This window comes from Pezoporus flaviventris, unplaced genomic scaffold, assembly GCF_033815535.1.
Source record: "Pezoporus flaviventris isolate CSIRO_AGI_PZ_B2104156 unplaced genomic scaffold, CSIRO_AGI_Pfla_v1 ptg000041l, whole genome shotgun sequence".
In the NCBI taxonomy this organism is placed as follows: domain Eukaryota; kingdom Metazoa; phylum Chordata; class Aves; order Psittaciformes; family Psittacidae; genus Pezoporus; species Pezoporus flaviventris.
This window is the reverse complement of record NW_026892589.1, coordinates 11653185-11919122: the sequence shown is the minus strand read 5'-3', so window position 1 is coordinate 11919122 and position 265938 is coordinate 11653185. Positions and strand designations below refer to the sequence as shown.

At 44.2% G+C, this 265938-nt stretch overlaps 12 protein-coding genes and 2 long non-coding RNA genes across 30 annotated transcripts in view; 8 read left to right on the top strand and 6 right to left on the bottom strand.

The window, feature by feature from the left end:
• The first annotated feature begins 2788 nt into the window (after positions 1–2788).
• Positions 2789–12956, top strand: KMT5A (lysine methyltransferase 5A). Of its 4 annotated transcripts, none has more exons than XM_061466215.1 (8): positions 2789–3383; positions 5411–5567; positions 7142–7207; positions 7286–7358; positions 8131–8215; positions 8565–8624; positions 9423–9613; positions 10706–12956. In XM_061466215.1, exons 1-8 carry the CDS (start codon positions 3228–3230, stop codon positions 10914–10916), a joined length of 999 nt encoding a protein of 332 aa, XP_061322199.1. In that variant the 5' UTR covers positions 2789–3227; the 3' UTR covers positions 10917–12956. The 4 variants fall into 4 exon arrangements, with proteins under 4 accessions (XP_061322199.1, XP_061322198.1, XP_061322197.1 ...); XM_061466214.1 differs by having other exon boundaries at positions 7139–7207; XM_061466213.1 differs by having other exon boundaries at positions 3038–3383; positions 7142–7358.
• Positions 12957–14813: 1857 nt separating this feature from the next.
• On the bottom strand, positions 14814–19414 carry RILPL2 (Rab interacting lysosomal protein like 2). The gene is made up of 4 exons (XM_061466221.1): positions 18976–19414; positions 17912–18063; positions 15589–15699; positions 14814–15092 (listed from the first exon to the last, which is right to left on the bottom strand). The coding sequence occupies exons 1-4, from the start codon at positions 19309–19311 to the stop codon at positions 15068–15070; spliced, it is 624 nt and encodes a 207-aa protein (XP_061322205.1). The 5' UTR covers positions 19312–19414; the 3' UTR covers positions 14814–15067.
• On the top strand, positions 16841–27318 carry SNRNP35 (small nuclear ribonucleoprotein U11/U12 subunit 35). Of its 3 annotated transcripts, none has more exons than XM_061466218.1 (4): positions 16841–17580; positions 18260–18430; positions 19991–20781; positions 26181–27318. In XM_061466218.1, the coding sequence occupies exons 3-4, from the start codon at positions 19994–19996 to the stop codon at positions 26200–26202; spliced, it is 810 nt and encodes a 269-aa protein (XP_061322202.1). In that variant the 5' UTR covers positions 16841–17580; positions 18260–18430; positions 19991–19993; the 3' UTR covers positions 26203–27318. The 3 variants fall into 3 exon arrangements, with proteins under 3 accessions (XP_061322202.1, XP_061322201.1, XP_061322204.1); XM_061466217.1 differs by lacking the exon at positions 16841–17580 and having other exon boundaries at positions 18416–18430; positions 26181–26307; positions 27053–27318; XM_061466220.1 differs by lacking the exons at positions 16841–17580; positions 18260–18430 and adding an exon at positions 19538–19551.
• On the bottom strand, positions 24454–45300 carry RILPL1 (Rab interacting lysosomal protein like 1). Of its 3 annotated transcripts, none has more exons than XM_061466210.1 (8): positions 44841–45300; positions 41396–41546; positions 36012–36130; positions 34516–34734; positions 31907–32079; positions 31289–31381; positions 27147–27234; positions 24586–24728 (listed from the first exon to the last, which is right to left on the bottom strand). In XM_061466210.1, the coding sequence occupies exons 1-8, from the start codon at positions 45135–45137 to the stop codon at positions 24723–24725; spliced, it is 1146 nt and encodes a 381-aa protein (XP_061322194.1). In that variant the 5' UTR covers positions 45138–45300; the 3' UTR covers positions 24586–24722. The 3 variants fall into 3 exon arrangements, with proteins under 3 accessions (XP_061322193.1, XP_061322194.1, XP_061322195.1); XM_061466211.1 differs by lacking the exon at positions 27147–27234 and adding an exon at positions 28071–28145 and having other exon boundaries at positions 24600–24728; XM_061466209.1 differs by lacking the exon at positions 27147–27234 and having other exon boundaries at positions 24454–24728.
• A 2804-nt stretch (positions 45301–48104) lies between these two features.
• TMED2 (transmembrane p24 trafficking protein 2) lies at positions 48105–54480 on the top strand. 2 transcript variants are annotated; one of them, XM_061466202.1, is made up of 5 exons: positions 48105–48320; positions 49505–49697; positions 50115–50135; positions 52002–52109; positions 52976–54480. In XM_061466202.1, exons 1-5 carry the CDS (start codon positions 48141–48143, stop codon positions 53098–53100), a joined length of 627 nt encoding a protein of 208 aa, XP_061322186.1. In that variant the 5' UTR covers positions 48105–48140; the 3' UTR covers positions 53101–54480. The 2 variants fall into 2 exon arrangements, with proteins under 2 accessions (XP_061322186.1, XP_061322187.1); XM_061466203.1 differs by lacking the exon at positions 50115–50135 and having other exon boundaries at positions 48107–48320.
• An 866-nt stretch (positions 54481–55346) lies between these two features.
• Positions 55347–62680, top strand: DDX55 (DEAD-box helicase 55). 2 transcript variants are annotated; one of them, XM_061466200.1, is made up of 14 exons: positions 55347–55507; positions 55725–55775; positions 55862–55948; positions 56534–56625; positions 56733–56795; positions 57507–57656; positions 58105–58294; positions 58843–58925; positions 59295–59426; positions 59798–59890; positions 60252–60366; positions 61113–61281; positions 61644–61936; positions 62441–62680. In XM_061466200.1, exons 1-14 carry the CDS (start codon positions 55400–55402, stop codon positions 62606–62608), a joined length of 1794 nt encoding a protein of 597 aa, XP_061322184.1. In that variant the 5' UTR covers positions 55347–55399; the 3' UTR covers positions 62609–62680. The 2 variants fall into 2 exon arrangements, with proteins under 2 accessions (XP_061322184.1, XP_061322185.1); XM_061466201.1 differs by lacking the exon at positions 55725–55775.
• A 258-nt stretch (positions 62681–62938) lies between these two features.
• On the bottom strand, positions 62939–66811 carry EIF2B1 (eukaryotic translation initiation factor 2B subunit alpha). The gene is made up of 9 exons (XM_061465578.1): positions 66736–66811; positions 66507–66629; positions 66258–66394; positions 66059–66175; positions 65353–65465; positions 64413–64481; positions 63889–63964; positions 63561–63686; positions 62939–63321 (listed from the first exon to the last, which is right to left on the bottom strand). The coding sequence occupies exons 1-9, from the start codon at positions 66809–66811 to the stop codon at positions 63166–63168; spliced, it is 993 nt and encodes a 330-aa protein (XP_061321562.1). The 3' UTR covers positions 62939–63165.
• GTF2H3 (general transcription factor IIH subunit 3) lies at positions 66737–70667 on the top strand. 2 transcript variants are annotated; one of them, XM_061466199.1, is made up of 13 exons: positions 66737–66854; positions 67023–67102; positions 67405–67511; positions 68108–68271; positions 68528–68590; positions 68828–68857; positions 69275–69303; positions 69389–69463; positions 69562–69615; positions 69850–69918; positions 70024–70159; positions 70242–70278; positions 70366–70667. In XM_061466199.1, exons 1-13 carry the CDS (start codon positions 66845–66847, stop codon positions 70433–70435), a joined length of 924 nt encoding a protein of 307 aa, XP_061322183.1. In that variant the 5' UTR covers positions 66737–66844; the 3' UTR covers positions 70436–70667. The 2 variants fall into 2 exon arrangements, with proteins under 2 accessions (XP_061322183.1, XP_061322182.1); XM_061466198.1 differs by having other exon boundaries at positions 67402–67511.
• A 1174-nt stretch (positions 70668–71841) lies between these two features.
• TCTN2 (tectonic family member 2) lies at positions 71842–81502 on the top strand. Its single transcript, XM_061466197.1, has 18 exons — positions 71842–71923; positions 72522–72635; positions 72919–72992; positions 73713–73908; positions 74139–74239; positions 74490–74686; positions 74910–75033; positions 75371–75506; positions 76163–76228; positions 77054–77182; positions 77453–77530; positions 77850–77930; positions 78300–78411; positions 78691–78794; positions 79192–79348; positions 79998–80120; positions 80672–80763; positions 81257–81502. Exons 1-18 carry the CDS (start codon positions 71857–71859, stop codon positions 81370–81372), a joined length of 2067 nt encoding a protein of 688 aa, XP_061322181.1. The 5' UTR covers positions 71842–71856; the 3' UTR covers positions 81373–81502.
• Positions 81503–82353: 851 nt separating this feature from the next.
• On the top strand, positions 82354–99836 carry ATP6V0A2 (ATPase H+ transporting V0 subunit a2). 3 transcript variants are annotated; one of them, XM_061466194.1, is made up of 20 exons: positions 82354–82492; positions 84280–84358; positions 85718–85815; positions 86630–86767; positions 87271–87371; positions 88214–88340; positions 89121–89203; positions 89547–89640; positions 89962–90174; positions 90717–90867; positions 91600–91739; positions 92706–92863; positions 94358–94448; positions 94747–94865; positions 95274–95484; positions 96017–96136; positions 96363–96482; positions 97698–97815; positions 98414–98585; positions 99450–99836. In XM_061466194.1, the coding sequence occupies exons 1-20, from the start codon at positions 82376–82378 to the stop codon at positions 99550–99552; spliced, it is 2553 nt and encodes an 850-aa protein (XP_061322178.1). In that variant the 5' UTR covers positions 82354–82375; the 3' UTR covers positions 99553–99836. The 3 variants fall into 3 exon arrangements, with proteins under 3 accessions (XP_061322178.1, XP_061322179.1, XP_061322180.1); XM_061466195.1 differs by lacking the exon at positions 84280–84358 and having other exon boundaries at positions 82386–82492; XM_061466196.1 differs by lacking the exons at positions 82354–82492; positions 84280–84358; positions 85718–85815 and having other exon boundaries at positions 86708–86792.
• An 872-nt stretch (positions 99837–100708) lies between these two features.
• On the top strand, positions 100709–154884 carry DNAH10 (dynein axonemal heavy chain 10). The gene is made up of 78 exons (XM_061466229.1): positions 100709–101016; positions 102812–102933; positions 103752–103851; positions 104216–104331; positions 104611–104815; positions 105513–105673; positions 106400–106630; positions 107262–107452; positions 107924–108122; positions 108680–108874; positions 109487–109657; positions 110366–110542; positions 110879–111052; positions 111690–111856; positions 112562–112713; positions 113111–113275; positions 113968–114175; positions 114743–114899; positions 116059–116535; positions 116669–116827; positions 117149–117265; positions 117338–117440; positions 117679–117857; positions 118511–118722; positions 119023–119179; positions 119606–119839; positions 119939–120061; positions 120467–120700; positions 121176–121399; positions 121857–122126; positions 122218–122401; positions 122685–122819; positions 123218–123370; positions 123906–124094; positions 124198–124344; positions 125225–125416; positions 125576–125694; positions 125866–126024; positions 126305–126440; positions 126570–126692; positions 127197–127331; positions 127651–127867; positions 128352–128471; positions 129378–129523; positions 129916–130068; positions 130581–130841; positions 131474–131646; positions 131988–132081; positions 133147–133314; positions 133620–133808; positions 134442–134613; positions 135512–135715; positions 136486–136566; positions 136970–137167; positions 137806–137967; positions 138503–138677; positions 139524–139705; positions 140456–140592; positions 141471–141688; positions 142040–142261; positions 142862–143009; positions 143632–143911; positions 144232–144461; positions 145142–145415; positions 145825–145929; positions 146438–146592; positions 147367–147521; positions 147732–147915; positions 148742–148942; positions 150139–150348; positions 150712–150807; positions 151504–151675; positions 152104–152235; positions 152525–152736; positions 152812–152979; positions 153183–153363; positions 153950–154095; positions 154548–154884. Exons 1-78 carry the CDS (start codon positions 100776–100778, stop codon positions 154692–154694), a joined length of 13761 nt encoding a protein of 4586 aa, XP_061322213.1. The 5' UTR covers positions 100709–100775; the 3' UTR covers positions 154695–154884.
• Positions 154885–154976: 92 nt separating this feature from the next.
• On the bottom strand, positions 154977–169995 carry CCDC92 (coiled-coil domain containing 92). The gene is made up of 4 exons (XM_061466216.1): positions 169875–169995; positions 158899–159045; positions 158510–158551; positions 154977–157662 (listed from the first exon to the last, which is right to left on the bottom strand). The coding sequence occupies exons 2-4, from the start codon at positions 159026–159028 to the stop codon at positions 156887–156889; spliced, it is 948 nt and encodes a 315-aa protein (XP_061322200.1). The 5' UTR covers positions 159029–159045; positions 169875–169995; the 3' UTR covers positions 154977–156886.
• A 1895-nt stretch (positions 169996–171890) lies between these two features.
• Positions 171891–220097, bottom strand: LOC133275924 (uncharacterized). Of its 4 annotated transcripts, none has more exons than XR_009745731.1 (7): positions 219080–220097; positions 218560–218635; positions 208714–208777; positions 180506–180687; positions 179428–179501; positions 177992–178168; positions 171891–172380 (listed from the first exon to the last, which is right to left on the bottom strand). It is a non-coding gene; the product is annotated as an uncharacterized LOC133275924 (long non-coding RNA). The 4 variants fall into 4 exon arrangements; XR_009745732.1 differs by lacking the exon at positions 171891–172380 and adding an exon at positions 173919–175304; XR_009745730.1 differs by lacking the exon at positions 171891–172380 and having other exon boundaries at positions 176189–178168.
• A 44589-nt stretch (positions 220098–264686) lies between these two features.
• Positions 264687–265938, bottom strand: part of LOC133275634 (uncharacterized) — a 4788-nt gene continuing 3536 nt past the window's right edge. For both annotated transcript variants that reach the window (XR_009745643.1, XR_009745642.1), the window contains exons 2-3: positions 265543–265710; positions 264687–264816 (exon numbers count right to left, since the gene is read on the bottom strand). This is a non-coding gene — a long non-coding RNA (uncharacterized LOC133275634). The remainder of the gene's footprint in view (positions 264817–265542; positions 265711–265938) is intronic.

Here is a 265938-nt window from a genome sequence, read left to right as displayed (position 1 = left end):
GGCAACACCACTTCCCACTGGTGTGAAATGCAGCATTATCTGCAGGATGCTGTTTCCACAGGACTTCAGGTGTAATCTAATGATCTCAGTGGATGAGATCCATGGTTTTAGTCAGAGATGCTCCCTTTTATCAACATTAGACACTACTGTGAATGTAATTATATTTTATAATCTGTGAAATAGTGTTAGCCCCTATTGCCATCTTACTGTATGACTTTATAGGTTGCCTAACCTAATGCTCAACTGTTACCCTTAGGGTGTTATGTGTTTTCTCATGGCGGGATACAGTGGCCGAAATGCAAAATGTCAGGATTTCATCTTGTTAATAAGAAATTTATGTAAATATTGTGGTATCTGTGGCTGCCCCATCCCTGGCAGTGTTCAAGGCCAGGTTGGACAGGGCTTGGAGCAACCTGCTTCAAGTGGAAGGTGTCCCTGCCCGTGACAGGGGGTTGGAACTGATGAGCTTTAAGGTCCCTTCCAACCTAAACCAGTCTGTGATTCTATGATTTATGATTTATTGAAAATGTAACAGGAGCTGTGGGAGAACTACAGCAAGAACTTGCTCTCAGGTGGGAATACATAACCAGCAGCTTGTTGGTCTATTTGAAAGAAATTGAACTTTCTTGAATTCAAAGGTAGCCAGTTCTAAAAAATAATATATATATATATATTAACGGTGTGAAGTGTTCATTTAGACTGGAGGGATTTACTCTGAAGATTTCCTTTGCTTTCTGAGCAAAACCAGCACTTGCTCATTCGTTCCCTTCCCCCCAGTTTCCCATTTCCACATGAAAACACAGAGCCCTCTGGAGCTGCTCTTACAGCACTATGGGAGATAATATTTAGGTCACTGGGTTTTAAAGCCTGTGCCAGTGGGAATCGTGCCGCTATCTCCAGAGCATGGGAGCCAGTCCTGAGTCATGGTGACCAGCAGCTACAGCCGGACACGTCCTTTTTTGGCAGGGTTTATGCATGATAACATTTTAACTTCCCCTTGGTACTGCCTTTTTGGTCATAGCTCCCTGAAACAAGCCAAAGGGGGGAAGCCGTTTGGTTCATTCCTGGTGCGATCGCAACGCGCTGGTAGCAGAGGCCGGCTGGAGCTGATGTTAGAGCTGACGTTGTTTCCTTTGTTGCTCCAGGGAAGGGAATTACTTCGCTGGCTTTGCCCTCTAGCGGCGACCCGCACGACCTCAGTGCTGCAAACCCCATTGCTTTTGTTTAATGCACGTCTATAAAATGGCTATTAAAAATATCCCCAAAAGCTGAGTAAAACCACAGTAAAGGTGCTTCTAGAGCTTTCCCATGACATTAGGAACAGCATTCCTCCATTAAAATATAAGATATTAAGATGTAAGGGAGAAGTTCTTTACTATGAAGGTGGTGAGGCACTGGAATGGGTTGCCCGGAGAAGTGGTAAATGCTCCATTCCTGGTAGTGTTTAAGGCCAGGCTGGATGGACTCTTTGGTGACATGGTTTAGTGTGTGGTGTCCCTGCCCATGGCAGGGGGTTGGAGCTAGAGGATCTTAAGGTCCTTTCCAGCCCTAACTATTCTACGATTCTGTGATTACTGCAAGAAGGAAACCATTGTTAGTAATTTATGAGGATTTTTTTCCAGTCACGTCCACACTGTGTGAAAAGGACAGTGGGAACTGGGGTGGAAAAATAGGCCCAGTGTCTGCCTGAGGGCTCTGATACTCTTTTGGAGAGCTCAGGGTACCTGCCCTAAGGGAGGAAGTTCGTTGACATGATACACAGGTGATGTCAGCCTCATGTTGTTCACAAAAACAACATCTTGCCTTCCCATAAACTGTATGTGCCTCGTTAGCAAAGACAAAGGCATCATAAATTATAGCGACAATGCAGAGCTGGGTTTCTTTTTCCTTTTCCCTAAGTGCCTGTCTCAGCAGAGAGCTATCATGACATGGGGAGAGGGCAGACTGAAGCATGGGGCTGCTTCTGCTGCCAACCCTGGAGCTGCAGCCTCCAGCTCTCTGGCTGCGAGGGCCGTCCCTTCTGGGCATTCCTTGGTGAAGTTGACAGTGGTTCTTCTCTTTTTGTGTTCTTATTAAGGAAAATTACTTTTCAGTTGTTTTGCCATCCTAAAGTAGCTGGTTCCCCTGTGGCAGTAGCCCCTGGGTCAGCTCAATGCCACGGATCCATCTCCTGGGCACACACAGGTAGTCAGAGAAGCCCTAAAATGCTAACACAGATAAGAGACTCCTCATACACCGATGCTCAGTATGGTTGTTCTTGACATGGCACCCCGAGGAGGTCCTGTGGGGTGACCTCACAATGACATCCACTGGCCGAGAAGGAACACCAAGCATGTCACGAGCTGTGTGCACTCCCACCATAACGCTGCTAAACTCTCTGGAGTCCTGCTCTCATTTCCACGCAGATGTGCTGGACCTGCCCTGAGCTCCTGGGCAGTCCTGTGCATGGCGTCGGGGTTAGGGTTACAGCAGGAGGGGTTGAGGCTCAGGCCTGAGCATCATCTGTCCTCTAGACAAGGATGGACTTAAGACTTAAACCCCATCCGGGGAATACCCGCCCCCGGACCCCCGGTGCCCGCCACCGCTCCGGGCCGGGCCGGCAGAGCCCACTCTAGCGGGGCGCCCGCTCCACGTGTCGGGGCCCTGCCGAGGAAGGGCGGTTCCTTCCCGGGCTACCAATCAGAGCGCCGGTTGCCGTTCGCACGAGCCAATCGGCGCTCGCGGAACGCACATTTAAACCCCGTTCCCAGGAGCGGAGACCACCTCGGTGTGACAGGGAGAGGGCGGGGTGCGGCTCTGCAAGCCAATCAGGGGGCGCGGCGGCGCTGATCAACACGTGGTTAAGCCAATGGGGTTGCCGAGGGGAGAGCGGCGTCTCCCTGCGGAGCGGTTGGCTTCGGCGGGGGAGCTCCTCGGGGACCGGCGGGGCAGCCCGGCTGCGGGGGGCCGCAGGGCGCCGGGCCGTGCCGCCGCCGGCATGGCAAAAGGTGCGCGGAGGCGCGGAACTGAACGGGGCGCGGAGGGGCTGTCGCTGCTAGGGTCGGGGCCGGGCGGCGCGGGGAACCTCCGCGACGCGGAGGCTCCTCCCGGGAGGTGCGGGACGCCGGGGCCGGCGGGACTCCTCCCCCGCGCAGTGTGCGCAGCTCGCCGGGAAGGGGCTGGGCCGCCGCGGCTCGCCCTGCCGCATCCAGCCCTTTAAACATGGCGCAGGCCGCGGCGGACGGGCGATGACCGCAGGCGGCCGCGCCGGACATGGCTCAGGCGCCGATCTTCCCCCCTTGCTCCTAGGGAGGAACATGCCCAAGGCCCGGGCGGGCGGCGCGGAGGAGGCGAGACTCGAAAGCGCCGAGAGGAAGGGCTCCGGCCGCCCCCGGGCCGGTGGGGTAAGCATGAGGGGGGCAGAGCGGGGCGGGCGGCTGCCTGGGGTCGGCTGCTCTCTCCGCTTCCCTCCGCGGGGCGTGCTGGCCGCCCCCAACACTGTGTGATGCCGGGCACAGGCGGTGGGGGCTCCCCGCATCGTTCAGAGATTTCTTAACCCTCAGTGGAACCGGTCTCTTTCCGCGTTTGCCCGTGCCCCCTCGCAGCTACGAGCATCCAGGCCCCGGGCTTGGCAATTCCCCTTTGACATCTCCCCCGTCCTGTTACGGGCGGCTGGCCGGAGGTTGGTCGTCACTTCTGATTTAATCCTCTATGGAAGTAATTGTGGCCATGGCATCTAATGCCGGAGCTCCTCAGCAGCCCCTATGCGCTCTGTTGCGCTGGGAAAGCCTCTGCTCTCGAGAGTCTCCAGACTGGCACAGACAAAGACGTGGCAGCCGCGTCTCAGCGCCAGGAGCACAGCAGGCAGGGAGCTGGGAACGCGAGAGAAAACCAGGCTGAAAAAATACTTGTTCGTTTCCTGTTCATGGTCTTTCAAAGCCAGAAGGCTGTGCTGGCAGGTGGGCTGCTGCAGTTCATGCTTCTGGCATTTCTCGGAAAATGCCCCTATTTAAACTCCTTGCTAAATCTTGACAACTTGGCAGTGCAGGGCTTGCTGCTTGCAGTTGTTAAAATGGAGTTTTCAAAATGTGTCATCCTTCAAAGCCCCATTTTTTAGTACCTCTTGTCTTTTATAGGCCTTTCAGAAATATTGGGTGTCAGGGAGTGACCTAATTTGCCTTTTTCCAGGCTGTTCTACTGCAACTGTAACCTTTAGTAAAGTTCATTTGTGGATCAAGATTTGAGCCTCTAACTGGTCTTATTTTGCATGTGAATTGTGTACCCATTAAGTTCGTTATGCATGATTATGTTAATTATTAAAATGATCCCATGTATTCTGTGGTGTGCTTTGTTTACTTTTTTTAGTGTTTATGTGACTATACTGGAGCACTTGTTTAGTGAGCTTTATTGGAGCTATTTTTTAACTAATGGGAATCTTTGTGTGCTTTTTTAAAGACATGAATGCGTGTTTTCGTTGTTTTAACTGGCTTGCAATGCCTGAAAATTGCTTTAGTTGAACCAAAATATAGCCAAGAGAAACTCACTCTGGCCAAGTTGCATCTGCTTGTGCAGAGGCTGAGGTTTAATGGTGGAAATCCCTGTCACCTCCATATGCTGCACAGCCAGATTTGGCGAGGTGGCAGGGGGACTGTAAGAGCAAAGGTGACACGACTCCTATACACTTTGCTAAACCTGATACCCCTCTCTCTTGGTACTCCTGGAGCCTGAGCCAGTGCACAAACCCCGCTCTCTGAGGTGTTTGACTATGCCAGCGGGTTTTACCATTCTCCTGGCTGGACATAAGCATGAGGACTCCGTAAAGCTACTTCTGCTGTGAACAACTTTTACACTTTATTTTGTGCAATACAGCAGTTTAAAAGCACTGTTGATCTCCCAGCCCTCACTGGGAGGTGTCACTCTGTAAAACTGATTTCCGTCTTCTGCAGTGCTAGCAGACCATATAATTAACTGCTGTAACATCTGACACCTCTTGAGAGCCTTTTGGTAAGCTCATAGCTCTCTGGCTATGAGAGGTATGTTCTAGGCTTGGGTGATTTTTGCTGTGTTATGTGTATTTTTTTTGGCTTGCGCTCTTTGAGGCCGCCTTCCTCCTGAGGAGCTCTGGGTTGGGGTTGTTTTTTAGCATCAGAGTTCGTACTGTGAAACACAGGGTGGGGGCTGGAATTAGTTGTGACTACCCCATCCTGTCACATCTCACGTGAAAGTCCTCTTGGACTGGGAGTTTGCATTAGTAAAGTGCTCTGAGTGTTCAACACTGTTATGTTTTCACTTAGTAGAAATAGCAACAGCAGCGAGGATGATGCATTAAAGCAGTGTAATACACACCGGCTCTCTGCAGTGTGTTGTGGATACCAGCTCAAAGTTCCCAACATCTCTGTGATGTATTGATTTTTGTGTGGGTCTGTTTTAGGAGAATGTGTTTATCGGTCAATCCAAAATCTACAGCTACCTGAATCCTTCCAAAACTCCTGGTGCTCGCCCCCCGCTTCAAGAAGAGAACTCTGTCATGTATCACGAGGTGAAATGTCAGGGCAAAACACTAAACAAAACCTGCAGGAAAGGAAATGGTAAGATTGATTTTTTTGTTTTGGATTGCTAACCCTGTTAAATATGCTCCCTCCACACCTCCCCCATTGGATAACTTAAATGTGCAGTCAAGAAGGCCACACAGCTCCACTGACCCAGTTGCTTTCCCAGTTCTACATCTCTGTCAGTAAACTGGGACTCTACACAGATGAATTTGTCCTTACCCTTCTCAGATATTAGGTCAGGGGTTTATCAGGCAATTTTCCTCCTGTCTTTTTTCTGGCTGTGTTTGTATTGTCTCTCTGGCTGTAAAAAGCTAATGATTGCATTGTCAGTATGCCCTAATCTCCAGTTCTATTGCTACTCTGCTGCTTCAGGTCAGTGTTTGGCAGCTTATCTGTATTTTTTGGTCTGTTTTATTACCTAAACCTGGTTTATTCAATCATTTAACTACTTTATACTAATTCTTATAAAGGCAATTTAAAGTCATGTCAATGAGGTAGAGGCACTTACAAAAGAAAATGCTTATGTTTTTAGAATGAAATAAAGGCAGTAAGAATGAGGACCACACATTGTGGATGCTGAGTGCCAGGCTTTAGGGATGCCTCACTGTAGTGACTAGAAATGGGAATGTTCCATAACTTTATGGAGGAGCTAAGAAAAAGGTTGGCTTGTGTTTAAAGGTGCATTTAATAACCTTGGTAATTTGTCAAAGCATTTTGATGCAAGCACTTTTAGCAAGCAGGTATTTTAAGTCCCACTCCACACAGGGAGTGAGAGATTTTCTGGAAACTTGAGGCCTTTTGCTCCAAATTTAGGTCCCCAGTTTTGACAAGAAAGTGATGGTGGCTTCACACAGCTTGTCCCACTGCTGTGGACTCACAGCTCTGTGTCATTTCTCCAGGGAGATAGAAGCATCTGTCTCAGCAGACTAGTCCCTTAAACCTGGGGATTTGCCTACATAAAAACTTTATTTAGCTTTAAACCAGGCTTGCCTGCCTCTAAATCAGTTAAGTGAGAAGGAGGATGTGGTCATATGAAGGTAGGACACATGCAACCAAGCAAGTGTTGGTTGTTTGTGGGGTAGACTTCTTTTAAGTGCCAACCCTTGAGCTCTAGTGTATTTTGTCTGAGTGGTGTTGGCCACTTGGTACCAATATCTGCATCTATTCATCACTGCAGTGTGGGATCCAGAAAGGTTTCCTCTCCTTCTCCACTGCAGGATGTTGATTAGCTTATGGCAACTTGTCATTTAGTATGGCAGAGGCACTTGGTGGCAAACTGCAGTTGTCTCAAGCACTGCACTGGAGGTGCTGCATGTTCGGGTTTGGAAAACCGAGTCGCAAACCTAACATGACAAAGCACCTGGGTTCTGTTTCACCTTCTCTCTCCTTACGCCTCCTCCCTCTGTACTATGTGTGCTGTAACAATGACTAGTTAAAAGCTGAGTAACAGCCTGTCTCTGCTCTCGCAGAAAGAGGTTGTATCATTCCCATCCTCTTTCTCCTGTTTGATGGAGCTAGAAACTTGGACTAGAAAACACTGGAATTCATTTAAAGCACTCTGGTGTAGTTGATCCCAAGTTCAGAGCCTTACTTTGTTTTCCCATCAGCAGGAAGAAAGAAGAGTGGCAATATAATTGAAGGTGCTATGAAACCAGAAGACCAGAAGGACAAAGAAGGTGGGTGCGATACTTCAGTGCCCTCCTCTGATCAAAACCAAGGAACTGCAGAAAGTCAAAAAACGCCTCTGCCGCCAGACTGTGCTGATGAGGTGAATGCAAAGCCAGCTCAGAAAAAGATGGTTAAAGCAAAACGTGGACCAAGGAGAAAGTAAGTGACTTCTGGAGTTGTAAATGCATTTCTTCCTTGTGTCATTTTGCACCAGGAAGCTTTGGTCTAAGTTTTTCCTTCAGGAACTACAGTTGGACCCATAATTAATGTTACTCTTGTTGCCTTTTTGTAAGCAAAACAAATGATTGTGTTGGGGAGAAGAAATCTTCAAAGTGACTTCTTTGTTTTCTCAAGAATAACATGTTTGAAATATAGAAATAGCATCCAAAGTATTTCTCTACCTTGCAGAGGACTTCTGGTTTTCTTGAAGGCAGGGCTGGTGCATCCTATCTCCAGTGAAATACTTACTGGTCACCTATAGAAAAAGAAATTAATGACCTATTAAGACCTACTTCTCTGTGGACAGAAACAGAACAGTTGAGGGCCTCCTGGCTGAGCTGATGCTTTCTCCTGATACCAAAGTGATGTGACCTAACATTAATGAGCAACTTTCCAAGCAGTTTTCATGACTTAAATTTTAGTGTGCCTTCTGGCAAAGCATGGCACAGAGGCTTCAGATTGTAGCGTGAGCATCGGGTAGTTTCCAGCAGCATTTCATTCTTGTTATTAATGACTTAGTACTAGAGTAACAAAAGAATGTGGGGAAGAGGATGTAGCTTTTGACTTAAAGTTTCTCATCTTCTGATAAACACTGATTGATCACCTTTCAACATACCAATGAAAACAAGAGTTTCTTACAGGACCTCTGTCCTACAGGTGTAACTTCACAAATAGCCTGAAATATGTGTTTTCTCTTTCTCTCTTCCCTTAGAACACAAGGAAGAACACCAAATCGAAAAGTAACAGATTATTACCCAGTTAGAAGAAGTTCCAGGAAGAGCAAATCTGAATTGGAGGTAGTGTTTCTTGTTAAAATAACATTACTTATAATATTGCTAGTTAATGGAACGCTTGAGAAAGGATGTAACTGTCTGTAAATGGTATCCACTGGCCAAATACAAACAGCATTATGATGAAAGTACTGTAGAGAACAGAAAACGTGGAAATGCTGGTTCAGTTCTTCTAGGACAGAATCTAGCTGCTTGTGTATTTTGGGGGGCAGAAATCTGTCTGTTTACCATTCAATTTTGCTAAAGATATGGGATGGTTTGGAAAAACTAGTGAATATTGTCTTTTCAGCTCTAGAATGAGCTGCAAAAGCTATCAACTATATTATGGTTTTGTTTGTTCTTGTTTCTTTTGCAGACTGAGGAGAGGAGGAAAATAGATGAGCTAATTACAAGTGGGAAGGAAGAAGGAATGAAGGTAACTACAGTATGTTGCTGTTAATCTGTTTAAGCAGAAAATAGCAGAACTCCTTCTCGGAGCTGCTGCAATTCCTTGGTAGTGAGATGAAAGTGCAGCAAAACTGAAGCACAATGCCTTCCTTTCTGGATGGGTGATATTTGTCCCTGAATAATATGTGCAGCCTCAGTCATAAATATATTGAGAGGGCTTTATAGTCTTTACTGAAAAGGCACTTGCTGCCTTTGGTATCCCATTTCTTGGGTTTGTTTCTAGAAATGGATTTGATACAGCATCTTAATTGTCATGTTTATATGCTCTGTATGGCAACAAATTCTCCTCGCACATTGACAGCCAGTCGCTGTGGGTCTTCATTATGGCTTTTGGGATAATGGCAAGGGCAGGACTAGTGAAGTACACTGGTGGGTGATCTTTCTGTGCCTCTAACTTCTTAAGCTGTCTATAATGGTGCCCATGAAATGAACATGCTGCCTCAGCTAATGGTTAGTTTAAAAGAAAAATAAGGTAACTCTGAGTATGGTTTACTTAAAGTAACAGTTCTTTGATTAGAAGACTTTGTATCAAAGCACTTGGTAACTCAGTGTGTCCCCCAAACATTTCTTCCAATATTTCCTATTTTTCTTCCTGTATTCCCAAATTTCTTCCACAGTGCTGTGCGTTGTGCTTCTGTGGCTTTGTCTGCAATACCCTGTGGTAGCAATTTTGACTGACAAATCCCTCACTCCCTAGTAAACAGCCTATTTGCAATCATGTAAATACTCTCTAATTTCCCAGCTGATTTTCCTTTCAACTTGACAGATTGATTACATCGATGGCAAAGGGAGAGGAGTAATTGCTACAAAAGAATTTAATCGAGGAGAATTTGTAGTTGAATATCATGGGGATCTCATAGAGATCACAGATGCTAAAAAGCGAGAAGCGGTGTATGCTCAAGACCCATCCACTGGCTGCTATATGTACTATTTTCAGTACCTCAGCAAAACGTACTGGTAAGCTTCTCTTTCGTGATAGTTGAGTGTGATAGTTGAGTGATTAGAGGCTTTGAATGCTGTGAAGTCTTGTTGGTTTCATGCAAAAAAAAATTAACAGGAACCATGGATTAGGAAGTCTTTGGGTGCTGTTTCATTGTCCAAGAGCATCCTGTACTTCTGGGCTAATAGCAATGGTAGGTGACTCAGAGGCCTATTCTCTGAGGTATAGCACAAGCTATAGGGAGAGCTATATTTGCTTGGATGAGACTTCCAGCTCTGCCACGGACTTCTGCCTAAATTTATTCTCTGTAAAGTTAACTACTTTTCCAGAGTTGCAAGGAGCTTGTTTGAAAAGCAGCATGGACAAACTCTCTGGAAGAGAAAGGTCTCCTTGAGCTGTTTGTGACCGAGTCTTCCCCTTTCTCTAGTGCCTGATACCCATCACATGTGTGTGCTTTATCCCTCTTGCTGTTTCATTTGCCCCAGACTCCAGTTCTCTCAAAGCAGCTACTCAGACTGTTCTTTCTTCTTGGGCTGATGCTACTGGAGTGTGGGTCACTAAACCTGTGTATTAATTATTTGGCAGTACCCTGCGTTCTAAGTGTCTGACTTGTCGTCTATAATGATAGCTGCAAAGAAGGACACTAAAGATTTAGTATCCAATCCCTGGAAGCTGGGCATCTAGTATTTAGACATTCACAGCCTTCTATGTGAGCAGAGACTCTTGCTGGCTTACTCAGCAGATATGACTCAGCTTGGACACAGCTTTCCTAAGGAGAAGATGTTTAAGGTGTTTCTGGTGGTGTTCTACATCTGGATTCTGCTGTTCCTTGTGAACAGTTGAGAGCCGCTTGGAAACAGGCAGCTCAAAGACACAGTCCATAGTTTTCCATTTTCAGGGTTTTGTGCTGACTTAAACACTTCTGGGAGCTTACTTACATGCCATATTATATGCAGTCTGTTTAATCATATAAATATATTCTGGTTTTCCTTTATTGTTTCAAGCCTTGTGTGGATTCCTCATTCTTTATCTGATTTGCACTTTGGGTTTTGGCCACATCATGACTGTGTGATATGCAGCAATCCTGCATTCTGTTCTTGTTCTTTCAGTGTTGATGCTACAAAAGAAACTAATCGCTTGGGAAGACTGATTAATCACAGCAAATGTGGCAATTGTCAAACAAAGCTTCATGACATTGACGGCGTGCCTCATCTCATACTCATAGCTTCCAGAGACATTAAAGCAGGTGAAGAACTGTTGTACGACTATGGAGACAGAAGCAAAGCTTCCATAGAAGCTCATCCATGGCTGAAACACTAATTCTTCATCTTAGTCTGGCTTTTTTTTTGTTTGGGACTGAGTGGGTCCACTGGCTCTACAAGGAGTCAGTGGATGGCTTCCCCCCCCCCCCCCCATCCTCACTTCCCTCAGCTTTCTTAGTGGACTGCTTATGGTGTTCTGAGCTCCTAAAAGGCTACCTTTTTGCTTTGCAGTATTTAAATGCCTATTACAGTTTTCCAGGCAGGCTTGAATAATTGATCTTAGATTGCCAAACCTTTTTATATCACAAAAGGAAACCCTTCCTAAAATTTGAGTACTTCTGCATAGTGACCGGTGCCACTTGAGCATGCAGTCAAAGACTTCCACAGAAACGTAACCACTTGGGTTGTGCTTCTGCTTTTGCAATGAAATCTCGTGCTCCACTTTGTGGGGTGATGAATTTGGCATTAGCTTTAGGACAGCAGATGTACTTCTGTACTCTGACTCGTACATCCAGTGGCTATACTGCTTGTCAGACTGTTCTTACAGCCTGGTGCTGACAGGCTTCTCTGAGATGGATGCTACTATTGTTCTCAAATAAGTTGTGATAGGGACCCAGTTCTTCCAGTATCTCATGTTGGCAGTGAACTTTAAATGCACTGGTGCTGAGGGGAAATCCATGGTCAAATTGGCTGCTTTCTTCAGAGAAATGACTCCAAGCCAAAGGAGGATGGATTTTGATAGGCTGGGTTGATACTGAATAGAAGTGTGAAGTTCTATCTTCACAGTGAGAATCAATGTTTGACATGACTTGTTTTCTACAATTGAAGAAGGTACCTTTTTATAGCTGATGGCTGGTTCTTGGAGGTGTCTTCCAGAGGGTTTTTAAGAAGGAAAAGCTCTCTCCAAAAAATTTTTTATTGCCTTCCTATGCTAATTAGCCACATCAGAAGCTATTTATTTACTGTGAATGCTTGAAGTAGAGCATAGCGCTTCCAAAAATAGGAGTCATCTTCATATGCAGCTTCAAACTGTAATGATGGAGTTGATGCAATGAAGAAAGTAGATTCCTTATTGCCTGGTCCTGTAGGTCTGTCAGCATGGTCCCACTGTCTTAAATGGGAGTTGAGTGCTCAGCATCTTGCAGATGTTTGTAACGTTACTGTTGGAGAACCAAATCTGTGATATAGGCGGGCAATACAATGCAGGTCCTTTATGTTAAAGATGAATTCTTACCAGTTGGAATTTTTGCCAAGGCAGGCTTGGCATGTGTGTAGATGAAAATGGCTGTGAGCCATCAGCCACGCTTGCTGCTGGAAGGGGTCAGCAAGGGATCTGTGGCTCTGTTAATGTCTTCTATTCCTCACGTCTTGAAGGCTGCTGCTGTTCCAGCTAATGCCCTCTAGGACAATCTTAGATGCTTGCCTATGTGATAGGTCAGATAGCAACAACATCCTGGTTGTATGCTCCAGCAGCAAGAGAGGTGGCTTAGTGATGTATTTTTTAAATTAAAAACTTGAAGACAATATCTCTGTAAAATAAAGAATATATTTATTATTGATGAAGTGGCTGCTATAGTACCTGTCTCCATTGCAGATTGTTAGCATTTGAAAGAAAGCTGTGAAAATCATTAGCCATTAAATGCTTTATATTATTTACTACTTAATACAAGGTCAGGGCTGGCCTATGTGTGTTCACCATTTCTGAGGAATTAACTGGAGACCTGTTACCTTACATATGAGTTACAGATAAGCTTCCTTGGCACACTCATTTGAGTTGGCACTGACTCTTCCCTGGTCTTGGTCTCTGGTAGCAGAGGCTACAGCAGTGTGTACAGGATCCTCCTGTACTAGAGCACTTCCCTTTAGTCAAAATTGGAATGAAATTTTTTTTCTCTTGATTTTATTTGAGCATTTACCTGTTCTCTATCAGGTTGAATAGCTTAAAACCTCTGTTCTTCCACATCACTTTTGTAAACAAGAAAGGGGGAAGATCTCTCCCTGTTTTATATAATAGGAAAATTGTCTTCTCTGAAATGCTTAACTGGTAATCAAGTAGCACTGCATTGGAAGATGGTAATAAAGCTGATGTTGCACTGCATATGTATCCTTTACTTTTTTAGAAGCTGATATACAGAGATCACATATATATATATGTATATATCAAATACTCCCACTTTTTTTATAAAACACATCTTAAATGGTAAACTGGAAAGAATAATTTCAGCTTTCATTATTGTCTCCTTCCCCGAACTGCAGAGTGGCCTAAGGCTACAGCAGAGTGTTCTGTGCCTCTGTGGGAGGCTGTTACTTTTGCACAGCTCTGTGTAATTTGTGCAGTTTATTACCTGAAGTTGTTTCATTAAGACTTCATAGAGTGATTGGTGTGTTTGGGGACATAATTCCCCCTCTCCTTTTAATGGAGATCGGAAAGTGCATCCCTGGATAAACCCCAGAAGAGGATGGAGCTCAGAGCATAGGTAAACATCTCTTTTCAGCTTGGGGGTGTATCCTGGCTGGTGCTGATGCATGACTGGGTCTTTTCTTTTCTTTCTCCAAGCACAAAGCCTGTGCTAAAGAAATGCAGTAACTTCCTTCCCTGCTCCCATGCTCTAGAAAATACATGACAGGGACACAGCCAAGGCTTATGAGTATTCTGAAGATGGCAAAATGACTTCAGCAGTTGTGTGCCCCAGCTAAACCAGCTTGCTCAGGTCAGACATCTGTCATATTGCTTTGCTAATGTACAGTTGCTAACAAATTGTTTTTGAAAGTAGTCCACAGTTCTGCTAAGCCACGCGCACATTGTGCATCTGAGCAGATGCACAGTGATGTGCCCTATATTTTTCATGCTGCTCATGTATGAGAGGGAATCAAAAGATTTCAGAGCCTACTTTTACTTCTGAAGGCAGTCAGATCATGGTTTGATACCTGTTACTGCCCTTTTTATGTCTGTTCAGACTTGTTTGCTCTGGAAATTCTATCCTTCTAAATGTGGAACCTAATTGGTATCTTTCACATTTCTTTTACTACTCCTCTGTTTGTCCCATATGCTTCACTAGGGATAAATCTCATTACTGGTACTAATACACTGTTTGTGACAGTTGACTGAAAGAACAGAGCTTATGAAAAATACAGCTGTGTACCACAGGGGCCCTTTAGCTGTCAAAAATGGAGTGTTTGGTTCATCTGTTCCAGTTTGAGCATGTCTGCACCTCTGAGAAGACATCAATGCTTCCTGTGGGCAGAGCATGATGCAGCAGCATTTATTCCCTTACTATGCTCTCTGCTGCTGTCTTCCATCCTGACCCCAAAAATCCACTCCTGCCTGGGCAGGGGTTTTGTTATTGCAGCCCAACTTCATCTTCATTTGGTGAGGTGTGGTGTGACAGGCGCCTGCTGCCTGTGTATTGCCCATCTGATGTAAAGACACACAAGAAAAAGCAGTACTGGGGTTTTCTTCAAGTGGTTCTCTTAGTGTAAGGTAACTCTCTGCATAAGAGCAGTGGAGGCTGCAGCCCAAACGGATTCCTCGTTCCCAGTGCTCCTCTGTGAATGGTGTGTGTCTCCTAACAGTATTTTCCTCCTGTAGGATCAATAGGGCTGAGCGTTTTGGTACAGAGAAAGGAAAAATAAGTGGTAGAATGGTTTGGGTTGGAAGGGACCTCAAAGCTCATCCACTTCTAAACCCTGCCATGGGCAGGGACACCTTCCACTAGAGCAGGCTGCTCCAAGCCCCATCCAACCTGGCCTTGAACATTGCCAGGGATGGGGTACCCACAGGTTCTCTGGGCACCCTGTGCCAGTGCCTTAGCACCCTCAAAGGGAAGAATTTCTTCTTAATGTCTAACCTAAATCTCCCCTCTGTCAGTTTAAAACCATTCCCCCTTGTCCTATCACTATATGCCCTTGTAAAAAGTCATCACCACAGGCTCTTTTAATAAGAATAAAAACCACCTTTGTATAAACATTTATTTTCTACATGTGTGAAACATCTGGCAGGAATCTAAGAAATACAAAATGTGTCAAACAGTTTCTAAAAAAGCCAAGTAAAATCTGTTCTGACAGAATATTGTACAACGTGATTGTGATGAGATTGCTTATTCTCTACAGTAAGTGATGATTTTTCTTCCAGTCATTAACTCCCCCAACACCCTGGTGGCTCTCAGCAGCTCCAGTTCTGCGCAGGAGTGGTTGAGTTCTTGAGGATGCTCATTTTCCATGTTTAAAAGAGAACCTAAAAAAAAAAGAGAAATAAAACTACAACAACAAAAAGGAAACAACAATGTACAACTGGAAAAGGAGGAACAGCCCCTGAGGCAGCTCTGTCAATGTGTTCTGCTATTTTGGGGAACTTTAGGCACACGGCATGAGCGTGTGGATACTCCGTGCGGTTGCCTTGTCCAGTGGGAGCCTCCAGGGCCAGCCAGCATGTTCCCACAGCACAGGCTGTGTGTGCTAGCAGGGGAGGCCAGGGGCACATAGTTTTCCTCTGAAATGCTTATTTTTCCTAGAAAAAAGAAGTGAGGCCCCACTGGCCTGGGTGGAGGCTGCATCCTATGGAGTGCTTTTTACACAGGAAAGGACTTCTCTATCAGATTTTAATTTTGCAGGGAGAGGAGGAGAAAGCGATAAGCAGCCAAGTAGGCTAAAGTTCAGAATTCATCCCTGGATTCACCAAGCATGAAGCTTGCCATATTCTCCCATAAAATAACATGCAGACACAAACTTACAGCCGTTTGATGATTGTCTTCTCCTCGCTGTCCTTGCTGGGGCCAGAGCTGCTGCCCCTGGCTTCTTTTGCCATTTCTTCAGTTTGGTCCTTTCTCTGTTGGATGATCCCACTGGGAAAAGAAGAGCGTTTATTTATTAAGTTTTTGTGGTTTTGTGCATAGTATGGTATTGCATCTAAAACCCTTCACAGGACAGGAGCAGCAGCCTGGCCTATTGTAACGAATTGCTCTTATTTTCCCTAAGTACTGTAACATAATTTTGCTTAGGCTGTGCTTTAATGAGAACACTACAAAGGTAATGAGCTCAGTTCTCCACAGAGGAAGAATGGCAAATATCATGAATATCATCATGAAATATGAACAGGAATGACAGGGAAGTGTAATCACATGTTGGATTTGTACAAAAGCCCAAAGAATAGTAGGGTGCAGAGGCAAATGGTGAATTTCTGCATGGGTGGATCTGTAGCACCTTCAGTGCAGCCATGAAAGCTCCCACTATGCAGCAGGGAACAGATGGGAGATTCCCAGCTTCCCTGCAGGACATCTGTCTGTTCTTCTTCCCATCTTACAGAGGAGAAGCAGATTCCGTCATCTTACTCCATTGCTGCTACACTCTGCAAGGTTGTAACCACCTCTTTCAGGCAAAAGCTTCAGTTCTACCAAGAGCTGTTTCCCTGGCTTGGAATGGGAATAGATTTTTACCAGCTGACACACAACACTGTTTTCACAGTGTGCCTTTGCTGTCCTGAGCTGACCTCATTTATCTTGAGAGCTGAGGGGACCAAAGCTTATGCCTGCAGTAGCTGAAGGCTGGAAGTAGCAAAGCGACACTCATCTGGACCTTGGAAGTACAAATACAGGAGAGTATCTAGAAACTGGTGTGACATCAGGCACAGGATGATTCTGGGACAGATTCTCCTCTTAGAGAAATGGGACTATGAGCTGTTTGGTGACTGCAGATCCAGCTTCTACTTAGAGATCATGATTTGAGGTGCAATCCCCAAACATCAGTCATTTTCCATTGTTCTGTGTAAGGACATCAGTTACCTTGTGCTATATACAACTTATTTCCAATATACACAAGCCATTTTAGAACATATAGTTATGCTCTTCCACTGCACAGCTACTCTTTATGGCCATACGTTATAATGAGGATTTTATGTGCATTTTTAAGGGGGTGATGGTTTTTGGTTTAAGATGTAATCTTGTAAACAGAGATAACCATGTAGGATTACTTGAATGGAAAAGCAGGCCTTTAGGTGCACAGCACTGTGACTTGTATCGCTCAAAACCTGAAACATTCATACTGTTAATGTTTAACTTGGCCTGTTAACAGCTGGGAGGTCAAAGCATGAAGGCATTGCAGTGGGCACACAGGAAAGGCAGGCAGCGGAGCAGGGGGAGCAGTGTGTCGTCATGCTGTGAGAAGTCCTGTTGAGCAGTTTGTAAACTTACTTCTTAGATTTAACTTTAACTTCTTGGCTTAACCTGCCTGTTACAGATAATGCAAAGGGGGGGTTACTGTATCTAACAGGATTTTGCTGAGGCATCTCAACTGAGATCCAATGCACTCAGATATTTTGTGTCTAGATGAAGTAGCTTCTTGCCCCGAAGAGTTGATAATACAGATGAGGAACCCAGGATGGGGGACAGCAGCCTTAGGGGGTGAAGGAATTTGTAGCAAGGTCCTCCTTGCATCCCATCCTCAGGCTCAGACTGATTCACTGATCTGGGTTTCTAGACCAAAACCCTGCTCAAAAAGTCCTTGTTTGGCACAGTTCAGGTACCTCACATAACCCTCCGGTGGCAGTCTTAAAACAAAAACCCCACAGCTTATCTTAAATGATGATGAAAGAGCTTAATATTCTTTCCAGATCAATCCATACCCAGTGTAGGAGGAGCAAGGAACAGTAGCTAAGCTAACATCCCCCTTGGCAAGCTAGAAGAGGAAAGAGATTTTAACTAAAGAGATGGAAACCCCCGTGCTCTCTGGTACGTGGCGTTAGACAGGAAGAGTGTGCATGCGACTGCTGTGACTGCGGGGGTGAATTCATGTGTGTGAGAACCCAGCTTGTGTGTGGAGTGGGAGTAACTTATATAGGTTACAGAAGCAGGCTGTGAACTGTGCAGAGTAAGAGGGACTTGATTTTCAAAGTATGATGCATAGAGACTTCATTTCCCTGTTTTCCTTTACTCATTTGTAGGGTTTTAGGAGCACAGATGTTTATCACATCTGGACAGTGCCCAGCCCAATCTAAGTGCTCACACCTGCAATATTCTGATTTTATAAGCTTATAAGAATTGTTATTAGTTCTTTGCTGACCTCTTATAGCACTGTAGCTCCTCTTGCACCACCAGAAGCTGAGCTTTCAGCTGGTTACGCTCCTGCAGCACATCTCGCAGCTCCTGCAGTGTGAACCGGGGGCGATTGGGGTCTGTGAGGTCTATGACCATTTTATCTGGTCCAAGGCTGAGCTGTAAAAAACGGTGGTGGTCATCACCTTGTGACCTGTCAAACCCAAGGCACTCATAGAGTAAAGCCTCTTAATTTTATGAGTATTTAGTAATTCTTAGAACTAGTAGGATTTCATCAGAATCCTGATTTTTCCCAAGCAATTAATTAGAGCTTTTCCTACTATTTTTGTATTCCCTTGGTGACCGCATTTCCCAGCCAGTACAGGGCCTGACTGTGACGAGCTCCAACCACAGCTAAAAGCAAAGTCTCTGTCCCAAAGAATTTGCAATCTACTTTGCCTAAAAGCTGCTTTTATCTGCTCTTCTGATGACCAGAAAGGCTGAGCAATCTGTCTAGTATCACAGCAAAACTCTGTGGCAGAGAGAGGTAAGAACTGAATTCGCCTTTCCTCATTTAAGACCTTTGTGGCAATGGCTTTTTGGGTCACAGACACCAGTTTCTCTTTCAGAGAAACAAAGCTTTAGTGTTTGCACCTATGGCAGGCTGGTTTTATGGGACCAGTGCTGTGTGAGAGCTGAGCAACGGTGGATTTGTGTGCTGAAAACCTGTCTGTATGTGTGAACTTCACTAGCACAGCACCAAGCGGTTAGTCACAAACGTGAAACAGAAGTGAGGGATCCACAGCGCTGTGCCTTGCCACAGCCCTGAAGATCTCTGATCAGGAAACGGCTTCAAGACCTTCTAGAAAGACCAGAAGTGAACTTTGAGACTTGTTCTGCTGTGGTGAAGAGCCTGGCAGTTACGGCAGCAGTTCTGTCTGACCCATCTGGTGTCAGGATGGGTTTCAGGACGTGCATGTGGCCGAGGGGACAGACCACGACCGTGTTGGGGCACCTCGAAGCTGCAGCGCCAGGGCCGAGGCGCCGGTCCCTGCAGTGCAGCATGGTGTGTGTTGCACGGTGGGCACCCACCTGCGGGGCGCTCCCCCGGTCCGCCCCTCGCCGCAGCTCCTCCAGCTCCCGCCGCAGGCTGTCCCGCTCCAGGCGCAGCTGCTCCTCGGCGAGGCTGCTCTCGCTCACCAGCGCTTCCAGCATCTCCAGCACCCTCACGATCCTGAACTGCAGCCGGGCCAGGGCGGCGGGCACCAGCGGGCCGGTGCTGAGCTGCAGCAGGTCGCGGCCCACCACGGAGGAGATGTCATAGACATCGCCGGCAGTCAGCTCGAACGGGCTCTTCTCCAGAGCCCTCTCCGGGCCGATGTCCTCCTCCTCCTCCTCCTGCAGCTCCTCCTCCCGGCCCTGCTGCATGCCCGGCCGCTAACCTCCTCCCCGGTGCTCGGCCGGGCCGGGCCGGGCGCTGCTGCCGCCGGGCCCCGCGGGCAGAGCGGCCCCTCCCGCCGGCGGCGGTTTCCATGGAGGAGGCCGCGGCTCGGCCGCGCTTCCCGCCCTGCCCCTTCCCTTCCCGCCCTGCCCCTTCCCCTCAGCAGACACCGCCTGCTCGCCCGCCTTCCGCCGCCGGTGGCTTCGGAGTCCTCGCTCTGCACCGGGGTGGGCACCGAACCGAGCTGGGCGGGGAGGGAGGGAGGGAGGTGAACGCACCGGGGGTTCCTTAACGCCACATTCGGCAGGCGCCGTGGCGGAGCGGCTCCTGGGCGCGGGGCCGGGGGATGGCGGCGGCGCCGCTCCGGGGACGGGGGTAAATGAGCAGCGGCGGGAGCCGGCTCCGCTCTGCCCGGCCTCTGACCACGGCAGCCGGGCGAGGAGACCGCGGGTTCCTTCAGCGGGGTACGGGGCAGAGCCCGCAGGTGAAGGCCGGAGCGGCGGGTCCCCTCAGCCTGAGGCGGATCCAGGCTCTCCGGCATGTTGAGGTGAAGTCAAACCAGCGCCGCTGCTGTTCTGTTTGAGTTGGTCCCGCTTTTCGGGAGTTTGGGATGAAAATACCGGTGAGTCTGTATTTTTATGTATTTTGTGTGGTTTCCCCCACTAGACGATGAACGACTGGGCGCCCATCGCAAAGGAGTATGACCCGCTCAAAGCCGGGAGCATTGATGGCACAGATGAGGAGCCCCACGACCGTGCCATATGGAGGGCTATGCTGGCACGCTATGTACCCAACAAGGGAGTTACAGGAGACCCTCACCTCACCCTGTTTGTAGCAAGGCTCAATCTTCAGACAACAGAAGAGAAGTTAAAGGAGGTGTTTTCCCGCTATGGAGACGTCAGAAAGCTCCGTCTGGTTCGAGACCTGGTCACGGGGTTTTCCAAGGGATATGCATTTATTGAGTACAAAGAGGAGCGAGCCCTCATGAAGGCCCACAGAGACGCCAACAGGCTGGTTATCGATCAGCATGAGATCTTTGTGGACTTTGAACTGGAAAGAACTCTCAAAGGATGGATTCCTCGGAGGCTTGGAGGTGGTTTTGGAGGCAAGAAAGAATCTGGGCAGCTCCGGTTTGGAGGACGGGACAGACCTTTCCGAAAGCCCATCAATCTGCCAAACATGAAAAGTGATTTCTATGGAGAAGGATCAGCAGAGAAAAGAAATTGGTCTCGTGAGGGATCAAGGGACTGGAGAACAAGGGACCGAGACCACGACAGGAGCAGAGACAAGCGGTGGCCAGAAAGGGAGCGGTCGTGGACCTGGGGTGAAAGCGAGAGGGACTCCAAAGAGGAGAGGAGCAGAGGGAGGGAGAGGAAGGACAGAGACAGGAAGGACAGGGATAGAGACCGGAGCAGGGAAAGAGATTCCAAGAAGCAAAGAGATGATGACAAGCACCGGTAGGTGACAGTGCCTTGGCACTGGGCTGTGTAACCTGCTCTTACATCCACAGGGTTCCAGCTGCAGGGGCTGTGAGTGGTGTTCCCAGACTCCCCTGCTAGAAGCTCTCTATAGTTTGGCTGCTGATGCAGTTGAGGTATGTGTTGAATTGTTCTTCAGAGGAAATAAACTTTTATAGTCATATTTTTGAACTGGTGAATGCTGTCAGAAAGGCCCCACATGTGTGGGCATCCCTCTGAAACTGAGTGCACACCCCAGCTGATACCCATCTGGCTGCCTTGTTAGGGTTCAGGAGAGAGCTCCCTGTTTAAGTATTTATGTGCCAGATGTCCACAGTCATTCAGTGAGACATGCTCCTGATGAAACAGTCACTTGTTGGAGAAACAGTAATGGAACAGCAGCAAACTCAGCTTCTGAGAAATGTGCCCCAAACCAGAAGCTGAGAAGTGATGTTATTTTCTTGAGCACACGTGAGATCTTGAGTAGTTCTGTGTCCTTAACTAGATCTACAAAGTGAGGGAGAAGCACATAACAAGAAATGTGGGGTTTTTTTGTATCATGGGAGAATGCACTTCCTTTGATTAGAGGAATGTACTCTGCAGAGGAATGTGCACTGCAGAGCAATGAGCAGATCAGGTTCCTTATCAGTCCGTGCACTCTTCTCACTGCGAGTGGTTTCCTGCCTGCACAGGGTTTAAATGCTGCTCTGGAAGCGGGGCTGGCTGCTGCCTGTAGTGGAACTGGGGAAGCAGAGGGCAAAGCACCTCCTTTTTCAGAGCCTCTGTACAGAGACACCCATCTTCCACTGAGAAGCGCACGGTGCATTCCAGTAAAGGTGTTCTTTGTCATCATGAGCCATTCCTAAATATTTGCTAATGTATTTTAAACTATAGTTTTTTTGGTCAGCCTTTGAATGACCATGTCCTAAACCTCTTCTAAACCTTGCCCAGTTTGAGGCTTTATTTCCACAAAGAGTTGGATGAGCCTTTTCAGGGGAGGGAAAACAAACCCATATATTGCATCCCCAAGGAGAGATGGTACTAACTTCCCACAAGAAAAAGGATTCAGGTGTTGCAGAAATTCTCAGTTTTTCAGAAATATTTATTAAACTGTTAAAATGATTTACTGCCCAACCAAAAAAAAAAAAACCAAAACAAAACAAAAGCAAAAAACAACCCAAAAAAGTCAGTGATCCTGCACGCTGCAGATGGGATATTGCTGCACCCCTCACCCGACAGGTCCTGGCCCCTCCTCTAAAAGCAGATTTTACTTGAGAAACAATATATAGCAGAGCCTGAAATCTTTACATCCTCTTCCCTACCTGCCATCCTTTCTGATGGCACTTGGAGTGTGTAAACTCAGCATTTCCAACAGAGGATGAGGAGTGAAGTGGTTAACAGCTGATTTTGATTCTGAGGTACCAGGCTAGAGATGAATGGGGGAAGGTCACACTGCTCAGTGCTGCTGTTGGAAACTGGCTGCAGGTTTGAGGTGGCAGCAGTGCTGTGGTGTATGGGACAAGCTTTACGTGCAGGAGGCCAGGAGCTATCCTGTGTAATGCACAGCTGAGGTGCTGGGACATCAGTTCTGTCTGTGTGTTTCTGTTACCCCAGCTCATTGCTCTCAGCTGATTGCAGAAACAATGTGCTTATTCAGGCCATGTGTCTGCTGCATTCTTGCATTGTTTCTGATTACTGCATCTATTCTAAATGTGCCAAACAACTGTAAACTATGCTAGGGAGAGGCTTGATGGGAATCATTCAGTATTTAACTGCCTGATATAACTGTAGTGTATTTATTTTTTTCTCTAATATGGAAGTGAAATCGAGATCTGAGCAATAGAAGGTATTCCCCCCACTTAAGAACTGCTTTTCACACAAGGGAGGAAGTGCTGCTGTTTTATGGATACATCTTCTGCAAGCATAAAACTTAAGAGATGTTACCAAAACATAACCAGGCAAAACCTTATCTGCCTAATCCTAATGCTACCAACACTGTTTCAGATGCAGGTGTGTTTCATATTAAGACCACACATCCTCTGCCATACCAGTGTGGCACAGGAGACATTTCACCTAAACACAGGGAAGGTCTGTGTTCAAAATGGAGCAGGGTTACGGTCAGGAGTGAAGCAGCATCCAGCCCACCCTTGCAAAGCATGGTTTCCTGGCACAGTGTCACTCCAGATGGGCTCACACACACTGAAGAATCCAGAGTCCTGGATCACACTGTATTAAAAACAACTGGCATGTGCTAAACCCTTGTCTCACTGTCACCTAAGAGACCTTTGGGACTGCCTCCTACGTTCAGTACCTGGAGTAGTTGGAGCTTTACTCCAGCCTGAGCATTGTCTCCTGTTGTTAGTGCCACTCCTGAGAAGAGGCTCTTTACAGAGCAGATGTAGTTGCTGGGGGTGAAGCCCCCTACACTAAGCTACATGCGCAGAAGTTGCCTACAGCCAGCTCCTCACCAGCAGCACGTGCTCCAGCACACAGCCAAGGGCACAGAATGACCCCAGCACCTCTCTCATACACAGCCATGGATGTGCTCACCCTCTCCTGCCTGGTTGGGTGCCTTCATGGAGTGTGGTGCAGAGGCAGGGTGAGAGCTGACACCCAGCTGTACTGACAGTTACACCACACGGGGCTCTAGTGTCATGGTTTTTCTAAGTACAACCTCAGTGAGCCTCAAAGGTCCCACAAGCTCATTTGCAAAGCGGATCTAAATCCCACCTCCCAGCAGTTCAGCTGTGCTGGGATTTTACTGGCAAGTAAAGGCCCTATAACCACAGGTTACCCAGACATCAGCCACCACCAGCAGAGCAGCCTGCACATACAGAAGTAGTGTTGAGATCAGTTAGAGAAAGCATTTTGAGCTGGGGTCATGTCTTAAGTCAGTTAAAATAGCTCATGTCAGCTTGCTGAGGGTGTCTTTTACTCTCAAGTTAGGCAATCTTATCTACATAGAGAAGTGGCGTGTGACTTTATTAAAAACCTGTCTGTGGGAAAGAGATCTAATTCCTTGACAGCAGCTGCCTGCTGCTCTAGGGGGAAGTCCCTGGTAAGAAGGAAAGAATTCAAGTGTTTGAATTCCTCCTTATAAGCAACTTGTTTTCCATTACCACTGCAGACCTCATGGCAAAACACAAGGCACGCTCACCTCCTACATCAGTTTCTTCATGCTTTAGGCACTATAAGCAGCAGGGAAATGTACACGCACTGTCCCTCTCAGGGCTACTCCAGTTTATCTGTTTGTGTTGGGTGGATTTCCAAGCCGCTCCTTTGCAGAATGCAGATGTCAGCTGAACGTGACAGGACACAGCAGCGCCGTGACCTGCTGTGGAGCGGCAGCCGTGTGTCCCTCTTGAAAAGGTTCTTGCCAAAAGAAAAAGCAAACAACCAATAGTGTTAACAATCAGGGTAAAAGAGTCTTTGCCACTAGATATTGTACACTGCAAACAACCTCTAATAATGGCACAGGTCCTTTTTTGGTTTAAAGAAGCTTGTGTTACTGTAGTTAATGCATGACCAAGACCATAGACTTGTTATTCAGCACAAAACAAGTCGTCTAGAAGCTTCGGTGTCCCAGGGCATCAGCGACTGTTCACTACAAAGCTTGGATTCTGTTTCCAGCAAACAGTCACCATGCAAACAGTGAGGAGTCCCTCTTGAAGAGTCCATCTCAAACACACTGAGGTGCACAAGGCAAATGAAAGTGATGAGCTGCCAGATTTTGGTTACAGAAGCTTCTTGTTACTGGAGTGTTGAGGTCTACTGTGGTAAACAGAACACCTCAAGGCTTTAGTCACAGGTGCTGCAGGGCTTCTTGTCCTTGCTCGGTGTAGGAGTCATCTTTATGTGAATTTGACCATTCTCCAAAAGTATCCTGGAAGTGGACATTTTTCTGTGCTGCCTGCATGCGTTTCTTATCCCGATAGAAGAAACTAAACCTTCCAGGGAGGGAGGGGAGGGAAAAGAAAGAACACCATTTACAGTCTTGAAACCACTTCAAACACCCGCCCCGATACACAGCACAACAAAACAGAGCAAAGAATCTGTTTGCATCGGCAAAACTCAAGGCAGTGAAGCCTGATGGGGTGCATGTCAGAATGTTATTAGAGATGAAGTCATTGCAATCTCAAGCAGTTTGGCTATGGAAGTGGTTCATTCAAATAAGCTCTAAATGCTGTTGACTCTACAAGGTGCAGATATCATTTTCAATGTATATTCCCCCTTCTCCAGCCCCAAGGTAAAGAAGCGACACGATACATGTTAGTTTCTTGGCATAAAGAAAGTGGTATCTTTGGCATTAAATCTGGATAATTTACCAGACAGCAGAAATAGATCGTGTTTTTAAGGGTGTCAGCAGGGAAGTTCATAAGATAAGAAAATACAGCCTCCACTTTTTGTTTCCAAGTGTACAGAATCTGATACGTAGACTTGGTTCCTGCAAACCCAACTGAGTAAATGCACGTGTGCACACCAGAGCTTGCAGGATGAAGGCTCTAACCCAATGCACACGAGTGTGCACGTCATTTCCTGTCACACAGCTTGGGTGCTCTAAGAGAATGACGTACATGAACCAACAGCCATTTAATACAACAACAAACTGCCAGCTGCCAACACAGCTAAGAAAATACAGCCCCCAAATCCTTAGTATCAGTTTATTTGTAAAGGATGAAGTTACTTGACCAGGCAAATTCAGTGTTTGTCATGGGGTCAGTACAAGAGGTGTTAGTGTGGTGTTTACGTCAGCTGAGAAATACAGAAGTTGTGGTCCCAGCTAGCAAAGGTTTGAAGTGGCTGCAGACCCATTGGGTTTAACAGGGCACTTAAGGAGTTAAATATTGGTTGGGTTGCACAATACCCAGCAAAATGCAGTTGTGAATGACACAGAAACTGCTAAATGCCTCTGCAGGAAGAGACTATGCAAATATAAACACAACTTTGACAGGCTATTAAGATGGCCCCAGCCTCAGCATCCTTCCTGCACACCCCGAGCCTCCCCTCAAGTATGACCATCCTGACCATCCAAACCACCTCATGTGGACCAGGGAGTTCTGCCTTCAATGTCTCTAGGCATAGAGGAGGCTGTATTTGGGTGTCAGGTGAGGTTTAAGGCAGCTTTCCTGAAAAAATACCCTATCACACATGCAGGGAAGCATGGCAATATCAAGAATATTAAGAATAAATTTTTTTTTACTAGAAAGCAATACAAAAAGCTACACAAGTGCAATGCCAGATGACTAACGTTGCTAGCAGGACCTGAACTTCTACATTTCCCGGCTTTGAATATGCAGCCTTAATAGTAAAATAAGTCTTTTGCACTTAATTAGCCTCATCATTTTCTACCACCTTCATTACAGGAGCTTATAAATCTGTACAATGCTGTGTCTTTTCAGGGCCAGATCCAATTCCAGCTGATAAAGGAAGTGTGTAGTCACTGAGGCGTTCTGCTGAGCGTGTCTGGTTCTGCCTGCTCAGCCTTGCTATTGTGACGTCCACACAAAGGACTGCTGTATTAATGCAGTAAGTTTCAAATGTCAAAGTTTAGTAATTTTTCACTTTATCATTAAATTGAGTAAGAGAAAAACATGCTTGAAAATCTCTGCAGGAAGCAGAAGGCTTTCTAATTCCTTCTGAAACAATGAAAATTGTTATTATGCCATGAAAATTCTCATGGAGGAGGTCTGGAAAAAGCATGTCTATGTGGAGAGGAAGGGAATTTAAACACTGTGTTGCTGCTGCCAATATAAAGATCACTAAAGCAGCAGTTCTAATGCAAAGAGATTGTGTGTTAACAGCTATCAGTACATCTTCCAGAGACAGCCAAGGATAGAATAATAGAATTGATTATTGGGAGTGTAAACTCTGTTCTGAAATACATAATTAGAGACAAAATATACAGTGCATAGATAGAAAGACATGGAAGCAACAGCCTATAATTAACACTGGAAATTAATATAGATCCCAGCCATTATACTCTGTAAATCTAACAAACTGATTTGTAACAAGTCATTAGAGTGACAGGGGTTTCTTAAACAGCAGTGGTGTGAATTGTGAATAGACACGCTGAGTAAGCAAAAGTAACAGATGCTGGTTAAAAATCACATATTGCAGCAACTTCCTCAGGAGTAATGATTGGTTTAGCATGGTACATTAGGGCAAAAGTGATCAAATGTCAGTACTGGAGGATTAGCATGGAGAGGACTATGATGAGTTGTGTACTGACTGGTCATTCTGATTGGCACTTTGTTCTTCTGTGATCCCACAGGCAGCCGATGAGAATGCAACCAGCAGTGCATGTTAACACGGGGTCATGCAAAAGGAAACCACAGTACCAAACAGTATTACAAAACAATTCCTACAAGGGACACAAGTCTTCTTATTGGCTGCAATGTGGGATCGTCTGGAATCAATCCAGCTGCTACCATGGGCATTATGGCTGTAAAGATCCTGGTCAGGAAAGTACAGACACAGAAGAGGTAAGACTGGAGCAAGGGAAAGAAAAAGCATTCCATTAAAAAGAAAAGAGGCAAACATGATACACGGGGTTACTTTGAATTACCACACAGGACATGTAACAGGGAGAGGTGGATCTGCATCACCCAAGACAGCTCTCCTCAGTGAAAAACCCGTATTTAGGAAAAGCAGTCACTGTAACCATTTCAATTGCTTTTGAATTTCTAAAAGATACCACTTTTGTGTTGTGAGGCAGCCTGCGATCTGGGCTGGGTTTCATCGTGTTACCACCTCTAGCAATGCAGAGCAGAGTGCACATTGTTCTTCCCAAGAGACAAACAGGCACAAACATAACGAGATGAAAGATGAAGGTGTATGTTAAGAAATACCAAACAGGACTCTGCTGTGACTACTGGATATTTGCACAGAAAACAGGGTTAGGTAGGACCAGCATTGCAGTTAACCATTTTACAAAGGTTACAGCTGATAGTTTCCAGTTAAAAAACAGGATTGCAGGTAAAATACTGAAGTAACCTCCTATGTGAGCTACTTGGTTAAAGGGCCTGTGTATCTGTTCCAAGAGGACCTGCATTATTGCTTCACATGCAGAAAGATGCCAACTGCAGGCAACTAAGTACTTATATGAAACCTTGCAGCTACCCTGGCAGAAACACTTTCTAGCTGACCACAGCAAGGCTGTTTCTTTGTCATTCAGCACTTTCACTATGCATTATACAACTCATGCAGCTTCAAGGTTGAGAGCACGCTGTGGGGGGTGCTCTGCGCCCAGCCAGCCCCACGCAAACCTGCCAACACACCTTCATCCATACCTGGGACACCCTCTGTTTCCTAAGGATTCTCCTCAGAGCTTCTCCCTTGTGCCAAATATTTTTTTGAACTGTGGACTAATGTCAATTAAAGATTAAGTTGAAATCACAAGAGGCATTTTGTGACCAAACGCAGCTCTCCCCAACACAGTCACTCTTAACTGCTATTCTTACATTGGAAATGAACACAAACAAGCAAACGTTGTATCATTAGCAGTAACTAGGACTTCTATTTTTACACGTGGCACGGTCTGTGAGCTGCAGAAATGACACAGACACATCAGCTTTTGTAGACTGCAAGAATAGGAGGAAAACTTATGGCTGCTTCAGGCATTACGTCAGTGACAAACAAGCATGTATACTTAAAAGGGAAAACAAAACAGCGTTTTCTGCTCAAAACAGAGGGAGCATTTTTAATCCTTGTACTCTTCCTCCTCAGTGAAGCCCCCTGGTTGCACTGTTTCATCAAAACTCTGCCATGTGATGTGGTAGAGACAAGTGTAGAAATCAAGCAGCCTGAGATCACAGCTCAGAGTTTGCCCCCACATGCTGATTTCTGTAGCTTCCGTTTTCCTTCCTTTATGGAGATGCAGCACAGAGTCACCTGAGCACGCCTCAGATGGCTCAGGCTACATGTACATATGTCTTATTCCCCGAAATGCTGTGTGGTGAAGGAAGAAGGGGAACATTACCCAGGCAAGCATAAAGCTTCTCTGGAGAGGACAGCATCAGTGCCTCCTATTTTTGTACTTCAGCTTTTTGTTTAATCAGGAGGAAAAGTCTTGTCCTGGGTTCACAAGAAGTCTTAAGCAGGGGAAAAGCAACCCTGCTTTCTTTCATTTATAAAGGCACTCTGTGTGCAGATATCAGCACTACAGGTTTTCATTGCATCATTAGGTGTGGAGGGGATTTATGTGGCAGTGTTACCCAGGTAATTGTATGGCAAGGGGCTAACAGCACCCAGCCTGGGAGAGGGGAAGGGAGCTCAGGAGACAGCTCACAGCAGGCACAGACTGCAGGAGGAGCAGGAGGGGTGTGTACCAGGACAGATGCTACACTTGGGTTGTTTGGTTTTTCCAGCAGTGAAATTTCCTGTCTTTCTAAAGCCCATGTACAAGTACAGTGTTGACAACACACACAGGGAGGAGGGGGGAAAGAAAAGAAACACACCAGACAAATCTTATCCAGACAGGCTGCAAGAATAAGATAAATCTGACAACTATCACCAGTCTTCAGGTTACTTAAGTAGAAAGTTTTATCTTCCCTTATTTAATATGATGGCTAAAGGAAGAGAGAGTAGACAGAGACAGAGCATCACAGCTAAAGAAAGTAATTTCATCTTAACAGCAGGCTCAGTATGTGCTTCCACTGCCTGGCAGGAAAGGACTCTTGCCTTTTCTGAAAGGGACCCAACCATGATTTTGTGGCTTATTGTGTGTGGGTTTAGTTCTATGAATTTAACACAGAATCTGAGAAGCAGAAAGATTGGGCAGGTGTCTGAAAACGTGCATTGACTGATGCTGAACCTCTTTGCACCAGTAAGTTAACTGAGAGAAAGAAAGCACTCAGATAAGTGGTTGAACACACTTACATGCCTCCTGCCATGGCTCCCTGTGTTGCCCACACGCGTGCAGAGGGCAGAGTCAAAGCTAACACCTCCTTAGTGTGTGCTCTGTCTTACAATGTCTGTTTACATTTTTATGCTGTCTTTGCTTCATATATCAAGCATGGAAACTGCCATCCCCTCAAACAGTGTCAGCTGAAACCAGCCACTCCCATCAATGGGATAAGCTTTAAAAAGTACTAAAATATTAGAAGAGAAGCTTTACAGTGGAAATCTCATGAAATGAAGCATTATCATCGTCACAGCCACAGGATGAAAGTCCAAACTCAAAAGTGTTTTTTCTAGTCATGTGAGGGGAAGAGTTCTCTCAACAAACACAGCAAAAATAATCAGAAGAGCCCTCCTGACTTTATGGTGTTTTGGATCAGAGCAGCTCTTCCAATGGAACTTGCTCTCACAGGGCTGCTGCTATTATTAAACAAGGATGGAAGGTTCTGGACATGGGGGCAGGATGGAAGGGCTTTTTATGTGGAAACAAAGGGCTGTTCCAAAGATCATTTATGCAGTTAAAAAAGTTAAGCTTCCAGTCCCACAAAAATCCAAAGACTTGCTGCAAGATTACAAGACTTAATTTGGAATAAATAAATGTATAAGGAGGGAGTTTCACCAGATAGATGGACTGGCTAACACTGATTTTATAATTGATACAAGTAAATGCACACCTCTGACAGTAAGCTTAGGTTTTGGGCAGCAACATGAAATACTTCACCAGAAGAAGGTGGGATTCTTACACCCAAGGAAGCTGGAATCCTCTCCAGCAGCAAATCTGTTCAGCAAACAAAGGTTTTTGTGCTGTACACGTAGTGCAAGTCAGGCTCTAAAGGCTTAGTTCAACAAGGAAACAGGCACAGCGAGGTTGTGAGGAAGCCTTGTTCTGCAAACCCAACTGCCACAGTGCTGCCCCTGACTTTACTTGTGAACAATGCTCTTCACATGTCTTCCGAGCACGATGTGGGTTTCTGACACTCCATCACCTTAGGGTCAGTGTGTTAAGGAACTGGGACTTGCACCTGAACAGGAGCATTGTTCCTGCAGTCCTCGCACACTGAGATCCAGCACCAACTTCAGTTTTGGGCACACAGGACAGGTTGAGAGGTGCTCTGGTGAAGACCACCATCAGGAGCACCTCTCTTTGGAGTATGACTATGCAGCCCAGACAAGAAGATTCCCTAGGAAGATCAGTGTCTGTGTTTAACATCTCATACCAGCTATAACCAAACACTGCAACACAGGCTCTTTCAGTTAGCCTGAAGAGTGTACTTAAGAAGGAATCATTAGAACTGGAGTGGGCACAGCAGTCTGGCCACAGACAAGCACATGGAGCACTGCTGGACTCCCCGCTGCTCTCTGCATTTAGGGAGCAAAAGGTGCCACAGGAAATAATCCGAGACAAAAGTTGTCCCAGAAATAGGCAGCAGTTTTGGCCAAAGCTGACTTCTGTTTGCTGATAGCTGTCATGTGCTCCCTCAGTGTCTCTCCCATATCCATTAGGGATGTCGTTGTCTTCATTGTTAAATTCTTTAAAACTGTCCTACCCTCAAGAGACACTTGTTGTTTGCAGACTATTTCCAGTATCCTTAGAAAATAGGCTACTTACAGTCGTTTGATTCCAGATTCAGGCTGAGTTGAGGGTTTAGGCTGAATTATGGGTGTAGGTTGAGGGGATCTCATTTCTTCTTCAGTTTCCTCACTTGAAAGAAAGAAACAACAATGAATGTTCTCCTCCCAAGCCATGGAAGCACCTTAAGTTTTAAAATGAAATCTGAGATAATGCTGTTGGTGAAGACATGCAAAAAGATCTGTTCAAAGCTCATTGGAAACATCTCCCATGGATTTCATCAACCAAGGGACAGCACCTAGAACTGGGTCTCCTTTCAATATTGTCTTTCCACCTGACAAGGAGAGGGAGAAGAGGAATGCATTGAATAAAAGTTCTAAAGTTTTCATTTTAGATCCATTCTTGTCCTCATTTTTGCATTCAAAAGTGTTAAATATTTGTAATCATTCTAAAGTTCAGGGGAACCTGGGAATTAGGGAAGGACATAGTTTTTCCCACTATGAGGAACCAGATTCAAACTAAAGCCATATGCTTGCAATCTCTACTTGAAGCCTTTGTAGATGTACAAGCTTGTTGGACACTATTGCAGAGCACATCTAGACCTGCCCTATGGCTCCTCTGTGTCTAGCATGCAACAGCAGAGGAGCTCTAACCTACCTTTTGTAGTATAAAAGCTCCTCCTGAAGTAAAAACACTTTAGATTTCAATTCATTCCTCTCATGAAGGACATCCCGGAGCTCCTGCAAGGTGAATCTTGGACGATTGGGATCTTTTAAGTCCAATGCCATCTTCTCTGAGTCGGAGAGGCAGTCATCATTGTTGGGTTCTGCCTAGGAAGTGAAACGTGGGCTTTAACTTCACCATGCGAGTGCACACCTGAGCAGTTGGAAGTATTTATCCATCTAGTTCCCAACTTCCTTTCAGCATTATTAAATCCTCTTTTAAGAGAGACACACCAATTTTAAGAGGAAAAATAAAGAAGGAATTAGTTTTTCCTGTGACAGACTCTCAGCAAGAACAGCTCCGTGAGCTGAGGAGCTAAGTACTGAAGTTCTTAAGCAGAGCCCGTTTTTTGTAGGCCTGATCCTACCCTCTTTTAAGCTCATGTGTTTGTGGAACAGTTTTACTGTCTGTTGGTACCTGACTTCAGGTTAACCTTGGCTAGGCTAAGGTTGGTGCAGTATCAATTTCTACAGCAGGGATTGCAGCCCTTGTCCTGCAGACAGAGCAGCAGAGCAGCGTGCACTTGTCCTTCCGTTTGATTCACCCCATTCATCCAAACACACTTGTTTAAAAGACTGGTGCAACCTAACAAGAGGCTCAAAGGAAACTACCCAAACACTTTCTTCACCCCTCTAGATTAGGGTCTGAGCTGACGCCTTTTCTTTCAGTTTGCCCCACACCTTTGCCCAAATAAGCTATTTTTGCTAGATTTTGCTCAAATCAGCACAGACTGAGCACCTGTAGCCAGTGCAAATGTCTTGATTGAGCCAACAAGCAATGTCCATTCCAGAGTATGCAGCTATTCCAGCTTCCTGCTTGCCACTGCAATTCCTGTCTAGCCATCATCCTGGCAAAGAGAGTGGGGAAGGGCTCTAATTAGAAGAGATGCCATTGCCATGGAACTGATGAGTTACAGAGAGGTAGAGAATGCATCCTTTCTCTCAGAGACTGAAGGCACTTTCACTCCTGCTGGCTCCAGGCCGAGGCTCTGCAGCCCCATATACAAAGCTGGGTGTCCTGGCTGAATTAACAGCAATGAAACAATCCTTTTCATTATTAATACAGTGCTTGCCCAATTCGGCAGTGACATGTTAACACAGCACTGGCTGTCACATTCCAGGGGGGACCAGGGGACCCCATCAGCCTTTGCCTCCACTTGTTGATGTATATTCCTGCCTACTACAAGTGAATTGGATGTGTCAGTCTGCTGCAGTCTATCAGGCATTTATGATACTGCTTGGTACTGGAGCAGTCACCAATGCATCCAGCCTGCATGATAGTGCTCCTCTAAGTTCTTTCATATCATGATGCCCCTTATCCTATTTTGTACTTTTCTAAGAGCGACATTAGGAAAGCAAAATACAGCATATTTGCTTTACTAAGGCAGAAGCAGTGTCATATGCACAAAGGAAAAATAGTAGGAACCATAAAGAGGAGTAAAGGATGCAACAGATCAGGGATGCATCCTTTTCTCAGGAAGCTCCCCTCAGGTTAGAATAAAGAATAGTTAAGGTGCTTTCCAACCCTAACTATTCAATGATTCCGAGTTGTATCCCTGCTGCTCTGACCTCAGCACCAAATCAATTTGCAGATTTGTCTCTGCCTGTTCCTGCAAGCACTTGAGTACCCAAGCAGTAACATTTGCTTTTCATGGGCATTTGCACTGGTAACACTTCACTGCACAAATTCTAACAGGAAGCAAAAGCAGAACTAAGGCCAAAGTTGGGTTCCTCTAAAAGATGCCTTCAAATATTTATGTGTTGATTTGAGAGCAATAGACCAACTTAGTCCTAACAGATCAAAAGTGCCATAAGCACTGCGAGGACCAAGTGTGCAGGTTCTGCATTGCCTCTGGGACTGCTTTTGACAACAGTTTCTTTTCTACTGTGGTTCACATGCCACCACCATCATGGTGCACTGCTCTCTTGGGACCCATCAGAGCTCACATGTTTGTATGCTCAGCAGAGTTTAAGCTACTTGCCAGCTGCTTATCTACTGGAAACCCCAGACTGTTCAAGGATGGGTTTGTTTTCCTTTGGAGGAAAGGATTGATATGGACAAACAAAATGAGGCCAAACATACCAAACATTAGTGCTACTAAACCACTGTCTGCCTTCAGTACAAACTAACAGCTGATGCTCCAGTGATTTGGGATTGATTCATGTTGGTTTTAATAGAACACTCTCTTTTGAAGCAATGATTTGTTAATAGTTGGTGAATTCTGCAGCCTCATTCATGACCAAAACGCTGCACTCCCAAGGCTGTATGATGGGTAGCCAAGTCTAAGGGGAGAGCTGCTGTCTAATGCAGACATCCCACTGCCTTCTGTGAGACCGGTTCCCTCCTTCAGGAAGGAGAGGTCATCATCCACCTTATGGGGCCTTTCCTGCTCTCTGTATGTCACACCTGATCACAAGATGCTGTCCTCAACTCCCACCATTGCCTCCGATGTGCATCAATCACATTTATCCAACAAGGTACTTGGGATGAATTCCAAACCTTTTATAAAGGCTGTTTACAAAGTGATTTAAAGTGCCTCTTACCTTCACTTCCTCCCCATTCTGGCTGTCCTCACCCTGCAGTTTTTCTCTCAGTCTCCCCAGCTCTGCTCTCAGGTTGCCCATCTCCTGCTCCTTGGTTTGAAGATAAGCTTCTAACTCCACCTTCTGCTCGATCAGCGCCTTCCCCTGAGCCTCAACAACAGTGATGCGGTGCCGCAGGTCGTGGTTGATCTTCATTAACCTGTTTTGTTGCTGCTGAAGCTGCAAAATATGGATGCAATAAGTCAGCATCCATTCAGTCATGATGGCCAAGTCCCAAACATCATGTTAAAGGAAAAATAGTGGGTTCCTGTTGAATTTCATCTGGAAAATTCTCCTTCCTTACTCCCATTGTTTTTTAATATCTAATTATCTACTACAGTTACAGTCACCAAAACTTAACTGATTTCTAGAGTAAAGAGGCATTTTCCTCCAGCTAATCCATCACTTCTTGAAACATATGTTTCAAAAGAGCAAAGTTCAGCGATAGGGATTATGGAATTCTGAATCAAATCTTAACCCAGAGTACAAGAGAGAAAGACAAAACAGAGGAATCCTCATATTCAATATATGAGTACTTCATACTCCAACTTTGCTTTTTGCTCTTAGGCTCTCATAAGGCAGGCTGTGACCTGCAAGCCACTTCATGGGCAGCACCAGTGTGAGAGGCCACAGCACTTGCCAGAGGCACTTGGTTGGAGCAGGGATTATCTAGGTCTGGCCCTCGCTAGCACAGAGAAGTCCCATGGCCTCAGGAGATGAGGCAGCATGAGGATGGGAAGCAAAATATGGGTAAGGAGGTCATTCCTCCTGACACAGAAAGAGCCAAGACATCATGTGATTCCCACAGTCACAGTGGAGTCTGTGATTCATCAAGACTAAAGCCGGATCTCTTGTGCTATGGTCCCTAGGAACACCCATCCTCTCTCGGTGACATTCTGGCCAAAGTAAGTGACCTGGGCTGAGCTCAGGCCCTTCCTCCTCTCCCTTCCTGTGCAAAGAAGTAATCCAAATTGCAGCCCTGGTGTGGGAGTGCGTGTGTGGGGTCCAGCTGCCAAACTCTGCAGAGAGTACCTGTAAAACATACAGCAGCTCGCTCACCTCAGCAGGGATTCCTTGGTGGTGCTGAGGAGGTTTGCACTGCCAAAGCAGAGAGAGATACAAGAAGCCAGGGTAGGTTCCCTGTCCTGTTCCCATGGAAGGGGAGAGCTATGAGGTCCTTTAGGAAACAAACAAAACAAGCTGTCCTTCCCCCGTCTTCCTCTCTTGTTACACTGGTTTCCAGTCACTTCCAAGTGTGGCTGGTCTTTATGGACTCAGCAGAGGGTGTGTGTCTGCTCCCTAATGGTTTTGGACACTCCATAGTTATGCTGGACACGTCAGTTACCGGACTAATCATCTGGCATTGCTTACAGATCCTACACTGATTTAAAACTGAACCCAGGCTGTGGAAGTATGGACGAGAAAGAAGAGAAATAGGAAGACTCAGAGCCACTTACAGCCTCTACATCCTCATTTTTAAGTCCGAGTTCCCGGTCCTTTGCTCTGATTTCATCCCTCTGTTTATCTACCACTTCCTTCAGCTTCTTCATGACTTGCCGCTCTCTCTCTGACATTCCTGGTTAAAAAAAGAACACAGGAAAAAACCTGAGGACAATGAGAAGCTGCTGAGACTGGAACAATAGTGAGAGATATTTAGGTAAAGACCCTGGAAGTTGCCTGCTGGTAGAATTACAGAGATGCTGCTGGAAGATGCTTTAAGGATTACTTCAAGGGTAACAGGGAACATAGATGACACAATCCACTCCGTAAAGCCACTGCACAGGAAGTCCTTAAAGAAGGAACCGACAGTCCTCAGAAATATTTATAACAGTGGAGTGACACGGATACCTCTTGGTGCCTCTGCAGTTTGACATCAGTGTTCGCAGTATGCCCCAAGGAGCTTGGTTATTGTGTGATGATCTGTGGAATCAGCTGGCCAGGACCCTGATGGGGTAAAAAGGATGGTCTGGATCCTCAGCAAGCTCTAACCAACATGTCCCTGCTGTGGATTGCACTTAGATCCAAACCAGCTGAGGAGTGCTGGACTAGAATGATTCTATGTTAAAACCCAATTCAAAAAGGAGAGGAAGCAGGGCCTTCAGAGCATACCTGCACCCTGAATCTAGAGCAGACATTTAATCTGAATTATGGTCATACATTTTCTCCTCATATTTTGCAACCCTATTGCATTCTTCTGTTATTTGCTATAGATAATTGGGAACTGGCACTGCAGTGATGGGCTTGTCAGAGCAAAACCAGAGATGATTGAACTTGGTGTGATAATAAATCTACTTCCCTAGCCTTTCCTGGAAACTGCACAGGCAGTTTGATGGTCCTAAACTATCGCATAAAATCATGTAGCACAACATCCCATAGGATGGCTTGAAAATAAAAGCCTGTGACCAGGGCAGTGTGTGGCTGCTCTGTCCTAAGTTCAATCCAAGCAGGAGCTCAAATCCAGCGTCTGTTCTGGTTCTATAACCTTTGGCAAACTAGTTAGTTACATGGGTCCTCAGCTTCCTCCATTTATGAACTGCAGGTGGTGACTTCACTCACCCATCTGGGGTGGCTGGAAAGCCACTTTCTTTTCAACATATTAAAGCAGTTCCCACATCAGAAATACGTTGCATACACATCAAATGTATCCAGCCAGTCAGGCCTTTGCTTTCTAACATCAGCTCATCAGACTTTCTGATCCCTTCATCAGAGATATCAAAAGTTGCTCCCAAAGAGAATGTAGGCTGCACGCCTTGAGGAACTCCAGCTTACAGATCACCTACAGTTGGAACTGATGGATAAGACAGTAAAGCAAGACAAACTTGAGAGAAGGAGAGAGAAAGGCAGTAACTGTGCACTCCTGCAGAGCTGTGGGTTGCCATGCAGGCATAAGAAAAGCACAGCACTGCAAACAAGGGGAACAGCAGCTCTGATCCCTCACCACTGAAGGACCAGAGCTATGGTAGAGCAGAGAACAGGAAACCACTCTGCTGGAAAGAAAACTGGTGATCATGATGGCTGGGAATTCAGTTCAGAGTACATGTTCCTCTCAAACCCTAGAAAAGAGCCGAGTGTGACATGCTGTTCATCTTCTAGTATTACATTCTCATCTCTTTTAATTCAGTGGTAGGTTTGAGTGCTCTGTTTTGGGACCCTGGCTCTTATCACCTCTCTGCTCTAGGTTCTAGTTCTTTGCAAGGTAAATTTAATTCTTCACTGTGGTAACAGCTCAATAGCCACCAAGGGAGGACAAGTAGACACTGACACTGCTGCTTAACACGTCTGGTACCGCACTGTGTGCACAAATCTCATTTACAGGTTCCTGGATGCACCCTCTGCTGGGGCCTAAAGCATCAGCTGTATTTAAAAACAAATAAAGACCCCCAAATTCTGCCTTGAAGTACAGAGGGACTGCAGTGAAACTTTAGACTGGTGGTGTCACCCCAGCAGGAGCTAGGAATAGTGAGTGCACCTATATTCATTAGTACTTGTGAGATGTTTTGAGATCTCTGGAGAGCAGGTGCTATTTAAAGAATAAAGTACCGTTTCAGTGCTGACTGCTTTTCCTCCCACTGTGCTCATTTTTTCTCCTTAACATTTGGTGAACCCAAAAGCCTTCAATTGTGTGCACAGATCACTACATTATCATTTTCCTTTCAAGAGGAGGAGAAAGGAAAGGTGGGAAGTGTTTGTGAATCAGTCACATCTTCTTCCATTTCCTCAGGCACTGGGTAAGAGGGAGGGAAATCACTAAGTGCCCTAAATGTAAAGTCATTATCTCTAAATGATTCAAACTCTAGCAACTGCAAGGTCTGAAACGGCACACCCAGCTGGCTTCCTATGGCATATCCTATGAGCAGCTTCCTGTGCACTGCTGTGATCGCAGCATTGTTCAAGCAAGAGAAAGGAAAGCAGCTGGGGGAGAGGAGAAGTTAAAAGGCTGAAAAAAAGAAGGAAAAATAACATCTTTTATGCTTAGGGACCCATTTAGTGTTGTGTCACATCTATCCCAACAGGCCAAAGTGCCAGGCAGGACCTGTGGCACTGTACCACTACCTAAATACTCAGACTGGAAGCTTGCCTGCACTTCTGAAAGGGAGTTGTAGGTTCCTCAGCAGCCCAGCACAAGAGGTTCACGCAACCATTGACATCCTGCTGCCTGTCTGCATTGCCACAGCCAGCCTGAGGCAGCAGCTCCCCTCGCTGCAGTGGAACAGCAGCCTGCTTGTCCTGTTTGCCACACATTGGGTCAAGTTTACTTGTGGCAATTTACTAGGATATTCCAATCAGTCAGCACCATCGGTTTGAGCTTGGGAGGAGCAGCATTAATGGAGGTTGCAGACTCATCTTTCACCCCAGCTGTGTGTTTTATATTCTGCTACATGTCCTTTCACGCAAACCCTGCTCTGCGCAGTGCAGAACACTCCTGTTTAGATAGGACTGCCTCTGCCTCTCTCCTAAACACCCTCATTATGCTACAGCCAGGCTCTGTGAACTGACGTGACTGTTAATTCACAAGATTGGGTCTCAAAGTCTTGCACATTCAATCACTGGCCTCTGTTGCCTGTGCTAAAAATAACTCCTTTAGCTGCCTGGTGAGTAAGCAGCAAGCTGTTAATCCCAGGGGCTAGCCACTGAGGGGAGACATGATCACAATACTAAATCATGCTGAGATAGGAAGACTGGAGTGTGGTCACAGCCCAGCTAACAAAGTATTTAGCTTGAAAGCCTGCCTCTGCCTCTACGTGTATCAGATCAAATGATGGAGACTGAAAAAGGCAGAGTGACTGCTTTTGACATTATCCAGATGAGTCATCTGGGACAAATCTATCCCCATTCATTAATGACAAAATTGCCTAAAAGGAAAACAGTTGGGTTTGATATCACAGGCCCCAATAATAAGATGAGGTTGCTATAAATTAATATGATTTAATTGAAACTGATAATTTTCTCCAAAGACTATCAGTGAACCCAGAACATGATCTCTGGAATGGGTTTATAGGTTTTGTTTGTGTTATCATACTTGGGTAGACAGTAAAAATAACATGAAAAGCATGCCTGGCATTTGCTTGGCTGGCTGGATGTGGAGAGTATGGCTATATTTAAATACAAGCACATGAGCTGCAGTGAGGGAGATACCCACTGGAAGGAAAAAACCCAAAGACAAACCAAAGGGGAAGCTGGTTCTTTATAATGAGATGTCAGTCTTCATGGTCCATGACTCAACGCTGCCATCCTAAAATGCTGCATGGAGTTTGTGAGGCTGATACTGAGCCCTCTCTTTGTCAATAACTGACTCCTAAATTCAAAGTGTTGCATTTGCTTTTTAAAAAAGTGGAGATTTTGAGGTTTAATAATTCTAGCTTTTTGAAGATTCCATTACACTCCTCCCCAGGGTAAGTGGGGAGAAAGCAAAACCAAGTGCAACCTCCGCAGTGCTGGATAGGGTTTCATCCACCTGCAGCAAGCCTCCATCTAATCCCAACCTCTGGCATCTGCACAAGGACACCTAACACTTTGTTCCTAACACTTTACTGGAGAGCTACAATGGCTCAGCTGTGTGCTCTTGTTTCCAGCCCAGCCAGTGACTTTGCACACTACACACAGGGTGCTACACTTTGGAGGGAGCTAGGACTTTACTGACCATCAGAACCTACTGAAAGTGGAGCTGTGGCTTGAAGCAGTGGACCATGGTCCTCTCCATGCACATCCACTTCCACACTGACTTACCATCACCAGCATGTTTTGCTGTTAGCATTCTCAGCTGTCTACCCCATCTCTGGGCTCAGGGCTGCCTCATCCCCAAACCTGCACAACACCTCAGCTTAAATCTCAGCAAAGTATGATGAAATAGACTTGGTATCTAGCAGCCTAAATTATGTGCTAGGAACTGTGGAGCAAGTAGATATCTGTTCACCTGCTCTGGGGAAAGAGCTGTTTGCTGACCTGGGTGGAAGCTTGAATTGCTGCAGTGGACTCTACCTGTACTTCCAACTCAGAATCTTGTATCTTGGTTGGACGAAGCCTTGGGTGTGATGGTTTAGTGTGAGGTGTCCCTGCTCATGGCAGGGGGGTTGGAACTGTATGATCTTAAGGTCCTTTCCAACCCTAACTATTCTGTGATTCTATGATCTTGAACTTCATTCTGCCTCAAGAAAGAAGCTGCTCACAAAGTGGCTGTTTCAGCTGTTCTGGATTCATCCACTCCCTGGATTATAAATCTCTTCACTTACTCTAAATTGCTTTTAAGTACCAAACAAGTGAGGAACGCTAAAGGCAGGTAAACCAAATCAAACCAATCACTCCTGTTATAGGAGAATTGTCCTAGAATATCTCCCTATTGGAGACTGATATAATTCAGACTAAGAATCTTGATTTGCTGCTTTACAGTTACCCTGAATAGATCAACATTTGCACTTATTTTTGTGCATAATGGTGTGAACTAAACTGCTGAATGGATTATTCTGTTTGCATTAGGAATCACAAGGAGGGTTTAAGAATGGGTTTTGCAAAGTGTTAACTAAAAAGAAACAAAGTGATAGACTAAAAATTGAAGCTAGGCTTTAGTTTCAGATATGCTCCTCTTCCAAATAAAAACTTGTTCAGGCTTTTCTTCCCCTCCTGTTTCCACCTCTTATCATGTCTTTGGTGCCACCATGTCATCAGAGATGTTCTATTAGGTAAAAAAATAACCAAAACTACAAACCAAAAACCCAGACAACCCCCCCAACCCAGACCTGCATTAATCTATAGGAAAAGAGCCAGAATATCCAGTCAAAACATTCTGATCAAGTATTGCTTTTTATAACAAAAGCACGTACTGCATTTGAAGTATCAAACTTGCCTTCATGCTTCTGAAATTCCTCTTCTGTGAAATTAATGTCTTTGTGAGACAAGTTTGTCATCAGTTGTTTATTCTCCTCCTGCAGCTGTGCAATCTGAGTAAGGAGGTCCTGTGCCTCCCCTCTCCAGACATCCTCCACCAGTTCTAATTCCTAAAGGGTAGATCAGGACAACACATTTATACTTTTAAACACGTGAAGAGCCTTTGACTCGACTATTTACAGATCAAACTAACAATCCTACTGTGATTTGTATAGAAAACAGTTAAAGGAGACTAGAATTCCTTAGAAGACATCTACATTTCTAATGCTAGCATCCAGGCATCCACACATGAGGAGACAATTCCTCATGCAAACATTTCTGACATGCACATTACCCACAGGATGGTTTCTTAGGCCCCATTTTGCTGCAAGGGCCAGGTTAAGGGGACTGCTGTGTTAGAAAAGGTAACTGAATGTGAGCAACCATTACCTCCTGCATCCCAGGAGGTAGCACAAAAGCTGTTATAAATGCCCCAGAAACATCACACAGCACAGCACAGCCCAGGAGAACCAGCGCTGCTCCTTTTGAAAGAGCTGCATCTGTAGTCTAACGCTGTGTTATGAAACACAAGTGTAAAATAATGAGAGCAGCAAACCCAGAGCTCCCAGTCCACATCATAAACACAAAGCTGCTGCTTCTTATGTAAATTGTTCTACATGGAATGCCTTGAGTGGCATCTGTGTTAGCAGCAGTGAGACCAGTCAAAACAGCTCCCATGTGTCGGGACACTGTGTGTCAAGAGCAGCTGTCACCAATCCCTGTAAAGGTCAAATTAGGACAAAAAGTATACAGTCCTCAAGGAAAAAGGGTTGTATTTAGAGCTTTACGTGTTCCAAAAGCCTTTGCTGTAAATCATACTTGTGCAGTGAGGGGCATTCTCTGCCCCATTTTCATGTATGTGCTTCAAACACGAAAGCTGCATGCAGATCACTGGAGCCAGGCTGAGTCACTTGCTGACTTGTGCATCCAGCCAGCATGTCCTCTCCTACCTAACAACAAAACACATGCAGACAACAACCCTGCCAGGCACAGCTCTCAGCTAAAATAAGCTCTGCTGAGAGATTAAAGGGTAGCTTTCTGCTCTGAATGTATGCTCTGATAATGGGAAATCATGTTCCTATTGACTGTGGGGTCCAAATGCCATTTTATTGTGGCATTTATTACTACATTGCTGTGATTTTAGAACACTTATTTAAGAATTATGCAGAAAATACTGTAGTACTGTATAGGCTGTCAGCTTAATTATCAAGAAAACCTTTATTTTACTTGAAACTCTTTATCTTCAGAATATAAAAGCAAATCTGCAAGGAAATGTATATTGCCAAATAGCTATTACAGTGCTGCTGCCTATTACAACTCTGTAGCTAGAATAACGCAGTGACCTACTTCAGCTAAGAAAACAGCACATTCATCAGTTATGAGCATTCTGATAAAACCAAAATAGAACCAACACAGAAACCCAAACTAGCTAAACTTCTATTGTTAATGTGTGGCTGCAATGTAAACACACAGCTATACCACAGTGTGCCTGGGCAAGCTTTCCTATTTCTTGCTATTGAAGAGCCCATGAATTGGAGCAGAAATTCACTTCTGAACCCTCGTTAGTAGAAGCGTGAAGCAGAGAAGGCAGATCTATGGGCCAGTAGGTGCCAGGCAGCTCGGGAAACTCCAGAGAGTGCTAAGCCAGTTTTATAGGCAAAACAGATTTACAGGTAAAGTGTTAAGTGCTAAAATCCTCACAAACTGATGCCTGCAAGGACCACTAAAAGCTTGTCTGGATGACTTTTGGGTCACAGCTACTTCTCAGTCTCTGGCTTTTTCTGCTTATCAGTACGTGCCCTGCAAAAGAGTCAGTCTTCAAACCCTCGCACTGGGACACAGACGATGTGCCACTATTGCTCTATAGGGACTGAGTGCACTGGGAATCAACTTGATTGAAAGAATACCTATGTCTCATGTATTTGATCTGCCCTGTTAAAATATGTTGGCACCAAAGTTTCATCTGGATTGTCTGAGCCCTCTTTGAGCTGTTTCAGGGCTATCAGAGAAGCTGGCAGAGTAGAGGTGGTGAACTGCAGGGAGATCAGCTGAAGCTGGCGAGCACAGTGTTATGCAGCTGACATGTTCAGGAAGCTTTTAAACATAAATGAACTTCAGAAGCATCTACGTAGAACATCGGCCGTACAATGACACTGGGTGTTGCTGCTGGACCCAGGTTGGTATCCACTTCACCATGCAGCATTCTGTAAATAACTGAGGTGGAGTTCCTGCTGACCGGCAATACAGAGATCTCAGCAGGGAGATTCTTCCCAGAGGTGATGCGCCTTCAAAAAACCAAGAACAAGTACTTGTACCTGTTCTCCAGACCTTCCCACTTCAGACTCTGGAGGCTCTTCTACATTAAAGATCTTCTACCATCCTTTTCAGAGACACTACCCTGAGATTTCCTCTGCAAAATGCTGCAGGAATTATCCTGGATTTCCATATGCTAAATGAAAGTCCCCCAGCTGGCTCTTTCTAAACCATATAAAACTTGATTCAAGTTAAAGCCAACTCTCAAAGTTTGAGGTCTCTCTTCCAGCAATTCTCTATCTTCTCTTTATCCCGAATCTGTGTGTGCAAGCAGGAATGGCATGAGCCAGAAATGACGCGTTAGCACAGCCACTTACTAGGACCACTTCTTTAAATCAGTTCTCTGGATGGTTTAAGGAGCGGATCTGACGCTTTCCCTGCAGTAAGTGGAGCAGCTCATGCTGTCCTGATACATGAGGGTAACAGGATATGGGAAATGATCTTGGGCTTTCACAGGAATAGGGTCAGGGAACACTATGACCGCTTCAGATCAAGCCAAGGGACAAAATGCATCAGAGGATGGAGCGGGAATCTGGGAGAGTGTTCTTCTCTATTCTTCAGCTCTAACACTGCTCTGAAATCGCTCGGACCTCCATCTCTCTCCTGTGATTTGCCTACCCGGTGAGTGTGCCAGGAAAACTAGACTGCCAAATCATTCACAGCTCTAGGAAAAGTGTATCACGGTCAGTGACTTTTCCTGGCCTAGCAGGAAGCAGCGCTATCCTGTCATCAGGGGAGGGAGATGGAGCAGGAGTCCTGAGCAGGGAGACTCAAGTGGAAGGAAACGCAGAGGCTGGGAAAAGGGTGGAGAAAGGGAAGGAGGAAGAAAACTTGCAGGAGGGAAGGAAAACAACAACACACCCAAACGCTCAGCGGCGCTAAGACAGCATCCACACAGAGCCATGAGCTTGCCCTGGCCGTACCCACTGCGTGCCCCGCCTGCTCCCATCGGCTCCGCGCATCCCGGCCCGCACCAGCCGCCCGCTTTGTTGTCCCCAGCGGCTGCAGCCCTGCCCCTCCGCGTGTCCGTCCCTCCCCGCCTTATCCCGCACCTTCTGGTGCTTCCGCTCCTTCTCGATGCGGTCCATCCTCTCCAGGCGCAGGCGGTCGAGCTCCAGGCGCAGCTCCTCCATCTCGGGGTTGATGTGGTTGCGGCTCACCAGCACCTCCAGGATCTCCAGCACCCGCACCACCTTGGGCATGAGGCGGGCGATGGCCTCGCAGCCGTGTTGATCGATCACCCGCTCAAACTCCTGCCCCACGGCCGAGGCGATGTCGTACACGTCCATGACCGTCAGCTCCGCCGCGTTCTTCTCCAGGGCGGGCGGCACCCCGCCGCCGCCGTCCATGGCTCGCCCTGCCCCGCGGCACCCTCATAGGCAGCAGCGGGGCGTCTTCTTCGCGGGGCACCCCCCGGCAGCCGAACCCCGCACCCGGGCCGCGGCCCCGCGCAACTCCCGCAAACTCGGGCTGTCCCGGCGGTGCCGGGGGGGGGTGTTTAAACTTGGCCGGGCGGCGACGGGAAGGAGGGACCGAGGGAGGGCGGGCGCGCCCGCACCGCCACCACCGCCCCGCCGCTCGGGGCCAATGGCAGGCACCGGGCGGGCCGGGCCGGGGGAGGCCCCGCGCATGCCCGCGGCCACCGCCGTGCTTCGCCGGGCTGCGGGATGTGCGGCCCCACCGGTGACCGCGATAGGTCTCGACGGGAGGAGCCGGGGTGAAAGCCGCTGCTCTGTGGATGCTCCTGGCTGATGCCTGCGCTGAGCTCCGTCAGCGTTGGGATGAGCCGTGGTAGCGGCCTCTTGTACCGCTCCATCGTGCGGGATGGCAGCCACGCGTTTGAACGGGACGGGAGTCATCGAGGATTCGGGATCGATGGTACCCATCCCTGGAGCGGGCGCACAGGGATGTACCGCAGTTCCGTGGTGCCACGGTACCCATCCCTGGAGCGGGCGCACAGGGATGTACCGCAGTTTTGTGGTGTCACGGTACCCAAGGGCAGAGGCAGCACCGGAGCTCGAAGCTGCCAGGACAGGAGCAGGGTAGATGGCCTTCAGCTCCAAGCGAGGAGGAAGGCAAACAGATAGCTGCAGGCTAACGTCGTGGGGGGGAAAGAAGTCATTCTGCAGGACAAGTATGGGTCTCACACACAGCAGCTCGCTCATTGTTAGGGGTTTAGGCACTCACTCTGCAAGAACAGAGTAATATAGTCCTTACGCCTGTTTAGTGTCAGCAGAGATACATACAAGTGGTTTGCTGCACAGATCCACTTACAGAGGAATTTAAACTAAACCCAAATGTGTCTTTTCTGTTTTTTTTTTTCAGTATTTTTCCTTCAGGTGTGACTGCATTCTTAAATGTTCTCATGGTGCTTAGTATGAGGTTATCCAGATGGGCCATTATGGATATATTAAATGTGCCCCTAAACAATTGTAGGTTCTAATCCTGCCACTTGCTGCATTCAGTGTAGAAATAATGCATTATAGTTTGGACAAGATACTATGGATAACAATTAGTCAGAAGAAATAAAACTGGAGTTGCAAAAGCCAAGCTTTGACTGATACATGCTGCATGTTGTGGCTGCAGCATTCATCCTCTATTTGTCACACAAGGAAGGGAAAAACACCAATACAAGTGAATGGGAGGGATGACTGATAGGAAATGCAACACTGTGACACTCAGAGGAACTTTTTCAGGCAATACTATTAACATCCCCTTAGGTCACAGGTTACAAAACTTCAGCCTTCCTCCCATGCTGCCAAGTGCTCACATTCCTGGAGCTGGGCAGCCAGGGTGTCAAACCAGCCTCCAAGCATCAGAGTTTGATGTTCAGTTGCCTAACTTATAATAATAATCATCAATGACAGCCTGTGCAAATGTATCTAACATCCTTCGTGAAGTTTATTGCCAAAATTGATCGCTGCAGGGTATTGCACAAAGTTCCAGAGAGAGCAATAGGATGAATAGCAGCCCATCCATCCCTGTAACAGTCATCCTTCCCTGGCAAACAACACTTATGGGAGCTTGGGAAGGGGCAGCAGCACGAGCAGAACATCTGGAGAACACTGCAGTACCTCAGGGGACAGATATGCTGTGAAATCATTCTTTTGTCCAAGTTAGAGATGAGAGAAAGAGTTCACGTCACCAGGATTCAGTATAAATGAGTTCTCATGTGTAAATGTACATAGAGGGAAAAAGTAATGATTCGGAGAATGTGCTGGTGGGAAGAGTTAAATCCCTACTGAGACAGATGGAAAACCAGCACAGCAGTTCATGCTGCAGGAAGCAGCAGGTTCAAGCTTGGTTCAATCCAAACTCACTGGAAACCATGGAAGTTTTCAGCGCCTTGACAGGAGAGGGCTCTTGCCACTCACATACATGACCTGTAGCTCCTCAAGTTCACCTTCCTCTCGCCAGCATCTTTCCTTTCCATGCCCGGAGCCTGCACTGGCACATCCAGCTCTGCCGCTTGGACCTGGCAGCTTGAGATGAGCAAACTCACTTATGTTAATCAAGTAATTGGATCCCATTTGTCACACAAACACAACGTCTGGGCATTATACCCAGGACTACAACAACTGGCGCTCACTTGGCAAGCCCAAGCGCATAAATATTGCACCGGAAAGCCAGATTGTGCTTTAGTCTTTAGATCTTTAAAGATAATTAAACCAGCTAGTCATGAAAACAGTCTCTCTTCAGCTCCAGCACGGCCTTCTGTATTGCCGACTGCAAGTGCTAACTGACAAGTAGCATTTAAGCATGACAACGCAGAGGAGGCTTTTCACGCCGTGATGCAGGAGCCGGACTGTGTTTGCTGCGCGCCCACAAGCTGGGCTTCCCCGTTACCTCCTTGATCGTCAGCTCTTTACCCAATCCCTACCCTGATGGAGCAGGTTTGGGTTTCCCGGCCTGCAGCAGCAGCAGTCTCGGCCGCAAAGGACAGCGGCGACAGCGGCCTGAACCGCGTTAAGAGGCTCCCGCGCTCCCGCCGCCACCCCCGCGCTTGACAGACACCGTCCAGCCAATGGCGCGCTTTCTGACAGACCAGCTCTCCCCACCCCCTTCTGATTGGCTTCAGCCCCCACGGCCCCGCCCCCGCTTCATGCTCATTGGTTGCTCTCCTACATGTGCTCCGCCCCCCGCGCCGCGCGGTGAGTGCCCCGGGGTTAGTCCGTCCCTCTGCGGTTGGTCCTTCAGCGGCCGCCGTAGCGCAGCCCGTACGTGGCAGCGGGGCTGTGCCCGCCTATGAGCGGCGGCCCCGTGCCCCGGAAGGGGCGTGTCGGGAGCCGGAAGCTCCCCCTCCCCGTCGCTGCCGTCGCGCCGCTCGGTGCCCGCTGCCGCTGGGCTCCGCCATGTCGCCGGTGCGGGCGGTGCTGGCGCTGCTGGCCGCCATCGCGGCCCCGGCTGCCGCCTACTTCGTCAGCATCGACGCGCACGCCGAGGAGTGCTTCCTGGAGCGGGTGCCGTCCGGCACGAAGATGGGGCTCATCTTCGAGGTGGCCGAGGGGGGCTTCCTGGACATCGACGTGGAGGTGAGGGCCCAGCGCCGCGGCTGGGCCGCGCCTGTTCCCCGCCGCCTGTGAGGTGGGGAGGCCGGGGCAGCGCCCGGTGTGGGGTGGACAGCGGTGGTCAAACCGGCCGGGCGGTTCCGTGCGGTCCCGGCTCGTTGCGGGGGGGCTCCGTGCGTGCTGACCGGGCCCCCCGCGGTGGATCGGGCGGTCTCGGAGCGGAAGAGGAGCCGCCTCGACGGGCTGCGTTTCCTAAGGCCGCTTGTGCCGTTCCTGCCCCCAGGGCTGTTCTCGGGAGGTTTCCTGCGTTGCCCGGCTCGGTATAGACTTGTCATGTTAACCGCTTTGGCGGGAAGAACGAACAGGATTCCTGTGTATAAAACCGCGTTGCTTGTTCTGCGAGCAGCGTGTCTCCCCTTGAATCGAAAGGCGTTGTCTTTAATCGGGGTGATTGCCATCTTGAGAGCTGTAGGTAAGTCCTTTTCCTCAGTGAGGCATCAGATCAAGAGAATAGTAAATAAGGATTCCTTTCGTCTTGGTGAGGAGCAGAGAGATGTTTGTTTGGGATAATTTAAACCTGAGGGAGTTGTTGCTGGCAGTGAGTGTAACGGCTTCAAATGACACATGGCTCTTCCACGGGGCAGGCAGGAAGAGGAAGCTGAAATCCCATTCAAATGGCTCCCGTGGAAGCTCGGCAGCAGAGTTTGGCCTGATGAAATGGAAGGCTCAAAATAGCAGTGATGCTGAGCACTCATACTCAATGCAATAGCCTGTTTGGAATGGTCGCTGCAACAGTGCACAACTGTGTGCCTAAAGTAGCACCGATGTGTGGGAGAACGTCTTTTCCTTCAGACATCAGCAGTGAGGATTCTTTTGTAGCTGTTTCTTTAGCAAACAGCCAGGGCTGTATATAACTTGTGGTTTACTTGTTCTTGACTGCTTCTTATCTCGCCTGTGTAATCTCGGACAGTGAGAGAGGCTTTTGTGTGACTTTCTTTACCAAGAAGTTTATTACAAAGAGTTACGTGCAGGAAAATGCATCACTGCCTTTGAGTTGTGGGCGGGAAGGTATGAAGAGTGCCAAACCAGATTACACATGGTGTTGGTCATTCTGACTGGGTGACTTCGGCACATGCATGCAGTGTTGTAAGGGTATATTTGAACCCACTGTATTTCAAATCAAACATATGACACTTTGTTTTCCCCAGATTACAGGGCCTGATAATAAAGGAATTTATAAAGGTGATCGAGAGTCCAGTGGAAAATACACGTTTGCTGCCCACATGGATGGAACTTACAAGTTTTGCTTTAGCAACAGAATGTCCACCATGACTCCCAAGATAGTGATGTTCACTATTGATATTGGAGAAGCTCCAAAGGGGCAGGACATGGAGACAGAAGGTGAGGAAGACTTCTGGAAAGGAATTAGCTCTGGCTTGGGAGCTATTCCCTACATGCATGGCTTCTGAACTTGAGTAGGAATCTCAGAATTGCTGTTTCTTCAGGCTCTCTAGTTAGCCGTTCTCTTGCACAGCTAAAATCTGGGTGGTTTTAGACCTCATTGTATGGTTTAATGCAAAAAATCACCAGAGAATCACTTGGCCATCTGCAGAAACGAATGCCTTCCTCCTTTAGTCTTTTCATTAGTTTCATTCTTCTGTTTCTAGTTTGCTCAGCAGTACCTAGGCTCCTACATGCCTTAGTTGAGCTCTTTGATAAATGTGCCAATATAATTTTTTTCTCTTAGCTGTATAAATGAGTGTTTTATCTGCAGCCTTTTGTCCTGCACTTGTGTTTATCTCTTACACTTTCCTCTAGGTGGTGGAGATACCTGGGATGGTATGTGTACTGCTTTTTGAAAGCTCATTAGCATCTTGTCTTTGGCATATGTTTATTCACTAACAGCTAACGTTTGCTTTTCTCTGTAACATTGGTTTGTAGCATGAGAATGTCTTTAATAATCTACATAGAAGGTCTGATTCTGAGCAATGCTGAGCACCTGCAAGCTTCCATCGAGAGGTTTATATACTTAGCAACACTTGGGATCAGGTCCTTGAACTGTCTCTGACAGTTTGTCTTAAGGAGGTGGGAGTTTGGGGTGAAATTAAACACTGAACATCCGAGAACATTGGATATTTTAGACTCTATTTGCTTTATATTGCAAAAGTGGATGTTGGGTAATCAAGGACTTCTGGGAGCAATAAGCTTCTTTTAGGTTATGAATTATCAGTAACGTTACAAGGGGAAACACTTGAAACTTGCCATTAGCTGTAAAAGAAATAAATGAATGTGGGTAACAAGTTATAAGGGTTTATTTAGCAATCACTAGCTAGGTAGGCAGTAAAGTCTTGTTTTCTATTTTGGCAAGTAAATAACTGTGCATTGAGTGCTTGATATCACTTAAAAAGTAACAAATCCCTAACTTTTGATTTATTCTTTTAAAGACTCAGTTATAGCTGTTATTGAGTCTGGATTGAGCTGCTGCAAAGAACATGAATGCAGCTTTTGTTTTAAGGCACTTCTGGAGTGTATTTTTTGGAGTGGGTTTAAGCAGTCCTTGTGAGTGTAAATTCTTTTACTAATAAACTGCACTTACTGCAATGACCGTGAAAATAAGGGATTGATGATATTAGCAAAGTGAATGCGGTTTATACAGCTGTTAAGGGTTTAACTGTAACTTGTACGAGTGTTATTTTCTGCTCCTCTTTGACTGTTCCCCATGAGGTATGTATTTTGAAGAGCCTTATTTTCAGATTGTGATCTGAAACCATTTATAAATAAAGATGTAATAAGGCAGCTTCAAAGTCAGGTATGTCCCTTCAGTGGGAAATGTGTTGGGGTTTGTGACTTCATTTTAAGAGCTGATGGCCCAGGGCATGTTTGTGGGATGACATCTTGAACTTGGTGCTAGAAAACTTTGAAAGTGACTTGAATAACATAAAAGGGGACAGTTCTGTGAGCATGAATGTACTTAAAAGATCCTGTGATTGACAGGCAAATCGCTAAATCTTAGCTCTCTGATCCTTCCATTTGCTGAGCTGTCTCAAGCTAGTTTTCTGTTATCGGTTTGATGTTTTCCTCCTCTTCTGCTTTCACAACACACCAGGACCTGAAGCCAGTCCTGCCCTCTGCCAGGCCCCTTTGGCATCGTTTCTGCTGAATGCTGTGCTTCAGCTAGACTGGAAGATCACAAGATGTGATATGTTGCTTCAGAAAGTGATCTCGTTTTGCCAGCATCATGATCTTAAGCTAGACTCTGTCATTCCATTTTTTTTTTTTGCAAGCTTAACAACTAGGAAAAGCTGTGATGTTCAGATAATTTGCTTGGAATATGTTGGACAATATTGTCAAAATAGATACTAGTGTGTGGTATTGATTTTATGTGTTCTTATGTTCCATTTTTTTTTGGAAGAGTATGCCCATATTGGAAATCAGTGGTCTGTACTGATTCTAAATCTTGTCTTGTGTTTTCTGGTCAGATGTGGAGGAAGATGCTTCCCCACTTACTAAATACCACAGGAACATGTTAGGAGAAGTGATGCTGTGAAAACTCAACTGTTCCTTTGCTGTAAGGGTAGAAAGTTTCAGCTGTACAGACTGCATTTTTCTGCCATGGGAAATGAAGTATTACCTATTCATAAATCCTAACAACTGTTTTTCTGTGTCAATAACACCTTTTCTGATGCTTCTGAAATTCTTCTGCAGCTCATCAGAACAAGCTAGAAGAGATGATTAATGAGTTAGCAGTGGCCATGACGGCTGTAAAGCATGAACAGGAGTACATGGAAGTTCGTGAAAGAATACATAGAGCAAGTACGTGTCTTTGATTTAAATGCTTTCTCCACTCTCAAGTGAATTTATAGAATGTGGCTTAAAGCAAGTCCATGAAAGCTGTTCCAGGAAAAACACTTAGACCAAGTTCTGAAGGCCCTGCCCCTACAATCCTGAATGTAGCTGGTGTTGCAATCATCTGTAAGTTGGCTCACCCCTCATGTAATGAAGATTGTTGTGCCTGCCTAATTGGTGCAGATTCTCCAGTTCTTTGAATGGCGTGTTCATGCAGACGTGGGCAATGCTGGTTCCCAGAGATAGACTTTGGTTGAACTACTACTTCGTCCTTGAAGTAGGTGTGGCTTAATAACTGAGCCAAAATCTGTGTGAAATACTTCATTGAGATAGAGCAGAGCTACTGTTCTGTCCAAGTAAGGTGTGGTGAACTCCAGTCACAACTCTCACATTCTGACATACAGCTGTAAAGTGGGACTGAGAGCGCCAAGTGGTGCCTTAGGGGAAGCCCAGGGAGAATAATGGCAAGTATTTGTAATGTGAACACACAACATTATCCTAAAGCATTGGCCCCTCAGCTTTTTGAACCTACAGATAATCTGTTTGGAAGTTACAAGCTTCTGTCTGACCTCTTTGAAGGTGGGCAGAATAGAGGTGCTGCCATCTATGTCCAAAGCTGAGGTTGATTAAAACATCTGCTTGCATAGTAAGCTCTTTGGAAAAACACCCTCAGATCTCATCTCTCAAGTCTGCAGAGTCTTTCTAGGCCACTTGCAGTGATGTGATAGAAATACCTGCGGTTTATGTGCAGTGTTCTGATGACAAAATGTGTTTTAAATTTGTTTTAAATGCTTTGTTACTTACTACTTCTTTTATTTCTTTTCTCCCCACAGTTAATGACAACACAAACAGCAGAGTGGTTCTTTGGTCATTCTTTGAAGCTCTTGTACTAGTTGCCATGACACTGGGACAAATCTACTATCTGAAGAGGTTTTTTGAAGTCCGAAGGGTTGTTTAAGAGTACTTTTCTGGTCCCGGATTTCAGTTCACTGTCTACCAAACATCCTGGTCACAAAAAGAGTCATTTACTTTCTGAACCCTCTTTACTGAACTGTAAAACTTACTTGCTTTTGTTCCTCCCTAGTTAAAAAAGAATTGGTTTTATATATCTTCTGTAGCATAAGCTGTGCTGAAATCTTGTCACTTGATTGGCATAACTTTTTTCACTTCAAATCTGCCTACTCTGTGTGCTAAGCAAGGTCCAAGCAAGCTGCAAATGCTGTAATCCACTGTAGTAACAAGCACCATTGATGTCTTTTCTAACTCTTTGCCCTGTTTTCATGAGTACTTGCAGTTCTACCTAAGGAAACGGTACAAGGCCCTAACATGACTGTTTTGCAAGTTTGACATCTCTAACCCTGCAATAGGTGTTAAAAATGGGAATAATCCCTTTTTTGCTTATGTAAACTGCCAAGAAGATTGGAAACTTTATTCTGATAATGAATAGAGGACGGATGACCACTTCAATCTAGTATTTGTGCCTAGTTGCTATTTAAAAGAGTCTTCAGTAACCACTCTTGATGTAATCATTACATCAGGTTATTCCCAAAGTTCTAAATTAACTAGTCAATATGAAACGATATTTTATCCTCTCATGATCACATGTCCATCAGACGGTTTTGTTTTACTCTTTCACAGGTTTTATGTCAAAGCCAATTGTGTGCAGTGTCTTGGCAGACCATGGTTAACCCTTTGGTTTTTGCAGGCCCAAAGCTTAGATGGTTGGCGCCGATGGGGAACGCGTTCTTGTTCAGGAAACCTGGATTCCTGGTGCAAAAGGGTTAATGATTCTGGGAGTCTATTGCGATGCTATGCAGCCCTTGTCTTTAAGTTAAGGCAGCCTCTGCCCTTCTCTCACCCTGATGCTATAACTACCGGCGTGTTTTCTTTTCCAGGCACGTGTAGATTTGGTTTTGTACAAAGTTTCTTTCCTCGTTATCTGATGATTGGTTTAAAACATAAAGCAGCGTCTGAGGTGGGTGCTGAGCCAGGATTACGTTGTGACTGATGTATATTAGTTGTAATCATTTTGGGGGGGGGGCGGGCTGGGGTCTTTTCCAGGGGGGAGCCTCTACAAGTAACACACAGCAGTTTTGTACGATTAATTTAAGATTTGTTACAGGTTTTCATGTTCCAGGTAAAGCTTTTCCAACCTCGGGCAAACACTTGCAGCAGTTCCTCAGAGAAGGTGGCTCTGACACCTTAGCGCAACTGTTGTGTGCCAATATTTTTTGTGTAGAACACGTCAAATTGAATTCAAAGGTGTACATTTAAAAATGGCTCGTGAAGGGAAATCTGACCCAGGTTCGAGAATAAACAAATTCTTTAAAAAAATAACCTTTTTTTTGTTTCTTTTTTATTTTATTTAAAGAAGTACCTTTTAACACAGAGCTTTTGTTAAGTATTTCTGAAGTTATCAGGAATTCATCCAAACTCCAGCGTGTGTTGTGGGCAAGTAGAAGAAATGGCAGCTGACTCTGAATCGACTGCTTTGCTGCTGGATTTCAAGCTGTTGTCACAGCCCTTCTGATCTCTGGTAGCAGTAATTCATAGCTTCCAAGATTGGTTTGGGATGAAGGGGTCTTAAAGCTCATCCAATTCCAAACACTGCTATGGGCACCTTCCACTAGAGCAGCTTGCTCCAAGCCCTTGTGTCCAGCCTGGCCTTAAACACGGCCAGGGATGGGGCAGCCACAGCTTCTCTGGGCACCCTGTGCCAGCGCCTCAGCACCCTCACAGGGAAGAGCTTCTGCCTAAGAGCTCATCTCAGTCTCCCCTCTGGCAGGTTCAAGCCATTCCCCTTGGCCTGTCCCTACAGGCCCTTGTCCCAAGCCCCTCTCCAGCTTTCCTGCAGCCCCTTCAGGCACTGGAGCTGCTCTCAGGTCTCCCCTTCAGGAGCCTTCTCTTCTCCAGGCTGCCCCAGCCCAGCTCTCTCAGCCTGGCTCCAGACCGGAGCTGCTCCAGCCCTGGCAGCATCTCCATGGCCTCCTCAGGGCTCCCTCCAGCAGCTCCACGTTCAACCGGGCTCTCCCCAGAGCGCAGCAGAGGGGGAGAATCCCCTCCGTCCTCTCCTGGCTCGGACGGGGCTCTCGCTGAGGTAAAATCCCCGGTCCCGGCCGCTTAAGGCGGCTGGCAGCGGAACCAAGGTGCTGCGGAGCGTGCTTCCGGGCGGCGCCGCCAGAGCCGGACCCGGACCCGGACCCCGGCGCTGAGAGGGAGAGGCCGCGCGGCGGACACGGCACCGGCGCCTGTCAAAGATGGAGGCGGTGACTGAGGGGAGCTGGGAGACGCTGCCGGTGGCGCTGAGCCCGGGCGTGCTGCGGGCGCTGCGGGAGCTCGGCTTCGCCCGCATGACCCCGGTGCAGGTGAGCGGCCGCTCCCCGCCGGGGAAGGGGGCACCGGGCGGCAGGGCCTGAGGGAGGGGGGCTCGGCCGCAGGTCGGAGCGCTCAGGCCTTCCCGCCCGTGGCTCCGCTGAGGTAATCCATAGCGCTCTGGGGCGCCCTGTGGGGGATTCGGCCTTGCGAGACCTACTGCCGCCGTCAGACTGCTCATGTGGTGCTTCTGCGTTCTCTTTGTTTCAGTCTGCGACCATTCCACTCTTCATGAGCAATAAGGATGTCGCTGCAGAAGCGGTGGGTGATTTTTTGCTGGTCTCTTCGCTGTTTGTTGTAGCTTGCATTGGGCTGAGGGAAGGCTGACGCTGCTTTCCCCCTCACAGGTCACGGGCAGTGGGAAAACGTTGGCGTTTGTAATCCCCATACTGGAAATTCTCCTCAGACGGGAAGAGAAGCTAAAGAAAATGCAGGTAAGATGAAGTTGCTCTGTCCTGGGTGTGTTTTAGTGGTGTGCCAGTGAGATTGGAGGTCTTCAGGGAAGACCTGTGGAAGATGGCACACACGTAAAGTGACGGTGTGTTCGGCTCCTGGGTATAACTAACAACGAACTGCTTAAAACTTGAGTATAAATATTGGGCTGCTTTCTGGGCACTTAGGTGCTTATTCGACATCATCAGAACATCAAAATGATTATCAAAACACTTTTCTGAGCTGTTAGAAAAATGGCTTAAAATACCGAGTACAAGGAGGTACTGCAAGCAAGTCTGAATGCTTTTGAGTGTCCATTAATTATACTGTATAGAGAACTTGCATTGTTGTTTGCTGTTAAATATCATTATTGGATTCTGCTCTTGATGCAAAGGCATTTTGGACACTGCTGGAATGCCTTTTTTGTGTATATTTTGTGTTATTCTGAATAGTGTATTTCTATGAAAATGATTTGTCTAAAACTAGGATCATAATTGTGGCTCATATTTACTTGAAAGGGAGAATTTTGCCCAAAACTTTCTTCTAGGCTGTTATTTTCCATACATTCCTGTTGGTTTTATGTGCAGGTTGGGGCTATAATTATCACACCAACACGAGAACTGGCTATTCAGATTGATGAGGTGCTGTCGCATTTCACAAAGCACTTCCCCAGGTTCAGGTGAGTGAACTTCAGGCTTCTCACAACCACTGTTCCTTTTCCTTTGGGCTTCTGTCATTCATAAACCAGTAAAAAATGACCAGAGTCTTTCTGTTTTCTGGTTTTAGTCAGATCCTTTTAATTGGGGGTAGGAATCCCATGGAAGATGTTGAAAAGTTTAAAGAACATGGGTGAGTTACTTATCAGTTATTTTTGTCATTGCCTTGCAGATGTGGCTTTCTCCTTGTCTGTAGGGTTTTCAGTTAGGGTTTTGGTCCTGCTGGTGCTGAAATTTGAAGGTACTGCTAAGTATGCTGAGGAAATGATGGATTCTTTCCCTTGAGGGAGGTGTGCTATCCTGAGACAATAGGAAAGGATCGTATGTGAAATCAGGGCCATGTATGTGCTGTTTGGGTGAAGGACAGCATGCTGTGTGGTGAGCTGAAAACTGTCTTCACTAAATATTTCAGTTCCTTCTTTCCTGTCAGTGTCATACTAGCAGTAGGCTCCAGTGAGGTGGGAGTCTCTGCTGGTGAATGTTTCTGAAGCTGGTGCTGATACTGAGGATGTTTTGAAGCAATTGTATTTTCTATGATGAAGCTTTTTGCACAGAGGAATCAAAGATTTCTCCTAGCTGGCAGTTCCTTTCCATAGTTACTGAATATATTCTAAACTTCTATTACCACAAGTGGTCTGCTTTCACTTGAGCATTGTTTCCTCTCAACTTACTGCCTGAAAGGCACTGACATCTGAATACAGTTAGAAGTGACAAATGAAATTGTTTTGTTGAAGAATGCAGTCAACTTTTGCACAGGTTTGTGCTGTGATAATGATGTTGGCAGATCCCCAAAGTCCTTGCCTTGCACAGTTACAAAACTGCTGTGTGTCTTGTTCACCAACAGTGGAAACATCATTGTAGCTACCCCGGGCCGCCTGGAGGATCTGTTCAGAAGAAAAGCTGATGGGCTGGATCTAGCAAGTTGTGTGAAGTCTCTGGATGTGTTGGTATTAGATGAAGCAGACAGACTTTTGGATATGGGCTTTGAAGCAAGGTATTGAAAGCATACATTCCAGTAACACTTTGGAAGTTTTAGATGAGTTCATATATGATTCATGTGAGCATGGCCTGTGATGACCTCTAAAGTTAGATTTGTTCAGTTTTGTTCTTTTATCTCTCTTTGCTCCATAGACTACAGAAAGCAATTGCTGGGGGTGAAGAGAATCAGAAGGAGCAGATCTTTGATGAATACAGAGTTTAAAAATTCTTGTTTTCTGATGTATGTTAGCTTGATTATTTACACATCAGAATGCCTTAAAACACTTTAACAAATAAGCTTTGATGTCCCTTTTATCCTTCTCTCAAAGTTAGTTAGTTCAATAGAAGATTGGCACTTGATAATGAAATCTTACTTTGTTTGTAAACTCTTACTTCCAGTGGTTAAACTTCTTTTTTTGAGGGAAATCTGGGGACAATTATGTTCTACATGTGCTTATTTGCAGTTTAAATGCCATTCTGGACTTTATGCCCAAGCAGAGACGGACAGGTCTGTTCTCAGCAACTCAGACTCAAGAGGTGGAGAACCTGGTGAGGGCAGGTCTCCGGAATCCTGTCCGCATCTCGGTGAAGGAGAAGGGAGTGGCAGCAAGCAACACACAGAAAACTCCAACACGCCTGGAGAACTACTACATGGTGCGACCCCCTGCTTTGTGATGGTTTCTTGGTCTCTCTCCTTTTCTCCTGGCTCTATCCATAAGTCTTGCCCAGATAGGATCACATTAGTAGAGGAATTGAAAGTCTCCAAGATACAAAGCTTTTATAGGTTCTTCAAAGATCAATCACCAAACCAAGGAGAAGGATCTAAATTAGCAACTGTGTTGTTTTCTGCTCTGTGAGTTTTGTTTGGCTGCTGTAACTCCAAACTGGCTGCAGCGCTGTAGTTCCTTGACCTGCTCCTAAGGAATGGGGAGAGATTTTGGCAATTGCTGAGGGATATTAGAGATACTGCTGCGGAAGGGGTGTTGTGGCTGGGGATGGGAAGTCTGGGAGCTAAGTATTTGTTTATATTTAAAACAAGATATGTAAGAGTAATATTCTGCAGGAGGAACTATGGGAAAGATGATCAGTGTTAAGAAGTTACACCTGTAGTCATCTATCAGTGCACAGTGAATGGAGGAAACGGGCAGATTGCTTTGTATCGAGCCCATTTATTTACCTCTTTTTTCTTTTGAACTGTGCAGATCTGCAAAGCAGATGAAAAATTTAATCAGTTGGTGCATTTTCTGCGGCAGCACAAACAGGAGAAACATCTGGTCTTTTTCAGGTAATTCTGGGTTTCATCCTGAGAATCCTTTGGTGTTCTAGTACTTAAATTCCAGAGCTGTGCCTTGTGTTTGCAAGGACACAACTGTTTTAGAAGTGGTTAATTTTAATGGCTGTCTTGTACAGTATGGTGCCTAAAAAGAGTTTGATCATTGCTTCATGTCAGGATTTGGTTGAATTTTATTAAGCAAAACACGAATTTGAGATGCATTTTTAAAGGAAAGCATTAGAGATGATTATATGTTAATTATAAAAGCAATACACATATATTGTAAATAAAAATAAGCCATAGTATATATTCTAGGAAGGTCTCTGAGCCTTGGAAATGCATCATATTCTCTCACCTTTATGTCTGTCTGTATCAACACAGCACGTGTGCCTGTGTGGAATACTATGGGAAGGCTTTGGAATCCTTAATTAAACAAGTGAAAATAATGAGCATTCACGGGAAGATGAAACACAAACGGAACAAGATTTTTACTGAGTTCCGGAAGCTCCCGGGGTAAGGAAATGAGTAAGAAGCGTAATTCCCAGTAGCAGCAGAACTGCTTCAAGTAACATGTAGAAACTGTCAGTCTCTGAAGTCTTTTATTAAAGAGATGACTTTCAGCTGTGGTGGACACAGTGGTGATTCAATAATAGGACTTGTAACAGGGCATTGATTTTTCCTGGTGATGTAAATCCCATTCCTTTTCACAACGTAGTGTAGACTTTTAGTTGGTGAAAGCTGCAGATACCTTAGGTATTTTGTCTCCTTTCAAAACCCACGTTTTGTTGCTCATTCTCCAGTGTAGATGCAGAACACACGGCTGGGGGTGGGCTGGCTCTTTTCAAATGACAGTTTAATGAAACCATGCTCTTTCTTCTTCCTAGCGGCATTTTAGTTTGCACTGACGTGATGGCCCGTGGCATAGACATTCCAGAAGTACACTGGGTTTTACAGTACGACCCACCTAGCAGTGCAAGGTACAACTTCGGGTCTTAAGAACCTTCACTCAGCTTGTGGTCATGTTACTGTCTTGTTTGGATATAAATTGGGTACATGCAACAAAAGGCTCTTTTCCATGTATTTTAACTTCCATTGTTGTAATTCTCCCTACAACATGCTTACAGCTTGACACTAATGCAGATCCCCCTTGCTTTAGCCCTAACAATCCAGTGGGACTGCTACATGTCTCTCTTACCATTTTTTACTTAGTCCTCTTGGTTTAAGGCAAATGTATTACAGCACTCTGTATTTTAATTCCACAAGATTTGCCCTTTTGCTGCCTATCACTTCCAAACCAGGCTGAGGTCCTCCTGTAAAGTCTTCTCTGTGTTGTTTCAGTGCCTTCGTGCATCGGTGTGGTAGAACAGCACGGATCGGCAATGTCGGCAGCGCGCTTGTGTTTTTGCTTCCCATGGAAGAGTCTTACATTAACTTTCTCTCAATCAACCAAAAGGTTAGTAGACTTATTCTAATCCAAGGCAGGAAAGAGCAAGGGGACAGAGTCACTGATGGGAGTTTAGGTTCAGAATTGTAGAACTTAGGGGGATATGCATAGGTAACGCACAATTAAGAAAAGACAAGAGTGGCTTTTCTGATGTATTTTAGCATATGCTCTATTCTTGATTATCATTATTTACACATGAGAATGGCTTAAAACACTTTAACAAATAAGCTTTGTTGTCCCTTTTGTCTGTCTCTCAAATTAGTTCAATAGAAGATTGGCAAATACCTGTTAGAACAGGACTGCTCACAGTGTTACTGTAGGATAGATAGGAAAGGCTTTTTGTTTCAAAGGGTGTGTAGATTGAGCACTTCCAGAAGGACAGCACTGGTTAAACACTCCTGCCCACAGCAGTGTATACACTGCACCCTCCACACTGTATAACTCTGATAACTTCATGTTTTTGTGGGATTAATTGTAAACCTTCTCTGGAGCCTGCTAATGAGAACAGAGCTTGATAAGGGTGAGATGAGCTTGTGGCCTGTCTCCAGCTGTGGTGTGTGAACTGCTCTGCTGGGATAAGACAAGGGTGTGTGGGGCTGAATGCTGAACTCATGTCGAAGTGATCACATAGAAGGGGACTCAGAGCTGACTGAAGATCAGCAGGGGAAGAAGCGTGTGTTCAAAGCTTCACAGCGCATTTTAAAACATTCCACTGAACTCTTCCTTTGGTTTTGTGTTTCTTGTCTGGTTTTCAGTGTCCCATGAAGGAAATGAAACCACAGACAAACGTGTTAGATCTTCTCCCCAAACTGAAGTCAATGGCTCTCGCTGACAGGGCAGTGTTTGAGAAGGGGATGAAAGCGTTTGTGTCGTACGTTCAGGCTTATGCCAAACACGAATGTAATCTCATCTTCCGAATAAAAGGTAATTCCCAGCAGGGGCTGGCATCTGCTCCTGCTCTTTTCAGAACAGTATTTGGTTTGGGAAAGAACAAAGTGTTACTGTCCACAACCTCACCTCCTGGTTCCTGGTGTCAGATTTACTTCCTGCAGCATCAGATTGTGATGAAACTCCCATTTTCCCAAGCAACTTGTTTCTCATGTTTTAAAGAGACATAATTTATGGCATAAGCAAAAATAAAAGTGATTCAGTATTGTTACTACTATCAAGTCTAGAATGCAAACAATACAATAAGATAATGTTTGGGGTTTTCTAATTGTGACTTCCTAAGTTAAACTATCTTTTTATCCAGTGGGAAACTGACTTTATAATCCTTACTTTCATAGATCTGGATTTCGCAAGTCTTGCCAAAGGTTTTGCATTGTTAAAAATGCCAAAGATGCCTGAACTAAGAGGAAAATGTTTTCCAGACTTTACTCCAGTCACTGTTAATACAGACTCCATTTCATTTAAGGATAAAAATAGAGAAAAACAGAGACAAAAGCAATTAGAACAACAAAGAAAAGACAGAGAGGAAAACGGAGGGAAAAAGAAATTCATAAAGAACAAAGCCTGGTCAAAGCAGAAAGCCAAGAGGGAGAAGAAAAAGAAAGTAACAGCTAAAAGGAAGCATGAAGAGGTAAATTGTGTCCATTCTATTGAACTGCCTGTGATCACTGCAGCATAGGGACATACTTCCAATTGCAGAGCATCTGGGGATCTTAGTTTGATATAGCTGAAGAATGTAAAGTAACTTTTTAGGACCATCACAGGCAAACCTTATAAAAAATATGGTAGCTTCTTAAAGCCAAACACTAAAACAACTTATCAGCACTCTGATGCTGATCAGTAATGCTGCCTGCAGAGGTAGCATAGCTTTTTCTTTCTGGTAGGTCCAGCAGTATGGCACAATAGTGGACAGTACTTTGTTTGGGGGTTTAATTTGCTTTTTTTCAATTCTCAACAAGAATAACTGAGAGTTAGGTGGTTTCCTAGGTATAAATCAAGTATTATTTCCTACTTGGATAGTTCTGGCATATCAGAGTTGTAAATTTCTCTTGTGTTTAGCTGTATGCAGTGAAAACCTTTTGGTGTGTGTTTAATTAGTGTTGTGCTTAATTTGTTGGTTTTCACCTGCCAACAGGGCTCTGATATTGAAGATGAGGATATGGAGGAGTTGCTGAATGACACAAGACTCTTGAAAAGATTAAAAAAGGGGAAAATCAGTGAAGAAGAATTTGAGAAGAGACTAACAAGCAGCAAGAGTAGGCTGAAAGCAGGAGCTGTTGCTGACTTAGAGTCTGAAGGTTGACAGTTACTCTGACCACGCTTTTACATTAAAATACTGCCTATTTCAATAAAACTGGATTTTTATAACAAAACACTGATGCAGAGAACAGAATTGATCTAATCTCTTCATAAGAGACCTGGAGCCCACAAGGACAAACAGAGAAGCCTGCAGCTAAGAGAACTGCTCTCACATGGTGTGGCCAAAGCTGCAGGCTGCCATTAGCAGCCTCGTGCCCGTTTTCGCTTTGCTTTTTTCAGGTATGTACCCCAGAGCAGTAAGTAGCAGCACACCTCACAATGAGGCTGAATCCACCTTAAGGTGTTTTATTTTACAATATCAAAATACTCCACCCATCTTTAAAATAATTTATTTTAGATCTTTAGAAGCTGTAGGAACTTTCTAACAGTGGTCCATCCATATATAACATGTTGCTTTAAAAACTCACGAAGGCCAGTAATTACATTAATCGTTATGATGTCCTCTCCTTACCATGTCCATTTAACTTGTATCATCCTCCCAGTTCTTACAACTGTGACAGTCACTGAAGATGATGCATCCTCTACACAGAGTCCTCTTTGTTACAGATAGAGTTTAATAAGTTCATCACTGACAGCTGAGGGAGTTAACACACCGAGGTCTGTAAACAGTAATGTAATGAGTGATGGTGATGTGTAGTCAATCCAGGGATGCTCCTCTGTTAGGTTCTGATTTGTTTTCAGAGTGTCTGCTTTGTACTAGAAGGAAATGGAGACAACTGGAAATTAAAACCTCTCTGGGGTAAGAGTGGTGCTGCAGTCCCAAGCAGATGTTTGTGGTAAAACTGAAGGAAGTCAGCTGCTTTAAAATGAGGCACAGGCTGGTGCCACCTTGGTCTCAGCTGTTTTATCTTATGTATAAAGAACAATTGGTAGTTCTGAAGTGTGTTAACTGTTTTTTAGCCCCTTGGCTAAGAAGTAATTTGGATTTCTCTTACCTTAAACTTATCTGGGACATCCTGCTGATTCAGAGGGAAAAGCCTCACAAACTTGAAACTTTCAGCTACCACATAAAATGGCTTATTCTGTGCTTTGGCACACACAGCAATTTGATTAGTGCCAATCTGTGGAGACAGAGGGAAAATGACACTGCAGGCTCAGTGCTAGTGTGACACAATACTGCCCAGTTTCCAACCATAAATAGATGGTCACTGGAAAATGTCCAAACAGAAGAGGTTTTTTCAGAAAGCCCCGAATTCTTCAAAGAAATCAAACTTTAAAAGTCTGGAGTTTACAGAACAATGTAATAAACCCAGAACCTCCTACCTTGTTGATAATGCCACCACTTTCAACTACTCCTTCAGCACCAACTAACACCAGGTCCACTTTCTCCATAATGTAGCTGTTCAAAGGGAGGAAAGAAATCCAATACTTACTGGGTAATATGACAAGTGCCTCATTTAGTTGACCGTCAGATTTATTATAGTTTTTTCTTATGTTTTGGACTTATACCGAGCAGTGGTTGTTTAGCAAATAGCTTAAGAAGCCCTCGAATGATAACGTGTAAATGAGGGAAAAATTAGCACCTCGGTTCTTTTTTTACAAGTGTCCACAAGTTCTGCACTCAGGTCTGACTTCTTTTGTTGCTCTAACATGCAAACATCAGATACTTGTTTTGTAGCAGACACATTCTCCTAATGGTGCACCTGAAGGTGTAACTTGTTCAACTTGTTTGATGACTGTGACAAACCAAGTCATCACTTCTGTGATTTGGACAAGCTTCTACGAAACCTACATCTAACACTCTCAAAATTATGCTGAAAAATACTAAGATTTAATGATCACTTTACCCAACTGCAGCATCCAGAATCACAGTCACAGGAATGTTCAGCTTCCTCAGGGCTTTTGCCATTTTTTGCCTATGAAAAAAACATGTTTGAAGCTTAGAAGCTTTTTCTTTAAAGACAAGGCTAGAAAAATATTGTCTGAAGGCCTGAAACCCTTGACTGTCTATGTTCTCTTGCTGGTAGTTTTGGTTTATGATGTATCCTCTAATAGAAAATCAGTTATTGTGTAGAAATTGAAACAAACAGATTAGAACGAACCCGCTAAAAGCAAAGAAAGTTTGTTTTACCAGTCAGGAATTACAGCTCCAGAAAGATGAGTCAGTGAGCTATTATTAAAATGACAGAGTACCTGAGCTGCCTCAGCTTGTCCATCAACAGGGTGTTTAAGAAACAAGACATAAAGCATGGGCTGCAGTGCTAGGAGCTGGTTCAGTGAAGCTGGAGAGTCATATGTACTTTGACTGAACATCCTTGTTAGCCACATGCATTACCCAGCATGCAGGATTTACTACTTCATTCACACAACCATGTGTGCTTTGAAGAGGGAAGGCCTGCTCTCTTGCTATCAGTAATATACTTTATTTAGGATCTTCAAATGACATTGCTAGCTGAATGTTTTACTTTGCTATGATAATACTGATTATTTTAGCCTACTTTTGAAGCAGCCCACTAGAAATCAGTTGTCTCCCATCTCCCATGGAGGTTGCCTGGTATTAACTGAAAGTTTGTAAAGCTCTGAGGAAAACCTAGATAATGTTTTAATTGGAACATTTAGTATGGGAAATCATTTGCCAATATTGGGGTTGTTTTCACTTGTCCAGAACAATGTGATACTGGTGATGGTTACCATTCAAAATGCTGCAAGCAGGCCTAGCAGCTTAAGGTCTAGCAGACTTGATGGTAGCTGTTAACCAAGATAAAACCCAAAAGATTGAGTACTCACCCTGCTTGATCTGGCTGTGATTCAGTGACATAAACGCTGAATCGCTTCTTTGCCTCAACAGCTGCTTCTAACACTCTGAGGACCACTCTGGAGTAGGCATGTGTCAATATTCGCTGTCAGAAAACAAAAAGACATCACTTTCTGTTGAGCTTTGAGAAGCCCTTTACTTGTGCTCATGGTGGCATGGCTTTTACTTCACACAGGTGTCCATCAATGTTAAATAATAATGCCTGTCACGTGTATTCTACAAATCATAGGATAGAAAACTACCCTATGAGCTGGACTGTATGTGGCCAGCCCTGATGGGGTGATGATTTAGTATTTTAAATTGAAACGTGAAGCTGTGACTCCTCAGCACCTCTTAGAGGTGGAATGCGAGATAGACCTGGATTGCATGGAACGTGAAGGGGCAGGGGAAAGATCACAGACTCACAGCAGGGTTTAGGTTGGAAGGGACCTTAAAGCTCATCCATTTCCAACCACCTGTCACAAGCAGGGACACCTTTCACTAAACCAGGTTGCTCCAAGCCCTGTACAACCTGGCCTCGAACACTGCTAGGCGTGCTATCACACCTATGTACCTGCAGAAGGCACCCCTAGACAATGCTGCTGTGAACATTAATAGCCTTCACTCCTCTCCCTTTTGTTTTCCATTGCTGCAAGAAGTAGAACACCAAAACGAGTGACCCTGGTTCTGCCTACTCACAGCACCATCTCTGATGAAAGGATGACACAGCTTGGCGATTTTATTCCGAGAGAGAGACACTTTCCTCAGGAAGATCTCCCCGCGCTCGATCATGATTTCCTTGCACTTGGAGTAGTCCTGGAAAATACAATGCTTGCTGCTGCGGGGCTGTGGTCCCCCCTGCAGGCAGCACGGCGGGGCAGGCTGCAGCCACCCTTACCGAATACTCCAGGGAGGTGAGGCTGATGAAGCGCAGGAAGAGCTCCCCGCCGGAGGACACGGCGACCGAGGAGTCCACCCGGGACAAGGTGTCGATGGCAGCCAGGAGGCTGCTCCTCAGGCCCTGGATGGTCTCCCCTGCGGACAAGCAGCGATGCCCGGTAAGAACCCCACCGACACGGGCCTCGCTGCGGGGAGACTCGGGGCAGAGCCGGCACCCCGCAGCTAGGGTGGGGGGAGCCGGACCCACCTCGGTCCTGCTTGAGGAAGCCCAGCAGGGCGCGGATGGCAGCCACGGCCGAGGCGACATCGGGGTCGTCCCTCAGCTGCGCCCGGAAGGTCTCGATCAAGTCTGTAGGGAGCGGGGCGCGTCAGTGACCTCCCCGCCTTGCCCTGCCCTGCCCTGCCCCGCCCCGCCCCGCCCGCGCCCCGCTCCCGTTACCGTTCGTGCTCATGGTCGGTCCCCTCCGTTCCCCTACCCGCCTGGGCGTGGCGCCGCCCGAGTGACGGCACACGTTTGGCTGACGTAACGCCGTGCCGCGGCATCATCCCCATGCGCCGCGAGCAGCTGGTCCTGCGGCCGGCGCTATGAGCGCGGGTGAGGCTCCGGTGTCCGGGCTCCTCCGGGGGAGGCGGGGCGCGGAGGTCCGCGGTGTTGTCACCCGTGCGCTGGGGCAACCCCCTCTGCGCGGGGGCCTTCGGTTGCGGCCGTGCTCGGCGTTCGCGCGGAGCCTGGGGTGACGCTGCGGTGTTGTCTCTGTTTCAGACGATGACCTGAGCCTGCTGGTCGTAATCATTGACACCAACCCCATCTGGTGGGGGAAGAAGGCGCTAGGAGAAGCTGAGGTACGTGCTGCTGGGGGCGGTATTATTTGTTTAATGTTAGTAAATAGGCAACAGATAAGCCTTTGATTTCTAAACTCTGTTGATATTTGTCTGCTAGAACAATTTATGGGTATTAGAATGTTCTTTAAAGCAGCTACCCAGCATTGTGTAGTCAAAGCTTTTTTCTAAATTCTATTAGGAAACTTTCAGCATCTTCAAGTTGAGTTTTTTTAACTGCAGTGATTTGAGAGATTTCTTCTAAATTACCTCACTGTAAATGTTAACTGCCCTGTATCTGTTTTCTTCTTCCTTTTTTTCAGCAGTTCACCCTATCAAAATGCATCGACGCAGTGATGGTGCTGGGAAACTCACACTTACTTATGAACCGCAACAACAGACTTGCTGTGATAGCAAGTCACACACAAGAAAGGTAGAGTTGCTTCTTAACAGGGTGAAGATTTAGAGTACACTTGTCTGTATCTATCTCCTGATTTATTTTTTTTTTGAAGTACATAATTGCCATCAGGTTTAAAATGCATAATATATCATTGTCTTAAAGATCTACCCCTAAGTGCAGACATGGCCATTAGACTGGATATAAGGAGGAAATTTTTTCCTGTTAGGGTGGTGAGGCACTGGAATGGGTTGCCCAGGGAGGTTGTGAATGCTCCATCCCTGGCGGTGTTCAAGGCAAGGTTGGATGAAGTCTTGGGTGCCATGCTTTAGTGTGAGATGTCCCTGCCCATGGCAGGGGGGTTGGAACTGGATGATCTTAAGGTCCTTTCCAACCCTAATTATTCTATGATTTATCTCTCTTAAGAGGGGCCTTGAAAGGAGGGAGGTGAATGTGGGTTTTACTCCATTTTCAGTTTGAGGATTACCTGCTTTATATAGTCTCTTTAGTGTCTAAAGTGTTAAGATTATTTGCTATTATACTGTGGAGTATTGCTTTCTACATCTGAGTAGTTTATGGGTATTTTTCTTATGAGGTTAAACCATATATACTTTGACTTTCTTCTGTTTCAGCCGTTTCTTGTACCCTGGGAAGGGTTGGGTTGCTGCAGAGCTCTTTGGAGATGGTGGTAGTTCCATGGAATCTAATTGCTCTGGCAGCAAGGATGGAAAATACGAGTTGTTAACAGCAATCAATGATGCAATTGCAGAAGAGATTAAAGACCTCATGACAAAAAGTAAGGAAAAGAAAATTCTAGGCTTAATATGCAGAATTGCAAAACATTTGGGCTCCCAAGGAGTGTAGGAATTTCCTTTATTTTTATCATGTCAATTTTAATACATTTCAAGCAGATGAGTTTATAATGTGTGACATTTAAGGCCTCTGCATTGATGCTATTTGCCAAAGATAAAACTTGTAGTATTTGCTATGGTCGGATTCAGCAACTGTTTTTATATCTAAAAGTAACTTCTGCAACTTTCCTTGTATTGCAGGTGACATGAGGGGCCAGCAAACAGAAACCCTGTTAGTAGGATCACTCTCTAAAGCCCTTTGTTGTATCCTTTCAGTCACAGAATCTTCAAAGCTTTTGTGTGTTTTCAAGACTGTTTCTTACAATATTAGTTAAGTTTTACTATTCCTGTCCTTAATAATACTCAAAACTGAAACGTTTACCTAACAGCTGTGGGTCAGGCTTATTAAAATGCGCGTTGGTTAAGGTGGGGAACACGTGGCATGGATACTGGGGTTATTTTCAAGAATTGAATGCAGATTCCTTAAAGTCAGCTAATCAGATATCAACAAGATGAGCAAAGATGTGAAAGGTAAAGCCTCTTCTCCTATTTTGAATACTTCCGTAAATATTTGAATCGGACATAAGTACATATGTACATACAAACAAATATACATATGGTTTGACATGTCCCCATTTCCAAAATTGACAAGATTAGGTACATGTTTATCCTGATCATTCCACAGGGACCACCTCCTTCCCCGATCAACATCTCGGTGCTTTAGGACAATAAGTGAAATGGGTCTGCTTTCATGACAAGCCTGAATTAGTCCACAGATGCTTGTCACTGGGACTGTAAACCAGTTTCTTATAGGTATTTTAACTGAGATGTTAGATCTAACATCTTGGATGTTAGATATGTAACTGGGATGTTATATGCTCCAGAATTAAAAGGGCAAACTGCAGGCAATAGAAACAATGTGCTCATGCATTTCTTTTTAATATTTAGGCAATCAAGAAATGAAATCAAGGATTTTGGTAAGGACTTTTGCTGACAGTTTTATTTCAATCTTGAAATCCAGTGATATTATGTAGGCCAACAAGTTTGAATTGTTTTATTTAGGTCATAAAAGCAGCAGAAGACAGTGCATTGCAATATATGAACTTCATGAATGTTATCTTTGCAGCACAGAAACAGGTGAAGCTGGCTTCTTTCTCATATGTATTATATTTTATTAATATCCACAGATAAAAAAATGTTCATTTCTTTTATGCATTGCATCTCTTTTCTTGCAGAGTGTTTTGATTGATGCTTGTGTGTTGGACTCTGATTCAGGTCTCCTACAACAGGTACAGACTCCACTCCCTATTCTCATTTGCTGTTTATATTGATTCACAGATACTTGCTGCTAGATAGTTTGAGATGTTCCTAAGCTCTCTTCTTTCATTTGTTTCAAGAGTGGGTGTGGAAATATGCTCAGTGGATCTGACAGTTCTAACATGCAGGCCTTGTGCAGCGTGTGGGTATTCTAAATATCCTGGTAATTATAAACCAAAACAAGCTGATCATTCTCTGCTTTCCAGGCTTGTGATATTACAGGTGGCATATATCTGAAAGTGCTCCACATGCCATCCCTTCTGCAGTATTTGTTGGTAAGTCATTTAGAAAACACTTAAGTGCTTTTTCCTGTGTCAGATGGGAATCTTACTGGCTTCACTGACAAGGAAATACAGCAGCACCATTCTCTTTTCGTGCAGTGGGTGTTTCTCCCTGATCAAGAGCAAAGATCACAGCTTGTCCTTCCACCTCCCATTCATGTTGACTACAGAGCTGCATGCTTCTGTCACCGAAATCTCATTGAAATCGGTTACGTGTGCTCCGTGTGCTTGTCAAGTAAGCTTATAAATATTGAAGGGTCTGATTCCTTACCTTCAAGTGAACTGTTCTACTGAAAGCCCGTTCTTTTCTTTTCCAGTATTCTGCAACTTCAGTCCTATTTGTAGCACATGCGAGTAAGTGTTTCTTCTCCTTTTCCCAAGGGTGGGTGTGGAAATATGTTCTGTGGATCTGACAGCTCCTTCTTCTACTGCTTTTTTCAGGACTGCTTTCAAAATATCATTGCCGCCTGTCATGAAAGCTAAGAAGAAGAAATTAAAGGTAGCTGCGTAACTACATTATGCAAATGCATCATTACCTCCTCCAGGAATTACATAAGATGGAACATACTTGAGGAATTGGTGGTATTGGATCTGAGAGAACTGTATGCAGTGTTACCCTTGTTTCTTAAGGGATGAATAGCCAAATCGTGTGTGTTCTACACAGCCCTCTAAGTAACAAATCACTGTATTGCCATGTAACATATGTGCTGGTTTAAATGTGAGAGGAGCCAGGAGTTACAGCCTGCCAAGACATACCCTGGGAAGGAGAAGGTATCCTGGCCACTGCCAACGTTTCACTCCTCCTGTAGTCAAAGACAACTGATTCTTTTTGTGCACTGGTGTAAAGGTAAAAATGACCATTTCTAGTGCGTAGATCAGACCCTGAGCACTGTCCTGTTGAGGGACTTCAATCTCTTGCTAGGTTTTGCTAGCAATGTTTGTCCTGCCCTACCTGTGCACTCGTATGTGTTCATATTCCTTTGGCTGTACTGTCCCTGTGGTATTAACTTTCCTAATTGGATATCTCTTGTGAATAAAAATGCTTCTGTTTGTTTAAAGTAACTTCAGGCTGGCTGGGTGGTCTTTAAGGTTGTGTTCTGAAACTGGAAAAGGTAATTCTGTGCAATGTGGCAGTTCTTAGTATGTGGTTCTGCAGCTGGCGTTTGACAAGTAAGAATGAAAGCTTTTGCTTTGGTGGTTTTGGGGCAGAACACGAGGGCGTGCTGTGTGCTTCTGAACATCACTTTGCTTTAACCATTCTCCCCCTTGTAAAAAGCAACGGTACGGTTTGGTGTTTGAACCTGTTGCTTGTAACTGATGTTCTCCGGCAAGGAATACTGTTCCTGCTATTCCTGTATAAAGGAATAATGTTCCTGCTATTCCTGTATAAAGGAATACTGTAACTGTTCCCTACATTGAAAATCACAGATACTCTTTTCTTCCCCAAGGTGTATAGAGGAATTTATGTCATGTCTTGATACTTGCATCGCCGTTTATCAGTGTAACAGCTGCAATGCCGGACTTTTCCTGGCTTGTTTTGGTTGACGGCTACATTATAATTCACTTTGTCTAAGAAGTTTGTAATAAAACCTTTTTCAATGGGGGTAGATATTGCTGTGATACCAGCTGGTTTTAACTGTACGGTGTAGCAGTAAGATCTGGCACTGGCTGAAGCGCCTGAGGGAGGATGTGTCCGTGTGGAGCTGAGGGGGAAGACGAGGCGCAGCCGTGCCTGGGCTCTCTCCGCTGGTCCCTACCGTGAGGGGGGGTCCATGGCCCAGCCCGCCCATCGGTTCCGCCGGTGGCCCCGTCCCGCCTTCCCGTGAGGCGGCCGCGCTTCCCGCCCCTTCCCGTTGCCATGGAGCCGCGCGGGCGCCGCAAGATGGCGGCCGGGCGGGAGCCGGGGCCCCGGCGGGGGCCTCCTTAGGCGCCATGGAGGCTCCCGTGCTCGCGGTGGTGGTGGTGGTGCTGCTGGCGGAGCCCTGCGCTGGGGACCCCGGTGGGTGCAGCGCGGCAGGGCCGCGGGAGCTGCGGAGGGAAGGGGGGGGTAAAAGGGTGGGCAGGGTGTGGGGAAGGGGTCTGAGTGGGGGGCTTGTGTTGGGCCTTTTGGTACGGCCTGTAAAGGAGTTTGTAGTGGAACTCGGCTTGGAGCCCGACGCTTGAAGCTGTCCGCATGCGGAGGGCTTTAGTCTGCAGTGAGCGCATCACGTGTAATAGGGGTACAGCCCCGATGCCATTCATAGCTGCGAGGATTAGAAGTGTAAACTGAAATCAGCAAGAAACGCTAAACACATTGTTGTCTGCCCCCTGTGTATCTGTGTGGGCCAGTAAGTGCTGCAGCCTCCTGCCATAATGTTACTCTAATGAGGATTTATTCACTGAGCATCTTGGCAGATGCAGACTTGTGGTATAAAAAACTACAGTGAGTGCAGTGCTCTGGCCCTTTGCATGAATGCAGATGCAGGCCTGCATTGGGCATCACAAGGTAGCTTTGTGACAATTTACGACGTAGGAGGTAAGATCTAAATAAGTTTTGCAGATGTTACCTTTTTCACTTAACCTGTGTAAAGACTTGCTTCTTTCTCTCTTTTTTTCAGTCTTCCAGCCTTCATTTATCTATATGTCAGGGCCCAGAGCCAATTTGTTATTTCTTGGAAATTCTTCAGCTGTTCGTTTTTCTATATATTTAAGCCCTAGAGATGAAGAGACAGGTAAGAACACCCCCCCCCCCAGCAGTGTGTAAATAAATGTTTGACTTATTCATATCCTCTGACACTAAAATTACTGGAGAAATGCACTTCTTTGAGTGCTTTGATACTTGCTGAAATAGGAACGCCAAAGGACTTTGCTGATGAAGCCCTTAGTCTTCTGTTGACTCGTTGTCAGCTGGGCCTAAGAATCTGCCTATTTGAAGGCACAAGAGGAGTTTAAATGTGCTACTGATTTGCCCAGCCTGGTCAAAATGACAGTGGAATACTTTCCATTTTGATACAGGAGTATTGCAACTCGCCAATTGCAATGGAAATGAAAGCGCCGGCGATTGGAATTTGAACGTAACACGTGGTGTGGTATGTAAAATACTGGTCCTTGCCTAAAATGGGAAGGACTGGACTATCATATAGTAAGGGCTAACGAACCATTAGCAAAATGTTAACATACCAACAACTCAGTTTGAATGTCTTGCCTCTGTCTGTGCGCTCTTCCTATAATTTGCCGAGGTTCAGCTTTGGTGCTGGTTTCTTCTTGCCTTCCTTCTCTCCGGAACTGCCTGCACTTCCTGGTTTTCTGTAGCATTGGAGGCTGTTTCAGATCTTCTGGAAAGAGATAATAGAAATAAAAAGTGGTCATTTCAAACAGCATGAGCTCTGGAACATCTATAGTCATTAGGCTTGTCTTCAGTGTTACATTGTATGTAATTCTGTAGGGATTTTATCATCTCTGCAGTTACCTAGTTTTCAGCTGAAGGAGGCTGTAAAAACTGAAACTCACCTTTCAGTATTTGTTCTGTTCTTTAGAACATGAGATTTCTGTGGTAACAATCTTTGTGTGTGCCTCAAAGTTCTGTGCACAGTTCATATCCTCTCTCTATTTGCATATCTTGGTAGCAGACCCTTTGTCATTCCGCTCTCCATATCCAATTTTATATAGGAAGCATATCATTGCATTGTAGTGCTGACAAAGCCCAGTGGCAATGAAACTTCTCTTTCGGAAGCTGAAGAGTGGTCTAAATAAGAGTAGTTGAATACAAGCCACCGAAGCTGTCAAACCTGATTTTGCGTTTCTTCCAGAACATTTCCAAACTGACTATCAGCTTGACTAGAAATCTGCAGCTGTGTTTGCCAAATGCCACTGACTGCTGCACAGCACCTCTTTGCGTGGTCGAAACGCTCCAGGTTTTAGCTTGCCGTCGCTCGGTGATGTTGGCGCATCTCCTGGTTCAAGCTGAAATATATGCCAACTCTTCCTTTACAGGAAACGTGTCAGGTGAGTGTTTAGATGTGCTAAAGAAGAAATGGCGTTTTGGTTGTTCTTTTCCTCTAAATATGAAAAAAAAACAGAATACTTTTGGATTTGGGCAGCAGTAAGAGATGGTGAATAATCATCCGTGGAATTCAACAGAAAGTTTGTACACAGAATAAATTGCAATGCACGTGGTCTGTTTGGATTTCTGTCCATCTAATCTGATTTTATCTTCCTTTTTAATTCTTTCACAGAAAATGCCACTGTCATCCCAAACCAGGTGTTTCAACCCTTGGGCTCTTGTCCTTGTGACTTGACAGCTGGAGCCTGTGATGTTCGTTGTTGCTGTGACCTGGTATGTATTTCATATTAAACTTTGAAGTGTTTAAAACATTTCTAGGTTCTTTCTATAGCCTGGGGGGAGAGAGAAGTTCTGAATGGGATTCAGACTAGATAGGGCTAGAAGGCTTGTTGGCTATTCCTGTGTTTCTAACAGTAAATATGACCTTTCTCTACAAAACTGGTTTGATTCACCTGCAAGTATGGCTATAGTGTCTATGGTAATGCAGTTGCTGTGCTACAGTGACCTTTCTTTTTGCTTTCAGGAGTGTTCACCAGACTTGAAGCAGTTATTCAATGAATCATGTTTCACTGGAGTGTTTGGTGGGGATGTAAACCCACCTTTTGATCAGCTGTGCTCCTCTCAGTCAATGGAATATATTCCTGATTGGTTTCCCTTCCTTTGTGTGCAGTCTTCTCTTAACAACACACCATTTCTTGGCTACTTCTATCATGGCTCTATGTAAGTCTGAAGGAATTTATTTTCTCAACACATGCATTAAGCATGTTACTGAAAATAGGAGCTGGTTTTATAATGAAAGTTACTTTGAAATTAGAATCTTAGGATGTGAACTTTAAATGCAAATGGAGAAACATCATTGGTACTGTATGAAAACATGGGACATGAAAGCAAATGTGTATTTATTGGTGTAAGATAGAGGTTTAATTTTTAAACTTGCTTGCAGTTCTACACCCAAAGTTCCTTCATTTAAGATCCCTTTGCAAACTTCTCCTGGAAAACTTTTCACTGGTTACAATCAAGGAGATCCAGTTATGACAGAAGAAAATGAGTATTTTACCATTCCCCAGGTAATCACTTTGTGTTTATGGTATTTTGATTTCTCTTTGTTTGTTTGATATTCTCTATATCACACTCCTTATAGCTGTGTAACCAAATTCTGCAACTTGCTGTTTCAAGTGAAGGAATATATTTCTTTAAACCTAAAAAGGCCCAAAATCATTATTAAAAGTAAACATTATCCTTCCTGATCTCCCTGTTCGTCTCCCAAAATTATAATGTCTTCATTATTGCAAGAGGTAAAAGCAAGCTTGGCATCCCAATTAATAGCTTATGAATCATCATTTCAGTAGCAGTTTTCAAATGAAACAATGTCCAATGTCCTTATTTCTGTTGAACCACCTGCAGCAATCCATGGCTGGACAGTGTGTTGTACATGCCCCTGTGGCATACCTCCAGGACTTTGATGTCAGATGCCTTACCAGTCTAGAATCTTACGAGGAAGGACTGCCCCATGATGTGAGGATAAACAGTGGTACTGGAGGTATGCTGCATAAACCTGAACAAATATGGGGTTTATGTTTCTCAGAGCTGCTAGAACAGAACAAACCCAAGGGCTTGACATAGTAGCTACGTATAATGTCTCTGTTACTTGGTGGCTGTAGCTCAGCATTTGGGGATGGTCTGTTTCTGGTGACCATCTATCAACTGTCCCTCTATTTCTCAAGATTTAGGATATAAGAAATAGTGGGATTGGCTTTTGTTTTCCATTTATCTGTTTCTGGTGACTCATACTGGTTACGGCCTGTGGTGACAGAACAGCATCCCTCCTGCTTTGTTTTCAGACTGTTGCAGAGCCCTTTTCCTGTCAAGAGGGTGCAGTATCATCATTTTAGAATTAGTGAGAAGTGGTTACTGTCTACATTAGGAAAGCATATACTTAAGAAGTGTCATTCTGCAGTTTGAGATGATTACCAGCATGAAAATAATGTATTTTATGTCATTGTCTAATTTTGTTCATCTCTATTACCTTTGTAGTCCCAGAGATAACTGTGCTCTCAAAACACAGAGCTGCCTTGGTCTTTTACCAGTATTAATTTTCTAGATAGTTTACTCATTGTCACAACAAGGATTCCACTTGAGATGTGAAAGAGTGTCTCATTAGTCAGGAATCCTGCAGTGTTTGTTTTTCATTCTCAGACTTCATCCAGCAAAATGTTGTCTATAGGAACATCACCGACACTGGCAAATTCATCAGTGAAAGTGGTATGTCTCTTCCATTTAATGTTTCTTACCTAACCTGGACTGTATAAGAAGTAGATCATTTTGATGCCTAGAATGTCTGCTGCAATTCTTAGGAGGTATCTTGTGTGTTACTGTATACTCAAGAAGTAAACTGTTTTGCTTACTGTGAAGCAGCAAGTACTTAATTTACCCTAACTTCATTTGAAGTTGGTTAAGAAATAAGGTTCTTTAGCTTATATTAAAGTAATTTTTGAGAAGAAAAAAGACTAAACAAGCAAAACTCCAAAGATACAAAGAATGCTTTAAAATAAAATCCCAAAGAAGAGCACAGAAGTGGGATGGACAGTGTAAGCAGATGGACACGTGTCTGGTTTGTAACCTCTTGTTACAAAAAAGGCCTTTTGAAGGGCCTTTGTCAGCCAGTGAAGCAATTATTTGATGTAGAACAGTGGTTCCCACTTGGTGGGAGGATAATGCAGCACAAATTAAACTAATGGAATCCAAGCTAATGCATTTTACTGGGCAGTGATGGCTGCCTGGGAGGGATGAGATAAAAGCAGGGGGAGAGCAGAGAGCAGCATCAGCTGGTGAAGTGAAGTCCAGTGCTGGGCTCTTGTGGAGAGGTTTAGCTACAGAAGGACCTGGAATCCCTGATATTAAAGCATTGAGAAGCTAAGGGATTGTATTGTTGCACTGTCCTAATAAGACAGGACTTTAACAGTGAAATAAATTCTCAGGAATGTTTTAATTCCCAGCTTTCCCACAGCTTTTTAACGTGTTCTTTTTCAGCTCTAATAACACAGCTTTCTATGCTTTTCATTATGGCCTTTTCTTTTCTTCTGACAGAAAGTCTTCCTACTGCTGAGGTTTTATGTCAAAATGTAACATTTGCGGAGCATTATACATTCATTTGGAAAGAGAAGAACATAGAGCAAGTAAATGTCACAGTCTTCCTCGGAAGCTTATGTGATGGAGGTATCATGAAACTTCTCTTACAGTTTTTGATTTTTTTTTGCTTCAGCAGGGAAGTTCTGTGATAGAATCTCTTATTTACTAATAATACTTCAAAAGAATTCCCCCTGGACTCTGGAAAGAAAATTTAAGGGGCTGGTTTTCATTAATTTATATTATTTGTGTTACTAATGACATTTACATCCTACATAGAGCATACTTTATGCCAATTTACTGCATACTTGTTGCTTATTTACTTATTTAAAAGTAAAGTCATATTTTTTCTTTTACCAGAAATACTGACCCAGAGATTCACAGTCCAATTTCTAAGTTTAGAGAGCACTAATACAACGGAACTGTCTGGGAATCCAGGTATTAATACTTTATTTTGCCTCTTACAAGTGAAAAGAATTCATACTGTACAGATTATTATCAGTGACTGCGTTCTATAAGTGGTTTATACGTTATGTTGCTAGCCCTGACCTTCCTGCTCAATGCACTGCCACTGTAATAACTGGGATTGGTTCTGAGGCTTTTGTTGTATAGATATTGATTACTTAAAGTGAAGGTATTCCTACTGTAATGGAAATGGCTGTTCATTTACTTCAGGAGTAATGACATTTATTATTAAAACAATGCTAATGCTTATAGATTCTTATACAGTGCTCAGGATTTACCCTTCTCTGTTTAGGTTATCAAGTTGGAAAACCAGTGAGAGCTGCAAATCTGAATGCTTCTGATACTTCTGGAAGTCTAAACATTTGGCAGCCAGGTACTAGCTTGTGAGGTTGCAACTTCAGCTGTAGCTAATGCTAAAATGTTGTGGGTGTTTTCTTTTGGCTTTGGTTGATTGTGGTTTTTTGTTTGTTTGGGGTTTTTTCACTTGTTTCAGTTAAGAATCTCTGCCAAATATTGCTTTTCTGGGCTGTTCCTTCTAGACTGTTCCCTAGCCTTGGTTAAAAAGTCAGTGGTAAGCCTCTAATGCTTTCTTGGGATGTTTAAGTTGAATGAACTTACATCTGTATTTGAATTATACCACCTGTGTTTTGCATTCTCCTGCTTGATATTTTTGCATAAAATTGAAAGCTAGAAATTGAAAGGTTGACAGAGGAAAGCTCAGTAAGATGTCTTCATTTCCTAGCTGGCAGAGGTTTATGTACATCAGCAACTCATACGCCAGTTATATTTGGGCTGGATTCACTCTCTGGGTGCATTCTAGAAGTTGGAATTGATGAAGATTGCAGACTTTTAAGGTGAGCTATGTAGGTTGAATTGTTTTTCCCCGCATTTTAAAAGGGAAGTTATAATAATGGCTTCATTTGGATCTCTCTGTATTCAAATGAGGATTATGTTGGGGTGGAATGCTTTGCTCTTTCTTCCCCCTAACAGATGACTCAATAGTTCAAGTTTGGTTTTGTTGAATGATAACATCTTTCAGAGGAAACTGACCTTATGGTACAATAATATTGGAACCCAGCGTGGTCAACAGTACAGATATGCTTTCTGTCTAATCTCACATTCTCATTTTGCAGAGGAAATGTAACTGAGAAATTGAATTCATTAGTACAAGCTACTCATATTGGGAAAAGAGACAATTCAAGTCACAGTGATCCAAATGACTGGGTGGAAATTATACGTAAGTGAGGTTTGTGGGGTTTTTGATACTCTAAATATGTACACACGATGAATAGAGCATCTCAAAACCGAATTGTAACTTCAGATGCTTAAAGATACTGGTTTTTTGTGTCTGCATCCATTCATCCATCCATATATGTGCACACACGCACATATGTAACTCAATATATACATGGATATTGCACTAATGTGTATTCTACTAGGAACCTGTACACATATGACTTCGTTCTCTGATAATAAAATACTCTTTTATGTGCATTTTACAGAGAGAAAACATTTTCTGTATGTGTTCCTCTTTGACAGTTACCAGTATTTCACTGGACTATAACAATAATATAATTATGGAAAGTATATTTTCCATAATACATCCATTTAAGTAACTCCATTCTTCTCCATAGGTCTTGATCCATTTAATTCTGATACCAATGTGAGCACTGGAATCTTCAAAGGCATTTGTGCAGCTATTCCTGCAAACCTGAATATTCGCATAATCTTTGCTGAAGTGGGTGCAGTGCAAGGGATTCCCCAGCAAGAGATTCTTGCTGTGCAGATCAGGTAGAGTCCTGTCTCTGGCTCTTTGACAGATGAATGTTTCATTCTGAGCCTTGCTTGCCTCATGCATCCAGGTTAAATTTTAGAAACAAAAGTGTTATTTTGTGATTTCTTTTTTTTTTACACACCTTTTATTTGTGCAGCCCAGATTCCTTTGGTCACACCAGGTTTGCCTTTCTCCCTCTGAAATGAAAATTGAAGAAAATATTAATGCCTAAAAGTGGATAATCTTTCTACTTCAAAGTATTAAAGAAAATCTAGAAGCTGCCCATAGTAGATACATGCAAGGCATTCCATCGGAACCTTTTAAACTTGTCACATGGTGGAAGTGACAGCATTGGCCTGTGTTCTGGCTTACCCCAGTGTAGACCTCTTGAAGGCTGTGGTAAATGCTTTATTCTTTCCTGAAACAGAGAATTTTCACTTTACAAACATTTCACTTTCTCCCCAGTCAATCCCAATCCAATAAACAAGATTCTGTTCTGTTTTACTTCATTCCCAGACTTGGCAAGTTCTCCCCCTGTATGGTGATGTAGATCCAGAGATCATCAGCCTCCTCCTAAATACTGTGTATTTTGTCCTTTCATGGTTATTTTTAGGCTCTAAATTTCCATTTACAGCCCTCAAGTAATAGTCATGGGTATTCTTACAGTTACTCAACAGTGATATGGCAATTCCAGTGCGGGCTTACCTGTGAAAACACCAGCTTTCTTCCCATCACTGCTGCTGTTCAGTTTATAAAGGTGCCAGCTCAGCCACCCATTCCAATGACAAGGTAATTTCTGTAACAACACTGATACTTCTCATTCTGTTAAGCAGATTTAATGTTAATAGTGTTGATCAAAAGGTTACTTACTTTGGCTGGGTGGAATAAAGAGAGCAAGAAGAGCTGGTTCAATGATTTATTAGGTAACAGTTCTGACAGTGACAATCTTCCCCAGGAGCATGAAGAACATGAAGACCTGTAAATCACTCTGGGAAGCTGCAGTTTGGTTTTAGCAGAAAAGCTTCTGCTTCTTTGGTTTACTTGAGTGGAAAAAGGGTGCTGAGTGCAGCTCCTGAAGTATCCATTGTCTGCAAATGTTCATCACAAAATGACTAAAAATGACTGAAACAGAGTAGAGGGAGGCTCCTGGTTTTGTTAGAGAAAAGTCAAAAGAATAATGAGAGGTTTGTGGTTTAGTTTTGTTTTTCCTGTAACCTGGATACTTTCTCTCTTGTTTTCCCCACTTGTGCTGTCCTTTGGTGCTGTAGTTAATACAGCTGAGTTTTTATGTTGGTGTCGTTAATGCAGGTGCTTTTACATGTGGTGTTTTTTTCTTCTAGATCTCGGTCTAATTATTGGACAGAATTTGACTGCAATCGAGATGATGCGTGCTGGCCCCAACTTTTTTATCCAGTGACACGGTTTTACACAGGTAGAAATAATGACCCATCTGGAATGCCATGAACTGGCCGCTAGATGTGTGGAGTTCGGTCTGAAAGGATGCTTTGTGACAGGGAATTAAAATTTCCCTTTTAGAAAGCATGGTCCGAGATAATGTGTTAATTTCTTAGTTAGACTCCTGGAAAAGGTAATTACTGGAAATGTAAAACTGTGCTGGGGTTGTGTCTCGTGGGAGACTGTAGGTTTAATGTCTGGCCTTTCAAAGGGCATCAAAGCACCTGGACTCTGTACTGGGAGCTACATGGATTGAAGCAACTGCCATGCTTATTATCTGCGAGACTTTAGAGACTTAAGTTACACAAAGCATGAAGTTTGAGAAGTGTGAAGCATCTTACTTCTTGCTTTATGCTGCATTATTGTGTTCAAGTTCTACGCATACTTTAATCTGTTTCCTTTGGGTTGTTGTTTAAAATGTAGCACTCATATGTTTATACTTTTTTTTTCCTTTCTTTTTGTTTTTGCAGGAGAACCGTATTCCCGGTGTCTTGCTAAAGGCCTGTTATTGGCATTCCTTGTTTTACTTGCAGCAATTACGAGTAACCCTTGGTTTTCACGATTTTGGAACAGTTGCTTGGTTTAAAAATGTTGATGTAAAGAGAACCCCTTTTGTTAATATTTTAAGTACTTCTGGGTAAAATTTATGGAGAAATATTCTTGAATTTTGTAGACATTTTATATAAACATGTAAAGATACATAAAATGAATACTCATATGGGATACAGAAGATGGATGTGTTAATTAAAAACAAAAAGTAACAGGGTGATGTTTAAGCTCTAGACTCCAAGTCTGGAGGACTGCAGCAGGGTGAGCTCTGTGGGCCGAGGCCAGCCCAGAGCCCACTGCAGGGCTGGGGTCCTCCTCATGCATGGATCTCTGTCTGCTCAAGCTTGTTCTCTTCTCTGGGTGTAGTGGGTCAAGGTGGCAGTCCCTTCCGCAGTAAACCCCTCATGCCACCTGGTTTGGGAGCAGTGGACAGATTGTTTACACTTCTGAAGAGTAATAATGCCTTAGCCGTTACCATATATTGGTCTGTGACTCTCTGTTCCAGTTAGTGCTTTGCATTGGCAATCCTTGTGTGATCTGGGCTATGCAGGGTAAGAAAACATCTCAGAATCTCAGACTGGTTTGGGTTGGAAGGGACCTCAAAGCTCAGCCACTTCCATTCCCTTTCCACAGGCAGGGACCCCTTCCACTAGAGCAGCTTGCTCCAAGCCCCTGTGTCCAACGTGGCCTTGAGCACTGCCGGGGATGGGGCAGCCACAGCTCCTCTGGGCACCCTGTGCCAGCGCCTCAGCACCCTCACAGGGAAGAGCTCCTGTCCCAGCTCTGCTTTCCCTCTATTGCCTTCCTACCGCCTCCTTTAGCGCAGGAGGCCGGGATCCGGCCCCCTCAGCCCCGCCGCCGGTTGGCCGCGGCTGCGTCCCCGCCCCCCGGAAGCAGCTGTCCTCGCTGCCGGCGGCGGGCTGGGCCGGGCCGCTGCGCTCCGCCATGGCCGCCGGGCCGCGGGCTCCGGCCCCACACCGCTCCTCGCCGTCCCGGCGCTCTCCGCGCTGAGCCGAGGCCCGGCTCCGCTGCCCCCCGCCATGGGCTCGCTGTTCCGCGGGGAGCCCATGTGCCTGGCGCAGCTCTTCCTGCAGAGCGGCTCGGCCTACGAGTGCCTCAGCGAGGTGGGCGAGCGTGGCCTGGCCGAGTTCCGAGACGTGAGTACCGGCGGCGCGGCCCTCTGGGTGCATGAGGGGGGTAAAAGGACCCTGAAGGGCCCAGCGGCGCGGGGGACGCCGAGCAGCGAGAGGCGCGGTTGGGTGGGTGAAGGTCTCATTGCCATGGCCCGATGCTCCGTTCCCGTCTGACTTGCAGGCGTTGGGGCTAATCCTGGTACTGCATTCGGGTGATGGAAAGTCAACGTGGAGCCCCAGCCGCCCAGAGGCTGTAGACAAGGCTGTTTGGGCATGCTGAGTCCCACCTTTCTCCCAGAAGTAGCTTAAACTTGGGTGGCTTTTTGCAGTAGGATCCCATGGGAGAGCCCATTGCCCACTTGAAGCCGCAGTTGACTTTAGGTTGCATGTGTGTGTGCACAGCTAATGGATACATCCACCCCACTGACAGCTCGATAGAAATATCTTGGCTCTCTGTAGGTTTTAATTCAACATCACAGGTTGCTGGTTTGTAAACCATATCTGTTCCTGGAAGAGCAATTCACCTGGGCGGAAACTACATGCCTGACTAACATAAAATTGGGTCGGGTAGTTATTAACATTGTTACTGCATCGTCTCATCATAATTACATGATCTTTGCCTGCTGACAGACTTTGGAATTTCATCCAAGTTATCTTTAGAATATGTTGCAAAATCATTGTAGGGAAAGTAGGGAGAACTTAAATTAACAGCTAGTTGGTAAATATGGCAGGTAGGAAGAGATGGATGTGTAAGAATCATTACATGCAGGTTACGTGTAACATTTTGATGCCATTCCAGGTACCATTCCAGAAATAATGTATTAGTGGTTCTGATTTACAAGCTGAATAAGTAGTTGGAGACAATCCATGCTTGTGATATAGAACCATAGAATAGTTAGGGTTGGAAAGGACCTTCAGATCATCCAGTTCCAACCCCCCTGCCATGGGCAGGGACACCTCACACTAAACCATCTCACCCAAGGCTCTGTCCAACCCGGCCTTGAACATGGCCAGGGATGGAGCATTCACAACCTCCCTGGGCAACCTATTCCAGTGCCTCAGCACCCTAACAGGAAAGGATTTCTTCCTTGTATCCAATCTAAACTTCCCCTGTTTCAGTTTTAACCCGTTACCCCTTGTCCTGTCACTACAGTCCCTAATGAAGAGTCCCTCCCCAGCATCCCTATAGGCCCCCTTCAGATACTGGAAGCTGCTCTGAGGTCTCCACGCAGCCTTCTCTTCTCCAGGCTGAACAGCCCCAACTTCCTCAGCCTGTCTTCATACAGGAGGTGCTCCAGCCCTGATCATCCTCGTGGCCCTCCTCTGGACTTGTTCCAGCAGTTCCATGTCCTTTTTAGGTTGAGGACACCAGAACTGTACACAATGCTCCAGGTGAGGTCTCATGAGAGCAGAGTAGAGTGGCATAGAAAGAGTCTTACAAAACTTAACATTTCAAATAGATTCCATGGAAATATGTCATAAAATTTGCTTGTAGAAAGGGTTTTTGTTAATTTGAAGTTGTTAAATGGTATTTTAAAACTGCAGGAAGAAGATTAGGAATAGTGTCTGCAGTAGATCTCATTACTTTCATATTTGAGTAAAGCTAGCAAAGGCATTGATAATTCTGCTTTGATAAAACCAACCTGGCTGCTTGGAGGCTTCTTAATCTTTTTAGGTTTTCATACCTTCATAGCTGAAAAGCACCCTGTAGACACAGAGCACATAGAATATCTGCAGAATTGGCTCCACAAAGCCACAGAAATAGCTGTGGGGTTTTAATACCTAATAAGTATTTTTTCCTTCTCCTTCAGCTTAACCCAAATGTAAGCGTATTTCAGAGAAAATTTGTGAATGAAGTAAAGAAGTGTGAAGAAATGGAAAGAATACTTGGTGAGCTTGATTTTCCTGCCTGCCCTTTCTCATCTCTGGCATTATTAAAGTTTACGTTACTAGAGTAGAACTACAGTGAAGGTTTCAGCTCCAGGTTTTTAATCTTCCCAGTATTCCTGATCTGCATACTCTAGAATCTGATGAAGTTTTTATGTGTATGAAAAAATACATAAACTACACTCAAATGTAGCCTTTATGTAGATTTTTAAAGCTGGAGATGACTTGTCTGTAATACTGAATTGGATCAGAACGTGAAAATATATTCCTTAGCTTGTCTTGATCTGCTGCAGCAGTTTTGAGTGTCATCTCAAGCTATTTAGGTTGGAAGTGATGTCTTGGGATCACCTCATGAACCTCCAGCTGGAGCAGGTTGTCCAGGGCTATGTCTGGTGGGATTTTGAACATGGAGACCGCACAGCTCTGGGCAGCCTGTTCCAATGTTTTCCCACTGATCCTTGTTTCTTGGGTTTGTGAGCTATAAACCTGATTTGCAACACAACATGCATGTGCTGAATAGGGATTGGGGTGATTTTTAAGCTCAGTACTGAAGAAGAGCTGCTAATAGTGCTGCTAATAAATAATTGAGACCATTTCAGTATTGACTGCTTAAAACTACTGGGAAAAGGGAAGCTTTACTGTGGATATTTCCTTGACTATAAGATAAAGTCCATTTTTCATATTCTGTAACGCAGTACTGTTGAACTTCCAAGCACCCTCAAAAGTTATTAATGATTGCATTCACATGGCAGTTAATGAATAGCGAAGAGGATGTGGAACGTTACAGCCAAGATGCAGATTTCTTCAGTATATCCTGAGGAAAAGTTACCATTGAAGGATTCTTTTTGTTAGAATCTCTCATCAGAGGCATGTGCTGGTCATGCCAAACCATCCCAGTAGCTAGTTGCTACATGCCCGGTGGGAGTTGCATTCGTTGTCAAGGTTACTTAAGCTGCCTTGTTTGATCGCTTTTTATTCCAAACATGGTTCAATGAGCAAAATGTCAGTCTCTGCAGATGGTTAACAGAAAGTGCTATCTTGCAGCAGCAAAGAGACACTATGACATGGTAAAAGCTTCTTAAAAAGTACTTGTGGTTGGAAAATTTCAGTCAGAAGACTCTGAAGATTGCTTACTTCTGCAAACTTCCAAGACAGAGATGTGCTGTGTGTTTTATTCTTGGCCCCTCTCTTCTGAAGAGCACAGTGTGTGTTGTTGCTAAAATAAATGAATTAAATAGCTTGGGCCTGATGCTGCAGTGCCATCAGCACCATTAAGAACAGCTGAAGATCAGCTCTGCAGCATTCTAGGAAGCACAGGGCAAAACAGTTTCCTTTCTGATTCTGTTTTCCTTTTCACTCCAGGCTATTTAGTACAAGAAATTAAAAAAGCAGATATTCCACTTCCTGAAGGAGATGTTGCTCCTCCTGCCCCTTTGCTGAAGCACATTCTAGAAATCCAGGTAACTTTTCCATGCAACAGATGCCAAAAGTGTAGCTCTGGATCTTGGAACTTTATTTTAAACTTAATTGCTTTCTATCTTACAACTTAAGTTTAGGGGGGGGGGGGTACAGGAGCATTTGCTTTCCTCTTTGTCCAGTTTCCTTTCTTTCTGCCAGTGTTACTGCAGAGACTGCCAGGGAGGGTTTGATGCTGACACAAAGCTCCTGTGAAAGGGTCAAAGCTGACTCAGGGGGTTTGCAGTTGTCTCTCTCTTTTTGATGGATTGGCATATTACACTGTTGCTGTCTGTAGATGTAGTCCTTCCGCCTCATTTGTTGCTTTGGGACTTACCTAAGACTCTTTTCATGCATCCAAAATTTCCAGGGTGTGTGGGAGTTTTGTGTACCCAGGGCTCTGCTTGTTTTGCTGCATTGCAAAACCTGGGGCTGTTTTCTCTGAGTGCTTTTTCTGGTATTATGTTAGAAGTAGAAGCTTGTAAAATGCAGATATAATTTCATCTGATATTCTTGTTTTGCTGCATTTCCATTAAAATAATAGATAGGTGTCTTCCACTGTGTGCTATTTGAAGTTCTAACTCCAAGTCTGCATTACTGAGCTTAGACACAAATTAGGGGCAGAACAGAAGATTTAACAGATGCCAGTGGAGGATTAACTGTACTCAATACAAAGCAATCTTTGGCAGTCTGAGGAATAAAACCTATGGAGCTTAAACACCCATCACTGAGGCAAATTAACATGTGCTTAAAATTAATTCTCCCCCAGTTTCCAAAACAGTGGAACTGATTCTATGTCATTTTTTGTCCGTGTCTTAGGAACAGTTGCAGAAACTGGAGACAGAATTGAGGGAAGTGACTAAAAACAAAGAAAAGTTGAGGAAAAACCTGCTCGAACTGACAGAATACATGTGCATGTTGGAGGTCACACAGCGATTTGTCAGGAGAACATCTGAGGTACTGCTCCTGTTTGGCATGGATTGTGTGTCGTGGCATTTCTGTTGCCTGCTGTTAGTAGTTAAGTGTGTGACTTGATGCTGGGCTTTACAATGCTCTATCTCATTTGTTACTTGTGCTCAGTATCTAGAGATGGCAAGCTCCTGGGTTACAATGTGCTCATGTATATAGCGAAGCAGAGGGGCTTTGTCATTTCTCTGATGAATCATCTGAATGTTACTGCTGATGCCAATTGCAAATGAAGGTGTTTTTGTGTTATTTTGCTGCATAAGCTGTGCTAAGAAATTAACCATGTAACTTTTGCAACACTATCATTACTAAGATCAGTGCACTTGAGATCTCAAAATATCTCTGTTGTCTGAACTGAACACAGGAAAGGGTTTTATGGTGTTTTTTTTAATTGAAATAATTTACTTATTTTCTTCTTTAGAATAATAAATGAATGGAAGTTGTTGTTTGTTTTCTTTCTGAAAGCTATGAATAATCTTTCTTTCTTTTGCAAGTATGAATCCCAGTTACATATAAATTATGAAGAATTTCCCTCTGTGGAGAATGAGCCATTGGTGGATTACAACTGCATGCACAGACTGGGTGCAAAGCTGGGGTAGGTACGGGTCAGGCTGCCTACAGCAGGTTGTCAGTGTGGGCTGTTCCAAAGCTGCTTGATGAGCTGCTGGAAATAATGGGCTGTTTTCTAAAAGATGAACTGTAGTGTGAGTGTTGCGATTTCACATGAGCCAGACCATTTTAGACAGGGTAAAAATCTGACCCAAATGTACTTTTGTAACAAAATTGGATTATTTGAAGAGATTAACATAGGAGAGCACCAAAACCACTGTCACAAAACTTCCATCAAACTGAGTATGTTTGATAAGGAAAATACCTAAGTCAGTTCTGCTGCTGTTCAAACTCTGTTCTAGGAAAAACACGGTGTTTTAATCACTTTGCAGTGGCAGCTGTAAATGTAATGTTGTCCGTCCCTGGCAGTGTTCAAGGCCAGGTTGGACAGAGCCTTGGGCGCCATGGTTTAGTGTGAGGTGTCCCTGCCCATGGCAGGGCGGTTGGAACTGGATGATCTTAAGGTCCTTTCCAACCCTAACTATTCTATGATTAATGGTATTGCCTACTTGCCTTTAAAATGATGTATGGATTCTGCTCTCTACAGCACTGTTGAGAGAGTATTTTACCCAGAAAAATTTAAGAACCTGACTATCACAGAGAGAAAGAAATATAATTCTAGTTCTGTGCTCAGTTTTACAGTCGTTTTCCAAATAGAAATTGAGTCTGTTTTATATACGAGTTACTTCCTGTTTAAGGTGATGCTTCCTTCACTAGGGATGGCAGATGTTAAACTAGTGACTATATGATCCTGAGCGACGATATACTCCTGGGTTTTTAATTCTTCTTGTGGATTTTAGGTTCTTTTTCAATTTTCTTTTTCCATAGGTTCATATCTGGCTTAGTTCACATGGCAAAAGTGGAAGCATTCGAAAAAATGCTGTGGAGAGTCTGTAAAGGCTACACTATTCTTACATATGCAGAGTTGGATGAGTGTCTGGAAGATCCAGATACAGTGAGTAAACGTTACAACTGCCAGTTTATGTTGTTTGTACTGTTCATGAGATTTGGGAGAATTGTGCTCAGCCTTGCCTGCACTGAATGTGAATTATTTCCCAGTGCCCTTGGAAGGAAAACTATTTTAAAGTATTAGAACTTGTCAGACCTCAAAATTAGAGGTCTTGATGCCACCATAACTATTGGAATAGCAATTAAATTTATCAAGGTTCAGCTTGATGAGTGCAGAACTTCACTGTGGAATAGCAGTGACTTTATGGCTGGCTACCTTGATCAAAATACATGGCAAGGATGGCTGCTTGGATATTTATTAACTAGGTCTGTACAGACCTTTCAATAGTCGTTTTACTTGTTCATTCAGTAGTTCAGGGAAAAAAGGTCGAGTAGATTTGGTCTTCTATGAAGTTTTCTCTCTGAACTTCAGGAATTTGCTTTCTGTGAGTCAGCAGTTAGGGCTGCCTAATCTGACGCTTCTAAATGCTTCAAGCCTAATTTGTAACATTTTAATTTGTAAAGACTTTTCTGTTGCTAATAGTTCTGAGATGATAAAAATAATCTCCTATTTTCCCTTAAAATGGTTTCTGTTTTTCTTTGATATAGAAAAAACCAAGGTGTTTGCACACTTCAATTTTATATCTTGATCTTCACTAACTTGGTGGAAAGTTAATGCTACTTACACAACTTTTTCTGATTATTCAAATTGGTTATTTTGCTCTGTATGATGTTAGAGTTGGTTAAATACAGACCTCATCAAAACAACTTCTTTGGGTTTTTTTAGGGTGAAACCACAAAATGGTTTGTTTTTTTAGTATCCTATTGGGGTGAACAGATTGGCCAGAAAGTTAAGAAGATTTGTGACTGGTAAGAAGTAAAACTTCATATGTGTAATTTCTTTATACCAGAGTTATTTTCTTTCTAGTTTCTCCCCTTCCTTGATTTTTAGTGTTGATTTTTAGGCAGGCTTTCTTAAGTTAAATTTGTTGCCCCTTTCCTTGCATCTAGCTTTATCATTATGCAATGTAGAAATAAATGTATGAGTCATTTTAGCTGCAGTCCTTATTAAGCACAGGCAAAATACTGGCTCTCTCAGTGGAATCTGTTCCATGGTTATTAAATGGCATGTTGCAGATTTGACTAGGGCAAGGGGCTGGGTGATTTGTTCTGGTTTAGTCTGGTTATTTAACACAGTCTTGTTTTGCTGTAGCTATCACTGTCATGTGTACCCCTACCCAAACAGCATGGAGGAGCGCGGGGCAGTTATTGAGGGACTAAATGTTCGTATTCAGGATCTTCATATTGTGAGTAAATAACAGTGTTCCTTTTGCTGTACTTATTGCACCACAGAAAACAATATATTCATTAAATATATGAGTATGGTTCTAAAATACATTGGCTTTGGATCTGCATATGACTCTATGTCACGTCCCTGGTCTGGTGTTGCATGTATCTGTTGAAGTTCAGGGTACTTGGCCTTGCGTTCTGTTTTAAGCAGTGGTTAGTGTGCTCTCTTACAAACGTAATCTATCACTGGACAAATAGTAGGTGCTCTTTCTGTGCTCCTTTCACAAAACCACTGTTGTATTTTCAGTTAAATCCTTTTGTTTTTTTCTTGGACAAAGGTGCTGCATAAAACTGAGGATTACTTACGCCAAGTCTTGTGTAAGGCATCTGAATCCATCTATACATGGATTATCCAAGTGAAGAAGATGAAAGCCATATATCATGTACTCAACCTGTGTAGTTTTGATGTCACAAATAAATGTTTAATTGCTGAGGTTTGGTGTCCAGTGGCTGATCTGCAAAGTCTGCGCCATGCGTTGGAGGAAGGCTCAGTAAGTCAGCTGAATGCTCGTTGGTGTTAAAACTGTTGGCTTGACCTAATTTATTTTCTTTCCTTATCTGTAGAGTTATTTAAAATGGGCTAAAAGTAAGTCATAGGGGATGGGAGTGGTGTGCAGTTTTAGTATTTTTTCACTTTAATAACTTCTGTGTTGGACCCAAGTGTGACTGGCTCACAGTGCTGTTTGGAGTCAAGTCAGAGGTGCAAATTCCCTTGCGTTGAGTGCAAGCTCTGTTGTCTTGTTTTATAGGAGAGAATTTTTAGTAACAAATCTTTGTTTTATAATACTGAGTGATGAGTCCCATCTGAGGTTTCATATAAAGTAAGGATTAGAACACTGCATAAGCAGTGTTATCAGAGGAAAAGATTAATCTTAAGTTTTTAGGCACAAAGAGATAAATGTTAAACTTGGGGCTTAATTTAAGGATGTTACAGGATCAGTGCAACTGCTAATAGAGGAAGTGTGTTCATTTTGATTAGATAAAGCATCCACTGAGGTTTTTATATAAATGTCTTCTTTCTGCCTATAACTAGAGGAAGAGTGGAGCTACAGTTTCTTCATTCATGAATACCATCCCAACAACACAACCTCCTCCAACTTTGATACGCACTAATAAATTCACCTCAGGGTTCCAAAACATTGTTGATGCTTATGGAGTTGGAAACTATGGGGAAGTTAATCCAGGTTGGTCCTTCTGAAATGGGAACTGTGAGCTATCATTACTGCTCCCCTTGTTAAGTGTTTAAATACCTTGCTGACTTAGACACTAGTAAAGGCAAAATGGTGACAACCATACTACTTATGAGTAGCTGTTTTAAAAAGGAAAGTAGCTCATCAGAAGTACAAATGGTCTCCAAAAAGTAAGACGGGATTCTATTTGGATTAGTTATTTTAGCACTAGAGATACTGCTAATAGTTGTATAGTGTTCCTTTATATATTTTACTTTGGGTGAGATAAGCTATTTAGGAGGAAAAAAAGCTTTGGTAATGGCTGTTGATCTTACTGAAACATGGAGCTTATCGCTTGAAAAAATGCAACTTGTACAGCCCAGTTAGTTTAATGTCCTTATGTAATTTTGTAGCTATGTTGACTCTGTCATACTGTACTTTATAAGAATGTACATTATAATACAGAACTGTTTGTTTGGGGCTTATTTCCTGGGCTCATATTGCCATCCTCAGAATTGCCAGCTAATGCTCCACTGCAGAGTTCTTGTTACTAAGGGATACACAGTAAGTAAGCTTTAAACCGAGTTACATTTATAGAAAAGGTCTATTAGTAGGGGGTGAAATGTCTTTCAAACTTAAAGCTGAGAGGTGTTTGAGAGGTTAAAGTGGTTGAATTGCTTGGGCATAATTCAGAGAGCAGGCATCTGCTGTGCTATACACCTGAAATCTGTTCTTTTGTCATTCCAGCTCTCTACACTATCATCACTTTTCCCTTCCTGTTTGCTGTTATGTTTGGAGACTTTGGGCACGGCCTGCTAATGTTCATATTTGCACTCCTGACAATACTGTATGAAAACCACCCTCGATTACAAAGATCACAAGATGAGGTAAAAGGAATTACAAATAATTTACTTCCCATCCAGCAAGATAACTTCAATTGAATACTTACTGTGTTTCTGAAAAATACTATTTATAGCACATGTATTAGGCTGGGTTTTCTCCTTTGTTGCAGGATTTCCTGTGTTTGATTGCTCAAGATTAATGTGATACCCTAGCAAACTCTTCACTTTTCTTTGAAAGGGCAGAAATAATCAAGTTGCAGTGAAAGACAGACAAAGATTAGTAGATACTGTTGGGCTTATCTTTCCTTCTGTTAGGGCTGCTCAGTGATGTGTGTGTTTTACAGCATGTGATTACAGTAACTAATGTTGAGGATAAAGTGATTATTCAGATTTCATTTTCTTGTTTCTGAAAATGAGTTGTAGTTCGACATATATTAAATTTAAGTAATTTTTGAATCATACAGGGTTGGAATGCAGGAACACCTGCATCTCTCATTAGAATTATATTTAATTAAGAATGGCTGCAAATGTCTTAACTTCTTGAAAACTAGTTTCCAGTGAAAACACTTTCCAGGAAGAAAACATGGATTAAAAAGTGTAATGGTGCCAATGAGGAAAGTCTCAGTTTGTTATGGGAGCTTGCTTGGGGACTTCAGTTCTCTGCATTCAATTTAACCACAATTGCCTTTCAGAATATACTTGCTGCTTGTTCTGTTTTCTAACACATGCAAACCTTTATGTATAAATCATGTCATATAAAGCTGTGAATGTGGGGAGCTGAATTGCACTCATTTGGTGGCTGACATTGTAAATTGCAGATTCATGTACATAAAGCAAAATTCTGTGTTACATTTTGGTTGGCCTCTTCTTCATATTCCTTAATGACTGTTCACAAGAGTTTTTAGAAGTCTTTCTATGGCAAAAATGTGTTTCTTTTAGAAATGTTCAGATAACAGTTGTTCACATGGCAGATGATGATCTCTCCTTTTATCTTCTTTCCAATACTTACAGATAATGAGAATGTTATTTGAAGGCCGCTATGTTCTTTTATTGATGGGTCTGTTTTCTGTATACACTGGATTGATCTATAATGACTGTTTTTCAAAGTCAGTAAATCTATTTGGTTCTGGATGGAATGTTTCTGCAATGTTTGAACAGAGGGTTTGGCGGTGAGTAGCAGCCTCTGTGTGCTATACCATTAAACCAAAAATGTACTTCCTGCAACAGTTTAATCCTTTTGCTCACCCATTTTAACCATCCTTATATTGCGAGTAGTAAGGTAGCAAGTTCTGGTGCACTAAGGGCTGCGTGATAGATAGGAATAGTTATTAAAAAAATATCAAATTGCCCATTATCTTAAAGTGGGAAGTCCACAGAGAGCACAATTTCTTGCAAAACCACTATTAGAATTTGAATATTTAATTCAGTCAGTGTACTGGGTCAGTCTTGTATTTATCAGTGCTACCTTGCTGCATTTACGTATCATCTGGAACATTTTCTAGGGTATTATCATTTAGTATAGATGACAGTCAGTCTTCCCTGGAACAAATAATGTTATATGCTAGCTAATAACTTCTAGTGATTAAAAACTGCAGCTGGGATAGGATCTTTTAATGGGTAGTAAGAACTTGCAGCTTACTTTATGAAGTGGTATTTCAAGGGTTTATTCAGTATCTAAATCATCCTAGGTGTGTTTTGCATCTTGTTTTTTTGTGGTCTCACAAAGGTGTTCTTATGAATGGCTGCACACTTCAGTAGTACTGAAAAATCCTAACAGAAGGCAACAGAGCTTTGCGTTGTGTATTCTTTTTATTTGTAAGAAGTGCACTGCCTTCTGTGCTATGGTTTGTCTTTATGCTGATGGTTCTGTTTCCAAAACAAAACCTGTATTTTCCAGGAGAGGTTTGTATGCATCAGACTGTGAAAGGAATAGAAAACACAGGGCTAGTTTTGGAGAAATTTATCCTAGGTTGTGTTTCTTGAATAAACAACCAAACAGCATTAGCATTTACAGTAAAGAAATCCATAATTCACAATGAAATTACCCATCAATCATTAATCTCTGCAGTTTTTCTTGATAGTTAAGAAGAAAGTAGGTTATGTGAATTTTTAAACCTCCTTTTTCATGAAGTGGGATAACCTCAGCGCTGTGAGGTGTCATGACCCTTTGGTATTTAAGTGTTCACAGCTTGCATCTCATTTTGCCTCAAAACCAGGAAGTGCTTCAAAACCACTGACTTTGGTTAAAATGTGAACAGGTCGTGAGTGCTGTGTTATTAGAGTGGAAACACATCCAAATGGAAAGGGAAAGAAGATGCCAATTATTTTTGGGCATTAGTTAAGTTTATATGAAAGCAAATTGTGAGCTTTTTAAATGAAACTTTCCATTCTAGGGGAATGAGGAATAAAATCCAGAAACTTCCCTTTCAAAGACAGCTAGTGCGAATTAAGCCCAGACTCTGAGTTTCTAGAGATTTCTAGAATCTGTTATTTTTATTAGCTGGGCCCTTTGTGCCTAGAAATCCTTTTATTCTCTTAAAAGTCTTACAGTGGGTGAGCAGGTCGTATCAAGCAAAGCAGGAGCAATGTCGTGCTGACTGAAAGTACATGTTGTTGCTATGTTGAAACATGTCAGGTCTGATGGTGTTTTTCTTTCTCTGCAGTCTTGAGGATCTGAAGTCTAATCGTTATTTAGCACTGGATCCAAATGTTTCTGGTGTATATAATGGAGCTTATCCCTTTGGAATTGATCCGGTTAGTTCTATTTGTTTAAATTATCCATTTGTGGTGATCAGCCATTTGTAAATTAGGCTTTGTTATGTGTATGAGGAGGATAAATCTAACTATGGAAAAAATACATTTCTGCTTGCATTCTCCAGTCAAAAAGAGCTTTTCCCTTCACAAGTCAAAGATTTAACTGCTTTCACAAAACTTAAATGTCAGTTGTGATCCCCATTTGAGGTGGAAGTCTGGTGTCCAATAGAGAAAGGACAGAGTTTTATTCCTCCTGTGACACTGTTCTTTAATGCTGGTTTTGTTTTCTCTTCTTCAGATTTGGAATCTGGCAAGCAACCGTCTCAGTTTTTTAAACTCTTTCAAGATGAAAATGTCTGTGATTTTTGGAGTTACTCACATGACGTTTGGAGTTGTATTAGGGGTATTTAACCACTTGTAAGTACAAGAAGTTAAGATAATATTAACATTGTCGTTTTTGTCAAGTCTTGGATTATAACCGTTGATCTGGTAAGAGAAACTGGAACAACTTTAAAACTGGCACAATAGTATTTATGAGGTCATCCTTCACATAAATAAGATGATGGGTCAGTGTTATGCCAGAAAATCTGAAGACATTAACTAATACAAGATGCTATTTCACTTATTCCTAAATTGAGATCCATGCCTCTGAGGTCTTGATTTCCACTGAAATACTTGATTAAAGTTTCACTGAATATGAAGAAATCGGTTCTGGATTGTAATTTCAGTCCTGCTGTTTAAAAGTGCTGGGAACTCTTCTGTTTTATTGAAATCATGTTTGTAAAACTCATTTTTCATTCCCCCCATCCCCATGTATCATTGCAGGCATTTTGAGAAGAAGTATAATATTTATTTGGTTTTTCTTCCTGAACTTTTATTCATGATGTGCATCTTTGGCTACCTTGTGTTTCTGATCTTCTTCAAATGGTTGGCGTACTCTGCAGAGAACTCTACATCTGCTCCTAGTATTCTTATTCAATTTATTAACATGTTCCTGTTTACTGGTGATGAAACAGAGCCCTTCTACACTGGACAGGTTAGCATTGTTATTACAAGCTTCTGAAGACCCCATGTCCCCTGTGCAGATAACATTTTGCCAGTTATGAAAGGCTGAGTGTCCCCTGGGAAAGGGGAGTGTTATCAGCCTAAGGGGAAATCGAATGCATGTTATGATTCAGCAACATATTTATACTCTTTAACTGATTGTACAATTTTATGTAGTGATTTGTGAAAACATGTGTTTCTAGAACAAAATCTCCCAAGTTAAAATTGAGGCTAGAGAACAGAGTCTCGCGCTTGTAATTATGGTGCTTTTGTATTTGCTGTAAATAATCTTACTAAACTGAATATGAGTAATGCCTTAATATAGAACCCAGACCTGAAGATTACACTAATTAAAGAGTCTGATTAAGTAAAATACATATATGCATGTTCAATTTGGAGCACATGCTCACTGAAATCAGTAGTATTTTTCTTATGTTCAAACAGGCCTTTAAAGGAAAATGGGAAGGCTTTTCCAACTTCTGAATCTGTGATCTAATCTCATTTTTTCTTTCTCCCTCCAACAGGTTGCTCTGCAGAGGTTTTTACTTACTATTGCTTTTCTTTCTGTTCCTGTAATGCTTTTTGGCAAACCACTTTATTTATATTGGTTGCAGAGTGGAGGCCGAGGCATTAGAATGTACAGGGTAAGTATTGAGAGACACTTGCGTGCTTCTTCAGTGTAGAATTCAGCTGGATTGCATGGGATGTCCTTACTAGATATAGTTCTACGCAACTTGGAAAGTTTCTGACTGTAACATACAATGCAGCTTTAGTCCTTTAGCTCTCTTTTTGCTTTGCCTGTAAGTACTTTAAATTTCAAACCCAACACTGGCAGTCCATGTGGAGACACGACACGTTTCCATTTTGTAGAGTGGCTACAAGCTCGTTCGTAAAGAAAGCGAAGAAGAACTTTCTCTGTTGAGATGTCACGATGTAGAAGAAGGAAGCAGTCATTCAGACAGTGGGCACAGAGAGGTGGAAGGAGAGGAGGTAATGTTTTTACTGAATCTCTATTTTGTGTGTCCTTAAAAGCAAATGAGAAGTGGGAAATCAAGAAGGTAACCTGTATGCTGAGTCCTGTTCAAGAAAATCAGCTGAGCTTTTACAAAGACCTTAATGCCTGAATGCAATTTACTTTGTTTTGTGTGTGCTGTTTTCTCATTATTTCTTGTTCAGATTGCTACAGTAAACCACAATCTTGTCTGAAGTGGAGAAACAGAGGAGTGGTTTATTTGTATCTATAGGCTTTGCATCTAAGTCCAGTTTTCTTAAAGAGTGGGATAAAAATCATGGGTTTTGTATGGTTTTATGGGTTCTTAAAATTAAGGCAAGAGGACGGCTGTCCAGCTCCCTGTTAATTATCTTGGCTTTTCATCCAGACAAAAGCCTTTCTATGTCTGCAAATAACATCTTGTGATGAGGATTACTGCTCCAAGGGGTTGGGAGACACGGGTGACATTCCACAGCTGTTGCTGTTGTTTAGTTTGAGCAAAGTTTTAAAGGTCTTAACTGATTCCACTGAGTCCATGTGAATTGAAAGACAAAAAATGGCTTCAATTTCCCAATACGCAGACTATGTATGGGACTTGCTTCACTGGGGTAGTAAACTCGTGCTTCTTATTATAGAAAATACAAGAATTGTTTGCTCAAATAAAATGTGTCTGTTCCATACAAAGTAAGCATTGAAATTTGCAGTATTATTAGTCTTGGAACTCTTTGTTAGCCACAAGTATTGAATATACTTGTTCATACTTGAACAAGTATGAGTTTACAGTATTATTTTTAGTTATTTTTCTGTCAGTAGCACTGCTAATGATTAATCCTGGTTTTAAAGATGCAGAAATTGACATGGTAAACTTACGACCTCAATAGAATGGGAATTAGAACTATAGCTGGTTTTACTATTTAGAGTTTTCAAGTATTAGATCATATTCCTAGTGGAAAGCATAAATTGCGTTCATTTTATCTATTCACAAAGTTACTGGGGAAACTAACTGAAAGACCATAGCATGTAATTTTTTACTGTTGCCTGTGTAGTTGTGATCTCAAACATAGCTGATCTTTTTTTACTTGATATGAAATCGGTGTATTACCCCGTAATGGAAATTTTGTTTCATGTATATTAAGATTTGCAGAGCAGTGTTTTTGTTCTGTCATGTTGTACTGCGTTGTTTAAATGGATATAAATGTATTTTTATGTTTTAGTTTAATTTTGCAGATATTTTTATGAATCAAGCAATTCATACCATTGAATACTGTCTAGGATGTATTTCTAATACAGCCTCATATCTGAGACTATGGGCATTAAGTCTTGCTCATGCACGTAAGTGGGGGGCTTTATTATTTTGGTTGGTTGGTGGTTGGTTTTCTTCATGTCTTGATTTTTAATGCTGGTTGCAGGGAGGCTGGCCTGTTGAAGTGAAATTATCTACAAAATGATCTTTTTCTTAATTTATAAATACTCCCTCTTTAAACTAATCATGATCTAGGGAAAGCCCCCAAGCTAAAATTGTGACACTTTTTGGAATGTAGTGATTTTCCTCATTGATTGCTCTGTGTTGTAAAGAGGCCCATTATCTGAGCACAGTATTTCCTCACATAATAGTGAACCAGTAGTCACAGTACCATTTCCTGTTTTCCATTGATTGACTAGTTTGGAAGTATTTATGGCGTCTTAGTGTCATGGTTTAAAATGTTGCCAACAGTGAATCTCATTTTGAAACTGATGCACCTTTAAGTATTTCAGGGGAGGGAAGGAGAGGGGCAACTAACTTGGGTGTGGGGAAAAGGGGATGACGTGCTTGCAGTTCCCATGTTCAGCAGATCCTGTAGTACTGTTTAAACTAGAGTTCAGGTCAGAGTAGCTCACTGTGTGTGTGTATCCAGTATCAACACTAGCTAGGAAATCTTTTATTTTATAGAGTTATCAGAAGTTCTATGGCAAATGGTGATGAGAGTGGGTCTCCGTGTGGATACGACCTATGGTGTCTTACTGCTGGTCCCTGTTCTAGCCTTCTTTGCTGTGCTAACAGTTTTTATTCTTCTGGTCATGGAGGGGCTTTCTGCTTTTCTCCATGCTATACGACTTCACTGGTGAGTTCATTTTCTGTTTATACCACTTTAGCATGCACTGGCTTAAGAGGCATTTTTGTGTCAAAATATTAGGTGCCTTGTTAAAAATAAAAACATAAATTTGAACAGCCTCATGCTACTATAATGTATTTATTTAATTATATTAAATAAACAGCTTGTTAGTTGAATATGATCATTCCTCTGGAATATTTTCAGTAAATTCAAATGTTATATTGGCTTATGATGTGTATTAACCTCAACCACATTTAGAGTTCATTTTGGTGCAAACTGTGAGTGCATTTGATATATACTATTGCAGTTTTTTGCACTACAGAATATCAGTAATGTGGGTATTTTTAATTTCAGTTTGATTATATCACAGAATGGCTTCAGTCCATTTTATTCGGTTCAATAGAACACTTGCATGTATTAGTCAGCAAGACTTTTGCCAAAGTGGGCCTGCCAACCCTTAAGTGTTTTAATCCTTTCTTAGTCTTAAATTCATGAGCTGCACATCTGAGTGGATTCAGAGAATATTTAGTTTGAAACCTCATGAAATCTGCAGTATGGGAAAAAGCAGAGCTTTATGCACTACAGAGTATTGTCCTTATGATACTGTGTATTTGTAAAGCACTTAACTGCAGTTAACTAGAATACAAGTTAGGAAGAAATAAGAAACAAACCATTACAGCACCATGCTGGTGTGGTTGGGTCTCTGAGCAAGCTGAAGTTTGCCTGGGACTGTGCTAGGAAGCTTAAGTAGCTGCACAGAAAGCGTAAGTGACAGGATTAGGATTGGTTTTGTTCAGCTTCTTGCCTTGCACAGTTCTGTCCCTTGACAACCAGTCTTTTTGGATTAATCAGAGGCTTTTTTTCTCGTTTCAGGGTGGAATTTCAGAACAAGTTCTACTCTGGTGGAGGATACAAGTTTACGCCTTTCTCTTTCAAGCACATTTCTTCACATTTTAATAAAGATGATACGGCATAGTGTGGCTGCTGTCAGCAGAAATGGTTGGAATTGTCTGCAAATAATCATGTGATTGGATCTCACCTCTGAATGGTTTCTTGTAGGACAAAGTGTTTTTCCACTGATTGCCTTATAATGCAGCCAAATACTTCGGTAATACATACCTCCCGTAGGAATACATAGCAGAGCTGGAGCATCTTGTAAAGTATATAGATATAAAATGTACATTTTTCTTGATAAACTAATGTTGTAAATTAATTTTATTCTTGGAAAAAAAAAGAAAAGTTGTTACTGCTTGTCCTAAACCCAGGGTGGACGTGTCTTTATTTTGTTGAGGCTGTTTATTTTCTTGAATGGCTACTTTTACGTTATCTGAAATACTCTTCATCACATTAAACGTTCATTGCTACTCACTTACTTAAGATGCCATCTCATCTACTTAAGGAACAATGCAGTGTGCACATGATTATGGAATGTAAATTTGTACACACACTGCCCTCTGACCCTAACTGAAAACGTTGACTTTTATTCTGAGTTCTGCCCAGTTACTACTTTAATAACATCACAGCAATGGTTTATGGAGGAAGGCAGGATTGGAAGTGGAGGCTGGAAGCAAAACCCTTACTTCCCTGTGCAGAGAAGCTCTTACATGCTGTTCCCCAAAGCCGGTTGTGTGCAGTGCATCACTTGCAGTGACCTTGGTGGGTAAAAGCCATAGACCAAGGCTTTTAACACTGCCAGTTGTGGGCTTAAATAGAAAAATCCAACTGCCTACTAGGACTTTTTATCCCAGGTTATATCTTCTGTGGATCCCATGCAGCATTCCTACTCTTAGGAATAACTTCTGTGCATGGTCTAAAGGATGAGCCCCCCCCATGTAAGGACGTACTTCCAGCGTTACCTGGTGGTGTTGAACCGAAGTTTATACCGTGGAAAGGAGTAATTTTGTACCAGTGTTAACAGGGGGATATTTCCACGATTTAACACCTGTGCCGTACCAACAGCCGTTTGTTTCGCGCGAATTCCGAATAAAACCTCGTCTGCGCTCTTTGTACCCTGCCGTTTCCCCGGCTCCGGGCAGCGCTGCCGTGAGGAAACGCGTCCCGTGCGCGCACGGAGCCTGAGGTAAACGGGCGGCCTCGCGGGGGCGGCCTCCTGAGGCGGGCGGGCTCTGGCATCGCTCCTCCCTGCCCTGTTGCTGTGGGCACCGGGAGGCGTCGGCCGGGCCTCAGGGCTCCGCCGCCATGAGCGCTGGCGATGTGCGGCTGCAGTGGGTGCGGGACCGAGCGCTCGCCGCCCTGGGGCTGACCCAGCCGGCGCCATTCGAGGAGCTGCTGAGCCGCGGCCATGGCGAGGAGGCGCGCACGGTGCTGCGGTTTTTCGAGCGGGGCACCTCCGAGGGCAGGGACGAGGAGAGGGAGGCAGGAGCGGTGCTGCTGCTGCTGCGGGCCGAGCGGCGCGGCGGGGACGGTGAGGAGGGAGCGGGTGAGGTACCTGTCCTTCCCTGCCCAGCTCCTTGGGCCCCTGTTTGTCCTATGTGCTGAGCCCCAGCCCATCATGAAGGCGTTATCCCTGTCCTAGCTCCTTTCCCTTGCTTTCCATCCCTTGGGCCATGTCCAGTCTTGATCTCCTGTTCCACCCATTTCCAGACCTTTCTGTTTGTGCCCTGGTGGGCACACAAACTGCAGAGCGGTTGTATCTTGCCTTCCCCCCATTTTGTGTGCTTGCAGTACAGGGCACACAGACCAGTTTGCAGGAGGAAGGCTCAGGTCACCTCCTTTCCTGAGCCGGTCGCTGAAATGGCGTCCTCTGGGGTGCTGGAAGGAAATAGGTGTTTTGAGCGGCCAAGGTGTAGTTGTTGGCGGCCCTGTTGCCACAGGGGCTGAATGGGAGTAGCTGATGTGGCTGTCTAAAGTAGATCTGGACGTATCTGTAACATAAACAGCTTCTTGTTCTAGGCAGCACATCCGGCTTTGTGTTCTCTGAAGTGTCTGCTTCAGGATGCTCCCTTGAAAGAACACTATCCTAGTTTGGCTCTTTCCAAACAGGTGGGAAGAAAGAGGCTGGTTGGGAAGAACTAAGTCAACTTGCAAACACACATCTTCCATCCAGTCGTTGTCTGTGACCTCTTTTACTGGCTTTAGAATTTCAGATCTTTAGAGATTAGTTTTATTTAAATAAATAGAATGGATATGTTGCCTTTAGGAGGAATGCATTAATTCCTCTTGCTTGAGAGTTGCAAGCTCTTTCCTCTGATGCAGTTGGAAGTCGTGATCCTGTAAAGAGTTAAGGTTGGTCCAGTACTTTAACCACAGTATTGCAGATAAGCCTCTCACAAAAAACTGGAAAAGAATAAAGGAAAAGGGGTAGGAAGGAGATGTTCTATGGCTGAGAGATTCAGTTTTCTGCTGTGCCTGGTGTAACTCCTACAAGCTTCTGAAACCTGGTACTTGCAGAAGCAAAGAGGCATGGCCTTGTATTTTACAGCCATAAAACCATTTTGTTCATACTGTGCCAAAAGGACTGCAGGAATTAGGTGCTAAAGCCTGGCATGGGTGTAAGTAGACTGAAAGAATGATACAGTTCAACTTCCTCCTCTGCACCTCTGAATGGAGGCAGCTGCAATGCTGCAGGTTAATGCTCAAAAGCAGTAAGACAGGGAGAATTAGTTATTGCTTGATAATGATATCAGCACACAAAGGATCCAGTTGGGGATGCAGTTATGCCTTTTCCACTTCTCTTCAGTGTCCAGAAGCCTGTGCTGAAAGGGGAGGAAGACACCATGCACCTCAAGAGCATAAAATGGAGTTCGAAATTCTTGACTGGCTCTGGGATTCATGCTGTTGTTCCTGGGTTACAGCGTCTTCACCATAACTCCTTAGGCATGACTCAACTATAAGCGTTTTCCACATCATAGATCTGGCATGACAAACCCCATAGTTATTTGCATTTCCTTTTGCAAAGTGGTTTTGAAATGTGTTAATCTACTTATTTTGTCATAAACGATCAAATTTGGGTTGGAAAATGCTGGTAGGGATATTCTAAATAAAGACCAATTACCTGTGGAATGCAGTAGAGTCACTTACTTATTTGGATTCAGTTCTTCAGCAAAAGTCCTGTGGTAAAACGTACAATTAACACCAAGTTTGGATGGCTGGTTGTTGAAAGCTGATGCTGAAGATGGAAGAAAATGCTGTCAATTTGAGAAGGAAATTGGAAGGATTCATCTTATATGTGTGGAATATCTGTTTAACAATTCTCTCGTGCTATTCTTTGTTAGAGATGACTCGGAAAGGCAAGGCATCTCTGCAATCTGGAGACAAAGAAAGTGGATCAGCTGTCTCTAGTGCGTCTGAACTGGAGCAAAGATCTACAACTGACAGTGTGGAGCATGCACCTCAAGTAAGTGTTGCATTTCACTCTGTTCCTTTGTGAGTACTGGCTTTCTGACACAAATGAAACTGGTGGGCACATTGCACTGGAGGTATAGTGCAGAGTAGCTCAGAGCAGAACAGAACATTTTGAAAGAATGGGAATTTCCATTCAAAACCAGTACCCTGTACTGTAACCTCTGACATTGGCTGACAAGGTGTTGCAAAGGTAATTTACTTAGCAAAAGTCAGACTTTTGATGAGAAAATGCAGCAGAGAATTACTCAGGTGTCACATTTGCTATTCCCAGAGCTGCTTGTAAAAGAAAAGTTCCAGTTAAAATAACTGCTAGATAAAGACATCATGAGAGGAGCATGTAAGGAACTGTGAACGGAAACTTTTTTACTTTTTTTAACTTATTTTTTTACTTTTTTACTTATTTACTTTTACATAATTAGCTGGTCATGGTGGTATTTGTAACTAGGTTTGGTTTATGACTGATATGCAGGTGGAAGGGGAATAGGTACTCGTACATTCTCAGAAAGGTATGGAGGGGTAAGCCTTTAAGTGCTTTTTGGTTTCCTATGTTTCAAGGACTAAAGTTTGAAACAGTTCTCTTGGTCTGGAAGTCAACATTGTTTCTAAAGCTGATGAGTTTTACTGTTACCTGAGTGATTTTTTTAGAATTTCATTTATGTTAGTAGTTTTCTTCGACAGTGATGTGAAGATAAGGGAGTCAAAACTAACGATTCTGTCCTTTTGCTTACAGCAGGCAAACAATTTCTTACTGTTAAGAAACGTGGCAGAAAACAGGAATAGTCAGAATTCCTTTTTATTTTTCTGTTTCAGCTACAAAAGGATGGCAAAGTGCGTTTTTTTGTGGCTCTTGATGAAATTCCTGAAGAATTTGTGTCAGATTCTACTGTGTATTTTCTGAGGGACACAAATGGTATGTGCCTGACTCAAATTCCGATACACAGCAGCAGTGTGTTTTATTCTGGTAGTTCATAAACTCAATGACAATAGTTATTCCAGCATCTGGATTAGCCCTGTTTCTGGTCTCAGTCAGACCTCAGTATCTAGCTCCAGCCCCATAGGAAACAGCTTCTACACTAAAGCAAACAGGCATTTCCACACCTATCTCCAGGAACACTCACAGTACGTTAACTTTAATGTAGTGCCAGTGACTGGTTCCAGCATGAACATTTAAGGGGGCTCACCAAGCAGCCATATGAGTGGTTTGAGGCTATGGTAAGGACACTATGCTTTCTGTATCAAAATAGATTTATGCTAATTGTTTGTATACTGTTTAGAAAGTGTTACTGAACCCAGTGACCTGGCTGAAGCTAATGAAGTTCTCCCTGAAGTGATACAGTTTGGTGTACTGACCAATGATTCTCTTTTGATGCTAAAGAATGTCGTCCCACAGGTAAGTGTGTTACAGCTTTTATATATGGAGTGTTTCTGAGTGATTTGCCTATTTAGTATTCTGCAGACCAGATGAACTATGCATAAGAAATACTAACATTTAACGAGTGACTCATATGCCAAATAGAGTTTTTGTTAATCCTTATTTGATATTTTGTTCCCAAATTTTTGTAAAAATGTGGAGACGGGCATTATTTCATTGCCTGGCCCTATATGAGAAACATTTAAGAGTGTTTTTTAATATGAACCATCTCATCTGTGGTACCTGCTTGAATTATAGATGTTTTCAGCAGCTCTCTCCTATGGTCAGCAGCAGACTGGGGAAACTTCATTTCATCCAGATAGTGAAAACACAGATTCTGAGAAAAGGAATTTACATGAGACTGAGTTTGCAGAAAAGAAAGACCAGGCTATGGAACACTATAAAACTCAGATGAGGAACAAGATTCAAATGGATGAGCAGCAGACTGCACAACAGATTGCAGGTGAGTGTTCTGCCTGTGCCAGCACTCTGGTCTTTAGAGTACAAGACAGTAGAAAGAAGTTCACTTAGGAATGGCTTTACAGAGAATAACAAATACCTGCAGTTTCTGGGGAAGTTCCAGACCTGATTAAAATTTCTTTTTGCTGATAAAAGCAATATTTTTACTGCCCTCAAGAATAGCATGCAGTAGGGAGAAATGGATGAAATCAGTAATGGTTTTCCAGACAGTCTGGAGTAGAATAGGAGAGAGGGTAAATATGCTTCATTGCTTACCAGTGTTGCAGGAACTCAGGCCATAGCAGGGTATAAAAATTTGGAGAGAATGAGACTTCCACGTGTTATCATCCCCTCTCTGACAGAGGCTACTGTCATGCCATTATGGAGAGTGTAGTGGCCAGCAATAGGAAGATTGATAATCTTCAGCAAAACCCTAATCCTTGTTCTTAAGAGTTAGAAAATGCCTTAAGGTTTGAAAGATGAGAGCTTTTCATCTATTTCTAGGAATATATTTTAATTTGCTCTGTGTTAACTGTCAAGCAATTGGCTGTAATTTACTATATTGTGAAGTAGGCAGAGCAGGGGGTGTGTTATCTATCCTCAAGTAACCAACAAAATGGAAGGCATAAACCGTTTCAGTGCTGTTGCTTCATCAATGCTGACAGACCAAGACAGTTAAATCTATGTGCCTTTTCTTCCAGTAAGAGCTATTAAACTGGAGATGCCAACTCTAAATCTGACTAGGGAAGTGACTGTCCTTGCTGCAGTTCCTGAAGTGGTTAGATCTCTAGAAAGTTGTGCAGTGACCTGGAAGAAATTAATATCTGCAGCTCTGGAGGAACAACTGGAAAAGGTTCCGCAGGTAATGCTGCCTATAGCACTGTAATGTTGCCTATAACATCAAGCTTCCTTTATTTCCAGAGACATTACTTTATTTCCCCACCATAATCTCTTTGAATGGTTGGTGCTCATTTCTCATCCATCTTTATGTTTGATTGTTAGGAAGCCATTTACTAATTGATGTAAAATGGAATAAAAGGAGTGAGGAACTGTGTGACTCTGGGAAATAGAATATAAATAGAATATGAAGTAACTCAGGGCAGATCCTTCCCATACAGGATAACTGTGTGTAAAAAGCACTTTTATCTGCACTCTTCTAAAGAACCATGAAATATTAAAAGCTGCAGTGATTATTAGTTTTTGAAATAGACAACTATATTTTTGCTTGGAAAAAGATCATATCCCTCTTGTCACACATAAGGTTGTGATTCTACAAACACTTATGACTAATGCCATTACAAATACTCAGGGATTTTATGTCTACAAAGTTACTTGTGCGTAAGCTTTTTGCAAGCATGGACTCTCCAGCTCCAACTCACATTTATACCTCCCATGAGCAATTCCCTCCTGTATGTGTAAAACTTTTGATTTCAAGGATCTTCAGTCTGTGTTTTTTGCAGGGTTGAATCATATCAGTTTTTTCTCATCATACAGCATTTTGAAAGGAAGGAACAAAAGTCTGGTTAGAGGATTTCACTCTGACATAATGGTAATTTGGAATTTGTATTTTATTTCACATTACTTTTAGGGCAGTGGTCCACTTGCAGAAGTTGACTTCTGGCGTGAAAGAAATGATACTCTAAGAGCTCTTGCTGAACAGACAAAGCTTCCAGAAATGCAGAAAGCGTTGCAAGTATTACAGGAAGCTGAGTCTGAGCATATTGGAGATTTACAGATAGTCTTAAGTGATCTCAGAAAATATCATGCAGAAGCTCTAGATAACGTTAAGTTTCTTGCAACTCTTAAACACCATTTGAAGGTATGTACCCTGAAGAAAACTTTGTGGAATTTAACTGTAGTTACCTGAGTTTGGTTTCTCTGGTGATATGATCACCTCTTGTCTATTTTTTACTGTTTATCAGCAATAAAGATACACTCTAGATTTTTATATTTAATAGAAAAAAAAGCTTGCTTATCGTGTTTTGAGTTACAGTTGATCTAATATTTGAAGCCCAGAGCTGTGAGCAGCTTGGTTTGTAAATCACAGCCTTGGGAGTATTTGATAGCATAGCTGAACTGGGTAGAACAAAGATTTCTCTGCTCCCTTTTTGACTAGCACCTGTCATGGATTACAGCTGATGTCTCCATTTGTAAGTTTAATTGAAGATCATCCAAACATCTAAATGAAGAGTTGAGCCAAAACTAGTTTTGAGACATCTTTTACAGAGAAGAGAGTATTAATGAGACAGGGTCTAAAAAGCATTTGGAACAATAAATGCAAATTTGCACATCCTTGACCATGTGTGTTACTTAGGCACCAGGGTGTTTCCTTGACTAGGTTGTTCATTTAATAATGTCTCTGACTTCAGGTATCTGTAGAATAAATATTGAATATGGATTTGTATATTTTCATGACATCTTATTCACCGTATTGATAATGCATTTAACAGAACTTAATATATGGCGCTGGGTTTAATGTTGTCTTGGACACAATTCCTTCCCTGATGAGTGGCCTGAGAGTGGTGTGGGTTATCTCACGGTATTACAACAAGGATGAGCGGATGGTTACCCTCATGGAACGAATTGCATGGGAAATTGCAGAAAGAGTGTACAGAGCTGTGGATTTACACACACTCTTTAAGTAAGTACTGGATTCCTGTTTAACTAGGAGGTATTTATTAAAAGCTTTGCCTGTTCTACACAAAGTGCAGTGGATAACACTTTCATCAAATAGGTCTCAGCGGTTTTCACTATCTGAAGTTGTATTAGAAGGTCAAAAGTGGAATTATTTTGTAATTTTCCTAAATTACTGAATCAGCCCTGAAGGAATAGGTGCTTGTCCTCCTTTGTTTCGAAAAGAGAGAAGTCAATAAACCCAATAGAATTATAGTATTAAAAAAGTGGCATAAATTTCATCAAAATCAGTCCTAAAATAATACCTCCTTTCAAAATCAGTCACACTGAAAATTAAGACCTCACAGTTACAAGTTTTTCCTGGATCTTTTATAATTAGAAGCTGCTAAGCCAGGGTATATTCATCCAGTTGAGATACCATTTTCTATCTATAGTCTTTCTATCTATAGTATCTTAACTGCTCTGATTTGATTAATAGAGAAGATATAGCTGCTGCAAAAAAGAAAATAGCAGATGCCAAAAGCACTCTTCAACAATGGAGGAAATGTTATTTTGCTGTTCGTGCCCAAATTGAAGCGTCGGGAAGAGAACCACACTGGGAATTTGACCAGAAACGTTTATTTGGAAAAACAGATTATATGGCTTCAGTCTGTCAAGATCTGATTGATATTTTGCAGGTAGTAATATAGACAATAAATAAAGAGATTGTGTGATCACTGTCTTATTCTGTAGAGGAGATTTTGTACTGTAGTTGTTGAAATGTTAACAGCCTTTATTTTTGTGATTAAGACCCGAGCAGTGCCTTAGATTCCAGCAAAGCTGCACTTAATGATTGAGACAACTCTTCTCAAGATGCTGGTTGAGGAAAGATACTACTGTGTATGTTGCTGTTACCAACATAGAGACTTGTAACAAGTGTTTCACAGATTTGCAGTTTTGATGGGTTGCTAGCTTAATGGTATAATTTTAGATAAAATAAGCATTTAAATATACTGCAATGTAAAATTTGATCTATATGAAGCAGTACATCAGTTGCAGGATAACATATGAATGGAGAGCTGCCATGTTTAGGGTCATTTAAGTCTTTACAAAATGTAAATCCCAGCAGGAATTGATCATTCTCTGAGCTGGTTTGGTTTATTTTAAGGAAATAATATCAGAAAGATGTGTTAAATGGCAAAAAACCCACCGCCATTAAAGAGAACGTTTCTGGTATGCTCTTCTGAATCAACAGGTCACTGAAGAGTTTTACAATATGTTTGGTCCTGAACTGAAAGCTGCCACAGGGAATCCAAACCATGTTGATGATCTGCTGACGAGGGTAAATGAGCTAACTAGGCCTATTGAAGAGCTGTCTTTTGACCCTTTTAGCATCAAAAGTGCACGTGGCTGGAAATCAGTTATGGAAGATTTTAGAGAAGAAGTTACAGTAAGTATCATGTACTGTGGTTCCCCCCATTACATCCTATCTACACGTTCTTTCTAGACTAGCAACATTTTCATTTAAAGAGAATGTAAGTTTGCAAAAGAAAAGACTCTAAATACATAGATGAAAATGTGAGGAATTTGACCAGTTTTTTAAGTCAGTGTCCCATTTCCAAAGTAGTTTTGTTTATAGTTTCATTTCATCTAGAAAATGGTGAAGGAAACGTCTGTTCATTGGCAGAGTCACTGCAGCATGAGCAGGGGCTCCATATGACCTCCCTGTATTCGTGTCCTGACGTGTTCTCAGTCATGTCCTACAAAGAAGTAAAACTTTCTTTTCTGGATTCATTCAGTTGTTCACCCCTCAGCTAAGAATACCTACAGTGTATAAATTATTGCATTGTTTTTTGTGATTTATATACCTGCCCAGCAAACACACTGATTAACATTCATTTCCTGTAGCTTACTGGAAAGCCATCAGTTTATTAGTAATTTATAAGACAAAACATAGTAATGATATGCTTGACCACTATACAGACAAGTATTTTTATTTTGCCTTCCTTTCTTGGTTTTGCAAGAAGAACCTCTAATAGGATTTCTTGGCCTTCTTGTTTAGGTTATTGAAGAAGAGACTAAATGCTTTATTGATGAATCTTTTAAGACCCTTCGATCAGCAGAAGCTGCATTTGACGTACTGTTAAACTTGAAACACATCCGCTCTCGTGAAGCCATCAGTAAGCAGATGATGATGAAGTTCAATGATATTTTGGACCAATACTGTAAAGAGGTATTGAATTTGAAGATTTCTTATGTAGCACATGCAACCCTTTACCTAGTGAAAATGAGAAATCTGTGTATATCTCTAAGTACCTGTACAGTACTCATTTACTATCAGAAAGACCGAAAGGTTTTACAAAAGAAACATAGTTGCTTTCACTTTTGGGAGCCTGTTGGAGAAGCAGTGTGGTTAATTTGCTGAAATGGATGTGCATATCTGTGTGTGGGAACCAAAAGGTATTCACATTACTCCGCAACAAGGCTTGGGGCTATTCCCTTACTTGTGCACAGCAATTCCACAGTAGTCCTTCCTGAGGAAACAGATCTGTCACACCCTGCAGTTTTCTTGTGGTGGACAAGTCCGTAGTATGACCAAAAGGTGTCAGAGGTAACCATGAAGGCAGAAATAATTTCTGTCATGTTGAAGCCTGTATGTTGGAAAGCTTTTCATGTCATACCGTTTTTCTTGGTACTTCAAAGAGCATGGAGTTAATAAAATATAATCTTACAGAAAACACTGCCACAGTAGCAGTTCCACAAGGTACAGAAAGGAAGACATTCTCAGTAATACAATTAATACAAACAAGAAATGCATGAAAAGAAAGGAAAAGGAATTGTTTTATCCTGCTGCTGAAATTAGCAGCTTGTGCAGGTTGCATACTGACCATGGACAAGAAAGTGGAAAAATGATTCTTTGCAGTGTTTTATTCTCTTCTAGGTTGAAAGCATTAACCAAATCTTTATTGAGAACCTCAAGGACCCACCTTTGTACAAGAATCATCCTCCAGTGGCTGGAGCAATATACTGGTCCCGGTCCCTTTTCTATCGGATCAAACACACTATTATTCGATTTCAAGAAGTAGAGGAGTTGCTTGCTAGTGAACGTGGGAAGGAAGTATGTTGGTTCTTTTGAGATTTAATGAAGGAAGAAATCCTTTCTTCATACATTTCTTCTAAAGATGTGAAAGTGCTCTTAGTGGAGTGGAGTTTCAAGAATATCTTTGCACACAGCAAGACATATTGGACATGAAAAGATGATTGGGACCTTCCCACTGTTTCCCAGAGAGACAGTGACAGAATTCAAGAGCCTAAATTCTCCATTGCCAGCATTAATTACAAACATTACTTGACCTTTTATTTAATAAAAATTAGAAACCATCCTGAGACACCATATTAAGACAGGTTACTTGAACATTTCTCATGGTCTTTAAAATGAGTCTTTCCTTTCTAGGTAAAACAAATATATCTTCAAGTGGCCAAGAAGATGAAAGAGTATGAAGATCAAAAATACAGTCAGTGGAGAGATGAGACATTACATGTACTCCCACCCTTACTGAAAAATTCTCTGCTGACTGTCAGCATTGATGGAGCTGCAACCAATATTAATCCAGAGACTTCTGAGCAGGTGAGATATAGGAAGATAGTAAAATAGACTTCTCTGCAGGGGAGAGCTGAAACCTGTCTGATGGCCAGTGAGATTGTTCTAAGAACAATGTTTTAAATACAGTTTTAGAAAAGAAAGCCTCAAAAGTTCGGAGCTCCGAATTACGCTGAATGACCTGGCAAATGGATGATGTTGTTTCTCTATGTGCTCTTTTGTGCTGTTATTACTGTTAATTTTGGGGTTTGGTGTAAGATCTTTGGGACATTGCAACAAAACATGGGACTGAAGTTAGAGGTAGGTAGGTAGGTAGTGGTAGTTTCCCAGCAGAGATCATGCGGAATCCTGTTCTAACTAAACTTCTCTCTGACTATGAACTTCCACTGGGATTTCTGTTGTAGCTGGTTGCAGCAGTATGTAAACAGGTGATTTGGTTTGTTTCTTGTGGTGAGCTTTCACTTAAGAGGTAGTTGTGTACTATTTCTGGAACTAGAATTCTAAGGCTGCTATTGAAACTTAAAGGCATTTCCACAAGCTCTGAATGTCAGCCATGCTGACTTTTACATACCTCCTTATCAGATGTCTCCAAGAGCTAATCTTCTCCTTGCATTGTAACAGTTTGGTGTTCCTCTCCTTTCTGCTGCTTTTTCTTGTATTGCAGAGCTCTCTAAAAGAGGAGCCTGTCACAAAGAAAAGCATCCACTTCTTAGTGAATTTTTCTCCCTTAATCCATGAGATTATCATTGAAACAAAGTACATGGAACAGCTAGGCCTTCCAGTCCCAGAAACAGCAAGATATGTGGCATTACAGGAAGACAAGTATCTTAGGTAAGGCTGTTACAGAGAATTTGCTCACATACAGACTTATGGCAGTGTTCCAAAGTGATTTTACTCCAAATCAGAATGGGCTCTGAGACTTCAGGTTTGGAACTGTGAGAGCTCTTAGTGACTTTTTAAAGGGTAAAAGTACTAATGAGCATGTTACAGTAATAAGCTTTTTTCTGGCACTGTCTGCATCCTTTACCCCATAGCACTATGTTATACAAATTAACCTCTCATCAAAATCAGAGGAAAACCAAGGAAAGTAATTTGTTTTGCTATGAATTGTTAATGTAATTCGATTTCAGCTCACACTTAAATTTACTGCTGCTTTCTTCTTGTATAGCCTTGGATAAGTCACTTTTGTCCACATTCTTACAGGCAGTTAGCACACAGGTGTGTTGATAAGAGCCGTAACTGGATTTTAAAGTTCATCTATTGAATTCACTTCTGTGCTTCAAAGTGAAGCTGTCTTAAAAGCTTCTTCTGAGTTGGGGCAGGAGAGGTTTGTCTGGCTGCTATAGGAGCCATATGAAATTTTCCCTTTGTTTTTAATAGAAAATTAATTGCATTTATAGCCAATACATGTTCAGTGTTTATTTCTGCAGATTTTACTTTATGTGGAAGTCTCGAATGATGGAAGTGATCTGAATTCAGAGCTGTATTTCCAGAAAATCATGATTTTTGTTTTGTTGTTGTTGCTACACTCCTTAGGTATACAGACAGATTGCAGAATGTGCTGGATCAGTATCACAAATTAATGGAAACACTGAACAAAGCAGAAATCAAGCTTCTTGATGACCATATTAAAATACTCTGGGAAGTATTCAAATCAGGGCACAGCAGACTCAATTGGAACTCCTTAGGTAATGGAGATACTGTTTTTAAATGGCTGTAGATACTGATTTTCAGTTTAAAAATATCTTCAGTTCTGCAGTCTACTTTTGATGCTGTGTGACAGCAGTGTATCCCTAAATAGTGCATCCTATTGCCACGGTTGGAGTCAGAATAATAGGTTAGACAAACTCTCATCCAGGAGAGTATTTCTTATGTTTTTATGGTATTTAAAAAACTGTGGAAAGGGACAGAGACCCTTAGGTAATAGCTGTAAGGGATCTAGATGAAGGATTAGATGAGAGATCATCTAATCTATCTTTCTGCAGAGCATCAGTTCATTCTTAGAGATAAAACCACATCAGGTTGTGGCAATTTTGATGCATTGGTGAAATATTTGTTAAAAGAAAGGTTGTGATTTATTTCAAGGGATTGGTGACTTTATTTTCCGATGTACACAAGCCGTCAGGACGTTTGAATCACTTGTCCATCAGATTCATAATATTTCTGAAGACATAAGCAACAGACTTCTGTTCATAGAATCAACCAGTCTCTTTAAGTTCCCACTTTCAAGAAATGGTGATAAGCTTCCTGGTAAGGCTTTCTATTTTCATTTCCAAGCTCTGAGATGTTTTATTTTGCTCTGTCTGCTAATTTCTGTTTTTAGTTGCTACAATGAACCCTTTTAAGTGTTACCAAAACTAGTTACAGCAGCATTTCATAGTGTGACAGGGAAAGCACAAGCAAAGCTTCAGTACCCTAAAGCTGATGGTGTCAACGAGAGAAATGTAAAGATGAGTATAAAATATGATAATTTGATTTGTGTCTACCTTGCTTTTGGTCACTTCCCCCCTAGTTTTCCTTTGGTTTCATTATCCTTCTTGTATGCAGTAGTGTAGTCTTAGAGCTGCAATGTGCATGGAGTGCCAGCTCCCTCTGGGCTGTCGGAACCAAACTGGGTTCTTCAGATGGAAATTGCAGAGAGGTGATTGCCCCCCAGGTGTCTCTGTCACTTGAGTGAACAGGTGATGGCTCAGATTTCTTTCAATTGTATTTAAGTCTTACAAAGGTTACTTTCACATCTAATAGTTGTTATTAAATAATTGAGTCCATTTTAAATCAGAGGGCTGAAAGATTAATAAATTAAGCATTAATAAGTGAAGATATTTTTTATCAGTATACAAGATCACTTCCCTGTTCACAAATCAAGCCCAGGTCATTATTCCAGCATGCAAGCCTCTTAGGTCTTTTGCAGTTAATAATGCTATTTTTTGTATTATTTGCAGAAGCAAGAGAATTTTTTGAGTATGTTATGTGTGAAAGAGCAAAAGATGTGGCACACATGGTTAGAAAGTATTCTGCAATCCCACAATTGCTAATAAAAGTGGAAGGACGAGTCACCAACACGAACAGTGGCAAATCTCCAAAATTAACTTCCTATTATGCGTACTGGGAAAACAGGATTTATCAGGCATTGACACAGTTAATTGTGAAGTAAGTCAGTTGTTTGCTTTAATGGATTTTCAGTCTTTCATCTTCAGGTTTTTCTGGATGTGTTGATCAGTATGTATACTGATACTCTGTTTGAACACCTCTGTGGTTTGCAGTTGGAGATAGATTTGTGTTTGTATTGTTTCCCCTGTGAAGAATGTAGAACTGATAACAAGGTACAGGAGAAACCCAAAGCTTTCAGCCATTTCTTCTTGTGATCCATGTCTTTATAATCTGGTCCTTGCTCAGCTGACTTCACTGTGCTTTGTTAGCTGGGCTCTTGCAATAGAGTTGACCATAGTCTCTGGGTCCTTTTGCACTAGGGTATCCTCATTCATTCTTTCCAGTAGCTTAATTTAGCTAGTCAAGCTTTTACGTTAAATCAGTATTAGTGGGACAGTTTTGCTATGATACACATCAGTATCAGAAATCAGTGGTGACTGACTTCAGACAGTTCTGCTTACATATCTAAGCACATACCTGGTAATTGCAGTCTCTGTTGAGCATTTCCACTGAGGGCAGCACCTGGTTATTACAGACTTCGTCATGATCTTTCTTTTCTTTTCCCAGGAATTTGCAGTCTTTCAATGCAGCTGTTCTTGCAAATGTGCCACTATTCCAAACAGAAGCTATTTTATCTGTTCCTGAGATAACCTTACAACCTAATGCCAGTGAGATTGACAAAATAACCATCAAGTGTATCCGAGACTGTGTTGAGGTCACTAAGGTGATTTTTGATAAAGATTTACTTGTTGCCAGAATTTGCTTGTGATTATAACGAATGATAAATCTTGCTTTATGTTTGGGCAAGCATAAATGTCAAGGGAAGATTCATATTGCTTTATCTTGAGATCAAAACATCCAGTACATTGTTCTAATTTACAGACTGTCCTAATTTTTCAAATTGATGACAAAGGAAAAAAAAAATGCTGTAAGTGCAATTTTTACTCAGGCAAGATTATTTGTTACTTTGCAGCAGTTTTGCCACTGTAAGGGCATGATTTGGTTCTATAAATCAGCATACATCAGAAGGAAATACTTTTCAGATTGCACTGCAATCCGAATCTAGTGTTTCTTTCTGATGTATGTATAAGATGGTGGAATAAGGAATGTGAATAGCCTTCACTGCATCACAGCTCTTCCTGAAAGCAGCAGAAAACCAAATCAGAAGTGTTGGGAGAAGGGCATCCAGGATGCATCTGGGACAGCAGGTTTACAACAGATGAAATATCTGGCTTGCTGGCAAAGATGTAGCAATATTTCCCTGCATAAGTATGTTCACATTGAACTGCTTTCCAGAAAAGAAGCCAAATATTGTGGCAGTGTTCCTGCCTTGTGCTGATGGAGAAATGATTCCACATGTCATCTGAAACTAGTAAATTTAGATGAAGTGTCTCTCCTATGCTCAGATTTGCTGTCCTGCTCCACTGCTGCATCCAGCCTTTCTCATCTAATACCTGTTTCTCAGTGTCATGCTATCCTGTTGCTCTGCAGAGATTTTAAAAGCAGACTGAGTAATGAATGGAAAGGTTTTGTTAGGATTAAATTAACTCTTCAGTTTATGGGAAATGTAATCTCTTTTTTTGATGCCAGAAAAACAATTGATTTGGGAAATCATTTACACCACTTCCTACATAGTCTCCTAAATAATGGTGAATTTCTTCACTGAAAAGGTTGTCAAGCATTGGGACAGCCTGCCCAGGGAAGTGGTTGAGTGATGTGGGACACGATTTAATGGTGTGGACTTGGCAGTGTTAGGTTTACTGTTGGGTTCGATGATTTTAAAGGTCTTTTCCAATCTAAAGGATTCTGTGATTCTAGGGGTGATTGACTAAAATGACTCTTTACAAAGTAACTTTTTTTCAACCCTGTCTTGAAAACTCCAGCACTTTGTACGATGGATGCATGGTACATGTATTGAATGCCCTCCTCAGCACGTTGAGGAAGATGAAGTTACCACTTTCAGCTTTTATACCGACATCTCCCAGAACCCTCTGATAATTGAACAGGCTGTTCTCATCATTCAGAATGTCCGCAAACTCCTGTCTTCTCTCAACGAGTATTTGAACCAATGGAAGAGGTACCACCTGCTGTGGAAGGTGGACAAAGACATAGCCATGGAGAAGTTAACTGCAGAAAAACCTGCTTGTGTCACCTTTGATGACCAGTTTCAGTACTATTTGAAGATAGCTCAAGAAGTGACTCAACAGCCCATGATTAAAGATGAACAATGCATCAGGCTTCAGCTGGCTCCTTTGGCCTGCACAGTGGAGGAGAATGCTAGAGGCTGGGTGATGTCACTTGGAAAGTTGCTTAATGAGTCCGCAAGACAGGAACTCTTCAGTCTTCAGGAGGACATTCAGGTAGGCGTTTTCAGCTTGGTTTTGTTATCTTGGACTGAAAATGGATCTGTTTACTTGTATTTGACTCATCATTATGATTCTGCCTAATTGCTTTGTCAGTGTTGCTTCTGGAAACTATTTTTACTTTTTGCAGAGATTAACAGAGAATCTTCAGAGACCTCCTGATTCCCTGGAAGATTTCAAAATTGTCCTTGGTGCGATTGCCAACATCAAAAGCATGTCCTTCGAAGTGGAAGTGAAATATTTGGACATCTGGGAGAGATACCGAACTCTTGCAATGTACAATATTCCAGTAAGTGCATGTCTCTTAAACCATTTCAGATGTGAGCTAGGGGCACAGATGCCTCTCATGTGAATGAATAGTTGTTTTCCCCTTAAGACATTTCACAGAATCACAGTATTGTTGAGGTTAGAAGGGATGTCTGGAGAATGTCTGGTCCAGTTCTCCAAACAGTATCTCCACTTTAAAATGGACACATTGCATGTGTTTAAATCTGATTCAGATCACTTCAATGCTGATTTTGTGTTCTGCACATTTATGATGTGAGCACCCATTCCTCTCTTTTTGGTGGCAAATTATTTCTTGTGAGATATGTTACCTGTTTTGTTTTAGGTAGCTAAAGAAGAGCAAGACATGGCCAATGAGATTAAGGAAAAGTGGGATACCCTCTTCTATGAATCATCAGTAGTTGATCACAACCTTGGAGTCATTAAAAAAACATTCACAAAGGTAACTTTTGTAATTAATCTTGAGGAAATTTAGAAACAGAAAGGAAAACCATTGAAACACCTTTCTCTTCAGATTACACAGCAACAAGTTGAGGACTTCAGCAAAGAGACAGAAGATTTCTTCCATAAATTCGTGACTGAGGGGCCTGGTTCTGTTGGGGAAGATCTTGATAAAGGTAAATCCATTAATGTGTGAAAAGTGGTGTCTTAAAGATACTACTAGTCTTCAGACAATTCATAGAATATTATCTAAACCAAGGAAATTGTGCTTTCCTGATTAACATACAAACTGATCAACCAGGAATGTGAGATCTTTAGTGCTATAACTTGTACAGACTGTATGCAAATCCTGTTTTATATGTACCCCATGATCCCTGGGATTGTTTATCTAAAAAAATTCCTCTCCTTTCCCAGGATTGGAAATCATGGCCAGTTTTGAAAAAGAACTGGAAGAACTGGAAGATAGATGTCAGGAACTGGGCAGTATTGAGAAACTTTTTGACTCGCCAGTTACAATGTACCCGCAGTTAATGAAAGCACAGAATGATGTGAAAGGTCTAAAGCAGGTCTATGAAATTTATGCATTACAAAAAGTAAGTATTGCACTCTGAATACACAGGTGCAGACATGAGCAAACATACAGAAAAGGTGGGGAAGAGAAGAAGGGGCTGCATTGTCCTCTATTTCTGATCAACCTTGTCCTAAGCCTTTGCATGAAATTAGCTATGACCTGTAATTGACTGTCACCATGAAATGATTGTAATGATGTTAGTACAGGACTAATAATGTCTCATAGTGGATCAAACACAGACTCTTATCAGATAGAAACAGACCTCCCCCTGCCCCTAATAATTGTTGGGTGCATGAGTCTCCTGATCATTTCAGTGGAACTACATTTCGATACAGGTTGTGTACGGGTGACAATGGGTATCTCAGGCTTTAACTCATCTTAACTATTTCTAATGAGTTTTATTTTTCCAAAGTTAAAATGCCCTCTAAAGTGTGCTCTTAAGTATGCTTTTCCTCTTCTCTGTATTTCCTTTTGATTGTTTCTTATACAGCTGGTTGTGTTTGGCTATGAATCTGTCTTGGACAGGAACCTGTCTCTTCCTCTATAAATGTTAATACAATTACATCTACATCCTGACTGTGGTCTCTGGGTCTTACTGTAGGGGAAAGATTATTTCTTTTTGGTCAGAACTAAAAGGAAATGCAATTTTTTAACTCCGAATGACCTTGTTCCCAGGCAGCTAAAGACAAATGGTCTCAGACACTCTGGGTAGACCTCAATGTCCGGATTCTTCAGGAAGGAATCGAAGGATTTCTTAAAGCCTTTCGAAAGCTGCCCAGACAAGTACGTGGTATGCCAGTGGCCTTTCACTTGGAAAGCAGAATGAAGGCATTTCGAGACTCTGTTCCTTTGTTGCTTGATTTGAAAAATGAAGCTTTAAGAGAAAGGTTTGCTTTGATTTATTTAAATCATTTTATATCTATAGGAAGATTTTTTTCTTCTGTTAGAACTTTTAATTTCAGTCACTGTGGTCATGCCATGTCCTGTAGCTTGAAACTTCACTTCCTGCATTATGAACTTGTGTCATAGCATGACACAAGATTCTTTGTGTATTCAAGATACTGGTTCTTGTTTAAACAGCAGTGTGCTAAACGTGGTTTCATTATTATACATTAAATTAACAGTTTCTTTCATTTTTACTGTATCACGGTAGTTGGTACAGTTGTTGATGTGTCCGTTTAAAACAGGCATTGGCAAGAACTTATGGATCAAACAGGAATACATTTTGAAATGACAACAGAAACATTCACTTTGGAGAATATGTTCGCTATGGAACTTCACAAATACTCAGGTGTTATCAGTGAAATAGTTGGAACTGCTGTTAAGGAACTTGGCATTGAGAAGGTAATGTGAGAAAGGAGAATAAAACTAAAAAGACATAGATGACAACAGCCTCAAAAATCTTTTGAGATTTTAATATTGACATGGCAGCATGTTCAGCTGTCTTCAGGGAGCTGCTATGATGTAACTGATGGCAACTAAGATCAATAGCTTTGTTAATAAGCTCCCACATGGCACAGACTTGTAGCTATCTTGCCTTTGGCAGCAGTATATTGGATTTCTGTTATCACAATAAGCAAGTTTGGCCTGTAAAAAAGTTTCTGAAGAGGGATCCATTCTGTTGCCATCATCATGTTTTGAAATAGATCCTTCTTTATAAATCAGAAAATCTGAGCAAAAATTTTGCTGAATCGTTTAGTTTTTATGCTAAGATTATACTTCTGTAGGTTTTGGAGACTGAAACATGCATCTTTTTATGCTCACATGCAGGGTGTGAAGGAAATAACAGAAACATGGGAAAACATGAAATTCACTGTACAAGAGTACTTCAAAGGCACGGAGAAGCGAGGCTTTATTCTGGGCTCTGTAGAAGAAATTTTAGAGACTCTTGATGACAACAGCGTCAATCTTCAGAGTATTTTGGGCAGTCGATTTGTGGCTCCTTTTTTTTCAACCGTTCACCGCTGGGAAAAAACTCTGTCATTGATTGGTGAAGTGATTGAGGTAGGGAAGAAAATGCTGGACTAAGTAAGGGATGTGTGTTACTTACAATCAGGGTTTTCTACTGCATTTTCTTCTCTGATGGCAACATTTGATTCTTAGATCTGGACGGTGGTTCAGAGAAAATGGATGTACCTGGAGAGCATCTTTATTGGTGGTGATATCAGATCACAGCTTCAAGAGGAAGCCAAAATATTTGACAGTGTAGACAGCCTGTTTAAAAAGGCGAGTAACTGACCTGACTTGTGATCAGCATTACTATTTAGTGCATTTTGCTTCCACTTCCATAGTTTGCTGTAGTGTTCTGTGTCATTCGTAACACTGAGAACAGTATGTTATAATGAATTGAATATGAGTTTGGGGGACTCAGATACATGCTTATGCTTGCATGACTTGGGATACAGGCTGTTGCTTTTACAGTAGCATCTCCATGCTCTCAGCTTTGAAAGCATATTATCGCCATGTTTGCATACAAGAGAGCAGCAATAGGACAACGTATTTAAAACTATTTCACTTCTGTAAGAACCTACACTGCTTGTGCAGCTTGTATGCTTTTTCACTAGTTAAATATGATTTAGCATAATCTATTGCTGTTCAGTATTTTCTAAACTTTCTTTTCTCTCTATGTAGATAATGGATGAAACTGTAAAAGACCCAACAATAAAAACATGCTGTGAAGCCCCAGATCGTCTGTCAGACCTCTATCATATAAATGATGTGCTGGAAAAATGTCAGAAAAGCTTGAATGATTATTTGGATTCCAAGCGAAATGCTTTCCCAAGATTTTTCTTTATATCTGATGAGGAGTTGCTTAGTATCCTTGGCAGCAGTAACCCACTTTGTGTCCAGGAACACATGATAAAGGTGAAAAGTCTGTCTGCTCACAGTGCCTTGTGGTCCTTTAAAAAGTTTAACAAACTATACTGAACATGCTGTTAAGGGTGTGCTAATATTTATTGAATACAGAGAGCATCCTGGCAGCATCTTGATGAGGTTCTGAGTAGCCAAATTAAATGTGATCGTTTGACTCTTCTTGCTCTGATAGTGCACAGTAGCAGTTATAGAAGAGGAAGGTTGGTAGAGGTGCATTCAAGATGCACCCGAATGATCAGTCATTATAGAACCTTCCTGGGGAAAAAATCAATGGGCTAAGCCATCTTGTTTACCTTGCAGCTGATGTATCAGCATACATGTATCAGCATTTGTATTTGATTACTTAGGAGTCATTTCTCTTTAGAGTCCATGGAAATTTTCTTTCATGATTGAACATGGACTAGACACACATCTTTGAAGCTTTGTTTCTAAAATGCCAGTGAATTTCTTTGTTGGTGCATTTCAGATGTATGATAACATAGCCTCTCTGAGGTTTGAGGATGGTGATAACGATAAGAAAATTGCAGCTGCCATGATTTCTGCTGAGGGAGAGGTGATGGAGTTCCAGAAGGTTGTGCCTGCCGAAGGCAGAGTGGAGAACTGGATGACAGCAGTGCTGGAAGAGATGAAACGAACAAACAGGCGCCTGACTAAGGAAGCTATTTTTCGATACTGTGAAGACAGAAGCAGGTGAAACAATCAGTGTCAAGAATAACACAAATACCTCATGTTGCTATGAGCCTGTAGCGATAGAGAAGAATCAAGACTTTATTTTTCAATGTTTAAACAATTTAGCCTGTGTTTCTGTGTGTGGAGGGAGATGGGTACATGCAAATAGCTGGCCAGAAAGAACTGTGGTATCTGTCGTATATGATTTCCTAAGTCTTGAGTTATTTTTAGTGTGGTGTGCACAGTATGTTTTTCTCACGATGAATTCCACTTGGCCATCTTTACACATGGAATAGGCAACTTTTCTATTAGAGCATTTCCTAGGCTTTTGAAATACTACAGTAAACCTTGACAGCATTCTGTACATACCTCTAAAGTTTGGCTCATGTGGTAGTCCTTTGAGGGTTTTTTTGATGTCCCAATTAGTTACTTAGAATAAACAGTAGCTCATCTCCCTCTCTCCATGTATTTTCCATAGAGTTGATTGGATGTTGCTCTTCCAAGGCATGATGGTGCTGGCTGCTAATCAGGTGTGGTGGACTTGGGAAGTAGAGGATGTCTTTCGGAAAGTGAAGAAGGGAGAAAAACAGGCAATGAAACTTTATGCTCAGAAAATGCATAAGCAGATTGATGACCTGGTTGCCCGCATTACAATGCCTTTGAGCAAAAATGACAGGAAAAAATACAACACTGTTCTCATTATTGATGTTCATGCCAGAGACATTGTCGATACGTTCGTAAGAGACAGGTAAACACTCCCCAACCTACTGAGAAAATGCTAAAGGCATGAATTATAGTCCCGTCCTTTAACCTCATGTGAGCAAGTGTCTCTTGTGTAGCATCCTGCAGGCTCAGGAGTTTGAGTGGGAAAGCCAGCTGCGTTTTTACTGGGACCGGGAGCCAGATGAGCTCAATGTGCGGCAGTGCACCGGCACGTTTTCCTATGGCTATGAGTATATGGGTTTGAATGGACGTCTTGTGATCACCCCACTTACAGACCGTATTTATCTCACACTCACACAGGTATATTTCTAGAGGAGAGTTTTTACCAAAAAGCACTTTAAAAATGCACTTCTAGGCAATCCCGTAACTGTTTTATTGCCACTTCCGATTATCTCCAACCTGAACGCTAATGTGTTTGAAATCAGTTGTGATATCCTTCTAACCAGATCTGAGTTCTCATTATTTTGGGTTACTCAAAGATGATGTAGAATGCATTCGTAGGTAAAATTTAAGGCTTCTTGTACCTAAGGGTTCATTTGTGATTTTGCAACCAACCTAATACAAATGTGATCTGTCTCCAAAGGCGTTGTCAATGTATCTGGGAGGAGCACCAGCAGGGCCAGCAGGTACAGGGAAAACAGAAACAACCAAGGATCTGGCCAAAGCACTGGGCTTGCTGTGTGTAGTGACAAACTGTGGAGAAGGCATGGATTTCAAAGTAAGAGTTAAAGATCTGTGTTCTCTGATAAAGTGCCAGTTACTGCTTTTTTTCAGTGCCCAGGATAAGGGCATATTCTGAACTTCAGCATAAGTACCTCCCTTACTGATACCATGCTGCTTAATAATGAAATATGGTAAAAATTTTCTATTTTTAATAAATTCCTGAAGGAGCTTCAAGTGCTTTCAAGCAGGGGAGCAATGACTAGATGGTAGATATTTAAACTCATCACAGGCAATCTGCGGTTGGCAAATATTTATTGCGAGATACTGTAACAGATTGCTGCATGTATAAATATCCAGAATCATTACCCAGTCATTAGAGTTTTATCATACTTGTTTATGCTGAATGTTTTCTATATTCATTGCTGAGACTTTTGTCTTGTTGTTCTTGTTTAGGCAGTTGGTAAAATTTTGTCTGGTCTTGCCCAGTGTGGAGCATGGGGCTGCTTTGATGAATTCAATCGTATCGATGCTTCCGTGCTTTCAGTCATTTCTTCTCAGATTCAGACTATTCGAAATGCTTTGATGAATCAGTTGAAAATATTTCAGGTAAACATTAACAGAGAAGAATAACTGTGAAGGCTGATGTTGTTTTTGAGGCCAAGATTCAGGCTTAGACCCCATCATTAGATCAAAGGGCTGCTGCTTCTATGATTCCTTTGTGCTGAACATGTCAAACTCCAGAGTGTGTACTCTCTGTTTCAGAGACGTTAAATCCTTGCTGATTTCCTAATCCTTTGCTAGGTTCTTCCTTTAGGTAGTGGGATAAAAGTAAGATAAACAGGATAATAGGAAGTAAATGGGATAATGGGTAATAAGGGAGAGGAGTAACTTTTAATTTGATGCTTATTGGAATTCAGAACTCTCAAACAGAAAATTGGATTGAGAAGTGTGAAATGTCTTGATGTCTATATGGAAGATACATTCATCCCTCTGTTTCTATCTGGATGACTATCTCAAACTAAATACTTTAACATACTTTTCTAAGTGGGTGCATGAGAATTGCTGGTTTTCTTTTTCAGCAAATGGAACTATTTATTTTATTCCAAATACACATTGTTCTAACATGATCTTATGCTTTTAGTTTGAAGGACAAGAAATTAGCCTTGATAGCCATGTGGGCATTTTCATTACGATGAATCCTGGTTATGCTGGTCGGACCGAGCTCCCCGAGTCTGTAAAAGCTTTGTTCAGGCCTGTGGTTGTTATTGTACCAGATCTCCAGCAAATCTGTGAAATCATGCTCTTTTCTGAGGGGTTCCTTATGGCAAAGGTAGGAAGATTTTATTGCTACCCATACCCATGTACACACCAATGTCTGCATTGTTTGGCTGTCACTTACACACTTGTGATTATCTGACTTTAATCTCAAACAGGTCCTTGCCAAAAAGATGACAGTGCTATACAAGCTAGCAAGGGAACAGCTTTCTAAACAACATCATTATGATTTTGGACTGCGGGCCCTTAAGTCAGTATTGGTGATGGCTGGAGAACTGAAAAGAGGATCAGGAGACCTCAGTGAGGTAGATTTGCTGCTTTAGGTACCCTGGGCAGATCATCTTTTTCATTAGGAAGAGGATGTGTTTACACATCTGCTGCAGTTTGTGTGTTGGAAAGAGGCACATTGGTGGTGTCATCTGATTTCTCTGTTCTTACTGAGTTTTATCATGCTCTCTGCCAGCAAGATACCATCAGAACTCAAAGTAGGGAAATCTATAGAGAAAGAAGTAATTTATTTCCTGTTAAGTCCAGGATGCAAATAGCCAGATGAGTATTTCTGGATGAATAGCAAAAGCTGGTTTTTGAACAGTGAGTGCTCCAGTTAACTATGAAGCTCAAGTAGTACAGTAAACTTACAAATGAAAGGTTTTCACTACTTCATTGCTTTTTATGGCTTTCTGTACATCTATTTGCTATTTGTGTATGTATGGTTGTGACATCCAGGTGCTTAGGGAAATTTTTAACTCAAATTTCTTCTTCAAAACTTGGAGACAGATGAAGGAAACTCCTCTGTAAAATTATGTACAGATGCACATTGCAGGTTGGCAGGAAATTGGGGTCTAAATGATGCTCTCAAGAGGACCACAGAATGTGGGTATGTTCACACCCAATAACATTTAATGTTATTTAAACATCAAATCGGGGAAGCTGTGGTCTGAGTCACTCCAGCCATTTGGCATTTGTTTAATATGGTAGAAAAAGGCAGTGTATGACTCTGTGCTATTGGTCTGCTTAATCCTCATGAAATAACCAGTGTTTCCACTAGTAACTGATGCCAAGAAAACATTCTCAAAGCTGTACTGAAGTAATAAGACAATAGCTGTAAGAGGTGTTTGGTGTTACTACGTATTAGCTAACTGGTTAGCTATTTAGTAAAGATTGATTTTGCTATGTTTTGTCTAGGAAGTTGTACTGATGAGAGCTCTACGAGATATGAATCTTCCTAAATTTGTGTTTGAAGATGTACCTCTCTTCCTTGGCCTAATTTCTGACCTGTTTCCTGGCCTGGATTGCCCTCGAGTCCGCTACCCTAACTTTCATGCTGCCGTAGAACAAGTGCTGGAAGAAGGGGGTTATATTGTTTTGCCAGTCCAGGTACAAGAAATATTAATTGCTTGAGTATTTGTTGTAAGCATTAAGCTGCATATGCACTGCTGGAATGGCTCCAGGAAAGCTTGTCTGGTGTAGACCTGCTGATCTTTTCCATAGAAGAATTATGGACAGCAGTCTATTGAATCCATATTTATTTTTCAGGTGGATAAAGTAGTTCAGATGTATGAGACAATGTTAACTCGTCACACTACAATGGTAGTTGGACCTACTGGAGGTGGCAAGTCAGTTGTCATTAATGCTTTGTGCCAGGCCCAAAACAAGTGAGTATAGAATTTGGTGCATGGAAATCAGGTTGTAAGATGGTATAGACTGCATTATTCAGCCCTGTGTAGTCATGACAGGATCAGTAGCTGACCATAATATTTACTTGGGTTAAGAATACAACGTGGTATTGTGTCATTTTAATATTGCTTTTCTTGCTGTATCTTTAGGCTGGGATTATTGACAAAGCTTTACACACTGAACCCTAAAGCTATGAGTGTGATTGAGCTTTATGGGATCCTTGACCCTACCACCCGAGACTGGAGAGATGGAGTCCTGTCAAACATATTTCGGGAGATCAACAGGCCTACTGACAAGAAAGAGCGCAGGTGGGCAGCTAGAAACCAGCGTGATGGGTTTTAGATACTGAATTTTTAAGCTTTTATTTTATTTTTTAAATATTTGCTACCACTGTTTAAAAAACGAACGCTAAATAAATAGAAAGTATCCAGGGGTCTTTCTGCTCTCTGTTCGTTCCTCAGTGAGATGGCTTATAAAAAACGAACGGGAGGCTTCAAAACAGCTGGACTGACGTCACCATTGGTGGCACATCTGAATTCTGAAACATGTTTCAGATTAGCCAGTGCCTCTTGGCTCCTGTATCCGCAGGTACATCCTGTTTGATGGAGACGTGGATGCTCTCTGGGTTGAAAACATGAATTCTGTCATGGATGACAACAAGTTATTGACCCTGGCAAATGGGGAGCGGATTAGACTTCAGTCACACTGTGCTTTGTTGTTTGAGGTAAGTAATGACTGTACTGCTTAATACATGGGAAGGGTTAGAAATAGATGGGTCTACAAAGCCTGACAAGCTGGTACTGTAGCTGTTCTTTGTTTAAATGTATGATTATTTTGTATGATTATTTTCTAGGTTGGTGACTTGCAGTATGCATCTCCTGCCACAGTATCCCGCTGTGGAATGGTCTTTGTAGATCCGAAAAATCTAAGATACATGCCCTACTGGCAGAAGTGGGTCCAGAAAAGAGAAAATGAGGTGGGAATTTCTGTACTCGTTCAGAAAGAATTAAATACTGAACTGTAGACAGCTGCAAAGGAAAACCTTTGTAAAGGCAGTCTGATTTTCTGACAACAAATGTAATGGCTAGGAATGCAGCAGAGGGCTGAAGACGGTTCCCAGCTTTTCTAACTTCTGATTGTTTCTGAGAACCAAGAAAACAGTTTACCTGGTTGCCAAAGAGCTAACAGTGAGATTGCTTAGGTCCCTGTTTCTTACATTTGGTTTGAAAACTCAAGTCCAAAGGGAATTGAAGACAGCCTAGTTGCCTAGCACCTGATGAATGCAGATTCTCACCTGCTGACAACCCAGTCCATACAACAGTGTCGCATTTCTTCATGTGACCATACCCTGTCTTTGGTAGAAGTGATCCCTTCAAGAACAATCATACTTGATCAGCCAGGTATCGGTGGGAAGCTCTTCTGTCAAAAATCTGCTTTCAGGGTTTCTGTGTGCTGAATTATTGTCCTTTTTGTTCCTCAGCAAGAGAGAAATTGTTTGAATCGTCTCTTTGAAAAGTACGTGCCCTGCCTTATTGATATGATTATAGAGGGAATTGTGGATGGCAGACCAGGAGCAAAGCTGAAAACCATTGTTCCTCAAACAGATTTAAATATGGTAAGGAAGAGAGAATAAAGGTTGAAAAAGTTTCTCTAAAAAGAGAAATGGAAAGATGGAGAGAGTAAAAATCTCCCAAAGAAAGTACAGGAGTGTCTCTGCTGAAATGTCATTTGCTAGTGATAAGCAGTAATAACCAAGAGACAAAAGAAGCAGTCAGTTCCTACCAGTGCTTTTCTACTGACATTAATATACATATCAGTAGATCCACCTGCAGGGAGAAATGATCAGCAAACACTCAAACAGCTGAAAACATATTAAGAGTTTTCACGCATCTAAGTGACAACTCTGTTTAGAGTTTTGCCTTGTTTTATGACAGGTGGTGCAGCTGGCTATGATGCTGGAAGCTCTAATTGTGGTACAGCATGATGATCCTGATGTTCTGGAATGTTTTTTCTTGGAAGCTTTGTACTCCTCCTTAGGTGCTTCTCTTCTTGAAGCTGGGAGAATTAAGTTTGATGAAAGCGTTAAACGTATTTCGTGCTTGTCTACGGTTAATGATGACAACACCCTGGCTAAGCCAGGGGAGCTGCCAGGTAGGATCTTGTCATAATTTATTCTGAATCCCAGTAATTGCTTACATTAGAAAAGTATTAGTTTCCATGAAGGCAGAGCATCGTTCTTCCTTCCAGCTAAGTTATCCTGGCTGCAAAATATGCTTTCTGAAGGACTATCAGTGAAAACTACACAGAGATACTGATGCTAGATGAATCTCAGCTACTCGTCTGTCCTCACAGAACAGTAATTTTGTATGCCAAGCTGAAAAGATTAACACTGAAAGGAAAAATAAAATGTGAAAGGAAAGCCAGTGGAAGGTGCTTAAAAAGCAGTAGCATGATCCAAGTGCTGGACTAGGAGAATTTTGGTTGATGTTTTACAGAGTTAAATGACAAGTAAACAGAACACAGTGTTACCCATCTTCGTCCAGAATCTTACCTTGCACTTTTATCTCAATCACATTATTTTCTTATGAAGTATTTCAGTGTCCTAGAAAACTTCCAGTTGCTTAATGGTTTGCAGGTCAGCTGCCAACTTTGTATGACTTTCATTTTGATGCATCTAAAAAGCAGTGGGTACCGTGGATGAATCTTGTTCCTGAATATATTCATAACCCTGAAGTGAGATTTCGTGACATTCTAGGTGAGTGTAAGATAAGATACAGTGAAGATATGCCTGTAATTTATTATGTGCTCCCACTGAGTGCGTGGCACTTAACATGAGACACCCGCTTTCTGTAGTGAAGGTCGTCTGCTCAGGTTCAGTTTCTTGTGATAGCACAAATCAATTTCTTGCAATAGTAGTTCAGCAGGGATGGAGTTGATATTTACAGCACTGTGTAATGAAGAAATGAGGGAAGAATAAAAAGCTTGTTTCAGTTAATAAGGCTTATTAGGAGCTATCAATGCCTTTTACAAGCATGAATAGCACCAGATTCACAGTCTGATGTACAAGAAACTCTTGGAAAAATGTCAGCTCCATGGTTCAAGTAGATAAAAATTACATTCATAAGGCTATTATTGGTTGTTACTTCAAGAACTGTATAATGGTGACAGTTGCTTTTCACAGTTAAAGACAAATTGAGGCATGTTACTTTATAGTAGTGCTTCAGTAAGATCAGGTTAACTTCACTGACACAAATAATTACATGATCTCTGAAGTTGCTCCAAATGACAGGCTATTCACATAGAAAGAAATTAATCTTGGTAGAGTTCTGGGAGCATGCTTATGATCCAAATAAATCCTGATTATATCCTTGAAATAGGTATTAAATGGAGTTTAACCAGTCCATACCCCTCCTTTATGAAGGTAACTTCTTTTTTAATATATCTATAGGAGAAAAGATCCCAACGATAAAAGATGAAAAGATGGATGAGCAATTAAAAATTTCTTTCCACATTGTTAGTGAGTTGATATTTCAGATCATGTCTTTGTGCAACTGCGTGTTAATAACTTGAGAGGCTGATCCAGCACTATTCTATAAATATAAATCCCCCAGCTGTACTGCATTTTGATTTAACCTGCTGCCCTATTTGTGATCTTTTTCAGTGCCTACAGTGGATACAACGCGCACTACTTGGTTACTAGAACAGATGCTAAAAATAAAATGCCCAGTTGTTCTTGTAGGTGAATCGGGTACATCTAAAACAGCAACTACACAAAACTTCCTAAGCAATCTGGACAAAGACCTCTATGTATGTATGAGGCAGCTTGCCTTGTTTGTAAAGCTTCCTTTTCATTCTTTGTGTGTTGCATTTGCATTGAAAGGCCTGAATCTGTGGGTAGCAATATTGACTTTGGTAACATGGCTGCAAGCTCCAGACCCAAAGTGCATGATTCATTTGATTATCCTTCAGGAATAAAGATGTTTTATTCTCTTCTAACACTTACAGATTCGGTTTTAGAAAGGAAATGTATATTACTGAAGTGCTAAGATTAGAATTACTTTTCCTTGTCATCCATAATTCAACTGAATAAATGGAGAAATGTTTCTTGTATGTGTAATATAAAGAATATTTTTGAATGCTCTAGCTAAAAAAAAAGAATAGGTAAAAATCCATTCTTATTCATTTCCCCCCCTTTGCAGCTACTGCTAACAATTAACTTCTCTTCTCGTACATCATCATTGGACATTCAGAGAAACCTGGAGGCAAATGTAGAGAAACGAACTAAAGACACTTATGGCCCTCCAGTGGGAAAACATCTCATTATTTTCATGGATGATATGAATATGCCACGGGTAAGCTGCCAGTAATTTGCAAGGAAGTGTAGAGACACTTGGGGTGGCATTGACATGGTCCCTTCATACTCAGATCAAATGAGATTCATGGTATGTGCATACCTGGATTTCAGCTTAGGACCTTCAGAACAGTTTGATTTGTGTGCAGTAGGGGGTGTTCCTGTCTGTAGTAATATTTGTCCCATATGAAAGAGAGATACTGTTGGGTCATTTGTTTATGCCATTAAAATCATGTTTCTGTGGCCTGATACTGGCTGCAAGTTATGTATTGTAGAAATTATGCTTTTGTCTTTACAAATGTGGTGAAAGAGTAGATGCACATTTAGTTTACCTTGGAGAAGAGGTGCTTTGCTTGTAGGAGATATTGGAATCAGTGCTAGAGCTTTTCAAAGTGTCACTTGGTCCTTGTAATGTTCTCCTGAATATGGAGCACTATATTTCTACATTTATAGCAATAATTGGCATGCTGATGCACTGTGCTCTAAATATCTTGACTCTTTTTTATCACAAAGGTTGATGAGTATGGCACACAGCAACCCATTGCCCTGTTGAAGCTGCTGCTAGAAAAAGGTTACATGTATGACCGTGGTAAGGAGATGAACTGTAAATTTCTTCGAGACCTGGGTTTTATTGCTGCCATGGGGAAAGCTGGAGGAGGTCGGAATGAAGTTGACCCTCGATTCATCTCACTCTTCAGTGTTTTTAACATAACTTTTCCTTCTGAGCAGTCACTGAATCTGATCTATGCCTCCATCCTCAAAGGCCACACTGCGGTAATTTCACTGTTTTTAAAGGATTGCTCAACAGGTTTTCTGGTTTTAAATAGACAGGTATTTCTGTGGTATCACAAGACCTGAAATCCTTCGTTATCAGACTTTCTTATATTTAGAACTTCATGCAAACTTTCCCCTTCCTCTTCTCTTGCTCAATGGGTTTACACTGTTTTGATGAATTCTTGAGTAATATCTAAATATTTAAGTCAGTAGATAATTTATAAACCTGGTGATTTTCATAGGTTGAAACCTGTGAATGATTTGGCTATGGCTCTTGTAACCAAATATACAAAGGTCAGCAAACTCTGCCCTGAATGACAGGAAAAAATGTAGTGTAATGCAGCACACTGCATTACTAGCAAGTAATTTGCAGCAGTTAGAACTATGCAACTATGGAAATTCCAGTCATTGATGTTCTCTTCAGCACTGTGCAAGCTTGGGAATGGAGAGTGCCCAAAACATTGAACTGCAGAATGTTCATAGTACACAGGAATATGAATCTCTGAATATGTTTGCCCTCAGTTATTTGCAATTTACCAGGCAGGTTTAAAAGCTGGAAAGCAGAATATGTTTAATAGCACTGAGTTCTTGGGCAGTCTCATGAAAACACCTCTTTTTTCTCATGTTTGCAGGTATTTAATGAGTCGGTATCAAGCATCTCTGACAAGATTACTGCATGTACTTTGGAGCTTTATAAAATGATTATCTGTGACCTACCCCCTACTCCTTCCAAATTCCATTACATTTTTAACCTGCGGGATCTCTCCAGGGTCTATAATGGACTCGTTCTTACAACTCCAGAGAGGTAAGAAGAGAAAAATTCAGTGGTCCTAAACTTATTTACATTGGGTGACTAAGAGCTAGGATGAGGTAATTTGGTACATGAAATCAGTCACATTTAGCCACAATAAGAAAATGTTTAGGAACATCCTAAATTGTAATCTTGCTTTTAGATAAACACTGATGAATTAGTCTTTCTTAAATAAGATATTCAAAATGCAAGCAAATGAGTTATTATGAAAAGGACAACCCCCAGGAAGAGAAGTAATAAAGTCAATCCAGAGTTTGGTCAGTATGATTAACCATATGGCCTTAGGAATCATGTCAGCTCATTTGGTGCAGTCTGATATTTCGATGTTAATTCAGGTTTCAAACAGTGACCCAGATGGTGAGAGTCTGGAGAAATGAGTGCCTCAGGGTTTTCCATGACAGGCTGATTAATGAAGCAGACAAAGAATTGGTGAGTAATTTCATTTAGTTTTCAGTAGTCACTGGCTATTACTATGGCAACTGATTTGCAACAGCAACATTACCAACTGTTGGACTCGGGTCTGCAGTCAGACTGCAGACTAGTCCAGCCACTGTATTGCTCCATTAATCTAAAACATGGCTCATGGAGTTCTCTTTTCTAAAATAAAGTGACTATGGCAGACTAAGGAAGTAGGTCTGCTGAAGGAATGGAAAATGTCAGTTTGCCTGTCCAGGAAACGTGTTTAGCAGTGGCACAAGTGAGAGTGAGCAGTGCAGGGGAAAACTCAGGAAATCACTTCAAGTCAGTATTGTACTTTAGGGAGGTTATATCAGAATGTGACTATACGATCAAGTAGGAATAAGAGGGAGAAGATCTGAGTACTTAAACAGTGGATTCACTTTTGGCTGTTGGGCATATTGGAAAATGCTCTGAAATGTGTCTTAAAACGCAAGAGAAAATGATGCCAGGTTTATATCTTGAGAATTAGGGGAGAATTGGGGTAAAGCTTACCTATATGGAAGCAAGTTTCTTCAGAAGTTGCTTAGATGAAAAGAGGTAGATTAAGATGGCTGCACGTTTTTCTGCTTAACACTTTCTTCCTTAACAATCAAAGATACATTTCCAGCTCAATTGTCACAGCTTGCATATATATTGCAGTTTTTCTGTATTTGTACATTCATTCAATCCTACAAGATTTGTGACAAATCTTGGTGGTGAGACATCCTTGAATGCTGAGAAGGAAGGTTTATTTATATAATTTTTACACCAATATATGAGAAGTTTTGTTTTTTTTTTTTTAACAGGCTTCTCTTTTTCTGTCTGGAACTTCTGCAGACTATTGGCTTGAATGGCTCTTAAACTGCCTATTAGATCATTTTAGAAATCATACATAGAACACAATAGGAGGCTGTGGTCTTTAGATCTTCTAGTGACAAGTATCCCCTTGAAATCAGTCAGTATTTGGGCAAGAATCTGCATTATCACCTTCAAGTGTTACTGGATTCAGAATCATCTGCTTTATCATGTTGCCTGACTCATTTCATATCCTTGAAGGTACAAGGTCATATGAAAAACCTGATTGAAGAGCATTTCAAAGATTCCTTGGAGCAAGCCATGAGGGATCCTGTTCTTTTTGGAGATTTCAGAACAGCTCTGAATGAAGGAGAACCTCGTGTTTATGAAGATATCCAAGACTATGATGCAGCAAAAGCTCTCTTTCAGGTAGTGTGCATCAGCTTGGAACTGTGCCTGATTCTGTCTCTGCCTGAGGAATAGGCAGGAGCCTGCCTTAAGCTGTAGGAAACCTGTTCGCTTTCTGTGTGCATATAGTATTTTATGTGCACTGTTACCCATTAGGGGTCTGCTGTAATGAAAATTGAAAATCAGCTACAGAGTCAGCAATGTTTTCCTATAGTTTATTTTCCCTGAGGCAGGGGAAAGGAATAATTCTGCTAAATGGGTTGTTGTTTTATTAATGTTACTGGTTCAGTGTCTCCTAGTAACATTCTGTCCACCTTTCTCTGCAGGAGATTTTGGAGGAATATAATGAAGTTAATGTTCGCATGAATCTGGTTCTTTTTGATGATGCTTTGGAGCATTTAATCCATGTACATCGCATCATACGGATGGATCAGGGGCATGCCCTGCTCATAGGAGTGGGAGGCTCAGGAAAGCAGTCTCTGACGAGACTGGCTGCCTATACAGCTGGATGTGAGGTTAGTGACCCTGTATCTCTGCAGTGAAAGAAGATAAGGAAAGCAATACTGTGATCAAGATTAAATTGGCTGGGAGAAGGGAAGTCAATCAAGATAAGACCAGTCTGGCATCTCTTCTCTTTGGAGAAAAAACAGGGTGAGATGATTGCCAGGAGGCCTAAAATGATGAGTGTGGGTGATCTGGGCAGGAAGCTGTCAGTGCCTGAATCTGGGTATTGGCACTGGGGCAGAAACAAGGATGGGTTTGGCACCGAATAACTAATAGTCCCAAACTCCTGCTTTTGCTACTTACTTGTATTACAGCAGCACTCCAGTGCTGCTTGAGGAACCTTGTCATGATTTATGCTGTAATGTTTTAGATAGGAGTGTTCCTCTCTCAGAGATACTTTCAGTATCATACAGAGGCTTGGAAGGGAAGAACAAAAAAGGAGGCTGAACACAAAGCAATTTTGAAAATGTAATCCTGCAGGGATGTACAAATATCATTTTTAATGTACTGCATAATTTTCCTGATACTTTCACATTTACTGGTGATAGGGGCAAAACCCAAACCCCTGAGCCAGTATAGTTGAAATTCAGTTAGCATCATGTCTTGGTCCCTCTGATTGTTCTCAGTAGTTACTGCATTCATAGGTATTTGAGATCACCTTGAGTCGAGGATACGGAGAAAGTAATTTCCGAGAAGATTTGAAGAGTTTGTACCAGAAGCTGGGTATTGAGAACAAGTCAATGGTCTTCTTGTTCACAGATGGTCATGTAGCAGAAGAGAGCTTCCTGGAACTCATCAACAACATGTTAACCTCAGGTGACTCAAGCAGCCTCAATTACACTCCATCAGTATCTACTTGTGACTCATAATCTCAAATGTACTCTCGATCCAGCTATTACTGCTTCACCCTGTGTCCTCTGCTGCTTTAGTTTCACTTTTTGGTACTACCTGAAATGATCTTAGCCTTAATAATGGCTTTTGAGCATCTTCTTACAGTCATTAATATGTGTCTGGGAAGGCAGTAGGGTTAATTCATGCTGATCATGATGCTGCAGGAGTCAAATTTCTTCTAAGGCTTAGGTATAGCTTCAGCTGCACCCTGTTGTCCTATTGGCTTTTGAATAGCTTTCACCTGAACTCTAGCAAGTGCTTATATAGATGTCCTAAAACGTAGTTTGGTAGCTTTTATTGTATGCAGCAGTTGAAATGAGCAGCAGCTGGCAGTGTGTGACCACCCTCTCTCCAGAAGTTCCTACACAGTCTGATTTGAAAACAGCTGTGTTACATCTCATCTGTTTCCTTGGACTAGTTTTTCCTGTTCCTGGTTTGCTTATGTCTATCATAAAGTATCTTACACAATATTTGCCACATGATTGAGAGAAAGAAAATGTGAACTGATGGTTTGGGGAGTTAAAAGCACTCTATTTTCCTGTGACACTTGATGTATGTTGCTGAAACCCAAGCAGAAATGAATTAATTCCTCTAAATTGCCTTGCATAATCCTAAATGCTATTTCACTATTTTCCATGGGAGCTTAAGGGAGGGGGAGAATCATAGAGCAATTATGGTTCTATAGGTTCATTCAAACTCCAGAATCGTTTTTGCAGAGCTGGGTTTAAAATTTGTGACTGGTTTCTCATCTGCCCTATCCCCAGCCATATGGTTTTCTCTTACTGGTTGTTCTCACAAGCATTCTCTTGTCCTTATGTTGCAGGAATGGTGCCAGCCCTTTTTCCAGATGATGAAAAAGACAGCATACTAAATCAGATTGGAGATGAAGCTGCTAAAGCTGGCGTGAGCCCAGCTAAAGAGAGCGTCTGGCAATATTTCCTAAACAAATGTGCAAACAACCTTCACATTGTCCTGGGAATGTCCCCAGTTGGGGAAAGTCTGAGAACATGGTGCAGGAATTTCCCAGGTATGAATTGTACACACTGCTTAGTCCCTTCCCTGTGAAATTCAGGTTTGCAGGTAAGAGCAAGTCTTCAGTGGACACTGGGAGACGCCTGGCAGTGAAAGCTAAGCAGAGCATGTTCCATGAATAAGGATTAGCAGTGCCTGTTTCTTTTTTCCAGTTAATAACCACATATCAGTAAGTATTATTGATTAGCATTTACCAGATCAGTTCATTTTCCAGCTGAACAGCTAGAAATCAATTGGTCATCCTCTGAACTGGAAATACACAGCCTAAGTCTGCAGCCTTTTTTCTGCAGTTTACAGAAGAATGTGTGGCATTAAATCCTTGTGAAGTGAGGATGGTGGTAAGAGAAACATTATCCAAAGCCAAGAAAAGGGAATGGTGAGAGGGACACCCATGGAGAGCAAAAACACCTGAGCGACCTGAGGTGCACTTCAGCAGGTGGCTGAAAGGAGGCCTGGGAAACTGAAGATACATGAAAGATGGGTATGGGTGGGAAGCCATTAAAATACCTTGTTGCAGCTTTTGACTGCATCCTGCAGGATGGTATAGCCTAAGGAATAAGCACAACGGGGTTGGCAGGACACGGGTGAAAAGTCGGTTGTTTACTATCAAAGTATTGACTTTGTGGTGAATTTTCTTGCTAAGCAGGAATCAGATAAGTTAGATCCTGTAGATTCTTGATGCAAATAAAGTTGAGAACAGGACTGCCTATTAGAGTCTAGTTTTACAAAGGAGTTTTTGACATAACGCTATCCTTTTCTTTTAAGGCCTTGTCAACAACACTGGTATTGACTGGTTCTTGCCCTGGCCCCCGCAGGCCTTGCATGCAGTTGCACAGTCCTTTGTTGGTATGTAAATTGTCAGTATTTTAAGCTATTAACCCTTTGGATAGCCTAAGAAAGAGATTCTTTACTTTGCAGTTGTTGTAAATTTCATGATTTGATTTCCCATTGTGCCTGTTACCCTGAGTCTAATTGGCTACGTGCAAAATCCCAGGCAAAAAATGCTGCTGGGTTGAAGTTTCTCACTTGCTAATCCTTCAAGTTCCCAGCACTGCAGACAGTGTGCCTACCAGGAGGCCCAGGTTCATTTCTGCTGTGATCATGCTTTTTGCCCCTAAAAGCTGACTTTTTTCTGTGCTTAGCTTAGATGTAGATGAGAAAGATGGTAATTGGCATACTCATAAAAAAAATACCAAACCAAAACCCAAACAAACCTTTGAAATTCGTTATTTATTCTGCCCCATTGTAGGAAATAGCTCACGCATCCCATCAGATTGCTCCAAGGCAGTGATTGAGCACATGGTCCTGGTGCATGAATCTGTAGGGGATTTCAGCAAGAGGTTTCTGCAGAAACTGAGACGTACAAACCATGTCACGCCAAAGAATTACCTTGATTTTATCAATACTTATGCAAAATTGCTGGAGGAGAAAAACGAGTTCATTTTGGGTAAGGTTATGTAGATGTTTTGTGCTTTTTATTAAGTGATTGAAATACTTTAGCAAGAAAAGAAGTTGTGGTGAGAACCCCACATATGATCCACATTATGCAAAAATTGTTTTCTCAGTACTATCTCAAATTCTGTGCTGGCATTGGCTTTAACATTGGACCAATATTCTGGCCACATGTGCATGTTCAGACTCTGTCAAATGGTGGGCTCTCCTCAAATTCTTCTGTGCATGAACCTGAGCCAGAATCTCCAAACCAGACAATCCTCTGCCTGGGGAGGAGTCTGGTTAAACCTAATACCAGCTCAGCCTAGCTCAAAGCTTGACATTCTTCCTCAAGCAGCAGTTCTTATTCATACTTCAGTGGGCACTGAAATACATGAAGAGGACAAAACATGAACGGTGTAATATGGAAAGCAACCTGTGGCACATGGCCACTGTGTAGCAGCTTAAGAGACATTGACAACATCTTATGTGGGAGGCTTAGGAAAGGAAAAATCTCTTAAGAGTCATTTTCCTTTAATAACCAGGGTTTGTCTTGCTGCAGAGTGCACCTTTAAGCATATTTTCCTTGTCTATTGCTGTGTGCTAGTACATAATCAATGAATCACTATAATTTTTTCCTTTTTTCCTACCTAGCACATTGTAAAAGGCTGGATGGGGGCTTAATTAAGCTGAAGGAAGCTGGTGTACAGCTGGTTGAGCTGAACAAGAAACTTGCTGAGCAAGAGATTGTGCTAGCAGAAAAATCAGCTGCTTGTGAGGCTTTGTTACGAGAGATATCAGAAAACACAGAAGTAGGTGGGTGGTTTACAACTACTGCAGTGTTTCACAGGCTAAGCAAGACTCACCTAATCTGGGTTTGGTTGGGTTGGAAAACCCTCTGTGAGCTCCAGCTGCTTTTAGAGGTAACACTTCTGTTCTGTCTGTGCTGATCTCGTGTCATGCTAGAAGAGTAGGTCCCCTGTCTTGCTCAAGTTGCCATCTTCGCTGTATATTTGGTCTACAGGACGTTACACAACTCAGTACTATGTTTGCCTTCCCTTCCCTTTCATAACATGGGAAAGAGGCATTAGCAAAACAGGGACCTTCTGATTCAGAAAATTACTATTAAAGGAAAAAACAGAGAGGAGCATGGGAGAAAAAGAGATGCGTATGCTGTGTTCCTGACCCCATAATGGAACTGTAGATACTGGCAAGCTAGCACAAAAAGGCACCGAGTTGATGGCGATTCCTGATTTTCAGCCAAAAGAGAATCTATATTGGTATATTAGTATATGTTCTGTATATAGATATATGAATAATCCATTTATGGTCCTGCCTTTACAATTCCTAGCTGAGGAGAAGAAAAAACAGGCTGAAGAGAAAGCTGTGGAGATGGAGGAACAGAATAAGATTATTGCTGTGGAGAAGGCAGCTGCTGAGTCAGCTTTGGCTGAAGTCATACCTATTTTAGATGCTGCCAAACTGGAGCTTCAGAAGCTTGACAAGTCTGATGTTACTGAGATCAGGTGACTCATTTGGATGTACAGTAGCATAAGTTCCTGGAAATTCACTGAGAGACCCTTACTTGCAGGGTCTGAGCCTTGGCCTCACGTTTGTCACCTGCATGTGAAGGTTGGGACATCAGTTGTCCAGGTGCTGAGGTCACAACCTAATCCTCTGATTCCTAGCCCAGGACTTCCCCTCAAGCCTGTTCTTCCAGTTCTTTGGTGTCTTTCCCATATTTCTCTACCCAGTGTCTGAGGCACTAGAAACTGCTATGGCTTTTGCCTGAGCAGTGGCTGTCAAACCCCCTCATTTATCCTCTGTGTTTATTCTGTGTGAATAGGAACACATACCAGTTACTTTTCAGGGATGCTTTGATAGCATGAAAAGGTATTTCTGTGCTGAATTAACTTCTCCCTGTGTTTTTATAATACAGCTGGTATTTGGGGATAGATGTAAAAGCACATCCAGTACCTGGCTCTCCCTGAAATAGCAACAACTCTTCCTTCCCTGTCACATTTATTTAGCTTTATTTCTCTCTTAGAGCTCTGGATTCTTCCTGTACTGCTTCTCCTGGTGGACAGCTGCTTCACCACCCTAGGAAAGAATATAATGGCTCAGGATTTTTTCCACTGTTGAAATCCTTCAGAATTTCATTGATCAAATTGTCTGAATGCAGGAATCTGTTCTGAGCTTTTGACTAGTTAATGATTTCTTGTGTGGCCTGGGTTATCTCTTTCACTTTGTGTAAGTTGTCTTACGTATAGCTCTTGTATTGCAATGACTCTGTTAACTGGAAGCACCCATGTCTGGCATCAGATGCTTTGTCTCCTTTTTCTCTTCCACTGTCTCTTTCATCTGTTTTCTAGATCCTTTGCAAAACCCCCTGTCCAGGTGCAGGCTGTTTTGGAATGTGTTCTTATAATAAGAGGTTACAAAGAATTAAACTGGAAAACAGCCAAAGGAATGATGTCTGAGGCAAATTTCCTGCGATCCCTGATGGAGCTAGATTTTGATGGAATTACACAGAGCCAAGTGAAAGCTGTCCGAGGTAAATTACTGACTTGGAATGAACTTTGGATCTTGTTCACATGATTAGCCATGTCAGTGGCAATCCTTCCAGTGTTGTTTGGGAGGGTGGGATTCGCTCTGTGCAAAGGGACAGCACTGTCTGCAATGTTGCAGGTGTTGCACTGTTGGGATGACTGCAGTTCTCAGAGTTCGAAGACTTTCTGTTGTGGTTACATCCAGTTTATACCTTAGCTAGGGTCTTACACGCTCTGGTTTACAGCAGGCAAGAAACAAACAGGATGGGCAGCTGAGCAGGCCTGCTGTCTGACTTTGTGGACTTAGTAGAATTACGACTTTGTCTAAAGTGGCAGTTAAAATGTGGTAAATACAGAGTGGAAAGATCAGCTCTATCTAAAGCTTATGGGCCAGACTTTGCACATGCTCACAAGGGTGTGATCCAGAGCAGTTCTACAAAGAGGGGCATTTTGCTCTTTGAAAAATATTGCATCTGGCTGCTGCAGATTAAAAACCCTACGATCCTCAGACTTGCTGAACAACTCCTGGATGCACTCCTTTCATGGAGAAAGAACTTGAGCAATCACTAGCAATTTTGTGCTTGTATTGCCACAGCCCTGTAACTTCATCTTAAGGTCAGAGTCTCTTTAATATTCTAACAAATATTTCTTATTGTCTGTTACAGCATTGCTTGATATCACTCATAGGGAAAGTGGATTTTCTGAGGATTTCTACACTATAATTCAACTCACTTGGAGTATTTTTGTGGTTTTAGGTGTGTTAAAGAGTCTTAATACTACCTTCAGTGACATGGAACAAGTTAGCAGAGCAGGACTGGGGATGTTAAAGTTTGTTGATGCTGTGATGAGCTACTGTGATGTAGTTAAAGAAGTCAAGCCAAAGAGAGAAAAGGTAAAGTGTGTGGAGTCAAACTCAGAGGAGAATGAAGCATGATGCTCTTGTGAAAAATAATACAATTTCTCAGACTGCCTTTTCTTTGAAGTGTTTAAAAAGAGGTGTTTAGGAGACCTATTGCAGTAGGAGTGAGGCTGGCACTCAGTTATAAATTGCTGTGTTTGTTGTGTCATGATGCTGGGACATGGTTTCCCATCCATGCCACTGCTTGAAGGAGGAGGGAAGAACATGTTCATTTGGAATTTCATGATTTAACATAATTTAACACAGTTTAGAGCTGCCTATTGAAAATAGACTTCAAAACACATGGTGTTTGAACAGAGCAGAGCTCAGTAGTACACAACATCCATGTCCCTTAAGCAGACTGTTTGATTTTTTAGACTGACTGCAAAGTCAGCTGTATTGTCAAAGGAAATCTAATGTCTAACAGATGATGCTGGGAAACTTTCTTCAAGAAAAGGTTGTTGCATACAACTGACTACTGAGAAAGTATATTCACTAGATGATGAGCCTGACTAGTTTTTGAGGCCTTAATACTGTTGTTATTAAGCAGACAAACCTCCCATTTTGTTACAGGATGACAGTCCCACTGACCTCCAATGTCAACAGGACTGTCACATGCTTTAATATACCTTGTGGGTACAAAACTCTAAGAGATTTATCTGCTTTGAAACTGTAGTATCAGACCTTGATGTGTATGTTTGTGATAGGGAGAGGTGAGTGAGAGACAGTGCCAGTTATTTGGGTTTACACTGTTTACTACCAGGACACTTTGAAATATATGAAATAGGCAAAAGAAAGCTGAGAACTTCAGACTTCTCTCCAAAGCCCTTCTTTCCTCTGATACTCTTATGTTTCTTCCTCATGTAATGCAGGTGGCTAGGCTAGAACGAAACTATTTCGTAAGTAAGCGGGAACTGGATAGGATAAAGGCAGAGTTGACCAGAATTCAGGAGGAGCTTAAAGCTTTGGGGGACAAATACCAAGCGGCAATAACTGAAAAGCAACAGTTACAAGAAGAGGCAGAGATTATGCAGAGGAGATTATATGCTGCTGGCAAGCTCATCGCTGGCTTGGGATCTGAGAATGAGAGGTAAGTCTGCATTCAGAGAGGAAGATTTTGGCATCAGAGGGTCATATGCCAGGGATAAAACTGACTCAGACTGAGGTGTTTGTTTCTGACAACAGCTAATATCTGTTCTAAGCTAAACTCAATTAGTTCTTGAAAAATAATAACAGTGTTTGGTGTGGAAGAAGATGAATTCAGATTAAAAGGAAGAAGGTGCAGATCAGTTCAGTGTCTGTGGCCATCATAACAGTGAGAGAACAATTGACTAAATTTGGGGGTCTGTCTCAACCTACATCTAAAGAGGCAGCAGCTGCAAGTTCTGCACATAAACCCCATCTGCAGGTACAAACTGACCCAGGATCCCTTATAATTCAGGTGGAAAAAGGAATATGAGGACTATGAAATACGTAAGGTGAAGTTGCTTGGAGACTGTCTACTCTGTGCTGCCTTTCTGAGCTACGAAGGAGCGTTTAGCTGGGATTTTCGTAATGAAATGGTGTATCAAGTGTGGCAAGATGATATTCGCTCACGAGAGATTCCTCTCAGTCAACCATTTAAGTTAGAAAGCCTCCTGACTAACGAGGTGGAGGTTAGCAGGTATGTCCTGACAAGAAACCCACCGACCACTGCATGTGACATTGTGAAGTGGGAGTCTGGCTCTGAATCTGTAGCATAGGCTTGGCATTGTGGGTGGAGGGGCACGGAGAGAACCCCTTTTGTGTTCATGTCTCAAAGATGGCAAGGAGACAAATGATTCTTCTTCTAGTTAACAGAGGTATTTGTTATAACAAACTTGGACTTTGCACCCTGAGGACATGGACTGAACTTACACATATAATCCCTTTTTAGGAAACTTTTAAGGAGTTATCTAAAATATGTGCTCCCGCAGTCCAGCAGGAGTCTTTTGATTGACTTCAATGAATTTGGAATTAAACCCATGCCCAGATAGCCCAAATGTCAACTACTTCAGGGTTACTCACCAAACGCAGGTGTTTTGAGTAGTGACTCAAATGACTAAGACAATGAGTCACTCTGAGCTCTGACACTGTTCTCACAATCACAGACACTATATGTTTCCTTGTGTGTCTGATAGTGTGCTCAATTAATAGCATAATTTTACTCACAAATGAAATGTGCCTCTCTGCCATCAAATTCATCCATTCATCCAGCCCAATCTTTGACCCATTCTGTTCCCAGATGGGTTTCCCAGGGGTTGCCTCCAGATGAGCTCTCTGTCCAGAATGGCATCCTGACTACATATGCAAGCCGCTTCCCACTCTGTATTGACCCACAACAACAGGCCTTGCATTGGATTAAGAAGAAAGAAGAAAAAAATAACCTGAGGGTAAAGATAAATGATCATTTTGCCTCTACTGGTTGTTCTAAAAGCTGCATAAATAACTGTCACCTTGAATGGGGAAGTGATGATGTACTGACAAATGTGCTGACTGTTTGTTGTGTCTCTAAAATAGTGAACATCACTGTTCATGACATTCGGTTCTGTGGGATGGATGGGGTTTTTTGGATCTTGATTAGCCTTACTACATGCTATACATTACTATACATTATATATACTATACATGAGTATAACCAAAAGCTTGGTGCAAATTTTGTTTTATCTCAGCTGCAGGATGGAGTTTTCGTGTAGGACAGTTAACACAGGCAGAGGCACAGTTGGAACTTTGAAGAATAGTTCTCCAGCTGAAAATTATTCTCCTGCCCATGGCAGGGGGGTTGGAATTAGATGATCTTAAGGTCCTTTCCAACCCTAACTATTCTATGATTCTGGACTAATCGGGATAAAAAAGTACCTCTACTCTTTGGTACCAGTGCAGTTTATATCATCTGTAAAAGGAAAGACTAAAAGCAACAAAGAGCAAACTTCATTAGTGCTGGCAACTCTCGTTAAAATAATAATGTTCATCAAATTGAATATCTTTTCATATCTTCCTATTATTCTCTTGCAGATGGCTTCCTTTAATGACCCAGATTTCCTTAAACAACTAGAACTGGCCATAAAGTATGGGCACCCTTTCTTGTTGCATGGTGTTGATGAATACATTGATCCTGTGATAGACAATGTCTTAGAGAAGAATATCAAAGTTGTACAGGGGCGGACACTCGTTGTCCTGGGTGACAAAGAGGTTGACTATGACAGTAATTTTAGATTCTACCTGAACACCAAATTATCAAACCCAAAATACTCTCCCTCCGTGTTTGGCAAAGCTGTGGTTATCAATTACACAGGTAAGCAAAAGTGTGCATCTAGTAACAAAGTAGTGATTATGATGCAGTGCAAATTGAGGGCCTCGGTGGTTGTCTGAAACAAAAACTCTAAAGGATTGATAAGTCTCCCTTATACTTAGCATCTGATTTAATAGAAAATCCTTCTCACTCCTCTCTTCTAATCTGAACCTGAGCCAAGTATCTCTTCTTGCACCAGTCAGGTTAGGATGCTTTGGTAGGATTAAGATACAGAGTTGTTAACCAAGTCACTCTGTTGCATTGCTGTAGTTTTATGGGGTGATCGAGATGAAAGCTCTTCTGTGTGTGTGTTGTGTCTGCAGTTACACTAAAGGGTCTAGAGGATCAGCTGCTCAGCGTCATTACGGGTTTTGAAAGAAAGGAACTGGAAGAACAGAGAGAACAGCTCATCCAGGAGACAAGTGACAACAAAAACTTGTTACAAGTTCTCGAAGACTCTCTCCTTCGGGAACTGACATCTTCCACAGGAAACATGTTGGACAACTTTGACTTAGTGCAAACCCTGGAAGAGACGAAAACCAAAGCTACTGAGGTACCAGCTCTAGGCTTCTTGAAGGGATAGCTATTAATAGAGCACTGTCTTTAATTGTGCTCCATCTTTCACCCTTGAAGCTAGGACTTAGTTTGAAAGGAAATTGAGAGTTTTCTTGTGAGTATGTTGCATCTTTCAGTCCTGGCCAAAGAACCAAACCAAAGCAGGGAAGTCCTGATCAGGAGCAAAGTAATGGATGTTTTCAGTTCTAAAGCAAAGAGCATATGATACATTTCTTTCAGCTCTGAAAGAATCTTTGTCTTGTATTAGATCTGAAATGAAAAATTAAGGTGTTTAATTCCAGGTGTCTTGGAGGATGTTGAACCTCCATCCTTGGAGGTTTTCAGGCTGTAGCTGGGCAAAGCCACAGCTGACCTGATCTAGTGGTGGTCATAGTCTTTCTTTGGGTGGAAGTTTGTACTAAAGAACCCCAGAGGACCCTTCCCACACTATTTCCTCGATTATATGTAAATCTTTGCCTTAAATATGCAACGTGGGATTAATTTTATCCAACTTTCTATTTTTACAATTCATACTGCTTCTTTTGGGTTACCTGCCCAGATTCCCCATGTAGGCCACAGAGAGAGGCAGGCACTGAACAGCTCTGCTTGTTGTGATATAATATACATACTGTATATCAGTGCAGTAATTCCATGTGTATAAACTCAATGTATGGCTAGGTGATTGAAAAACTGAGTCTGGCTGAGACAACAGCAGTGGATATTGATCGTCTTCGTGATGGCTACAGACCAGCTGCCAGGAGAGGGGCCATTTTATTCTCTGTTTTGTCCGAAATGGCACTTGTCAACACAATGTATCAGTACTCACTGGCCTCCTTCTTGGAGGTTTTTGGATTCTCTCTTCGGAAATCCATGCCCAGTTCTGTTCTCCCAGAGAGGTTAAAAAACATCATGGATACACTGACTTTCAACACCTATAACTATGTCTGCACAGGTTAGTATGATTTAGTGATGGGCTGATAATGTGTTGTGAAAATGCTTCTTAAAAGCCATCTCTTCAGATGATTTATGTTAGAGGCAAGTTACCAAAGAGTGAATTCACAAATGTTTAGTTCTCAAGTTACGCACTTTGATCCCTGCTATTTACTGTCTGACTCTACATGTTACCATGTAACTTGTAAGGAAGTGTTTTTCTTAATACAGTGCTGCTGTATTAAGATTGCCATATTAATACATCACTGCTATGGATCTCACATCCCTGGATGTAGCTCACAGATGCTGTTTTGTCTCTGTAAGCCTGATGCAAAGCCCCATGTTTGATCACCCTGATGCGCATTTAAAGATTGCCCCAATTCCACAAGTTTTAGCATCTGAGTTTTGAAAATGTTGTCCTTTTAACATAGGCTTGTTTGAGAGGCACAAGTTACTGTTCTCCTTTAATATGACTGTCAAGATAGAACAAGCCAATGGCAGAGTTCCACAAGAAGAATTTGAGTTCTTTTTGAAAGGTAAAGTCAATATTTATATCTAAATCTAGAGCTATGTGGAGCAACAGCTAAAAGATCTTTTGAAGATGATGGGGTTTTGAGTAGATACAATTTGCTGTTAAGAGCTATAGCACCTAGAGAAACCACTGAGAACTGTGCTGGTTTACACAAACTCTGCATTCTACTACTTACATTTTGTTCGCTTTGTTAACCAGCAGAGAGGCTCATCTCTCTCTGCAGACATTGACAGATCTCACGTTAGTTAATTACGAGGATGTTACCTGAGAATATAATCTTCAGTTGTTTTCTGACTGTGTATAAATCATTTTACAAACATCTGCAGAGCTAAACTCTGGCTTTTGCCAGCACTTGTACGATGCCATCTTTTCTTCAGCAGATCAGTTTCATCTTACAGTGCTTCCAGAAACAAATTCCCAGTTGGCTCCTCCGTGCAGTGGGACTGTATGTGTGGTCATGCAGTGGAGAATTTATGACATGGGCATTCACTCTGGTTTCTGCATGTGACTAGGCAGTGTTTCCCTGGAGAAGAATGAACGGAAGAAGCCGTATGCTTGGCTTCCAGATCAAGGCTGGGAAGACCTAATGCGCTTGTCTGAGCTGTTTCCTGAGAAATTTGAATCTCTTCCAGATGATGTGGAAGACAATGCAGATGTATGGAAAAATGTACGTGCTTTTTCTGCAATCCTCTTCTCTTTCCTTGTTTTTCTTCTGGTATTAAATGTGCAAGTATGAGGCAATGTGCCATTGCACTCAGCAGGAGGCATGTCACCGCTGGCTTTTGCTGTTAAGGCCTTGCTTTTCTTCTTGACCTCAGTTAGTGATTGATTTATTTCCAGAAGAATTGAGGCCCTTATTATTTCAAAAACAACCCCCAGAAATCTTCCCTGGTACGCTGGAGATGTTTTATTTTCCAGTCAAATGCCTTAGTTGTTTGTCCTGTTGAAGTCAGTGGAATTTTTGCTGTTGATTTCAACAGTCAACATTTCACTCATTTTTGTACTGCAGACGTGTACTTTGATCTCGTGGCAGTGAGTTCTGTTGGCTGGTTACAAACACAGACTTGCCTTTGTTCTACCTTTAGTTTCATTCCATGTCTTCTTGATCTACAAGAAGTCTTTCTGTGAGCAACCTGGTAATGTTCTTTGCTTTTGATACTCTTTTCTTTTTGTATCTTAAGAGAATTACTTGACATAAAGGGGAAGGACAAATGTGTTTCTGGACTTGAAAACTTTGTACTGAAAATGTTTAATGTTATACTCACTTAATGCTTTCTATATTCACTTCATCTTTTATTATTTCTTTGCAGCTGACTTTCTTCTTTGGTCTCCTCATGTCTCTTGTTCCTCGTTCATCCAGCTGCTTTTCTCCACTTTCCTGGTGCTTTCATTGATAAAGCCACTGGATTCATTTGCGTTGTCTCCCATCTTTTCTTGCCAGTGGTATGACACAGATGCTGTGGAGCAGATCCCATTCCCCATGCAGTACCAGGATAAGCTCTCAGACTTCCAGAAGCTCCTACTTTTACGGTGTTTCCGGGTGGACCGGCTCTATCGGGCAGTCACGGACTATGTTACTGTGACAATGGGTGAGAAGTAAGTCACTCTCTTCTTCCCATCCAGACCACACTGGTCAGGTATTTCACACAGAAACTGTGAATGATTCTGTAATCTGCCGAAACAACACGGCGTGAGTGATCCCTGTATCGTTTCCATGCGCAGTTTGCAGTGAGCCTTGATGTTTGTGTTAAAGTCACTGCTGCTCTCATCCAAATCAGCAGTTTATTGAGCTTCTTTTCCTACCAGGTACGTGCAGCCCCCAGTGATCAGCTTTGAAGCTGTCTTTGAGCAGAGCAGTCCTTCCTCACCAGTTGTTTTTATCTTAAGTCCTGGCTCTGATCCTATCAGTGACCTCATGAAACTGGCCGAGAGGACAGGATTTGGAGGGGATAGACTCAAATTCCTGGCCATGGGACAAGGCCAAGAAAAGGTAACCTCAGCGAGAGGGTAGGGCCATGCTGCGTGCAGGAGGCTGGTTTGTGAGTTGCAAATCCTGCTCTTAATGTTGTGGGCCTGTTCACATCTCCTTTCCAAAGTGGTCTGCTCCATTTTTAAGGGAATTATTTTGTGGTTCAGACACAGTATGATTTGCCAGCCTGGGAATAATGCTTCCCTGCAGTGTGAAAGGGGGCATTTGGCTGATTTTATGGTCTGGGTAAGGATAGATTCCAAATGATATTGTTGTCTGTTAAAAAACAGTTTTGCTGAGATGTTACTGTGCAGCCTTTCAGAGGCTACTGAGTGACCCTGTGTCTGTGTATGGACATGAGTTAGCTGATTGGAAGTCAGTGTTTGGTACCAAAAAGATCCTGCTGCTTTTCTGTCTTTCCTGTAGCTTTCCTTTTTGCCATGGACACTACAGCAGGGATGTCCATAGCGTAGCAGCTGACTGAATTTGCTGTGATTTCATGGGTGGGAGAACTCTGTTAGACTCATTTAAATCATCGCTTCATGGGCTCTGATCTTCACCCTCTTCTGGTCCATGCGCCCTCCTGCACTGTTGTGAAATGCTTCAATGCTCTGCATGACTTTTAATTTCAAACTTAATTAATGAAATAAAGCATCTGAGAGCAACTTCTTGTGGTGTTGTAAAAGGCATGTTCTCAGCAAGGAGCATTCTGGTACATCTGCTAAAGCTAACTGAAAGGCTGCGTGCTTGCTAGCTGGAAGTAATCCACTGCACTCACCCATCAGAGTCAGTCTGCTCACAGGATAAAGGGAGAGTTACTCACAGGTGATTCTTTCCCCCTCTTCAGATTGCTTTGCAGATGCTGGAGGATGCAGTGGTCAGTGGAGAGTGGCTGATGTTGCAGAACTGTCACCTCTTGGTGAAGTGGCTCATCAATCTGGAAAAGGCCCTGGAAAACATTACGAAGCCTCACAATGACTTTCGCCTCTGGCTGACTACTGACCCGACCGAGGGCTTCCCGATTGGAATACTGCAGAAGTCCTTGAAGGTACAGTGCAGTGGGGAAACCGTGGACAGGAGGACATCTGCTGCTCTCACTCAGCAAAACAGTGGTTTTGGGAGGTGTATGACCTGAACGCAGCATGTTGACTTGGGCTGTATTACACTGGCTGTATTACACTGTCTTTCTAAGCCAAATCCTTTTCCACCATCCTCTTTATCTTATGGTGATCGTTCCTTTGGGGGAAGGCTGTTCAGCAGGTTTATTCTGAAGCAGTTGTTTCAGAGTAGAGGTTTGTGAGTAAACCTGGAAATGACAAATGCTCTTTAGAGTCTACTGCTGCCACAAGTGAGGAATATGTGGAGAGACAGAAACAGCCCCGTCAGCCCTGATGCTGAGCTCTGTCTCGCCTGGCAATAGTGCCAGTGGAGCAGACATTCTAATAGGATAATGGTTTCCAGCTGCTCCTCCGGGCTGCAGCATTCATCACAAGCAGCTGAGCTGATTACTTTGAAGGCACAAGCCATGATGCTGTCCTAATGCTCAGTTCTGCGGCTGCTTCGACTCTGTTGTGGTGAACCAGTCCTGGAAACACCATTACTTTATTGCACAGATTTGAAAGCAGTGGCATGAGAGATCCACCTAGTACGTGCTCTGTGTGTCAGCGGAGCATACTGGAGTGTTCACCTCCAGCAGTGCTTAGTGCTGCAGTGGGGAGGAGTGAGCATGAACCTCTCTTTCAAGACTGCATATGCACACTTTGTAGGTCTCACTGTGAGCAGTGAGAACAAAGGTTTCATGGCACTTAGAAAAAAGCTGCCAGGAAGCTGGCTCTGCCTCAGTTTGCTCATCAGTAAAGCCCTGTTACAGACAGTGGCAGGTAGGAGACACCAGAATGTGTAAAGTACTGATATTACAGTAAATTAGATTAGTACTGATATTACAGTAAATTAGATCCTCAAATATGACAAATAATAAGGTCTTTCCAATAGCATATTTGTAAAATAATAGTGAGTTTCTGTTTACAGATGTGTGTTTTCCTTGATAAATTCTATGAAGAGATTCTGTGATTAAAAAAGGCTCTGTTTCACGTCTGTACTCAAAAATATCCATATTGATACTACTTTGGGAAGCTGCTCAGAATTTCCACCCTTGCACTGCAGAGCCTGGGGAATGTGGTGCATTTACAGCTCATTTTCCTGAGGCTCTCCAGGGATTGACAGCTTCCCAAATCTTTCTGGTAGGTTGTGACAGAACCACCGAATGGTCTGAAGCTGAATATGAGAGCCACCTACTTCAAAATTCCTAAGGATGCCTTAGAGCAGTGCCCACATCCTGCCTTTAAATCCTTAGTCTACGTCTTGGCGTTTTTCCACGCTGTGGTTCAGGAGAGAAGGAAGTTTGGGAAGGTTGGCTGGAACGTTCTGTATGATTTTAATGAATCTGATTTCCAGGTAAGACGATGATTACAACGGTTCTTACACTCTTGAGTTGCTCCAAACGCTTCTGCAGACACAGAGTCTGTCCAGCTCCGATCCCTTCTCACAGGAACATTTTGCTTCATGTTTTTTCTGCTGCTGTGGCGTTATGCAGACACCTGATCTTCTGTAATACCAGTTTTGGCCACTAAAAATTCATCAGATTCCAAATCCTTCATATCTACATTACCTCTCTCATGGGTCTCTTTTCTTAAGAGTATTTATGCTTTTTAATGATTTGAGAAGTCAGTTTTAAAACAAGGACTGTTTTAAATAAAACCTATATATGTGTATAGCTCATTTATGAACCTATCTCGCCTATTCCAACAACTTCCTTAGGTCTGCATGGAAATCCTTAACACATACTTGACAAAAGCTTTCCAGCAAAATGATGATAAAATCCCCTGGAGCAGTCTCAAATACCTCATTGGTGAGGTGAGTGCCTGCACTGTCACCGAGGAGCACTTGATGGTGAAAGAATGCAGATAAATGACGTTTCCTGTCTGCAGAGGCTCAAGTATCCTCAAGTAAAGCTGAGCATCCCTCCTGGGCAGAGTTGACACTCCCGTGTAGCCCTGAGCAAGTCACTTAATCTCATTGCCTCAATGAAATAGGGCCACTGTGTGTAGCTGCACCACAGGGGACTTCTGGTGCTTAATTAATTTTGAATGAGAGAGCCCTTGGGATCCTGCTGAAAGGCACTGAACAGCACAGCCTCCCAGTGTTACTAGTTCAGTGTGTGTTGCTGATGGGAGCTGTACACGTGTTCCCAAAGCTCTTGCCATGCAGTATGTGACTGTGTTGTGTACTGTATATGCAGTGCTGGTTCATGCACATGAAATCCTGCAGAAAACTGTTATTGTAGTCACTTTCAGCCACAGCTGAGTGTGAGCCAGCACCCGAGGAAGGTGCCACTGCACATAAAGCTCAAAGAAGGGCCATTAGAAGTGCCTGGAGCTGTGCTCTCAAGACTAAGACCAGAAACTTGACAGAGGAGATGTGCTTGGTGTCCCATGGGGCACACAGCATCACACCACGCAGTTACTGCAAAGGCAGAGAGCATTTTGGGCTTTTAACTGTATTTGCTGCTCTAAAAGCCAGCACTGTAGCACTGCTGTGATTCATCTCTAGGTGATGTATGGTGGGCGCGCAATCGACAGCTTCGATCGCCGCATTCTGACCGTCTACATGGACGAGTACCTCGGGGACTTCGTATTTGACACATTCCAAGTGTTTCATTTCTATAAAAACGACAGGGTTGATTACCAGATTCCACAAGGGACTGTAAAGGATGACTTTGTTGGTAAGAAATGCTTTTCCTGCCACTACGTTAGCATGAATAAAGCCATAAAGTCTATTTCCACTATACATTCTCTGCATATGACATTGCTGCCTGCGAGAAGCTGAAGGAACTTCAGGCAGTGTGTGTGTACGTGGTGGTCTAGCCCACTGGTGAGACTGTTCTTGCTTTATATGAGCAGCCCCTGTAATGCGAGCTTACCAGTGAGCTCCTCATGTCTTTAAAAGAAATAAAAGCCCCCATTAACAGTAGGTTCATTTTGTTTGATCTTCCCAAGGGGTTAAAAATGTTTATTTGATCCTTGCAGTGTTTCAATCCCAGCTGTAACACTTCCCCAGGCAGAGCAGCAACAAAAGTCCCTGCACTACTCTCTTTTGCCTGGTAGCTGTGGTTTAATTATCATGTCTTTAGGAGCATGTTTTTTCTTGCAGAGGCAATTGAATCGCTGCCCCTGGCCAACACTCCAGAGGTGTTTGGTCTTCATGCCAATGCCGAGATCGGGTACTACACACAAGCAGTGCGGGATATGTGGAGTCACCTCCTTGAGCTGCAGCCTCAAACGGGTGAGTTCTCTCTGAGTGGTTGTGTAAATGAGAAACAGGAGGTGGCTGGTGCCAGCGTGTCACAGCCGCCTCAGGGTGCACCCTCCATGGGGGTGGGAGGGTGGTGGGGGCACAGAGGGAAGGTCTGGCATGGGGGCAGGTCACAGCACACCCAAGGGAGGCTGCTGCAGCAGAGCGTGAAGCTTTGAATGCCAGAAGGGGAGTCAGCTCTCAAAGCTCCCCTAGGGAGTTAACAGCGGGAAGGGGGAGCCTGTGCAGATCTAGTCTGACTGAACTGTTGTGGTTTCAGGTGGTACTGGTATGGGAATCAGTCGAGATGAATACATTGCAAATGTTGCTAAGGATATAGAGAATAAAATACCACAAGCGTTCGATCTTGACCACATACGGAGACATTTTGGACGAGACCTTTCCCCTACGACCGTGGTGCTGCTGCAGGAGCTGGAACGTTTTAATAAGCTGATTGTGTGCATGGCAAAGTCGCTGGCTGAGCTCCAGCGTGTAAGTAAGGACAGAGCTCCTGCTGCACACAGCAGCTGCAGGCAGTCAGGCCTCAGCCTCTCCCTGTCTTTCCAGGCCTTGGCTGGGGAAGTTGGGATGAGCAGTGAGCTGGACGATGTGGCTCGGGCTCTCTTTAATGGGCAGATCCCTGGCATCTGGCGGCGCCTGGCCCCGGAGACACTCAAAACACTTGGAAACTGGATTATTTTCTTTATAGAGCGGTATAAGCAGTACAGCACCTGGGTAAGTGAGCGCCTGCAGAAAGCCTTTTGTTGTGTTAATCTGCATGCTAAGATCTACACACTGCTTTAGGTAAGTTACTTGAACTCATGGCAGTCACCGCCAAGCACCGTAATGAACTGTTCCACCAGACTGGCGTGTGAGAGCCTCTGCCCCTGCTGAGCATGAGGTGTGGTGGGAGGACCAGAGATTGTCTCTGATTGCAGGTTAACGAGCGTGAGCCAAAGGTGATGTGGCTCTCTGGCCTGCACATTCCTGAATCCTACCTGACGGCTCTTGTTCAAGCCACCTGCAGGAAAAACAAGTGGCCCTTGGATCACTCCACCCTCTACACCGAGGTAACCAAGTACAAGAGTGCACAGGACATCAGTGAAGAGCCTGCTCAAGGTTGGTGTCATTATGATTATTTGGCAAACGTAATAAAGTAGTTGACAGGTGAGCTAGAACTGGCTTGGCCCACTGAGTTACTCAGCTCACACCTCCACAGACCATACTCTTGGGTTTACATCTCACAAGCTGGGCTCTGGTTGCCATTTTCCTGCAGGGCCTCTGCAGGCACCCAGCACTATTGCCCTTCTCATCTCTTTCCACCCATGTGCAAGTACCTGAACCTGCAACCTCTCCCTTCCTTGCTCTCTGCTGCTTTCTAAGGGCCACAGCAGCTGTACAAAGCTCTAGTTACACCACGAATCATGTATTGAAAGGTGTTTAAACAGAACGCACACACAATTAGGTATGACCATGCATAAATGTATCTTTATGAAACCTCTACGACTAGCAAGGCTCTAATTACTAACTGTAACAAACTCTGGCTAAAGAGGCCAACCAGGCACTGCTGCTGGGTGCTAGACCTGACTGGGAACAGAGGAGTTAAAAATCCCAACCTGACAGTTTGAGCCAAAACAAGCCCCACGCTGTCAGTTAAAGGCACTCAGTTCCATTTACACGAGGTGTTGCACTTCTGTCCTTGCAGGCTGCTTTGTTTCTGGGCTGTTCCTAGAGGGAGCGGACTGGGACATGGAGCACGGCTGCCTCGTCAAGAGCAAGCCCCGAGTCCTGGTGGTGGAGCTGCCCATTCTGAACATCATCCCCACGGAAGCGCACAGGCTCCGGCTCCAGGTACCTTCCTCCAGGAGCACAATGGCTGATGGGCTGCTTAACTGCCTCTGGTTTCACGGCTCACCTGCTGGCAGTGCCTTCCCTTCCCTCCCCCTTAGCACAGGCAGCCGTAGTTTGTCCTTAGCACTACAGTACAGCTGAACCCATCTCCCTGTGTTAGCTGTCACTGGTTTTCTTAGAGTCACACTCAAGGGGGTTCCTACAGTTGCTGCCTTTTTTCCATTGAGGCACTCAGGGGTTGGGACACTCTTACACCCCCACTGTGCTCTTCACTGTTCCCCAGTCCCTGACAGTGGCACAAAGGACATTACCTGGGTGTCAGCTATTTAAGGCTTAAACCAAAAAGAATGAATTTCTGCAGACAGTCGCCTGCCCCGATGCCCTTCTTGCGCCCAGTTTCACGCTGGACCGCACGCCCTGCTCAGCACCCTCCTCCCTCCATGCTCTTTCAGAACACACTCCGGACCCCCGTGTACACAACCTCCCTGAGACGGAACGCCATGGGCTTCGGCCTGGTTTTTGAAGCCGACCTTCACACCACAAGGCACACTTCCCACTGGGTGCTGCAAGGCGTCTGTCTCACCCTGAACACGGACTGACAGCATGAAGTGGCACGAGATCGTCCCCACAGAATCCAATCCCTTAGGGGGGCAGAAAAGGTAATTATGAAACGAGGCAGAGGTTCCTCCCCATGGTGGGTGTGTGTGTTGAGTTAAGCCCACGTGACTTTAAATAGTACAACAGGAAAAAGCTCTTACTGTCAATAAATGCATTTGAAGAGGGAACTGATTTTCACCATTTGCATTTCCTTTCAGAAAGGCTCCACGCTGGGCTGTGTCCAGCAGAGGTAATGAGTTCAGTCTCGCACACACAAAGGCCTGTAGGGTTGTAAGAAATGTTTTTAATTGCCCAAAGCATCACTTCTGCTGTGCTTCAAAGCAGTGCCGTCCATCATCCTTGAACAAGCAGCAGGGTAGATCAGTCATACAAGACATGGCCATAAAAATATGGCAACAACAGCCAGAAAACCCAACCCCACTGCTGGGCAACGCAATACACGTACAGTAGTAACACAGAGTAACACTCTTGAACCAACCCTTTTCCAGTAACACTGCTTTTCCCTATCCCTCCCCACCATTCCCAGAACAATTCCCGCCACACAACCAGCCAGGCACAACACTGAGGAGTCTCTTGGGCTTCAGAACAGCAAGAGCCCGAGTCACAAGGGAGCGTGGGGTGGGCCCAGGATGCCTGAGGGCTCCATCTCTGCCTGCACGGGCTCATGGACAGCGCCACTGTCATCCTGCCCGTGCCTTTGGGAGAGCCGACAGGCAGGGATCCACAGCTCCTGAGGGACACACACCAACACACAGCTGCAGGAAAGCTTACGGGGCACACTAGAGCTGGGAAGGGGAAGGACAGAGGGCAGGCAGGGATCCTTCATCAGCTTTCACTGGGATTATGCGTTCCAAATATTTAAAGGCACATCATAAGCTTAGCAGCATTTGGGAGCCATCGTTTCCTGCTGCTCCTGCTCAGAGGCTGCAGACGAGAGTGAAGCAGAGGTGAGCTGGAGGTGCTGATCACAATTTAAGAAGAATGGTCAATTTGTGCTCCTTTCCTCAAACCACAGCCCCACAGCTCCCACTATGCCTTTCTTTCCTAGGAAATACATGATAAAAAAGAATCAAGTAGTCTAACAGCCACTGGGTCTACCTGTTGCTCACTAGAAAGGAGTAGGGGAATGGGGGCAAGTGCAAGGCAGGTCCATCCCAATCCACAAGGACAGAACTCCAGGATGGCAGGTTCTCCTCCTGTAGGAATTGGTTACATCACTTAACTGTTAAGACACACATTCAAGAGGGACAGCTCAGTTTCCAGGCTGGCAGAAGCCAGCACTGGCTGACAGTGCCCAGACAAGACTCAGGGTTTTTGGGAAACAAAAATCATCCCTTTAGAAAAAAAGTGCAGGTTAGAGCATAAAGACCCATTTCCATATTGGACAGCCAGGTGCGTTCTCTCCCTGGAAAAGGAGCTCTGAGCCAGTATGGAAGGTGCTACAAGTGCAGTGTGCTGACAGAGTGAAATGTGTAATGGAGCCATTCAGTTAAAATCTGAAACAAACCAAAAACGCCCCCCAAACACCCCGTGTTCATACTCTGAGATCATTAACCCTTTAAAAGAGTGCTTTACCCTCACCCCCCCCAGTGTTAAACAAAGCCACAAACCAAAGTATTTGGGATTAATCAAGTAATGCTCACTGGGACACTCAGGACTTTGAGACAGAGAAACTAAGAACACAGTTTGCAGCCAGGTGCACGTGAAGAAGACGATGTCCTTCGCTCACTTTAATGTGCTTCTGCACTCTCTTCAACACTAGTGTGAGAAAGGCTTTGCCATGGAGGTTGGTGCGAAGTGCTTATGTGAAGCCAAAGGAGCCCCCGGCAGCTGGAACGCTGGCAGCCGTTCTACTTAGGTTTGTTTGCACTAATAGTGATTCACAGCGCAGCCCGCACCTTCGTCCACACGAGTGGTTACAACTGATGGAGCGGTGCGCAGAAGCAAGCGGTCAGGTACCCCTGATTTGGCCACAGCATGTAGTAGTTATACACCTTGCCATGTGAACACAGTCCTATTAGGTTTCCTTAGAGGAGAGTAATCTATTAATGATGGATCTGGAAGAAGTTTGGCATGCATGGGGCGTCAAAAGAAACTTTACTGCAGGTGCTAATTATCCTACAGGATCACAGTGCATAAACAGCAACAGAACAGAGCATTGCAGTGGTTTTACTCAAACAGTTCTGTCTGTCCCTGAGTGCTTCCTGACCACTTTGCTTCCATGGACCTGATCCACCGCCAGCGTTTCCACCTCCGGCTGGGGCTGGGCTGGCGCGGCGTGATGGATGCGATGCGCCACCCCAATGTGGGCCTTGTGCGGCTTCTCTCGGGCCGGGCTGTGCGACTCACCCGGGGCACGGTCTGAAGCAATGGGTGGAATAACCAAGGGCCTCTCCTTAATGAGATGCACCTCTGCCGTCTCCCTGGCCAAGAGGAACGGGGTGGGATCTGGCATGGCATCCACGGGCTCTCTCAACAGCAGCTTCCGACTATCCGACCCTATTCTGTAGGCCTCTTCGAACTCGGGGTTCAGCGGTGTCGACAGACTCTTCTTCATTCTGCGCCGCGGGGTCTCCGGCAGTTTGTCTTTGGGGGGGGACGGCTTATAGCTGGACAGCACGGGACTGCCAGAAGGGGTCCCCTCCGAAGTCCCACTTGAGCTCATCAGCTTCTTCTTAGTTGCATGCAGCTGGGAAGTTAAGTAGGCAATAGTGCTGGCCCTCTGCTCTAGTTCGCTCGACAACATATTGAGCTTATGGCTTTTCATTTTCAACTCTTCCAAATACTTCTTTTCTCTCTCTTTGATGGTGTTTTCCAGCACCATTATCATTGCGTTCTTTTGTTCGAGTTCTTTCAGTAACTCACTGTTTTCAGCCTCTTTGGCTTTCAGCTGAGCTTCCAAATCTTTGCACTTACTTTTGAGTTCATCACTTCTTGAAGTGCCATTTTCTAGAAGAACAGGAAAAGCAGAAGTGCTTCAAGTTAACAATAGCCACTAGGAAAAACAGTGCAGTAGGGTTCCTTTTGCCATCCCAAAGAGTAACTTCAGCTAATGCTCTGAAAATTACTGCCTCTTCAGAAGCAACAGGACAGCTTTTAAGGAAATGGTGCCACTCACCATGGTTTAATGGCGTTGATACCAAGCAGAGATGCTTCACGTGTTCTGGGGAACAGGGATTACAGAAACCATGCCTGAACTTGATGAAAATCTGAGCTATTTTGCAAATCCTTTGCTTATTAAAGAGGAACTTCTCCCCCTGCCAATGTCAGCCTGGCTGGAAAGGGTGGCGGAGCTGCTGCCACAGCTCACCAGGAAGAGGAGCTCAGGCTCTAGCTTCACCTCTCCACAGGCAGCTGCAGCCCGTGACTCTAAGGCTAACACTTCTCACTAAGGCTGACACTGAGGACACATCAGGAACAGGCAGGCTAACACACAGGGTGTAATTACAGTACCAGCTAATAACAGTATCACTCTTCTGCCCCTAGATGAACATCCTATGTTCCCATACAGCATGCAGGGAGCTAACTAGTCTGGTAAGAGAGAGGAGTCAGCAGTTCTACACTCTATTCCTGGCTCTCAAAGATTTCCTGTGTGACCTTGGTAAAGTTGTTGACATTTACTTCATAAATAACAGTAAGTCTGGAAAGTAGAAAACTACTGTTGTACCTTTGGAATTTATACAGTCAACATCCCAAGTGCAAAGTATTCTCACCTACTTGTGATGGAGAAAATACAGACACTGAAGCAGAGGAGGAAGTTTAACATGAACATTAGAAGAAAAGTGCTGTTCCTTACCTGACAGGTCTTCACTCTTTACAGTCAGCTCATAGGTTAAATCTGAGGAGAAAAGTTGGGGTTTTTCGTTAGAACATCATCATTACCCCATGCACCACCCAGTGAGCACATTTACAACAGCACACTTCAATAAAAACACAGGGAACTCTTCCCCCAACTTGAAGCAACAGCAGGAGAGCCACTGCCCTTTATCAAGTCTGTAAAAGAAGTGGAACTATCAGCTTTGAAAATAAACACATTAATCTTTACTTCATGATCATGATCATTCACAGATACACGCCGATCACCCTAAATGCATGCTGGTGGTGTCACAGCTGGAGGAGGGAGCAGTCACCCCATTCCTGTGAACAGAATTAAGCACTGAATGGGCCGAGTCCTCTCCCAGGTACCTGTGCAGTGCTGCTGCAGGCGCCGGATCTCGGCGTGGAGGCCCTTCAGTGTGTTGGCGTGTTCTCGCTGGAGAAACAGCAGGTTCTTCTGGGCGCTCTGCAGCTGGTTCTCCAGGTTGGAAGTCGCCATCCTGACATGTAGTCACCCTGCCAGTGAACAGATGCAGGACTGCATCAGTGGGTTATCTTGCGTATATGAAGATCCTCTCTCTATTGCCAGGCTCAGCAGGAATAGCTGCACTGGGAGGCAATCAAGCAAATACCACGAAAGGTTTTTCTCTTGCATGACTATTACAATTAAAAGTGCTCTAAGGTCATAGAAAGCCTCATTTATACTCCAGGCCACAGCAGTTTCCTTGCAGAACAGCCTTACAAAACTGGGCCTTGGCTACGGCAGCGCTCACACTCAAAGACAGGAATGGTAAAGTGCAGGATGCTGAGGGGCCCCTGTGCTGCAAGGCCTCTGCTGCTCCCGATAAGGCATCAGTGGCTAGGGTGGAAAGGCTAAATTCAGTTATCACTGTAGTTCTGTAAGAACAATCACAGTATTTAGGTTACACAGATAAGAATCAGGACTCCTGTTGCCTGGGCAACTGTCTGTGATGGCATTGCAGCCACAGTCTGTAACCATGGGACCACACGTTGTGCATAAGAGAGCTTAATTCTGTCCCATGGCTGCCCTTAACAGGCTTGTCTCACCACAGGTGTTATCCTTTGGGCTCTTTCTGGTACGTAGTTTTACGACAAATATCTGATTCTGCAAGTTTAATATTGGTAGAGCACACACAGTAACACTGCTGTCAGTCCTGGACGAACACAGCCCTGCTCTGTTCATACTTTCTACCCAAAACAACACCAGACTTATCTCTACATGTATTTAACTGTAAAAAAATCAGGCGAGGGTGTAAGAGACTTTCAAGGAATCCACTTGTGCGCAAGGGGCGAACCAGAGCACTCAGTTACTTTATAACCGAGATCAAAGATTAAATCCAGTGCTCAAGAAGAATGAGGGCACTGGTGTCAACTTGTGCTTTGTCGCACGGAATGGGTCACTTTGTAGTCACCATCGTTGGCAAACAGCAAAAATCATGGACCAAAGATATTCTCAAAGGAGGTTTCCAGCCAGATCAGCAATAAACGAGTTGTACCATAGGCTTCTGCTCTATGATGTGTTGAGAGCGGCTCCATTACTGCCACTGCGGTACCCCCTCACTGCCCATGCATTAAGGACCATCTGAAGATGGACCTCAGAGTCCATCAGCACCATTAATTGTCGGTACTGATGATATTTGAACTGTGTTACATTTCCAAAGTGACATCACCTTGTTCCCAAAGCTGATTTCAGACACGAGCTTTACTGATTCATCCACTTTCTTACGTGATCGTTCTACTCTTACCCGCTGAGTACGAGAGCAGAATAAACCCTGCAGGAGGCCATGCCCCCCCCATTTCTGAGCTCACACTGTCTGGTACAATAAGGCTCAAGAGGGGAGGTTTCATCAAGAAATGTATTTTCCACATGAAACTCTGAGCACTGGCAGTGCCAGGTGAAAGAACAGCCTACGCCTGGAATGCCAAAGCCTTTACTCTCACAATGGTTACTAACAGTGGCTTTATGCCTGTAACTATCATCTGAGCAGATAAAGGCTTCACCACCAGCAACAAGCACTGTTTGTAACTCAGTCCTTGCAAATAAAAGTGTTGTTTAAAAACCAGTTTCTAAGTGCTAGAAAAAGCAAACCAAGGCTGTCACTATGAATCTCCTCTATTGGTACTTCACTGTGATCTCCTGCATCTCAAAGATCACACTAGGAACAGCCTGCTCTGAAGGGAAAAAGAAGGAAATAATCAGAGGCAGGCTGGTTTTCCAGGCTTAGGAAGAAAACAAGAACTACCAGCACCAGAGCATCCGGTAGGTTAACAAGTGAGAGCAATTAAGTCAGCTCACTAGGAATTCCACCTGCAGCCCCTCTGCATCACACAATTTCTCTCTGAGGATACAGGATTAGGGGCTGACTTTCCCACAAGCCTCCCGCAGCTCCCTGTGCTGGTGCAGCCTCGTTGTCTGCCTATCTCCTGCCTTTCCTTCAAGGAAAAGAGAAGGTCACAGCTTCCACAGAGTTTGCAGGCAGCAGCTTCAGTTCACACTGACTCTACCCTGCCCAGCCATGGCTTTTTATACCGTTTTATATGTTACATCCTTTTTATGAGGCCATATGAACACTGTGTAATCCCTGCATGCGTGCTCTGGGGAACAGCCAAAACCATCTGCCATAAGCACAGGGAAAGGGGAAATTGTCTTGCATAGGCAGATGCTTTTGCTACAAAACCTGCTTAGAATTGCACAAATCAGTATTAACGATAACATATTCCCAGCCCCAAGTCAATTTATACCTATTTTACATCAAATCTGGAACCACAAAATTAAACCTAGAATCGACTTCCTTGTTTATTTAGGTCAGGTGAAGATCAAAAGACACCAGGGAAAAACTACAAACTAGTTTTTAAAGCCAAAACATTCACAACTGTCACAAAGTTAAACCATGCACGGGAACTTGAAAAAACCATTCCAGATTAACAGCCACTCTTTAATTTGGCATCCTCAAGTATACCATTAGTGAAAGCTATGAATTACAGAAAACGTTTAATGTCAGTCTCAAATCTGTCAGCAGCTCATGGGATACGATGACACCTACTGACCCACAGTCTCATAAAGTTCTCAAATGGGAAGAGACTCAGCAGTAAACCCCAAACATAATTAAAATGAAATAATAGTTGCTTTTAATACAAGTCAGTGAACATTTCCCCACCACTTCCCTATGCAGATGCTTTGATTTAGTTCCAGGAAGATGGCTGAGAGGGATTTACAGCTACTCCAAGTTCCTTAACAATCCTTAACCTGCTGTTTTTTGGTGTGTAGCACGCACAGCCACAAACTGTACCTAAAGCTGCCTATAAAACAGTTTGGGGAATGCACTGAATTGATTTCACCTCCTGCTCTGAAACAAGGCAGAACGTGCAGCCAAAAGTAAAAGTGCAAGAGAAAGAGCAACATGCAGAAGTCAACTAGCCCTTAAGAGCCTCGATGAGCAATCTTTGCTCCCTCACCATGGAAATCCATGGGACAGCTCTCCAAGCAACCAGTCTCTGGCTGGATTCCTACAGATGAATTAAGCCAATGCTGGGAAGCAAGCTGTAACTGCATAGACCACAGAGCAGTTGGATCACTATGGCTCCCCACTCCTTTTTCCCTTGTCTCCAAAGCAACTTTAAAAATCAAAATCCAGAGTTTGCTCTGCTCACACAATAGGAACTGTGCAATGCCAAGTTGGCAAACTCCCACAAGGAATGCAGATGGTATTTGATAAGGATGATAAAACATTACAAGGGACTTGCAGTCTTCAGTGCCATGACGGTAACATACCTCCTCTTCTGCAGGAAGACTGGTGCTGAATACCAGCAGCGTCCAAACAGCTACTCATGTTTTATCTGGATGGGATGCTGCATTCAACCCCTACAACATGCAAACCTTCTCATTTCACCACCACTAGATACAGCTCAAAGACTGAGCCTTGAGTCCTCCAACAATGGATTCAAAATCTCTCTTTAATAAAGTCTAGGAAGAACAAATGGAAAGCATTCTCTTGGGAATGTTAAGTGCAACACTTTAATCCTTGCTGCACCCATCTAAACCCTCATCTTCCAGTGAAGTGGAGAAGGTAACAACATTCTTGCAAGCTCACTTTAAAAAGGAACTGCTCAGTCTCCTCTAAAAGTGCACATTCCCTTAAGAAGGGAACAAAAAAAAAAAAAAAAAAAAAATCAATCAATCTTAAATTGAAAATGAAAAATACTAAACAAGAGCTTCCAAAATGCAACTTCATTTCATGCTCACTGTAAAGAGCTGCCACCATTTTAACACCAAATTTTGCCTTGCAGAGGACATGCAGGCTCCAGGCCTGTTCTGATCCTAAGTATTTGGATAGAGCTCAAAATATTCCAAGGCAGTGAGCATCTGGCTGAGTGTTAGGTGCCTTTGCACAGAATCAGAGCATCTCTGTAACCCACTGCGAGAGAAGAGGAGGGAGATGCTAATCTATGACTTTAGAGACAGTCCAAAGGAAGCTACTGGAACGAAGCCCAGACAACCACAGTTATTTAACGTTTTCATTCCTGCTTGGTATCCACTCAACAAAACAGAATAACCTCCTTTTACATGGATGGGGTGGCTATCACCTGAGAAGCTGCGTTACCTCTCTGCTAACACATCTCCAAGTCTTCTTGAAACATGTATGGGCAGGCAGGCAGGCATTTTCCTCTCCACTGGTATTTAGCCAGTGTCCCCTCAAAACATGTCAAAAGCTGCCCAAATGATTTTTGCATGCTATACAAAATAGTTTCAAAGCCCTCTCATAAAAACCTTCAAAGTTTCAGCCAGTCTGTGTTCTAATGGCCGTCACCGAACTGACCAAACACTTCCAAACAATGTAGCTCTGATAATAAAACGCCCATCTGACGGACACTTGGCTGTTCTTTGCTTAGATCAGCTCTCCATCTCCAGAGTCATGCCATCCCTGAAGTGTGGGTTCAGCTTATTCCAAAGGACACAGTAAAGGAAACCCTGCAGTCTCCACACCAGCTCGAGGGTTTCGCTCTCCTTCTGCTCAGACATTTGCTCTCAGTTCCCCCAACCTCATTCCATTGTCCAGCAACACCACAGTTTAATCACAGCCTCGTATGTTCCCCCCTCATGCATCTGTGCATTAGACTAAACCACTTAAACTAGTTCAATATTTCTTGAAGTCACGCTTTTCTGTGTGCTAGGCCTACACAACCACCTTCACAAGGTCTTTCCCCTCCTCCAGTGCTCCCTTACCATAAAGGAGTACATCTTCCAGCAACAGCACTACCCCCTCTTTCCCTGCCTTCAGTGTTCAAGTATAACAATGCTGACGTGTAATTATTGTGTAATTACTGTTTTCATATTCTTTCAGTTTGTGTGTTTTAAGCCAAGCAAAATTAGCAGTTCTTTCCTGGAGACAACTGAGGGGAAAAGGAAACGTGCCACTCTCCTCCCAGAGGAAGGGGATGATTTTGCTTTCTCAGCTCCTTTTTGATGCTATTTTACTCCCTTGTTTCTCTGCCTGGCTTCCCCTTTGTTTTCTGCTCAGGGATCCTGCAGACTCTTCACAGTGAATCTCCGAATGTCCCTGAGGAAGCACAGGGTTTAGTATTTAGAGAGAGAACTATTTGTTTGTTACTCCTACAGCAATTGTCTTGGCAGCAGGAAGAACAATTAAGTGGACACTCCTGGTAGCAGTAATTAATTCTTCTAGATGCTCTAAATGAACAAGCTGGTACTTTGCACTGAAATTGCTGTTCACTTACTGTTTGTCTACCTGAAATCACAAGGACTAACAGGAATGATTCACTCAGAGTTTTCCGCGTCCTTGAGACCACCCAACCCCAGGCTTGAGATGCTAAGATCACTACTGGGATGGAGACTTTTGAGAGGCAAATCAGATGGCCCTGCAGTGGCACCTTACACAGATGCAGTTATTCTGACCCTCATGGGCAAGGCTACTTTGTAATTTAGAGGAACAGGCTGGTTCTCTTCTGCTTTCTCACACACAGTCCTGATGAATGGCCTTTATTTTATTCGCTCCTCCATTCTGAGGATAAAATAGGTTGATATTTTAAAAACCTCCATCAAAGACATAGAACACAGACTACACCCCAATAACATCCAGTCAGTTACACTATTGCAAAGGCACATTTAGTCTTTTTAGTAAAGCCAACTGCTTTTGTCAGAATAATATTCAGTTCCCCCGACTAACACCGTATCAGTGTTACACACAAAACTGAGCCTGACTATGTATTTTTCAAAGTCACTAGAAAGTTCTCCAGCTGAAGCTGAATCAGGACTTAAGCTAGTAAGGTGGCTGTGAGAGGGTTCTGTATGAGGGTATGTTAAGTATAACTCCAAAGTCACGCTTAGACACATGCTATACTATGGAAAAGTCACAGAGTTTTTATCAAATATCAAATATCCACTATGAACACTTCGTGTTCTTTAATTTTATTCTCTATGATGAGTAACATGTGAATTGAGTAAAACCAATTGCCAGTTCTGAAGGCTTGCTGAAACACAAACCAAGCAAATTACTACACTGGTTTCACATGAGAGCCTTGAGCAGTTCTTTCCCCCGTAACAGGCAAATAACCTGCGAGCACACATTTAGACAGCCAGCCTAGCTGTGACTGTGTCTCACCCATTCCATTTACATGCTCTGAGCCTGACCTTACTGTTGCATTTCTGAAATACTCCAAAAACACCTTCCTGGTCACTCAGTGAACCAGGTCAGGGAAGTGGGTGGGTGCTGCTGACAGCAAACCTGTTTTCCCACTGGCTGTTTTTTCAGGTGCTGGGTTCAGGCAGCACAGGGAAAAAGTGGAAAACAATAAATAATGAGTGTAAGGTGGGCAGGGGAGGAACAGGCACAACTGCTCCCTGCACCAGCACCGGGCTCACCTGAGCTGCAGCTCGTGCGGGAGAGGTGACTTCCAGAGCTTACCTGGAGTACTTGTGAAACACAGCAAAAGGCACCAAAGCCTTACAGCTAAATAAATCTGTTCTCCTCGGAGAGAGCCATCTACAGAGAACAGCTACTGTAACAGCAGCTCTGCAGAACAGCACAACTGTTCCGCAGGCAGGTTTACCAGGCTGAGGAGTGCGCTTTTCTCTAATGCATTATTCTGTGCTGCTGTTTCATAAGCCATTGATTTTATTATTTTAGAACAGCAACTACAATCAAACATAGAAAAATTGCTCTCCACTTTGCTAAAGTAAATGTTCTGAGAGCTGACGACAGGAAATTTAGTAGTGGTTATGACCTATGGCTAAGTCCTTCCTTAAGCAAATGTAACATATTTTTTAAGTAAATAGGATGCCAAGACAAAGAATTTCAAGGAGACGCTTTATACTCTTACTTACATAACCCAGGTACCTCAAATGGAGACAAGAGAACTGTACACAGCTTGAATCAAGCTTTGCAAAACAAACCAGCACAGGTACTTTATTACTCAGCAACCTGCTGCTAATGGCATCGCTCGCACGAATTTTTCCAGGCAGACGGACACTTCTAGAGCTCCACACCTCTGCTTCACAAAACCACGGCACTCTGCACCTTTTGTGCCCTCCCTCGGGGCACTGACTCAGATTACAGGGAGCTATTGTTCCTGGCGCCTTTCCAGAGGCACCTATTGCTCTGTTCAGGGAGAAGCATGAAATTTAAAGAGTTTTCAGCCAAGCAATGTCGTTAAATAACACTGATCTGAAATCCTGTCTCATCCAAATAATTAAGACCAACAAGCAGCAACGTATTTTAACATTAAGCATAAACCAAAGGTTTTCTGGGAGTGAAATGAGAACAAACATGCTTCTCAATAGCAGGCACAAAACAGCGATCGAAATAAAAGGCTTTTTTTCCAAGGGTTATTTAAAAGCACCTGCACAAACAGCTTGAGAAGATCTGATGCACTCCGAGGACATTGTTTTCACCAGTATCTTGTCACAGTAGCAAACAAATGCATTGCTCCCATTTGTAGTACCATGCCCTTTAATATAATAAAAAATGAGTTGGTAGATCACCATAAAACACTATTAGACACAATTATCCATTGATCACATGGAGATACTGAATAACACCCATCATCACACTGCCAGACATCCCTGTTTACAGGAAGCCAATTTTTGTATCACTTAACAACAAGCAGAGACTAATCAGGCACACATCCATGGAAGATGGTACAACCAACAGGATACATAAAGGATGCCAGGCCTTTTCGAGTGAAGGAATCAGAGGAGAGGTACAGCAGGGAGGAAGTGGGGTAGGGGGTTACATTCAGACTTGGCTCACTATTCATGATCCTCATTTCCTTTTCCAGATGTCACATTAGTGCACCAGAAGGGAGCAGAGAGATTGTTTTGGCTGCTGCAGATGCAAAGGAAACCAGAGCTGTGGTGATAACATTTCTGCCTGAACAAAGGGCACCCTCCCCACCGCAGCTCTGTGGGCTCTGGGCAGCAGCACTCGGTACCTTGTTCCCAGGGACACACAGGCTCTGCCAGAGACTTCTGACAATGCCGCTTATGGTTACATGATATCAGCTTATTGCAGCATATTCCTACCAGTAGCAACAGTGTGGAAGCTGCAGTAAGACATGGACTTAGGTCTGTGCTTCTCTTATTTCACAGCTACTCACAATGTTTTATTGTGCTGCAGCAGACACCAAGGAGGCTGCAGAAAGCCAGAGCCGAGACCTTTCATGCAACTATCTTCATTCAACACAAATATACTTAGATTTTTTTCCTTTCCTCATATGTGGCTTTGTTTCCTAAACCAGCACTAGGAAAAGCCATGCCATTGGTTAGTCAGAAGATACTTACTCCCCTGACAACATTAGGTTATCCAAAATGCTCATTTTTTGGTAAATCACTGCTCATCAAAAGCCACTACTGTTAGTTACTAGCAGACACACAGATACATACAGATGCACAAATATACATAGAAAGTGTCACTCACCAGCAAAACCAATTCTCAAGCATTACACATGCTTTCAGAAAGTTGAAGGTGTTTGTTCCCTGTGCAAAGTAAATCACAATTTGCTACATTTCTTTAAACTTCACTATGAGAAGCGAGGTTCAAGATGAATAAGAAGATGAATTCCATGATAGTGTTCTGTTTACACAAGTATTCCAATGCATTGTGAATCCTGAGGCTATAAAAGCAATTCTTCAAAAGTTTTGCCATTTTAAACGCCATAGAAAAGAAATGAGACACTTCAAAATGAGACAGTAGCAAAAGTAAACTTGCAAACCAGTTTATCATAACTGTATTCCCTCTATTAAACTGTTTATAATGGTAAAAAAAAAGTTACTTTATATTACAGTGCACATTCTGGAATAATAGCATTGGGAAGCTTTTCTTCTGCCTATTGCTGTTAAAGGATTGACTAATGTAGTAGATCTGGATGAACAAACATATTGTATTTAACACCTACAGCCTCCTAAATTAGGGCACACAGAGGAACAGTTTGATTTACAAGTGACAAATGTATTTTTTTCATTTATAAATGACAAAAATACATTTACAGAAATAATTTAAAAGCCCTGACAGTGTGCAATTATACCTGAAACCTGTGCTAAGGGAAAACAGCTTCAAGGAACAAAATAAGATGCTGTTCTAGAGTCTGAAACAACTTCTGGACTGAAAACTACATATAGCATTTGGATTGGTCATGAGACTTCCATCTTTCCTAGAGGGATGGGGAAAGGAAACTTTACAGATACACTAAGCAGAAGTATAGTAATAGGATGAAAACAAGCAGCTAGGCATCAGTTTAGCCAATATTCATCTTTTCTATTGAAGCAGCTGATGCATTCCTGTTGCGACCTCTTGATCTTTGTTGTTTCACTGAAAATAACTGCTGGAACATCAGTACAACCAAAAGCTTGAAAAATTAATATCACAAGTCTGCCATTACCTGCTTACAAAGCACCTGCTTTAAATAGAACAAATCAAAAGGTGCAGTTTAAGAGCATAAATGTCTCCCACAGGCTCACTCATAATAAAGCACCACAAAATTATGTTCACTAATGAGTAAGTTACATGAAAAAAGGGACTGTATTTACAGTCGCATCCTTTTGTCTTTCTAAATTTAATTTTGTAATTTGTATTTCAAAAGCATCAATAAAGCTTTTTAAGCTTAAGCACCTTCCCATGTAGACAAAGCCAACAAGTATACCCTGGATGCTTCTTATGCACCTGCAATGCAGATCAAAACAGACAATTCCAACCTCAGCACTGCCTCAGCTCCTGTGCTTTTATTTACGTTCACTGTCTCAGCCTTACAGGATTTAATAAGGCAAAACCGCATACCACTGTTGTCCACAGTGGGAGCGGCCCCTCCTTCCTCCTTGCTGTCCCACCCCAAGTCCTGCGTAGGGAAACAGAACATCTATGCGGCTGGAAGAACCTCCATGTCTGAGGATGCCCTGCACTTCTTTGCTGCCACAGCCACAAGCGACATTCTCCTCAGAAGAAAAAACCTCATCTCAAATGAGGACCACTCCCTACCCACCCATGAGACTACTCCCTACAAAACCCATCCATCCATCCATCCATCCATCCATCCATCCATCCATCCATCCATCCATCCATCCATCCATCCTCTCTTGCAGAGAGATGCAGAGCAACTCATGCAAACAACACTGTTGTCACTTTCCGAGTGAACGCGTACCCTACAGAAGGCAGCGGTGAAGGATGCGATGCTCACCCTGCCCCAGCGGGTGTGGTGGGGTCAGCAGCGCCGCTGATACCCGCCTGCCTGCGCAGACGGCCGCGGGAGGGAGGCGGCCGGGCGGAGCGCTCCCTCCTGAGCGGGGAAACATTCACAGCCAGAAACCAAAGGAACGCCCTGTGCCGAGCCAACCCAACGGACAGATGCGGGCGAAGTGAGAAACAGGATAACCCCTTTTCTCCTCCGGTGCTTCAGAGACCAGGGAAAAGGCCTTCTATCCTGTTAGACGAGGGAAGGAGGCACTCTGGTGCAGCGCCAGCGCGCCGCGGGCAGCAGCAGCCCGTCCCGCACCTCAGCCGCTGCAGTACCGCGGGCTGCCCGCCCGGGCTGCTCCCGCCCCGCCGCACCGGCCGCTCTTCCCCCCTACGACCCAACACCGCGACCGACCGCGGAGAGGGGCCGGCGGGCACCCCGATCCCCTCTCGGGGCCGCGCAGGAGACGGGCGGCGGGTGCGCGAGGAGGTGAGGCCTCAGCCCCCTCAGGGAGCGGCGATGCCGCTCACCTGCCCCGCGCCCAGCCCCGGGGTCGCGGTGCCGTTACCGCCCCGTGGCTGACGCGCGGAAGCTGCCGTGCGCCGCCAGGGTCCCGCAGCCGGGCCGGGGCCGCGCCTCACCTGCTCCTTGCTCCGCGGCCGTGCCGAGTCGCCGCCGCCAGCAGCGCGCAGCAGCCCCGCGGGGCCGCACTTACCGGCCGCGGCGGGGACCGGGGGCGGCGGCGCAGGCGCAGGTACGGCTGCGGCAGCCCGGCCCGTCGCTATGGCAACGGGGGGTGTCAGCCCTGTCACCGGCAGCGGCCTTGTCCCCGCCCAAGGGCGGGGCGCGCGCGGACACCGGCCGGGGCGGGCACGGTCTTGTGCGCTGGGGTGGCGACTGTCGTGTCGTGTGCACAACAGCGTGCACCATCGTGTGCGCTATCGTGTCGTGTGCACAACAGCGTGCACCATCGTGTGCGCTATCGTGTCGTGTGCACAACAGCGTGCACCATCGTGTGCGCTATCGTGTCGTGTGCACAACAGCGTGCACTACGGTGTCGTGTGCACAGCAGTGTGCACTACGGTGTCGTGTACGCAACGGTGTGCGCTATCATGTGCACAGTTGCATCGTGTGCACACCAGCATGCACTGTCGTGCACAATTGTGTCGTGCGCTATCGTGTCATGCACAACAGTGTGCACTATAGTGTGCACTATGGTGTGCGCTGTCGTGTTACACACAACTGTGTCGTGTGCACAGCAGTGTGCACTGTAGTGTGCACTGCGGTGTGCGCTATCGTGTCGTCCACAACAGTGTGCACTATTGTGTGCACAACGGTGTGCACTGTCATGTGTGCAATTGTGTCGTGGGCACTATGGTGTGCACTATGGTGTGCACTATCGTGTTGTGTGCACTATTGTGTGCGCTATTGTGTGCACTATCGTGTTATGTGCACGGTGTTGTGCACAGTCATGTGCAGGGTCGTGTTGTGTGCACAGTGGCCGCACAGAATCAGCCAGGTTGGAAACACCATTAAGTTCATCAACTCCAACTGTTCCCCAGCACTGCCAAGGCCACCGCTAAACCGTGTCACCAAGGGCCTCTTCTATGCATTATCTGAACACTTCCAGGGATGGTGAGTCCAGCACTTCCTGGGCAGCCTGCTCCAGTGCCTGGAAACTGGAACATATATAAAATCATAGCATGGTTTGGGTTGGAAAGGACCTTAAGAACATTTAGTTCTACCCCCCCTGCAAGCTCCATGAAATGAGTGCAGGTCCAAGTGGAGTGAGCTGCCAAGGGTGGCATTCCTGGTGTGCCCATCTCTGCACATGGCACAGGGTGCCCAGAGAAGCTGTGGCTGCCCCATCCCTGGCAGTCAGTGTTCAAGGGCAGGTTGGATACAGGGGCTTGGAGCAACCTGGCTCTAGTGGAAGGTGTCCCTGCCCGTGGCAGGGGTTGGAACTGGATGAGCTTTGAGGTCCCTTCCAACACAAACCATTTCATGAGTGTATTCACTTTGGCTCTGCAATATCATTTCTGCATGAACACATGCAAAAGACTGCACATGAGCTGGGTTGGGTTAAGCCCTGAATGTGCAGCTGTATGATATCAGATGCTCTGTACATCTGTATTTTCTGCATAAAACCATGTGGAAGATTATGCCACATGCCATAGTCACTGCGATTATAGTGCTGGCAGGTGCACACAAGCTCAGACGAACAGTGTGTGTGCTGGCAGACATGCACAGGAATTCCCATACTGCTAATGAGCATGGAAAGGTTGGTACAGTTGGGATTTGCCCCTCACAAGGACATTGCACACATAGGAGCAGCCCAATTGCATGCAGATTTGCACACAGTGTCTGTTCTGTGTTTATAACGGAAAGAAAATGCTTCATTATGAAGGACTTCAAAATTAAGAGAGAGAAGCTTGATTTCTTCAAGCAGCCAACAGAAAAAGCTGATTAAAGGTTCTAGAAGTTAGAGATAATTTTCTCAGGAAAGGGAAGTATCATCCGCAAGAGAGAGAACTGTTTCACACCTTCACCACAATCAAATTCAGTGCTAAGTTGCAAGCTGGTGGCTCTGCCTACCTTCAGAGTGATGCTGTTGTGAGGAAACTGGAGGATGGTTTCACACATGCTTCCCACCTCGAGCCAGGAAATATGAAGCACAACGTAGCCTAGAAGGAAATGTTTTAAAGAAAGCTTATTAGTTCTTAGTCAAAGCTAAACCCAAAGATGTCCAGTTTTGAATGGGGATTTGGAAGTGAAAATGAGATTTAAGTGTACTTGCAATGATGGAGAAAGGTCCTATGGTGTGAAGGAGCCCGCTGCTGTGTTTCACCAGAGTGATGATGTGAGCAGTGACATCAGCCTGGGATGCAGTGGTCCTTAGCAGTTCCCAGTGCTGCGATTCCCACCTTTGGGATGTCTCTCTGCAGGAGCTGGCCAAAGCCAGGCTGAACTCAAATGCTGGTTTGCAGCATCAGGCAGACACAGACCCAGAGAACAAATCACCTCCTGTTCGTGGTTTTCCTTCCATTTTATCTCTCCACCTTTTTATATAAAATGTGGACTCTTAATTTAGGATCGTGTGATCCCATTAGGTGATGAACCAGACTGAGAAGTTGATTCAGTGAGGACCTGTGTCAAAAGAGAAATGCATTTGCCATTGAATCACCCTGTCAGGGAACACAGGAGGATGTTACATTCAATATGGATCCCTAATAACATCGCACAGGTGAAGGAAACCCCCCACTGTTGCTGGAAAGAAAGTGCTTTATATTAACAGGCCATAAGATGTGACATTCATACAACAGAAATACATCCCTGTACCTCATGTAAGGAAAACGTGTTGGAAACAAAGGGGTGGAAATATATTCATTCAGAAATAAATTGAAATAGTCCCTAAGCGTTTTTCCATGTTCCCCCTGATTTCTCTGAAGTTTTCAGTTCTGTGATGTTTCAGCCTGCAAATGTCACCCCTACCTGTCACCCTTTCCAAGGCTGCTCCATTTCAGCAGGAACATCTGCTGCCCCTCTCCAGGTGAGTGGCCCACTGATCTGACCCAGTTCCTTCATGTTTAAAATGGGAATATCTTGGTGTTGCAGGGTGCTGCGAGCATGGTAATTACGTGACATCAATATCTGCAAGACTCTTTAGAAGTCCTGGAGGCTGCTGTGTAATGCAGTTAATTATAGCTCAGCGTCTCCTATGTGCAAAGAGAGGGGCTGGAGGAAGCTCTGGCCCCAGCCACAACTCCTGAACTCTGGAGATAGCCAAGGGATTTCCCCCAGAATTTCAAATCCCCAATCCATCAAAGTACAAATGAAGGGCTCTGAGATACGAGCATTTTGCAGTAAAATCTCACATTGTTTCTGCTCCACCAGAATCAGAGATCACAAAGAGCTGTGCCATTACATGTAGCAGTCCTTAAGCCCTATGTTGCCTGTGGGTTGTACTTCCATAGGGGAATTATCAGTGCTTCATGCAGTTACAAATTCCTGTCAAAGTGCAGGCATCCTGTCAAAGACTGGCCCTAAGCAACCATCCCAGGGTCAGAAAGAAAATCCATGGAGAATCTGAGATAAAATCCAGATTTCTTAACTCTCGTGATTTGACAGGATAAGGCAGAAAACCCAGCAAGGAGGTTCCAGATCTGAGGACCTGAGTTCTGAACTTCAGTTCAAAGACTCTGTCCCTTCACATCTTATTCTTCAGCCATATGGTCAAGCTCTGCAGAGTGGGGAACGCCTTACACAGGTGGATTTGCCTGGATTTGATGGGATGATACCATCTGCAGGGACTGCCAGGACCTCATTGCTAAGCGGAGAGTCACAGGTTGGCCAGTCTGTCTCAGGACCAGAGGAAGGATGGCTCTGATCCCTGCTACATAGCCCTCCATGCTGTCCACAGGCTGGCCTGGCTGCACTGGAAATGTGCCACGTTGCTGGCATGAAGAATCTCCAGAGTTTATATATAGGAATAAATCAAATGGCTGCAAAGCCTGGGCAGACAGTGTGACACAGCGTGGAGGAATGAGGGCTCCCAGCAGCGCTGACAGCAGCAGCACCAGCTCTGGCTCTTCTGCTTTCTGTGCCATCTGGGGATGGAGAAGGGGACCAGGTAAGAGGATGAGGACAATTGGTGTGTACTTGGTATAGGGGCCATATATTTTAAAAGGCCCATGCTAATTAAGCTAATGGGAGATGAGTGCAGGAAGACGTCAGGAAGAGGTTAGGGCAAGGCTGATCCTGTCCTGTCTGTCTCAGATGATCTGCCTCCTACCCCTCCTTTATGTGGTCTTGGGTGTGCTCCCAGGCTCTACCAGGAGCTGGGAGAGGGATTTTCCAGGATGTTAGAGGCAGTGCATCTTCCCACTCTTGCTGGCTCTTTGCTTTTAAGGTTCCTTTGCTTGTTTTGTTTGTTAAAGAGCACAGATTAAGGGGGCAGAAAAGAGCTGCAGAGCTGGGAATAGAAAAGTTCAATCACCTTTCTGTGTCACTGCACACGGATGTTATTCCTCTTTGCCGTGCATCTGCAATATCAACACGCACAGCTGGCGTGGTTTTGTTTCTGGTAATGCAGATCTAAATCCAGACACCCTCCATTCCATAAAGCCCAAAGAGTTAGTGTTAATTAGATCAGTGTGGCTGAGATGAGAATCTGGGATTACCTTCTCATTGACCCCGTCAGGAAGGAGACAGGGCTGGAGTGTCTCTCTCTCCTTGCAAGCAGGCAGCCTGCAGGTTGTTGTGCAAGTCCTCTGCCCTGATAGCAGTGTGCTGAGGGTAGGGCAAGGGGAAGTTACAGTGCAGAGTCTTTCCCAGAGCTCGGCACAGAGTGGGGAACAGCCAGGATGAAATTCAACCAAAATGTTAAAATCTGAAGGGTGATGGGATTCCTTCTCTGTTCTAAAAGGGGGATTTTGAAAGTCAGAACCAAATGTACATATACGTGTGTGTATAGAGACTTCTATAATGATCCTTCTTGAGTACCTCTGTGATCAGATATCCTATTGGAAAAGCATCAGTTAAAATACTCAAGGCCTAATTCTGCGCAGTGGCATGGGCCAAGCTAGCATTCCTACAGGGCTGTTCCTGAGTGCTGTCTTTGGTCCCTTCACTGCATCTTACCAACAGCCTCTAAGATAATTAGCAGCCATCAGATGAGATCTAGTTCTTAACAAACTCCTCCCTGCACTGGAGAGGGAGGGGAGAGCTCAGTGAATGGCAGGAAAAATCAGTGTCAGGGAGTGAGGACAGTTCCTGTAATCGTCCTCTGAAAAACAGTGACATTACCAAAGATTTATTTACAGAAGCTGGGAGAAATAAGGGAGATGCTGTCAGCTCCTTAAGGCAAAGACTGGGTTTATTTATTGTTTTCCCTTTGTTTGCACAAAACTGAGGCCAGTGGGGTTGCTGGTATAAGAGGAGGCCTCCTGCTGCAGAACAAGTAACACCTGATGGCAAGTGCTGAAACTGAGGCTCAGACTTTTGTTGAGGAGCAGAACTGGAGAAAGCTGGTCAGGATCCAGGAGATGCCTGATCCAGCCTGACATCCATGGCTGGAGGAGCAGAAGGTGGGAGCAGGCTGTTAAGAGAAGTACAGGTCTCTGCACTTGGAGTGCAGAACACAAAGAACCTCCTTGCAACTCTGCTGCAGTGTGGTTGACCATTAATGCTGCAGTGCTGAGCAGAGCGTGGTCAGCTGTATCCCAAAGGTGACACGTTGGCCTGCATTGCCTTACTGGTCATGTACTTTATAGTGAGATGCTCAGGAGCATCAGTGGTGGTTTTTAGCACAGGAGGCAGGCAGCCAGAAGGGTTTTGCATCCCTGATATCGTACATTGCCCAGAAAGCTAATTTAGTGCAAGCTGCTCTTATCTCATCCATTAAATGTGCAAGTGAATTGACCTACTCCCTAACTAAAACATTGCTACAGCTGCTGGCTGGGAGAAGGCATCAGCCCCTTACTCAACTCCCTTATCTCCACTTTACCAACCAGTCTCTTAGAAAATCCATTATTTTTCAGCATTAATTCATGAGATGGCTGTTAGCCAGAATTCTGTGATTGTACAAACAGGGGCAAAAGCAGTCCCCACCTTTCAATCACATCATGGGCCTTTCCCAGGAACCTGGGGAGTAAGGGTTCCCATTTCAATCAGAAAGGGTGTGATTAAGGCCCAGAACAGCTTTCAAAAAGCTCTTCAACCAGGCAACTGAACACAGACAATCAGTCCACAAAGGAAAAAGGGCAAGTTGTGAATAGCCTATAAATAAGAGAACACCAAACATTTTTTTTTCTAGGGCAAAAGAAGACCTGACATCTGCATTTTGTTTATAATTTTGTTTATAAGGATTTATATGTGTATATATATATAAAAATAAAAATCCAATGTATGTAAGTAATCACTGACAGGTTTATATATATATATGCCCAGACTCTGCCTACTGTATTGCATCCAGTATCATCAGGAAAAAGGCCAGTGACCTTTATGTTCAGGGAGCAAAATACTCCTACAGAACCTTGTCTGTTTTGTCAGACCTGCTAGATGTGCTGTAGCTGTTACCATGCATTAGCTCTCATCACATACATGTACACCCGACCCATGACTGCTTCCTTTCAGGTCAGTGATAAAGCGGCTTCGAAGAAGCAGATTTGCAGTGGGAGATGTACCCTTGGGCCAAAGAATCGTTAAATTACCAGCATCAAGAAGCCTACTGCAATGTGAGTTGACAGTTGTATGGTACTAGGCTGAGGCTGTGTTTACTCTGCCTACATTGAACTTCTTTTTCCTCTGAGTAATTTCCCATCACTGCTATCACATGGGTTTATTTCCATGGCAGACAGAGGAAAAGACAAGTCACTGCAGTTGTCAATAGCTGGATCAGTACCATCATCTCAGCAAGCTGATGCCTGCCTCCCCCAGCAATACAGGCAAACAGGTGGGCAATTCAAAATCCTGTACCAAAGAGTAAAGTCAAGCACACAAGAAAGTACCACGCTAAATGATTGCAGGGGGTGCAGAAAGTCCTCCACCAAACCAGCTGTGCTTTATAATCCTGCTCTATACTCAGATGAGTCTGATTACCTTGCACACAACCAGCCCTCCGCTGCCACAGGTCCTCTATTGCCTCCTAATAATAAGCAGTACTCATGTGAAGAGCTTTAAACCTGGTTGAACAGAGTGGGAGAAATACAAGATTCCTTTTGCTGATGGAAGAGTCAAGGCATGAAAATATTAAATAACCTGCTAGAGCACACTGGGATGCTGAGCTACATTGCCTGAGGGCCTGCCTCATATTTTAAGAGAGATGATCTCTATTCCTGTGGAACAGAACATGCTGTTAGCTGGGGAAGTACAGATGCCTATAATTGTCTTGCAAAGAAAAGGCCTTTAAATGACCAGGAAGCAGCACAAAGACCTAAGCTTGCTTTATGAACCTAAACCACATAGTTGCCCCTAAGTGCAGCATTCCACCTCCGTACAGCTCAGCTGCTCCACGGTCTCTAGGTGAGACAAAATGAAGGGATTTGATTTTATCTTCCCTGATGGTGATTGTTAATGGCCTGCAAATTGGTGTCACGTGTGGCTTCTTTTTATTTCTGCACGCTGTAAGCCAATTAGATGTTCCCCAGTTAATAGTTTTTCTCCTTGTATCTGGGAGGGGTTTTGTGCTTGTCTGTCTTGGAGTTGTAAAGATGTCTGTGGTTTTATTGCTAGATTTTTACAAACCTCGGGTTTGTGTTTTTGTGATGATTGCTGCTGTGAGGACATCTTAGAAAAGATTGTGTTTCTCTTTGAGATTATATTTTGCTCTGTTGATCTTTCTCTTGACATTTCAGGGAGTTTGGGGATAACTGGTAAAACATGCAGAGTAAGCAAAGGGGATCTCCTTCACTCCACGTCCTACCTTTGCCAAACTGGGGAGACACAGGATGTTTTCATTTATTAAATTAACATGGGTTTGTGTTGGTGTGAAGCAGTGTCTGAATAGGGCAGGGTGTGCTGTGATGTGAACAGCCCACACCAGTGCCTTTTTCCCTTTCCTATCAGAGCTGCTGAATCTTTTCCCATCCTTCCTGTTTGCTCATCCAAACCTTATAAAATACCCCATCCTTGGGATGATGGACAGATTGTGCAGATGTTTAGCTGTCACTGTTTCAAACCTGGTTTCAGACTGGCAGGATTGTGTTTCAGATTGATTAAGCAAATGATATGCAAAGAGGAAATCTCTCCCCTCTCTTACCTGAGGCTAATGGTAAAGCTGAGATGTGGAGATGTGCTGGCATTTGGCTGCTGTGGAGCTGTATCAGTTCTTTGTTGTTACAAGTCAGGGAAACTTGAAAACTTCATCATCTTGCCTTGAAGATGCAGAATTGTTTCCATTAGCTTGCTGAAAAGACCAGAAAAGGCACGTAGGAACCTGCAGACAAGAAACTTGTGGTCAGTCTCAGCTCATATCTTTTTATCATGTTCACTTTCAAAGGATTCCAAAGAACCTGGGAACTATTAAGGAACTAGTGACAGAGCTGTAAATTACATGGTAGTGTCCCGAAAAGAGCCAGTTTCAGTATCTGGAAAGAAGAAAGTTGAAGACCATTTCCTGTATGAGCTGTTGCAAACACTCAGACCTTCTGATCGATAGGATGAGGATGGAAACAGCTTAGGATAGAATGATTTTAGATGTTGGGAGTTATCCTGTATTATTTATTATCAGAGATGACTTGGTTCGAGTACTGGTAATGACAGTGCTGTAGTCACTCAGTCTCAGCCTTAAATAAAGTATTCATGGGTACCATTAAAGGGCTGTTACTCACATCCTCAATGGATTTTGCAGGGATGAACTCTGAGATAACACTGGGACGAGAGGCTGCTTGACCAACTGACTGGAGCCTTTGGGGGGTTTGAGGTACTGGTTTTCCTTCTGGCCCTGTCTGCTCTGTGACCTTTAGCAGGGCAGTTCCCTCCTCTCTGCCCATCTCCACCTTGGCCAGGACTCTCCTGCTGTACAAGTCTGCAGTGCCTGGAACAGCAGGACCAGGATGCTGGTAGAGGCTTCTTGGCAGCAGAGGGATGCCAGCAGCAGATAGTCACCGACCTGAGTCATCAGGTTTGCATGAACACAAAGCTGCTCCATCAGGTACAGTCTGTGCCCTCACCACCCCTTCCTGTGAAAACCCTGCTGACAGCAGAGCTGTCCCTAGTGCAGGTTCTTCCTTGGGCCTCCACATATGTTTGGGGGATGAACAGAGCCAGGCTGCGGGGAACATTTCTGAATAAAACCAGAAGAGATAGAAGGCTTTGTATTTTGTTTTGTGTTTTTCCATACGGGGTATGGTGGTTTGGCATCTGTCAAGTGAACAGATTAAGAACAGATGGGGAAAGATGTGAAACCCCATTGATCTCTGAGGGATTATTTCAGAAACACAGAGAACAAACTCAAGCTGGATTCTGGCCCCTGCTCTTACATCTCTTCTGCAGGCACTGCCCAAAATGTGCTTTGTGCTGATCAAGAGTTCCTCTGCTCCTGTGCCTTGGGCACCTCTGATCTCCTGCCCCTCTTCCAGCCTCCACCATCTCACACCTTACCTGGGGACCTATTTGGGGTTCCCACCCCAGAAATGGGGCTGTGGGAGAAGGGCTGCACCCTGCCCTGCATCCGCATCCCAAAGGCACACAGACCCTGACCCTCTTCCTTTGTCCATGCTGCAAGCAGCCAGCTTGTAGCTCCATTTCACAGCTGGTTTATCGTGCATCTTTAAAACAAACTCCACAGAACACATCCCTGCTCCAATACTATCCCTAGCCAGGGTACCACCACATGCATTTTGTGCTTGCAGCCAGCAGAGGACACTTGCTTTCTTTGTAAAGAGCTTGCGCTGCATTTGGATGCATCAAAGCAAAAGAGGGAAAGACTCAGGGCTTGGCCACACGTGGGCACTGGAACAGCAAGAGATGGGCTTGTCCCACGCTGCTTTCTAGCCCCAGGGCTCTCTGGTGGTGCCTTTGTCCTTGGCCTTTCATGAGATGTTTGGGATATGCCTGCAACACGCTGTAAATCCTGCAGGCTGGCTGTGCTGGGGTCCCTGGGACGGGTAAGTGCCTGTGACCCCCCAGATCTATTGCTTTGGAGTGCATGACTCCATGAGTGGCTGGAGGACATATGGGCTGGCTTGGCTTCATGGGCGATGGCAGCAGCAGAGATCTCAGTGCAAAAGGCAAAACTTTGGCAAACGTGAGGTTACCAAGCTTGCACTGAGCTCTCTGTTGCAAGGGCTTGCAGGCAAATGAGATTCAGTCTGGATCAGATGTGGAACTGCAGACATGGCACATTTGAGATTCAGATTGAGCTCAAGAGAGCACAGCGAAGCCAAGCCAGGACTAATCCCTGACCTCTGCAGCCTGTCTGGCTGCTCTGATGGCCTGGAGGAACATTAAAGTCCCTCGCTATTTGGCTGTGCAGACCTGGGGTGACTGAGCCATGCAGAACAAGCCAGGGTTGGAGCCCACAGCCCCACTGTGCTAACACATAGGCTGTGAGCAGTTTTGTGGCAGTGGATCAGCAGGATGAGAAGCACCCAGTGCAGCTTAGCCCTTCTCAAGAGAGCCCACGTGGCCCACAGACCCCCTGTGCTGTGTAAAATCATCACAATAAGCACTTACTTCTTTAAATCACCTATTTAGGGACTTGGGGACCCATACAGAGAAAATGGAGTCAGAATAGCTTAAAGCTATGCATACTGTGTCTATAAATACATACCTCAGGTCCTGAATGATGCAGTTGTAGATACCCATGGTGCCCAGATGAGTCTGGGTTTTGGTCAGCTGTGCTCTCATTTTCCCTTCTGGCTGTCCTCTGTATTGGAGGGAAATATGGATTTTACTCCTGGACCACAAAGGAAATCTTGGTCTTAAATGAGCCACTGAGCACGATACCTGGAGCTGTAAAGGCAAAACAGACAAGTGTGCAGAAAAACATACAGTACTCTTGCCTTTCACCACAAATGAGGCTCAGTATAGCTCTCCTGAGGAACACATGAAAAAGGTAGAGCCTTCCAGGTATGGAAGCAGCGCTTTGTGGGCTGTGTGGTGCTGGAGCTGAGCCTGAACATGGCCTGTGGACTCTGCACCTCACCTGAGGCTCCCATGTCCACCCCAGCTCTTGCTAACATTGCAGGAGTAACCATAGCTGTAAGCCATCAGGCTCCTTTACCTCCCATTGATCCCAGACTGCCTGTAACCAGGACCAACTGTAGGAGGTGACCCAGGAGATCCACAATAAAACTGACTCCATCCCAGAACCAGCACAAGCCAAATCTCTGGCACAACATTTCTAGCACAATGGAGCCAGTGCTTGCTCCATTGAAGCAAGCTGAAGTTCCCTGCTCACCACTGGGAGGATGAGGTAGAGCAGATATATATATAGGCCAGGGTCCATAGCATAGGCCAGACCCTGCTCCGGCCATAAAAGCCCCACACTGGGCTTTAAAGATTTATTAGCTGGAATTAAGCAGCTTTCTGGTCCCTTTCTGGTCACATCAGCGAGATGTAACAATCCCTCCTAGGCCATTAACAAAAGGAGCTGGCAAGCCGAGATTTGATGACTGCCTAAACAATACGAAGAGGTGGTGATTTGCTGGCGATGTGTAAAAGCAGGCAACAAATCAGCTGGCAACGTGCACTAGGCTGAAATTAAATCAAAGCAAAAGGCAGATGACTTTGAACGGGCTCCAAAGGTCACAGAGAAACAAGCAAAAACTGACAAAGTTCACAGGAAAACAGAGCAAGCAGAAGGAGCGCTGCATCTTCTTGGCTTGGGAGTTGTTGGCATCTGACTTGCAGCATGTCTGAGTTCAATAAATGTATCTGGAGGGAGGCTGGAGGCGTCAGAAACAGAATTAACTGGTGCATAGAAGCCTGCCTGTTACAGCACTGGGGAAAGTGTGCAGAAACCATGGTGCTGAGCAAGGCTGAGTTGCAGTGAAGCTTTGATGTCATGGGGATGGTGATGCTGGAGGCAGGCTCCAACAGTGGCTGTTCCTTACAGCGGGTGCAGTGGGTTATAGCTGCAGGACTGTAACTGCTGCATCAGTGCTTCATGCTGTCCCAGCTATTCATCAGTCACAGGAAAGGACCTACTTCACACCGTGTAGAGAGAATGGCTCTTGTGTAAGAGATTAATGGAGAAGAGACAGTACTCCAGGAGTACTCTAAGGCCAGTAATCCTTATGTGAGGCAAGATACAACCACTCATGAGAAAGAAGCAAAAAGGAGCCTTTGTATTGAGGACACAGAATAGCAGTGCATCAAAGTCAGGGGAAAAAGCACTCTCAGTTTAGGGCAAGGAACTCAGAAGCCATGAACAGCAGGGCAACCTACCCGTGGTGGATTGCCTAAGCAGAAGGAGGATATGAGTTGGTACTTTCCTAATTACAGCATCTGCTTATAGCTATGTTTTCATCTTTTGGCAGCTTGGTTGGTGCAGCATTTAATTATCCCTGCAGCTTGGGGCTGGTAGCAGATGCTTTTCAGACACCTAACAGGGATAAAATAAGTAGAAGTGCAAGTATCCCCTTCTCTCTTGGCCTTCAGCAAGGGCAGAATCCAGGCCCATAATATCTCTTATGCATTTGCCTCCTACATATTGCATTAGGAAAGAGCTGTAGTAGGCTTGGAGCAATGAAGCCCAGAGAAATAGGAAACACATAAGGGAATGGTTTACACCAGTTCCTCCCAGTGCTGTGACATGAAGAGTTCAAATCAGTGCGTGGGTCACCAGCTCCCATCAGTCCCTTAAGGGGCTTGAGCTCCTGTGGGCATCAACTTCCTGCAACCAGCAAACTTCAACCTGGACATCAGCAATACACCAGCCCACATGGCAAATCTAGGGCTTCTAATTGCCCCCAGCTAATGGCACTGGGCTTTTGGGACCCATAAGAGAGACCTTCAGGAAGATCCCAGCCTCAGGCCTGTTGGAAATGGTTGGCTTTTGTAATGCAAAAAAACCCTGCATCCTCCAAACCTGCTCAATGCTCCTTGCCATGGAGTTGTGGGGAATACACAAGCTTCATGTGAAGGAGGGATTGTATCTGTCTGGTTTGGGTGGAGGAATGGGATGTGTCTGTGCTGGGAAATTGCAAAATAGTACATTGTGCTAATTAATGCCAAACAGGAGGGCTTTGAATATACATCACCAGAATAACCTTTAGCAACCACTACATGCCTTCCATCCACGAGTAGCTCATAAAGAACATTCCTATTTATTACATGGCAATGGAAATACATCTCAGGAGCAAATTGCCCAGCGCAACCATAACGCCGAGTTAGGATTAAACAGTCTAACGTGCACAGAATGAAACACCACTCGGTCATTCATGCTCTGGGAGTGCTATGCTCACCACTGGCAGCTCCTGCAGCACTAACTAAAATACCTCTGATCCAGTCCAACAAGTTTTTTTCCAGGTTTGTTTCTCCACAGTGAAACCGCAGACCGTGCTGTATGGAAAGCTCGGCAAAGTCTAGAGTTACTGTAGGTTGCAGCGGTTGGATTTGATCCTAAAACAATGAAACCCAACGTGAAAAAGACACAGATGGCTGTCGCCTCTGTGCCGTTCAGAGTGGGTTTTGGTTTCTGGCCAGTCAGCCCCATGCCACAGTTATGCAAATAGAAGCAGCAAAGTTCAATGCAGTGGTATACACATCTCTAACAGACTGTGGCAATGAGGGATAAAATAGCTGAGTGTTTTTGAAGAGGGAGGACAAAAAGATCACCACAGCAGCTTCAAGGACAGAGGATTTAAGGACATGGGGTCAAACCTTGTGTTCACTTCAGGCAAAAGAGACTTTTGATGCACCTGGATACCTTTGTGCTCATGAGCATGTAGAAGCCTAAAAGGCTGATGAAGCCTGAAAGCCCTTCTCTGCAGGCCTCGGGGAGCTGGTTGCATGTCCTGTCTATGTAACATCAACTCCTTGGGATGGAGGCACTCATGTGGAATTCAGACGTGGGTAACAATTAACAGCAACGAGAGGCAGAAAAAGGAAGAGCTTGAAGAGAAGAGGAATGAGAAGAAGCCATGGGAAAATAGTTCAAATTGCCTTGACTGAGGGTGCACCGCCAAGGTCTAGACCTTGAATTCAGCGTGGTGTATGGGGATGTAAACACAACTGCATCCTCTTATCCTTATTCTTATCCTGCATCCTCTTATCCCAGGGCTGGATTTAGCCCTGTGGTGAAATTCAGGAAGAAACAAATGGGTAAGACTGGGCTGCAGTCTGCTGTTAAAAACGCTGTTCTCCAGTGAGGCACAAGTAACAGCAGATTTTGATCTCTCATAATTAAACTCTTAATCAACCCCTTTTAAAAATGCCCGATGGTTCCCTTCTCAATCTCTTGTGAGGATGGAGAGGCTTAGAAATGTAATACAATTCTGTGGTTCAGTTAAACATCAGGCAGGTTTCAGACTATGCTTTACTAGAACCAGATGAATTTCTAAGCTCCAAATCCAGCATACAGAATGCTGATTAAGTTTGATCTGGTGACCATCTGTCCTTGTGTTTGTAGTATGAGTAGCTAAATGAAATTCTGGGGGAAAAAAGGGTTATCTTAAATACACACAGGATAAAGCAAATTGAAGAAAGCCCCATTCACTGTTGCTATGTGAATCTTCTCAGCAAGAGAGGAAGATTAGGTTGGTCTCTGAAGTTACATATGCTCAAGTTCCCTTCTTTTTTGACTCTTAGAAGCTGAAACATCAATCTGTAACTTTTGCTCTAATTGCATCTTGTGAACTTTCCTTTAGCTGCACACTCAACCCAGGCAGACAATAGATTGGGTTCTGGTAGTGAGAAATGTTTCACTGTCAGAGAGAGTCAGTATCTTGGAAGGTGTAAATTGGTGCAGCTCAAAGCAATTTCCCACCCCTTCCAACTAGCCTTGGGCCAGTAATCACCACATATTGTTCCCCCCTTTTCATACTTATATCTTGCTATGTATCTATCCATCTTTTTCACTTAGAGCAAGTGAAGACAATTAAATTATGATTAATAGCTCGATAACCAACCAAAGGCTATCAGAGTGCTGAGGGAGTAGCTGCCAGGCTTTTTTCCAGTCATAATGGAAATTTCATGGAGAAAAGAACCGTGTGAGAAGTGCTGGCATCACATAATGCCCTCCTTTGATGAGAGCCAGCTAAGAGGCTGGGCCCATCAGCAGACTTGAATACAAAGGAAGAGAAAGTATTGGGAAAGGCAGAAAAACAGCACTGTGGGAATCACAAATACAGGAACAGACAGTGCTTGTAAGGCTTGCTAACGGAAATGGTTTCTAACATGCAAAGGCACCAGCTTCTGGTCCCCAAGGCCCATCTCATGCCACTGGCTTCTTCGTGTGAAGAACCACAGGGATTGCAAAGCAAAACCAAATTGAGTCTGTGTCCTTTGCCAGTTTTCCCCAGCTGCCTGAGAGACTTTGCTCTTTGAAACAGGGGGTATCTGTTCTTGAAAAGGAGTTGCCCACATGTCAGCGAGTCAGTCTGTGTACCAAAGGGAAGATGCTGAGGATGGCTGCAGGGCTTGGGCTGGGGTGCAGGACAGCGACACCAGGGGAGGCAGCTCAGCAATAACCACAACAAAAAAGCCTGGCTGAGATTTGAGGAGTGTCTTGGGTGCGGGAAGCTCTTTGCTACCAAGGGAGCTGCCTGCTCCAGGCTTTCCCACTGCTTACCCGAGCCTGACTTGATCTGGTAAAAGGGAAAAGGCTGCAACTGTGGTGCTTTTCTGGGGAAAGAGAGGGTCACACAAATCCCTTGGGAGGGGCATGAGAGGAGTTTGCCACGAAGAGCTAAGCAGATACATTTGAAGCTCCATGTGTGTTGTCTTGCCTGCTCTGGGGCCTCCCTGCTTCCACAGGCACATGCTCCTACCTATTAATGCTCACATTAGGTGCTCATTTCCGATGGCTGGGAGGGAGGTCATGTAGACAGTACCTGTGCAGATTCATCTGGCTTTGATGCAATCTGCCATTCGTGCTCAAAGTCTGCAGCTGACACAAGAAAACCCAATCATTAGACTCTTTTCCACCTCAAACAACCCTAGGAAAAGAGCACGTTGCCTGGAAGTCGCTGGGCTCCATCAGTGCTTTTCACGTGGCCTTTCTCTTTGCGCTTTCTTTTTCTTTCTGAAGTTTAAAGACATGCTTGTTTTTCTTTCTAATTCTTTCCTCCCGGGTGCTGATAGGGATCTCTGTAACATGAGACCAGCTGGAAGACATTCAAACTGCTTTCTAAATGCTGTTATGATAGAGTGTGGGGGACGTGTCTTTGAAGCTGCTGGGCTCAAGACATGTCCCTGATTCAGGAGAAGCAAGAGGCAATTAAGCTCTTTTTCTGGAGCAAGATTGGAGCCCCTGCCTGTGAAAACACAAGTTACTTGCTGGTGTCACCACTCACCAACCTGCAGGGAAAAGAAAACCTAGGTAGGTGTTAGTTAGCTGATGTTTCGGCATCCTGGGAGGACAAGGACATTGGGCAGAGCCACCTCCTGGTACAAGGGAGGCTGCAGTCTGTCCAAGCTAAATAGCCCTGCCTGCTGGAAGAACCGTGTGATTGCTCCATCTCTTTCTCTGCCATGAAAGGCTTGTTTCCAGCTCTCTCCATCCCAGTCCTTTCTGCAGCCTGGATTGAAAATCCCCATGGAATGAGGTTCCATCAGTCCTATGGGAGACAGTTCTATGAGGCACACATTGGTGATCAGCACCTTGGCAGAGATAAAGAAGGCAGACACAGACAGAAGTCCTCTAGGGAAGATACATGCAGCCTATTCAGCCTGATGTTATATCAGTGACTCAGTCCCAGCTCTACTCCACTGTGTAGGGGGAAAAGAAAAAGGGAAAAGGGTTTCCTCAGGGCCTGGCTGTCAGAAAAGCCCGGCAGTTACTGAGTGCTGGCCCAGTTTCTGGCTTCAGTCGTGGCTACTGAGCCTTTACAAGTTTCTTCTTCAGAGGAGAGGAGCCTGATGGGGTTCTGGCATGGTGGGAGGCTGACAAGCCCTCATGAAAGCTATTTGTAATGTGTGGGGCCTGGGAAAAGCCAGCCAACAGCCCCGAGGAACTGGAGAGGAAGAAGCTGCACATGGGCTCGAGGAATCCAGGTCTGTTGGGGTTCGCCTCCCTCCCCATACTCCCTTTGTCAATGTTCCCTGTGCAGACAGTTTCTGTAGGCATTTCCTGGGAATGCTGCACAGCCAAAGTTGCATTTTTTATACCATTTATACCACTTTGCAAAATCAAAGGGGAGTGTTTGGGGAGCACAGAAGTATAACATGGAGGCAACTTTGCCTGCACAAAGTGTAAGCAAGTTACCAGCCAGCTTTATCAGACTCCACATCAAATCATACAGCCCCCTAAAACGTGCAGTGGCAGTAGCATCACACCGCCTGCCTGGAGCCAGGCTTGCTCAAGCTTCCCACGGCTCTGCTCCCTCAGCTCCATCATCCTGTGCTTTCCGCACGGTGTGAAGCAAATCCCAGAGCAAAGCAAAGCAGATGCATCCTGGCCCTGGATGCTGCGACAGTGCCACTGCTCTCATCACCCTGTACTTCCACATCCTTCCTCTCTCCATCCATCTGCTTGCTCTTGCCTTTTCCATGATTTTGGAGCAGGAATGGTCTGGGTTACATGACTGTGTAGCAGTTGCCTGGCTGAGGGCTCTGAGCACTCCTGTATTTACATCTGTACTCGACATTGCAATTCTCTGCCGTGGGAAGACGGTGTGTAGCCATTCTCCTTCTCCTTAGGCTGTGGGCAGGCTAAGCAATACCCTCCAATGAGGATGCATTCGCTTTGCCACTGCAGCACTGCCTATGGCAAAGCCTTGGGAAGGACTACCCTCACTGGATGGGTTTAATACAGCTCTGAGGAATGAGGAATTCCTGCTCCTACTCTGCAGGATGAGAAGGCACGGGGATGCTATCACCAAAGGCATCTCATTGCTGTGAATATTGGCATCTGTAAGTACAGAAATCAGACAAAGAGCTTTTTCTCTGCCTGGTTTCTCTTGGCTCCACAGATGAACAAAACCAGGGTGATTGCTGACAAATCCAGTGCAAGGCAGTCCAGTTCTGTAAAAGAAAAAATTGCCTCCTGACTATCCAGTGGTCATCCATGTGGATACTGCTTTATGAGGGTAAAGGACAATGGAAGAGCTTCAGAGGACTGAAGTTCATGAGGATTCCACATAAGAACCGAGGCTAGATTAGCCTCAACGATGCAGCTGAGACCTGCCAGCTAATTATTTTGTTAGTTATTTGAACGACTGACTCAGCCAAGGATGATCCCTCCCAACTGTGACACCTGCAACCGATACGATGCATGGAACAGGATGAATGCCTCCAGATAAGATCCAGGAATGGCACTCATGCTGCTCTCCTTGACTGAGCCTCTTGAGACAAGTAAAAACAATGAGCACAGCCCAGCTTGAGATGCCCATGGGGAATCAAACAGAGGGGATGTCCTGGCAAGAACATCCACAGGCGAACATGTCACAAGAACACCCAGGAACCATCATGGACAGGAACTGCCCTGTCCTGAGCTATGCTTAGCATTAATCTCCCCCAAAATCACAGTGTGCTGAGTGATCCTCAGCCCCACACAGGCAACTTTAACCCTTCCTCCCTATGCCAGACCAAGTGAGTGCCCGGTGAGTCTTATTCCTCCTAACTCTGGCAACCCTTGGCACCAGGAACGTGGAGCAGTCTCCAGAGTTGCCACCCTCAAACCCCAAAGTGCAGGATGTCTTTCAGAGTAAAAGCAGTTTGAGTGGTGTCAGCTTTGCTTGTGTTTGTTTCCATGGAAAAATGTTACTTTAATGCGAGTCATGGGAGTAATTAAGGGGTAAATACCAGCACTGCAGTTCATCAACGCGCTGGTGCCATTGCAACAGCAAAGGGAAGTGTACGCATTCCTACTGGGACACAGATCCAGCCAGGGTGCTGGCAAAATAACTGTTCCCATCCTTTGGGCTCTGGCAGTCTCCTCTGGTCTTAGTCAGGCTGGTGTCAATCTGGAAAGGCCCTGCTGAAGTGAGTGAGGTTGGTTCCATTTAAGTCAGGACACACAAGACAGAGGGATGAGTGCAGGAACCCAACATCGTAAACTGGTGGAAGCTCAGATGGCTGTTGTTTGTTAAACTTGACAGTAAAGAAAAACACATTGCACCTTTGCCGATTTCCTTTTTCCCCTTCAGGATGTGCTGAACAAAAAGAAGAGGTTGCAGATGTTCCTTGTAAAAACACTGAGCTGAATAGCAGCTGTGACAGCATTGCTTTACCCCTGTGTGATACCAGGGCTGTGCTAGAGCAGGAGGTCTGAAGCCCAAGAGCTAAATCTGATGTGCAAGGCAAGAAGAGGAAGAGGGACTTGCACATTAGGGACCACTGATACTTTTGAGACCTGGACCACCCTACAATGCCCTAATGTGAGGTTTTTCTGAAGGCCAAGAAAACAACGCAGCAAAGCAGGAATCTGGTACAAAGGAGCATCATTTGGGCATGGCCATTTAACATGGCTCCAGACTGCTGGTGCTCATCAGCCTGTATTGTCCTGCAAGAGATGCTTGCAGCCTCCACTCCTTCTGCCCAGCAAGACAGGACATCACCAGCCCCTCAGGGCTGCTATGGAGGGTATCTGAGGAAAGACTTGAAGAGCAGTGTGTGCCAGGAGTGCTCTGTATTTGTATGTGTTCACAGGGAAAGAGTGTTTCTCAGCTGAAATCCACACTGAGAGCCCTTCCTTTATATTCCTTTCTCCTCAGTCTCTGCAGATGACTTCAAGCAATGCAGTTTTCCACTTTCTAATAAGCAATTTAAATGCTAAAGGGCAGCTTGTCTGCGGAGGGCAACCGAAGCCAAGGGAGCTGTGACAGTTTATGCCAGCTGAAGCTTTGCCTTTAAGTAAATGTTTTCAACTTTCCACTAAGGAGACTAAAATAAGCCATAGCATGAAACATTAAGAGCGAAGAATGAACACTGGAGACCAGAGGGATTTGGGAAGTGAAATGAGATCCATCTTGCTGGCACACTTCCCCCCCCCCTCCCCTTGTCTATTTTTGGAATTCAAAAAATTCCCCCAGTTTTGTCTCTTACAAACCAGCCTTTTATTCAGTGACCAGCAGTGAGCAGCCTCCCGTTTCACACAGAGCAGGTGAGCTTTGGCAAGCCACCATGCAAACTGCAGAGCTGGAAACTATTAATATCTTTTACTGCTGGAGGACGGCAGGGCTTGGCACAGGTGCTATTTGCTTTCTTTAACAGGCTTCTCAGCTACGTAACTTGCAACCAAGTACTGGATGAACAAGGAGATTTGTACTTAGTGAGCACGTTGTGATCAACCTGACTCTTCTCTAGAATGCTCTGATGTTTGCCATGACCAAGTAGGTTTTACTTAGGGAATTACAGCCTGGTTTGACCATGTGGCTGTGCTAGGTCTGGTCATAGGACTGAGTGGGAGCCAGCCTGGTTGTGCTTTAGACAGACTCAGGAAACCTGGGCTCTAACGCCTGGCTGTGGTATTAGCTTTCGAGGGGACCTCAGCATGTCACTTAAAGCCCAATTCTCCACTTGGCTTGCACCCTACATTTTCCACTGACTTTAAATGGAGCAGGAGATCGTTGTTGCCTATGAAAACGGAGCCTCCAAACACTTCAGTCTCCCCATGTTTGAAACAAAGTGGAGAATATTTTGAGATCAATGGATAAGAACACCTGGGAGTGCTAATACCTGTGTACCCTGCCAAGATACTGGGAGATTAAGCAAATATTTTGAAGGGCTGTAAGATCTTATGAAGCAGGTATGGGGCTGTTTAGTACATCCAGGATATATTGTTTTTCCCCACAAATGGGAATAACTCGGTCAGACAGAGGGAATAAGATATATGGCCTTTTTTGGTTTGGTTTCAGCCATGCTGATTTGCTTAGTGAAAACTAAATCAAGAGCACCTGTAATACCCCTGACTGAGACTTAGTGGAGGGACTCTGAACCGAAGACAAGGAGCACATCTATTGGTGCTCTAAGCTTTGGCCTGAGTATCACCAAAGAAGACAGAGCTGAAAAAATAAATGATTTTGGGAATGCTTTGGCTGTATAGGTTACAACTTCAAGTAGGATGCCACAAAGTTGATAAGGCTTGAGAAGACATTTGTCCTGTAGTGGGAGACTCCATCCACTCAGTTTGGGTCAGTACATCTTAAGGAAGATAATAAATTAACTGGAATGAGTGCACTGAGAATAAAGTGAATGATAAAGAGGCTTTGAAAACATGACCTGTAAAGAAAGGTGGAAGGAAGTGGATTTGTTTAGTCTGGAAAAGAGAAGAATGAGGGGGACATGATAATGATTTTCCAATATTTGCAAAAGGGATAGCAACTGTTCTCCTGAATCTTGGGAAGAACAAGAAGAAATCAGCTTAATATATAGCAAGGAAGTTTTAGACAGGACTGTAGGAAAAGCCAAGCACAACTAGAAGCTCTGGGATGGGAAATGGGAAATGTCCATTGTGGGAAAGTTTTAAGAACAGACTATAGCCATTCAGATGCGAACTTAGGTACTTTACAAAACAAACAGTGGTGTTTGCAGATGCAGATACCGATACCAGACGTGGAGCGTGGGCAGACTCCTGCTTACACAAACCTGTTTTGAAAGTCACCCAGGTGTGACAGCACTGAATGCCAGGTGATTAATTCCAAATTAAATAAATAGAACTGGTTTGGGGGTAACAAACAGCTTCTGTCTCCAAACCTGCATTTCTTAAAAAACACTAATGACAAAGGAAATGACAGAGAAAGGTGACTGTGACACTGACCTCAACAACAGAGTTGTACAGCACTGGAAGGCTGTCAAAGCTGGCAGATCACAGTATAAATAGTCTAATACATTGTCTGACTCAGGTAATGCAGACTTAAGTGGATGCACTTCATCTCTGTCTATTCTTCCTCTCACCTTCTGTGCCTGATGAGTAAAAATAGCAACTTTATATGTATTTTTACGCTTCTAATCACTGGCCCAAGTCACTGCTCTCACAGCCCTGTCTCCTTGCAGGATGGGAAATCGATCCTGCTGCACTGCAGGATGGAAACAGTTCAAGTGTGTCACCTCACATCCCATCCACTCCCTGCAAGGCACCATCTCCTCCTGGACTGAGTGTAGAAATGCTGGAATAGCACAATATAGATGGTTCACGGCCAGTGAACATGTCTGCAGATACAAGCGACAGAGGCTATTCACTTATCAGCCCAGGCAGAAATCTGCAGGCATCTCCTAACAAACAACCCAACTCCTTTTGCAACACCTCATCTCTTATTAAATACAGACATCTTTGCCCAAAGAGCCAGCCTTGAATCTTATGAGTGCTGTTGGCACAGTTGTTTTGAAATGAGAAGAGGATTTGCTGGAAGTGCTGTTCTCTTATTGGGTCCAAAGGGAAGTTCCAGTTTCCTGATGGGAAGAAGCAGCAGCATTTTGGCTGAGGGAAGACTGCAGGTTGCTGGTAATATTCGGGTGACACCCCACACCCAGTTACATTATTCCTCCCTCCAAAATCTCCTCCAGGGTTGTTTTTTGAACAGCACCTGGAGAAATTCTGCTAGAGGATGGTATCACAGGCCAAAGGCTGAGCCAAAAACACCTACTCATTTGAACGAATTAAGGAGTTTGAAAGGATTGGATGCTCTGAAGATGAGAGCTGGCTGCGTAGCACTGCTGCATAACAAACCTTTTGAAACCTCTAGATCAGAATAATGATAATTCCAATCTTGTAGACAGCTTTGCTCTCTTCCAAAAGCAAGGGCAAGGTCTACGCACAGCCAGCTTCTTTGTGGGACCAGAGATCTGTTTTCCACTGATACGAATTAGGATATTCTCAGTTTCATGTTATCAACACAGCAGTATGGGGCAGGGGGAACCCTGGGGACTGCCTGGCTGTTCTTGTCTGCCTGCTAGAAGGGCTCTTGTGTCTGGGCCTCGCTGCAGGGATGCCCTGGGTTAGTTCCTCTTCATTTTCCACTTTTTTTTTGCCTAGGAAACCTCTGGTTAGACAGGGCTGAACGTCCTTGAAAGCTCCAGTTATAACAAACAACCAGGGGCAGCTCTCGGGCGAGCGCTGCGCGAGGCAGAGGTCACAGCTGGAAGTGCTTTTAGGGGAAATTCAAAATCACTGTCAAAAGCAGTTCTCTCTCATTTTAATTGTAATTGGTTAATCTCATTTCATTTGCCTTGCGGCGATGGCTGTGAAGCTTAGGAAACTCTCGGGGCCCCTGCTCTGCTCTCAGTTATCCTGGGAGCAATTCTGAAGGCTTCGGCAAAGTTGCTTTGGATTTATCCCTTGTGCCTCCATTGCTTGAAGAAGACAAGGAGGGAAGGAATGAATGCAAGGGATGGATGCTCCTTTTACAGAAATTAAGACAGACAAATGGTATTCACTGATTTAACCTTGCTCCTGGCCCCTCTGCTGAATTGCCAATGGCCAATGCAGGGAATATAGGGACAGGATGGTTCTGTGCACATCACTCCCTTCATCCTTTCTGGATCTGAAGAAGAAGAGGGATGAGCAGGGCTATGGCTGGTACAATTGGGAAGGGGTGAATATGGTCCTAGGATATAAACATGTAATGCACCATGCACTGGCAAATTCTCTACTATCAGGTTAAACCAATCTCTGCAGTGCACCCTCAGCATGAGGACAGTGTTTATGCAGTGGTATCCCACCAAATCACAGAGTGCACAGCCAACAAATCACTTGGGATTAGCACAGCAAGACAGTACAGAAACAGGCGATGGGTTAAACAAGCTGTGCTGTGCCTGGTAAAGAGCTTGGCAAAGACCTGATTGAACAGCTTGTCCATGGCCCCTATCTTCCCACCCTACCCTCAGCACACGTGTGCAGTCACATGGAATTTGCTGCTTTGACTCGCAAGCAAGTCAAAAAGCTGTCGAACAGCCATCACATCCAGCACCACTCATCATCGCCATCAATTGTTCTCCAAACGAAACACACCACATCGCCAAGCTAAATGCTTGGGAAGATATTTTTCCACTGGACATGCATCCAAAATAAATACAGGAAAATCTCCTTCTCCAAGTACTTCTCCTGATTACTTCTCATTCGAATCATTAACAAACCCGAGATACACACACAATAGCACAAGGCTGATGAAAACCCGCTTCAACAGAGTGCCCCATTTATGTTTTTTTTTCAAAGATTAATCCTTTCTGTTACTCTCAACCTATGAGAAAAACATCCCTCCAGCCTATCCCAAGCCAAACTGATGTGCATCCCTTGCTAGATGGATGCTTTTTGCAGCTGGTCATTTCAGCCCTGAAGAATGCTCTGGTGGGAGCTTGCCATGGTTTGTATAATCCCACATTTACTGTTGTCTCTGTCTGCCCTAATACGCCAGCTCTGATGAGACCCTGTTGCTGCAGCTTTAGGGTTTTGCTGCAAAGTAACACCATGATCCACCCTTGTGACTAAATCCCACCGCACACAGAAGCCCAGGTTTGCTGCCTTGGTGTACATTGAGTAGGAAGAAACTATTCCCTCTCTAGAAACCCCACATCTCTGTGAGAATAATCCCACATCTTTGTATATGACTTCCTAAAATGAGATCTGCCACAAGCATAAGGAAAGGAGAGCTTGGAACAGCAGCCATGGTTTCCCCTCATTGACCATCCCTTCACTGTACTGCTCAGTGTTGCTTCAGGAAGGGTGCTCCAGGCTCCTGGAGCAAGATGTGCTCTTCAGGCCGGAGCTTAATTTAGCCAGGATTTGATTCCAAACCACACACAGCCTGTTAGCTTCAGCGGGTCCCACCCAAATGGCCCAGGTTCACTCAATCCTCAACCCAAGACCCAGACCAGGCTGCGAATAAGCCTCTCTCTCTCTTTCCCCTTGCCCAAATCACTGCCTGCAGTGGATGTCCTGGAGAGCCTGGCCTGCACTTTGAGACCATAATGAAACTTATGAAACATTCACTCAACCCCAGAAACCCAGGAAAGGCAAAGGCAAATTACAGGCCTCTAGTTCCTGCCTTTTGTGCGCTGGCGTTGCCTTTGAATGTGCTAAACACTGTGGACAAGAAGTGTTCTGGTTTGCAATAATGCTTCCAGCCAATTACTTTGTGGATCATTTAATAAATCAGTACCCACCTCTGCACTTATCCCCGTTTCAGTGTGACAAGACAAATCACAAGAACTGGATGCACTGAGCTATGGTGCAAGCAGATGGGACTCCAAGGATTTTCCCAGGCTCCCTCCCAGGCATACCAGACACCAGTCTGGATACTTATGCCTATGCAAAGTACTGGGCAGCCCAGAGCCCCTTCTGGAGGTGACAGCACTAAAGTGGAAGCCATTTGTTCTGTCTACCCTGACCTGGGCATGCAGCAGAGCTGCTTCCTGCAGTTAGGGTGGGAGTGTTTAGATGTGGAACATGCCAGAAGCTGAATTTAGGATTGTCCCACTGCTTTGAGAATCCAGCATCTCCAGCCCTAATGCAATTCACTTTCCCCTGAATTGCCTCCTTTGCAAAAACACTTGGCTTATTTCTAACAAGCCCTCTGTCTAGCTGTGAAAGCAGCCTACGGCTCAGCTCACTGCTATGCTGTTCCTGGGATGCTCTCTGCAAGTGGCTTGGAGCTGGTGGCTGGCAATCATGTGTGCTGCAGTGTCACAGCCCTGGGGAGGTACCAAACCAGAGCCCTCTGCCAAAGGGGCTGTGCTGTCCTGAGCTGCTCTGTACGTGCTGGAAGTGCCTGGAGCAAATGGAGCTCCATCCCCTGCAAAGGCAGAGTCACAATCACTGCCTGGAAAGAAAAGCCCTTTCTTCTGGCCATCTGGGTGCCTGTCCTGATGAGCCAGCCCTCAGCCTGGCAGAGCTCTGCTTCACATTGCAAGTCTGGCTCGGGAGCGCACCAGGCCTGTTGCCCCTGCTCACCCTAACCAGCAAAGGCTTTGGAGATCTCTGCCCTCACTTCTCCCCTGTGGTTATAGAGCATAAATTCTCCCCTCAGATGAAGGTCCTGCTGTATGGTGGCCTCTCAACAGTGATATTCATCCCCGATTTGCCTCAACGACACCAACAAGGTGAAGCTGCTGGCGACTACAGGCTTTCAGGGATGATGCTCTATCTTGCCTGATGATAGGCATGGCTCTACCTGCACCTCCTGCTCTGCTGGTACCGGCTTGCAGGAGATACTGTGGCAGCCCCTTGGCCCCCCAGCATTGCCTTGGGTGAGCTGTCTCTTGGCAAGAGGCCTTAGGGACCATGGCACAAGATGACAGGGACCTAGCAGAGAATTGAGATGCTTTCAGAGAGAGGCCACCCCTCAGCAAACCTCCCAGCCCCAAGACTTTCTTCTGTGCAAATGCCTGACATTTACCAGCATAGCCTGAATTTTAGGTTCCTCCCCCTTCCCTTCTTGCTCCACAGCTCACTGCTGACATTCTAAGAGCAGCGATCCTGATCTTGCATGATAAGCTAAACCCAAACCTCCTGAGGCTGCAGCCCAGAGAGCAAACAGCTTCATCTTTCACCACTTGGAAGCTGGGGCTCTGAAAGCAGCCTTCTGGGTGTACAAGTGCTGTGCTGAGCTATGCAACAACTACAGCATAACCAAGACTTCCCATAACCAGCAGCCACCAGCCAGACTGAACACATTGTTCAGACTGCTGCCTCACATCAGGGCTTACAGTGATGGATGATGCTTCATAAAAAGCTGACGGAGGAGGTGGCAGCTGTGACTGTGGTTGGTAAACTGGCCATAGCTGCAAAGCAGGAGATGGAGGGAGGAGAGGGCTGGAGCTGCATTGTACTGCTTCACCAGGGCTGGCACCCCTGAAAACCAGAGCTTTGGCGGAAACTGGGCTTTGTTTTTCCCCTCCTTCCCACTCTCAGCATTTCTCAGAGAACAAAAACCTTATCTCCTGCCCAGCTCTACCACTGGAGCACTAATCCTTTGGCTGTGGCAGTGGATTAAGTCTCGGGCCCTGAGCAAGCTCTTCCAAGGCACAGTGAAAATGGTGTTTGTCAGGGTCTAACCCATGTGCAGCTCACAGCTGCCATGGTTGTGAAATTGTGCTTTTTCCTTCCTTTCTTTTCCTATTTCAAGCAGCCCATATGAAGCAGGGAGAGCAGGGCTGTTCTGAAAGACTGTTCCTAATGGTCTGAAAAGAAACCCAGTATTTTTCTTGGCTTGTAGAGGGAAACGGTTACCTTGATTGAAACTTGGTTCAAACACACGTTTCAGACAGTAATGAAGACTGCAGATATGAGAATTGTATAGGCTCTGTTGCACAAACCTTCATAGAGGGCTTTTTTCCTTCTTCTTTCCCTTCTCTACCCAAGAACCTTTCTGGTATAGCCAAGGATGAACTCCCATATCTTGTTGGTAAAAGGAGCTTTAACTCAGGTGCTAGGTGTGAGCTACCTTTTATTCTTTGCCATGCTGACAAAAGGTTAATGAAACAGAGCTGGCATTTCATCAAGGCCAGCACTGAAAATTAGGGACAGAGCTGCCATTAAAAATAACCAGATGCATGTGCTTCTATCCCTGACACACCGGTCTTGAAATATCTCTCTCTTGGGCTGTACAGCTTCCAAGGAATAGCAGGAAATTGCAATTGTTACACTGGCCAGAGAATGGATTTAATTTGTACTGTTTTATCCTCCCTGTTGGAAAATATCCCCTCTTTTCTTCCATGCCAACTCAACAGAAAAGAAAAAAGAACCAGCAAACCCAACACATTTCTCCCTAAAGCCTTCCACACAGTTGGATCACAGTCTGCCATAAAGCATGCATGCTTCCTCTATCAAAGCTATGGATTGCTTGCCTTCTGCAGGGTTTCTTGCAACACATCCACATAGGTCATTGTACATGCCCATTTACAGCAGTTAAAGTTAGCTTGCTACAAAAAGGGCTGCTCCTTGGGATGAGAAAGAGCTGGTTAAAGGGGTCTAGTACATGCGCTTTGACCATGCCAGGGCAAAGCCAGAGGATTACACTTAAACAGCCTGCAAGAAAGGAATTGAGCTGACATTTTGGATACAGAGGAGGAAAGAAGACACAGTACAAGAACTGCCCAGCAGCAGTTGTCCAAGCAGAGGCTCAGGAGCTCTAGCTGCTTTAGATTAGTTCAGCAGGCATCAGTTTCTTACTAAGGCTATCACGTTGCGTAAGTTAAGTGAAAGAGCTGGGCAAGTCATGAGCATGTACACAATGGTGATGTTGCTTCAGCTGAAGGGCAATGACTTGTTGAGCAATCATAACTTAATTGCATTTGATCACATGTCTGTACAAGAGAGAATCTAAGTCACCTGCTTTCCTTATGTAGGTACAAATCTGGGCTATGCAGGTGGAATCAGCCTTTGGAAAGGTAGGTTGCTGGCCTGGATAGATGACAAAGAGCTGGAGCTTTATCAGGGCTGAGCAACAGTAGACAGTGTTGTCTTTAGGAGGAATTTTGTACTCTTGTGACATCACAGTGGGAATATATTTGGCCCTGTTAAGACTGGAAAGATGATTGCAGTGATTGAGTTACAGAGGCTTAATGAATTACTGCTCGTCAGCGGAGCTGCGGTAACTGACTCTGCCTGTTGGACACACAAAGCACAATGTGTTAGCTCATGGCTAATTTCAAGCACAGCGAGGCATAATGTGGTTACCCAGAGCAGAAGCTGGCCTGAACCCATAGGTTAAAACCTCTTTACTTTTGGAAATGTACCTAGTCATGTTAATTGGCTCTGGCAGGTTGGCTTTAACAGCTTATCTGGCTCCAGAGCACGGTGATCTTCCTCCAGGAGGACTGAGAGTGGCTCCTGACTCAGACGTGCAGTCCTGTTCCAGCCAAGCTCTGAACCCCCATCAACAGCACAGTCCCTCTATCCGCACCAGAAGCAGTTTATTATTGACTCAGGAGGGAAGAATGGTAAGAACGCAGTGAATCGTTAACAGCACAAACCTGGGAGGTCTGCAGGAGGTCAGCAAGGAGGACAGCAACTCTGCACTGAGGCCATGGGAAAGCACTGGAGCTGCTTCACCAACCCTGAGGTGATGTGACTGGAAGCAGATTAAAGGAGACTGGCCAGGCATGGTGAATCACTCCTGTTGGGAGCCGTTCCTTCTTTGAGCAGTGACTGCAGCCAAGAGCTGAAGTGACTCATGGTAGCAGCATTGGCTGATGGTGGGAGACAGACAGAGAATGGCACAGCCCTAATCAATGCCTGTCATGGGGCCAGGCCACATCAGGTCTGATAGCACCCCCAGGGCAGGGGAACTGCAGGCAGCAGCATTCTTGCTGGGGCTGCCATTGCCAATGTTGTTTGCTCATTACTTAAACAGTCTTTCTGGCTGTTTCTTCTGCCTCCTAAAGCTTTATTTTCTCTTCCCTACAGAGGAACAGAAGCTTCTTGAAAACCTGCCTCTCCAGCTGCCTTCAACCCTACCCTGTCAATGCTGAGTTTTGAAACAGGGAAGATGTGGAAAGGAGAAAGGGAGAAGAGAGCAGGAGAGAGAAAGCAAAGCAAAGAAGCAGGACTTAAAGGGAAGAGAGCAATTGGGCTGCTGTGCTGGGGTCTGCAGCACCAATGCTCAGCACTGAAATCAGGGACTGACGCAGCAAGAAGAGGACAGGTGGGAAGAGAGAGGAGAGTCCAGCATCAGGGCTGAGCAAGGAGATGGCTGTGGCTACAAGACAGTTAAGCCTGATCATGCAGTCAAGCCTGATTAAGCTGTGCCCAGAGCTCCCCCTCCTTCTAGTGCCACACACACAAGCTGTGGTTTACAGCTGAGAGGACCACCATGAGGGGATGCAAACACATACAGGGGCTCTAGCTGCTATTTGTGTGATCTCTCCTCCTGTGGGGCTCCTGCCTTGACAGAGCCTGCAAAAATGCTCAGAAATCCCGAGCACCTTTATAATGATCTGGACAAAATTTACAGCAAAAAGGCCCAGGAAGACCTGTTTGTGGGGTAGGTCCACACAAAGAACAGTTAATCCTGGGCTTTGCTACCTGTCACAGTGCATTGCATTCCCCTTCAGCTGACCCCCAGCATGCAGCAGAGCTGCTTTCCCCAGCAGCAGGACTGCAGGAGACATCTGTGTTTGTGTTCAGGAGGTCTCTTACCAAAGCATCAGACAACCAGGGAGCTCCGGGAGGTGGGCTGGAGAGTAGGCAACTGTCAAACCCTTTTATAGCTGGTCCCACAGGAATTTGCTTTCCTCCTATTTTTAAGTTGAAAAGGATTGAGTTTCAGTGCAGGAAATAGTTGTTCTCCCTCCCACCCACCTTTCTTTTTTCTGCAGCACATTGGAAGAGCAGTCTGCTGTCTGCCTCAGGTTTCCAAGAATCAGGCAGTCAAACTGGAACCAAAGCGTTCCGGTTATCTGCAAGCAGGGAAGGGAAGCAAGAAAGGCTGGAGAAGAGGTGTTCCTGTCTGCAAATGCTCAAAACTTTAGTGTATGTATTGGTGAGATACACTCTGTCCCTTTGATCAAGTTGAGATTGCAATTGGGGTGTCAGAAGAAGCTTCTGTGAAACCCTTAGAGACAGTATGTTCATACCCATGGAAGCTGCCCTGCCTTCTTCCCTAATAATGTCACAGAAAGATCTCAGGGAAGGAGCACAGTGACCTGCCCTCAAGGATTCTCTTCTGCCTTGTATCACGTGCAGAGCTGGACGTTTGCAACAGCACTCAAATACAGACCTAACTCTGTCTTCCTGTTAGAAATACACACATTCGATCAGCGCAATGCCCTTAAAATCTCTGCATGCCTGAGCTGTACTAACCATAGAATCATAGAATAGTTAGGGTTGGAAAGGACCTTCAGATCATCCAGTTCCAACCCCCCTGCCATGGGCAGGGACACCTCACACTAAACCATGTCACACAGGGCTCTGTCCAACCTGGCCTTGAACACTGCCAAGGATGGAGCATTCACAACTTCCCTGGGCAACCCATTCCAGTGCCTCACCACCCTTACAGTAAAGAACTTCTTCCTTATATCCTTATAACATCATGATACAGATTCCTCCTGCCATCAGACTCAAACCTGCAGTTCAATTCCCAGTCTATCACCTGTGATTTAGAGCAGGAGGCTGGCTAACCAACAAGAGCCTGTTGGATACTACCTTTTGATCCTCAGAATTCACAGCCCAGTGATTTCTTCCCCCTCCTTCCCTGTTCTGCTGATACTGATCAATCCTGTTCACCAGACGCAAACGCATCCTTCCTGCACTGGGCTGGAGGCAAGGCACAACTCATTTCTCTTGCAATGACAATAGAGACAATGCCTCTTTTGTAGGTGCTTCTACATGCCTGGTGGAAAACTTATTGGAGACTATAGCACGGTTATATCAATAATCTCCTGTTTATTATTCCTTCTGGCATGAGATTTGCCATTACCTCTCTAGCACAGGCAATGTTTTCCATTCATCTTTTCTCAGCCAGGTGTTTGCTCATTTGCAGCAGGGAGCTTCAAAAGAGACAAAACTAAATTGATGGGAAACAGAAGGCCAGGCTTCTGCCGAAACATGTTTTCCACAGGGATCTTCATAGCCTTAGAAATGGTTATTACAATGTCTTTCAACAGTGGTCCTACACACCTGCTAAAGTCTTGCCTTTGCCTTTCTTGGACCAGTCTTTCTGATGACCTTTGTTGGACACCTGTTAGTTAAACACTGGTCAGGTTCACATCTTCCCAATGCAGCCAGCCTTGGGTAAGCAACTCCTCACTCCACTGAAGCCAAAAACCAGCATACAGCAGAGATGTCACTGGAGTGATGTTGTGCCTGTAGAGTGATGCTAGTGTGGTTTCAAGTAGATTCAAGCATGGGATTAAAGGGCAACAGCTCTTTCTTAGCAGTTCTGTGCAGAGATCTCCTTGTCTAGTAAATGTATCCACAGGCAGGGAGACCTACCTGGGAATGACTTTGTGCAGATCAAAGCACATCTGTGCTCAGATGTGTCCATCAGCAGGTGGTAGTGCTGTCAAGTGTATAGACTGAAGCAAGTGTCTGTTCATAACCCCACAGCACAGACCTGCATCAGAGACTCACCTGCAGAAACCCGTTTCAGGGAAATTTAAGTAGCTGTCCGCTCTCATTATGTGTATTAGAAAAGCACAGAATAATCAAGTATGTGCATTTCCTAGACATCACACTTAAGGATTAGGTTATTATAACCAACCTCGTAACTTTCTGCACCTCTGCATTGTGCGATTTGAAAGACTGAATACCTGGGCGTGCACAATTCAAAGTATGAATTCACTTTGCCTGTGTCTGTATCCTTTGTACATTGGCTTACCCTAAAAGGGTCCTACATTGCAGTCAGTGTAAAGAATCACATTCCTTTAGTTTCCAGGGGTTTTTATTCTCTTATGCCCATTCTCACTAGCTTCTGGCTCTGTGAGCGAGTGAGGATGGATCCAGAGTTAACATTTAAGCAAAATGTGAAAATGCATATCAAATCTAATGTGTGGAGTTTCAGAGACACCTTCTCCTTTCATGTTACATATTCTGGCAGACATGGCCACCTCCTTAGGGCTGGGTGTGTTTCATGGACATAAAACTTGAATAGGGCTAAACCTTTCAGTTTTTGTTAAATCAAATCTCACAATGAGACTTGTGGCAATGAAGTCGCTGATGTCCAGCCTCCTGCAAAATACTTTGACTTGAAGGCTTTTGGGGACTGTCTGCTATTACTAGAGCTACAGTACTTCCCCTTTTCAGTTACAGGAGGGCAAGTAGGATGTTTTACTATAAAGGTAATATGTCAGAAAGTTGGAGTTCTGAAACTGAGCAAGACACAGGGCAAGCTAAGGAGATCAGACCCGAGTTTGCAAAACAAACCCTGGTAGAGGGAAGATGTGGATTAGAGCAAAGTGAGAGTCCAGCTGGGGAACAGACCACAGTTATCTTGGAGGAAGAGGGAACTTTTCCAGCCCTCCCTTCCCAGCACTTTCACTGCAAAGCCTCTCAGATTTTGGACTAGAACTGCCTCCTTCCTCCTCCATTCCCACATGGACTGCCTGTCTGGGACATTATCTCAACTCGGGTCCCACTAGGTTCTCTCTGCCCACAACTCCCAGGCTCTGGTTAACAGACATCTCTGAGGCAGATGAACCCTCCACATCATGGTTATTTCAGTTCCTTCCCTTTTGTTTGCCTCCAGGAGCCAGTAGAGGCTCCCTGAAATAGCTCACCCAGCCTGATCCTCACTAAGGAAAGACCAAAGTCAATTGTTGTTTCACCACAACAAGTCCTGGACTCTCATTAGGAGAACAATACTGGTGCCTTGATCACAGGGATTCACTCAGATAATCCTGTGCAGAACCAAGAGCTGCTTGGCATGATTCACATTGTAGTGAGACAGCAAAGCCATGCACATATGGAAAGAGGTTCTGGGAATAAAGTGGAGGATTTGTCAAACTAGAGAAGAGAAAAGAGGGGAAATGCTGCTGCTGGCCACGTATCTTCATTCAGAAGTTATTACTTTGTAAATACAGCTCCTGCTCCTACTGTATTTGTGCCCCTTGGCATCACAGAAGAGCTATATATACAGCTATTGATCATGCCAAAGTCTGAGGAAGGTCCTACAGCCTGTCTTAAAATGTGGGCTGGCACCCCTGATGCGCAGAACAAGGATGTGCTGTTCCTCCACACAGGTCTTAACATTTCAAGCCAGACAGAGGGAACAAATGCCCACAGACTATCAGGAGAGACTGGCAGGACCTCATCTGCATGCCTACAGCCCCAGAATGTCTTTCCATGAACATTTCCAGCATGCAGACCGCTAAAGAACATTTTCATCTTTGGAACACCACTGTGGCAGGAGGCTCTGCCCTGAGGAGGGACATTTGGGCTTGGCTTTCAGCAGTGTTCAACCCTGGTCAGCTTGTTTTCCTTTTGAGTGCAGGAGAAGGCAGGCACTGAGGGGCTAGATCCTCCAGTTTAGAGCAGCTACACAGTTCAGTGTTGCTTGCATCAAATGTGAGCCCTGCCAAAGGAATGGGAACCCCAAGAGGTTTATACAGGCACTATGGAGCAATTCATAAGGCAGCTCATGGGTAAGAACATACCTGTAAAATGGGGTTGCGTGTGCGTGTGCAGTAGATTCATACTGATAATGCTGTCTGGATTTGCAACTGTCTAGACAATGGGAAAATGAGCATCATGAAACTGGATAGTTTTGTGAGATGCCCAGCCAAATATCTGGGAAATATTTTTGTAATGGTTCTCCTCAGAGGGAGATAGGAGCCTGAGCCCTCCATTAGAGATGCAGCTCCCTCCATCCTGGTGAGGGACTGAGCCCACCAAGCCTTATCTGCCACGCTTTGCAGTCAGATGCTGTGTGCTGCTGTGGAGGAAAAGAAGCCCACAGCACAAACATGGCAAATGAGTTTTCCGGAGGCTGGAGCTGCTGCTTATCTGGCACGGAAAAGGAATTTCATGCTTAGAACTAGAGGCTGGGACTACATGAGCAGTGGTTTACCTCTGCAGACAAACAACTAGAGGCCAGTGTCTCCCCAGTCTGTTTTGCAGCCTACAGCAAAGACCAGATGATTTCTAGGCTGCAGGGTTTAGCTGCTGTTCTCTGTGGGGTAAAAGCTCATAAGAGGAGGCAAGACTCATTCTGAGCCTGTTGCCTGGAGCCCTGTCAGCACAAGGCTTAGAGATGCACAGGGATCTCACCCAGGACAAGAAGATGCAGCAACCAGGACTGTGGGCTTATGGCTGAGGCTGGGGAGAGCTTTGTTTCCATGGCATCTGCGAAAGTCCCTCCTCAGAGCTGCAAGGCCAAGTTCTATAATGGTGCTACTTGCTCCTTAACAACCCTACAAGCACTGGTTGGTGCCAGTGACCAGCTGCAAAGATCAAGTTGGGTCTAAATTCTAGTTTCAGTCCCCTAGAAGCTTTCTCTCTAGTCCTGCACTGCAGCAAACACAAGGTTCGTGGGATGATGACATCCAAGTACAAGAAGATTGAAAGGAGCAATACACAACTGATAAAAAAGAAACTCCAAATCACATGCTGTGTTAATGACTCAGGACAATACACCAGCACCTTCCCTTGTTTCTCTGAAAATCATCAAAAAAGGCAGGAAGACCAAACCTCATCTTTTTAGAGCAAAGATGTTATCTTCCCCAGAAGGAAAGAGATGCCAATTCATCTGAGGACAGCAGAGTGTAAGTAGCAGCTCAATGTTATTGATGATTGTCAGCCAGGGAACCTTTGGCTTGGTTTGGCTTGTGGGAAGCCTTCAGAAACTGCTCTAAGCAAAAGTTGCTACAACAACAAAAAGTCCCAGGAAAAGACGGGCCAGAGACTAGCCCTGTGTGCTCAGGATTTTAAACAGGAGGGTGATTTTACCTGGAGGCGAGTGCAAAAAAAGTCTGGAGAAACAAAAGCCTCTGTCAACCAGTTTTATGTCAGAGGAAGACAGTAATGAATACCCTTCAGGTACTATGGAGAGAATTTACCTACGTCAAAATGATGGCATCAGAAAGCTAATGTTTTTGTGCAGAAACCTCTGGTTTTGTTTGACTTTTTTGAGCTATTTCTTTGCTCCCATCTATTACAACACTGACTGGGTAATTCCCCCAGCCTCCAGTTTTTGTAGAACTAATCTTTTGAGTTTTGTGAAGTTGATCTTGGCTCATGGCACACACCCCACATCTGTTTTCCTAGGCCTTACAGTCTGACTCGGAATGATGGCATTTTAACTTCACCCCCCCCCCGTTACTGTCAAGTTTAAAAGCAAAACTAAACACTCCCACCACACCACGGAGTACCTGATGTCTGGAAAGGCACATGTCCCCTCACCTCCTGGTACTGAGCAGGGAAAGGTTGCTGTAAGAATGCTGACTGCTTATTTATTCTTTGAGATGATACAGTGTGAACTGACAGCAGAGGTTAAATACAATTATTCTGCATGAGCGACTTTTCAAAGCTCTCCTTTTGGTTCTTATCCAAGATCCTTTGGAAGCACATTGTTAAAGATAAGCATGCACACAGACCAGTGGGATGCGACATACTCAAACTGGTCATGTTGGTTTTGCTACCTTTTGAAATCATAGGCCTGAGAAGCTGCACAGCCCTGTTCTTGGGCAAATTGCAGCACATCCAGGAGAGTTTGACTTTAGACTATAGACCACTGCATGTCCCAAAGTGACCAGCAACTTGGCAGGATATGGTCAAGCAAGAGCATGTCTGTTGGGGAGGTAGTTAGAAAAGCTCTGCTGGACTTCTGCAGATTCGTGTCCTTCAGTTAAGTTTGCTAGATACTTCTGGGCTGGATTTGCTCTCTACCATTCTGCATCTGGTAAGACAGTTAATAAATACTTCTTTCGGCATCCTCTTTCCTGTGGTATTTTGCTCATTCTAATTCTGCTCCGAGGCAGAACTCAGAAATGCAGGAATGTGAAAGTCAGAGGGAAGGGTTTTGTCCCAGATGTGAAACACTAAATCTGGACTCCAGTACACATTTCTTTGGCTTTGGGAGTCAAAGCCCAAAGCCCAACAGAAAAGATGAAGGCCACACGTTAAAGGCAACTCCATGCCAGGGTAACCCCCTTTTCCCTGGCACTGCAGAGTTCTGGCCATCTCTGTTTGGTTAACCCAAGAGCAGGATGGCTGCAGAGCTGAAATGGTGACACACATTCAGAAAGAAAAAGCAGAAAAAAAGAGGAAGAGAAATGTTAAATGCTCCTGGTTGGTGATTAACCTGAAAAATGAACAATGAGGGAAATGGCTTTCACAGGGGCAAGCCACTCTGATTTGTAAAAAAGGTGAAGATTTTAATCTCTTACACAGAGTAAGCTCTCTGTTTGCAATTAGGAAACGTTAGCTCAGACTGGCATGGAGAGAGCTTCCTTGCCAATGTCCGAGTCTTGTTTTGTCTCTGATAATTCCACATTCTGCTTTTAAGAGACAGCTCATGTTTGATGTTAGTCAGTATTTAAGGCTAAATGCTGACCTGGCATATTCTGACCCTCTAAAAAAGGGGAAGGAGGGGGAGCAGGCTCTTCTTTCACTGGCAGGTTCATTGAAAATAATAATTCTTGAGTTTGGGCTACACACTTTAAGCCTTGTGGCTTTTGCCATCATACTTCACAGAGATGCACACAGAATATTACACGGGAAACAAAGTCAGAAAGCTGGATGAGGAGCAAGGGACCATCTTTCTTGCTCCTGTCCTGGCATTCCTCCTCTGGGCTGGCTCTGAGCTCTCCAGCCCATTGCAGGGTGTAATGGTGGGGTAAGAACTACTTAGTTCCTTATAGTTCCTCACTGTGTAAGAAATCCTGGGGTGAAAAGGAATCATTCCTTAGAGTTATTCATGCAAGAGGCTGTATCTAAACAAGGAAAACGATCAGGCACAGCAGCTGCATTTGGACATCTCCCTCTAGATCCATTCTTGGCTGAAGCAAGGAAGAATTTGGAAAGATGGCTATTGGACTGAAATTTGGATGCATTTTAACACAGCGTAACACATCAGCCTCCTTGGCAGTGAGCCCTCCTCACTTCACCTGGTGCAGAGTTCCTTCTGTGTCCCTGCAGCAGGTGGCCTTTAAAGTCAGAATTGCTCCAAGCCACGCTGCTACTTGTATAGACTGTTCTGCTCCATCTTACTCCTTCCCCTTGAATCTCTTCTATTCATTCTTTCTCCCTGCCCCCAAAATGAAGATCCTTGGGAAAGTGCATATTGGAACAACTATGAGGCTCCAAAGTTCCAGACTTTGGAAAAATCAGGTACAAAGCAAGAGCAACACATTTACTACAATTACCTTAGTGTAGCATTATACTAAATACCAAAAGCAAGAGAGTTGAACATTGCTTTTTTTAAACTACAGATGGGCTGCATTAACCACAAAGGAAACTCAAGAAGAGCTCAGGTCTGGAAGTAATAAAAACCATTTGCATAACATGCATGGTGCATTCAGTGCTAGCAGGAGGTGCTGGATGAGTCCAACAGTCTGGGAGCTTTTGTCAATGTGAGTTCAAACCCAGAAATCCTCTCCCAACAGTGGCCTGGAAGCACCTTCTCAGGGCAGAAGGTACCTCAGTCTCCTAAGCACAGGCACTGTTTCACCTTTCAGAGTCAACCTAGTTTTCAGCTGACCCCTGCAATGCATGACAACCATTTCTGAGATGCCAGAAGTAGATACACAGAGGAAATCCATACGATTCAAACAACTATGAACGGTTTTACCTCCTAAACCGGCTGGAATCAGGGCATATAAATGCCCTAAGTGATGCTAGCACAGAGCAACAGCACAGGCTGAAAGCTGTGTAACTGCAGTGACAGAAATATGCTGGTGTACGAAACCCAGTCCTGCTCTCTGCACTAGCATGGACATTGCCAGCACAGTTTCTCTCCAGCACTGCAGTGTATCCCTCATGCTTGCTGAGGTTGCAATAAGTCCCAACTACTCTCCTCAGTCAATTGCTGATGGCTGGAGTCAAGAGAACTGAAACAAAGCCATCCCACAAGTCACTCTCATTTATCTTCTGTCTCACCCCTTTATTTCTTCAGAGGATGACATGACACTACGGTAACAGATAGGAGCATCCAAAGCCACGTCCCCACACCCTGCTGCCACGTGTAACATCAGGGCACAAATCTCCTTTAACATAAGTAATGAAGGTCTGTACTTTTTGGAGCAAGGGGGATGTGGCCGAGATTCTTCCCTTGCTGACACACCACGGTGCTAAGCTGCTGCGGCAGGCACCAGAAGCAACAAATGTAAAGTCAAAGGCATTATAATCTAAGAAAAGGCTGAAGAAACCCAAACCGAGATGTCATAATAACATAAGCCCGAATTCATTACCCTTGTAACCAAAAAGAAACTACCGATATGCCAGTTTCCATCCATAAATAGCTACAGTTGAGGGTCTCAGTTTATAAAACTTGAATGACTTACCGTATGTTGCACTGAATGGTTTTGGTCGGAAGTCCACAAAGGATCAGTTAGACAGCAATTTCTCCTGTTGAGACAAAAACCAAGAGGTAAAAACTGCCTTGCCAAACTCAGAAGATAAGCACAAAGGCGCATTGTTTAAAATCACAGGGGAGCAGAGTGTGCTGGAACACATAAGGAACAAAGCAAATACAGACTCTTGGGGTGTTTAGACTACAGCGTGTCTGCCTTTTTCCAAGTTGGGTTGAATGAAAAAGCAGTTTACAGAGAGTTCAGGATTCCTGCAGACATGCCAGAGCCTCAGCTGCACAGTGAGCTGTTTAACCTGGGAAAGCCAGCTCAATTACAGGTAAAGGGTCCAGGTGTTTACAAGGCAATGAAGACCCATAGCTTGAACACTGAAGTAGCAAGGAGTTGGGGCTCACAACAGCTAGCCCTTGATAGCGTTTGCCCCCATCTCATGTGCTGATACCCAAGCCTCTTGGCAGATGGATCCACACTGCCTTTATCTGGGATAGCTGTAGCCCTGAAGACATGATGTGGAAGGGCATGGTCAGCAGGAGACATTCCAGGTTTTCCCTGGCCTTTTTTTCTCTGCCAAGGATTTGCTTAGCTCCTGTGCCCTCAGCGCCTCATTTACCACCAGAAATAGGTCTAATATTGAGGTTTTAAACTCATAATTCCCTGGACTAGAACTGATAGGTGGAGCTGTGCAAGGGGCATGGAGAAACAGTTGGGACACTACAGATTGTCCACACTGGTTGCCAAGTAGCTTAATCCTGTTGCCCTTAATGGGAGAGGCGATTGTCTTTTAAGGACTCCAAAGCAGGTCCTATTTGGAGAAGGGGTGGACATGAAGGTGGAAAAATGGACTCTGGCACAAGCTTTCTCACTGGCCCTCAGGAAAAAGCCAAAGTTCTCCTTTCCCCAAAAGACCCCAGCAGTTTGATTTCATTTTAGTTTGGCTGTTGCAGACCTCCAGCCCACAGCCCCATGTACCCTCCACACCGAGTTGTGAAAAGCACACAAGTGCTATCCACTTAGTACATACACAGTAACACACAGCCCTCAGCCTGCAGGGGAATTACCATTGTGGGTTACCAGCTGAGACAAATTCATTTCCTCACATTTTATATGCAAGAGTGGAAAATGCTGCTTAAAAACCACATGAACCAAAAAACAGCAAACAGCAGGGCCTGAAGCAGTGGTGCTCCAAATTGCTGAGTAGCTCTGAGCATGGCCATCATCACTGCAGAGAAGTATACTAGACTTCAATGCCCCACTGCTCCTTCAGGATCCAGAGCATCTTCCAGGCCCTTTATCACCTCTAAAATCAGCATCCCTAATTTCACAGTGAGGCTGTGGTAGGTCCCTACCAGTGATTGCTGCCTACTGTAGTGGTATCTGAGACTCAAATACCTTCTGCCTTCACTTCTCTTCCCATTTACCTTCACACATTTCAGGTTCTCTGGGGCACGGCTTATCTTTTACCTTCTGGAGCTGGAGACAGCATTCTGACACTTACACCATGGGTGCCAACATCAGCCAGCAGAGCTATCGGAGGAGACTTTCCCTTGCAGTAGTTACTCCCACTTTATCCCAGCAATAGATCATTCTCTGGGGCATACCCTCAGGGTATTTGTCAAGCTTGTTAAAACAAACAGGAGGAAGCTCCTTGAGGCAGGTCCCCCACTTCCCACCTCTGCCTTACCAGCTCCTGAAGGTCCCAACCCGCTGGCTAAAAGGCAGGAGGGAAGCAAACAGCATTCGCTTTGTGCAACATAGAGGGCTGAGGAACTTTGGGAGACAAACTATTCAAAGTAAAAAGCGGTGCAAAAACAGATTGGGAAACTACTGTGTCGTGACTATTAATGAAGCGATAGAAAGTATCAGTCACTCCCCAGCCTCTGAAGCTTGCTTCGAGAGAAGAATTAGGAGAGTTTATGTTCCAAGTACCAGGAAACCACAGGGCCCTGGTGCCTAGTTCTCAAAAGAACACTGAATCACAAGGAGGAAAGCAGAGTGCTGCAGGGAGCCAAAGGCAGAGTTTAAAAATAGCAGCTTTCAGTTTTGTTTCTTTTTTCTTCTTAAGTGCCTGGATATAGGATCATGTCAGAGGGTGGATAAAGAGAGCAGACCAGCCCCTGTGGAGAGAGAAGCCTTCCTGAATGCAGTACTTCTGGTCAGGAGGGGGTATGGGCTGTTCATTTTGAACTCCAGCCCACCCCAAAGGAACCAGTCTCTCCTGATCCTGTTGTCCCCCCCAGCCCAAGAGAAGGGCACTGTGAGAGTGGGAACTGGGCAGCTTAACTAAGCCCATCTGAAGCCAGCAGAGATGAGTAAATCCAAGGCCTGAATGTGTGATCTAGGCTGAGCCATCCCCTTCTGGGCACATGCAGGGCCAATTTCCCATAGCATTAAGGACACTTTTGAACTGCTGTGGAAGGAATGAGATTTCCTGACATGTTTGTGCTAATGCTCTGGGTCTGTGTGCAGGAAGAAGTCATGTCTGGATGCTATACCCTGGCAAACGTGCTAAACCAAGAGAAAAGATGCCCGAGTTCTGGTGCTGCTCAAACTTCTCAACCCCTCAGACTCTGCACCACTTGACCACCAGGGCAGACTCACAGCACCTACCAAAGCAACAAAGTGTAGAAGTTGGATATTGGTACCGTAGACAAAGGAGGCAGAGAACTGTCTGCTGAAATGGACAGTAAAGCTTTAGGTCATGCAGTGGACTATCAGCAATAGCTTCAAGTCAGAAATGGACAGGGTCTGCAGAAAGAAAGGAAATCTGCTCATCCAAATAGATCAAGAGCCAGATTTATCTTTAGGTAGCTGATCTTGGAAGGCAAAGCTTGCTCATCGAAGAGAGGCATGATGCCCCTTTGTTTGTGGAATGAGAAGAAAAGCACAGCTGATGCTTTGGATAAGGCTGTCTGTCTCTGGCTCCCTAGGGAAGTCTCATGTGCGTTCTGACTCATTGCACAGAGGATGCTCTTAAATCTAGAGAATAACCCACGTAATAAGGACAGCAAGTTCAAGGAGCCACATAAAAAACCTTTTCCCAATTAGCAAGCAGACACACAAACCCTTTTTCCCAGCCAGCTCAGGGGCAAAACAGTCAAGTTTTTCAGTGTAAGCTATGATTCAGTTGGAGGGCAGGGGAAGAGAAATACTGGCTCTGTCACTGGGTTAATAGTAGTACACAAATCACTTAAACTGCTACCAACACATTGTCAGATTGACTTGTTGCAAGTTCAGTTTCTCCTGTCACTGGCAAGGGCTTCTGGACTGTGGTGCAGAGAATGACCAGCTAGCACACAAGTCACACAGCATTCACAACACTTCAAATACAGTTTAAAAGCTAAAACCTAGTACTGATGACGATACTGACCAAGTCTTAAAGGACCATTTTAAGGTTAAAATATGCAGGCAAAAAAAAAAAAAAAAAAATCTCAAAGATCTGGAATCTGAAGTATTTCCTTGCAAAGAAGTTTCCTCTGGAATGTCATCTGTTCCTGCTGTTATTTGAGATAGGTAGCTGACACAACCAACTCCAGTGACCTGTGTGGCACAGAGCTTTTTGTTCCTGTGGCTCATAAAATGGCCTAGGAACCCAGTAGTGCCACAGGCCAGTGTAACTGCCTTGTCATTGCACAGACTGTTAGGCAGCAAACTTCAAAGAAGCTGCTTGCGTGGAGTTAAAGAGCCCCACATGTCTAGGGATACTCTGAGACCCAAAGTAACTTGCTCTTGCTGCCCTTCAGAAAGGCCAAGCCACAATGTACTAGAAGCACATCTCATGGTGCAGCGTCCTGCCCTCCAATTAGGTCTGAAAGCTTTCATTATGTGAGAAAGTCTTTAAAGCACAACCTCAGCTCCAGTTCATCCAGTACTTCCCTCTCTCCTCTTTAGCCTTGCAGGTACAAAAAACTCAGCCCAGCTGGCCTGGGATTTTCCCTTTTCCAGCTTTCCGTGGGGATCACCATGAGTGCAGACAAAAGCAGTGTACAAATGCCTTATAGCGGAACCCTCGTGGTAGAAGAGCTCTCACCAAATTGCCACTCAAGGGACTTGTAGTTTCTGCCCCTATAAGAGACATGAGCTGGTTGGAACATGGTACAAAACTGGCATCCTGGTATAGGGAGGCAATTCAGAACAGGAGCAGGACTTTACATGATGCTCCCCTCTCTTAAATGTAGACATAGCAACAGATTAGAACAAGTAATTTTTCCTCTGAAAAGAATATATACCAGGCAGCATTAAAGAAAAGCCAGGACCAAGGTGAATTAACCTGACCAACTACAGTAAAGTTCCTATGAAGTACAGGCAACACAAAGCAGCACATTTTCTCTCTTGTGGCTGGAAAGACAAATTTGCAATCAAGCTTCTTTGGGAGGGCTCAAAGCAATGTGCTGCTGCATGTTCAGCTAAAACTGCATCCTCCTAGCACAGATCCCAAGGCTTTCTTGTACTCTTTAGCCCTCAGTTGTGAAGTAATAGCAAATACACACACTCAAGCCTGGGGAACTCCGTTTTTCAGCTGGAAGACTTCAAAAGGTTTCACAAAGGCCAAATGAAAAGGCATTTGGATGTTCTCTAGACAAAACCTTGTTGTTTCCATTCTGCAGGAAGTGCTGATGCTTTGAAGACAACCAACCAACCACACTCACTGAGAAACGGCACAAGCCATCTCTGAGTTTGCCTCTGCCAACGCTTTGACCTTGCCACAGCAACCAGCCAGAACTTGCTGGAAAGCTCTTGATACTTGGGAAAATAGTGGCACCATTCTATCGTCCCTCTTCCAAAGCAATACACAAACATATTGTATTTCTGGAACAATTCTGGCACCGGTTTCATTTTGGGGCTACAAATGCAGACAGAGTGGAGAAGGGTACATGAGAAGAGTAGGGGAAAGCTGGCAGTAATGAGGGATGCTATTTTTTCCAGAGTCCAATGTAGCTGCTACAAGGAACAAGCCATGCACGAAGAGCACTGCATCATGCTCACACTTCCAGTGCATGCCCTGGATTGAAATTCAAATGGATTTTAGTGCCCCTTAGTGCTGGCTGCAGGGCAGATTTTCTTCTATTTGTAGAGAACAGCAGTTCTCTCACCTTCTGAGAGAATGATGTTATTAAGATACCTTGCAATACAGCAGCAGGAAACAGAGTCTCCGGCACAATTAAAAACATAACAATTTTCAAGGAACTATTTCACTTTATGGAAAGGATATGGCTGTGAACATTCATCTTGTTATGACGTTGCTATTCTCTGTGTATCAGAATCAAGGGCTAGTCTGAAGTAGCCTTATGCATTCTGATCAGGGATAATCCATGAACAATCCTACGGAACCTATAGATTTCTCTAGGAGTTAGGGTTTGATCATAAAGAACCTTACCTAGGACATTTAATCACAACTTAGTCCCAGGATAATCAGTGACAAAATCCTTTTTGCAGTAGGCCCAGTGGTTTGGATCACATAATGCCGGCAGACACTTGACCCGGCTGTCTTGCCAGCTCCCAGGTTCATGCTTTCCTTCTTTGCTCATCAGATATTTGAAGCAACATCATCTCATTCCTCTTCTGTTTCCAAGACAAAAATCCCCTTGAGAAACCTTCTCTGTTCTTTTCCCACTTACACTTCCAGCTGGTTTTTGCCTTTGCATAACTAGTTCTGTGCCAATCCAGGTCAACTCTGAAAATAACTTCCTGGCATTTTTAATAGCATTTCATGGTGATTTTAGATGGAATTGTGAACCTTTCCAATAAAATGCTTGTGACTGGCCAGGGAGATCATACAAAATCATCCTTCTTCTAGCCCTGGATTGGATGAGAAGCTCAAACATGAATTTGCCAGGTGACCCAAACTGTGTTTTCCACATATACATGAACTCGGATTCGCTCCCTGCTAACAGCAACTCACTAGCTGTAAAACTGGCTATAAAACTCCATCATTGGGTTCTTTGTGAGCCAGATCTCCAAAATCTTATATAAAATGACTGCCTATTGCCCAGACCTACAGAACAAGATAAAACTACTCCAAGGACCTCACTTCATTATCACTTCACTGAATAGGCTGGGTCAACATTAAGGCCCCAGTGTCAGGTCTTCCAAGGCAGACCCTGTCCTCAGGAGTTTAAGATCTAAACCAGACAAAGCAGAAGACAGTCCTAAGCTGCCTTTTCTTATGCTGGAATATTTTAGATGAATAAAGCTACAGGTTTTGGCAGGCAGTAGCCAGCTCCTAACAATTTGCTTTGTATCCAGACTGCTTAGGAGATACCAGGGTGAATTCATCCCATTGATTTTTGTTTGGGAAGAATCCCAAGTCTCCAACTGATCTCCATTTTTTGATTGCACATTGTAACTCTGCCAGACAAACACCCATCCAAACCAACAGCACCACCTCTATCAGATCCTTTGGGAGTTTCCATTAATGTCAGTGGAGTTCAGGCACCTTCTGTCCTTGTTTCTCCTCCAGGAGCACATGGCCACCATAAGCCAAATGAGCAACAACACTTTACAACACACTCAGGAGCAAGCCTGAGCTACCACAGTTATGACTTGACATCAGCACAGTCCACACCTGTGTTCCTAACACAGTCTGGAGCCCTGTGAGCCTCCCTTGGGAGGCCAAACCAGCTGCTTGTGTCTAATCTCTGCCTCAGTTTTAGTGGAGAATTTCCTCTCTGCCCTTCAAGTGGAACATTTTAAGCAAAGGTATTGCAGCCTGATGACTGAGGAGGCAAGTTAAGGTCTGCAGTAGCTGCAAATAATGCTCCCTTACATTAAATATTAAGCTCAGGGTAGTAAGCCAGACAATCGCATACTGAATTAATAATGTTATTTATTCCATTTAGTGGAGCATGGAGAACACTTAATCATTGAAGCGTTTGAGATCAGAGCTAGCATCAACAGCTCAGCTCTAAGAGTGTTTTATGGAAAACAGAGGTGGACTGAGTAGTTGGAAGTGAAGAGAGTGTGAATGTGTGAAATATAGCAGATTTGGTGATAATAAAGTTAAATGGCCTCGATTGTTCTTTGGATACTAATGCTCCAGCAGCATTTTGTCTTAAGAAAGCATAATAAGCAAGTCTCCAAAGATAACCTTGGATTGGAGCTTGTGTAGGATCTTGAGGCACTTCTTTTCCTTTTCTAAAAGGTTTATTATTTAGGAAAAAAAGGATCTGTTCAACTAAAACAAGAAAAATGTCACGAGGAATTCTGAAGCTCTCTATTCCTTCAAAATTTAAATAAGTAATAAAAAGATGTGAAGATTAAAAAAATATGCTGATACAAGTGTCTGAAATCAGTTTGGTTTTTTAGAGTGGTCAACCCTTTTTCCATGCTCAACACTGAAAATTAAAGGAATACTTGCAGTCAGTTTCAGCAGTAGGAACTCTACCTTTTGAAGCACAGGGGTTAAAATATTGAAGAGCTACAATAGGACACCCAAGGTATCTCCCCAGTCATTACTCTTTCACTTTTCTACTTCCTAATTTTGGCCTCTCTGACCTCCATCTTTTATAGCCATATGAAGAAACGGCCTCCCAGGCTACATGCAAGAAGCAGCATTTTCCCCATCACTCAGCAGGAACACCCTATCAACTACTTAACACACATTTCTCAACCCTAATCACCTCCAGTTGCTGTGGGTTCCAACATTTGGTCTGCTGGAGAAAGAAATAACCCATCTGCCACTTCCTGCAACTCCGATTTCCATGCCTTTCATGGAACAATTTCACTGACTTCACAGGAGCTTGTTTGGATTTACACTTGTGTAAAAATGAGGCAAGAAAACCCGAGTCTTGGTGTGGAATAACAAGTTCATAAATGTGTTCTGTATCTCCAAGCATCTCCCCATCTCCAAAGGTGAACAGCTGTTGCTATAAATCAGACAGTCTGAACCAGCCATTAGAACTTCATCCAGATGATCCGTTCAAAACATACAAAGGCAACGGTTTGGATATAAAAATCTACCCTCATGTCCTCAGGGACACCTTCTGTTGGAGAAAAACCTCATAATTCAAAGCTAAAATTAGCTCACTTTAGTGCTTTTTCAGGAGAGTCATGATACTCAAGAGTAACATCGCCTTGTAAAGGCCTGTTAGATGACTTAAGGGATCCTAAACATCTGGCAGTTTGGTACACACTGCATTGGAGACATCTAGTGTCTTTTTCAACTTCTCTGTGGGTGTAACTCTTCACTATTAGCTACAATGGCTGTATCTGGTTCAGTTCCCACCAACCATTCTCTCTATTTGAGTAGGAAACACTTGCTAAAGCATGGAAACAGCTGGCAGAGTTGGCTGTAGCTTGTATTAACAAAACACGCTCTTGTTTCTGACCACAGACTGGCCTTTAAGTTCCGACTGTGACTGCCAAAGGCTCTTCTTAGACTTTTGGATGAGACCACATCACCCAAGATGTACAAGTTGGCTGTGTTAAGGATTGGTTCTTGTAGTATAAGGCTTGCTGTCAGGAGGGATAAAGCTTTGTGTAAGTAGAGGGGAACAGGATGAGCAGCCCCACTTTATTAGCTGGGAAATTGAAACAAGAAGATTAAGTTATTGGCCTCTGGCCATTTCCCAGTGAGAGAGAGACACACATATATTCCTTTCTGAGGGAAAGGCTCTAATTAAAGCAGGCTAATATGCAAGCCTTATTTACACACCACTCACCAGCAGAGTAAGTCCAACCAGGCAAGGCTGTTGGACTGAATCTTGTGCTGTTGAGGACTGTAACCTGTGCTCCAGGGTCACTTTAGCACCCAGGTTCCCTTGGACACTAGGAAGCCTACATCATCTCCTGCTCATTAATACCTCCCAGCTCATTGAGTACATAACACGTCTTCTCCTCTCAAACATACCAAGAGCATAAAACGCAGCTTAAAGGGGCAGGATGGTCGGTTAGCCCTGCACTGACCGCTGAATAATCAATCACCTATTCTGAAAGTGTCAGTTTCCTCCACCTTCATCAGTGTTACTGCTTGATACCTCAAGTCCTGAAGGGGGAGGCCAAGTAATGTATCGCTGCTATGTTAGGCTGTCATTTGTCTTACTGAGGGCAATGGAGAGTTAGACATAACATGAACATGGAAAAACCAGTGAAATACAGACAGAGCTCTACCTTGAGCCTCCAGACAGTCATACAGAGTAACAGGCTCAGCTCCTTTCACTCAACTCCTTATGCTCTTTTGAGACCATGAAAAGAAACTTTATGATATGCTGGAAGGGATGAAGTATTAACTATCAAAAACTAGACTGAAGTAACCAAGAGCCTGGATTATTTTCTCTTTGATGTATGCTTATGTAAATTCAAATACATATTTTTAAATGCAACCTTTCTTCAATTCTAGCAGAGCTTATTAAATCTATTTGAGTGAGACAAGCTAGGCTCCATGTAACGCCAGGAACTCCCCTGACAGTTTGCCTTCCTATTTAACATGATACTCTGTGATTACACATACCAGAGCCTTTCATTCAAGCATTTTCATTTACAAATACTCTTTACATTTTTTAACGCCCCTGTGGACAGGCATCAAGAGTCCACTTTGTTCAAGAGTAATCAATTGAAGCAGGGTGAGGCAGTCTGATTTGCTCCAGATCACGCACTGAAATACTAGCGGAGTTTGGAAAACTCCTTCCTTGTCCCTCCTCGGTAGTCACTCAGAAACACAACTTCCATTAACAGCAGATACATTCTCTTAATGCTGGGCCAAATGCTCACAGAAGAGAGCAAACTCAGTAGCAAGTAGGCCATAGGAAGCAAAGAGAGATTAACCTCCCCAAACCCAGCCACAATGGGGACACCCATCACTCTTCCCTTGCCGAGTTCACTTACCAAGCAGCAAAGTGCTCTCCGTGGTGCAAATCTGTCAGACATTTCTTGCACATCTCTTCCCAGAGCCAAATATCTTCTAGGGGACAAAAAGTACTGTTAAATGGCATCAAGTCAGTCTTGTTTTCTCAGACATTATACGGCACACTGCACACTTCCATACAATCCTGACTCCTCCAGAAGGAAAGGCAGCCTATTGCTCAGGCTGATCCTTTCTTTTTTAGATTGTTAGGTCCATTATTTCTGGAGTTTTTAATGCTATTTAAGAGCATTATTTACCCCTCTCACAGTCCCAGAGATAAGGTCTAATTAAGTCCAGTCTCTAGGGCTGGTGGAGCTGAAAGGAGACCAGTCTGATTAGTACCAAGAAGCACAGGTTTCATGGGGACTCTTACCTGAGGCAGCCACAAGGTACAAAACCCTCTTCTGCTGAGCCTCCAAATAGTCTCTATCACTCTCTAAACACTCAGAAGTACTTCAGCTATTAAATGTAGGCCTTAAAAGCAATACCTAAGATACTCACCTTCAAATCCAAACAGCACATAGCCAAGTACCTTCCACACAGGAACCCAGCTCCCAGTGACACCTCTGCTTCACACCTGCAGAACATGAGCTCTCAGGGTGGAGCACAGCTGCCTCTATCAGGCAGGTAGATGTTTTCTTTGCTGGGGGGCTGCCAGGAGCTTCAGGTGGCACAGATTTAAATGATGGGCAAGCCAAAAGTTCTTCAAGCACAAACTAGAGACATCATTACATGTCCAAACCAAGTTGTATCTTCATTTCTTCTTTGTAAATTGAGTGTAATTATACACATGAGGAAGCTCTTGCTCTTCCTGACTATGGAGAGCACCTACAGCTTTGCACTAGAATTACCCATAAGAGACTGTTGAAGAAGCCTCTCTAGAGAGGTCTAATTTAGATAAATGAGGCCCAGCTGTGCTAGTTTAGGGCCACAGAGCAATAACAGCTCACAGGCATTGATGAAAACACCCCACCTACCTTGTCTTTGATTGGGTTTTGTAGTGAGACAGTGACCTGGCTGCAGAAAAGAAAGAAGGTAAAACCCAAGGTGCAAGTTGCATCTGTAGGAAGTGATCCAGACTGAGAGCTGGGGGATAAACAGCCCTGGGGATGGCTTGGAGTGAACCTTGCACCAGGATTTATGTTTTCAGGCCTGTTCTTCACAATGTTTTAGTGGGATAAACCGAAACCTGCCATCCCTCCATGTAAATAAAGGGATTTGTCATAAAGCGAACAGATCCCGCTTTTAAGTAGTTTCCAAGAATATGAAGTGACAATGAGGTGCCTAAGAAAATAACTTTCCACTGCCTGGGAAAACCCACTCCTAAGATGCTAACTTCACAGCTGGGATCAATACAGGCTTTGAAAGAAAACAGGGGCCTGAAAGACTCTGTGTATGGTCTGAACAAAGAGAACAAAGACAACAAATAAAACTGAGGTAGTTTTTAAAGGTCTGTGTCTTACCTTCAATTATCAGCTTAAAGAGTAACTGCTGGAATGGTTATAGCCACCCAATTGCTCTGCAGGAATCTCATACACACTTGGCAAACATAGGGAGCCCTAAAGGGATGCTTGTAATCTTTTGCCCACTCAAGGGATCATCCTTGCAGGTCGGGTCCGTCATGCGTTCCCACAAACTCTTCAGGTGCCATTCTTTGGCTGCTCCTTCACTCAAAAGGTGATTTGGGCTTTTTTTGTGGCCAAAATGGCCTCATAGAGAATTTTTACAGTTGTATTATGCCTGAAAGGTTGGAGCAGAGAAATGTGAACCAGCGGCCTCCAAAACCCTGGGGCTTCACAGCAAATTTATACTGAGGCAGGGTTTGCTGCAAGGTTTGAACCCCCAGCCATTTTGGACATGCAGCTTTCTCCTAACGTTTCCTCCATCCTTTCCCTTGGGCTTGTGAGAACAAAGCAGCTCATGTTTGACAATTGCTCCTTGCAGATTCATTAGGTGTGATGGTGGAGTCCAGTGATGGAAACAATTCACCCAATGGGTCAGTCCCACTTTTCTGCAGAGCGCCCAGCCTGCAGGCTTTCTCTATGACTGACTATGATGACAGTTGGGCAGAAAATGTGGCTGATTTTAAGGGCTATGTTCCCACAGACCCAAAGTTATGATCAACAGAGAAGCAGCAAGGTCAGTTCATGAAGAAATCACTGACCGCTCTTACCCTCTTGTGTCACTCCACTGACTCCAGGGCAACTGCAACAGCACTGAAGGAAGACTCGTCCATCTAGGGGAAAACAAGGCTTCCTTCAAATCCTCTTTTATTTACTCCAGTCAGCTGTGTTGAGTGTATCGATTCCATCAGCTATTTCCTTAACCATAAAACCAGATGTGCACCGTCACGGCCCATCTACAGGGACTGAATCCATGCCATTGCAAAAATGTAGAATGAAAATAAAATATCCCAAGAAAGCTGAGATAAGCTGATGTTTGGAGCTCTCAGAGTTTCCTGGGTAAATTGCTTTTCTTTTGAGTCCCATTTATTTATGTTACCTCCAAAGAAATGCTGGTTTAGCCACATTTCTTGGAAACAGCGTTGAAATCTAATGGGTTGTTACTGATGTGAATTCTCAGGGGAGAAGCTGGAGTGTAGCGGGAATGTGGTATTATCTTTGCTTCTGGGCATCAGCAACTTCTGCAAGCAATGTGGTGCAGTACATGTCATTCTTCACTGAGGCAATTAATTACCTTGGTCTCTAATGAGAAGAACTATTCAGTTTAAATAAACCACTGCAGGCCTTTGGACTTAAGTTAGCTTCTGGGCATCTGGGCAGATGTGTGAATTAGGAAGGGTGCATTGCTCCGTTTTCCTCTGTTTCTTCTCAGACATTGTTCAGTTTGTTTCCACTGTACTTCTTTGGGACACTGCCAACTGAGGCAGGTCAGTGCACCACGTCCTCCTTGCAAACAGTCACCTAGGAAACGTGGTCTGGCTTCATCTCAGCTTTGAGTACCAGCTACCAGCTCTCCTGTTTCCCAAGAGAGCCTAAGGAGCAGAGGAAAAGAAGGATTCCCAGGGAGGGTTGAGGTAAGCTCTTCATCTGCTGGGTCTTTCCTCCATCACAGAGGATGCTGGAGGTGATGCAGGTGGGGTCCAAACACCCACAGTCTAACAACCTGCAGAGCCTGCCCAATGCCACTCTTGCTGGGATGAAGACACAGGGTGAGCAAACATCTGCACTGCAGGACACTATGCCCCAACTGAGCCTGCAGCTACAGAGAGGAGTCTTTGTACAGGAATGGGGTGGGATTTGCTGGCTGAAGAGCACTTCAGCAATGCGGCTGCAATATGCTACATGCCAGACTGTAGACATTCCTGGGGCAGCTTTCCAGGATGTGAATAAACTTGGGATGTATGTATAAAATGCCATACAATGTGAACCCTGAGAGGCCTGGCAATTGCATGGCATTGCCTTTGTATACATATAGCCTGAAGGGATTTCTCCAAGCTCAGGTGTCTGCTTCAATTCCAGTATCCACATGTGCTGATCAATTCTTGCTCTATATTGGAGAAACTATCTCATAATGTCACACCTCTCCAATGCACAAAGACTCATTTTCGATAGCATTGTCCCTTGATTGCCACCACAACATAAAAGAGCTGTGAAATACCACAAATGTGAATAGGGAGGCAATGGGAATGTGACTAGCCTGGGTTACTTAGGAAGGTCTGAGTAGGCTGTAGCATCTCTGAGTCGGTCCATCCTGAGGTCCCAGTTGCAAGGGTAGACTCACAAATGATTCACTTCATAGGGAAGTGTTATGAATGATTTAAATTCAGGAATTACTGCATAGCATGCGGGGCATATCCTAATGCTTACCTGAACACTATCTATCCAATGTATATACCAGCTCCATATCCAGCCCTGTGCCATTCTAACATTGCCTGGGGAAAAAAAAAAACAAAACAGAGGAGAAATAAGGCATCACAGGTAACAAATACACAAGAGAGACAAAGTGTAAATCTCTAACAGCCAAGTGCTCTTAGTCTCTTGGGAAAGATTGCTGCCACATAGATGTGGTTTCCTCTGGCACAAGGTGATACTCCAGGCCTCAAAAGAGTCAGAAGGGGTCTTTCTGCTGATACAATGAAAATGCCCTTGTGTGGTTGAGCACCACTAATTAAAACCAAAAGAGAATATTTTCCAATGACAACTTGCTATTTTTCCTCCCTTAAGAGAGTTGTCTGACATCTAAAGTGCAGAGCTCTACACAGGCACACACATAGTCCAGAGGTACTTGTGCCCCTGTTGTAGCTGTTATAATTGCAGAGAAAAATAAGGCAACAGGAACAAACAGCTCTGGAAACACACGTAGCCAAATGCTGGGTTTAAAAGCAGGAAACTCTCACCTGGATTGTTCTGCTCCTGACCTGTACTTTACACTGCACTATTTCATGTGTTGTTCTTTCTCTTCCCCAGAGCAAACAGAAACCAGATCTTAAAACATTCACAATGAATTTTCAAATGAATAACATGTGAGGCTTTGTCTAAAAGGTGAAGTTGTTGTAAAAATCAATGTCAAAGGGAACGCTTTGCCAATTCAATTATACTTGTTCCTCTCAAAGTGAAAAAAATAAAGAGAAAAGAGAGAAAAAAAGATGTGGGCTTATTTCAAGCCCAATAAATGTTCCTCAGACTAAGATCCCAATTGTGTAAATGTTCTCATGGCTTCTTAGGCCAGCTCCCCTCAAGGGGTCATAATTAACACTAAATAGGGTTACCCTGTTTCAGAATCACTCTAATGTCAAGCAGTGTTTCTGCCTAGGTCCACAGAAAATAATGTTGTGTCCATCAGATGGCATGAAGTTGTCCCAAAAATGGGAACCATACGTCAAAATTTAAACCCAATTAAGTGTGATTGGACATGGCAGCTGTCTAGAAAATGGTCAGTTTTACTGAGTTTTGGGCAACTTTCATTTTAGGATTGACCCAAAAGAAAAAGAAATGAGCAACATGAAAGTATAAATGGCTGAATCCAGGCCATGGTGGGAAGGGATGAAGGGCACAGCAAATCCTTGTACAGATGTGGCAGCATGAAGGTTCGTGGGCCTTAAGATTTCCTCACTGGGCATGATCCAGCTCTCCTCCATACTACCTGGTATGCACCAGCCTCTTTCAAGCTGCACATGGAGTGAATTTTTGGAGGGGGCGATAATAACCTTTCTGATTTGCGTTTGTAAAGGATAGTTCTGAACTGTGATTCACATTGCTGGAAGGTGCTTAAGTGCAATAATACAGAGACAGATCATAAGAGTTCCAGTCTCTGATCTGGACTTGCATTTCTGGCTTTGGCATGGACATGTCACCCATGTGCTTTGTGGACAGGAAACACATGCCTGCCTGGCAAGGCTGATGTGAGAGTCGTTCCATGGTGCTGAGCCTGGAAATCCTTTGACTGCAAAGGGGCAAGAGCCCCAGGCATAGCAGTAGGGAATACTGTTATACACTAATGCACACCCTAATGTACACTACATGTAGTTTAATTCCATACAGAACCAAGACATGGGAATGTCCTTGTTTCCACGTATGATGCTTGTCCAAGTGCTTGTACTAGACTGTTAATGAATCTTCCCATAACTGGAAGAAAATGACTAGGAAGTAAATAGCAGCACCAGTAACTCAGGTGCAAAGGCAAACTCTGAATGACCCTATCTTCTCTCATATGACAGAAATCTTTTATAAACACACACCCAATACGACATCAGTTACAGAAACACCCTGGAAATCTGTACTTGGTTATCTTGAAACTAAACCACCACAGGAATTTGGGTAAGTTTTTGCTTAAGGACTATCATTATTGGCACTTGATCAGATACAGATAAGCTAGGTTTCCAGCTTACAGAGAGAATAATGCAAAAGGAATTGTAATAGATTAATTTCACATGTTTCATTTCAGGACAGGTAGGTTTTTTTATGAAGCACTAAAGAAACATTAACATAAATCTGTGTTATAATAGCACTGTAATTTGTAAGAAAGTTTTAAAGCTTCTAGTCCTTGAGTTTTTGCAGTGTTTAGAAGGCTTTTTTCTCGGTATGGTATAAAGAGAATAGGATTCAGAAGTTGTTGAGCATGCATTTATTACTGCTTCTACCAAATACTTGATTACACTCCTTGGTTTGTCCCTCAAAGGAGAAAAGTGGGGTTCAAAAGTGTATTTTGTGACTTTTTAAGACTCACCTTTCTAATTATCTTTTCAATAAATGTTGGTGTAATATAAATCCCAAACACAACTGGGGCCTCTCCATAGAGTGCTTGCACTAAAGCTTTTACTGTCCCTACAGACGAAAGGATGAAAGGCAGAAGCAATCTTTGCATTTCATGAGGTGAAGTGTAACAGGGAGGTTCAAAACTTTATCAAAGATCCTGTGGGTACCTTTTGCAGGGTAGAATGTAACCTTGGAATCCCTTCAGCCTCGAGCCACATTCTTAAACATGTCATCTGTTGCACAACAATGATACAGATGGGTTTCCTTGGAGGAATGGTTGTTCTCTGCAGATATTCCTGACAGAACAGCAGCTATCCCATTTCTGTACAGCTCCATGGCTATCGTGCAGGTGATGTATATAAAGTATGAAGCTGCTGGTCATTTTCCTGCTGTGGAAGAGGACAACAGCTGTGAGCAAGAAGTAGAAATCAGGAAGTGGATAATTGCATATGACCATGAAAAATAGCAGTTGAACAGAGTGGTTTCCAGAGAAGGGTATGAACAACACAGGAGCATGTTTTGACAGGATGTGGCTACTTGGAGTAATGTGATAGATTCTGAAGGAAAAACAGCTTTGCATTTTGGAATAGATGTCAAAACCAGCTTAGGCAGTATCAGTTGTTACTGGCACAGCTGACCATGTAAGACTATGAATTTCTCCAGATCTTCAGCCCAGCTTAGGCACCATAGGAAGAACATTAGGCCAAGTTGGAAAATGAAACAGCCTGCGAGGAATGGTCAGATTTGTGAGGTGAGGGACTTGCCAAAATAAGAGATCGGGGGGGGGGGGGGGGGGGGGAGCAGAGCTGTGCTACAGCTGTTGGTGTTTCATAGGGGTGCATGACAAATCTAACTTACAAATGTATTGTAGAGGAGGTGGGACCATCACTACAAGTCTACTGCCTCAGGTTAAAAAGGTGGAAGATCCTGGAAAACAGAGTATGCTGCAAAAGAAAAAATAACACAAACCAGCATCTAAGATGCTAGAACCAACTCATTTGTGAGTGCTTCTTCCTGGAGGAATCACTTCAGGAAAATCTGTGTTTATTACTGATGCCTTATAGACTGTGTGCAAGTCAGCCTTCCTCCAGCACCTCATTTTCTCATGCTGAAACTGCCATGTGAATACACTTCTCACGGGGATACCGAAAACAAGTGATGTTGTTAAACCCCCTCTGAATCTGCAGAAGAACATTTCTAATGAACGGAGTTGTATCATCAGGATGTATGATGAAAACCTCAGTAGGCAGAGCTTACATTGCAGGGGACAATCCTTAGAACATCCCCATCAAGCATCCTTTTCTCCAAAGGTCTCTGCTGATGCTGTAGAAGCAATAAAATACTTTGTAAATACTGCATGGTCAATAACTAAGGCCAACTGCCAAAGTACAGACCAACACATCAGCTGCAAACACTCCCCCCAAAATCACAGTGCTTTTGAGCTATTGTGTTTCCTGTTAGAAAGGAATCATATCTGCCTCTTTACCTGAAATGCTGCTAGACAAGAGGGAAGAGATATTAAAACCCTTTCAGACATTCAAGTATTAGAATATGCTGTAGTTTTATTAGGGAAGAAACACACAATGGGAGGAAAATATCCTTGCAGTATCTTTTCACAAGTTGACTGGCAGCCCTGAAAGCCATTTCCTTCCACAAGCCCAGACTGATGTTACATCTGAACTCATGAAAATAACCTTAAAGTCTGACTTACCAAGATGACTCCACTGGCTTTAAGCCTCAATGAATAACATAACCCCTAAAAATAGTGTTAGAGTCTGTAAAATCAAAACAAAGTTTGATGTAAATACAGTTGTGCAAGTAAAAATGAAAATACTGAGTTCTCCATTAGGAAAACACATATAATAGGCCAGCTTGGGAAAATCTGTTTGACCACCATGAACTTTGTGGGTATCAGGATGAAAAGCAAGCTTTTTTAAGGATATAATCTCATTTTTACTGATTGTCAGAAAACTGAAAAGTTCCTTCCAAGGTGATAAATAAACCCTGTTGGGACCTGGATATGGATACTGGGATTGATTTGCTCTTGTGACTTCTTTCAACTGAGCTACTCCTGCATGGTGATGATACTCTTCTCCTCAGATACCCCTGTGAGCCACACTGTGCTGCCATTTCTATTGTACAGATGGGAACAAAGGCAGAGGAAATGGCCAGATTTCCAACTGCACTTGTTTATGGAAATTAAAGGATTTGTTGAAACACAGCTTGAACATGCCTAGACAGGGCCTGATTTCCTTCCAGCTCACTCCAGTGGGAGGCTCCTAAACAGCATAAAATGCAACACCTGAATGTTATGATGAAAAGTTAGAATGATGTATTGTCGAATCTGCTGGCTACTGTGATCCCAATGGCTTTCCTGTGCTCATCCTCACTGTGATCTGGAGTCATCAGCTAACCGCATGGAATGGCTGCAATTCACTCTGGCCTCCAGACTGAACAATGCAGCTTGTAAAATGCAACAATAAGGATGCCATCAACATCTGTTCTCGTCCATTCATGTGTCAGCAGCCATACCACATGGGAAGGTGTCTTAAGTGTCTAGCAAATGGTTTCTGTGTAGTTTTGGGATGGAATCTAGCTTATTAGGTTAGTCCTTGTGAACTCTGAAGATAATAGAATAGGGAGTTTCTGCTGAAGTAGCTCTGCCTCTGCTCTGTATGGAGCTTGCTGAAACATTCAGACATTCCCTTGATGACTTTCTGGACTGCCTCTTTAAAAAGAACAAACACCTCAAGACAAACCCAGTGTCACTCTCCTGTTCATCATAGTGCTTATAGCCCTTCAGAGAGGCTATCCAGAGGTGTGATTATTCAAGGCAAACCTTAGTTGCAATTTCTTAGTTGCACATTCTTCTCTCAGTTAATATTTGAACACAGACTTAGGGTTAAGTCCAAGAGTTCCCCCAGTCATCCCATTCTGTAGTCTTACACACAACTTAAAGAGGCACAGAACACCCACATATGGATTGTATTCCTGCACGGCAGATCCCCAAGTGACACTGCCAGCTCCCAGCAGATGGGGATTTGGGGGCACACATTCTACCAACAGAATGAGCAGCCTTTAAGAATAAGGCTTTCAAATATGATTAACAGGCCAGGTAGTCTCTAAGCCAGAAGAGAATAATCTGTCTCTGTGAAGTCCCTTCCTTTCCAGCGGCTGTACTGGCTGTTGCAGCCAAGGCAGAATGAAAGATGCTTTGCATGACTTTCAGTATTTACTCTCACAGGAAGCACAGTATCCTGTCTGGCTGTTGGTATGCTCACCACCTGACTCCAGCATGCTCCAAACAGCAAAGTCTTTTTACCCGACTGGAATGTGCTGCAGCTCAAATACCAGGAATAAAATAAGCAAGAAGGGCTGCTCTATTAACTGGGAGGTCAGCACACTGTTTCTTTAAGGGTTAGCACTGAATTGGGCTCTTTCTGTTGCAGCCTTGACTAAAACAATGGGGACTCTTAAGGACCTTGTGGTACTGCTGATCCTCCACCCTACAGCCTTTGGCCTTTTGTTATGGTGAAGAGTAAAGAAAGAAGCCAGATCCAGATTGTCAAAGGGAGTTAAGATCTGCCTTACTCTGTAAGACAACAGATGGTGCTTCCAACCAACATGTGTGTGATTCTGTGGTGTAACATCATCAGTAATGAAGAGCAGCTCCACCACCTTTGCATTTGGTACTGATGCATTTGGCAGTATACAGTGCCTGGGCCTAGGTTCTCCATTCACAGCATGTTGATAGACTGGAAAAGGTTCAGGCAAGATCCATGAGTTGAATTAAAAGGTTACAAAACAGATTTTAATCAGAAGCATCCAATACTGCAATTTATTCTCTTTGTTACAGAGTGATCTTGCATTCTGTAGAAGCAGCAATATGGGGACAAAACTGACCATAGGCTTTTTGTTCTGGCAGACAAAAGGTATAATGAGATTTGGTGGCTGGGGAGTGAAGTGAGAATTTAGAGTAGCAGTAAAGTGAGCATTTCTAACAACTGGAACAATTTACTTGGGTAGCAATCAACTCTTCACTACTGTAAACCTTTGAAGTAAGGTTGGACTCCTCTCTCAAGTTCAGTTTCTCATATTCAGTTCAAAAGACATTGATCTGGAATTGATTTTGATTACTATGGTCTGCATTATATGAAAGATGAGAACTGATGAACTCAAGAATTCCCTTTATGCTTCTAGAATACCATGAATCTTCCTAGAAGTGTGGGAAACCTGATTCCCCTTTATTACAGATATTCATTGACTTTATGATACTTGTTACTAGCTCTGCCTGCCTGACCTGAAACTTACTGCCTGATCCCAGTAATGCCTCCCAAGGTGGTGGTTCATTGCTGAACCCATGCAATTTTTTTCTTCTTTAACTCAACTTGCATTTTTGGAGTTGAATAAACATAGGCAAAGTTCACAGGGAACGTGTGATCTGTAACTTCATACAATAGCTAGCTGTAAACCCTCTGTCTGTGTTGATTCAGAAACCAAGAAACCCCCAAGATACATTTCTTCAAAAACCAATTAAACCTCCTCCAAACAGCACACAAATGGACAATCTCAGGTTGCACATAGCACAAATCCAACCCGGCATTTTAATTCCTAATAAGCATAGCAATGTAAACACAACCACAGACATTGTTTTCTAATTAGGAGAATGTACCATGGGGTAGTTACAGACCCCTATGGAAACATGCAGACATTTGGTTGCCTAGCAAGTGAAGGAAATGGGAAGCCCCCTCTCTCAGCTAGGACATTCATAATTAGGCTGGCAGGGGTAGAAATCAAAGCTCTAGGGGCAAACATAGGAATAATCCCCACTGACCCAGGAAAGGCCAAGGCAGTGCTAAGGGGAGGGACATAGAGGTATGCCTTACCAATGCTTTTTATTGGTATATTAGCTTACCACAACTCTGTGTGTGAACAGCTGAATTCTGAGTGCTTGTAGGAAGGAGTCAATGGGAGCACCCGCACATAGAAGCTGCTGTGTGGCCTTGTCTCCATGGGACATGTTCTTGGCTTTTGGTAAGGCCCAGGAACTTCTCTTCTTCAGGGCAGGATATTGCAGGGCAGACACTGCGTTCACAAGAGACCAGAGTCCAGTCTGCTCAAGTGCAGATGAAAACATCAGCAAAAAAGGCCCATTTGCCATGTGGAGGTGAGACCAAAGAGATATGCATGTGTCACAGCACCTACAAAACGTCTTTCCTGATGGCTGAGTAGCAGAATGCTTTGGTTAGCTGGATTTGCAAGGCAGCACCATTTGTGACTGTGGCCTGGGTCTCTGGAGGAGAACCTCCTGGGGGCTCAGGCACAGCTGTGTCTGAGCATTAGTTCATACCAGTCTTTCAACCCTGCCTTTGCTGTGAGCCATGGAGAACAAGTTCCTGCACTGCGGGCTTTTGTGTCTCAATAAACAAAAGAATCTAAACGGACAATTTAAATTTTACTACCACTGGGGCTAACTCCAAAATATAAACGTTGTAGTTTTGATTTTGTTAGTATCACAAAGAAAATGTCCCCTTTTGCACACAGCAAGCAGCTCTGCTTCCACATTCTCACACCTTCATGCTGATGTTGGCCTCATCCTCTTGGAGAAAGGAAAATAACAAAGCCTGGTGCAAAGAAATAATATGTTTTCCTTCAGGTTAAATGGTCAAATAGATGTGGGAAAAGGTGTCATGGACTTGCTTGTGGAAGAAACAGCTTTCTCAGACATCATCCTCTTCCATATTGTGGTACTGGTTTCCACAGAACAAACTTTTTCCATCCCCAAAACTACCCATAATTACATCAGACAAAGCTACTGCTGGACTGTGTTGTCTTCACACAACATTCCTTCTCCCTGGAAAAGCAGGAGGAAACCTGCCTATACAGCAAGAGTCAATCACATAGCACCACTGCAAGCATTTCCTGGCCTACTAGTTTCTCCTTCTGTGCTCCCACAACTTAAGGGTTTCACCTCATAGCGCCTGGGTTTGGAAGGGGAGAGGAGTGTAAAGTTGCTTTGATTTAAAGATTGCTCTGATTTACAGGGGCATTTAGCACCATGTTACACAGCTTAACCAAGTGCATGAATCTTGGATATAACTTCAAGAGAATTGGGGTTTAATCTGAAACCTTGAATTTTGCATAGGGAAAACAGCCATGCATTTTCAGGTTGTTTTTTATGATGGGATGGTGGAAAGGCAGATGAAATTAACTATAATAATCAGCCAGTTCTTCTGTTGGCTAAATGACCTCTACACCTAGTAAGTGGTGTTTGCAGCACTTTTAATCCCTGTTTCACAGTTACTTCAGATCAGCAGTTTTCAACCCTCCCAAAGTTTATTTTCCAGTGCAAACACAAGGCTTTAAATTGTGAAATCTGACCTGCTGATATTTTCTTACCTCTCACAGACCCCCAGCAATAGTCCATCACCTCCTGTGCTTCTTCAGAGCACACCGGTACAGCCACTGCTCAGATAACTGGCTATATTTGTGTCACCAGGATTTCTGCACAGCTAGGACTTTTCCGTGCCTTTAACAAAGGAACACAAGGTGTGGTGGAGCAGGGGGAAGGGATGTTTGCAGTGGCTCTAATCCACAAAGATGGTTTGCAGCTGCATTTCACATATGATTTGGGGTTTGGATGAGGTTTTGACAGAATTTCTCCATGAATTATGCAAGAGGCTGCTGGAACGCTGCAAGTACACAGAGGCACAAAGAGACTTGTTCAAGCAGCCTTCAGACAACGCACTGCCATCTGACACATGAACCGAATCAAAGCCCACTCCAAAAGGCACATAGGCTTACATCAGGGAGGGAAAGTGAGAAGTGGACCCCCAGTGCTGTGGGGTGCTGAGGAGGGGACATGAGGCTGCCTGTGTGAGGTGCTGCAATGCAGCACTAGATGGTGCTGTATTTTAGAAATAACTTAGCCTTTATATTGGATCCTGGCTCCTTTTCTGTTGAATGCAGGCTCAGAGATGTGGCAAACACAGATGCTCCTTTTGAGAAACATCACTGCTCTCTCCAAGGAAAGTATGGATTTTCCTTTCTGTGTGTTTATAACATAGGAGTTAATACAGACTATGGATTTGTAACTGATGAGTTGCCAGTTAAACTCTCCAAGTGTTGCTGTTTTCCTTGGGTGTGTGATGGGAACTTCAGGGCACTGTAAAAACAGCGTCAGGAACAATGCTGTGTCCATGTTTAGCCTTCTCCGATTTACCCTCTTCCTCCAAAAGCCCAGCAGCAAAACTGCGCTCCCTCAACATAGGCTCAGAGTATTCAACTCTGCCAGCAAAGCTCTGGCCTCCACAGGAGCACTCTCACTCTGGGGAAGTGGGTGGCACTGGGCATACGGTTGGTGCCAGGAAAGACTTCAGTGGTGCTTTTAGAGTAGCATCCATTGGATTGTCACACTGCCACAGGCTGCACGATGTGAGGTGCTGGGCCCCCATAACTCCCTGCTGGAAGCATTGTCACTTGCCCTGTGGCTGTTCAGAAGTGACACAAAGGTGAGCACCAGGTGAAGGCAGAAACCTTTGAAATTAGTGGTCTGAAAAGTCGCATGTGAAAGGAGGTGGGCTACCTCCAGGGTTTACTCCTATCGCTGTTTCTAATCACACTCGTGCTGGGTCTGCTTGGTACATTTCTGAAGATGCTGGCCACAGATTCAAAGCTGGCCACTCCAGCAGGCATAGCAGGTGCTCAGCAGTTGGCTGGATACAGCCCAGGCTGCAATGGGCAAAGCCTTCTAGGAGCTTTCCCCAGGGTAGGAAGGGCTCAGAGGCACCTGCTTATTCCAGTCGGTCATCCAAGGAGGCAGACACCCTCTCTTCCCTCCTAATTCCAGTGCTTGCTTTCATTCCAGGCGCAAGTGAGTTTGGTTTCCTGGCCACAGACAGGGCAGTCAGAGCCAGGAAAGGGTAATTAATGTCAGGACAGATCAGGGACGCAGTGCAGCAGAGCTCACTTGGCAGGAGCACAAAGGAGGGAGGGGGAGATGTCTTTTGGAGAGTCTGCAAGAGGCCAAACCAGCCAAATTTCCTCTACATTGGACTGAGCCAGGTTGTTTACCCAGCAGCCGGGCTCTTCAAGGGGTCAAATTTCTCTATAGGGCATCAGCAGTCCAGACACAGCTTTTTAGAAGAGAAGGATGGGGAAAAAAAGGGTTTGCCTCTTTTTATAGGGGGAGAGTGTGGATGAAAGGGTGAAATAGTTCTAGAAGGGAAATATGAGCCTGTACAGAAGGCTGTGTAGGATGGAGGCTGGCATAACCAGTGTGTCTGTAGGGATGCTCAATAGCTGAGTGAGAACAGGCCCATCTCTGGCTGTGCACTGAGCAGCCTGTCCCATCATACAGCATGGCAAGGTTTAGCTTGGCAACAGAAGTGGTGTCTGGCTGCCAGAGCCTTGGAGGGGAGTCAGGAGCTAAGAAAGCACCTTTCCAATGGGCTCATGCACGCATGCTCAGGAGGCTTCTTTGCTAGGAGTCAGCAGCTAAACAGAGAAGGAAGGTCTGTGATGACATGTGCTTCAGAGCCTGCATTAATTCACCATTTTCAGGGGGTCTAAAAAGATGAGGTCTCCCACCTCAGGTAAAACCCGGCTATGGCACGTGCTGTGCTCCAATGCCAAGGAAAGTTTGGAAGCTAAGTGAAATTAATGTGCCTAGGAGCCATCTGAGATGCATCCCAGTACTGTGGGAATTACAACTCTATAATAGACTCCAGTGCTCTCAGCAAGAGTTGTTTCTTCTTATCCCCAGGTCCCGAGGCATCTCTTAATGTATGTCCCAAAGGCTATGTATAAATTGGAGCAGGGATAAGCAGAAAGATGAGACTGTCTGCAGCAGACAGCAGGGCAGCAGAATATGCCCTGTCATACCTGAGGATGCTACTTTGAGAGACAGGTTGAAGGAAGTGAGCTATTCAGCTCCCTGGGAAAAGGCATTGGAAGGGGCTGGCACCTCTCCCAGATGGCAGAGAGAGGCGCTGTCAGGCAGAGTTTAGGGCAACAGGACCTAATTCTTAAAACCTCTCTCTGCTTTGTTCACAACTACTTCTGATATGGAATAGGAACCAGAGCCCTAAGCTCTCCAGTCTTTGTCCTCCCCTTACTCATCTGTCAAAGGGATAAACTGAGGTGCACTATGCCATAGTCTTTCTCACTCTTCATCCCAGGCTCACACTGTTCTGCCTAGTTCACCTAGCTCTCAGAATTTTGTCAGCTCAAGTTTTGTCTCCTCAGACTTACTTTGGCCGTGTATTATTTTCAAATGGAATTCACTGCATTTCAGCGCATTTTAGTAAATTGGACAAAAGCCTCTACAAAAGCCCTGACTCTCTTCTATCTCTAATTTTGATTAATTCTGTTGCAAGGAGAGCAGATCCATAGACATTCTCAACAGAAGATCTGTCATGGGGAGGCACTTGTGTCTCTCCCACTGCAGATTACTGTGGGGAAAAGCCATTTAAGTTTGCTACTTCAGGCTTCAGTGCTGGAAGAAAAATCTCTTGATCCTAAACTGCAATAGACCATGACTGTGAGAGACTGCTTGAGGCTGGGGCTGCCACACTGGGGTAGCTGATGTCATGCTGGATTATCCCCTTAGATAGTCAAGCTAATACAGCCCATCAGCTGCCAGCACAGTGACTTTTAAATCTCATAGCAGGAAAGCCTGATGGCCAGGGGGTACTTTTAAGCAGAACACAGAGGTAAAAATCCTGCTTTCAATTAATTGCATCACTGGGGAACTGGAGGGCAATTTGGATTAAACTATTAAGGCTCTTTCAGTCAGTTCCCAGGGGAAGATCCAGCAGGAGTGAAGGATTCAGCCAGAAATGGCAGGAGTCGGAGGAACATGGAGGGGTTATTCTGCCCTGCATAACATTCCAGTTTCACTATCATCTGGACTCCACCAGTACCAGCAGTGGGGGGGGAACTGGGAAGTTTAAGGCAGCTGACATGAAACCTGTTGTACACAGGTGAGGGAGCCATTGTAGAGTGATCTATTGCTTGATGGGGCAGAGGTTTGTTATGGCCAGGCTGTCCTGCCTGGAGATCCCTCCAGAAGTAGAAGAAGTAGAGCAGTGCCCTCCTACCCTCACTACCCAGTTTGTGTGTGGCCGAGTTTGACTACTCATAAAGTAGCCTCTGTTTTAGAGGATCCAACTTCTCAGTCTCTCCATGGGCAAAGCCAGGATTTTTTGGGTTTGTGCCTGATGCTGCCGATGGGATCTGCCTTCTTGAATTATAAAGTATGTGCTACTGGCAGCTAGAAGCAGTCTCCTCTCCCTACATAATGCCAAAGACTCATTTATTCTCTTCAAGTTTAAATAAAGCTCCACTGTTGTGAAGTGTTAGAAAGGGCTGGCTTTTGTTCTAGAACTACTGATTAGATGGGATTGCTTGAGCTGCCTCCCAACTCCAGGCTATGAGGGCACAACTCAGCTCCTCTGCATCTCACAGCAAGGACAGCTCTGGGAAGCATCTCTCTCACTCTCTCATGTATGCCTAGACAACCGGACAAGTGATTCGCTGGGCTACCTGTTGCAAATCAGCCTAGAAACTGGAGGTTAGGTGTGTGCTTTTCTGTCCCCAGCTCAACTTCCCCAGACACAGTGTACATACCTGTCTCTGGATGTGATACAACAGCTTTGTCTGGCAGAAACATGGAGGTTGGTGACTCTGGAGTGTCTTCACTAGAAGTGTCTTCAGGCTGTAAAGCAGAAGAAGACAAAAGCAGACGAACAGAGACAAGAAACCCCAAACAAACATTTTGTGAAGCAAAGCTGGTTTGTTAGTGGTATATAATTAAACAAGAGGCTCAGTCCAGACTACATCCAGAGCTATGGAGTGAGTAGAGCAAATCTATCCGAGTTCAATTTACTAAAATAATGCCCTCCCCCCCCCCCCCCCAGTAGTTGGAAATCTTCTGTAACTACATTTTAGTTGTGTCATTTCTCTGACTTTAAAAGTCAATGAATGCCAGATGTCCCTGACTCTGCTTTCCAGCAAACAGGTATCTTTTAAATTAAACACAATTTGCTGCAAAATTAGTTTTGTAAAAGTGAGAAGGAGAAGGGGAGAAGGGACAAGAAAACCCCAAGAGCTACCAGCACGTATCATGTGCAAAATGAGTCTGAAGGAAATGGGGGTCATGCAGCTGTCATGGCAAACAGCAACACATTGAGGCCATGGCATGGAGCAGCATGGAGTTCTAATGCACAGGAAGAGCAAAGCCAGAGCCACTGTTTTATCCTGTGTTGATATTCTACAAGAAAATGATCACAGAGAACATTTATTGCCCCCCTCACAAGATCATGCTTAATAACAAAGCTACACATGTTATTTACTACAATGTTTGCCTATTGCTCAAGCAGAAGTGCCTGGATCCTCACTGCATGCTGAGGTCCTTCCTCTCAGGCTGGCTGCGCATTAGGGAGGTAGGTCTGGAAGACCCCAGGTCAGTGTGCATGTGTGTGAGAAAGATACAGATGCTGGGGGACTGCACACATAAATGGACTGCACTGGGTATAAACTTAACTATAACCATATGGACAGACATGTTAAACAAACCCCAACCCATCAGGTTGTTCCCTTCCTTTGCCCACAGCCCCTACACAGCTAATGTACCCTATGAAACAGGTCTATAAAATTGCATAGGGCAGCTTAAGCTAAAGTGGGCTGCTGTGCCCAGCAGGCTCAGTTTCATATTGAAGTGACTGTCTAGCGTGTCCTCTTGAAGGTCCCTAAGGATTAATGTCCATAAGGGCTTTTGCATAGAGGCTGAACCCCATCCATGTAAATAAGCCTGGAAAGAAGCATATGTGCTAATAATGAAGAAAGCTGGCACAAAGAAATAGAGGATAGTGGAAAGAATGCAGAAAGATGTAAGGTGCACAAAGAATGGCAGAGAGGACAGGGAGTCTCTGAGCTAGATAACAGAGATTCCAGAACTGCAGGCCAGTAGTAACAGACGCCCATAGAGGAGCAGTCACTTCACCTAGACTTAGAGGTTTCCTGCCACCAGCTCTTGAAGCAGCAGCATGTGATGGTTATAGGAGTTTCCCACAGTACTCCCCACCTTCCACTCACGGGAAGCAGGACCTGTTGAGCAGCCCTGCTGCAGAGAGCACTCTTACAGGGGCTGGTTATTCCCTGCTTGCTCACACCTTGTGACACATGGCCTGAACCACTTCAGCTTAGGCACTGTTAGAATAAGTGTGCTGGGAGCCATTTCTTTCCCACCCTTCTTCCATGTCTATGAGTTTCTGTTGACTTCGGCTCCCTCCATGCTCCAAAGAGGAACAGCAGGGAAAAAGCAGATCCTAATATGTAACTTTTGTAAGACATACAGCATCTGCTTTTATTAGAATATGCCTGGGGGTCCAGGTGGGGAAACTGGCCCTGACACAGCAAAAGCAGGAGTTCCAAAAAATCCCCAAAACACAGCACAATAGAGAAGGAAGATACATCTTTATCTGTCATGCACTGTTTTACAGTTACACCCTGTGGGTGCACAAGATTAATTGTCTGGGTATGTTTGCCACATGTGAAAGCATCCCAGGAGCAGTCAACCAGTAAGATGAAGCTATTGTATTTTTATACTGATATAATTTCCTCCCTTTCCTTTTTACCTCTGAAAACCAGTAAAAACCTGCAAGGAAACAGGGTGCAGGGTACATGGGCAGGGTGACAAGAGGACACATGCCAGCTGACTGATAGGAGAGGCCTGAGCAACCAGGAGCCCAGCAGGTCCCAATGGAAAGCAGGGATAGCAGTTGTGCCAGGGGACATGGCAGTGTCTTGAAGTGGCTTGGTGGGGAGAGCAAGAGCTGATATTGCATCTGCTCCTGAGGTAATACCAGCACATGCTCTCCTCTGGGGATGAGGAAGGAAGCGATACTTGTGATAAGAGGCAAAAAAGAGAAGAAGAACAGGATAATGTGGTTTGAAACTGAATTGTGCCCTCCACAAACAGAGCTGCAGGGGAGATGTGGACAAGAAGCTCAGGGTTTTCTAGGAAATGCTGAGCCATTTCAGCTCTGTTGAGAGGCACAAAAAAGGGAGACTAAAGCCAAGAAAGTGTCCTACTCCACAGCACTGGCCCCAGCAGCAACCTGCACAGCCCTCCCTGCTTATCCACTGGCAAAAGCTCTCTGCTCCCTCGTACCTGGCCGATGGCACTGGCTCAGTTGGGAGACTTGCAGCCTGGGTTTGGCTTCAGATGCTCACAGGTTTGTGTGCCAGGGTGCTGCAGGGCCCCACTCCAGCAAAGTCCACACTATGAAATCAAAGCCTAATCTCCCTGAGCTGTTGATGAAAGAGCTGGAAGAAAGGGGTTTTCTTCAGCTTGAAAACAAAGTGTCCAGGCAATTTCATCATGCTGTTACAGGTCAAGCTGTGGTATCAGGCAACATGGCTTGCAACACTGCTGATGTAGTACAGAAGGAAGCAGGAGGAAATGAATTTCTGATATGTTAATCACCCACCAAAGGCTTGGAGCATCAAACGGGCTGTCAGTAGCCATTTCAGAGGGAAAATAGCTCCTCAACTTCTACTGAACCACAGTCATGTGTTCTCAGTGTTAAAGCTGCCAGGAAAAGGTAATGGGTAATGCCACCCAGACCCAGCTAGCACTTGCCTGCCCTTGTAATCAATTGGCTCATGTTTAGTGTTAACTCTGCCTGAAGAAAGCCACTTGCGATATAGCAGAGGTAACATCTGGCTGGGAGGTCTTTGGAACAAGTGCATTCATCTCATCCTTCAATATCTCTGCCTAGGGTCTCACTGCTATTGAGTTCAACAGGACACGTTCCCAGACCTGTCAGAGCCCTGAATTCAGGCCTTTTAATTCCAAGGTTCAAGCATGACTCTGGGATTCAGAACCTGCTCTGGCAATGCGTAATCCCCATCCAATAAACCCCACGTTATTTCAAGGTACAGCTGCTGCTGTGCAGTACGTGTAGTGATGACTTACATTTACAGATGAAGCTGTTCTTGCAGTGGGGAAGTTAAAGGCTGTAAAACTGATTGTACAGCACAGAACTACTGCTTCCCTTCTCTCAAACAGTGGCTGGTAGAAGTTCCTCAGCTCTCATTTCCTGCAACAGTTTATCATGTCACACTGCACCTGAGCTTCCACAGAAAAGAGACATTTTGGTCTCTAGCAACGTCAGAACCTTCACCCACAGCATCCCTGCCCAGGCAGAAGATCCACAGGAAAAATGTTGGCAACATGTGTTGCTGCTGGGCAGAAATGAAGTAGAACCACCCCTGCTCCCAGGCTCTAAATGCAAAGTCTACCCATTTGCAGAGACTGAATAGGCACAACTGATGTTTCATGTAGGAGTCCTTCCCCTCAACTTCCTTCCAGGTCACTCCTACAAGGCAAAAGCAAATTAAAGATGCTGATTTCCTCCCCAAGGAGTGAAAAACCAGGCAACAGGCATGACAGAAAGAATTTGTTAAATACTACTACACGAAAGAGCCAGCTCTGCTCCTCACTGACCCATGTGTAACTCTCCTACAGCTAGCTGGGACACATGCACGAAAATGAGGAAACAATTTGGCGTTTGGGCTTTGAAAAACATCTGAGAAAGCTCCACCCTACCAGCATTAGTTTTTAAAATCCATCAGGTTTTCCCTGGGGCAGTAAATTACATTATCTTCGTTTAACAGACGGAGGGATGGGAGCACTCATAGCCCTACTGTAACCCCACTTCATTGGTGGAGCTGGGAAAGGACCTGCATCCCCCACAGTTGTGAAGAGCTTTCATTGCCAAACTACTTTGCTTCATCCCAAGCCTGTTGTCCTGAATGCTTTCTTTACTGTCTTTTAGCTCTTTTGACTTGATTTCACTTCTGCAGCAAGCAGAACTGTGAGTGTACCAGCCACAGCATCTCCATTTCAAATGGTTTGGCTCTCCTTTCTGCAACACTATTTCCTGACTCTTTTTCCAGTCTGCAGCTTGCTGAGCAGAGGATTAGGATTCTCTGAACCAGGCAGAGGAAGGTTTTCTCCAGGCTGGGCTGCAGATACCACCTTTTCCCTCTCAGCTCAGGTACCCAGCAGCTCTGTGTTCCTGCCTTGTACTGGAGACACAGAAACCTCCCTATATTCTGTGCCTGTGCGCAAAGGGATTGTTTTGAAATCAACCCTTCTGAAGTGTGTCTTGAGCCCAGCTCTGCTTTGGACACACTGTTGAAATTTGGATTTAATTAATTCCACTTGAGTTTTGAAATGGTGCGATACATTTTTCAGAGGTTCCCCCCCCCCCCCCCCCCCCCATTTCCTGGATCAGAGCCTCAACCACATTCATGGAAACACTGAAGGGAAAAAAAATCCCTAGCAATAATTCACCAAGTGGGAACTGAAAACATTTGCTGAAGAAGGAGGAACCTCTTGGTCTTTGGATGCTGGGAATAATTCAACCTCTCCTCCCAATTCCCTGAGGCTCAAACAGCCCTTTTTCCGGCAGAGCTGTGGTTATTTGAGCAAGCTGCCCTGGGGACAAGTGCATGTTACTTGTAGGATTTAGGCTGGAAAGATCAAGCACATGGATTTGTAGGCAAGAAGGGGTTTGTGCTTTAATAACTGCCAACAGTCCCAAGAAGAGCCCAAGCTTGCAGGATGAAAAGTCCTCTTTGGCAGAATTCAACTCAAATATCCTGGAAGCATGCAGGGAACTGCAGACATCTCTGTCAGCATCATGTCCTTTAACAGTACATCTTGCATGCAACAAAGGCACCAGTCCAGGATTCATACGACCTCCTCTTTGCACTTCTCCCTTATGCTGCTGGTTGTTTGGAGATGTCTCCCAGTGTATCATGTGCCTTATCAATACAGTTCATATTGCTCAATGAGCAGTAACTGTCTGCCCTGCACATGCAGCTGTGCAAACAGTACCATGAAACATGGTATAGACCTGCCTCAAGAGACATTGTAGGAGATTTCCAGGACACCTGGATCTTTGGGAAGAGGTGCCAAGATAAAATGCAAACAAGGATGCTGCCATGGTGACCCCCCAGTGTCCCGAAGGTACAGTGGCTCTGTAAAACCTACCTTGATTGTGATGAAAGCCTCATGCTGGGGCACTGGAAGGTTCTAGTGTTATCCTTCAACTTCTCTCTTCTCCTTAAAAGATGGTGTCAGATTTCTGGAAATTCCTTTCTTCCTCTGCCTCCCAGAACAGAATTCCAGGCACATTCAGGGGCCTGGAAGGAGGCTGGAGAAGGCAGGAGATTTCAACAGGGAAATTGTACAAAATCTATGTCATTCTGCACTTCCCAGCAAGTTGAATCCTCTCAAAGCATCCAATGACCTATGTCCACTGTGGATGGAGAAGAGTCTCTCTTCATTTAGCCCCACCTGTAATAGCCCATCTCTCTGTTGGGGCAATAGAGGTTCTCATTCTCATGCAGAGGCCAAATACATAGAATCATAGAATAGATAGGGTTGGAAAGGACCTTCAGATCATCCAGTTCCAACCCCCCTGCCATGGGCAGGGACACCTCACACTAAACCATGTCACCCAGGGCTCTGTCCAACCTGGCCTTGAATACTGCCAGGGATGGAACATTCACAACTTCCTGGGCAGCCCATTCCAGTGCCTCACCACCCTTCTTACAGTAAAGAACTTCTTCCTTATATCCAATCTAAACTTCCCCTGTTTAAGTTTGAACCTGTTATCCCTTGTCCTATCACTACATCTTGTAGGGCTACAAGAGTGATTCCAGTTCCTGATGTTCAGCTCCAGCATTAACACACAGTAACCACTGCCTGAATTCTCCCTGATGAACACCAGACACACTTAGAACCTGAACTTACTGCTCTCATATTGTGGACCAAAAATCAAAACCCAACTCTATTTACAAACAGAGCAGAAGAGCTTGTACGTAGAAGTGTGCAGAAACTAGGTCTGGATCATCAAGGAGCATGGCTGCAAATGGCCTGCAGGCTGAAAATGGCTGACCAAAACTAACCTGAGCTAGGAGTTAGATTCTGAATGCTAGTACTGACTACTTGGAAAGCACTCAGAGCACCAGAAAGTGTTAATGCCTGGTCAACACCCAGACTCCATTATTTAAGCTGTTAGGTAAAAGAACTGCCAACCTGCATGGAAAAACCCATCCATTTCCCATCTGTCATGTTTTCTCAAATCCATTCCACATAAATCCAGAATACACGAGACAAAGTATATACCATTGGCCTCAATTCCTCTTTAAAAATATACAGCACAACCAAAGACAAACCACAATCCCACAACTAAGAACACATTTCAGGACAGATGCATTATACAACTACACTTTACTGCTAAAAAAGAAACAATTTCACCAGTTTTGTACTCCTGTGTTTAGTGTTAGCTGGATCTCATTCCAAGATTCTCATTGCCTTTAATGACTGCTGATTCTAAAGCAAACCAGCAAACAAAGACTGGATTGGATCCAACTTACCGAACAGCGGACCTATGGTGCCCATAGGTTTTAAACCTGAGCGCCACGTGGTGATGCATATAGCAGGGGAGCCTGACACCTCTCTTGGATGGCCACTGTCTGTCTTCAACCACTGCTAACCCAGGTATCGAGTAATGGAGCAGAGATCTTTCTTCCTCAGCAACTGAATCCAATAGTGTAAGATAAAGAGCTGCCTGATTCAATTCCTGTGAAATACTAGGGATGGGTAGAAACTTTAATGAAACATTTTGCCACCAGTAAAACACTTGTTCATTGACAGAGAAGACATTTAGGTGAAAATTAGCACCTTGAAATGTAAGCAGAAGACAAATTACCTTCATTTTGATCAACCAGAAACAGAAACAACCCATTTTGAAGTAACTTTAACTCAACAGTTAAAAACAAAGTGAAAAAAAAATGGAAGTGATTTGAGGCTTTTACTTGAACCAAGATGCCTCTTAAATGTCTTGGCATGAACAATGAATTTCCCAAATCTCTTTACACTGTTTATTTCTAAATACCGGATGTCTGGTTTGCTCAGAGTGTGTGTGTGTGTGTGAAGTACTTGCCTGGCTTGTCTGCCCCAGTGTCACAACCATAGCACAGACTTCAAGAACTCCTGGCACAGGGAGGAAATGCAGCAGACAAAAGAAGGGTAGAATAGAGCATGGCTTATATTTGAAACTGCTTTTCCAGTAATAGGGATAAGAGTTCTCCTCTGTAGCAGTCCTGGGGACTCTAAGCCACTTGCTATGATGCACAGAGTGGCAGAAGGTAATCAGCATGTGGCATGCATGTGAAGACACAGTTTTGCTCCTTAGAGATGCCAGTGGTTCTGCATACACCCAGCTGGGTTTCTTCAGAAACTGTTGCTGTATTTCTGGGGAGAGGCTTTGTAATTCAGCATAAAAGATTGCTTTCTGTGTGTGAGCCCTGTGGGACAAGGCACTGGCTTCTCACAAAGGGTCTGCCCAACACACTCCCCAGCAGGGCAAAGCTTGTAATAGCTAACAGTGTGTAATCACGTGTGGTGTCACGAGGCATGTTATTCCATCTGGGTCCTTCCAGCACCCTGACTGAAGAATCTGTGCTAATTACTGGTAATCAATTCCACACTCATTTACAAGGATCTAATCCTCAGCTTCACAGCAGAAATGCTGCACTTTAGCTCAGATAGAGAAAGATGCTGGTCATCTGCCATTGAAAAGGCAAGACTTGGCTGGGCAGGGAACACCAAAGCCTTTGTCTCCTCTCACATTTAAGAGAAAAGCAGTGTTTTTGCTGTTGGGCTGCTGCCAGAGCTATTTCTATCAAGTGAACATACTGTGGACAGCAGACCTGTGCAGTCAGGAGTTTAACATGCCAAAATGTCTCCCATGATATTTGGGCTACTAAAGACACACAGCCCAGCACAGCAGGTTTCCACCAGCAGCTAAGCTGTCAGCCAGGGATGCCCCTTGCTGTCTGTGCATACAGCACAAAGGACCAGGCATGCTCTTGGACTTAAACCACAGAAAGACCAAGCCAGCATGACAGCAGACACAAAGAAGAATGTAATTAGTGGTGGATTATAAATCTCTGGCTAGGTACCTGGAAACACTTGCATTGTGAGAGAAAGCAACAGCCTTGCTGATGGCATTTGGGCTTAATTTAGGTCACAATTACAGACAGGGTGCTCTGAGCTGGCAGGGGTCAGATGGCAAATCAAAAACAGGCTCCTATTTGTCTTGACTCCTGCTGCTAGCCTCACCTTTCCAGCTCCACAACCCAGACAGAAGCAAGCACTGTTCTCCCCTGGCCAGCTGGTGAGCAGCAAGTGTGGTGCAATTCATGCTTACTCTGCTTGCACTGTGTCTGTCCATGGAGCAGGGAAAAAAAGACAACATAGTTGGGTTCTTTTGCTCTAAAGAGCATTTTTAAATGAAGAAAGCTAAGGACATCTCCAAATGCAGCAAGGGGAATGTGCAGTCAGTTGCTGTGTGGGGAATCAGAGTTGAAGACACAAGCTCTACATACCCTTATGTTCAGAGAACCCAGAGACAGACTTTTGAAGAGATTTCAGTGCAGTTCTGCACCTTCAACTCACAGCACAGAGTGTTTCTTGTCAGACAGGGTAACACCCCAGATCATGGCAGATCCAAGACCTTTACTGTCATGCAGGCACATGCCAGCGAGTTAAGAATGAGCAGTGAATGCAGGAACTCCCTGCCAGTCCCACAGTCACACCATGCCAACTGCATCTACAGCCAACAAGGGGCAGGAATGTGTGTGTCTCAGCAGCCTTCCAGCCTTGACAGGGAGAGGAAGGAGCATGACTCACTCATAACTGGAGAGCACATACCTAGCAGAGCAGTTGAGAGACTCCAGACCTCTGCATCCCACCACCAGGTCCTGCTGTCTCTCCTGAAGCATGTCAGGACTGTTCTTCATCCTTGCTTGCATAGGATTGAGAAGCCCCAGTCTGAGCAACTCAGGAGGCAATCTTGTGAACAGAGTGTGGAAGGGACATTAACAGGAACATTAATAAATGAACTGACTTTTCAAAGAGCTGGATGGTGTTTGAAGTGTTAATAGCTGAAGGCTACTGTATGATTTAAAAGCAAGCTGGTATGGACACTGCCTGCCTTTGTTTGAGGTCGTTTGCATTTCAGGCCTGCCAGCTCTCATTCATCTCCAGAGACACATATTTAGCTGTCACTTGAACTGAACCCTGACTGACACTTCATGCTGGTTTTCTCAGGAGTTTGGGGGCTGGTCAGTAAGTTCTGGCAGGAAAGCAATACAAAAGTAGCCACAGAGGTTGAGATCTGATCTAAAACCCCTCCGAGTCCCTGCAAAACATTCCTCTGATATCAGTAGGCTTTGGATGGGGGCCATGACAAACAAGACACGTGCTAGAGTACATCACAGTTATTTCTATCCAAGAGAGCAAAACAGGTTTCTGAGGGGAAATTAGTAGCTGGAGAAGCAAGTGGGGGTCTGGTCCCCTGGGTTTTATCCTTAGCAATACCTTGTGCCCCAGTAAGTGCTTTCCTGGGAAACCCTGCCCACTCTGATGGCAGAGGGATCCTTAAAACAATTAGTTTTACTAGTAAAGTTTCACAGAGACTTGCCCCAGCTCTTTTCCCTGCTACTCTCAGACCACAGTGAAGAACTGCTACTCAGACCAAACACACAAAATCATCTCTACTAGTCAGAGCCACTCTGCTCCTGGTGGACACAACTTTGCTGCAGAGCCCCATAGAGGTCATTTGATGCCTGTGAGTTCACAGTTCCCTAAATAAACCACTGGTGCCAGAAGGCACATCTGCTCTATGTGCACTCACCAGCAGACAGGTGAATTTCTGTACTGCCTGAATAATCCAGATTCCTTTTCATTTACTTGCTGTTGGGGTTTTCTTCCTATAGCTCCATTTTCTGTGCATGCCTGAAAGCCATCAGAGCAGTGTGTGGAGGTGCAGAGCCTCTGAACACGGTGGAAAGAAAAAGATGACTTTTAGAGAAGTAAAAAACCAAGGAGAAAATAAGAGGCAGAATACATACCACACTGTAGGCCAAGCTTCTATGTGTGTGGTCATCTACTTGTTGTTTAGAAGATGTGCACAGTAGGACTTCACCTGGACAGTCCAACTTACACCTGCAGTTAGTTGACAGATCCCCCCCTAGATCAGACTTGGTTAGGGGGAGACCATACAGATCATACTGGTCAGGCCAGAAGATCGGAGATAGCTGGAAATCTCCTCATTTCACTTAGTATGGATGATGATAGCCTGACTGTAGCCTTGGATCTTCTTATAAAGAGAAGTTAAGATTGTGAAAATAGACTCATGACAGTAACTCCCAGGTGGCTTTTGGATAGATAACACAGTTGAGAGAACGACCTTCTGATCTGTTATGAGCAGAATACTACCATACGTTCTTCCTGCTGCAGCCACTCACACCCTTTGGCAACAGGCAAATGCAGCTTAAAGTGCAATTAGGTTATTTAAAAGCTGACAAGCCTCAGCTTTTCTCTGCCAGCAATTTGTGAACAACAAATTCAGGATAATCCTACATTTTATTCACCCAATAATTCTCGATCTGCAGATCAGTTCCAAGCAGTTGCATTGGAGTTGGGTATTCAAGTCCCAGATGCTTTGCTGTGGGCATGTAAAGGACATAAGTTTGGTTTCTGAGACTCTTTGTGGTGTGATGACTTGCAAAGCCACGCTAAAATACACAGAAGTAGTATTATTTTAGCCAATCTAGAAAGGCACTAGAAGTAATCCAGTTACAGGAAGGAACAGGGCAGATGCCAAAGCCTGTCAGAGGAACAGGAGGAAAACAGATAAATGCAACTTATGTGCTCTTAAAATAGAGCAATAAATACAATCCTTTTACTGCTTCCCCCCCCCCAACCTGCTAAAATATACAATTAGCTCATTTAAAACTCCAGCACTGGTGGCTTACAGGCAAATTGCTCCTTGTTTGCTTCCCTTTAATTCTGGAAGCTGAAGTTGATGGAAAAATCACCAAGAAGTTTGATGTGTCTTCCAAAGAGATGTAAATTTCAGTAAAACCAAAGTGTTTTCTGAGAAGTTTTCAATCCTCTCCAGCTCCCCACACCTCCCAGACAAAGCTGGGAAAAAGGATATTCGTGGTAACGTTTCCATTTGGATAAAGAACATTTCATTAAGGAACAGAATGAGGCATTGAATAAAAGGCTTGGAGCAGTTCGAGTCGAAATCCTGGCTCCATGTATTTCATGAATTGCTTTTCTTCATCTCATTTCTTCTTTTTCTGCATTTTTAAAGGGGGAAAAGATATGGTGATAAAAAGGACTTGGAGGGTCCCAAGTTGAACCATACAGAGGTTTGGAGGGTCCCAGGTTGAACCATATACAGGTTTATAGCTCCTGGGTGCTTAACAGACTGGGGCTTCGGTTGTGTTAAATATGCATCACATTTATTCCAAATAAACTCCATAAATCAATCTATGTAATAGAAACCAGAAAAGTTTATGCAAAACAAATACAGAGAGTCATAAATACTGTGTTTTAGATGTCATTTTTGTGGCTGGTATATTTCTAGGGTATGTTTTTACTGATCGTGGGATAAATTTTTCAGCAACATTAAAACCTTTCCTCCCTTCCATTCTCTATAGGTCTATCCCAAAGAAATAATGAGGCTACCTCTATAAACCAGCAGTTATTAAATCCAAATGGGCACTTCATCTTACAGTAGCTTTCAGTATAATCTATTTGATCTTTCAAAGTAGTTGGAAAATTATTTCAAGGGGAACTTTCACAGAACAAATTAACTTGAAAGAAGAGAACATTTAATGCCCCAAAGAGGGAGGAAAACAATTTCCTCGGTTTTTTGCTCTTTCTGGATTTCCCTCAGCCCAACTGCAGAAGCATGTGTTAGGAGTGGCTCTCTCTGTAGCTGCTATTGCATGATCTTAGCAGCGGTGCTCATGGAAAGCAGGGTCACAGACTCATGGGCCCACAAAGCTACAACCAGGACAAGTTCATCTTTGGTGAAGCTCCAGATGACAGAGGAGAGGGGAACGAGCAGATTCATGGAAACTAAAAATAGGTTGTTCAAGGTACAATTAAAAATCTACCTCTTAAAACTTACCCTTGTGCGTTTTTGGAGGGACTTTATTTCCTGCCTGCTACAGCTCTTCAGGCTGCTTGTTAAATCAGTAGATAAAAATAGCACTGGGGCCATTCCCTGGTGAGCGGATCCAGCACTCGCCAGTTTTAAGAATCCAAAGGTTAAGGCATTAAAGGGACACAGAGAGAGGTGAAGCCCTAGGGCTGATGGGGTACCAGTTGTTGGGTATTCCACCAAGAACTAAATACATTAGTTGGGGAACATGATGTTTCCATTCTCTCTCCAACAGCCCATTGTTTCCCTCTGGATTAATTCAACTCCTGCATGCATTAAATGCCTTTCTGAGCAAGTTCTTCAAATTACCAGCAGGACATTAGGAATCTAAATCCATCAGCAACCTCTGCGTGAACTGTGTTCATCAAATCCAATGTATAAAATGTTCATTTTCTGTCCCCACGCATGTGAAGGCTGCAGGAACCAAGCCGAAAACGGACTTGAGAAGAAGATTTGGGGACAGAGGGGTGAGACAGAGCCAAAAGAAGAAAAGACAGAAGTTTTCTCTGTTTGAATGCCAGAGGATTTGGGAGCAGCAGGATTTCATCCTAGGCCTGCACTGCACCATTCCCTACAGCACACCAAACTGAAGGTTTCCATCTCCAGTGTCTGCTGTTATACATTCCCTTAAAGATTAACAAGTTTACAAGAGTGCTGGCTTCACCTTCCCAAGCTCTATAAACTCCCAGGAGGAAAAACTTCAGATTTTGAAAAGCTTTAGAAAAAGAGGATTTCCTTAATCTGTTCTTTCAGAGATCAGATATTTTTGTTTCATCCTTTTGGAAGGGTTACAAATGGTACATCCTTACAGCTTTTCTGTAAGTTGATTTATTCTACTGTGAAAGGCATACAGTACTGGGAGTCATAATGCAAGATCTAAACCAGCATCCACCAGGTTTTCTTCCATAGCATGGTAGGGAAGGGATGAGGAACACTTTGTCCTTATTTTAGAGGTGAGCAACTTCAGGCATGATGCGAGTTCAAATATGTGATTTGGCCAACATCATAAAATAGCCAATGGCAGGTCCCCAAAGCCTCACTTTGGTACCCAAGCAATAAATACCTATCCCACTTTAGTAATGTTAGGGATGCCTTTGAAATCTTTGACCTTTCAGTGCTGGGTGAGGCTGTCTCTGCAGGCAAGCAGATGAAAGCTTTATACCCCACTTAGCAATACAGAAACCCTTCTGGCAGATGTGCACACTGAGGGCATGGCCAGCACCCAGGCACAAAAGTAGGATCCGCCAAGAGTGCAAATTTTATTACCTCTCACTGGACACCTACTTCCTCCAGCACCCAAAAACCTGCCCAGAGCCAACAACAACCCAGCTCCAGACAGGGGCTACCCACTGGCTCAGGGCTGTGTGAAACCTCAGTTCACCTTTAACCACCTTTCTCAGCACAAGCAGCCTTTGTTCAAGTGAAGAGCCATGGCCTGGCACTTCCCTCTGTGCCAGTGACAAAGTTTCCCTGTGCTCTCTGTAACCTTCCAAGAGGGACAAAATCCTCCACTGCTCCATGTTTAACCCAGGCAGGTGGGTTTAGCTCAGTTGATGCTGTGTTCCACCTCAGAGGTGGCTGGATTTCACTTGTTTGAAATGGGAGTTAGGGATGAACACTAGGGAAGGAAGTGATGCTTTTATGATGCGTTTCCTGAAGGGGTGTTGGAAGCCTGAGTCACATAAGAGTCTCTTGTTCTCCTCTCACAATTAAAAATTAATTCCCCAAGCAAAACAATCTGGAGAGTCATAGATGGATCAGAACTCTCCCGAAGTGTCCACGTGGGCCAAAGTTTTGCAGAAAAGGCTGGTGATGTTTTGGGATGGGAGTGCAGAGGGTTAGGGATGTATGTAATACACTGGAGATGTTCAGCAAGTTGATTTTCCATGTTCTAAAGCACAGGCAAGATGTGTAGGAGCAGGGTCTCTCTCATGTAGCCTCTGGCAAGCTGCTGGAGGGAGGAAGCATGCTCCTGCAGATGCAGAGGAGCTGCTGGGGGACAGAGCACTCCTCCCTGTTCTGGCAGAAGCTTTATAGATGCTGCAGCCAAGTCACGTTTAACAGCCCCATGCCTCAGTTTCCCCAGCTGTAAACCATTATAGGGATGTTTTGTGGCTGAATACAGCCCCACACTCACCAAGTGAGCAGAGCTCTTTGGACAGATGATCCCAAGGAGTATAAAGCATTTACTTGAGATTTTTTTCCTGTGCTTCTCTCTGATCTTTGGTGCTGTCACCTAAATAATTTACAATGTGAAGAAGGAAAGAAAAGACCAGAAGCAATCACACCCAAGCATCCAGCCTCCTCCAGGCATGGCCCAGGAGTTTTGGGGAATGAAGGAATGTGCTCCCAACCCCCCTGTCAGACCTTCTCCATGATGACATGCCAGTGCTTGTTGATCAGTTTATGGATCTGGGGTCTGACAGACTTTGAAGTTAGAGCTTGGCATCCCCAGTTATATGCTAGGACTTGAAAGGATCAAAGCTGCCAGCATTTTTTGAGGCCTCATGAATGAGCTGGGTTGGTAAATGGGAGCTAAGAATTCAGGATTGGCTCCTCATCTCCCCGCCAGCATCATGAGCATGAGCATACATTCTGAGGGCAATCTGGTGGCCTTTCCTTGCCTACTTAACATGATACAAGCTGCAGATGGAGGGCACGCCACGGCACTGTGACACATGGTGTTACTTATCTCTGTTTTCTAGCATGAAGGATACATTCTGCAAGCAATTCTAGTGCAGGATTTCCTACGTGAAATCCAGACCTTCAACAAAGAGGCACTAATGACAACAGAAGTGTTAAGTTCAGCTTTTAGATTCCAGCTGGAGCTTGCAGATGTGGCAGACAGGGATAAATACCTCCTGCTTTTTTCATGGTTTAGGGATTGCAGTCTTTTCTGTTACAGGACCAGATCCTGGACAAGGGCTGTTTGGTGTCCTCATCCTTATTAAATGAAAGGTTTTGGGCTAAAAAAGAGGAGAAAGAAGATACAGAGCAGCTCCGAGTTCACAACTGCCTCTTGACAAGCTGATAGTGACTCTCTTTCATGTGAGGCATCTGGGACACAGATATGAGCTGCTTCCAGCCTGATGTGGCTGGAAGGGGCAGAGGGCAGAACCCATGCGAGCAGTTTTACAACCTGTAGCCTGAGCATCAATCTACCAGCGCATCAATCTACCAGCCTACATGACCTGTGTCTACTGCACAGGTATAAATCAAACTCCTGAACATGACTTTTCTCTGATTAACATGTCCATTCCCTGGGATGCTCTTTGAAATCTGAACAAGCAAATCTCTGTCCCAGCACCCCCATTAACTACTGTACAAGCAAACTGGCTGGTGGACAGAGGAGCAGCAGGAATGCAGGCTTGTCAAATAGCTTTTTGATAGCCCAGACTTGCTTAACTCAGAAATGCTTCCTGAGTCCCAGGTTCCAACTATGAACCCAGACTGCTCCAGTCTGCCCTCATCCTGAAGTCCCATTTGGGAACACTGCTCAGCATGTCAGCAGACCAGACCCTGACCCTTCACTAACTGAGTGAGGGCCCTTCCAAAGTCCAGCTTTGCAGTTTTGCAGTGGTTTATGCATACAGAGCTCCCAAGATCATACCATCAGCCACCACCAGGAAGATACTTGCATGTCAAGAGCCTAATTCTGCAGTGTCATGTGGTTTTCCTGGATTAATCCATGTCAACCAAGAGCTGTGAATTCCCAGCCTCTGCAAGCACTAACACAGCCTGTACATGAGCCAGGTGGTGTTCACTGCATCGCAAGGGATCACTGAGACATTACCAAGAATGCCTTTGGAGTTCACAGGACACCTCATGAGTATGGCTTATCAGTATCTGTCTTAACTAGGAAGCTGTTATAGGCTGTAAAATTCACATCACATATCCTGTTACTGGGGTGTTATTCTTGGCCCAGAAGTTGAGTTCAAAGACATTCAGGTCTCATGCCTGCAATTCAAGACCACCTCTCTGTTTTCATTCCATCCCATGGTGAGGGGATCAAATTCACCCTTTGCTGTGACTTACTTTTTTCTGACTGGAAAACCATTAAAGCCTGACATGCTGTTCCCAGACATGTCACAGCTCTCAGCTCAGTCTGGTCTTGTTGCAGAGAGGCCTAATGCTTTACAGTGCCCAACACAAGTCCAAAGTAGTTTACTTGAGAAAACTGATTATAGTAAGTCAGCCAATATTAAAACCAGGAAGACTGTATTGGTCCAAATAAAAAGGTCCTCTGAGAGCATTCAAAGATCGTATTTAGTTTGAAAGCAAAGCACATACAAGAAACAGAATCTGCTCAGGCAATTATAGGGCTTAATATCTGGATACAGCAACTGGGAGAATGACCTGCCCATCTTAAGATGGCTTCCAGTCTGACCCTGATATTAGGAGTGGGAGATGAGTCTCCACCAGGCTGTTGTTACCACATGGTTCAATGTATCCCAAGGAGAACTCAGATGCCTTCACAATTCTCCAACAGTCTGACAAGAAACTTATGTTTGCTCTGCATTTGCTTCCTTTCTCCTTCATCTTGCCTCTTCCCCCTCTTCTCTCCTTTTACTCTAAGCACTTTTACCACCCTGAAGTCCACATTTCTTTGGCCTTAAGCCTTCAAGGAAACAATCAAATTCCAGCAGCATCACTCCAGCCCTTCCTGATAGCTTCTTTTCTCTAAAATACCATTGCTCTGAAAGCCATCTAAAGAACCCTTCAAAAGCTCTCTACAACTAGAATGGCATCAATGCTGGGTTTTGAAATCAGGACTTAATTTATACGGATGAGCATCATAGCTCCTCTCCCTTTCATCTGAAAGCTCCTTCAAATACACAGTTTGCTGGAAAATCCTTGAAGAATACCAGATTTTGGAGTCAGAACTGAAATCAGACCTGGTTTCACCAGGCACCATCAAATGAAAAAGGTCATTCAGCAGTCTTGTGTGATTTAATAAATACGTATATTTTAACTGCTTGGGTTTCTTATTAGTGAACTTAACTGCTGCATCTTAGTTTACTTGCCATTGCTTAACTAAAAGCATTCTTGTTCTTTCTGAGCAGCCAGCAGGTGTACATGTAACTTTATGTCAACATCTGATTACTACTTATTGCTCATTTAACCCAGCAAAAAGTAAAAACTGGACCATGTCTCAAGCAAAATAAATAAAAGGAGAATGCTGGAGTTGGGAGCAGAGAAGGGGGTTTAAAAATCAAAACAGGAGAGGTTTTCTTGACTATTTTTTCCAAGAGCTGTTGTTATAGGTGTTTCCTGAGGAAGTGACAGACTTCCCCCCCCCCCCCCCCCCCAGTGATTCTCACCCTCTAGGTTTTATTTTAGGTTCTGCTTTAAGCACAGGCAAAGCAGCACACTGACAGTCATTTCACTCTGCTGCTTGAATAAACTGATAGGAAGAAAACCAGACTTCTTTTTACTCCTGTTTAGTAACGCAAAGCAGGGCATAGAGGTAGTAGTGTGCTTCATTTCAGGCAGGTGCCTTGCTAAGCTGTGGCCTCCACAAGCCACACAAAACCATCAGGTTTTTATTTTATGCCTGTATTTCAATGCAGTGCTTTTGCAACTAGCAGCCATCTGGCTGGGGGTGGTTTTATGTTCTACATTTTCACACGTAGACTCCTAAGACCTCTGCTCCTTCTTTACAGGAGCTGTTCCAGCAGCAAGATCCTGCCTGGTTTCTGCCCTTCCTTGCTGTGAACAGCCATTCTCATTGTACATCTTTTGCTATTCACCCCCAACATCTTGCTTTTCAAAAACCAGTGTGCCCAGTTCCCCCCTGCCTTCACACACACCTCTTGCAGCCACTTACAGTGCAATATTTAGCAATGGGAAGTTGCTTCTCTGACTGACAAGTTTCCAAGCTGCTAAAGGAGAACGGCTGTAGGAAGGTGGAGTTTTCTCCCATGGGATCAACAACCTTCCACTCAACTGTGCATAGAGGGGCTGAATCTGAATCTTGCTGCTTGGATACCCTGAGTAGTGAGAGCTCAGAGACAAGCTGTTGTAAGGCTCAAACTTGGGTTTTCATGCACAGATGATTTGAGTTTAGCTGCAGGATACAGGTCTTGGTGCCAGCTTTATGCATCTTTGGAGGGAGTTGCCTATAGAACTGACCAACAGAAAGTGTCAACAGTGCATGAAAGCACTACGCTGTAAATCACTGTAGAGAGCAAACCTCAGATCTTCACTTTCTTTGCAGACACATGAGCAAAGTTGTCCTCTGGTTTCACATTGATACACCTGCTTTGAGTTCAGTGTAGTGACTCCAGATTTACACCAGCACTGCTGAAAAACATCAATCCCTACCTCAGCTGAGGCTGCTGGTTAATCAGAACAGGGGCAGCACATTTTGGGCAACAGAATTCCATGGGTTTTTACCATTGTTCCTTAGCCAGCATTGATCAGAGAACTCAAACAGATTGCCAAGCCCTCAAAAGATTTTAGTGTGAGCGATGCAGACCACATGTGCTGAATGGTAAATAGCTCTTGAGGATGAGAATAAAAAGGTCTTTATAGTCCGAGCAAACAAAAGTAAATGCCAGAATCTAAATGAAATAGAGCTTTCCAAAAGCCTGAGGCTACCAAGATTTCAGAGCTGAAAGTGTAGCCTTGCTTGTTTCTTAGAAAGTCCTAAAGTCACATTATCGGAGGTGACTTTGTCCTGTTCCCAGCAAAGCAGCAGTGTCCTTGATTCTCTTCTCATTTCAAAGCACTCCATCTGAGAAAAGCTGTCCCCATCAGGTCGCTTCAGCCTCCTATTAAAGTCAAGTGTATCTGACTGCTTTGTAAGTGGGTAGCCAGCAGAGAGGAATATTGCCAATGAAGCAAATACTATTTATTACTGAACAGGGTTATATGGAATACAGCAATCCAGTCTAAGCCACACCACCAGAAAGACAGTCCTAACACAGAGAAAGCTTTGAAATACTCTGCTTTTCTGTTTCAAAGACATGTATGCAAAAACAGCTGAAGAAAGGAGGGGACCACAAATGTGAGGACCAAGTAAAAGCACATGGGCTGGAAAAGATTCCAATTTAGCTGCTACAAAAGGACTGGTGCTGCTGTGTCCATTCGTGCATGTAGAATTGTTACACAAAGACCCTTGGTCCTGCTTCAAGCTGCTTCAGAAGCAGATCCCTTCAGATCATTAAGGCTTTGTGCAGAAGACTGCCTAGAATCCTAACCCAGTTTGGAGCTAAGGGCTTCTGCAGGAATAAGTCCTCAGGCAAAGGTGCCAGTTGGCCCTAGGACACATTGCCTCTGTGCAGGCTGATGAATGCCTGCAGCTTTGAGGTTAGACAGATTTGGTTTGTTTAAACTGAAGTTTTGGCTGCTGCAGCATAAACCCTACTACTGCTCCTGCAGTTCTCACAGGCTGTGCAGGGCTGCTTCCCCTGCTCCAGCACAACTGGTGGTGTTCCTGCCAGCAGCTGCTGCTGCTCTGCTTCCTCCAAGTGCTTTTACTCTCTGCAGCATTGCCGCTGGCTCTACAGCACCACTGACATGGAGCAGAACGAAATGCAGTCTCCTTGCCTCCTCTCATCCCAAGTCCGTACTCTGGCCCACTGCTCTCAGTCTTTTCCCATCTCAGTTGTTTTCCCAATGCATTAACTGGCACTACCTCAACTGATTTCAGTGATGCTGCTCCCAGTTTACCTCAGTATGAAGGCATGCATCAATCTGTGCAGCAGGTCTCTATAGTCTTGGCAAAACAGGCCTCCATCTGTAGTGTTCATCTTTGCTCTGGAGGAGCAGAGAAGTGACAGTAAACCAGCTCAAAGGAGAACCAAAGTGCATCTAAACATCACCCCTTCTAGCTACCACATGGGTTGGGTCAGTAAGCAACATATACACCCTGAAGCACTGACTTCTGTCTTTGTTCAGGTCATTCAAGAAATTTCCTGAGGAGGCACATCCACTCTTTACCAGAGAACTTGGTTTATGTGGGCAGGGACAACCCAAATCTGGCACAAGACAGGACATGGAAAAATGCAGTGACGCTAGAGAGGCTGGAAAAGACAAGATGGTTTTCATAAGGGAGGAGATTTTAGGTCCCCTGTTAAGGTTGGGGAGATGTTTCGAGATGAGAGATGCTTTGGCATTTGAAGCTCATCCTGCCTCATACAAACCACACTGGTACCATTCCGAGAATGCAGACAGAAGGCCCATGTCACATTCTCTGTCCCTTTCTCTGCAGATCCTCATGCAATACACAAACCAGCAGTGTCTGCAAGTTCAGAAAGCTTGTAAAGCAGCACCAACCCTTAGTTCTTTTATAGCCCTATGGGTGAACAGAAAAAGAAGTATGGTTCACCTTGGGCCTCTTTTCCAAAGAAATTCTTTCCAGTGCTGTTTTACAGGTTTGCACAGCCTTGCAATGAACAGAAACCCCATAGCAAAACAGGCATTTCAAAACCATGCTAAGCTACTGTGAAGTAAATTAGTGACTTACCAGCCAGGCACCCCCAGGTATAATGGGGTTTCATTTGAAGAACAAATGAAAGCAATGTGCATATCAGCCTCTGAGACTACAAGGGGCAGAAAAAGACAGAGTCTGGAAACTTTCCAAAGTGCACAAGGTTAAAGAATCTCTGCCAAACAGCTCACAGGAGACATCAGTCACACCAAAGAAGGACCCGCTCCTAGGGAGAGCCAGACCCACACCTAGCTACCTCTGCATGCAGCCTTCCATCAGAGGGGGAGGGTGAAGGCTCCATTTGAACCATAAACCTCAAAGAAGAGGAAGAGATGAGTCAACAGGAACACTGAAGGAGCCTGATGGGGCCACAAAAGGACAGAGCAGGGTGAGCAGTTAGATGGATATTGCAATTATTGGCTTATAATGCTTCATACTCTATTGAACTGTGAAGTCAAGTGACCTTTTCCTAAAGCCCAGAGGCAGCATTGCAGACTTCCTTCCCAGTATCAAGTCTAACACCTCAGTGTAACTTAGGGATTTACCAGTACCTATAACTTCTGTCAAACCCTATTTCATGCACTACCAAAGATTAAGGTGGAATAATATCCCTGAAAAACTGGAAAAAAAACCCCAAACCCAACCTTACTCACCAGAGGCTCCTCCCAGGAAGGTGCTCCACCACAGAGACAGCATTTCACAGGCTATAGTTTCCTCAAATATACAGCTCTTGCCATGGCAGGAATGTTTGACTAGAGCAAGAGTCTCTTCAGGATGCCTCCACAGAGGAATGGAACCAGTTTCCTTACTGACTTAGCCTCCTCCATCCACACCTCTTTTCCTGTTTGCCATCTTCTTCCCTTTGTTCCTGCCAAAGAGGAGAGCAAAGCATGAAAGCAATTAACCAGCTGAAAGGGAAAATAAGTAACAGCCACTGACGGCTTCAAAGCGAAGCAAGGAAGTCATTAGTGGAACAGCTGAGAGGGAAAGGCATCAAGAAAAGGCAAAATGGCACAAAAGTCAGATGAAAGAAGTAGGGAGAGATAACAGTCTATTAGCAGCTTCAAGGCTGGTCTTGGATGTTATCCTCCAGTTATTTCTTCCCACCCTGTCCCTGGAGGAGTGGCTTTCCTTCAAACCAATTTAGTTTCTGAACTCTCTGCTGCTCCCTGCCTGCATACAGAGCCCAGATCTAACTGTTGCTTTCTCTCTTCTGACTGAGAAGGCCACTGAAAGTCTCAGCATTCACCTTCCCCAGACAAAGAACCTGGATTTCAGCTGCACAACCCAGTCCTGGTGAGGCAGACAGTGACTGGAGGACAATGTTCTTCTCTTGACAGCACTGTTTGCAGTCCTGCCCTGCAGAGCCAAAGGACTCAATGACTGTGCTGAAGAAGGGCCTTTGGAGAAGAGGAACAACTTGACATGCAATCCTGCTAGAGCAGTGCAGAGGGAGGCTTGGCTGGTGTCGATTCAGAACATGAGACTGTAATAATATTTGCCCTCGGTTCAACCTCATATACTGCGTACAAAAGCCTCTGTTCGGATAAAGGAATGGCCGGGGAGACGTGGACTGAGAAGAGCCAAGAAACTCAAAGCAAAGTCTCAATTCTCTTTGTCCGGAAATCTAACTGTTTTGGAAAGAAATAAAAACACACTAAAGGTAGACAAGGGAAGTGCAGGGCAGATTACTTGCTGAATTTTCTCAGTTTTCCTTGACATTATTGAAGAGGGAGAGAGCAAACGCATGTGTGTTCCACAGAAAGTGTACAAAATATGCATTTTTTTCCCAGTTCAGGGAATCAGTTGGGCTGTCAGGCCAGTCTTGGGTTCCTGGATAAACAAAATCATAGTGGTTTTTCATAGCCTGCAGGGTGGGAAGGAAAGGAACCAGCAGAATCTAAGCCTTACACTGCCCCAGTTCTGACCTACGACAAGCCACATGGCTCAGGAACAGTCGTGAGGGAACACACACACTGCTTTTGTAGACACCCAAACCAGAATAGCTTCAACATCTCCCTGACCTCCCTCTGCCCCATAAGTTCTGAGGGTTGTTGTGCAGTACATCAAATGCCAAGGCCTGTCATGATATCTGGCATTCCAGAAATAAAATCAAGCTGATTGTCAAGAGAAGTATAAACCTGGTCCAAAGCCAGAGGGGCATCAGGATATAGTAAAGTATTTCTCCATTCCTCACCTAGACCATGTTGCTTTCAACACAGCATTCTGATAACTGCCCTGGCAGTACCTGATGAGGTAGATGGTCCCTTGAGAGACGTTTGAGCCCCTACACACTACTAAATACATTAAGAACTCAGTTTGGTCATATGAATGCTGGTAGACAAACTTTCTGGGCAATAAAGACCAATTCAGCCATGCTGAGGCATCAATAGCGAGGGTATTCCAGTTGACTGTTTTTTTCCAAACATGTTTGAGAAGGTCCAGGCAGACTTACCTGCCCCAGACTCCTCTTTCTCCTTGAGATGCATTTAGCCAGATGGCAGGTCAGTTTCAACTCTGGCAAGCTGCAGTCATTCACTAAAGAGAGAAAGTGAATGAACCCTACTCACTGCTGAAGTGCTGCAGGAGAGTAGTGTGTCCTCTGCTATGCAACAAGAAAAAATGTGGCAGAGAGAAGTTCCAATGACCAGCTAGTTCAGCCTGAGGGATCCCAGGCTAGTGCTCTGCTACATCATGTTGCCTTTCATTTTACTTACACACTGATCTGCCTCCTCATAAGTCAAGGCCTGGAACCTAAAATCCTCCCCTGTGTTTCCCAGAGTTTGAAAACTGGATGCAAGCCCTGTCACCACAGCCTGTTTCTACATAGCCTACTCATTTGTCTTGTCTGTAGCTTTTCTCTTTTGATCTCCAGAGCTATTCATAGTTCAGTTGCTTTCCAGAGATGACCTGCTGCAGTTTCCTTTGGTTTGAACTGGGCTTTGAAACTAGTGACCAGGATGTACCACACTTCTGCACAAGATCTTGAGGAAACAGCAGGATAATTTATGAGGCAAGCTACTAGTCTTCAAAGGATTACATCTTTCCAGCAGAAGTCCCTTTCCTTCAAAGGAAAATTTGCCTTTCCTTGTGAACTTTTATTTTAATGTATATACATGTATTTATTTTACACCCACCATGTCTGTGGCATGATTTGTGTGTGTATAAAAGACAAATTAAAGCAATTGCCCTCTAAGTGTTGGAAGAAATGTTGTCTGAAGATGACTGCTCCCAACCCCTCTGCAATTTAAAGATGGATTGTAACATGCTTTATGGAAGCAACCAGTAAGGGCTGGCCTCCCACAGGAGGAGCGGAGAGCATGCCAGCATCTGACAGAGGAATGGAACCTGTGGGGATGGCTCTGGCAGCAAGGTGTCTCCATGGAAAACAAGCTCAAACAGATCATTAGAAAGGCAGGACTGTAGTGCTGGCCTGGGAAAACTATGGCTCTGCCTTGACAGCTGATGCTGGACAACTCATTTCACTGCCCCCCTTTTGCAACTGGAAAATCCTGGAATGACCCTAAGTTGCCCCCCACAAAACATTTCAATGCTGTCCCCTGCTGTTACGCAGAGGATTGAAGAATGGCCTTGGATACAGCCTCCAGGCTGTCTGTCTCCCTTCCCATAGCAAGGCCTTCTGGGCAGCAGACTGCCTGCCTGAGCAGATCAGGGGGCAGACAGGAAGGCTGCTAACGTTGTGTGGTCTGGGCTTGCTTGGGCATTGCAGTATGCTGAGGGGTAGCCTCCAGCTGTGCTGCAGCTGTGTTGCTGGTTACAGCCTCCACAGGCAATGAACTTGGCCTTGGAGGCAGCCAAGAGGTGTCATAAACAGTGGCTGATACTGTCCTGACCCAAAAGACTCTAAACTCAGCCCCCATCATGTAACAGGACACAGCTCTCAGAGGATGGAGTAAATAAGAGTAGTCACTGTGAGGCAAACAGGGCTTTCGCTACAACCAGGTGAAGACCAGGAATGCATCTGCCCTGACCTCTACTTGCTAAAGGACATGAAAAGCCTGGGAATGGCCTGGATATCCATTGCAATGATCCCAACCCCATCTTTCGCTCCACATGTTCCCTGGAACAACTCTCTCTTTTCCTAAGGAAAGGCGCATCCTTACACAAAGTGCCTTCTTCTGAGTGCCAGGACAATGAAAACAGATCACAGCTCTTGCTGGAATTAGTCCTAAGATGGGGACTCAGCCATTCTGGAGCACAGATGGGGTCAGGTCAGGTTTTTTCCCTACAAACAGGAGAAGCCATGTGGTTTTCGTACAATTTGGAACATTTTCGTACAGAATGAAGATTGATTAGATGCCTGGAGTTCCCCAGAAACAATGCTGATAGTGTTAGCAGCCTGCACACCACAAGAACCCATTCATAAAAACAAAAAATCCTCATTTTTAAATTTAGGTGGGTTTTTTTTACTTTAGGTTCTTGGAAAAAAGCAGCTGATTGGATAACTATCTGAGTTCCTCTTTCATCACCTTGTCAGAAATCCCACAGGCTCTGAATTCCTTTAACAATCTCAGTTTAATTGTGTCCTGCCTATTCTAATAAATAAACCTTTCCCCGCCTGCCCCCAAAAGAAAGAAGCTGGAAACAGCCAAGAAATTGCTCCCCCGGTCCTTGCTCTGAGATCTGCTAATTGAGACATCAAAGCAGCTGGAAAACAAAGGTTGTGCCTGTACAGTCCCTGGGCATTAACCTCTCTCTTTCTCTCTCTCAACTATTTTCAAACAGGGCAATCAACTTTTGCCAACACAGTTCTCCCTCTGAAGTTTTAGCTATTCATTATATTCTTCTATCACTAAGTGCATGATGAAAGAGCTGCTGTCTTTCACCCTGAGGTGGCCATACCTTAGGGACAGGTGATGTGCTCTGGGTATACTTTGTGCAAACTCTTATGGGCAGGCAAACTGACATGCTAACCTAGTTCCATACCAAAGCCATGCTGTTGCAATAAGGAGTGAAGGGTTTTCTATCTATCTTCATGTGAGCACTGACAGATAAATCTGATACCATAAGCTGTGAAGGACACTCTGGAACCAGGTCAGAGATGTTACTGCTGTGAAGAGTAAATTAATAAAGGAATTGCCTAAAATTCATAGATCATGAGGGTGCCCTTGGCAGATAGGAAGTGGTGTCACCTTAACTACACTGGATAGGTGCTTTGCTCCCTTATGGAGACCTGCAGGGTTAAACAGTTACATCCATGGGAGCATCCGCTCTCCATTATTGCCCCAATATGAATGATGCAGCTGCTCTCTAGATAATCTAAACATTCCAGAGGAACGCCAGAGCATCTGCATGATGGCCATTCTGTGCTCTGCGTTTGCCATGTCCTAAACTGACCTAAACCAGAAAGCTCTGCCATGGAGCAATGTCTAATTCACAGTGAGCCCCACTGATAATATTTCAGTTATATCCCAAGAAAAGATAGTGCCAGGTCTCCCAGGAGGCACAAAGGCTCCGCAGCACTTGTGTAGCTGGTGTGTAAGTGTGTTTTACAGAGCAAACAGGATGCAGAAATGAATGTTGCCCTTGGGCAGGAACAGATCAGGTGCTATTTGTTTTCTCCCTAATTTGCTGGCACAGTTGTTCTGCTGGTGAATAGCCCCAGCAAAGCCCCCTGGCACATTTTCACTCCTCTTTAGCTAAGTCTCTGAACACCTAACATTCAGGAGGAGGGACTGAAATGAGACCAGGCTTCAATGAAAAGGTGGCCCCTAACACACACATTTAACTGCTCTATGCACTCAACACGATTTTGCCTAGCACAACATGCTGCTCCCCAAAAGGGTTTGCAAGTTTCCTTGTAGAAGGGATAGTGGCAAAGTGAGAGACACAGCTCATAAGCCCCATTTCTCTGCCTCCCCCTCAGATAGGACAGTTCCATTGAGGCAGATGCAAAATGTAGCCTTAGAATAGCTGCACATTAGTTAGTGTGTGATGTTCCCGGCCATGTGTTACAACACAAACATCTGACACCCTGGCTCCCACTTTCAGGATTAGCCTGTTTGTCCAATGGATGATGAGAAGTGACCCTGACTTCTGGCAAGAGGAGACCACACACTGGAAAGACCCCATTTCTTCTCCTACTCCACCCCAGGTCCTGGGGGCTTGTCTCACCTTCAGCCTACAGTGATACCTCAACATTTACTGGGTGCTCAAATCCTGGGTAAAGAGGCCAGCCATCACACTCATCTTGGGAGGCACAGACAAGCACCAGAGCTTCTCTCCAAAGCTTCCTGGCAGGCTCTGACTTGGAGAAGAGGGAGGGAAAGAAAAAATAGCAAAACACCCTTTCCCCTTTCAGAGAAGCGTGCTGGAAATAGGTCTGTCTGCCAGCTCCAGCAGTGTAGCTGCCAGGCAGTAGTACTGCTTTGCAGTCCAGGATCAACAAACTACACATTTGTAGCATTATTACCGCCACAAATTAACACCCTTAAACAGAGTCTGCTGCAGCTCTGAGAGTTGTCTTGGGAATCAGGACAATCACAGCAACTGGTTGATGAAGGACCCACAGAAAAGAGTGGCTGAAAAGAACCTCATGGATAAGCCAAAATCTTTCCTGTTGCAGGTAGAAAACAAAGTATCTGGTACCCAGATGGATGGAAAAAGATGTGTAGGAAGGTAATGGACCAACCAGCTGAAGATGGAGCCCTCTGGACTGACAACATTGCTCCAACAGGATGCATTGTGGGAATTGGAACTGGCATCCACCACAGTCTGTGAGCATAAACAAGCCCACTGCCACCTGAACAAGAGCCTCCAACTTTCTTCATCTCTTCTTATCACCTTGTCTCTCTCTCTGCCTTCATATCCTGACATGGTACAACCACCTATTCTTCACTATATCCTCCTATATACCATACCAAGCATGTTCCTCCATTGCAATTGCCTTTTTCAGAAGAGCAACCCCACAGAGACTGATGCTGAGCAGGGCCCATAAAGCCTAAATCCCTGTAATTTTCTGCACACTTATTTTCCCAATTAAGTCAAAGATGCATTAGATCATGAAAATTAGCATAAATTTGAATATATCTACTACATCTACACTACTAAATATGTACTGTGCAAATGATAATTATTGTTTGTTTTGAATCTAAACAGTCTTGTGGCAAATGTGGCCACTCCTCCAACCTCAGCAGCAGCAAGTGACCAGTGATTTGTGTTTGGCCAGTGATTCATCAGCCAGCAAGTGGGAACAGACACAACCAAACTCTTGCAGCAATAAAGTCAAGATGCTGGAAACACTTTGCTTTCTTTGCACAGAGCTGTAACCCAGGTCCTTACAGAGAGCTGGAGCAGGCTCCAGGTGAAAGGCTTTAGGCATGGCAATTACAGCATGAGATCTGCTGTCAGCATTTGCAGAGTGATCTCTTCATGGTGCATAGCAAAGGGCAGTGTAAATGAGAGGATAAGGATTCATTGTGACCAAGGGGTTTCTTCTCACTCTTGATTCCTGTGAACCTCTCAGAACATGGATACAAATGGACAGGATACAAATAAAGTGCAAATTTTGAGGTTTGACCAGTTCTTCTCTTCTGGGACAGCACCTTTTGCTGGTCCCCAAAACTACTGTTGCAGACACAGTGCATCATGGAGGGAACTCTTCACTTCCTAGGACTGAGGATGATAGTGTTACATATTCCAGAAGCTGTTACTGCTGCAAAACTTCTTGAAGAGAAAACCAGATCATCTCTTGAGACAACATCTTCCATCTGAACCTTCTGGAGTTGACACTTCACAGGGAAATTCTTCATCAAGAGCTCCTAACACTTAGCCTGTAGAATGCTATCTTCCCCTGTGTTTATCTCAACAAACAGCTAAAGATAGTCTGGCCACAGAGGTGGCCAAATCACCTCATCACCTTTCTGACAAGCTCATACCTATGTACCATCATGGTTGCTGAAAAGCTGTGGATGGTCCAAATCAGGGTTTATTTTTAGGTTTCCAGACTGTATGCTCCTGCCAAAAGAGCCTGGTCCAAAGTTTACTCAAGTCCACGATAAAAATGTCTAATGGAGTGAATGACCTTTGGATCAGCTCCAAAGAGCGTGCACTGATATTAGCGCTGGGGCTGGCTGGGGATTCCCTTTGGGAAGGCTGCCCAGTAAAGAGGCAGTTTTCACAAAAATTGAAATTTTCAGGGAGAAAAACATCCTGATTTTGAATCCTCTTTCCTGACAATAATGAAATAAAACCACACTTGTATTCTTTCTTTTTTTAAATTAAGAAATCAAGAAGCAGTTACTTTCTTCAGGGCCAGTTCGAACAGAATCAGAAAACTGTTTTGGTTTGAATGTGTTCAATAAAGCATTAAACCCTCATTTCTCCATAAGGACACTGCCTCACTGGGGTTGTGGTTTAGATGGCTCCCCTTTCCTGCAGGCTGTTTCCTGGAGGTTGACATCTGCCATGATGCATAGTGGACTTAAGGTCTGTGAGACATGATAGCAGCATTATGCCCTGAAAAACATGGGTATTAAGTTTCTGGATGAGAGCTTCCAGGAGGAAATACAATTCAAGGCCAACTTTCACAGTTGAATGGAATTAAAGCAAAGATTTTGGGGTTAACTGAACTGACTAAACTGAAGAATGGCAATCTGGATCACGGCAAAACATTTACGTTTCATCAAAAATGCCAGAGTAAAACTTATTGCCCTCTGCAAACCAGGATGTTTTGAAATTTTATTCCATGAAAAACGTGGAACATCAGTGTTTCTTCACAGCCAGAGAGAGAAACAAAGGTTTAAAGGGAGCAAACCTCCCCTTCACAACACTGTAATTAGTAAGAAAACAAGAAAAGTGAGGAAGAAAGGACATGTGACAAGCTTGCTGCTTTGTAACTGAAAAACCCTGCAGAAATGAGCACCAAATATCCATGGCTCTCTCAGCAGCTGTCTGCCTTGAATTTCCAGGATCCTTTCCCAGGATAACAGGCAATCCTCCAGGATGGAGAAATTAAAGAATTGCCAGCTGGTAAGAGATAGTTTTGAGTAGCCACTTCCCAGGATGCTCACCATGGCAAGAACACATCTCTGGGGCTTTATAGGCTCTCTTGGATCTTATTTGACCTTCATTGCACTGTTATCTTCCCTGGAGTTATTCATGGTTCAACTAAAGGAGGCCAGAATTCACCCAGTTGACAGGCAGTGTGAAAGTGGCATGTGGAGCAAGCATTGGGAGAATCACCTTTTGATCTCATTGAAGGTGGTCCTCAAACCAGGTCATGCTTGAGAGAACTGGCAGGAGCACGAGTTGAGGCTGGGCTGCAGATGCCTGTGTTAGGGCGGTCTCCAGTTCAGAAGAGTATTTGCCTTTCTCTTTCTGCCAATTTTGGAGCCTTTCTAAATACCACACCTAAATAAAATGGAATAAAATAAACGATCTTCTTGAGGCACCCCATGCCCTTCCTCAGATTCCCTAAGAACATCTCAACATCCAAGGGCTGCAGGGATGCATGGAGGAGGGAATCGTTAAAAATAACCAGTCTAAGGAAGAAAACAATTTATACTGGGTCTGGAGCAAAGATGAGGTTCCATTTCCTTCTGAGAATCAAATGAACAATGTCATCCCAGAGGCTGCTGT

What these genes read in the sequence shown, in the direction of transcription:
- KMT5A (XM_061466212.1), top strand. Translation starts at nt 3,228, where the DNA reads ATGACCGCAGGCGGCCGCGCCGGACATGGCTCAGGCGCCGATCTTCCC. An exon ending in GGAAGGAAGAAGGAATGAAG is followed by an intron (nt 8,625 to 9,422) that starts GTAACTACAGTA and finishes TCAACTTGACAG; the next exon opens with ATTGATTACATCGATGGCAA. An exon ending in TACCTCAGCAAAACGTACTG is followed by an intron (nt 9,614 to 10,705) that starts GTAAGCTTCTCT and finishes TTGTTCTTTCAG; the next exon opens with TGTTGATGCTACAAAAGAAA.
- RILPL2 (XM_061466221.1), bottom strand. Translation starts at nt 19,311, where the DNA reads ATGCAGCAGGGCCGGGAGGAGGAGCTGCAGGAGGAGGAGGAGGAGGAC. An exon ending in ACCGGGGGAGCGCCCCGCAG is followed by an intron (nt 18,064 to 18,975) that starts GTGGGTGCCCAC and finishes CGTTTTTTACAG; the next exon opens with CTCAGCCTTGGACCAGATAA. An exon ending in AAGACAATCATCAAACGGCT is followed by an intron (nt 15,093 to 15,588) that starts GTAAGTTTGTGT and finishes TTTTTTTTTTAG; the next exon opens with GTTCTCTTTTAAACATGGAA.
- SNRNP35 (XM_061466218.1), top strand. Translation starts at nt 19,994, where the DNA reads ATGAACGACTGGGCGCCCATCGCAAAGGAGTATGACCCGCTCAAAGCC. An exon ending in AGAGATGATGACAAGCACCG is followed by an intron (nt 20,782 to 26,180) that starts GTAGGTGACAGT and finishes GTGTCTTTTCAG; the next exon opens with GGCCAGATCCAATTCCAGCT.
- RILPL1 (XM_061466209.1), bottom strand. Translation starts at nt 45,137, where the DNA reads ATGGACGGCGGCGGCGGGGTGCCGCCCGCCCTGGAGAAGAACGCGGCG. An exon ending in AAAATGAGGATGTAGAGGCT is followed by an intron (nt 34,735 to 36,011) that starts GTAAGTGGCTCT and finishes CATATTTTGCAG; the next exon opens with CTTCAGCAGCAACAAAACAG. An exon ending in AGAATGGGGAGGAAGTGAAG is followed by an intron (nt 32,080 to 34,515) that starts GTAAGAGGCACT and finishes TTCACTTCCTAG; the next exon opens with GCAGAACCCAACAATGATGA.
- TMED2 (XM_061466202.1), top strand. Translation starts at nt 48,141, where the DNA reads ATGTCGCCGGTGCGGGCGGTGCTGGCGCTGCTGGCCGCCATCGCGGCC. An exon ending in TGGTGGAGATACCTGGGATG is followed by an intron (nt 50,136 to 52,001) that starts GTATGTGTACTG and finishes ATTCTTCTGCAG; the next exon opens with CTCATCAGAACAAGCTAGAA. An exon ending in TGAAAGAATACATAGAGCAA is followed by an intron (nt 52,110 to 52,975) that starts GTACGTGTCTTT and finishes TTCTCCCCACAG; the next exon opens with TTAATGACAACACAAACAGC.
- DDX55 (XM_061466200.1), top strand. Translation starts at nt 55,400, where the DNA reads ATGGAGGCGGTGACTGAGGGGAGCTGGGAGACGCTGCCGGTGGCGCTG. An exon ending in CCCGCATGACCCCGGTGCAG is followed by an intron (nt 55,508 to 55,724) that starts GTGAGCGGCCGC and finishes TCTTTGTTTCAG; the next exon opens with TCTGCGACCATTCCACTCTT. An exon ending in GATATGGGCTTTGAAGCAAG is followed by an intron (nt 57,657 to 58,104) that starts GTATTGAAAGCA and finishes GCTTATTTGCAG; the next exon opens with TTTAAATGCCATTCTGGACT.
- EIF2B1 (XM_061465578.1), bottom strand. Translation starts at nt 66,811, where the DNA reads ATGGGGATGATGCCGCGGCACGGCGTTACGTCAGCCAAACGTGTGCCG. An exon ending in GCGGCGCCACGCCCAGGCGG is followed by an intron (nt 66,630 to 66,735) that starts GTAGGGGAACGG and finishes GGGGAGGTCACT; the next exon opens with GACGCGCCCCGCTCCCTACA. An exon ending in TCACAGCCAGATCAAGCAGG is followed by an intron (nt 64,482 to 65,352) that starts GTGAGTACTCAA and finishes TTTTTTTCATAG; the next exon opens with GCAAAAAATGGCAAAAGCCC.
- GTF2H3 (XM_061466198.1), top strand. An exon ending in TCTTTGCAGCACAGAAACAG is followed by an intron (nt 69,464 to 69,561) that starts GTGAAGCTGGCT and finishes CTTTTCTTGCAG; the next exon opens with AGTGTTTTGATTGATGCTTG. An exon ending in GTGCTCCGTGTGCTTGTCAA is followed by an intron (nt 70,160 to 70,241) that starts GTAAGCTTATAA and finishes TTTCTTTTCCAG; the next exon opens with TATTCTGCAACTTCAGTCCT.
- TCTN2 (XM_061466197.1), top strand. Translation starts at nt 71,857, where the DNA reads ATGGAGGCTCCCGTGCTCGCGGTGGTGGTGGTGGTGCTGCTGGCGGAG. An exon ending in CTTTACAGGAAACGTGTCAG is followed by an intron (nt 73,909 to 74,138) that starts GTGAGTGTTTAG and finishes ATTCTTTCACAG; the next exon opens with AAAATGCCACTGTCATCCCA. An exon ending in ATTCTTGCTGTGCAGATCAG is followed by an intron (nt 79,349 to 79,997) that starts GTAGAGTCCTGT and finishes GTATTCTTACAG; the next exon opens with TTACTCAACAGTGATATGGC.
- ATP6V0A2 (XM_061466194.1), top strand. Translation starts at nt 82,376, where the DNA reads ATGGGCTCGCTGTTCCGCGGGGAGCCCATGTGCCTGGCGCAGCTCTTC. An exon ending in GCCTGGCCGAGTTCCGAGAC is followed by an intron (nt 82,493 to 84,279) that starts GTGAGTACCGGC and finishes CTTCTCCTTCAG; the next exon opens with CTTAACCCAAATGTAAGCGT. An exon ending in ATCCCTTTGGAATTGATCCG is followed by an intron (nt 94,449 to 94,746) that starts GTTAGTTCTATT and finishes TCTCTTCTTCAG; the next exon opens with ATTTGGAATCTGGCAAGCAA.
- DNAH10 (XM_061466229.1), top strand. Translation starts at nt 100,776, where the DNA reads ATGAGCGCTGGCGATGTGCGGCTGCAGTGGGTGCGGGACCGAGCGCTC. An exon ending in TTGCAATGTACAATATTCCA is followed by an intron (nt 116,828 to 117,148) that starts GTAAGTGCATGT and finishes GTTTTGTTTTAG; the next exon opens with GTAGCTAAAGAAGAGCAAGA. An exon ending in TCCAGAAAAGAGAAAATGAG is followed by an intron (nt 126,693 to 127,196) that starts GTGGGAATTTCT and finishes TTTGTTCCTCAG; the next exon opens with CAAGAGAGAAATTGTTTGAA.
- CCDC92 (XM_061466216.1), bottom strand. Translation starts at nt 159,028, where the DNA reads ATGGCGACTTCCAACCTGGAGAACCAGCTGCAGAGCGCCCAGAAGAAC. An exon ending in CCTGCAGCAGCACTGCACAG is followed by an intron (nt 158,552 to 158,898) that starts GTACCTGGGAGA and finishes TTTTCTCCTCAG; the next exon opens with ATTTAACCTATGAGCTGACT. An exon ending in AAAGAGTGAAGACCTGTCAG is followed by an intron (nt 157,663 to 158,509) that starts GTAAGGAACAGC and finishes CTGTTCTTCTAG; the next exon opens with AAAATGGCACTTCAAGAAGT.